The sequence below is a fragment of the Caretta caretta genome, chromosome 11 (genome assembly GCF_965140235.1).
Source record: "Caretta caretta isolate rCarCar2 chromosome 11, rCarCar1.hap1, whole genome shotgun sequence".
Lineage (NCBI taxonomy): Eukaryota > Metazoa > Chordata > Testudines > Cheloniidae > Caretta > Caretta caretta.
This window is the reverse complement of record NC_134216.1, coordinates 35810596-36098953: the sequence shown is the minus strand read 5'-3', so window position 1 is coordinate 36098953 and position 288358 is coordinate 35810596. Positions and strand designations below refer to the sequence as shown.

The 288358-nt window shown below is 40.2% G+C and overlaps 2 protein-coding genes and 1 long non-coding RNA gene across 10 annotated transcripts; 2 read left to right on the top strand and 1 right to left on the bottom strand.

The window, feature by feature from the left end:
- The first annotated feature begins 18639 nt into the window (after positions 1-18639).
- COBLL1 (cordon-bleu WH2 repeat protein like 1) lies at positions 18640-137047 on the top strand. 4 transcript variants are annotated; one of them, XM_075117894.1, is made up of 17 exons: positions 18640-18687; positions 39043-39263; positions 85065-85250; positions 95293-95494; positions 97151-97379; positions 102389-102427; positions 107024-107121; positions 107233-107475; positions 112808-112958; positions 113114-113185; positions 113446-113520; positions 115089-115247; positions 122624-122882; positions 125471-125556; positions 128532-130150; positions 131849-132025; positions 135450-137047. In XM_075117894.1, the coding sequence occupies exons 2-17, from the start codon at positions 39160-39162 to the stop codon at positions 135534-135536; spliced, it is 3786 nt and encodes a 1261-aa protein (XP_074973995.1). In that variant the 5' UTR covers positions 18640-18687; positions 39043-39159; the 3' UTR covers positions 135537-137047. The 4 variants fall into 4 exon arrangements, with proteins under 4 accessions (XP_074973995.1, XP_074973996.1, XP_048725833.2 ...); XM_075117895.1 differs by lacking the exon at positions 113114-113185 and having other exon boundaries at positions 18641-18687; XM_048869876.2 differs by lacking the exons at positions 18640-18687; positions 39043-39263 and adding an exon at positions 19109-19284.
- Positions 137048-174258: 37211 nt separating this feature from the next.
- LOC125644995 (uncharacterized) lies at positions 174259-178804 on the bottom strand. Its single transcript, XR_007359164.2, has 4 exons — positions 178616-178804; positions 178132-178433; positions 174671-174750; positions 174259-174575 (listed from the first exon to the last, which is right to left on the bottom strand). It is a non-coding gene; the product is annotated as an uncharacterized LOC125644995 (long non-coding RNA).
- GRB14 (growth factor receptor bound protein 14) lies at positions 178162-279148 on the top strand. 5 transcript variants are annotated; one of them, XR_007359162.2, is made up of 15 exons: positions 178162-178337; positions 180657-180789; positions 230576-230732; positions 243676-243797; positions 245638-245712; positions 260092-260232; positions 262503-262613; positions 262809-262904; positions 263614-263694; positions 266452-266568; positions 266660-266729; positions 266824-266911; positions 272407-272500; positions 277073-277198; positions 278528-278611. XR_007359162.2 is itself a non-coding variant. In XM_048869878.2 (14 exons), the coding sequence occupies exons 1-14, from the start codon at positions 178162-178164 to the stop codon at positions 278672-278674; spliced, it is 1608 nt and encodes a 535-aa protein (XP_048725835.1). In that variant the 3' UTR covers positions 278675-279148. The 5 variants fall into 5 exon arrangements, 4 of the variants coding, with proteins under 4 accessions (XP_048725835.1, XP_048725836.1, XP_074973994.1 ...); XM_048869878.2 differs by lacking the exon at positions 277073-277198 and having other exon boundaries at positions 278528-279148; XM_048869879.2 differs by lacking the exons at positions 266452-266568; positions 277073-277198 and having other exon boundaries at positions 278528-279148.
- The last annotated feature ends 9210 nt before the right edge of the window (positions 279149-288358 follow it).

Here is a 288358-nt window from a genome sequence, read left to right as displayed (position 1 = left end):
ACCCTGAGGTACTTTCTTTTTTTATTTTACCTTGTTAATAAGCTTAGTTACAAAGCAATGTCTTCTTCTCATAACAAAAGAAAATGTTTATTTCAACAAGTATTTGGTATAATTTTGTTTTAAAAACAGGCCTAGGGCTTTCTTGTTATGTTCTGGCCTTCTTATCTCTGATCCACTGACTCACAGATGCTGTTTTTGTTGAAAAAGCATGCTGCTTCAAAATGTTCTTACTAAAAAATGATCCGTTAGTCTAAAACATAGGGGGAAACTTTTTTTATCATTATACATTGCTTTTATAAACAGGTTTTGTGTGTTTTTAACCCTGGATTGTTTCTGCAGACTCACGTTATTGAAACACCTATGCCAAGGGGGGGGGGGGGTGATTAAATAAAAAATTGTGTCTTCAGATAGCCTTGTTTTTCATAGGGGTCTTCTTCTTTTCTAATCCACTACCTTCAAAAGGCTGATTCAAGTGGTTCTCACTAAAAACATTGAGGAAAAACTTTTTCTTAGTCAGGGTTAAGACCCTGGGATGCTTTTTTATTGAAATACCCCTGTAAGTAAAGCGATGTGTCTTTAGATGGGTTTTTCTTTTAAAGTGCTTATTTAATAAGTTAGAAAAGAGGGGATTTTAGGCATTACTTTACAAATAAACACATTTTTAAATTGTTTATAGTGTGTGCTGGTCACCTTTTGTTACAGGGTCCTGTTTGTTTAGATAAGAGCAGAACAAACGGCCTCTTAAAAAAAAAAAGCCAGGAATCCTGGGCTACATTCTTCGGCTTTAATGGTTAAAAAGTTTTTTTTTAAATATATAGTAAGCTTATTTACAGTTAAAGTTACTGTTCTTTTTAGTACAAGTCTTTGGTATCATTTTGTTTTAAAAGCAGGCCTTGGGCTTTCTTATTTCTGATCACAATGGCTTCTTTTTTCACATTGTTCTTGCTGACCATGTTAGTCTAAAACTTTTTTGTGTTTTTAATTCCTGAACTGTTTCTGCAGGCTTACCTTTTATTAAAGCACTTATCCCCATGGGACTAAATAAAGGAGTGTATCTTTTCAAGGGTTTATTCCTTTACAAGCCTTTCACCTCTCTTTGTTAAAAAGTGGAGAAAGAAACAAGCTTCTTCTCTCTGATCCAGGGGTTAACAAAATAAGGGAAATATAAACTGTTTGTTACTAAAAACCTGGAATAATTCTGCCTGCTCTATTTTGTTGAAACACCCCGCAAATAAAGGGCTGTGTCTTTTTAAGTCACTATAAAGCAGAGCTTTATTCCATTACAAAACTTAATGTAACTAACTTGTGTTTGTTAAAAAGCAGACTTCTTCTTTCTAATCACAGCTATCAGCTGCAAAAACCGGTTGTTTTATATTGGGCTTACTAAAAAAAATAACCAGGGCTAGCCTAAAACCTAGGAAAAAACTTTTAAAAATTGTTTGTTACTAAAAGCTTCTAAAAAAACTACATGGCGGGAAAAATGCTGGGTGTCTGTTTCTTTAGTTAAGCATAAGGCAGTTAAGGCGGCGGGGGGGGGGGAGGGAGAGAAGGGGGTGCCTTGGGCCTATAAAAATGGTTCAGAAAAATAAACTCTATAATGCCATTGTAAAACAACCTCTGATTGGCCCAATCCAAAGGCGGGAATAACAAATCTGAAAATTTCTAAACTGTGCAGCTGCCTCATTTTACAGAAAGACAGGCAAGATAAAAAAATCTCTCTCTCCTTTTGATTAACCATGTGCTCTCTATCTTTCCTTTGTTCTTTCTTTTAATCTACCCTGATACTGAATGCTTTTTTTTTAATTCACTTTTTTATCATGTGCTTCCTAAATTTTCTTTTTAATGCTTTTTTTAGACAGCTTTTGGACGTGCTTACTCAACAGGTTTTAATATTGTTTAATGCTTTTTTATTCACTTTTTTATCATGTGCTTAGTAAATTTCCTTTTTAAGCCTGTTTTGATAGCTTTTAATGTAAGGTAAAGATCCTCTCTCTCTATCTTCCCCCTTGTTCTTTCTTTTAATCTCCCCGGATATTGAATGCTTTTTTTATTCACCTTTTTATCATGTGTTTGCTAAATTACATTTTTAAACCTAGCTTTTAATGTTTGTTAATATTATTTAATTTATTATTTAACTCTCAGTGGGATCATAGGGTAATGGCTGTTGTCATTGCTGTTGTCATCATGAATAGGTCGGAATATGAACAAGAGGCTGCTCGGCAGCTCTCCAACACCACTTTCTACAAGCCATTACCCTATGATCCCACTGAGAGTTACCAAAAGCAACTACAGCATTTGCTCAAGAAACTTCCTGAAAAAGCACAAGATCAAATCCGCACAGACACACCCCTGGAACCCCGACCTGGGATATTCTATCTACTACCCAAGATCCATAAACCTGGAAATCCTGGGCGCCCCATCATCTCAGGCATTGGCACCCTGACAGCAGGATTGTCTGGCTATGTAGACTCCCTCCTCAGGCCCTACGCTACCAGCACTCCCAGCTACCTTCAAGACACCACTGACTTCCTGAGGAAACTTCAATCCATCGGTGATCTTCCTGATAACACCATCCTGGCCACTATGGATGTAGAAGCCCTCTACACCAACATTCCACACAAAGATGGACTACAAGCCGTCAAGAACACTATCCCCGATAATGTCACGGCTAACCTGGTGGCTGAACTTTGTGACTTTGTCCTTACCCATAACTATTTTACATTTGGGGACAATGTATACCTTCAGATCAGCGGCACTGCTATGGGTACCCGCATGGCCCCACAGTATGCCAACATTTTTATGGCTGATTTAGAACAACGCTTCCTCAGCTCTCGTCCCCTAAAGCCCCTACTCTACTTGCGCTATATTGATGACATCTTCATCATCTGGACCCATGGAAAAGAAGCCCTTGAGGAATTCCACCATGATTTCAACAATTTCCATCCCACCATCAACCTCAGCCTGGTCCAGTCCACACAAGAGATCCACTTCCTGGACACTACAGTGCTAATAAACAATGGTCACATAAACACCACCCTATACCGGAAACCTACTGACCGCTATTCCTACCTGCATGCCTCCAGCTTTCACCCTGACCACACCACACGATCCATCGTCTACAGCCAAGCTCTGCGATACAACCGCATTTGTTCCAACCCCTCAGACAGAGACAAACACCTACAAGATCTCTGTCAAGCTTTCTTACAACTACAATACCCACCTGCGGAAGTAAAGAAACAGATTGATAGAGCCAGAAGAGTTCCCAGAAGTCACCTACTACAGAACAGGCCTAACAAAGAAAATAACAGAACGCCACTAGCCATCACCTTCAGCCCCCAACTAAAACCCCTCCAACGCATTATTAAGGATCTACAACCTATCCTAAAGGATGACCCAACACTCTCACAAATCTTGGGGGACAGGCCAGTCCTTGCCTACAGACAGCCCCGCAACCTGAAGCAAATACTCACCAACTACCACATACCACACAACAGAACCACTAACCCAGGAACTTATCCTTGCAACAAAGCCCGTTGCCAACTATGCCCACATATCTATTCAGGGGACACCATCACAGGGCCTAATAACATCAGCCACACTATCAGAGGCTCATTCACCTGCACATCCACCAATGTGATATATGCCATCATGTGCCAGCAATGCCCCTCTGCCATTTACATTGGTCAAACTGGACAGTCTCTACGTAAAAGAATAAATGGACACAAATCAGATGTCAAGAATTATAACATTCATAAACCAGTCGGAGAACACTTCAATCTCTCTGGTCACGCAATCACAGACATGAAGGTCGCTATCTTAAAACAAAAAAACTTCAAATCCAGACTCCAGCGAGAAACTGCTGAATTGGAATTCATTTGCAAATTGGATACTATTAATTTAGGCTTAAATAGAGACCGGGAGTGGCTAAGTCATTATGCAAGGTAGCCTATTTCCCCTTGTTTTTTCCTACCCCCCCCCCCCCCCAGATGTTCTGGTTTAACTTGGATTTAAACTTGGAGAGTGGTCAGTTTGGATGAGCTATTACCAGCAGGAGAGTGAGTTTGTGTGTGTATGGGGGTGGGGGGTGAGAAAACCTGGATTTGTGCTGGAAATGGCCCACCTTGATTATCATGCACATTGTAGGGAGAGTGGTCACTTTGGATGAGCTATTACCAGCAGGATAGTGAGTTTGTGTGTGTGGTTTTTGGGAGGGGGGTGAGGGGGTGAGAGAACCTGGATTTGTGCAGGAAGTGGCCCAACTTGATTATCATGCACACTGTGTAGAGAGTTGTCACTTTGGATGGGCTATCACCAGCAGGAGAGTGAATTTGTGTGGGGGGGTGGAGGGTGAGAAAACCTGGATTTGTGCTGGAAATGGCCCAACTTGATGATTACTTTAGATAAGCTATTACCAGCAGGACAGTGGGGTGGGAGGAGGTATTGTTTCATATTCTCTGTGTGTATATAAAGTCTGCTGCAGTTTCCACAGTATGCATCCGATGAAGTGAGCTGTAGCTCACGAAAGCTCATGCTCAAATAAATTGGTTAGTCTCTAAGGTGCCACAAGTACTCCTTTTCTTTTTGTGAATACAGACTAACACGGCTGTTACTCTGAAACAATGTAATTAATAGACAGCAGGTTTAAAACAAACAAAAGGAAGTATTTTTCACACAACGCACAGTCAACCTGTGGAACTCGTTGCCAGAGGATGTTGTGAAGGCCAAGACCATAACAGGGTTAAAAAAAGAACTAGATAAATTCATGGAGAATAGGTCCATCAATGGCTATTCGCCAGGATGGGCAGGGATGGTGTCCCTAGCCTCTGTTTGCCAGAAGCTGGGAATGGGCAACAGGGGCTGGATCACTTGATGATTACCTTTTCTGTTTATTTCCTCTGGGGCACCTGGCATTGACCACTGTTGTAAGACAGGATACTGGGCTAGATGGACCTTTGGTCTGACCCAGTATGGCCATTCTTATGTAGGTTAGTGTAACTTACATTGCTGAAGAGGGTGGCTTATTCACACTGTTGAGTGACATAAATTATGTCGAAATAACCTGTAGCATAGACAAGCCCCTAGTAGTAACTGTTAGCAGTATGAGGCCATTACATTGCACAATATGTTGAGAGAACAAAGTCTTCCAGCAGACCAAAGCACTAAAAGGATAGCCTGTCATTGTCAGTATTTAAAAGACAATGATTCCCTTGCTCATTAGGGGTGACATTCACGCTGTGCAGAAGGTGAGCACATGGCCCATGCACATTTTACACATGAAGATTACATGACCAAGTGTTGCGAATCCCTACAGAGCCTTATTTACTTCAGTGGGATTCAATTGAACACACAGGTTCACATGCATCGATCAAAGTGCAGGACAGGCCTATATTATTTTTAAATAAATGTCAAAGAATACTTTCCATAAAAATTGGTGAATTTACTATTATTTTCCTTTAGATTTGGTAGGCCCAGAATTTGACCTACAGTATCTTTTTTTATTTTTTCTTTCCTTGTGTAGGAGTAATCATATCAGTTCTTTTTATATTTCTCCCCCTCTCCCTCCCCCATCTCTAACCCCCAGTTGCTCATGAGTGACTCTACAATAAACTAGACCCTGATGCTGCACCCACATGTAGCCCTACAGAAATCAGTGGGTCTGCATGCAGGGATCTGTCAGCACTATGAAAGTTGTAGGATCAGGGCCCTACCCACATACGCAACAAAATAAAAAAACATACTGTCCAGTCCTGCATGCAGTTTGCTAGTTCAGGCTGCTCTGTTTGCACGGAGTCTCATTAAAAAGTACATCAAATTTTGAGCCTGCTAATCTGAAAGACACAAAGCTAACAATAAATCAAACAGTTTTAATGGCAAGTAGAGCTTGCCATTAATTTAAAAATATAGGCCCTGTCCCTGCAGTTGAATCCAAAAGGGCAGACCCCTGAGGCTGTCAAAATACAGGTAAACTAAAAACAAAAACTAATCAAATAAAAATATCAAACATACCAATTGCTGTAGTCATTCTACTGTCCTGTCCCCTAACTACACTCTACCCCTTTGTCTACACTTGAAATGTAGCACTTCAGTGTAGACACTATCTGAACTGATGGGAGGAATTCTCCCATCCACGGCCGGTGCAACCACTAGGTGAACTAGGTGGTCGCCTTGGGCGCCAAGTGATTGGGGGCAGACAAAAGCGTGCACCAGGGAGGCGGTGGAGCGGAAGTGAGCTGGGGCAGAGGGGCACCACCTGCAGCAAGTAACGGGGGGTGGGGGTGGCGCACAGGGGAACCGCTCCCCGCCCCAGCTCACCTCTGCTCCATCTCCCTCTCTGAGCGCGCTGCCCCGCTCTGCTTCTCTCCCTCCCAGGCTTGTGTGCCAAACAGCTGATTGGTGCTGCAAGCCTGGGAGGCGGGAGAAGCGGTGGCAGCGGCATGCTAGGGGAGGAGGCGGAGCAGAGGTGAGCTGGGGCGGGGAGTTGCCACATGGCTCCCCGGGCTGAGGGGAGGGGGAGAGTTGCCGCACGGCTCCCCGAGAGAAGAGGGGGAAATGGGGAGCTGCCGCGGGGGGGGGCACCTCAGGGCAGAGGGGGGGTGCAAGGTGGAAGTTTCGCCTAGGGCGCAAAACATCCTTGCACCGGCCCTGCTCCCATCAGCATAGGTAATCCACCTCCCTGAGAAGTAGTAGCTAGGTCAATGGAAGAATTGTTCTGCTGACCTAGTGCTGTCTATACAGGAGGTTCTTCTTTCATATGGCTGGTGTAGAGCAGCCTGAAGTTGATTGAGCCATCAGGAGTAGTAGAATTTATTGCTCTAATGCCTCCTTCATATTTATAAATTGGGCAGTAGGTAGTGATATGTTTGATGGTCTGTCCTGGGGAACCACACTTGCCCACCGCGGTGTCCTTGATTTTCCATTTGTGCATTAGATATCCTCATCTACCATGGTTGGTTTGAATTCGGTTCAGAGTTCACCAAGATGACCATGGAAGGTCAAACCCAGGAACCTTCTGCTTGAGATCTGGCACAAGATGCTTATTTTTTAAGTCTTGTTTAGCCCAATCTGCTTTCCAAGCCTCCTCCTGATCACAGCCTGATTGCATGATGCTAAGCGAATGTTCCCAGAAAGGCTTGGGGGACATAAGACATTGCAGGAGGGGGTTGTCAAGGTCCTGGTGAATAGGAAGACATCTGTTTTCCTGGATTTGCTAAGCTTCATGGAACGTTGCAGCAGTTTGGCGTATGGGTGGGGGAGCGATGTTAGACAGGACAGGTCGTCATGGTGTTGGAGTCGTCTTAAGGGTTCCCGTGATGCACTGCATCACTGTATTTAGCTGGGTACCTACAAGTCGTAGATCTGCTGCATACCCGTGTACAATATTCAGCTACTGAATATAGAAGTGTCATTGCAGATGGTTGCAACACTGATGTACCCCAGGTTGTACCTGCTAGTTTCTGGATTATGTTGGCTCTCGTTTTTATCTTTGCAGCTACCTTCTCAAGATGATCATGGAAGGAGAGGGTGCGGTCAAGTTTCACTCCAAGATATGTTGGAGTGTAATTGTATTGCACATTTTTACAACAGAAAGCTACTTTCAGTGTGTTTTTGGCACTCTTATTATCAAGATGAAATGCACTTACTAGTGTTTCTCCAGGGTTTGGTTCCATTTTGGGAAACGTTGGTCCATAGTTTGGAGGTCCTCAGTTAATGCTTTCTCAATGTCATGGAGGTTTGATGCTTGGATTGTCATGTCAAGATCATCTACATATCCAAATTTTTGCGATTTAGTTGGAGGCATGTAAATATTAAAAAGGGTTGGCACGAGTACAGAACCTTGTGGTAGCCTGTTGTTTATAATATGGGGTGAGCTGGTCTTATAACCCAGGTACACCCATAGGCATCTGTTACTCAGCATGGTCCACAGCAGGTGAAATGTTTGGTAGTAAGGTAGAATTTTAGCAAGTTTCAGCATCAGGCCCTTAATCCACATGGGAGGTTAAGTTGGTTTAACTACATCACTCAGAGATATAGATTTTTCACACCCCTAAGTGACATAACTATGCCAGTGTAAATTCCCAGTGTAAACCAGCCCCTAGCCTCACGTGTGTGTGTGTGTCTGTGTGTGTGAGAGAGTGTGTGCACAGGCACATGTGGGGAGGGGGAATGAAGCAGACAGGGGATACAACAGGATGTGATATAAAATGGAAGATAATTTGTTTTATTCCTGGCTCTACTGCTAACTAGCTGTGATCTTGAGCAAATTGCTTAACCTGAAAGTACCTCAGTTTTTCCATTTGAAAAATAGGAATAACAATTGTTAAAGTGAGCTGTAGCTCACGAAAGCTTATGCTCAAATAAATTTGTTAGTCTCTAAGGTGCCACAAGTACTCCTTTTCTTTTTGCGAATTGTTAACTACTTTTCAAAGTAATTAAGCCTCTTAACAACCATACAATGCTTTGAACTATTTGGGTAAAAGGTGCTCCAGAAGTGAAAAGTAGTACTATTATACATTTATAGATGAATGCATGATTAAAGTGTGCAATATTCTTCATCTGAGAACCTACTATTTTAGATGGGCATTGTCAAGGTTTCTTCCCCACTCTGAACTCTAGGGTACAGATGTGGGGACCTGCATGAAAACCTCCTAAGCTTACTTTTACCAGCTTAGGTTAAAACTTCCCCAAGGTACAAACTATTTTATTTTGCCCTTGGACTTCCACTGCCACCACCAAACGTTTATCTGGGTTTATTGTTATTAGGAAAGCATTGTTTGGAAACGTCTTCCCCCCAAAATCCTCCCAACCCTTGCACCCCACTTCCTGGGGAAGGTTTGGTAAAAATCCTCACCAATTTGCATAGGTGACCACAGACCCAAACCCTTGGATCTTAAGAACAATGAAAAAGCATTCAGTTTCTGAAAAGAAGGATTTTAATAGAAGTAAAAAGTAAAAAAGAATCACCTCTGTAAAATCAGGATGGTAAAAACCTTACAGGGTAATTAGATTCAAAACATAGAGAATCCCTCTAGACAAAACCTTAAGTTACAAAAAGACACACAGAGAGGAATATCCATTCAGCACAGCTTAATTTCTCAGCCATTTAAAGAAATCATAATCTAACGCATATCTAGTTAGATTATTACTTACTAAGTTCTAAGACTCCATTCCTGTTCTGTCCCCGGCAAAAGCATCACACAGACAGACACAGACCCTTTGTTTTTCTCCCTCCTCCCAGCTTTTGAAAGTATCTTGTCTCCTCATTGGTCATTTTGGTCAGGTGCCAGCGAGGTTATCCTAGCTTCTTAACCCTTTACAGGTGAAAGGATTTTTTCCTCTGGCCAGGAGGGATTTTAAAGGTGTTTACCCTTCCCTTTATATTTGTGACAGGCATACAAAAATGTGTCCCCATACCTATAGTGATACTTTCAGTGACTGTGTGCATGCATATACATGCTCACTAAAAACCCCACCCAGCTACTGGAATTCAAACATGATAAAAGGCAACTCTAATAGGATGCTATGTTATGTAAGCTAACTGGCTACCCTACAGTAAAATCACTTGTAGATTTTTAATATTTTTTTTTGTAAACAAAAATAAGGGCCTACAAGAGCCCTGTAAATTGTTTAGTGTTTTGCCATTCTGCTGGGATGCCAAAAGTTTGATTTTTTTTAAATATCCATTTCCTCTGAACTGATAAAATAAGGCAGTTCTGCTTTCTGCCTCATTTAGTAATGCACCATAATATTAATTTAACATAGGAAACGCCCTTCTCTTTCATGCTCCACTCCCCTATTGCACAATGCTGTTCAAAACAGCCATTGTACTATATTATTTTCCATGCACAAAACTATGTGGTAGTTGAGAATGTAAAGGCGGTATGGCTAAGTATCTCAAAATCAGGAAATGACAACATTAAAGTTATGGAGACAAGGTGGGTGAGGTAATATCTTTTATTGGACCAACTTCTGTTAGAATCTTTTATTGAACCAATAGAAGGTGGTTCAATAATAGATATAACTTCACCCACCTTGTCTCCCTAATATCTTGGGACTGACATGGCTACAACACTGCACACAACGTTAAAGTTACATATACAAGTAAATGCTAAAAGAAAGAAATTCTAAATAGACCTTTCCCACTTTGTGAATGGAATGCAGTGAAAAATGCTGTGTTCTATTTGATTTAATATTTTAAATAGCATTCACCACTGGCAATAATAGGCACAAATGCATGAAAATTACTGGTATACCATATTTTACATTTCTAAAGCCCCTTTCATCCCAAAGTGTTTACATACAGCATCACTGGACTGCAGCCACCTCTGGGGTGAAGGAAAGCAACCACTAACATGATGCCCAGTGGCTGGGTGGAGGTGTGGGGATTTTTTCAAAAAACAACTGGACAACTAGCTACTGTTACAAAAAGTGCCACAGGCTGTTTAGTGTTTATTCAGAACAGATAGGATCTTGTTTTTATTAATTTCAGTTCTTCATGAAAGACCCACACTCAGAAAACTTCATGGAACTTTATGTACCTACCTGAGAAGGATGAATTTTTGCTTAAAATAGAAACTGGAACTAACAGTCCCTGGTTCTTGAAGGTTATGCTAACAATGGTCAGAACTGTCACCTAGTAGTACATTAAAAAAGTTCAGTAGGCCAGGACTTGTCACATGGGTTAATGCTTTTCAGTAACTGATTGTGTTACCTCAGAACATTCTAAAAGGATGGAGTGGAAATCTATCAACTTCATGAAAAAACTCGTACAGATACAGAAAGACATCATCTTCCTTTCCAAATGCAAACAGATGGGCATCAAACCAAAAGGACTAAAGATAAAAAATCCATTTACAGTCTACATATCACACAGAGTATGCTGAGAGATTGTGCCACACACTCTCAAAGAAACTGTGAAACCATCTGATCAACATCCTCTACAGCAAACAGGGAAAGATTAAGAATGAGCTCTCAAAACTGGATACTCTCAAAAAAAAACAACCTTCCACACAAACTTCCTCATGGATAGACTTTACAAAAACTAGACAAGCCATTTACAACACAAACTTTGCTTCTCTACAAAGGAAAAAGGACACTAAATTATTTAAACTGCTACATGCCACAAGGAACCACAACAGTAGTTCCCTTAACCCAACCAACAATATTGTTAATCTTTCCAGCTATACTCTTAGCCCAGCAGAAGAGTCTGTCCTATCTTGGGGCCTGTCTTTTTGTCCCTCCAGGCGCACAAATATGATACAGTTCTGCGGTGACCTAAAATCCTACTTTCAACATCTCCGACTCAAAGAATATTTCCAACACACCTCTGAACAACATACTAACCCACAGAATCCTTCCTACCAGCACTACAAAAAGAAGGATTTTGCGTGGACTCCTCCTAAAGGTCGAAACAACAGTCTGGACTTCTACATAGAGTGCTTCCGCCGACGTGCACAGGTTGAAATTGTGGAAAAGCAGCATCACTTGCCCCATAACCTCAGCTGTGCTGAACACAACGCCATCAACAGCCTCAGGAACAACTCTGCCATCATAATCAAAAAGGCTGACAAAGGAGGTGCTGTCGTCATTATGAATAAGTTGGAATATGAACAAGAGGCTGGTAGGCAGCTCTCTAACTCCACATTCTACAGGCCTTTATCCTCTGATCCCACTGAGGATTACCAAAAGAAACTACACCATCTGCTCAAGAAAATCCCTGGAAAAGCACAGGAACAGATCTGTACAGAACCCCGACCAGGGGTATTTTATTTGCTACCCAAGATCCATAAACCTGGAAATCCTGGATGCCCCATCATCTCAGGCATTGGCACTCTAACAGCAGGATTGTCTGGCTATGTGGACTCTCTCCTCAGGCCCTACACTACCAGCACTCCCAGCTATCTTCGAGACACCACTGACTTCCTGAGGAAACTACAATCCATCGTTGATCTTCCAGAAAACACCATCCTGGCCACTATGGATGTAGAAGTCCTCTACACCAACATTCCACACAAAGATGGACTACAAGCCATCAAGAACACTATCCCCGATAATGTCATGGCTAACCTGGTGGCTGAACTTTGTGACTTTGTGCTCACCCACAACTATTTCACATTGACCTTCAAGTCAGCAGCACTGCTATGGGTACCCACATGGCCCCACAGTATGCCAACATTTTTATGGCTGACTTAGAACAACGCTTCCTTAGCTCTCGTCCCCTAACACCCCTACTCTACGTGAGCTACATTGATGACATCTTCATCATCTGGATTCATGGAAAAGAAGCTGTTGAGGTATTCGACCGTGATTTCAATAATTTCCATCTCACCATCAACCTCAGCCTGGACCAATCCACAAAAACGGTCCATTTCCTGGACACAACTGCACAAATAAGCGATGGTCACATAAACACCACCCTATACCAGAAACCTCCGAACACTATACTTACCTACATGCCTCCAGCTTCCATCCAAAACACACCACACAATCCATTGTCTACAGCCAAGCTCTAAGATACAACTGCATTTGCTCCAATCCCTCAAACACCTACAAGATCTCTATCAAGCATTCTTACAACTATAATACCCACCTGCTGAAGTGAAAAAACAGATTGACAGAGCCAGAAGAGTACCCAGAAATCACCTACTACAGGACAGGCTCAACAAAGAAAATAACAGAACTCCACTAGACCATTGTAGTAAGATGAGGCCCTGAAACATAAACCCTTGGTATTGGAGGCCCGGTATGAGACCTCAGGCCTGAGCTAAAGTAATGGTCAAGACTTTGCTAACATAAAGCAAAGTTAAGCTGTGAGCCAGAGGCAGGCCCTGCTCACAGAAGTTGGCAAGGAAAGGGCTGATGTTGCATAAATATATGCTGTTGCACAATCATATATCTAAAGCGTATTGGATACCAAAGCCATACACAAATGGTACAAGAACATTCTTATACCGTCCACATAGATAACAAGGACAGGGGCAAAAGGCTAGTATGATGGATTCAGTTGTTTTGTTCGAACCAACATGTACAAGGTGAGAGGCAGCATTACTGCGTAGAAGGGTGGTGCATTGTTATGTAAAGGGGTTGCACCTCAATACGTCAGGAGTGTTATGTGACTTGTTTGTACCTGTGTATAAGAATACATCCCTGGGGCCGTGTCTTTGTCTGGCCTAGGGGGCAGTGGAAAGTCCCGCCACTGACTGAGCTGTTTCCATTGTCAGGGAGCACATAGGGACTAGCAACAAACTGTAGATATATAATCCGGAGAGTTAGAGACTGTTTCTCTTCGACAATAAACCTGGCTGACATGCCTTCGTACCACACTGGAGTCTGTGGTCATTGGGGGTTCTCTGGGGGTCTGCTGTGCCAGTGATCTGCAGAGCCAGGGCAGCACACAGAGGGAACACACGTACGCACGCACGCAGCCGACTGATATCAAAATCGAGCAAGAGCAGAGCACCACACTGGTGGCATCTGACAATAGCCATCACCTTCAGCCCCCAAATAAAACCTCTCCAGCGCATCATCAAAGATCTACAACCTATCCTGAAAGACGATCCCTCACTCTCACAGATCTTGGGAGACAGACCAGTCCTTGCTTACAGACAGCCCCCCAACCTAAGCAAATTCTCACCATCAACCACACAACAAAAACACTAACCCAGGAACCTATCCTTGCAACAAAGCCTGATGCCAACTCTGTCCACATATCTATTCAAGTGACACCATCATAGGACCTAATCACATCAGCCACGCCATCAGGGGCTCGTTCACCTGCACATCTAACAATGTGATATATGCTGTCATGTGCCAGCAATGCTCCTCTGCCATGTACATTGGCCAAACTGGACAGTCTCTATGCCTCTGTCTTCACTAACAAGGTCAGCTCCCAGACTGCTGCGCTGGGCATCACAGCATGGGGAGTAGATGGCCAGCCCTCTGTGGAGAAAGAGGTGGTTAGGGACTATTTAGAAAAGCTGGACGTGCACAAGTCCATGGGGCCGGACGCGTTGCATCCGAGAGTGCTAAAGGAATTGGCGGCTGTGATTGCAGAGCCGTTGGCCATTATCTTTGAAAATTCGTGGCGAACGGGGGAAGTCCCAGATGACTGGAAAAAGGCTAATGTAGTGCCAATCTTTAACAAAGGGAAGAAGGAGGATGCTGGGAACTACAGGCCAGTCAGCCTCACCTCAGTCCCCGGAAAAATCATGTAGCAGGTCCTCAAAGAATCAATCCTGAAGCACTTACATGAGAGGAAAGTGATCAGGAACAGTCAGCATGGATTCACCAAGGGAAGGTCATGCCTGACTAATCTAATCGCCTTCTATGATGAGATTACTGGTTCTGTGGATGAAGGGAAAGCAGTGGATGTATTGTTTCTTGACTTTAGCAAAGCTTTTGACACGGTCTCGCACACTATTCTTGTCAGCAAGTTAAGGAAGTATGGGCTGGATGAATGCACTATAAGGTGGGTAGAAAGTTGGCTAGATTGTCAGGCTCAACGGGTAGTGATCAATGGCTCCATGTCTAGTTGGCAGCCGGTATCAAGTGGAGTGCCCCAAGGGTCGGTCCTGGGGCCGGTTTTGTTCAATATCTTCATAAATGATCTGGAGTATGGTGTGGATTGCACTCTCAGCAAATTTGCGAATGATACGAAACTAGGAGGAGTGGTAGATACACTGGAGGGCAGGGATAGGATACAGAGGGACCTAGACAAATTGGAGGATTGGGCCAAAAGAAATCTGATGAGGTTCAATAAGGATAAGTGCAGGGTCCTGCACTTAGGACGGAAGAACCCAATGCACAGCTACAGACTAGGGACCGAATGGCTAGGCAGCATTTCTGCGGAAAAGGACCTAGGGGTGACAGTGGACGAGAAGCTGGATATGAGTCAGCAGTGTGCCCTTGTTGCCAAGAAGGCCAATGGCATTTTGGGATGTATAAGTAGGGGCATAGCGAGCAGATCGAGGGACGTGATCTTCCCCCTCTATTCGACATTGGTGAGGCCTCATCTGGAGTACTGTGTCCAGTTTTGGGCCCCACACTACAAGAAGGATGTGGATAAATTGGAGAGAGTCCAGCGAAGGGCAACAAAAATGATTAGGGGTCTGGAACACATGACTTATGAGGAGAGGCTGAGGGAACTGGGATTGTTTAGTCTGCAGAAGAGAAGAATGAGGGGGGATTTGATAGCTGCTTTCAACTACCTGAGAGGTGGTTCCAGAGAGGATGGTTCTAGACTATTCTCAGTGGTAGAAGAGGACAGGACAAGGAGTAATGGTCTCAAGTTGCAGTGGGGGAGGTTTAAGTTGGATATTAGGAAAAACTTTTTCACTAGGAGGGTGGTGAAACACTAGAATGCGTTACCTAGGGAGGTGGTAGAATCTCCTTCCTTAGAAGTTTTTAAGGTCAGGCTTGACAAAGCCCTGGCTGGGATGATTTAATTGAGGATTGGTCCTGCTTTGAGCAGGGGGTTGGACTAGATGATCTCCTGAGGTCCCTTCCAACCCTGATATTCTATGATTCTATGAAAAGAATAATTGGACACAAATCTGACATCAGGAATCATAACATTCAAAAACCAGTAGGAGAACACTTCAACCTCTCTGGTCACTCGGTCACAGACTTAAAGGTGGCAATTTTGCAACAGAAAAGCTTCAAAAACAGACTCCAACGAGAAACTGCTGAACTGGAATTAATTTGAAAACTAGATACCATTAACTTGGGCTTGAATAGAGACTCGTAGTGGTTGGGTCATTAAAAAATTGAATCTATTTCCTTATACCTTCTTATCAAACTGTCTGAAACGGGCCATCTTGATTATCACTACAAAAGTTTTTTTTCTCCTGCTGATAATAGCTCATCTTAACTAATTAGCCTCTTAGAGTTGGTGTGGCAACTTCCACCTTTTCATGTTCTCTGTATGTATATATATCTTCTTACTATACGTTCCATTCTACGCATCTGATGAAGTGGGCTGTAGCCCACGAAAGCTTATGCTCAAATAAATTTGTTAGTCTCTCAGGTGCCACAAGTACTCCTGTTCTTTTTGCGAATACAGGCTAACATGGCTGCTACTCTGAAACCTGTCATTAATTTATGTCAGCTATACAACTAATGATCTGAACTAAACTACTTACTAAACACTTACTAAACAATAGCTTCCCAAACCTGTTTGAGAAAGTGACTTTGACTTATCTTAAACTTGTTGCTTTACAGTAACAGAAAAGGATTCACTTTCAGGGACACAGATAGAGTTAACAGACCACTTATCTAGTATTCCCCTGGCTGTTATTTCATAGTAGACTTCTGTCCATTATGCAAGGCAGGTACTCTCACGTAGCTTTTTACATGAGCAGCATTTTGAAGTCAGCACAGCACTTTGAACCTCACTAAAGAACGAGATACATAAGTTAAATAAAATCTAAACTGTCTCAAACAACTACTTTTTATATAATATTAATAAAGCTTTGCTTGAAGAATGGCCTGCAGGCATTCAGCCTGTGGTATGCTGCATTTGATTAACAACCAGGGGTTAAAGTGAAGGGAATTTGGAGTGTGAGAATGGAAGCACAGCTTCTGCTCCTCTCTCTGGCTTGGGTTCCCCAGTGAACCCTTTCTTCCTTGGCTGGGCAGCTGGGAGCTCCCTCTCAGGGTTCAATCTACTTGGGTGTGTCACTGTTGATACTCGTTTCCTTATGTTTTTTCCACACAATGTTGGTGTTGAAAGTTTATGCTAATAGCTGTGTTTCTCCCTGTCATTACTGAGTTTCTATCATTGGCACAAGTAAGTGATTCAGTACATGGAACTCTTTTTTAAAAACTGGTACTGAACCAAAGCTCTAGAATGATGCTAGGGATGGGCAGTGTGCAGTATCTTTTAAATGAGACACAATTTAGTTTCTGGCCAATGGATGATGTCCTGTGACTTACTGTAACTAAAGAGCCAATGAAATTTGCTTCAGAGCAGGGGTTTTTACATCACTTTGCCATATTTTAATTGTGGTGATTATTCTGCCTATCTAAACACCCTCTGAATTATCAATTGTGTATGATATTCTTCATGTTCAGTTCTAAGCTGTTACTATTTTACACCTTAGAGGTGGCTGCACTTCACTAATGTGTGAAACTTTCAATAGGACGGCCTACTTGATGGCCCCACCCAAGAATCACCTGGCTAGTGCATTAGCTTATTTTGTATTGGTAACATATCAGGATATCCTGGCAGTGAATGTGGAAATCTGGCCCCACCAGCATCACTCTGGCACTGTTTCAGAGACAGAGAGTGGAGAATTTTATGGTGGCTAAGTGGCCTGACAAGCCTTTTCAGCCTTCACACCAACCCTGGGGACAAAATCCCTGCCCCCACTATACCCCTTCCCCCAAACCCCCTCCGTGCCCCTGCTGCACCATCTCCCCCAAGCCCCTGCCCCTTTCTGGATTCTGCCCCCTCCCGTGAGTGATGCTGGGAGCCAGCAGGGCAGGGTCGCTCGCTGCTGCCAGCGCCAGACCCCCCACTAACCCTCCAGGCCACCCATATCCTTATGGGTTGCCTTCGCCCGTCCTATGGATGGGACGGCCCTGACTGTGGGTTAGATACTCACAATACAGTGCCAGAGCAGACACTGCACTGTTGGACAAGTTCAGTCACACAACGCAGGTTGTAACGGAGCAATTCTTTCACATAAACAAGATTAAAGTGCTATCATACGCAGGATGCAAACAAAATGAAAACATTTTCCCCTAATCTGTTGTAGAACAATAGTTGTTACTTATAACAATGAAGGTGGGGAAGAGACAAATGTGATTAAATTGACAACATCTCCACGAGGCCCCATTTAGATTTTATTCAAGGAAATAACTTTTTAGTTAAGGGAATTTTTTTTGTTTTAATTTATCATCTGAGTTTTGGCAACCCAAACATTGCAATATTATGCTAGGCCATAAGAACAAGCAAAACCTGCCCTCGGTTGTATATTTGCACGGCAACAACAGGGCACCGGGTGCTTTCAGACTAATCAGTTTCAATTTTGCCTGCCCTCTAATTTTCGTTTTGCGCAGCCAGACAGGATCAAAGGGACCAGAGGAGAGAGAACGCCGCAGACTTGCCCCCTTCAGTCCTAGGGCTTGCGCAGAGCAGGCAGGGACGTGTATCTTTAACAGAGACGAGGTCTGATCGCTGGTGCGGAAGGAAGAAGGGGCTGATGAGAGGCGGCCCTCGCCTATCTCCCCCACGCCAAAGCAGCCTCGCGGGGCTCCCACTCGGGGAACTGCACCCTCCCCCCGACCAGGATAAGGCGGGCAGGTGGTGGCAGCCGGACCTTTCGCTGTCTGTGCCCCGCCTCTCGAGCGGCCTGGGCTCTCAGTCCCCGTCTCTCCCCACCTGTAGGGCTCTCCGCCCGGCCTTCCGCATGCCCTAGTGGTGGGTTGGGGGAAGTGGAGCCCGGAGCAGCCGGGGAAAGAGGAAAATTCCAGCGCGAAGGAAGGCCGGCCCTGCCCCGCCTCCCCGCGGCGGGGAGAGGAGCGAGAGGCTGCGCTGGCCGGGGCGGAGTGGGGCTGTGCCGGGAGCAGGGAACCCTGCGAGCGGCTGGGAGGGAAGCCGCTGTTCAGCCCGAGCCGGAGCGGCAGGGGAAGAGCGGCCCGCGGCGGCAGCAGCAGCAGGGGACGGCTCCGCCTGTCGAGTTTTCCAAGGTGTGGTTTGTAACGCTCCCCATGGCTGCCCTGGGGGCGGAGGGGGGGATACTCGCGCCCCGGGGTGCGGCTGGCGCTGGGCTGCGGAGCCGCGACGTCTCCCGGAGCCCCTTGCAAACAGGTGACGGGGGAGGAGGGCAGCCGAGGAGCTGTGCCGGGCGCGCCTCCCGGCCAGCGTGGAGTCCCGCCGCGGCCCGGCCGGAATGGAGCCCAGTCAGCTGCCCCGGGGGGCCAAGCGCTGCGCGCCCAGCCCAGGGAACGGGCGCCCGCGTCTGGCGGGCAGCAGCAGCCCTGCCTCCCTGCGGGTAAGCACAGCAACTCATGGCAAGTGTGAGGGCCCCAACCCCGCGTCTCGTGTGCGCAGGCACCGCCGTCCTCTGCTGCTGGCTCGCGTGGGCTTTCACTGGCCGTTGCCGAGCTGCAGGCAGCTGCTCGCCTCTTTCCCCTGGGCGAGGTTACCGGGTCTGCGCGGATTGGAAAGTGGAAGTTCTGCTGACGGGAAGGGGGAGGGCGGAGTAGGTGCCCGCAGCACCTTGAGCAGGGCACATCCACCCCCTCAGCAACAAAGGGCCGTTGTGGAACTGTAGCTTTTGAAAGGTAATACCTGGGGACGATTATGGCTGCGCCTCGGCACGAGGCAGCTCTCTGGGTCTCTGAAAGGGGCTGCAATTGTGACTAACCTGACTGCCGGAATCAAACGCAGTAAATGCTTGTTTCTAAACGCGAACCATCTTGAAAGGGAAACAGACTTGAAAAAGACTAAAGCAATACTTCAGACAACGCTGGTTGGCTGGCAGATACTAAGTGATTGGGTCCTTCAGCTATAACTTTCTTCACTCTCTCTCTTTATCCAGTGCTCTTACGGTGTCACCTGAAGTAGAGTTCATATGATGAAGTATCACGTAAACACACATGTTGATTGTATTTCGCATTTGTGGAAACAAAATGGGGGGGGAAAAGTTAGTTTTGCAAAACAAACAAAAACCCCAACAGTTTGACGATGAGATTAGTTGGAGATGAACACAAGCATTCACCTTGTCAAGAATAGGAACCAAAACTATGAACCTTGAACCAAAAGAATCGGAGAACTTTCATATGCTTGTTTTCTCTCCTCATGAGGCAAGTTGTTCTGTCGTTGAGGTAAATAATATTTTACTCAAATGGCTAGATAATACAAAGACACACACTCTTGCTTCCGTGTTAAGAAAAACAAGCTACTTGGAATTCATATTGGGATTATTTAATGGGTGTAGCTGTAATTTTCTCTTAGAATGTTATGAAAGGAATTTCTTCAGAAGCAAGTCAGTACCTGCTTATTCATATCCTTGCCCATGTAATGGTTGGTGATAGGACTAGAAAATTCTCAGGACCCCAAAACTCTAGTTACAGTGCTATCTAACAAATGTTTAATTACATAGAAGAAAAATTCCTCAGGACACTGCAGCTGAAGCATTGCAGCAATGTGCTAATGTATGAGGGCCAGGAAATTAACTGAATATTGGGAAAAGTGAAGCTAATTGTTCAGGTCTTTGGTAATTGTCCAATGTGAAATGCAAAAAGTGGACAGACAGCTTCAGTATGAAAAAATGAAAACCAGTTTTTAAAATTGTCTGTCTGTTTTAACAATCTAAAATCCTTTTAGTGTCACAGATAAGAAAATTTTACTTTTTATTTTCTTTTACTTGACAGTGCTGATATGAAATACCATTGGTGCAGATCAGTTATTTTAGTTGTAGGCATTTTCAGTTCTGTGTCATTTCTAATGCGCTAACATTGTGGTCATTCTGTCTTTTTTGCTTATCTTCCTTTCTTATCTGTATGGTTAAATCCATGATAGTTCATGTTTTTTTCTTTAAAATTTGAGTGGCCAGCATAGTAATGCTTTAATATGTAGATGGAAGTAGTGTATACTTTTTGTAAAATTAATAGAAACAAAATCTGGAATATAAATAGATGAGAGATTGATCATTGAGGAAGAAAATACAGTAAGTGCTGTCATAAACAAAATTACTCTTGCTCTGTTTTGGGGAATTAGGGAGCTAAGAGGAATCAGATATACAAAATGGCAAAAAGGGGAGGATCATTGGCCTGAATGCCTGTAAGACTCATTCTCTTAGTTAGGGACTGCAGGTGTTCAGCACCGTTGATAATCAGGCCATATATTCCAAAGTAATACAATTTACTTTCCAGTTTTTATAAATGAACACACTTATGTATTGACATAAACACTTTCTGGAATGTGAGACTATAAATGGGAATACAATTATTTGATTTAAGATTATTAGATTAGCAGAAGAAGAAAATAAAATTTGGATTTCTGGATAGATCTGTTTCAAGTCCCATATATCCACCTCATTTATGAATCTCTTGGGAACAGGTATTTATAAAATTATGGCCTTGTAGCAAGCCTATACTTATTATTAATAAGTCATTAAGAACTGATATTTAAAAGAGGGATAAACAGTTAATAGAGGTAGAACAAGAGAGGGTTATTTCTTGTGTTTACAAGACTTCGGGCATGCAAATCAAGTTTTCGTTGCTCCAGCAAAAGGGCAAGCACGTAATAGTAATGTGAGAACATGCAAATAGTGCATTATAACTGTACTTCTGAAATCTTTTAAGTTCCTTGTTTATACTTATTTCATTTTTTAAAAAGTTTGAATTGCTAGATGATGCCATTTCAGTTGTTCTTACAATTTCCTTAGGCCTGAAGCATGTCATATATTACTTTTGGTGAATTATGACTTGAATTCTGGTTCCTATATTTTTGCTGTAAATCAGTAGAATAGCCTGTTTCTTTAATACCTCTTAAAATATCTGTCAGCAAGTGCATTTCATTTTTTAAAGAAGTGCAGCTAATAAAACTTACTCTGTTTAGCACTGCAGGCATATTTACAGGCAACTTAACAACTCTGAAATAACTGTTGCTTTGAAAATTAATGTTGTCATTGTTTCTTCCTAGCTCATTTCAACTGGGTCCATCTATTAGCAGTTTTAATTATTTCCTGAAGGTGGTCTGAGTTTGCTGACCAAAATATTGAGTTTCAAAGAAATGTCTGTTTGTACAGTTATTCTTTAATGTAGTTTTTTCTGACTGTCCAGCTACTAAAACAGCACACTGGTCCAACTTAACCGGTAATTTTCTGAAATAAGGACTGCAGAATCAGGTCTTAGATAAAAAGTGTAAATCCATGCTTATATCATAGAAATATAAATTCTGGTTGGTAGAAGTATTTTTATTTAAATTTTAGAATTGTTGTATATATTTAACTTTTATAACAAAAAATGCACCATGAGACTCATCAGTGTTTTATGTGCTTTCTGTTGTCTAAAATATCCCTTTTAGAATCGGGACTATCAGTTGTCCCTTTTTATGTTTGAAAACTTTATTTTCCTTCTCCTTTGTTTCACATAGAGTTGGAAAAAAATAGCTGTTTTATTAATTGCATCAAAATGGTGGATTTTAATTCTGTTGTTCTTCTCTCATATGCCCGGTTCTCCAATGATTCTGAGAGTTCTGTGTAAGTAGAGGAAGCAGAATATAAAAGCTAAGATGCTTTATACAATAATTATGCCCTCCTGTACATGGGTTCAAATGACTGGTGCCCCTTTTTAAAATTATTTTTCAAATACTTTCAATTTTTCAAGCATGTTGTATTAAACTAATTTAATAACTTAGACGTCTGTGTGTGCTTCTTGTCCCATCTGTTGCTATTCATGTTGGTCCATAATTGTGCTGGTTGCTAGCCACCAAACTTTGATTTGATAATGGTTTAAGAAATAAAAGGGTTAAAAAGTTAACTTCTGAAAAGGAGGATCCAGTGAAATGCTTTTGTACACCAAAACGATTCCTAATCCTCCATCTGAATGAAGTTGTTGGAAAGATTGTGTAATCTAGAAAGGACAGGATTTGGAATAGTGATTTCCTTTGATTAAATTACCAAATAATAAAGTAACAGCCTTATGTTTTTGTCTTACTCATACAGTCAGGTGGACTTAGAGACAATGCTGCTAATCCCGGTTAGTTAGCAATCAGTTGTTGGTGATGAAATGCATTTTAAACAGCCTCTAAAGAAATCGCTGGGCACACTTATTGATAAATGTTCGAGTTTAGAAAATTAATTTGTGCTAAATTTGAAATCTGATACCTTTTGAAACCCTTAATTCTAGAAAATTGATAAAGGTATTTTTTTTTTTTTTGGCTGGAAACTTATATATGATTTAGCATTGGTGTAATGGTCTTCAGTGATGTATTTACATGACTTTGTTCTTTGGAATTTTTACCATCTGTTACGCTGTGATGGGCTTTGGGAGAAGTTTCTCATGATTATTTCCCAAAGGTTAAATGTTTGCATGCATTCTTGTACCTATTGAGGGGAAAAATCAATCATTTGATAGAAACTACTTTTTTCTGGTATCTTTGGGGAAAAAAGGGGGTAAATTTGACCAGTTTCTCTTCGGCTGGGGTTGAATTCAGAGTAGGTAAGAATGTCGAGATTTATAGCTTCAGGAAAAAATATTCTTGACCCTTGTGAGCTGCAGTATGCATTATACCAATACTCGAGTGAGTTTGACATTTTGTAGTGATGTGAATAAAATATCATTAGCTGGTACATCCTTATGATCTGTCATGGTGGAAGACAGACAAGTAGATTTTGTGCTTATGTTGGTAAATTCTAGAGGCAATTTTGCAAACAGGTATATAGCTAACCTGATTATTTTTCTTTGGAAGATCAAAATAGGATTAATTTGTACTATCAAAAGTTCTATTTATTACATAATTTTAAATTAAAGATAAAATGGTTTCTGACAGAATACAGGCACATTCGCTTTCCAAACAAAAACACTAAAAATGTCGCACAGCAAAAAGCAGACTTATGCAAATGCTGGGGAAAATTCTCTTCACTGGAGGGGTAGAAAGAGCTTGGCAAAAGAGAGAGGGGAGGGAGCTGAGCCATCAATTTCTACAGTATTTAAACTTCCATTTTAAAATAATGTTCAGCATCTAGCCTTTCAAGTTTCCTTCCCCACTCTGAACTCTAGGGTACAGATGTGGGGACCTGCATGAAAGACCCCCTAAGCTTATTCTTACCAGTTTAGGTTAAAACTTCCTCAAGTTACAAACTTTTACCTTTTGTCCTTGGACCTTATGCTGCCACCACCAAGCGTGTTAAACAAAGAACAGGGAAAGAGCCCACTTGGAGACGTCTTCCCCCCAAAATATCCCCCCCAAGCCCTACACCCCCTTTCCTGGGGAAGGCTTGATAAAAATCCTCACCAATTTGCATAGGTGAACACAGACCCAAACCCTTGGATCTTAAGAACAATGAAAAAGCAATCAGGTTCTTAGAAGAAGAATTTTAATTAAAGAAAAAGTAAAAGAATCACCTCTGTAATCAGGATGGTGAATACCTTACAGGATAATGAGATTCAAAACATAGAGATTCCCTCTAGGCAAAACCTTAAGTTACAAAAAGACACAAAAACAGGAATATACATCCCATTCAGCACAGTTATTTTAACAGCCATTTAAACAAAACAGAAATCTAATGCATATCTAGCTAGATTACTTACTACGTTCTAAGACTCCCTTCCTTTTCTGTTCCCGGCAAAAGCATCACACACACAGACAGACAGAGCTTTTGTCTCCCCCCCTCCCCAACCACCCTCCAGCTTTGAAAGTATCTTGTCTCCTCATTGGTCATTTTGGTCAGGTGCCAGCAAGGTTATCCTAGCTTCTTAACCCTTTACAGATGAAAGGGTTTTGCCTCTGGCCAGGAGGGATTTTATAGTTCTGTATACAGAAAAGTAGTTACCCTTCCCTTTATATTTATGACATAGCCATTATGGGTTTGAAAACCATTTTCCAAGTATGTGTTTTTTGCAGTTGTCTTATTGAATCTGGAGACTGCTTCAGCATCTCTGCTGCTGCTCACAGTTTTTCATTAGTTAAAGTACATCAAAATAATAGGGGGGAGTTCACTATTTTTTTGTCATTACAAATCTCAATACATTATTCTGTGGTGATGAGATGGAGGAAGATAAAGGAGGTAAAAGCAGAAATGTATTCAAAAAGACTTCAAGGCAACCAAACAAAAAAGTTTGTGCGTGGAGCTGAGCTGATTGGAGGAAATACCTGGTGCTCCCTAGGGCCTAGGCAATGTGTCTTAATGCTATTATATGGTCTTGATCAGTGGTGAGCTGGAGCCGGTTCGCACCGGTTAGCTAGAACCAGTTGTTAAATTTAGAAGCCCTTTTAGAACCGGTTGTTCCGCGAGGGACAACCGGTTCTAAAAGGGCTTCTAAATTTAACCGGCCAAGAGTGGTGCCTTAGGTGCCGACTCCATGGGTGCTCCAGCTCTGGAGCACCCAAGGGGAAAATTTGGTGGGTGCAGAGCACCCACCGGCAGCTCCCCGCCCCACCCCCGGCTCCAGTTCACCTCCACTCTGCCTCCGTATCCTCCCCTGAACGCGCCGCCCAGCCCTGCTTCTCTGCCCCCCCAGGCTTCCCGTGAATCAGAATCAGAATTCACGTGGGAAGCTGGGGCAGGCTGAGACGCAGGCCACGGCTTCCCACTCAGGCCCGGGGAGGGGGGCCGAGGAGGGCCATCCAACCACTCCCTGCCCCCGCTCACCTCAGCCACCCTCGGCCCGAGCAGGAAGCCGCTCTGTGCTCCCTGGCTTCCCGCCGAACAGCTGATTCGCGCGAAGCGGGAGGGGGCGGGGGCGGAGCGGAGGTGAGGTGAGCTGGGGCCGGGCACAGCGCGGGGAGCTGCCGGTGGGTGCTCTGCAGCCACCAAATTTTCCCCGGGGGGTGCTCCAGCCCCGGAACACCCAGGGAGTTGGTGCCTAAGGCGCCACTTTTGATATGATCAGTGGGGGAGCAGCCACTCCTCCTGCTCCCTCCCAGCTATGCTCCCCCGCCCCTAGGAGCCAGAGGGACCTGCCGGATGCTTCCTGGGAGCTGCCCCAGGTAAGCACCTCCGGGACTCCCCACCTCACCCCCCCGGCAGGTGCCTCTATTTCTTAGGGGTGGGGTGGGCACCCACTATGGTGGCCCACGAGCCACTCCTGCCCGGTTCTGGGGGCAGTCAGGGGACAGGGCAGGGGTCCTGGGGGTGAGGGGGCATCAAGGAATGCGGGGGGGTTGGATGGGGCAGGAGTCCCGGGGGGCGGGGGTGGGCAACGACCCCCTCGTGGGGTGAGGAGGGAACCCGTTAAGATTTTGGCAGCTCATCACTGGTCTTGATCAGGTTAGAGAATCTGTACTGGTATAAATAAATAAAATGAGGAGTAATCCAGGTTCTTTTAAGCACATTTTAAAATACATTCTGCATTTTCCTGCCTCTTTGACAACTAGGGGTTATATCATGAGAAAATTGCTGGTAGGTTATGTTTTTTGGTTTTTTTTTAAAATAGACTAGCTTTTATGACCTTTAAGCAGTCTCTGTTTAATATTTTTATGGGTGAACGAGAGTAAGACCGTTGTGCTTATGATACTAATTAGTAGCCCTAGCTAGAATTAGTTGTGAGAAAGCACATGCCTTCAATTCACCTAAATCCAGAGTTGGATCACCTCTACAATTCCATTTTTTGTCCTCTCCTGGGCGGATGCTGCCAGTCGTGAAATGCATGAATGAATTCTTAACAAATGTCCACCTGGGAGTATGATTGATAAACACAGGTCCACTGGGGTCCTAATCAGCAGTCTAGTCTTAGATAAGATAAAAATGTATGCAACTGTAAGGAGCACAGAAAATATGTTTAGAAAACAATGCAACAAAAAAAGGAGAAAAATCAAACAACAGTAACAACTTTACTATGAAAGTCCCCTCCCCTCCCCCCCGCATATATGTAACTGATAAAATTGACTGTTTTCTATCTAGATCTTATAAAGAGCCATGTTATTTTACTATTAAATGTTCAATGTTTACCTGCCATACAGGCAGTTGAGCTGATTATAACCAGCACTTTTTAGATAGCTGCCATATACGGTGATTTATATCAGATCTGTTTAAAGTGAAACAGCATCAAACAGTTGTCTGACACAATCGTATGTTGCTCTTAACTGCTCCATGTGAGAGTTGGTTTGACTCCCAGTAAAACTTGTCAGGTCAGAAATCACTGTGTGTTTGTAAAGTCTTCAGTGGTAATGTTATAGCCCTTCACTATCAGAGAGTGTTGCTGTGGGAACAAGATCAAGGAAACTTTAGGGGATTAGGGAATGTGGATAGTAGGGTAACAAAATGTGTCGGAGGATAATGTGTAAATAAAGAAAAGTAGGCAGGGCCATTTCAAGTCTTTGTCCAGGATGGATGGTATCCTATCAAAAGGAAAAATAAGGGCCAATATGAAAGTAAGAAGTTGATGAATAGTATGTCAAAGATATATTGAAGGGAAAAGCCATTCAAAAGTGGAGAGGGTTTTTTTTAAACAATAAATAATTATTTTTATTAGCAGTCTGTTATGTAGGAAATGAATAACTGAATTATCATCCCAACTGTGTATTATCAAAGGATGCTTTTGTCTATATGCAAAGACAGCAGTTCAACTGGGAGACACTTAGAAATCAGTGTTCATGCTGAGTAACTTGCAAAGGAGTGTCAGTTGGAAGGAGAGAAAAGGAGAAACCTCTTGTAGCAGAACCCAGGGATTTCAGTTTGCTCTGGAATAGGCTTAGAAGATACTGTATCTGTCATCTGAAGAGCAAATGAATGAAGTATTTTTTGAGCTGGAAATAAAAGTAAATTCTATCAGATCAACTTTAGCAATATTTAAAGAGGGATGTGAATTTCATAAGCTAGAGAAAAGGAGTACTTTTGGCACCTTAAAGACTAACAAATTTATTTGAGTATAAGCTCCTTTTCTTTTTGTGGATACAGACTAACATGGCTGTTACTCTGAAACCTGTCATAAGCTAGAGAGAAATCTTCCCTCCATGAAATCCAATACTGCTGCTGGTTTACATGAAAGTGTGAAGAGGAAAGTTTCTAAATTCACTGTTAGTTGGGGCTAATTGTTCTTCCTTGGTGTGTGTGTGTGTGTGTGGGGTGTGTGTGTGTGTGTGTAAGCTGCCATTATTATAATGGAAATTACATATACAAATCAATGAGACAGCAGGCCCCTGATTATTCAGGATGTAAAGACGGAGATGGTCTGGGAGGGATGGACAGGGTGGGGGGTGGGAAATAAGAGAAGGCTTGTTCATCTAAACTAACTGATTATTGTATAAAGAATCAACATAACTGTTCAATGAGTGAAGCTTAAATGAAAGGAAGAAGAACCACTTGATAAACAGGGTGAAAACAATCTGTATTTTTAATACATCTAAATGTAAATGTATACATCTGGGAACAAAGAATGTAAGCCATACTTACTGGGTGAGGGGCTGTATCCTGGGAAGCCGTGACTGACAAAGACTGGAGGTTGTGGTGGATAATCAGTTGAACAGGAGCTCGTGGTTTTGATGCTCTGACCAAAAGAGCTCATGTGATCTTGGGATACATAAACTGTAGAATCTTGAGAAGGAGTAGAGAGGTTATTTTACCTCTGTGTTTGGCACTGGTGCAACTGCTGCTGGAATACTGTCCCGTTCTGGTGCCCACAATTCAAGAAGGATGTTGGTAAATTGGAGAGGATTCAGAGAAGAGCTTTGAGAATGATTAAAGAATTAGAAAAATGTCTTTTAGTGATTGGCTTCCTTGATCTTATTTAGCTTAACAAAGAGAAGGTTAAGGGGTGACTTGATTAATCTATAAGTACCTACATGAGGAACAGATATTTAGTAATGAGATCTTCAATCTAGCAGAGAAAGGTATAACACAATCCAGTGGCTGGAAGTTGGAGTTAGACAAATTCAGACTGGAAACAAGGTGTAAATTTTTAATGGTGAGAGTATTAACCATTGGAACAATGGTGAATTTTCCATCACTGATCTTTTTAAAATCAAGGTTGGAAGATTTTCTAAAGATGCTCTAGGAATTATTTTGGGGAAGTTCTCTGGCCTGTGTCAGACTAGATGATCACAATGGTCCCTTCTGGCCTTAGAATCTATGAATCTGTTTTATAAGTACCTATAAGTAAAAGTAGATTTAATTGCACACTTTTCACTCCATTATAATTCCCCCCCCCCCAACTTTTACTACCTTCTCTAACTGCAGACCTGGAATTCTGATTTATGTTCACATTGCTGCCTGCTGTCTGAATGCAGGAATTCCTCTTCACTGTAAGTGTTGCTGACTATATACTATTGTAGAACTCAGCGGGTATCTGCAAGTTGACATCAAGGCATTAGTAGATGAAGAGGAACCTAGATGTTGACTCTGGGATCCCTGTAGAGTTCTACAATCACATCTTGTGTTAGTACAATGAAGAGGAAATTCTCTGGCTGTACAGCAGGCAACAGTGAAGTGTTAAAGAACACATTGCTTTGAGCTGTCCCCTGGATATTCAAAAGCTGTGATAATTTAAGTTGAATCCCCACCTGTAGTGTAGTCCTGCAGTTTGAAATTTAACCCTCTGTACAGAAGGTAGACTAGTAAATTCCTGCAGCTCAATGAGATTTAAATAGATCTAAAATATTCTGTAGTAAAAGTTGGATTATTATGGGCTAATCCTTTCTTATATAGATGAAAATGTAGGTTTTTTTCTTTAAAAAAAATTTGTATGGGAAGGGGAATTACATGGCTAATACATAATGAGGTATTATAGAACTGAAAGTTACTTAACTGGATAAAAATTGATGTAATTTTCTAGCAAGTGAAACCCAATGTGTGTATGTAGATGTTTATATAAAAACATACTACAGTTTATACTGTGTTTTCTCATTGTAAGGAATAGAAGGGCTCTTTGAGATGAAGGACAGAATCCTGATATAACTGGGAAATGTTGCCAGGGAGTTAAAATACATGTCAGCTGTTCAGCAAAATGGGAGGAGTTTGATCTGTTTTCTTTCACTGGCATAAGGAACCCTGCATGAATATTTTTAGCTAGAAGTCAAACTCATGCTATGATAAAGCACTTGCTGTGCTAGTTTTTAAAATTTACTAATAGTTTGCAGAGGAGATGGCTTTTTTAACAAATGTATTCAGTATCAAAGGAAATATGTGGAGAAGATTGTTCTTTTTCCAGCTCAATTCTGGAAATATAATTATTTTGTGTTGGTATGGAAAATATGGCTCAATCTTATTAAAAAAGACCTCTTTGTACAACCCCCAGAGCAGTATAAACAATGCTCACTTTGTGCATACGTCATGATCTTAAATTCTTTTAAATGCCAGTGGCTGTATAGTTTCTATTCTTTGCTCTGTATCTTTCCCATTGAGTAACACGTTGCTTTATGTTCCAAACAAATTGCATCTTAAATGAACATTCTTAGAAATTTGAATAGCGTAGTTTTCTTTACGGTGCAGTTTCAATTTTATCCTTTTGAATCACCCTTTTTAATTCTTGTGTTTTAAGACCACTGGTGAACCTTTGGAACATTTAAACAGCAATAAGTCACCAGGACCAGATGGTATTCACCCAAGAGTTCTGAAGGAACTCACATGTGAAATTGCAGAACTACTAACTGTAGTCTGTAACCTATCATTTAAATCAGTTTCTGTCCCAGTTGACTGGAGGATAGCTAATGTGATATCAATTTTTAAAAAGGGCTCCAGAGGTGATCCTGGCAATTACAGGCCTGTAAGCCTGACTTCAGTACCAGGCAAATTGGTTGAAATTATAATAAAGAACAATATTGTCAGACATAGATGAACATAATTTGTTGAGGAAGAGTCAACATGGTTTTAGTAAAGGGAAATCATGCCTCATCAATCTACTAGAATTATTTGAGGGGGTCAACAAGCATGTGGACCAAGGGGATCCAGTGGATATAGTATACTTAGATTTTCAGAAAGCCTTTGACAAGGTCCCTCACCAAAGGCTCTTGCGCAAAGTAAGCTGCCACGGGATAAGAGGGACGGTGCTCTCATGGATTGGTAACTGGTTAAAAGATAGGAAACAAAGGGTAGGGTATAAATGGTCAGTGTTCAGAATGGAGAGAGGTGAATAGTGGTGTCCCCCAGGGGTCTGTTCTGGGACCAGTCCTATTCAATATATTCATAAATGATCTGGAAAAAGGGGTAAACAGTGAGGTGGCAAAATTTGCAGATGATACAAAATTACTAAAGATAATTAAGACCCAGGCAAACTGCGAAGAGCTACAAAAGGATCTCTCAAAACTGGGTGACTGAGCAACAAAATGACAGATGAAATTTAATGTTGATAAATGCAAAGTAATGCACATTGGAAAGCATGATCCCAACTATACATATAAAATGATGGGGTCTAAATTAGCTGTTACCACTCAAGAAAGAGATCTTGGGGATCTTCCCTGAAAACATCCACTCAATGTGCAGCGGCAGTCAAAAAAGTGAACAGAATGCTGGGAGTAATTAAGAAAGGGATAGATAATAGGACAGAAAATATCATGTTGCCTCTATATAAATCCATGGCATGCCCACATCTTGAATACTGTGTGCAGGTGTGGTTGCCCCATCTCAAAAAAGATATATTGGAAAAGGTTCAGAAAAGGGCAATACAAATGATTAGGCATATGAAATGGCTCCCGTATGAGGAGAGATTAATAAGACTGGGACTTTTCAGCTTGGAAAAGAGACAGCTAAGGGGAGATATGATTGAGGTCTATACAATCATGGTGTAGAGAAAGTAGATAAGGAACTGTTGTTTACTACTTCTAATAACACAAGAACTAGGGGTCACCAAATGAAATTAATAGGTTTAAAACAAATAAAAGGAAGTATTTCTTTAGACAACGTGCAGTCAATCTGTGGAACTCCTTGCCAGAGGATATGGTGAAGGCCATAACAGGGTTCAAAAAAGAACTAGATAAGTTCATGGAGGATAGGTCCATCAATGGCTATTAGCCAGGATGGGCAGGGATGGTGTCCCTAGCTTCTGTTTGCCAGAAGCTGGGAATGAGCGACAGGGGATGGATCACTTGATGATTACCTGTTTTGTTCATTCCTTCTGGGATACCTGGCACTGGCCACTGTCGGAAGACAGAGTACTGGGCTAGATGGACTTTTGGTCTGACCCAGTAGAGCCATTCTTATGTTCTTAATGCTTTATTTTGTCATTCATCTATAGTCCCCTTTGTACCACTCTGGCAGTGTAAAGCAGACTTTACTCAGTGCTGAGAGCACTGGAAAGGGGCCTTAGTATAAATTGAGAATCAGTCCTTTAGACATTGTGTTCTAGATCTCCTAACTCCCAGTTCCTTCCTTTAATCCCTATGCCAGTATATGTGTGTTTGTATTTCACCGTCAGAGGGTTTTGCTGTGGGAACTCACAAGCATCTCTCTCAATTGTCCATTGTAATATGAATGACCTAAAGCAGAGGTTCTCAAAATGTGGTGTGTGTCTCGATTTAAAAAAAAAACAAACACCTAAACTTCATGATAACTCTGTGCTGCACTGATTAACACTACCAGCGTGATTCAGTATAGTGGTTCCTATGTTCATCTGTATTCTTTTTCCGTGATTGTCTCTTTTGTACTTTTGATGCTGTCATTAAACTCTCTTCTGAGATATCATCTTCTGCATCCAGCTCTGCCTGCCACATTGACAGTTTCTTAAAAGTAATTGGCATATGTAACAATAACTCCCTCCTTCCCAGCAATCCTCTTATTTCCTCCTTCAGCCCAGTCTCACTGTAAACTCTCCCTTCTGTGCGTCTTACCCTTCAGAATTATTCCTTCCTGCAGCTTAGATTCTTTTGCTCTTTTTCTATTTCCCTCCTTCTAAAATGTAGTTTTTGTTAAGACTTTTTGTCTCACCAATTCCATCCAGATTAACATTTCTTATTTCTCTCTATTTGCAGAAGCTCCAACAATTTTTCACATGATGATTTTTGGCGGGGAAGGGATTCTTCAGTTTACCTATATATTCCTCCAAAGAGGAGTCAATTGCCATCACTGGAGTCACTGGTTAACCAGTGGCAAGTCTTTGACAGGGATATGTCAGTCAGCTGTTCTCATCTAGTTGCTTATCTGATGTCTAGCTTTACATGAGACATCACAAATCTAGAGCTGAGCCATGAACAAAGAACTTTATGTTCTGAAGGCAGCAGAGGTACCTGGTGACCCCAAATAGCAAGTAGGAGCTTTACTCGATTTCTTTGCCCCTTGAATATATTACATATGTTCTGAATGAAACATTGCTCCTCCCTAGAATTGGAGTTACCAAACTGAATGTCTGCTTGACAGATTATTGGAGCAGTTTTCTACCAAAGAGAACTGGTGATCAATATAGTTTTTATTTTCATCCGCTTCTGCCACTTTCAAATAGCATAAATAAGTATCCGAAACATTCTTTGCGATTAGCCATTGGGCAATAATAGAGGATTTGTAATAATGTATCCTTTCCCGTAGACACATAGTTTACCCTACTGTAGTACAAGTTCAGTGCATTTTTCTGGTTATGGTTAAGGTAGCCCTGTCATTAATAGAAGCTTAAAAAATGGCACGTTTTGGTGTTCACTTACTTCTAACCAACATATACTCTGCTTTTTCTGGTGAAGACACATAAAAGTTCCTATTCTACACACTATACTCCTTTATTTTTAATGGTGTTGATACTTAGGTTACTCCTTCAAAGATCCTTATCATTAGTGATAATTATCTGACCATTTTGGAATCCCTCTGCCCTGTGTTCTGTGCAGCCTTCTATGATTCTTCTCCATTTCCCAAACCCCAGGTATTTCCATGTCATCTTCCAGTCTGCCTCCCAAAATAGGCTCCCTGTAATGCCTCCTTGCCCAGGTACTTGGAATGGAATTAAAAAAAAATAGTGAAGTGACTCTTAAATGTTCATTACAAACTTCAAAAATATACAGTGATTATTTTAGCAATATGAATATTGACTACACCTAAAAAATCACCATGGCACCAAACAAGTACTCTATTTTCTTACTTGTGTGTTCGAGTGGTGGTTTGATTTCTTTTCTTTTTTTTTTTTTTTGGACAGACACTGCTCACATTTTTTCCTGCCTGCTTCCACCCATCAAGCAAACAATTCCTGGCTCTCCATCTCCAGAGTTTGAAAACAGCCAACAAATCAGGTTGAAACATGACTTTAAAAAGGCCTTGCTTGCCAAGCCTCAATCCAGAACAAATTTTTTATGGCACAGTTATAAACCTTTGGAAATAGTGACCTATAATGGAACTGCTGAAGCTTTATCATGTGCAATAATATAAACTAGAGTTGTATATATTTCTCTTTGTGTAGTCTTAGGCAGAGCTTGAAAAATGTGCCCGACCACCTGCTAGATGAGTGCTAAGGTGAAAAATGTGTGATGTCACACTCAAAGGTTCTTTCTTTTTGGAGTCAGTAACTCCTTGGCCCCAGCTGCCTTGCTCATGTTCACATAAAATTGCTACTCACCCAGGGAGACCAAGTGAGTAGGTTTCTTAAGGCCTGTTCGTGGGTACCACTAGCATATGAGGATTAAACTATGTATGTGAAATCTTGGTCCCACTGAGGTCAATGGAAGGCACCTGTATGTTTACAGATGATATAATTTCAGGACAAACTCAGTCCATTGTAAATGTTAGTGCAGTAAAGATGTTCACTTCCATCAGGAAAATGCTGTTGTATTTGTATTTATATTTAGAAATACCATTAACCTGGGCATTTAATTGGGGCATGGTGCATTCCTTTTGTTTTCTTATAAGTTAGTTTTGTAATGCATAGGAATAATACCATGTTGATTAAACACAGGATGTCATATGATTATGTTACAATCTTATTAACTTGAACTGCATTAGGCAGGCTCGGGAATTAGTTTTAGAAAGTTAGACAACCTTCTAAAAGAAATGTGCAAGGTAAGATTTCACTCATTTTTGAAGCTTATAACATTCTTCCCTTTTTAAGAATATTCCTGTTTACTGAATAATTACTTCTGAATATATCCACTTTATTTCTTCTAAATAATATAATTTAATTACTTTATGTTATGAGTCAAAATGAAGATTTTCAGTCTGCCTTGTCCCAAGGGTGGGAGGGGGAACCTATTGAGAAATCTATTTTTAATTTAATGTGCCCTTTTCACTCTCAGGATAGATCTACAGATCTCTCTTTTGGGGGTGGGGGGGAATGGATTTTACAGCTTGGTGAAGTGGAACCACACCTGTAAGTCAAGGCAGGGGAAGAGTGTTCATCCTCGAAGATCCATCCAGTTTGTCTCCGGCAGCTACAAGCAGGTTCCATAATTGGTCCTGCTCAGAATAACTAAAACTCAAAATTAAAACTCCATATTCTTAATCTGGTTGTTTTGGCCATTCTCTAGGCCAGAGATACTCAGATCTCAGTGGTTCAGGAGCAAAATTAGCAATCAGCATTACCCAAAAGAGCCAGAGTAGTGTGAATTCATTGTTTCATTTACAATAGTACTATATATTCATATTTAAACAGTATGAAAATATATATAATTTTCACAGCAAAATGACTGACCGAGTATTATTAGTTTATCAACTACAATTGGTTAATAACATAGGTAAAGTATCCTGATTGGTTACTAACTTAGATTAGTTAACAATTAAATCACACAGTGTTTTTAATATCATTTGCTGCAAAGAGCCGCAGGAGATGCATTAAAGAGTCACTTCTGGCTCATGAGCTTCAGGCTATTTCTACACTACAGCCTATGTCGACATAGGCTATGTTGCTTGCGGGGGGTGGAGGGGGATGGGGGAGTTCACACCCCGAGTGACAAGGTACACTAAGCGCTCATGTGCACAGCGCTGTTGATGGGAGAGCTTTTCCCACTGCATAGCTTCTGCTGCTTGCAGAGGTGGTTTTGTTATGCTGATGGGAGAACTCTCTACCATCGGCATAGAACGTCTTCACCAGATGTGCTGCAGCAGTGCAGCTGTACATATAGACACGTCCTTGGTCTGAGTATCACTTCTCTAGGCAGTATGTAGTCATGTGAGACTTTGCTGAGGCTTTCTCCATAGTCATCCTATTATCTGGCCAAAACATTCAGGAGAGGCTTAGAGAGCCAAAAAAGATTGGGGGAAGCAAAGGTGCTTTGGGGCTCTGACCTGAGCCTTCAAAGAAAGCTTCTTGAGGCGTAGAATACTTTGAATTCATTCTATACAAAGTGATAGTACCACGTTATCTCCCTCCAGATGGGCCACAAGGAAACCTATACTGGAGGAGAGGGACAGACAGGGAAACAAGGTTACTTGTTGTTGTTTTCCCATAGTTTTGCAATCTTCACCTTATGTTTTCAAAGGCTGCATGCAGAGGAATGTAATTAGGACAAGGTGGGAAAACCCAGCAAAAGCCAGCGATCTCAAGAGTCTAGCTAGAGAGAGTACTACAGCGTACATAAATCTAAGTCTGACCTAGTTCTTTAGCAAGGGTTGGTGCAGTTCTGTCATTAGTTTAAAGATCTGGTGATTCCAGTGTGTAGGGATTCCCTCCTTAAGGATCCGGGAGACAGAAGAATTCAGTTTTCACCAAGGAGACATTTGAAGCTTCTTCAGCAGTATTGTGTGCATCTGCTGATTCCGTGTTGTTCATAAGAACTGTTTTAGCATGGACAGATTCCCTTTTGGACATTCCTGTCTTTTGGACTGAGAACCACTCTTAAGAAGCATTTTGTTGGCAGCAGCCTTTATGTGAGATGCCTGTCTGGATAGCCTGAAAATCACTGCAAGGACTCCGAGCAAGGATACAGTGTAGTCACAGAGGTCACGGATTCCATGACTTTAATGAACCTGCGTGACCTCTTTGGCTCCTGCAGTTGCGGCGGGACTCCCCCCACCCGACCCCCCCGGGGCTCAGGCATCAGTCCCTCCGGCAGTCAGCCTCCCACTCTTCCCCCCTGTTGTTCTTAGTAAAAGGCACCAAAAGGTTGCGGGCTTTTGTGAATTTTTGTTTATTGCCCATGACCTGTCAGTGACTTTTAATAAAAATAACCATGATAAAATCGTAACCTTAACTATGAATGTCCCATTGCCATCTCTGGCAGAGAAAACTGGAATTCTGGTTCCTAGACAAAGTAGGTTTATTTAACAAGAGACAACTCTTTCAGCCTTCTGCCTAAATCTGAAACATCCCACTAAAAACCCTGGCATGTCCTGGATGTCAGAAGAACATTAAAAAATATACCTTGCACATGCACATCCAAGGTGTCAATTTCTGGATTGTTAAAATGGTGCATATCAGAAAATTACAAGGCTAAAAATTTTCCTCCTTCAAAATTTTTTGCCATAGTTTTGAGTGAATTGGTGACCTCCAGGGCAGAAAGGCCATATGTATTGTATGAAGAGAGAGATAGGGTGGCCATCCATCCACACCTCTCCTAAGTTTTATAAATTAGATGTGTGCCTTTGGTAGAAGGGTTCTGCACATTGTGGTACCCCAGTAATCTGAAGGTGCTTCTCAAATTGTGGAAAGTTGTTTGGTTTGCTACCTTCACTGGCTACGTACTGCTATTGGAAATCCCACTGAAAGGAATCTGTAGACCTTCCCTGTGAAGATTTTTTTTTCCCTTTGGCTTACCTCAAAAATTCCTTTTGTTTAGTGGAAAAATCCACTGATCTATCACTCCTAGGACAAGTGTTGCTTGAAATATTTATGGTACCTTCTTTTCCTTTCTTTGTGATTCACAAATCTATTCCTGTCTGCCACGCATTGGAGCAGAAGTAGGAAGTTTTCATTTAAATTCTTATGTTCAGAAATTAGTTAATATATTTGTAGAGAAACTAGTAATATAGTAGCAGCTGTAGAAGTATCTTGAAGTGGTAGGGTTTTCAGAGATACTTCTACCATCCTTGGCTGGCAGGTATGGTTCTACTACCAGGAAGCTGCAAGCAGGGAGGGAACCTTGCTGTAAAGGATCTGCCAGCCTCTTTCCAGAATGGTGAGATTTTTGGGGTAAGTCAAAATAAATTTTCCTGTTACACTCAGGCTAAACATTAAGCTCTAAGGAGTTTTATATAGGAATATAGTACAATAATGGATTAGATCCAAGGTCCATTTAGTTGTTAACCTCTCTCTGATAGTGATCGGTACCAGATGTTTTAGAGTAAGTAGCCAGATGTGGGATAATCTGCTCCTATCCTGATTTATCCTGATCCCAATAGTTAAAGATTGACCTAAACCCTAAATCATGAGATTTAATATCCTTTCCAGAGTTGTTGTTTATAATTAATTGTGGCCACTCTCGATATTCTTGACATCCATATAATTATTCAATCCCTTTTTGAATGATGTTAAATTCTTGGTCTCAACAACTTTCTATGGTGCTGAGTTCCAGAGTTTAATTACAGGTTGTGCGAAAAAGTATTTTTATCAGTTTTATGGGATTATTCACATGAGTAATTGCTCACTAAAGTGTAGAAGAGTTCTACAGTGTAGCCCTAAAGCAGCATGAGATACTTTCTTTATAAAGGGTATGGAAGAAGTTATAACATTTTATAGTTTTTATGGAAATTATAAAGCTAAAGGGCAAGATTATTAAAGGTGTTTAGGTACCTAGCTCCTATTGTCTGGCCCTATGACCTCAATAGTTGTACCCTGGGTTCCATGTGAATCAGTACATGAGAAAAGTTGAGCACATGAGTAAGGTTTGCAGGTTCAAGCCCTAATTTATTACATAATTAATTCCAAAGTGTTAAAACGTATAATGTTTGACATATTATTCTGTTATTAACACATCAGCACAGTGCCGCAGGCATTCCAAAACAATTGAAAGTAGACAGAATCATAATCAAATGTATTTTAGATGTACCAAAAGAAGGGAGTAGGTCCATTGAGATATCAGATGAGACGAACTTCTAAGGAACCCATTCAAAGTAGAGTGTTCCAAGACACTGGATTTATGGTTTATTACAACAGTCTGTAACCCACTAACCCCCCTTTTTGTCCTATGACTGCAGAGGTGTTAATGGGCCGCTTTATATTGAATGGTCCCTTAGAATATATGTAGACACTGTATTGCTTACATTGACTGTTGCTGCCTTTCAGAAGTCATCCTGCAATGCTCCACGCCGACAGTTAAATCGGTGCAAGCGCTCCTGGTGAGGACGTGAACTACCAATACAAAAAACACAGTGTGGACATGCAAAAGCGATTTAATTACTGTGGTAGCTGTAAATTGATGTTACTTAGGTCAACTTAATTTTGTAGTATAAACCTGAGGTGGACTTAATTCTGTAGAGTAGACTTGCACTTAATCTGTTTAATATTCCCATCTGTTTCTAAAATATGACCACATGTGAACTGTATGTGTTCATAAATTATTGAACAGTGACAGTATGTTTTTGAATCCATATGTAGGTTTCTGTTTGGCTGTGCATTTTCTATGGGGGATATGAAAGTAGAAAGAACAGTGGATTTCTGACAGAGAGGATTACTGTGTGATGGGTTGGCCCCCCCTGTCAGGGATGCCACCTGATGTGCTGGGATCCCACTGGTTCCACCCATTCCACCAGCCTGGCTTTCCTCACCCTGTCCAAGCTGTGCCAGGCCCTCAAGCCTTCTCCAGCACACACATACAGGTAGGGACACACCCAGCTACAAATGGACACGAAGACATGGAGATCAGCTCTGTGTGGGAGGAATCAGCTTGGGGATTCACCCAGTCCCCATGTGCACACCTCTTTGGGGAGTAAACCCAAAATAATATTGTCTTACGCTGTATAGAAAGATCTGCACAGCGCAAGCTCATAAAAATTTGCCCTCTCCCTCAATGTGGAGGGAGATATGCACAGCTTTCTGCACCCCTCCGCCTATATGAATTGCACAAACTGGGTTTTGAAATGAACAAGAAATAAGTTTATTAACTACACAAGGTAAATTTTAAGTGATTAAAGGGGACAGCAAACAGAACAAAGCAGATTACTGAGCAAATAAAGCAAAACATGCAAACTAAGCTCAATACGCTCAAGAAACAGGTTGCAAAATGTAATTTCTCACCCTAAATGTTGTTTTAGGAAAGTTGCAGAGTTTCTGTAGCTTAAAGTTCCAGTTATTTCTCTTTACAGACTGGACCCCTGTCTGAGCCTGGACTCAATCCTGCCTTTCCCTTCAGGTGTTTTTAGCAGCCTTCCTTCCTGGGCAGGCAATGGAGGACAGTCCTGTTTGCGTTACTCCTCAGCCTTAACTATCATTTACATAAGGTGGGAACCCTTTGTTTTCAGTGGCAAAATACCAGCAGTGTCCAAGGTGGTACTCCATACCAGGTGACATCATCAGATGACCCTACAGTGTCAAAGCAACATTCCAGGAAGCTCCTCAGGATGTTGGGAGATTAGTATCTCCAAAGTCCTATTGTCCTTCTTAAATGGCTCATTTAGGCTGATTGTCTACTCTCTGGTGGGCCTTTCCCTAAGTAGACACACACAGTTGTAATTATTACATACTCAATATTCCTAACTTCAGATACAGAAATGATACATGCATACCAATTGGGTAAACACATTCAGTAGATCAGTGGTCTCCAACCTTTTTATGCCCAAGATCACTTTTAGAATTTAAGGTTAACCCAGGATCTCCCAAGCACGCCCGCCTCACTCCACCCTCCCACCTCCCGTCGCTCACTCTCCCCACCCTCACTCACTTTCACTGCTGGGGTAGGAGTTTGGGGTTTGGGAGGGGGTGTGGGCTCTGGGCTAGGGCCAAGGGATTTGCGGTTTGGGAGGGGGCTCCAGGCTGAGCCTGGAGCAGGGGGTTGGGGTGCAGGAGGGGGTGAGGGGTGCAAGCTCTGGGAGGGAGTATTGGTGCAGGAGGGGGCTCTGGGCTGAGACAGAGTGTTGGGGTGCAGAAGATGGTGCGGGGTGTTGGCTCTGGGAGGGGACTCAGGGCTAGGGCAGGGACTTGGGGTGCAAGAGGGGGTATGGAGCGCTGGCTGCGGGATGGGGCTTGGGGGCACTTACCTCTGGCAGCTCCCAGGTGGCGGTGAAGCAGGGCTATGGCAGGCTCCCTGCCTGCCCCAGCCCCACTCAGGCACATCTGTACCTCCTCCCCATCACAAGCTGGGCCACCCCCTGACCCTGCCAGCCCGTAGTGCACCACGTGGCCATGCCACTCCCGGAAGGGGCCAACGCCCAATTTGGGATCTTGCAGGTTGTTCTAGTTAAGAAGAGAAATTGATGATTGAGCCAGGTATTTTTGTTGCAGTTCTGTTTATTTACAAGTTTACATACAAAGTCCTGTTTCCCTGAATGCAGAAAGAATTGAACCAGAGAGTTTTCCCCTGCCTACAGCATCAAACCAGTTTCAGCCAGCATCCCCCTGGAAGCTCCCTAGGCTTTTCCTTAGGATCATGCTACTGCATTTGTTCAGGCTGTGGTGGAGCTTCCTACTCCTTCTGTTCCTGTGGTGCTTCTCCTGCTGCCTCCTCCCCTCCCGCATCCTTACCCAAAACAATACTCAGACAGTCACACTGCCCACATAGTTCTAATTCCTGGGTAGTATGCCTTTGTTTTAGGAAGGGGCTGCTTAACCATCTGTTATAGCTATCTTAAATGAGGGGCAGTGGTCATCCCCTACAGTTTTTAAATAATGTTCAACCTAGCCTATATCTGTATATATGTCCAAAGCTTTTAGTGTGGTATTCATTAAATGTTTCTATTCTGTAACTGAAAAAGAGAAAAAAATCACCTCTATTGATCTGGAATCTGTTTATAGTAGGTATACATTTCGAGTATGTTTGGTCTCATCCTATTCTGTAAGGGTGTGTCTACATGGGATTTTTCATCCAAAACTTTTTGATGCATGTCAGGTAACTTGCAGTATGCAACTTGCACCAGTAGTGAGCACATGGAATACTTGTTCCATTTTTAATTCTCATCATGTGAACACATGGCAACAGTTTGAGTGAACTGAGAGCGTAGCATTCTTGGGGGTTATCCTAGGGTCCTTTACTTAATTGCTGAGCAGCGTGTGTCCTGAGATTGATTTTGCTGTGAATTGTGGGAAGTCGGTGGGTTCAAATTGTAGAAATACCTCCCATGTTTCCTCTCTCTGTGTCCCATACTTCCTTTTTGGTCATGCTCCTGCTATTTTTTGAATCACTGTCTTCCAGCATGGACCTAGAAATGTACTGTGCTGCTACGGTGGTAGGTGTGAATACACAGAGGCTGCTTGGGCTGAAGTACAGCACTCAAAGCCAGACGAATTCGGCCTTGGACTTCGCCTTCCGCATTACTGAGCAGATGATGCAGGAGCAGGACAATATTCTATGGTGGCAGCAGCAGAACACTCTGAAGCAGTGGCAGCAGGATGAGGAGGAAGAGGATGATGCTGAGATATTGGGATTAGAGGACCAGTTCCTGGATGAGCTACATAGCCTTCAGTGCCGTTTATGGGCCTGGGAAACCAGTGTGGATTGGTGGGAGATGTAGTTCTGCAGACTTGGCACAACCAATAGAGTAGAGAGAACTTCAGGATGGGAGGGCTATCCTTTCTGGGACCTGTGTTGAACTGTCCCTGGAGCTGCTGTGACAGTGTACCAACATCCGGTGCCTCATACCTGTGGAGAATTGGGTCATCATTGCCATCTAGAAGTTGGCCACCCTAGAATGCTACTGATAGGTGTCGATAGATCAGCTCTGGGGCCGCTCTACTGCAGGTCTGCTATGCCATTGGTAAGGTGTGGCGTGAGTCCTAATACTGAGGAGATCATTGCTGGCTTTTCATGCAGCATCTTCCCAAACTATACTGCGAGAGTATTGCACAATAATAATAAATAATGAATTGTAAAAATAGATACTTACATGCCAAAATTCCCTCCAGGGGATCTACCTCTTCGGTCCTAGGCTGGGTTTCTGGCTTGGATTTGGGCTTAGCCAATGCAGGGCACGAATTATGATCTGTTGCAGTAGGGTAGGCTTCGTTGACTTCAATGGGGCCAAGAGTTAATCCAATAACTAATAAACCATTGCATTATAACCTGTGTTTTGTATACTTTAGTGTTCATATCTGGAATATTACATAATCGCCTTTTATGTGGTTGTGTCCAATCAGTACTCTAGGAACAATATTCAATCCGTTTTAGGAATCCAACGAGGGAAGCAGATAGCAGTGTTTCGTTGTCACTCTTGTCTTTGTGGTAACTGGCCTTAATATTTTAGAAAATCTAGAAAATCTTTAAATAGTGAAGAGTTTTAAATACCTTAACTCAGAATAGCCAGTTTACTTTAATTATTCTTGTACCACTCATATTAAAGGTTTCCAAGAACAGTTGCAACCGAGTTGGTTCTTATGAAAAACAGCAGAAGAGTGATAATGACATATGAAAAACTAGGAAAGAAATGGAATACCTTATGAGTACAACACTTAGTGCTTAAAAGACTTCACAAATGTGATTGCAATGGTGAGCTCATGTGATAACATCAAAAGTAACTCTGAAGAGGCAGGAACCAATATTCTGTATGTCTGTATCCTTCAGTTCTCATCCAAGGTTTTTCATGCTTTACTCGTAATCTCTTCTAACTGCTGAGTGACAGAATTCTCAACTCAGAACATGACTATCTTAACTAAAGAGTTTTCCTAGTCTTAGTAGGAATATGGTGTAGTAGTAGAAAAACCATAATTGATTGTCAGCTTTCAGAGTAGCAGCTGTGTCAGTCTGTATTCGCAAAAAGAAAAGGAGTACTTGTGGCACCTTAGAGACTAACAAATTTATTTGAGTATAAGCTTTCGTGAGCTACAGTTCACTTCATCGGATGCATTCAGTGGAAAATACAGTGGGGAGATTTATATACATAGAGAACATGAAACAGTGGGTGTTACCATAAACACTGTAACAAGAGTGATCACTGAATTGTTTCATGTTCTCTATGTATATAAATTTCCCCACTGTATTTTCCACTGAATGCATCCGATGAAGTGAGCTGTAGCTCACGAAAGCTTATGCTCAAATAAATTGGTTAGTCTCTAAGGTGCCACAAGTACTCCTTTTCTTTTTGCATAATTGGTTATGTTCTTTGTCATGCTACTGCTATTAAGTGGTCTTCTGTACTATGTTACAAGAAGAGCTGGATGAATTTTTGGTGGGGGGGGTGTATTTTTTTTTTTTGTGAAAAATACAATTTTAACTAAAAATGTTTGAAAACATTTCAGCTTTAGAATTTCCAGTTTTTTTGAGAGACATGTAAACACAGGTTTTTTTGGTATACTTTCTGTTTTTTTTTACCCTACAGGTAATATCACATTATTTTTGGCACTTGGCCCTCCTCTTCTAGTGGGAGAAAAGTATGGGGGAGAAAAAGGGTTTTTCTCACTGAAATGAATGTTTAATATAAAAAAAAGTCCTGAAAAATTATTTGAAAAATTTCAAATGAAACAAAATAATTTCTTTTTAAAAAATTTCCTGAAATATATTTCCCTTTGTCAATTAGCTTCATTTACAAAGCTTGGGTCAGGAAAAATCAGTAGTTTGGGCTTTATTTTTTCTGATCTTCCACTGTAGTTCTTCCCCATCATAGCTGTGTACAGGAAGGCGAGCTGGTCATGAACCAGAAAGGAAAATTAGAACAAGGAACAGGAAAAGAATATACTTTGCTCTGAGGAAAAATATTTTTCCTCATTTTTAAAACACACTTTATTGACTAGTAATGAATTCACATTTTGTAATGTATTAATGTTCAGAAAATATGTTTAGAGAAATACCAGAATATTATTGACCAGTTTGTCATTTGGCTCTATGGGGAGATAGGATGGGGAAGGATTATAAGAGATATTTAAAGAAATCTGATGGGAATCTGTTCAGAAATTTTTTCATATTCTTTAGAATGTTTATTCTGAGGTTGCAGTGATTATGATACAGTACTCTTGGAAAATATATCTGAATGTTATGTTATACACACTTGTCAAGCTCAGGCACCAGGAAGGTATTTTGGGGGTTCATAGGGTAGCATAGCTCTGGTTGTTCAGTTTGTACTAACAGCATTTCTGTATTTTACAGTGTTGTATGGTAGATTTCTTTTAATGTGACTTTTGCTCTGAATTTCCTGGTTTTCAGGAATTTGTTTAAAGTGATGATGCTCTGTTAAGGTTTTTCATCTTATGTTTTGTAAGTACATATAATTCTAACAAAGTTTTATTTGCTTGGGAAAACATTTACCATGCATCTGAATGCTGTCCAGAACAGATAAATATGGAGTTAGCAGTTTAGCTGCAAAGCTTCAGAAACGTAGTGTGCCTCCTAAATTGGGTGCTGTGCTCTAATAATCAGAAGATGGTTGTAGGAAATGTGGGAAATAAAGCCTTCAGACTAATTGTACAGTTGTGTTTAAAGACAAAAACAGGATACTGGTTGTATTGCTAGAGTAATACAGTATAAAACAAAGGATACAGTGTTGTTACTGTGTAAGGAAATGATTAGACCTCCCTTAGAGCAGTACTATATATAGAATAATAGTAACTACCATGCTTATCAAGGATATAAATCTCCCTTCTTTTCAACTGTGACCTGGTGGATCCACCTCAACTGTATGATTAAAAGAAAGTCATCAGTTATTTTAACCTATTCTATAGGGCAGATGAAAAGGGGATTATTTACATGTGGGTTCTATAAAAAAACGAGAACCTGCCGGTATTGCACTTGTGTTAAATATACTTTAGTTTTTAAAAAAACATGCCCGTCTCAGAGGGATATGTGTTGGTAACAAAGGGACATTATGGACATGTGTAAAGGCTTCATACAATGATCCGTTTAGAAGGTATTGTATTGTATGACTTTAAAACCAAACTTCATACTTTTGGATAATTTTAAGCACTATACCCAGATGTACAGACATTCCTTAACCTGCGTATTATATAATTGTAGCATTAGCTTTATTAAAGTGCATACACTCAGGGACACCTTGGGAAACAAGGTAAGGAAAAATATAAAACCAGAAATAGCGAAAAAGGAATAATTTGACTTTTCAAAGGAGTCACAACATTAAGAAACCCAGTGATATGGTAATTCAGTGTTGATATACTATTTCTAAAAATGGAAACAAAAGGGAGTGATCTGGTAGTTTTATATCACTCGCTACTTTCTTAGAAGTCAGTGTCACACCCAAGCACAACTTGACCTTCTAGGAAGGAATGCTGTCAAAATACATATTCTAGAGCTAGAAAAATTGATATTTCAGTCTTGAGAGGTAGCTTCAAATTCTGTTTAGGTTCTAGTTGGAAATGAGTTGTTTTGCCTCCTTCTGTACCTCAGTAGACGTATTTCTCTGTCATAAAACTAACATACCATTTGAAACAGTTAGGCATGATTAGCTGTTTCTGCTTAAGACAAGCCCAGATCTAGAACAGCAAGAGGAGTATAGATCAGAGCTGAAGTGATAAGCCTACAGGAACACTTGTACTTCTGTAGGACTTTCCACCATAGGATCTTACATTAAATACATCCCAAAAGTGAGAAAAGTGCATTTGTAGGCCTATGTATTTGTGTGCGCAGGCATATGTGTAACCAGTTTATGAACTGGATATGCAGCCTGAGACATGGGTTTGTTCTTTGCTGAGAGACGCTGAAGACACAACTTTATATAGCAACCAATCACTTATCAGCCTTTCTATGCACAACCCTCATTTAAATATATCTGTTAATGTCCATGGGCATGGACCATTCACTGTGTGGCCAAAATTTGTGAAAATTGCTTTCAGAAAAAAACAAATCTTAGATCAATCTGAAGCACAATATACACCACAAAAAAAGCCATAGCTGTCTACACACGCCTGCAAATAACCCAAACCAAGAACTCCAAGCCACATCCCAATTATTCCATGGTGGGGAAGACAGGTAATATTGGCAGCCAGAATTAAAATACTCTGGAGAGCTGCTGATGCCTCTGAGAACAAACTTTGACATGTTTCAGTTTAGATGGCTTTCTGCTTATGCATCATATTATCTGTGTTGCTTTTCTCTTCTCCAGTAAAGACACTCTCATAAATACCCAATCAAACAACAACATATACACCTCATGAGATCAGCTTTTAAAGTGGTACATTTGATTTTTTTTTTATTTGCCTTTAATTTTTTTTGATCCTATAAGGCTAATGTTTTCAAGCTCTCTTTCCCTACAACTATCTGGGCTAGAATTTTATATATATAGATATGGATGGATGAAAGCTGAAATTTAGGAATCCAGGAGCTGGTACTTTGGAAACACCACCAAATGTTGCAAGATTCATGATAAAATCATGAGAGTTGGCAATGCTGCTTTTTGAAGAGGCTGAAAGTGTGTAACAGAGGAGAGAGGATGTATTTTGTCCTTTTTAAAATGCTCTGAAGACAATGGAATATGCTTCCCATCAGCCCTAGTGGTCTGCCAGAGCTGAGATCAGGCAACCTTTGTCTTACACAGCCAGCCCAATTGTTAAGTATTTTGGGGGTGGTGTTGGGGGTAGAGCAGGGGCTCCGGGAGAGTGGCGGAAGGGTTTAATGGTGGGAGAACTTGTTTGGGAGGGTGGATGAATTGAAGGCTTATTTGTTTGGGTATTGGTCCAATTCGTATGGATTTGTATGAGGGTTTTTTTACACATGTGCCTACAAGTTTGGATGGTCTCCTTTAAAGTTAATTTACCTCAGAGCTGATGAGCAATTACAACTTCCTTTACACCTAGTATGTGAAATGTGCATGAACACCTCTGGATGTCCCTGGTTATGAATCTTGCTTACCGTAGTATGCACACATAATTAATACACTGGTATAAAAATAGACAACCAAGGTACCACATACAATCTCTGTTGTGCCTTTTACAAAATGGGCAAATCCTTTGTATTAGATCTTAAGTGCCAAACTGATAGGTCAGGCAAAAACCGTGTGCAACACTGGACATTTCTAAACTTTCTGCTTTAACAGCTCTGATGTTCTCTTTCTACATACACTTTTTTTCCCCCCCAAAAACAAACAAACAAAAAATCTATTTAGAGTCCTTTCTGTTGGCTTGTCCTATTTTTCTGAATTTCTCTTCCTGCTTTTAGTAATAGGAAGATTTGTATGTGAATTATTATCTACCCCCTTCTGATTCATAGTGGATTTTTTTAAAAAAGGAATAATTTTGGAGGATGATGGATCCTTACCATTGTGTGTGCATCTCAAATCAGAATCATACACAGTATAAAATATTGTAACCAATTAAATAGTTGGTTTTAAGCTCAAGCTTGGAGCGCATAAGAAGCTTAAATGAATAGCCTTTCTGATTTTGGAGGGTTTTGTTTTTTCCTTATACCAGGCTAATGTATTTGATGAAACCCTGCAACTTCTAGCTATTTGGGCTAAACATCTTATTTTTGTCTCTAAAGTTAAAATTTGAGTTCTTGAGGAGTAAATACTTGCTGACAATATGTAGAAGCTGATGATAATTTCTCTAAGAAGCTAAACCACTTCAAATACTGTTGTCTCTTTTCAACTCGAGTGGCTAGTCAAAATTCAGGGCTCGGGGGATATTCAAGTAAGGAAGAGAAATTGGTGATAGGTATTTACTTTGACGCAATCTTATTCATTTATGAGGAATGTACAAAGTGCTTTTTTTCTTTGAATGTAGGAAGAACCAAGAACAAAAGGAGCAGTTTCTTGCTTACAGATCCAAGCCTTTTTAGCTAGCAGACCCAAAAGCTCTTTCTCTAGCTTTTCTCAGGGTCATACTGTGTTCACAGGCGACTGCTTGGCTCTCTTGCTTTTTTGTCTCTGCCTCTCTTGTTCTTTCTGTTCTCAGTTCTATGTTTTCCCCCACCCCACAAAACACAAACAGTATTCAGCAAAAGCTCTGCCCACTCAGTCCAAATTCCTGGGTGGGTTCACAAACCCCCTTTTTCTTAGGTGGGGGTGCTTCTTAATAATTTATCCTTTATTAATTGAAGGGTGCATTCACACCCAATCATGGAGTTTTGTGATTGGTTCAGTCACCAGTACCTCTCAGCATAACAGTACTTTTCTAAATCATGAGGGTTGACATGCTTCATTATTTGGGTCTTCTGTGAAACATATTTTGGAACACTCCTTTGTTCTGTGTGTGTGTTTGTGGTGTTAAATAGTGTTTAAAAGGGGAAGGAGCTCTGACTGCAGCGGAAGTTGAGGCATCTCTTTAGTCATGATAGTGTAGGATGGTCCATGACTGTTTGAAGACCTCTTACGTGCAAATTGGTTAACGGCCAGCATTGATATTATGAGTTACTGGCCTTCTGATTGGTCACTCACTGGTATAGCATCCTCAACAGACAAACCATGTACTTTTGATATTATCTGTGAGGGAATACAAAAATAAATCATGTTTAAGCTTAAAAAAATCCTTATCAATGAGAATAATAGCTATTCTTTAGTTTGCCTGTGGGCATTCATTGTGCACTCCCTTCCTTTTAGATAGTCTCATAAAAAAAGAAATCCCATGAAGTACACAGGGATTAAAACTTTGGTTAATTTCATTTGCCCTGGTATTTCATTGCCATTTAAGTACTGGATTCACATTAGAAAGTACTGTCCATTTTTAATATGCATAACATTGTTATAAAAACCTATTTTTTCCCCAGCTGAATCATTCCTCGGGATATGCAGTACAAGTCTAATGATGTAACACTTGTCCTGCTGAAATCTGTTGTTCATGGCCTTCTATTACTCTAGTTTCACTGAAAATGAAAGAAACCAAAGAGGTGTGAATGTAGTATTCAGGAGTTTGCAGAGGTTTAATTGCAGGTTGGCCAAATAAATATTATTTTAAGTAGCTAAGTTTCTATGTGATGTGATTCCAGATGGAACATAGCAATGTAGAATTTTAAGGCAGCAAATGCCGAGAAGGGGGTAGAGATTATTTACGAGGGCTCACAGGGATGTAACTAGGAGTTTTAGGATGAAATTAAGATGTAAAATATAGTCAGCTAGGAGGTAAAGCTTCTCAATGGTAAGTTGTAACAGTTTCTGGAATGAGTTGCTCAAGAGAAGCATTGAAAACCCCCATCACTTGTATAACTAGGCTGGATATAATGCTAGAAAAGGAACCACCTTGTACTGGCAGCAGATTGACTGACTGCCTGGTGTTTTCCATTTCTAGCATCTGTGAGTCAGTTTAAAATTGAAGACATTTGAAGAGTTTTTATGCACATATCATAACCAAGTTGTACTTCTGCATATTTTGAAACTGCTTTTTCCCCCCAAACATTTGGTTCAGATTTATCTCTTCTTAAAAATCATCTACTTAGAATGGTGACCAGATGTAACAGTAGCAAATCTCATATTATTGAACTTTCTGGATGTAGGGAATAAGTCACTTTCATCATATTAGTAAAATAGATTCGTATGTACACTCAGGCAACATGTTGTCACTTAAAATTTTTATTTATAATAAAAAGCTGTGTACATAAGACTAAAATAAATGGTTCCAATCCAACGCTAGTGCATACAATGCTTACTACCATGAGTAATCACATTGACATCAATGGGATTATGCATGAAGGTCCAATCTGATGACTCCCCTGCTGGCCACCCACCAGTCAGCCCTAAGAACATTCAGAGAGCTTGGAAAAAGAGAGGTTATTTATAGCCCTCAAAATGCACAGAACCAATGAAAAGACAAGGTGCTTGCCTTAAAGATCTTAGTCTCATTTATTTTCCTCTTGTGTCTCAGAGCCTGGAGAGACATGAAGGGGGAAGTCCAGGTCAGTGGTGAGTAGCATGGAAACATGTGACATTGTTCTTGTTGGTATTGGTAATTACTAGTATTACAGTAGCACCTAAAGCAGGGCTAGTCAATTATTTTTTGTCAAGGTCCAGATTTCTTGGTCGAGGTAGACTCCAGAGAAAATAATAATAAAAAAAACCCTGATGATGATAAGTAAATAAAAAGATGTTGGGGTCTGTTTGAAAGCGTCTGGTGGTCTGAATTTTGCCCCTTGTCTATGGACTACCCCTCGCCTAGAGGCTCCAGCTGAGATTGGAACTCCATTGTGCTTTGCACTGTACAATACCTAGTGAGAGACATTCCCTGCCCAGAAAACCTTGCAACTTAAATGGACAACAAAGCGACAGGATCGGAGGGGAAACAGAGGCACAGAGAAATGAAACAGTTTGCCCAAGATCAGACAGCAGGTCAGTGGCGGAGGTGGTAGAACCCACCTCCCTGCTTCCCAGTCCTGTGCTCTGTCCACTAGGTCAGTTTTCTCAACAGGTGGTTTGCAATTCACAGGGATGTCACAAAAGGCAATCTGGGACAGGGGTGTGTGGGATAACATTGAAAATTTTATTACAGCCTAAAGCAAAGAAAATCTAGCTGCCGTACTCCCTGCACATCCTTACCTTTGAAGGTCAAATATTGTCCGTCAAGCTCTCAAAATACCTGCATGCATTCACGTGTGCGCACACAATTCTATAGCCGGATCATTGGTACTTTTTTTTTAATAAAAATAAAAACATTAAATGGGGGTGCTCATAAAAAAAGTTGTATTGAATACAACCATGAATAATGAGTTGCACATCTGAAAAGGTTGAAGAAACGTATTAGAATTGGGAGACAGCATGCACTGCTGTTCCAATAGGATATTCCTTGTACATGCATGGAGTTTTGTGCTAGTAACAGATAGTTGCAGCCTTATTCCTAAACCTAAAGATCTGATCAGCATCTCCTATGAGAAAGGAAGATTTACAGGGAAATTCTGTGCAGTTCACAGTCTAGCAACATTAATGTCTACTGGAAATTCCACTGGATTGCCAGAGGATTCTGACACACAGAACAGTTTGTCATCTTTCTCTTGACTGCTTAGTCTTAGTATCTGATTTTTCCAGCAGAAATGCCCCAAACCCATCTGGTTTAAAAGGTAAGTTGTATTGACATAGAACTTAAATCCTCCATACAGAAGTATTTGTTTTTTGTTTGTTTGTTTACTGTCAGATTATGGGTTTGCAGAACAAGGCAGTTATTTTTGCACATGATATTAAAACACTTAACAAATAACAGTTACAAACAGAATAGCAATTATAGTCCATATTCAGAATCTACTTTTTGTGAAATGATGGAAGAGTGCATTAATCTCAGTCCTAAACTAGGGGGGACATGGAAATATGCAGCATGGTAATATTTTGCATTGACCAGTTTTCCTATTTTGCAGAAAAATGTGTAACTGCTTATTTTACTTGGATTTATACATATTTTAAAAAGGCACTTATAGTTGGGAACCCTTGAGATATCTTTAAAATACATATAAAAAAAGAACTCCAGTATAACTAGAGTGCAGCTCTTACTGTACAATAGGATGTGTAACCAACCGGTGAGCAGGTGCGATAAGAATTAAAAACCACTTACTCTTTCCAGCAATTCCTCCCTCCCCTGCACTCCCCTACAATCTCAAATGCCGGGGAAAAAGGATAAGATGGTCATCAGACTTTGATTATTTCTGAATCAAATGGAAGTGAATCCAAAACTAGGAAGCTCTCACAGAAAATGCCCTGGTGCCAGCCCCTTCTCACACCAGCTTGGTGATCTTAGCTGTGGTAGTATGGCTTGGTGCGAGTTGGGCCCCATACAGGTGGCAGATTTGAGACACACCACTGTCTTAAATTCAGAGGTTACTTAAATGATGATGAAGAGGTGTAAGTGAAATGTCCAGCGGGAAGTGGAGCAAGACTATCCAGAAAAGCAACCAACAGATGGTGTAAAATAAATGAATTTTGAGAGGAGGATCTTGCTTACCTCTTGTTACACACTCTTGCTTTTCTGCTATAAACTCATTTCTATTCTCTTGATATATGTTACTACATCCAAAAGCTATGCTAAAAGATTACAAATCAAAAAATTGGAATTGCCAGAATTCAAGTTGCCTTTGCGATCTTAATTTGGCCCCCTTCTGCATATACATTATGATGTAGTCTCTAATTACATGATCACATACTATTTATCCCTCCACCTTACTCCCCCTTTTTTGAGATTGGAAATATAGCCTGAGGAAGTGGATATGACAAACAAGGACACAAATCCAAAATGGAAGCATCATCTTTCAGATTCTGAGAAGATCCTGTACACCACCCTCTGTTGTTTAAAGATGGGCGAATAAATCCCTTCTTTCCATGAAGCAGCACAGAAGCAGTTGATCAGAAATAGAGAATCCTTTTTATGTCTGTCAGGCTTCTAGTTTCCAGACCTGAAGTCTATTCTTGAGGAGGAGGCTGCTGGAATTGATTTGGTAGGGAAGGAAAATCCAGATGCTGCTATGATTCTAGACTCTCTATCAGTTCAGTAACATGACTTCTGGGATCACAGCTTTAGGAGGTAATTACATGGGAAAAAGACTTGTTTACATCTGGAGAAAGACAGACTTGATCAGATCTGTTCAACAAGGACAAGTGCAGAGTCCTGCACTTAGGACGGAAGAATCCCATACACCGCTACAGACTAGGGACCGAATGGCGAGGCAGCAGTTCTGCAGAAAAGGACCTACGGGTTACAGTGGACGAGAAGCTGGATATGAGTCAACAGTGTGCCCTTGTTGCTGAGAAGGCCAATGGCATTTTGGGATGTATAAGTAGGGGCGTTGCCAGCAGATCGAGGGGCATGATCGTTCCCCTCTATTTGACATTGGTGAGGCCTCATCTGGAGTACTGTGTCCAGTTTTGGGCCTCTCACTACAAGAAGGATGAGGAAAAATTGGAAAACGTCCAGCGGAGGGCAACAAAAATGTTTAGGGGACTGGAACACATGACTTATGAGGAGAGGCTGAGGGAACTGGGATTGTTTAGTCTGCGGAAGAGAAGAATGAGGGGGGATTTGATAGCTGCTTTCAACTACCTGAATAGGGTTTCCAAAGAGGATGGATCTAGACTGTTCTCAGTAGTAGCAGATGACAGGAGGAGGAGTAATGGTCTCAAGTTGCAGTGGGGGAGGTTTAGGTTGGATATTAGGAAAAACTTCTTCACTAGGAGGGTGGTGAAACACTGGAATGCGTTACCTAGGGAGGTGGTGGAATCTCCTTCCTTAGAGGTTTTTAAGGTCAGGCTTGACAAAGCCCTGGCTGGGATGATTTAGTTGGGGATTGGTCCTGCTTTGAGCAGGGAGTTGGACTAGATGATGTCTTGAGGTCCCTTCCAACCCTGATATTCTATGGTTCTATGTTCTGGGGACAAGCAAAACAGATATTTGATACAACTGACCCAGGAGGGAAATGTATAAGATCCTCAATCTGAGAATCTAGAAAAGCACAGAAAGGTCAAACAAGCCTCTATTCCATCTGCCTGTTACTCCACTCACATGTCTTGTCAAAAATCTAGATCGTAAGGTCTCCACAAGAGGAGGTACGCCTTTATGTGAAGCACCTTGCATAATTTTGGACCTATAAATAAGCCACCCAACTGGGTGAACAGTCTATACTGGGGGGGAGGAGGGAGGGCGAGCTAAGTTGGTCTAAATTACATAACTTCAGCTGTGAAAATAGCGTAGCTCAGGGGTTCTCAAACTGAGGGTTGGGACCCCTCCGGGGGTTGTGAGGTTATTACATGGGGGGTCGTGAGCTGTCAGCCTCCACCCCAAACCTCGCTTTGCATCCAGCATTTATAATTGTGTTAAATCTATTAAAAAGTGTTTTTAATTTATAAAGGGGGTTGCACTCAGAGGCGGCTTGCTATGTGAAAGGGTTCACCAGTACAAAAGTTTGAGAACCACCGTAGCTGAAGTCGATGCACTTAGAGCTACTTACTTCACTGTGGTAGGTTGACTGCTGATGCTCCCCCAGAGTTGACGGGAGAGTGCTCGGCGGTCGATCTACCGCGTCTTCACTAGACGTGATAAATTGACCCCCACTGGATCGATCGCTCTGGAGGTAAGTATAGACATGCCCCTAGGTTGTTGGCAAGAGAAGAAAATGTCAGGATCTGATGTGAAATTGCCTGTGTAACACAACCCTAAAACAATACCATCTGTAGCATCCATTCCTGGGCTCGTTCTCACAGGCATGAGTAAATATTACCAGCTATTTATATGGTCTTCTGATACTGTTTGTACTTAGGGGAGTATCTCGAGAGAACTTCTTAGTGTTTGCTGGAATAGTAACTCTGCAGATGTGCTGAATTTATATGCCATCAAGTACCCATTCTTAACAATCCAAATATTTCTTTGCATTGTCTGATCTCATGCAAATAGGCAGTAGTTTTAAAGGAAGACATTTTCTGACCTAAAAACAATAAACAGAGAACAGATGCATAGCTATGTAACCAAGTGGCCCAGAGAATGTTCATTCCCAGGGTGGTGAGTGAGTGTGTGTGTGTGTGAGAGAGAGAGAGAGAGACCAGAACTTGTACTTGTCAAATATTTCAATTAGTCATGACCATGAGAGAGCATTTGACTGGACTCATTTTCTGTTACCTTCCCAGGGGTATGGGAATGGGCCAGGCCATATTTAATATGAATGGCTTGTCTTTACTAAACTTTTTGATTTCTTAGACATCCACTTACCCTAGAAGATATCTGGGTATGTGCACAAGGTCCTCTGCAACATCTGCCTTGTGGGGGCAGTTGCTTGTTTGTCAGCAGAGTAAAGTGCCTCCTTTACCAGAGCTTCTGATCTTCAGTTTATTGGAAAAAACATTGCTCTGGTTGATGTATGGGGAAATCACAGTGGAAACATGGGTCCCTCTACCATTTTGAGCTCCTTCTGGATATACTGACTCCTGTCACTTTCTTCTCCTGTTCTCAGTGATTGTTATATTTGCTTACTGGATTTTGGTAAATATGGCTTGTTAACTATCTAAAGTAACTTTAATTGGGTCAGAATAACAATGGGAATCTTGGATTTTCAGCATCTTTGAAACTTCAGGGCAGTAGTTATTTAGATACCTAAATATGGATTAAGCTGCCTAACTTTAGGCAACCAAGTGTGAAAATTATGACCCAGGTCAGTCTATAGTGGGCTGAACCAGATCTTGGAATCAAAACACACTGACCTTTGGGTCTCAATTTTGTGTTTTGGGATTATTTTCACTTAAAAGTGAAAGGTTCCATATGCAGTAAGTCACAGAATAAAATATGATTCAAGTTATTAGTGACTGATTGTGGTGGCTGTTTGATAGTTTATGTACTGAACTGGTGACCTAAGACCATTTTACTAGAAAAATGTGTCCATATAATATAAACTACCATCTCAAGAAATTCTAATTGCACTTCTTAGCAGAAGGTCCACATATGAAGTGAGCATAGAGAGTTAACTAGTCTCACTGCTGGAAATCTCTCCAGAAAAAGATTGAAAAACAGGTAGGATGGGAAAGCTCACTCTTTTTGCTGTCATTTCTATACTTGTGTTATGGAGGAAAACATGTAATAACGTGAGTTTTGGAATAATATCTTAGGGGTAATTTTGTATTTTGTAAACAGGGAAGGCAAATAATCCACTGATAAATTCCCAAATAGATTTACAGTTAATCATTTTCTGCATTATATGAACGGTAATAATTTTTCTGTCTAACTTCTAATATTTTTTTCATATTTATAACTCAAACACAAAATATATTTGAAAAGTGACACAATTTTTAAAATAATGGTATCAAGGTAGGAAGATTTTTTACATACATGGAGTTTAAGACTAGATTAAAAATAGAGGCTTGTAATAAAGAAGCAGACTGTCCTAACTCTTAAGTGTTGCATTCATAATGCTATGGTATATGCTTTCTCTAATTTGTACATGAAGGAAAAAGGCTTCTAAGTGTACAGTAATGTTAAATTAGAGATTCAGAGTTTTGTCTATTACTATTTGTAGACTGAGTTTTCATTTCCCAAGAGTTGCTAAAGTATTCCCGAGGCTTAGTGTAAAAGTTGTTTTTACACTTCAGCACCTTTAAAATGTGCTCTTTGTTCCAGTTATATTCAGTGTCGCACAAAATATTTGTGGACAGATATGAATAAGTTTTCTCTCCTGCTGACCTATGCTAAGTAAACTAGAGAAGCTCTGATTTACATCAAAAGGAAAAAAAAACTACAGTACTTGGATTCTGTTCAAACAAGAATCTAGCTACAGTATCTCCCTGTGGGTATTTTTCATAGTTTCTTTTCCAAGATCTGATTTTCCTACCATGAGAAAATTGAAATGAGCAACTGTAAGAGTTAGCAAACCATTTATTTATAATTTAGTACTAATGGCTGGAATGCACATATATTCATTTTAAGATAAGGAAATATTTAATAGATATTTTTCTTAAAGTAACTTATTGACATTTGGGGCCAAATTTTTAGCTGGCTTCTGAAATGGACCAAAATACCTCCAGGTGATGCAAAGAGACTGGAAAGCACACCTCTGAGTATGTGTGTAGATTTTGTGCTCACAAAACTACAGATTCAGTTTCAGTTGTGGTCTTTGATTGTATTAAATACATGAATCAGAAATCTTAATTCTAAAACGTTTAACTTTTTTAGATGCTAAAATATTTTCACTGGCCCAATAATGAGTAAGTGTAGAGGAATTCAGTTACGGAATATATTTTGATATTTTCAAATGCTTTCTACAACTATTCAAGGAAAAACAAAAAATAATTTGCTAATAAATACTGCAATTTAAGGTCCTGCTCTCTGGAACTGGAATCTTTAATAGGTTACTGGTCTGCCATTGTCTAATGGCTCTCTGATTAAAGTCAACCTTAAGCAGTGAAAAGAAATTCTCGTAAAAAAGCTACAAAACAAACTATAAAGAAGAGATAATATCTGAATTTGTCCATTTTTTTCCCTGAGGAGGAAAGGATTTGAAAAATCAATTATATGAAATTCCCTGAATAGAGTCTAGCTACTATTTTAACTGGTTCCAAGTTAATGGAAGGACTAGTACAATGTCCTTGAAACATGAGGTACAATATTCTTGATACACGTACCATTTATTTTCTAGAAATTCAGCTGATTAGGAGACCATTTACTTTATTTTCATTAAATTAGCTTCTTTAGATGAACACTGAGAGTCCTGTGTATGTTACTTATATCATTTGGCTCTGTGCAGAAATTCACAGGATGGGTCTCAGGCTTTTATTTAAGACGAGGATGAGGGAGGGCTCAGCTTCACTCACATAAAGTATCCTTTCCTCATCATAGAAGCTACAATACTTTGCCCCACCATAGAGTCTGCAGGATGTACAGCATAATTTATTTTGATGTAGACTGATGTAGGCCCTGAGGTACTTGCAGTCATTGCAACATAAGAGTGAGAATTCCTGCATTTCACTTGCCTAGACTCTCCTGGAAAGCTGAGACCCCCCTCTTCCTCATAATTATCACAGAGTCTCTGAAAAACCCATGTCTGGGGACAACTTTTTTCAGTCTATACATTTTCATTCAAGATGTCTGCTGAGAAACAGCCACCTCTGTTCCTTTCTTTATATGGCAGTACAGACAAGCAGCCGCTTCAGAGACCTGTGTCAATGATGCTCCATGAATCTAACCACACTTAAGTTATAGGGGAAAGTTGGCATGCAACTTTTCAGTGAAAGAAGGGATTATTTTTATAAATTTGTAGTATATCTGACTGAGGTTGTCTTAATTATAATAGCAAAAGAATAGTTTTATTTTAATTGTTTTATCTTGCTCTTGACATTCTCTTAGTATAAAACTAGGCTTGCCCTTGTCAAATAAAGAGTCCTATCTTACTTAGTGTATATCAGAATGCTTTCAGCCTTTACTTCATTGGGATTTTACATACCAAGAATGTTAAGGAATGCGACAAGTCCCATAAATAGATTTCTGCGACTACCCATGTGGAGAGCAGGATTGGCTTTAGGGGTAAAGTAAGGCACAAATAAAAAATCTGGGCTTTCACTCCCTTATTATAATAATGATTAATTCAAGCCTTAATGGAAGGAACTAGAATAAACCCATTCAGTGTTTTAATTATTTAAAACAAAATGTAATTTTGTTAATAGAGAACATGGTCAGATTCAAAGTGTGTATGTGTATGATGCTTTCTCTGAGAAGAAGCATATTTATTTTCAAAGTTTAAGTCCAGTTACAAAAACTGCGCGTGAAAAGTTAGTTTTCAGAAAGATCAGGGTGTTGTTCCAAGTCTGTGTGGTTCGGGTTTCAGTTGCAGGTATGAGAGCTTGTATATAGGCTTTGAGTTCCAGCAGAGTCCCAAAGCCAGACAACATCTGGTGTTGTCACTACCTATAAGCACCACTGATTGCTGATAAAGTTTGAGTCTATGAATAATGAGAAAATTAAAAATGTGGAGTGTTCTCTCTCTCCTTTTTTTTTTTTTTTTGAATCTGCATAAGGAGTCCCCGTAATACCTTTCTGGGACATAATTCTGTTTGCACTCAGAATGTGAATAATGCATGTTGCTTAAAATATGATTTAAATTTTGTTTCTTAAACTTTATTGGAAATGTTGATAACTTTTCAAAACAGGAGTTTTTTGTTTTTATGTGGGCTATATTTTTTTGTAGTTACAGTGGGCTATATTTTTTTTCTTTCAAAAATCTGGGGGAGTTTGTTTTATTTAAAACAAATTTAATTGAGCTCTTCCTAAAATCTGATGTGCATTTCTTGTGGCCAATTTCTGATATGTGAAGCTATGGACACAAAGTAAGATACCATGGTTTCAGCTGACTGTGCTTGAATTCTGAGAAATGATACAACTAAGTCCATGTGTTAGATGTATGTCAAAAAAGTACAGAGTACTTTCTCTTCAACTGGATAAGAATGTTTATTAATCTGCTCCATCGTTGATCTGAACTGCTTATTTTTGCATGAAGAACTTAAATAGTTTATATCCTATAGGCTAAATCCAAATTAAAATATATAAAATGTCAGTTTTTCAAAATATGAAGTATTATCTCTCTAGGGCTGTGAATGGATGATAGAAAGTGGACAATTTGAGTTCTTCTGTGGCCCTTGTGCCATCAAGACAATGGGTAACATTGTTCCCTACCAGCAGATACAGACAACATTTTGAGAAATTCATGATGTTGTTGCTGAATAGAAGGGCTAATTCTGGATGAAGAAATGTGTTCCTTTCCTGTTTCCAACAGGTAGAAACAGCTCTATCAGGCTGAGCGCAGTTTGCTTTCCCTAATTATTTTCTATTGACTTTTTCTTATTCTCTTCCAACTGTTTTTGTGTTGGTAGGATTTTTAGATTCTCTCTCTGTAAATGCATAGTTGTCTTGAACTGTGAAAAGTAAGTCATCCCTGATTATAAGATGCTGGAATTCCATGTGGGTGCTCATGCAATTCCCTCTCACTCTCACTTTATAAGTCGAGTTAAGGGCTGAAAAACACAAAACATTTTGTGCTGGGTGTCTTACAAGAATATATCAAGGGAAAGATCCTATCCTGAAGACCTTAAGTTCTGAGGACCCAGACTGGCAAATTCTTTAGTACATGAGTAACCTTACTTACAAGTATAGTGATTTTTTTTTTTTAATATGGGCTTAATCCTGCACCATTGAAGCTGATGAGAGAAATGCCATTGAATTATATGGGAGCAGGATAGGATCCTGTATGATTGTTGGTAGTACAGTAAGCTTGGGTCTCACATTCCGAATGTCTGATGTTCTGTTGTAACACCTTACGCGTCAGGCAATCCATCACTGGGAGGGAACGTGAGACGTTAGAGCTTTTGTTGTTTTGAAAGACATGCCTAGATTATAGTGCCCCATAGATTTGTAGGAAGAGATATTTATTTGGATTGTAGACAAGTAAAATCTTTTATTGTCCCCTTTCGGAGAACTCTGACTTTGTATGGCCAAAAACATAGGCAGCTGTTTGCTAAAACTGAAAGGAAAAGAGGCAAGTGGAGACTTCTTTTTTTGGTATGAAATCAATGAGCTCACATATACCTGCAGCTCCCCACTTTACTGGTTGTTCCAGGCTGAGATTTGTTGTCAAATGTTTCTAAAACTGCCCCAGGGGCAAAGTGTGTAAACGTCTCCCTTTATAGGGACAAACAGGCTGAAAAAGTAAATCCTCATTTTAGGTTTAATGGCCCCTTAATAGTTTTTTCACTATTAGTTCCTTTAAGGAGAAAGCTACAGAAGTATTAAATCCCAGTGCTTAGTTTGCATTCTTTATTCTTCTGTCTTACTGATGACCTTCCTTGTCACAACAGGGAAGTGCTGTGCACAGGCGTAGCAGAGGCCATATGGTCCCTTGCTGCTAGAGTCATGTAAGGAATGTAGGAGGGACCTGTGAAGGAAAGAGCTGGGCCAAGATTATGCTCTCATCTTGCTGTTGAAGAACCTACCTTGTGACCTAACTGAGGAGGGCCTTATGTAGCTCACTCCAGACCTCATGTTTGCTACAGTCACCAGAGGTAGTTGCCAAAAGCAATCCAAGGCACAGTCACCATCACCATCAGGGAGTTGTTGGGGCACCTTTCCTTTCCCTGCTATTTCAGTAGCAGGCAGGCAGGGAGTTGTGCCCCTTCTGCTTCTACACAGTGCATTTCCTTGTTAACAAACGGAAGCAACAAGCATTCACCCTCTTGTGCTTCAGCCAGGATTGCTGTGTAGGTGTTAGAGTAACAGCCGTGTTAGTCTGTATTCGCAAAAAGAAAAGGAGTACTTGTGGCACCTTAGAGACTAACCAATTTATTTGAGCATGAGCTTTCGTGAGCTACAGCTCACTTCATCGGATGCATACCGTGGAAACTGTATGCATCCGATGAAGTGAGCTGTAGCTCACGAAAGCTCATGCTCAAATAAATTGGTTAGTCTCTAAGGTGCCACAAGTACTCCTTTTCTTTTTGTGTAGGTGTTGTGTACAGGAACAGGTGCTCAGGCACTGTCCTTCCCTGCATGAGTAACCCCACTAGAATTTTTTAAAATTGTGTGTGGGCAGGATGAGGTGAAGGATCCTTGCAGTCTTACATTGAATTTTAAACCACTCTGCTCACACATCTGTCACCTAGCTTCTTCATTCTTTCCTTTGAGCGGGAAGGGGATCGAAACTGACAAAATCTAGAGAGCTGGAATTTTAGCCATTTTAATCTGCCCACTTCCTGCCAATTACTTGCATAAACAGGACAGACAGGGTGAGTAGCAGAACATCTCTTCACCACATGCACTTGTGACTGCCCTTGAGCTTACCCAGCTTCCAGAACAGCTGGTTTTTGGAGTAGCCAATCTGAGGAGCCTGAGAGTATGACCAGGCTGTTTTTAAAACCTGCAGCAGTGAGTATCTGAGCCCAGGTCTGCAGACTCCGCCTTGCACTTCGGCGCTAAAAAGAGCAATATAAAAGTTGAAGCTCAGGCTGGAACTCGGGCCCTGAAGCTCACCCTCTTCCCTGGGCTATGCTGCTATTTTTAGTGCCGTAAAGCAAGACCGAGACTGTCAGCTTGGGCTCTGAGACTTGCTGCCATGGGTTTTAAAATGCAGTAGAGCTGCACCTGTAGCGTTTAACATTGATGCAGTCCTAAAAGGGTCACTAGATTTAGGGACACATGTAAATAAAACGTTAGGGTGGAAGAAATGTAACTTTGAGGCCTCTCAACTTTGACAGTGTCCCTTTGGCCTTTAAAATTTACTTCCCCATTCATTCATTCTTCACGAGTTCTTAGGACAATATATTGTACTGCCTATCCCTGTTAAACAAAATGTCATTTTATAGCACATGCAGTAGAAAGCATATGTTTGTGAAAAATCTTTGTTCCATTTCTTTAACCTATTACTCTAAAATGTAGTTTCTGTTATGTGAAATGGTACGTCGCAAAACATGAGGCCAGTTCCCCTGTGAGCCTTGGTGAATCATTATTGCACACATTGTTTAAACATATGAAGAATGTTTATTCTATTGATCTATTAAGCATATGGCACTTGAAATATTTCAGTGCTGCTTAATTTGTTGAGGTCTCCATCCTCTTTCTACCACAGACAGGATAAGTGTGATTTGTATTTTGGAGGAGTCTTTTCTTTTCTCTTTCTCCTCCTCCTTCCCTCCCCCTCCCAAAACCAAACAAAAACAAAAAACCCAACAACCTCTCACCAAATATGGTGAGTTTTATTTGTGTCTGAGATGCCATGGCTTTGAATCAGAGGAGGTGCAGTTTTTTTTTGCAGAAGGGAAAGAACATTGTATTACTTTTGTCCATCCCTACCCCAGACTTTTCAGCTATGATTTTGGAAATTTGTTGCGTAAGATAATTCAGGTACCTTCTAGTCATTTTCTTCAGATTGCCAATGTCTTGTTCAGAGGGAGGTGTAACGTGCTGCCTTTTTTTTTTTTTTTTGTAAATTGGCATGCCTGTTTCAGTGATTGTGGCCCTAGCTACCTGCCCTCTAATCCCTTTGGTGGGAATGGAGGTCTTCCTCTAAATCAGTGTAAGAGCTTTATCAAACTTGTAACTAAGTCTTTAGCTGGGTAGTTTTGCAAGTTAGTTAAGATGGATGGACTTTCACTTTTAAACATGGTGTTGCTCCCATGTCAATTATTTGTGGAATTTTCCATCACACTCTATTCACCTCACTCAGAGGAGTTATTTAATATTACTGGTATTCCAAATAAATTACAATCTATTTGAATGTCTTCTCTTCTTATTTTTTATAAGATGAGCCGATGGCTAAACTGTGTAGAAAATACTTCAAGAAGTATCAGAGTAGCGGCCGTGTTAGTCTGTATTCACAAAAAGAAAAGGATGCATCCGATGAAGTGAGCTGTAGCTCACGAAAGCTTATGCTGAAATAAATTTGTTAGTCTCTAAATTCATAATTCCCTTGGGCGCCTGTCATGTCTTCCATAAGGCTGTATGAAAGAATCTGTAGTACACCACTGTTTGGAATGGCAATGGGAACTTTAAGACGCATACACAAAAGCTATTGCTTTTGTAGTGCTAGCGTGAATGTAGGATTCAACAAAAAGTCTCTGTCGTGTGTAGATGCAGTGATTTGTGTTAATTGGGATCAGTCATGGAATCATAGAAGTGTAGGATTGGAAGGGAGCTCGATAAGTCATAGTCCAGACTGCATCCCTGAGGCAAGACTAAATATTTTCTAAACCATTCCTGGACAGGTGTTTGTCTAATTTATTTTTTAAAACCTCCACTGATGGAGATTCCACAACCTCTCTAGGTAATTTGTTCCAGTGTTTAACTATCCTTACAGTTAGGAAGTTTTTTCCTAATGTCTAACATAAATCTCCCTTGCTGCAATTTAAGCCAGTACTTCTTGTCCTGTCCTCAGTAGTAAAGGAGAACAATTTATCACCCTTCTCCTTATAACATCATTTTACATACTTGAAGACTGTTATCCTGTTCTCCCATCATTCTTCTCTTCTCCAGACTAAACAAACAAACACAATTTTTCAATCTTTTCTTGTAGGTCATGTTTTTTAGAGCTTTAATAATTTTTGTTGCTCTCCTCTGGTCTTTCTCCAATTTGTCCACATATGTCCCAAATGTGATGCCTAGAACTGGACACAGTACTCCAGTTGAGGCCTTATCAGTGCTGAGTAGAGCGGAAGAATTACTTCTCATGTCTTGCTTACAACAATCCTGCTAATACATCTCAGAATGATGTTCACTTCTTTTTGCAACAGAATTACATTGTTGACTGATATTTAATTTGTGATCAACTATAATCCCCAGATTCTTTTCTGCAGTACTCCGTCCTAGGCAGTCATTTCCCATTTTGTACTTGTGCAATTGATTATTCCTTTCTGTGTGTAGTACTTTTGCCCTCATTCTATTTATTTCAGACCATTTCTCCACTTTGTCAAGATCATTTTGAATTCTAATGCTGTCTTCCAGAGCACTTGCAACCCCTCCCAGCTTGGTATTGTCCACTAACTTGATACATGTATTCTCTATGCCATTATCCAAATCCCTTATGAAGATACTGAATAGAACTGGACCCTCTTTAGTAAGGACCATGTTTGAAGGTGTCCCTTTTAGTCTCTTTAATGTTTCCCAAATGAGGTGTGAAAAGTTTGGATACTTGATAGGTTTCAGAGTAGCAGCCGTGTTAGTCTGTATCCGCAAAAAGAAAAGGAGTATTTGTTTGTCTCTAAGGTGCTACAAGTACTCCTTTTCTTTTTGTGGATACTTGATTTACATTTTAGTATTCTAGGTACTTCAAAGCTCAAGTTATTTGTCTGATGGCAAATTAGGAAATGAAATGGTACAAATTACCTTTTCTGGAAGCTGGCTACCATATGTGGGTTTGATTAAACACAGGCTAAATAGTTTAAAAAGCATTTTTGCATGAAATCATTTTAGTCAGATACCAGTCCTTCTTAACAGAAAACTTGCTTTAATAACAGAGGTATGTTGTTCTCATATTCTATCCCCGTAGCCATAATCCTTCTTAGTAAAATCTTAGCCAATAACTGTCCTCTGTTAGCTGTTATAAATCTGTAAATGGCAACAAAGTGGTTTCATGAACTATTGTAAAATATTTAGTACTAACAGTTTGTCTATTCAAGTCATCAGAATTTTAATGCACAAGTGTTTTTTTGTTCTTGTTTTGACAAGTTTGTTTCTTTATTAAAACACTTCCCATTTCTCTATGGGCTTATTTAGTGTGGTAGGGTTTCCATGTTAAAGTGCTCTTAAGAAAGCCATAAACAAAGTATGGAAGCTCTGTTCAAGATTGTACTGTATAACAATAAGTTGTGGGTAGAATTAATGGTGTTTTTCACCTAAAAAGCCCTAAATGGTTTGTGATCTAGTTATCTGAGAGGTGACCATATTCCCTATTTCATGCTGCTGGAGTTGACCATGGCAGAAGCATTTGAGAGAGTGCTACCTTATTATAAATGGAGTTGCATTCAACCTTTCGGGCATACTCCAAAGCCTACCTTTCCCCTCAGATTTTTGGGGAGGAGGAGGAGGGTTAGTGAAATGGGATATAAAGGAGACACGAGAGTTATTATTTAAGCATTACTTAATAGGCTTGTGGTAATATTATGACATTTCAATAATTGTTAGAGCACAATTACTTAAGTTGAGTGCTCTCCCTTCAGTTTATATGAAGTACCTAGAATGTGAGTTGGCATCACTAAAATACGAATAAATAATAAACTACTTACTTCTGGACTTGTTGAAGTTCCCAGAGTCAGCTGAATTAGTTCTGTTCATAGTTTTCCTGTCTACACTTTGCTAAATAAAAGGAAAAAATCCTGAAATTGGGCAAGTAATATAAAGGTGATGGAGAAAATACTTTTTATGTTACATATTAAATCTTTGTTACACAGTTTGAGAGCTTTATCAGAGAAGTGTGTAAACACAAGAACTGACGTACTGGGTTAGACCAGTGGTCCTTTTATCTTAGTATCCTGTCTCTGGTCAGTACCAGAGCTTCAAGGACACTCTTCAGAACAGGGCAATTTTGGAGCGATCCAGAACTTCTTCCTCTTCTGGCAGTCAGAGATTTAGGGTCACCCCGAGCATGGGGCCATATCCCTGACCATCTTGGCTAATAGCCCCGATGGACTTATTCTCCATGAACTTTTCTGGTTCTGTTTTGAACCCTGTTATACTTTTGGCTATCACAACATACCACGGTGATGAATTAGACTAATTACATGATTAAACAATAAGGAAACTTTGGGTTTGTGCACTTCCTCAGACTGTTAACCTAGCCAGTAATTAATCCCCAGGAAATTCCAGACCCAAAAGGTTTCATTATTACTATACTAAATTGTGAAAAATATAAAAGCCTTAAAAAAAATTAACAAGCATTACAAAGTAGCCATTGATGGTTTATTTTTAAATTGTGTCAGTGGGAAAAATAAATAATGTATGATCCTTTCTGCACCATATTAATCTATATAAACCCAGTGGAATTTTAGAGGCTAATTCCCAGTCCTGCTTTGGTATTGATTACTGTTGTTTAACTGCCAGACAACTATGTATTGTGGCACCGTATGTGTGAAAGTACATCTATATCCACAGCAGACTGGACACCATTAAATTAGGCTTGAATAAAGACTGGGAGTGGATGGGTCATTACACAAAGTAAAAACTATTTCCCCATGCTAATTTTTCCCCCCTACTGTTACTCATACCTTCTTGTCAACTGTTTGAAATGGGCCATCCTGATTATCACTACAGAAGTTTTTTTTTTCTCCTGCTGATAATAGCCCACCTTAATTAATTGGTCTTGTTACAGTTGGTATGGCTATACCCATTTTTTCATGTTCTTTATGTGTATATATCTTCCTACTGTATTTTCCACTGCATGCATTCAATGAAGTGGGTTTTAGCCCATGAAAGCTTATGCCCAAATAAATTTGTTAGTCTCTAAGGTGCCGCAAGTACTCCTCGTTTTTTTTAAGAGATCAGGTCATCTAAGCAGGGCGGCGGGGGGTAGGAGGGAAAGGAAAGAGTAATGTAGGGTGTGAAAGTGAGGATAAGAAGCTCTATGTGGAGAAGAGGAGCCACGGAAGTGATTCATAGACAGGGTGATAGGGGCAGAGTAAGGCAGGAAGGCAAACTAGATGCATTTTTTTACAATGTTTGTCCACTGCAGTTTGCGGCAGGGACTGCCTTTTTCTTCTGTTTGTACAGAACCTAGCATAATGGAGTTCTCGTCCATGACTAGGGCTTCTAGACGTGATGGAAATACAAATAATAAACTACAATTATGATGGCTGTGCATAACATAAGCACACCCTCAAGAACTCAGAGTAGTCTCTAATGCTGCTACACTAATTTGGATTAAAGTGGAGAACTCTCACAATACAGCATCTCCATTGTTGATGGCTTGCACTGTCCTTTTCATTTCCACATAGTGCTGAATTAAGTGTGCCATGACTACTAAGATATGATACTACTCCAGTTCAAAAACTGTAATTGGCTAATTGAGGAAATTTGAGCTTTAAGAACATTTTTATAGACTTAGCTTAGTATAAACAAGGTGTTGTGGAAATATTTTTAAGCAAATATAATTTGATACGGAAAAAAATCCCAAAAAGATATGGTTTAGGATGGGGAAGAGCACAGCTGGACAACTCGTAATCAGACGAAGTTAAATGCAAATAGAAGGAAGGCTACTCTCATCTCTGAGAAATATAAGTAATCAGTTTGCTTCCAGTCCATTTGGAGAGTTCATATCCATATTCTCCTCTGGAATAATTTTTTTTTTTTTTTTTTGGTGGAGCAAAGTAAATGACTGGAGATTTGAATATGTTGATACACCAAAAGTCAGATATAGTCCCACTAGGTATAAAGCCACTGAAGAAATGCTTATGTTTCAAAGGTGTTTCTTTATATACACAGCGGCTTTTCCAGTCACCCACTTAATAATGCAGGAATTTAATCTGGAAAAATGCCCGTCCTTGCCCTGTTTAATCCAGGTTTCCTGCTATTCTTGCTGCATTAAAACTTGAATTTCTCATGGGTGTCATTTAAACGAAAACAATCAAAACTCTTCTAGGTTAGATGAAAAGGCTGATATTTTTAAGACATTCTCCTTGCTGCAACAATAGAGACACCATATGGTTCAAAGCCTCCAATGTGCAGGATTCCCTATCTGAGATTCCAACAAGTAGCAAATTAGTAATTATGACATCTTTTCTTGTACATACATATAACTGAGGAGAGCGCTGCTCTGACCTTAAATGAGGTCCAGTAGCATGTTTGTGCCTTGCACAACTACTTTCCAAGCCAATCACTTGTTAGTGGCAGTCAATGAGTCTTAGGACATTAGAGCCTTTGATTGAGCAAGATAAGGCTTCCACTTACTGGGATCATCAAAGTATGTCTGTCTGTTTCTCATTTTAATCTGTGAAGCAGTTTTCCAACACAGTAGAGCCATGCTCCTTGGCCTCAGAACTGAGATTTACAAAGAGATCTCTTCGGAAAATGTCTTTTTCCTTAATGGCACTATACTGTTCAAATCGTTATTAGCTTGATTTTTTTTTTAAACTAGCAGAAATAAGACTAAATCAAGTGTCTCATGACTGACTTAATGAATCTCACCTAGTTTACTCCTTGTTGATGACACTAGTCAATAATGTTGACTAATTGATGTTTTTCTTTTTAGACAAAACCTTTTGCATATAGAAATGCCAAGATTAGGAGTTGAATTGGAACACTTTGTGGAAGCTGAAAGCAGGTTAAAAATACTGTAATCCTAAACAACTATATCCCTCCTTTCAACCCAAACCCTCCCGCATCCACCCCCCAAAAAAAAACAAATAAAAAAACCTTCATTGTCATTTTCCCTCATTTTTTCTTTGTTGGTTGTCCCACCCACCCCTTTTTTTAAAGCTTGGCTTTTGCTCCATACTAAGTCAGTTACCTTGTGCCTTCCATATGATTCCTCAAAAAGAAAAGGAGTACTGACACTTCCAGAGGCTGGATCTGTTTGTTAGAAAGGCAGCACTTTCTGTGGTGGAGGAGATTTCCTTGGCTGTATCTTTCCTCTGATTTTTACCATCTATTTTATTTCTTTTCTCTTCCCCCGACCTTATTTTTTTGTTCTACGCTTGTGTCTGTCTTCCTTCCCTACCCCAGTTGTCTTCTGTTTCCTTTTTCATTATTTTAAATGGGGTTCTCTGGAGTAACTATAGGTGCAGTCCTTGAGGTTGGAACTTGGGAATTGGGCATGTACGTTGCCTGGGCAGCTCTGAGAACATCTCAGCAAACACTATTTACATCCTGTTTTTCATATTAAGAATTTTCTTGCAAAGCATAGTAAAAAGTATTTTTTGAAAATAAATATTGTATGGTGTATATAGAACAGGAATTTTATGTTTCATAATGGTGACATTAGAAAAATATATCTTAAGACATGCCTAAAAAGCATATTTGTACAAATATGAAAACTGGTGAATTCCTTTCTTGGGTATTTACTAGCGATATTAAGTGCCTGGCACTTATATGGTCTCTATGTTTGTAAAACTCATGAAAAACAGCAGTCAGTCTTGTTTAAAGTTAAACACTGATTGTCAGAAGGGGTGATTTAAAAAATTTTTTTTCCTGCCAATTAGTTTGGCTTTTTACAAAGAATATATTATAATACTAAAATAATAATTTTAACTTTTCTAGTGCACTGCTTCTTTTGAGTATATGATTTATAAAGCAATCTTCTACATTATAACAATAGGTGTTGTTAGAGTTAATTCAAAGAATTGAAAACAGAGAATGTTGTATTTGCTTATTAAAGATAAGTCCAGGACAAAATCTTCAACACTCTGTTTTCATTTGTACTCTGAATCCTGGGCATTTAGAGTGTGTGTGTGTGGGGGGAATCACTGTTACACTAAATACTAGCTAATGGGATTGACCATAAGGACCCTCTCACCTCGCAGGGTCCTAGAGCCCAGGCTCCAGCTTGAGCCCAACATCTACACCACAGTTCAACAGCCCCTTAACCCAAGCACACCATGAACCTAAGTCAGCTGGCCTGGGCCTGCCAGGGGTTTTTAATTATAGTGTAGGAATACCCTTAGTTTTTAAAAATTTAGCTTCATGTCTGCCTGCCTCTGCCCATGAACCACTCTGGCAGCTGAGATCATCTGAAACACTTCTGTTAGCAGTTCCTAGATTTGAATATCTGTGGCTGGGTGGCAGATTGTCTGCAAGGGAGGATCCTGACTCTGAAATTCACTTTCCTGATTGGTCCAGTGGAGCCTGACCTTAACCTTCAAAGCATAGTGTAAAACCCATTTGTTCACTCTGACTTTTGCTTGAGGTGGGTTAACTGTGATGAAAGCTTGTGTTTAGGATTGCTCAGGTAATGGGTTAGGGATGTTACCCATAAGTGAGTAACCTCCCCAGCTGTTACCGGAGCAACCCTCAATACAATTAGCCACCAGAGTACTTTGGAGGTTGTACCTTATCTTTTCTTATGGCAGGAGGTAGTTATGAATTTGGGGAGTGTCCTCTGTTGGAGCCAATTTTGGCAGACGGATGTTAAATTTTTTAATTGGTTTTGTTTATTAGATAATGGGCTCAAGCTTTTATAAATAGCACTATAAATAGCTAAATCACAAGCACTGCAAGCCTTTCCTGCAAATCTTTAGAATGGAAATTAATTTGTGTGTGTGTTTGTGTGATAAAAGTATTTATTAGCTAGTTTAGAGAACATTTTTGGGCTACACAACATGATTACTTAGTTACTAACCAGTAATTTCTGCTGTGATTAAATGACCAAATGGGATGTAAAATGTGCTATTTTGCTCTTGCTGTCCAAGAATTCACACCTGCTTGCTAAAATCACCTGCAGTGGTACTACTTGTGTATAAACGGGGTGGGTGGTTTCTTATAGAGCAGTGGTTCCCAAACTGGGGCTTGCAAAATGTTACAGGAGGTTTTAGGGGAAAAAATTCCCTTATGTTAGACAGAGCTTTCCCTAGGGACCCCAGGCAGCACGGGGCCAGCAACCTGGAGCCCCTGGACTTCCAAGAGCTAAGCAGCTCAAAGCAAGCATATCTATCACACTGAGGAGATTTAAACTTCAAGACTCCTTATAAGAAATGGAAAGGGAGATGGATATTTTTTGCTTTTTTAAAATTAAATAGGCAGCTAGTGTTGTTTTTAAAATTATGAAGAACAAGTTTAAGCTTTGTTGTAACGTGCGTTGTTTGCCTGGACTGCTCAAGACCTGAATGCTTGAGTAGGAGGAACTCTTTGAGTTGGCTTCTTAAATATGTTCATGCTGTTTCACATCTGATACTCCTTGATGAAGTGTAGGAGCCTTGTCTAATAACAGGCTTATTCAAAGTGATACAAGCTATGAAAGTGAGATCTTGGAAGAGTGTTGCTGTTTTCATGATGTAATAAAAATACTTTAGTGACAAATAATAAATAATAAATAGTGTGTAATAAGCATGTCATAAAAACAAATTTTCTGTTTCCAAGATCACTGCTTTTATAATTTATACTCAAGTGAAGGAGAAAATCCCTGGAAATATTCATTTTTAGGGTGGGATTCGCAAGACTTGACATTTTAGTGAAAAGGGTTCACAGGTTGTTAAAGTTTGAGAACCTCTGTTGTAGAGCAAGGAGAAAGGGAAAGTAAGTATGGAAGGGGGAGATAGATGATCTCATTTCTGAAGGTTCCCATTAATAATATCCTTTGTTACGACTGTATTGTAAATGGTATCAGGTTTGGAAAGCTGGGCTGAGTTTTCCTCCTTAAGTTCCAAAGCTACAGAAGACCTAACAGAGCTACTTAATAATCTTTCCTGTATTGGCTGAAGCAGATATGTCAGGATTAAAGACTATACAGATCTGTAGATGTGCTATGTAGGTTGTTTGGTCAGGTGGTGAGATTTATAAATAGGTAGGTTTAATGATGTCATTAGGGAGGAACTGGCACTACACTGAACTCAATATGCATATTCTGCCTATCTTGCCTCCACCTATGTATCCTTTTGAAAGAAATTCACTTGATTTAAGTGATGAAGAAAAAATTGTGACTTATTGGAGGTAAGGAGAGCAGCAGTTTAATCTGTTTTTGTAAAATATGTTCAGGTTTTTAAGTTAGATAAGTAGAATAGTGTATGCATTGCTTGAAAACTATTACGTATGTTGAGTATCATATCAACAATGTTCTCATTTAGTACATACAGATTAAACTTTATCCATGTATTCCTCTCTGCCTGATTAACTGAGAGGTCTAGACACACTGGGTAAGTTAATGTGTCACGTGTCTGGTAAGAATAAGAGTGGAGTGTCAGAGTTCTTGCTACGTGTCCTTGCTTATTGGGGTGTAAGTCTTCCTTGTAACACTACTTGGAACAAATTATGCCCGTAGTTACACACCTGCAACAACATTTTGTCAATGGTATTGTACAAGTATGATAGAAAGCAGAATTTGGCTGTTGGAGTTTTATTATATATTGTCCCACAATTTAAAAATAATAATATACAAGAAACTGAAAAACATATTAACGGCTGACCTAAAGCAGAAAATGTAATTTTTTTTGAAGTTACCTTTTAGTTTTTATATCTATAGTATAGTCTGAATTTGTTTTAGGCACTACTCTTTTAGAACCCAGTCCTGCAAGTACAGTTACATGGGTGGACCCCTACTGACTTCAGTGAGACTCTAAGTAGGTGCATGAGTTTGTCCACATGTTGCAGGATTGAGGCCTAAAAGCTGATTTCCTTTAATGTGAATCTAGCTGCCATTTGTCTATAGTTACATTGCTTTGAGCTAAAATCGATTTTAAAAAACAAAACAAAACCAAAGCTACTCAACTTGTTCAGCATAATATATTTTTAAATCAAAATAGCTTGAGCATTTAAAAAAAATTCCTCCACGCTACTCATAACGAATTAATGGCTTATGGATTAGTTTTTTTATGAAATGTTTTAAACCGGTTAAAATTACTAAAATGTGCTTTATAACTTCATGTTTTTTCTCTGCCAAGTTTTCAAATAGACGTTGTTAGTCTCTGTTCAAACCTCTGAAATTGGACTCTTTTAAAAAAACTTATTGCATACATAAACAAGACTGTTAATTATAAATAAATGCTGATAAACTTTCATATAGAGTGTGTATACTACTGCTACTTTATGTAATATTTAAATTCTAGATACAGATTTGTACATCTTTAGCAGTTCAAGTTTGTTGTAATTTTCAAGGCACTGCAAATTGGCATCAGTTTATCAGCTTCTATAATACTAGACTGAAGAGTCTCATAGTATCAGAAAAATGACTTGAAATGAATAGAAACACCCAAGAATTGTTTCTGAACAAAGGTTGATTATCCAAATAATTTGGAGATAGAGTTTATTTGAATTGTATTGGGACTTTATTTCTAGGTTGACCCAAGGGATAGTTTGCTTTCAGTATGTTGCAAGTGTATGTTATAAACTGCGTACTTCTTTTGTGGATGATGATTATGCAAACAGATATGGATAACTCAATGTCAGAATCGTGAAAGATGTTATACTGTTTACATTTAGATTTTAAGTAGTTATATTTGCAATATTCCATATGAAATTACGTACCTTTAGGTTTAATTGGGTTATATTTAAAGATTACACTCTAAATTGAATGGAATATAGCTGATGTGATATCTTATTGATTTACTTTTCTTGCTACTTCTGTTTACAGGGATATAGTCAAGGATTTTAGGACAAACCTTTCCTGGGCCTTCAGCTGCAGGCGTGCGATAGGTGCATGTATGATAGGAGTATGTAGTTTCACCTTTTTGGACTTGAGTTCCAACCTTGGTTCAGGCAGCAAAGAAAGAATTCAAAGAATCTTGCTCATGCAAGCAAATTCCTTGTAAAATTGAGTATGTTGCCTGCATACAATTATAAAGTAAAAGCAAAGAGGTGAAAAATGTTAGGTCACAGAATCAATGCCGTTCTTCTCCACTATCTTAAGAGTGTGCCTATCATATGGTAGAAATCAATGTGCCTTTGTAAAAAAATTAAATAAATCCTCCTTTTATAGCTGTAATACCCATTTTTAACCCAGCAATATTTAGAAGGAAACGGTCAGTTTACAAATCATATTTTTATAAAACTTTTGCCATGTGTATAACTAACACCTCAGTTTATTAAAACTGGAAAGTATTTTGAATACTGGAAGTAAACTGAATGTATATACTATTTGTTTACTTTTTGCATATCACTAAATATAGACAATTCAATTGAATTGTCAAGTGTGTTTCCAATATTTAGATTGCTAACAGTGTGGGAACATGCTTATTTTTAATATTTCCTTTGGATTTCTTGTTTTGTTTAATGCATAGACATCTTTCCATTGTCCTTTGGATTTTGTGACTGCTTATTTTTGCATTTTTAAAAAAAATCTTTGGGCTATGTTTGAGCTAGCTCATCCTTTTCAGTATTCATCAGGATAGTTTAGAAGAGTTCCAGTAAATTTCTCAGGGTGGGATATTGCCAATTTTAAAAGTGCTTAAAAGTTAACCTCCCCAGTCTTTGTTTCTCTCTTTTCTTCCCTCAGAGAAAAATAATAATGTTATCAGTTAACTATTAGATTGAGATTGTCTTTTAAATTATAATCTTCTCTCTCTTCCTAAGAGAGAGAACGGGGGTGGGGGTTGGGGAGCTTATGATGATAGGTGTAAGAAGACAGTAGCATCAAAGGACTGGGATCAGAGTTTGCATTATTCCCAACACCTTCCCTTCCCTACCCAGTGCTACCAGGTAACCAAGACCAATCATGGGCTTCCACACCAGCACCAGCGATACCCTCTTACCCTTTCCAGACCTGATGTTGGTGAATATCCCACTGTCTCATAACTTCTAAGATAAGAAGAGGGTTCCCCAGATTTTGGGGAAGTGAGGGTTCTTGGCAAGTGCTCACTTAACTGGCCAGGTGACAATGGTTGCTCCACCGATCCCCTGCTTGGAGCAATGCTGAGCTACTGGACCTGATCAGGGGAGAGGAGGCTGTGGAGGGACCTATGATGCCCTGCGATCATGCCCCCCTTCCCAAAAGACCTATCCTCAAAATGGAGAGAGCTGCACTGTGGGATAGCTGCCCTCAGTGCGCTGCTCTTAGGGTGGAAGTGCTGCAAATGTGAACACGATCTGACATCTGTGGAAGTAAGTGAGTACACAAACCAACGCTTTTCTTTTACTGGTTCCCTATCACCGGTGTAACTGACAGCGCAAAAACTCTGCAAGTGTAGACATAGCCATAGATTGTGGCTAAAAGCAACAGTTAGCCTCAGCATGAATCTTGACATTTTTCCTTTGAGACTAATGCATTAGTATAGGAAGTATTTGAGTTTCTGCCATTGTGAAACAGTAGCACACTTAGTAGGGATGGTGAGTGCCCAGGCTTTTCAGTAAAACCTTATTTACAGCATACAATGGAAAAATCAATTCTCCTGATCAGTTTCTGTCCCTTCACTCTTCTTAAAGTTTTTTTGGTTTACGTTTTTAGCCTTGTTTTATTTTTGTTTGTATAGTTTTTATCTCATTCTTCGTCTTTGACCTACCTTTTGGTTTTCTTTCACTGCCTCTGCCTGTTTACTTGTCACTCTTCCCATTTAGTCTTTCTTACCTCATCCCTTTCTCAAGTCTTCTCTGAATAGTGTGTTTAACATTATTTGTCTCTCAGGGCTTGTCTACATACAAAATTAAGTTGACTTTATCTAATTCGACCTTGAGCTTCCAAATGAATTAAGTCGATGGTGCGTGGCCACACCATGCTCATTGTCTCGATGGAGTGCGTCCTCACTAGCAGTGCCTGCATCGATGCACAAAGCAGTGCATCATGGGTATCTATCCCAAAGTGCAACTTGCTGCAGTGTGTTTTGGGAGGTTTGTGCAATGCCTCATGGGACCAAAACATTGTTGCAGGGGAAAATGGGAACATTGTGTTGGCATCCCATGATGCACTCTGCTCCCTCCCTCATATCAACGGCGAACAACCTAGTGGCTTTTGCATCTTAAAACTGCCACACGTATGTCATAACCCCATAAACATGCAGCCTGCTCAGCCGTGCACTCTTGCTGTGAGCATCTCAAACACCTCGCGTCTTCTCCTGCAGTATTTCCAGAGCTGAAGTAGGGCCCTCTGCACAGAACATAGCAATGTCCGGCAAGCAGCCCTGCTGCAAGCCATTGAAAAAAACAATTCACAATTGCTGCTGGCAGTCACAGAGCAGCTGCACTCTGAGCGCCGTTTCTGGTCCTGTGAAACAAGCACTGACTGGTGGGACTGCATCATTTTGCAGGAATGGGATGATGAGCAGTGGCTGCAGAACTTTCGAATGCGGAAGGCCGCCTTCCAGGAACTTTGTGCAGAGCTTCCCCTTGCCCTGCAGTTCAGCAACACAAAAATGAGAGCTGCTCTGACAGTGGAGAGGCGAGTGGCAATCGCTATTTGGAAACTTGCAATGCCAGACAGTTACCGGTCAGTGGGGTATCAATTTGGAGTAGGTAAATTAACCGTGGGAGCTGCTGTGCTCCAAATATGCAGGGCCATTAATTGACTTCTGCTATGAAGGATAGCGAGTCTGGGAAATGTGCAGGACGTAGTGGATGGTTTTGCCCTGATGGGGTTCCCTAATTGGGATGGGGCGATAGATGGCACCTATATCCTCATCTTGGCACCAGACTACCTTGCCGAAGAGTATATAAACCGAAAGGGATACTTTTTAATGGTGTTGCAAGCGTTGGGGGATCACGGGGGGGAGTGTTTCACAGACATCAACGTAGGATGATCGGGAAAGGTTCATGAGGCACGTATCTTTAGGAACCTGAGTCTGCTAAAAAAGCTGCAATCCGGGACAGAAGAAAGTCTGGGACTTTCTTTCCAGACCACAAAATGAACATTGATGACGTTGAGATGCCTATAGTTATCCTGGGGGGACCCAGCCTACCCCTTGCTCCCATGGCTCATGAAGCCATTAAGTTTCAATATTGTCATGAAAAGTAAAGCACTGCTGGAAGATGTAATACTTTTTGCAGCACAATGCGCATGTATCTAGTACAATACAGTTCCATGTGTACAGCAGCATATGGCTTTGTTGAGTTTAGCTGATGTCTTCCAACATCTCCTTGTTGTGATGAAAAACAATATTTTGGACAGCCAATGATCATTATTTCTCCCTTGCTACCAGTATGCTAGAAAGTGAGTATAATGGTAGTCAGTTTGGGAGCTAATAGCCTTACTGTGTGTTAGTCTGTATGAACTGTGACTGGGTTTGCGCTATATTGAATATACAATAGAAAATTAAATGCATACTTAACTTTAGCTAAGAGCTAACTATCTAACAGCATCTTCAAGCCCAGCATTGGAAATATAATAATTCCATATTTTGATAGAACAAAGAGGATATCAGTTGTCCAGTTAAGATGGACAATCAGATTTAAGTGTATTAAAAAGGAATGCAGCATATGTGATGTGATGTGTCCAATGAAAGCCCTTTAAGCCCCAACTGCTGCAACAGCGGTCATATCCTCCTCGGCCGAGGCAAGATATTTACAGGTGCAGGGGTAGGAATGACATGGCCAGGGCCTGACTAAGCCTTCGTTGGGCTCAAAACAGACATTTTGATGGTGTGTTTGAGAACGGAGCACCTGTCTCAATTCTAGATCCTTCCCCATGTTTTTGAACCGTCTATCACACTTCTGCCAGGCGTGGTCTCAGATAACATTGGACCACTGGGTTCTTTGCATGGTGGAAGTGGGATAGTCTCTCCAATTCTGCTCCTACCCTCCCACCCTGCTTCCTTGTCCCTCTTGAGGGACCCCTCTCATGAGCAACTCCTCATCCAGGAGGTGCAGGTGCTCCTTGCCATAGGAGCGGTGTCGGAGGTTCCTCAGGAACTAAGGGTCAAGGGATTCTGTTCCTGATATTTCCTAATCCCTAAAGCAAAGGGGATGGGGGTCTCAGACCCATTCTAGACCTGCAAGGACTCAAGAAGTTCATGGTAAAGAGGGAGACCATGTGGAACTTCAACAATACAATTATCCCTTCTCTGGATCGGGAGACTGGTTCGCTGCCCTCGACATGAAAGATGCGTATTTTCACATAGCAATTTGCCCTGCACACAGACGTGTTTTTTAAGGTTCGTGATCGAGCAAAAACAGTATCGGTTCACGGTCCTTTCCTTTGGACTATCGACAGCCCCATGAGTGTTCACCAAGTGCATGTCCGTGGTAGCAGCCTTCCTCCGAAGGAGACAGGTGCAGGTGGAGTCTGGTCACATCCACGTTTGAGAGACTCTGTCTCCTCCTCAATGTGAACAAGTCAACCTTGTCACCAACCCAGAGAATAGTTTATTGGAGCAGTGTTGGACTCTGTCTAGGCAAGAGCATGTCTGCCGGAGTCCTGATTCCAAGCTATGACCAGCATCATTCGATGCATAATAGAGTACCCAACTATTACAGCGAGGAATTGCCTCAGTCTCCTCGGTCGCGTGGCTGCCTGCATGTACATGGTCTGGCATGCCAGGCTGATGCTCAGGCCTCTACAGATGTCTCTCACTTCGACATACTGCCCAGGGCGCAACAACCTGGGTTTAGTGGTCATGGTGCCACAGAAGGTACTAGAGCCATTCCAGTGGTGGGTCAGCGCTTGAATAGTCTGCGAGGGAGTCCCCTTCAGCAACCCTCAACCTTCCTTGTCTGGGGTGCACATCTGTGAGATCTCTGAATGCAGGGCTTCTGAGCACAGGATGAGCTCTCTTTCCATATCAATATCAAGGAGCTCAGAGCTGTGCAATTTGCTTGCCAGGGTTTTCAGTCTCAACTGCAAGGCCAGTATGTGGTAGTTATGATGGACAACACCACTGCAATGTTTTATATCAACAAGCAGGGTGGAACCCAGTCCTCGCCCCTCTGCCAGGAGGCTCTCAGGCTCTGGGAATTCTGTATAGCCCACTCCATTCACCTAGAAGCATCCCATCTGCCAGGAGTCCAGAACGTACTGGTGGACCACCTCAGCAGGTCCCTCCACAACCACAAGTGGTCCATCTGGCCGGACGTCATTCACTCCTTTTTCAGAGGTGGGGGGTTCCCCCAGGTTGACCTATTTGCCACTCAGAGAACAGGAAGTGCCCAGTGTTTTGCTCCTTCCAGAAAAGCAGCCCAGGCTCAATCACAGATGCATTCCTGCTACCCTGGGGAGGCCGTCTGCTCTATGCCTTTCCCCCAGTCCCTCTCATGGACAAGGTCCTGCTCAAGGTCCGCAGTGATGGGCGGAAGTAATTCTCATGCCACCAACGTGGCCTCTTCAGCACTGGTACACCATGCAGAGAGGCTGCACTCTCTGCATGTTCGGCGAGCACTAGCCTTCTACATCGAGCGCACTAAGCCATTCAGGAAGTTGAACCAGTTGTTCGTAGCAGTGGCAGACCAGATGAAAGGACTCCTGGTCTCATCTTCCTGGATCACGTCCTGCATCCGCATGTGCTACAAGCTGGCCAAGACACCAGCTCCTGCACTTACAGCACACTCCACAAGGCACAGGCCTCATCGGCGGTGTTCCTAGCCCAGGTCCCGATACAAGAAATCTGCAGGGCAGCAACTTGGTCCCGGGTGCATATGTTCACCTCTCATTACACCAGGATGCCAGAGATGATGTAGCTTTTGGCAGAGCGGTGCTCCAATCAGTGATTCCATAACTCCAACCCCATCGCCTAGGTAAGGCTTGGGAATCAATCTAATTGGAATCGATGTGAGCAATCACTTGGAAAAAAAATGGTTATTCACCTTCTTGTAACTGATGTTCTTTAAGATGTGTTGCTCATATCCATTCCAAACCCACCCACCTTCCCCTCTGTCGTGGTAACCAGCAAGAAGGAACTGAGGAGGCACCGGGTCAGCAGGGTCATATATTGAGCTCCATGAAGGCGCCATTCTAGGGGGCTCCAGAGCCAAGCCAATGGGTGTTGCTAGGGGAAAAACTTTCCGACGACTGTGCACGTGGTGCGCACACACCTAATTGGAATGGACATGAGCAACACATCTCGAAGAACAACAGTTATGAGAAGGTGAGTAACCGTTTTTTGTGTGTCACTAACTTGAGAGCTATGTAGTTCTAATTTTGTATTTATTTTATTATTTCTTATTTTGATTTAATAAGAAATATTTAAAGATTTAAAGAAAATATAAAAAAATAACTTTATGCAGTCTCTCTACACCCTAGTAACATTTCAGTTTAGAATTACAAAATAACACCCACCAGCATAATGCAGTAGAAAAGTCGTGTTCCAGGCCAGACAGAATATAATTGATACTTTGTGGTGACTTGCTTGGACTAATTTTAGAATCACTTTTATATTTTTATGGCAGGCGTTACCAGGTGACACTGTTACACACAATCTTCCAAGTTCTATTTTTTTTTTTAAGCATGTAAGCAAATGTTCACTGTTGGAGAGGCATGCTGCGTTGGTGTCAATTTCGGGTTCTGTGTGGTTCTGTGTAAAAACGGTGGGAGATGGGCAAGCAGCTAGAAAATTTGGTCTCTGATTAGTGTCAATTCTTGAGGCAGAGTTGCTCCCTGGGAACAGGGCATTGGTATTAGGATGAGATTCCTGAAATAAGGGATTGCCTGCATGCTGTTTAATCACCTCTCTTGAAGAACTGGTATATATGTGTAAATAAAATAAGTTAAACTTAGTATATACCCAGATTCCACATCACAGATTTCACCTGGGGAAAGGGAGCCACCAAAGAAGTGGGAAACAACAACAACAAGGGGGGCGGGATGGGGTAAGGGAGAGGAAATGAATAAGACAAAAAGGATTAAAAACAGAGTAAAGGACAAAAGAGTGAAGACAAAAGGGGTGTGTGTGTGCCACCAAATGAAATGAATAGGCAGCAGGTTTAAAACAAAGAAAAGGAAGTGTTTCTTCACACAATGCACAGTCAACCATGTAATGCTGACGGGAGAGAGCGCTCCCGTTGACATAATAAAACCAGCTCAATGAGCAGCGGAGCTATGTCAGCGGGAGAGTGTTTCCCGCCGACGTAGCGTTGTGTACATGAGCACTTATGCAGGCAAAACTTATGTTGCTCAGAGGTGTTCTTTTTCACACCCTGAGTGACAAAAGTTTTGCCGACATAAGTGCTAATGTAGCCCTGGCCTCAGTTCTATATCTTTCTTCAGCATAAACTGCCATTGTATGAATTGGGTTATGGTTTTATGATGTGGACAAATGTAAACTTTGGGTTAACTCATATTGTTAGTGACATCTGATAGCTCTGAGACCAGACCTCCAGCAGTGAAGGCAATTGCATTCGCCTACTTGGTTAGAGAAGTAATATTAACCCATCAATGCTTGTTGAACAAATCTTGCCCTCCTCTTTAGTTTTTAAGGGTTAAAAGCCAACAAGAGCAGTTCTGACCCATTCAGTGCAAGTATCATCCTAGGCATCTTAAAGAAGTAAAAACAGGCTAAAAGAGGGAGAATTGGTTTATTCTGCATTGTTAGAACTTGTTTTATTTGATAAAATGTACATATTTAACAATTTTTAGTGGTACCACTTTTGTTTTTGTCACTAGTTTCTTCTTTTAACCTATATAAAAACCAGAGTATCCACCTTAAAAAAAAAAAATAGTGATTCACAAACTGTTTTCTGAAGTTTTCATGTAACCCAGAAATAACCCTGGCGTGCTGCCCATGCTGACCAAAGTTAATTAAGTACCCGTTAGCTCCATGCATTTGAATTTCTCACAGAGGAGTTGTAAACCCAAACTAACAACACTGATTTAAGCTCTGTAACCCTGTATATAAACAAATTTAATTTTTTTTAAAATAAATATATGAATGGAGGAAGGTTCTGAATCTTCATCATGGTTGCTTGATTTGGAAAACTGTAAGTACTACTGATTTGTTTTATAGGGCAGGGGTTCTCAACCTTTTTCTCTCTGAGGCCCCCCTCGACATGCTATTAAAAACTCCAGGGCCCAGGGAGGGCTGGGGCCTTGGGCATAGGTGTAGTTTGACTTCTATTTTGGGGGCCGGGGGCCAGCAGGGCTTGAGCCACCTAAACATGGAGGGGTCCAGAGAGGGAGTGCCACTTCCACCCTCTGACTCACCTCAGCAGGCCACCCAGCCTGTCTGTGTTGGGGGAGGGGAGGCGCAACCAAAAATTAAAACTCAAATGTGGGGGGCTTAGCTCAAAAATTCTGAAAATTTTAGGGTGCAGGCAGGGAAGTAGCTCGATGCAGGTAAGGGGTAGCTGGGGTTGTGTGCACATGGGGTGGCTGTGGGTGCAGGGAGGGGGTAGCTAGGAGCTGTGTGCGGACAGGGGATAGCTCAGGGTGCAGGGAGGGTGTAGCTTCAGGGTATAGGGAGAGAGGTATTAGGGGTTGTGTGCTGGGAGGACTCCCCTGCGGTCCCTGTTTCCAGAGGGGTCTGCCAGCCATGGAACTGGGTCTCCTAATCTGGGCGGCTCTTACTGGCTGCCTCTGTGGGAGCAAAGGGGGCTGGGAGCTGAGGAGCAGCTTCAACCTGGGGCACCAGCAGGAGAAGTGGGAAAGCTGCCACTGCGTGCTCCGTGGCACAGCCAGAGCAGGAGCTATCCCGCACTGCCTGGCTCTGGCTTCCAGCCTTCAACCTGGCCAGGGGGTGGGGAGAGGTGACTGGGAGGGGGAGGTGTGGAGCTGCCCCCAGGACTGTTGAGCTCCTGCGCTGCAATTTGGGGGAGTGGTGCAATGCCCTCCATGAGCCCAACTTTGCCCAGGGGCTCAGGGCTTCAGCCCCACAGGGGCTTCAGCCACATGGCCCCACAGCCCCCTTGAAAGGGCTCACAGACCCCCGGTTGTGAACTGCTGTAGAGGATGTGAATAGTTAAATTATTCCGCTTGGACTTTTGAAGTTCAAAGCTCTTTAAGTACTTTCAGAAACAGACTGATTGGTCATGTGAAATCTTGTCACAATTTAGTAGTTACATAGTTTTGTTTTGCAATGCTACTGTGGACCTTGCTGTTTGTTCTTAAGTGTAAGTAGCTTTGAGCTTCAGTTTTTGCAGGGAAGGTATGTGTTCCATTCTCTGTATGCTAAAGCTTTGTTCTAATTTCGTGCATTGTAGGTCATTGCAAGTAATCAGAGTAATTGACATTTCTTTGGGCTTGCATTAAAAGTAAATTGCTTTCATTTGGGGCATGCAGATACTTAAAACATGTTTCTATATTGACCTTTATTTGTTTTTTGTAGTGAGTGCAACTTCAGCATTCCCTTAACAATTAGATGAAGGATATAAAAGCAAAGAGATTATACAAGTTAATACATGCCTTGAAGTTCTGTACATGAACTTTTCTTAAGCTGTACATTTTTGGGGAAATGTTTCAGGAATATATCCTTTTCCACTGAATATAAAGTTCATACTTTTTCAAATACTTCCCTCATGTTCAGCTCAATGTTTTAAAGTTATGGGAATTTTTTTAATAAGTTGTCAAGCTTCCTGAAGAGTTTCTGTAAATAAAGTATGACTGTTGCATCAATGGAAGAAAAGTCTACTGCATGTGTCTGGAAATTTTTTTGAATGCCGTAAAGTATTTTGTCACTGAAGACTGATTTCTGGTTGTTCTTTCAAACTGAGATATTACTTCAGGAATTTAAAGTATAATTTTGAGTAATGCCTTCTTGCAGTTTAATCACTCCCTTTTTGAGGATTGAGTTCACAAACCTTTCCCCTGAAATTTAAACACATTATTTACAAATGATTAAATAATAGGGGTTTCTTTGTCAGGGAAAATTATACTGTTACTGTTTTTTTTTTTTTTTTTTAAATGTCCTCAAAACCTAGGTTAGCACAAGTAGGTACTCTGTATACAGATGTTGCTGGTTTTTTTTCTGTATGTAACTTTTACATTTTTCACTCCTGCTTGTTGTCAAAGAAGTGTGACTTGCACCATATTGCAATTTAAACTCATACTATGTGCAGCTTACGTCCAGTGGGTAATTTATACCACAATTTATGTCACAACTGAGTTTGGCACAGAAACTTCAGGCTACATCAGTTAACAGTCTTCTTTTTAAAGGAAAAAGAGTAGTATGATCCTGGTCAGACACAGCAGATGATAAAACATTTTATTCTTAAACTGCAAGTTTATTTCCATATTTTATTTATATTTCTGTGGAGCATATATCACAGCTGGGTTAACTGTAAGGGGAGGAGAAGTGAGAGATGTTGGTGGTGTGATGGCACAATATTGTTGCTGATAGGTCTTGCATGAAATTGTTATTTTATTAATGCACCAATATAACTAGGCTAGATGTCACATATAATTCACTTCTGCCCCTGCAGGTTTCAAAGCCGAACAAGTAGACAACACAAACTGTCAAAAATAACATTTGAATATAACAATTAATAATATGTAGAAAACACTTTTGGTTTTTGCAATTTCATTGCCATTTTTATGAGTCTCATAAAGGTAATGACTGAATACTTCAAATCCTTAATATAGAAAGACAGAGATGATTTGGGAAAAGTAGAACTTTCCCAAGCCCACCTGCACTGTAGATTTAAGATGTGTGTATCATCAACAGAACATAGTTCCTGTGGCACTGTTGTATTACACGATGACTTCTCTATTTCACTAACAGAGTGTAATAAATCTTCTGGGGGATTTTACTATTGCAACATGAGAAAAACACTATTTTCTTCATTTAAAAAAACAAAACAAAAAAAATCTAAAAACATACATGTTGCATGATAGAAGGTGGTTTTGTTTTTGTTTATTTACAGTGTGAAAAATCACCATGTAAAACTGAATACAGTTTGGTTTTATTGGATCCTTAGTGTGGTTAAGTAATACATTTCTGTCATGATTCACCACCACTAACAACATTTTAACAATCCTTCTGTGAGATATTCAGGCACCTGGCTTGCACAACATGAGGGTGAAAGTAATATAATATTGGTCATTTTCACTCTGATATTCCTGTTGGGCCATAGGGAAAGCATTGTGTTGAGCATAATTATTCACTAACTGAATATTTTGACACTATATTGTACTATAAAAATGTAGTGCTTGTTGTATTTTTTGTTTACATTTCTGAATTCTTTTTTTATTTCAGAAGAAAAGCTAAAACTGAAGCTCCTCTTCCTCCATCTGAAACAAAAAACTTTGAAGTTTCTTCATTTGATGATACAGAACCAACTAATTACACCATGGAACAAAAAGAGAATATAACTGATAAAGACATAGAATTGTCTGTGGTCCTTCCAGGGGATGTGATCAAATCTACTACTGTTAATGGCAGGTATGGGTAGAAATTTTTTTTGAGAATGACATCCAGTTTCTACTGTCTGCGGTTACACTTTCCGGACAAACTTACACAGTCCTTAAATCCATACTCAAACTTGCACCTCTGAAGAAAATAAGTTGTTTAATTAGTGCTCTGATACTAATCACTTGTTAATGGGGAAAAATTCAAGTATATAGTTATATATTTCAGTACTCTTCTCCTCCCCCTTCTCCCCCCCAAAAAAGTGTGTTTTTCCAGACTTTAAGATTTAAAAACTTACTTATGGCAAGGAGTGTTAAGAACCAAACTAGCAAGAATGGAAGGGGTGAAATAATTTTATAAGTCATTGTGTGTGTTGCGTAAGAAGGCACCCAAGGTAGAGGGACTGTAGCTGCCCATCTCCACAAATGGATTCATTCTTACTCCTAGTTAAATCAATTATTCAAGGGTGAGTAACCTGTTATTTTATTCACATAGGAAGTGATGCCTTCAAGATTTTCTCACCAATCTCATTACTACTTCTAGATTGCAATGAATCCTAGAAACTGTGTCCTAAATGATGATGGGTGCCAAAAAGATTTTGATGCTTTCAAACTCTCTAAATTTTAAAAGAAATAGATGCTTTCTATCCAAGCCTCTGTTATATTAATGTTTTAATTGAATCTCTTAAAGTAAAGCCAATCAGAGAATAGAACATACTGTGACTGCAAGCCAGTAAATTTAAGTGAGGCTTTTCTTTGTGTACTGAGCCCACTCCAATTCAGAAAGCTCTGAAAACTAGCTGTTGTGGTGGAGTCAGAAATCCTACTATCCTAAAGCAAAGTGGAAAATGTATATAACATCTCAGTTCAACGTGGCAGACTTTACAAGAAAAGATAAATCTGTTGGTTGCATGATTTGCAGCAGGTTAAATGCCAGCTCGTTGCTTTCACAGTCTGGCAGATGAAATAAAGAACCCACATGTATATTTTGTTCTTCTTTGCTTGCCTCTGTGTTGTCCCTGTGTTTGTTTTTAATTATGTAACCTAAACTAGTAAGCAGCTGTATCCCCCTCATTACTTAATAAGCAATTTATCCTTGTATGGTTTGCTCCCTCATGTCTGCAGACTTTCCCCTTCAATAGAAAGGGCAAGCCTTTCACTTAGCAGAGTTATATTTGCCCTTTATTCACTAGGGTCTGTAATTGACAGAGTATCATAGCGCTTTTCTAGGCCCCAGATGATCTTAAAGAGAACTTTGATTTGAGGATAGTGTTTCTGAAAAAGGATACATCTTCTGAAATCATTTACTGAGGCAGTGAGAATGCCAAGATTCTTTGGTAAAGGAATTTTGCTTGTTCTCGCACCTAACTGAACTGTGGCTTGTATAATTTGTCAGTGTTCAGAAAGGTGGCTGCACAAGTTTATCAGATAAAATGTGAGCATACATGTGTCATTTAAGAACATAAAGTATACTGATTCTCTTGGCAGTTTTGTTATCCCATGAATTAGTGCTTTTAGTGGTGATTTCGCTGCTTAGTATGTGTGGTTTTTTTTTTTTTTTTTTTTTTTTTTTTTTTTACTGTTCTTGAAAGTGAGCAGCTGTTAGTGTTTGCTAGACCCATTCATAGTGCAGGGAGATACTGTGCAGGTTTCACCATTCTGCTCTGCAGATACACTTCTAACAACTGTATTTTTCTAGTCTTGGGTCTGTCTTGAGCAGAGATTGCTAATCATGTGTCCAGTTGTATGCTGGCATTGTTAGTCTGTGGAAAAACAGCAAGATCTACCTGGTTCTAAATATGTTATAGACAAATTACTTGTCAGTTTTTGTCTTATTCATTCCTCTGTTTAGACCCAAGAACAGATTTAAAATTCCTGAGCTGAAATCTAGTGTAGTATAGAAATTTAAACTGAGCACAGGAAAGAAAATAGGGAAGTTATATTTTCTTACAACCAACTGCATTTCTTCACTTTGCCCGAGTGTCAGAATGCCATAGAATGAATCCTCTGTGCAGTTTTCTGTGTTCTGCTGCACCACTTTGCTGAATGTGCAGTTAAGCTGAGCTTAGTGAGTTACAAATGGTTCCAGAAGAGCTGTGCTGAATCTGTGTTCTTTACATCCTTGGTGGATTTTTTTTTTTAAATCAGTTTCTGTGTACTTCCAGTCATTTAGGATATTCTTCCTAGTAATTTGTTGCTTTACTCTGTAGTTAGTGAATAACATGCTTTGCATGTTTTGCTGCCCCAGTTTTCAAAAACTGTTGTATTTATAATCATTAACAAATTATGTTTTTACCTTAAAAGTATGTTCTTTGTGTGTTTTGGGAGGGGGGAAAGGAGGAGTAAAGTGCAAAAGGATATAGGCTTAAGTAATTAGTCATATGGAAATGAAATAGATTTTTCCCAACCTGGAAGAATTTTGATGACTACTGACACAGTGCTGCCAACTTTCATGATGTTATCGTGAGCCTCATGGTATTTGTTGTTCTGAAAGTCCAAACCCCTGGAGTTAAGTGATTGAGAAGTTTAGCTGTTCTTGTTTTGTTTTGTTTTTAAAATACATTTCTAGTTCTCATTGTTTGGGAGAAAAGCTTGGAAATGTTACCCAATTGTACCCTAAAGATTCAAAATCCAGAAGATAGATAAAGGGTCTCCACAGGATTTTAAACCAGTCCAGTGATTCTTCCCCCCTCCGGACCTGACTTATGATTTTTGAATGTTTGGGCTTGGCAGTACTGATAACCTTTTAACTACTAACATTAGTTCCCTCAGAAGAGAAGTTCATTAGGTTGTTAAAAGTAGACTGTGTGAGTACTTCATTTGAATTCTGTAAACCTTTTTACAAGAAACCTGGCTACAAACTATTTCTACAGTTCTCCGTATAAGAGCAGTCAGTTACACAGAGCAAAAGTTACTTAACATTAACCATTGTAGTTTCCGTACTGTTAAAAGAAATGGAAAAAAAATCGTTTGAGTGCCCTTCCAACCTTCCAGTAATACTATATGATCTTGGCCACTTATGTTGGCTAGAGAATTCTTGTTAATCTTCCCAGTCAGGGCTAAAGATGAGGAGATTAGAGCTTGAACAGTGAGTAGTTCTGTGTGTGTGTGTGTGTGTGTGTGTATAAAATTAAATTATGTTGTGATGAGAGGTTCCCAAATATTTATTGCTCAGCATGTTGTAAACATACATTACATCTTTTTTCATTGCTTTAAAAGACATCTGGAGGCAGAAATAATTACTGTTCATTGCAAAATATAAAAACATTATTCAGAGAAACAGGTAAACTGGAGGCTTATGGAAAGGTATTTTAAGTGTGCAAATATGTTTTTGTAATCACTAATCACAAATGGTAATTTGGGAAAATTTATGTGACTTAACAACATAGAGGATGTGCAAAGAGCAACCCAGGATATACAGGGATGGCAAAGCCTTGTTTGTGTCCTTTGTGTTATTTGACGGCACAAGAAGGTTTCAGATTCAGAATAATTCACTGAATAATTAACTGTAAATACGTTTACTTTTTTAACTAATACCGCTAGTCAGATTAACATATCAACTATCATTTTCTTGTGGCTGTGTCATGTCTTATGGAAGGTTGATTATAAAAATATTTCGATCAAACAAAATTTAGCAGAAAATGCTACTTTAAAAATTACTCCAGCGTGTCATTTGGGTTACTTTTTAACAATTATTTACTGATGGACTCTGCCTTTTGACCTTCTGTGTCAGCTGCATCCATAAGTTGGCATGTAGACACAATTTACTTTGAGTCAGTCATGACACTAAGAATTATTTAACTACCAAGGATGTGTTACAACAACAAGGGGCCTCATTGAAGCATTTTTATCTTTAGTTTCTGGGATGGCCACAACTGCCAAAAAAAAAAAAAAAAAAAAAGTAGTGCAGTTGAAAACAAACTTTATGAACTGGTGATCATCGAATCATAGAAATGTGATGTGAAATCTTACTTCCAGGGAATGAATTAATACAAGAAGCCAAAAGAGTAATTCAGTTGTGTAGAAATATTTAAATAAAATTATGTGAAGAAACAAATGCAGTCATAATACTCTGAGATGGGGAGGAAAGGAGGGTGTGTGTGTGTGTGTGTGTGTGTTCAGATTGCTGGATACTCCCATTATAAAACCCTGTGTTCAGCTGCTTATAATTTTGCCAGACTAACCGTTCAAGCTGAGTTTTTCCATGCTGTGTGTCTGCCTCAGGCTGAAGCTTTGGAAAGTTTCAGCAAAAAGGTTCAGCAATTTTGGAGAATGAGGTTAAGGAAAAATAAATTTTTAGCCAACTTTGAAAAATTCTTACGATTATTTCCTGAGAAGCTGTAGTGCTTCTAGACTGTGGAGCAGGGACTTGATATCTGGCAGTGAGGTTGCCCTAGGTCAGGGAGGTGCCTTTTTGGCTATCCCTATTAAAATCTATCCAAATTGAGCCAGATTACATACCTGTGTAAATCACTGTTTGCACATGCTTGGTAGAGGTTTGTTAGAGGCTGGCAGCTAAATTTTCCAGACATTCTTTCTTTCTACACTGAGCATGCTCTATCTTCACAGAGTTTTATATGAGCCACGCTAACCACGTTCAGCCCTCATAGAGCTCACTGAGCATGCTCCAGCCCAGGACTGAACAAGCATTTTTGTGTGTGCAACTAGTGTGTCTGTTAGTCTGGCTCTGCTATGGTACCAGACACTAGAAATGAGGTCAGGAGACTCTCCTATACCTGTGCTGTCATGCTCCCCTTACTGTTGCCCAGGCATGTAAAGGGTAGAAGGAGGAACAGCCTACATTGACTGCAAAGAGGTGAGGATAAGAGTTGGGGATTCAGGAATGGTCTTGGGTGCATCTACTAACTTGAGAATGCTTGATTTTTCAACCTTAATGTTCTTCTAATGTGTTTTTAATGGAGAATCACATTTATTTAAGCTTTGGTTAGAAAGGTAGAAAGCAGATGTGGCTGAAAAGTTATGGCACTGAAACTCCTAATATTACAATGAAGCTGTCTTCAATAAAAGGTTGTACATGATTCAAATATATATAATTTTATGTCAGTAAAGTTCACAGAGCTAATTTCTTCTTTTTGTGTTAGGACATCTGGGCTGACAAATACATAGCAGTGGGGTAATCAGATGCCTAAAGTTTCTTGTAGCAAAGACCTCTCTTACTGAATTTATTTCAACTTTCTTCGTAATATTTTTTTCCAGTTTGTGAGCCAGTATTCCCATTAGTGTTAGCAATGAAGAAAATATTGAGAGATGATGTCACCTGTACTACAGAATGTGGCTGGCTTCTTTTTGTTTCAGACACTGTGCAGAAATAGGATATTGCCAAATCCTGCTTCATATGTTTGCTTTCAAAATCCACTTTTAAAGGTTAAGATTTTGATTATGGTATCATAAATCGGGGGGATGTAGCTGGAAGCAACATTTGTTTAAGCCACAGTAGCAGCCTAAAAAGACCTGCACATAAGAGCAAGGAGGACCTTTGTGCTCTGAACATTAGCATTCTCCCCGCATTAAATCTTGGAAGCTTTGTGAAATACTTCTTCATGCCCCTTTTCCCTACTCCAAATGAAGCCCACTGTTGTTCACTTGGATCATCCCAACGTGGACTGAGTTGGGGTTTAGGATTTTGGAGAGGTTCAGGGAAATGGATTTTTTTGTGCCTAAAATATAGTTCCCTTTATATGTAAAGGAGGAGATCTTTGTCTCTGCTCTTGTCTCCCACCTGCAACACCAGGACCGGGGATGCCCAGCCGGTAGAGCTAGAGTCTGTGCTTAGTTACCAACCTTTTAAATAAAATGAATAGATTTTTCTCTCTATAAGCTGGGAGCCATTGAGCTGATGGAGCCGCTGTCTCCGTTCTTGTTCAGCCATAGGGAGATGAGAATGTAATGGTCAGTCTCAGCAGCCCATCCTCTTTCCTTCTATCCACTTAGATTCATAGATTCCAAGGCCAGAAGGGACCATTGTGATCATCTAATCTGACCCCCTGTGTAACACAGGCCAGAGAACTTCCTCAAAATCATTCCAGGAGTGTATCTTTTAGAAAAACTTCCAATTTTGAATTAAAAATTGTCAGTGATGCAGAACCTGCCCAGGACTCTTGGTAAATTGTTTCTATGGTTAATAACTCTCACTGTTAAAAATTTTACACCTTATTTCCAGTCTGAATTTATCTGTCTTCAATTTCCAGCTACAAGAATTGTGTTATACCTTTCTCTGCTAGATTGAAGAGCCCAATGTTAAATATTTGTTTTGCATGTATATACTTATAGACTCTAATCAAGTTACCCCTTAACCTTCTCTTTGTTCAGTATAAATAGATGGAGAACTTTGATTCTGTCACTAGAAGGCATGTTCTCTAATCCTTTAATCGTTCTTATGGCTCTTCTCCAACTTATAAACTTCCTTCTTGAATTTTGGGCACCAGAATTGGACACAGTATTACAGCAGCAGTTACACCAATGCCAGATACAGAGATAAAAATAACCTCTCTACTCCTACTTGAGATTTGCCTGTTTGTGCGTCCCAGGGTTGCATTGGCTCTTTTGGCCACAGTGTGACACTGGGAGCTCATGTTCAGCTGATTATCCACCACAACCACCAAATCTTTTTCGCAGTCGCCCCCATCCTGAAAGTAAGGTCTGTATTCTTTGTTTTTAGATGTATACATTTACATTTAGCCTTATTAAAACACACATTGTTTGCCCAGTGTACCAAGCGATCCAGATTGCTCTGAATCAGTGAACGGTCCTCTTCATTATTTGCCACTCCCCCAGTTTTTGGGTCCTCTGCAAAGTTTTATCAGTGATCACTTGGGTGGGAGAGACTACTTCTTCTCGAAGGGTGGGAGCACAAGGAAGAGGACAGCAATTTCTTTCTTCCTTCCTGCCAGTGGGAAAGAAAATGATGTGTGAAGGGGAAAGGGTGAGATCAGTGCTCAGGAATGGTTTCCCTGAGTGGAAATGTAATTGATCTTGTGAAGAGCTTACAGATGAGTTTCTTACTGCACCCCTCAGGCGGGCATGTACTGACGGGATGAAGGCACAGAAGTTTTTTCCATCCTCCTACACAAACCCAGTACAAGATTGAAGGCTACTTGATGCTTTTGAATCAGATTCATTTTTTCCAGGCAAGTGCTGCCTCCTGCTGCTTAAGCAGGTAATGAGACATTCCTCTAGGAGATGAAGAGGAAAGAATAAACATAAAAATAGAGCAGAATTTAGCCTATAATATCCTAGCGCTCAATGGTGGCAGATGGACTGTAAAGCATCCCTCTGCTAACATGATCCTGAATTTAGGAGTAAGTTCTTTTGAATAATTCCAACATTTGAAAGTGTGCTTGTTCTGTTGTGTGTCCAGGGCTATGATTCCAGCCCCGAAGCCTGAATGAAGCTTGCTTAGGAAATAAGCAGTGCTAGAACCAGCAAGAAGTAGTTTAAATATAGGAATCATAACCTGGGTTAATTTTAAAAGTTAAAAATTAAATCATGGCATTAAAAACATCCTCCTATTACTTATGTTCAGTCTCTACTAAGCAAAGACCAGTCTTTCTGTGTGTCTTATGTTTGTGAAGATGAATTTAAGGTACCTATTCTCCTTCAAAATAGTTTTATTCACAGAATTGTGTCCAGGACAAAATTCTAGACAACACTGCCTCAAAGTCTGCTCAGTTTCATGATTGCTTTGGGAATGTGTATGGGTTTTAACTTCAATTGAACATCCTATATTTCCTCTGATATGGTCCTAGAAATGTAAGTTATGTTCCAATGCTAATGAATTAATCCCTTCACCACAAGGTTGTGTGTATAGCAAGCTGGTGCTGAGGAAATAAACCACAGCTTTTCCACTTCCTGCACTAATATATAATATTACTATGTTTTAAAAAAAGCATGGCAAAGAACATTAAGGTTGCAATCAACTCAAAAGTTAGGAAATGCCAGAATTAAGTTTGCCTGTGCAGCATTACTTCGGCCCCTTTGTGTGTCTGGATTATTATCATCAACGATCTACAGCCTATCCTGGAAAATGATTCCTCACTCTCACAGACCTTGGGAAGCAGGCTAATCCTTGCTTACAGACAGCCCCCCAACCTGAAGCAAATACTCACCAGCAACAACACACCACACCACAGAAACACTAACCCAGGAGCCAGTCCCTGTAACAAACCCTGTGGCCTACTCTGTTCCCATATCTACTCTAGTGACACCATCACAGGACCCAACCACATGAGCCACACCATCGGGGCTCATTCACCTGAACATCTACTAATGTGATATATGTCATCATGTGCCAATAATGCCCTTCTGCCATTTACATTGGCCAAACCGGACAGTCTCTATGTAAAAGAATAAATGGACACAAATCAGAAATCACCCTTCACACTTCAATCACAGTTCAGTCTCCCTGGACATTCTATAACAGATTTAAAAGTAGCTATACTTGAACAAAAAAACTTCAAAAGCAGACTTCAAAGAGAAACTGCAGAGTTACAATTCATTTGCAAATTTTACACCATTAATTTGGGCTTGAAATTATGCCCAAATAAATCTGTTAGTCTTTAAGGTGCCACCGGACTCCATGTTGTTTTTGTGGATACAGACTAACACGGATACCCCTCTGATACTGGATTATGATTAAAATCTCTATGGGAAGTTTTCTTCGCTCCAGGGTGGATGTAAATATGTCTCTGAAACTCTACAGCCTGGTAGTTATGGCTCTGGCCTGGAATATGAAAATCCCAGGTTAGTGCCCTAACCAACGGGCTATAGAGCCAGGCTATTGGGTATTCTGTGTTTGTGGATGAGGGATGGTGGTTGTGGTGGTTTCTCTTCCTCCGATGATTTTTCAGGCAACCTTAATTCTGGCATTTATTAACTTCTGAGTGTTCGACTCTGCAACCTTAATGTTCTTTTAGAAAAGTTTTTATTGTGTAACTTTTATATATAGTATGTATGCAGTATGTGAAAGCCCTCTGATGCAACTTTGTTGCTCTCTCTTTTTATGAAGTCATCTCTGCTCCTATTTGGGAATATATTGAGGAGTGGGGGAGAAGAGCACAGTTTGGCTTATATAGCCATTTTATTTGTACAGTATATCTAATCGTAATACAATGTATGAGTTAAAGTTTCCAGTTCAAAGTTCTTGGGAAAAATGTAATGTTTTGTGTTCTTTACACCATTGTATGTTTGTGTAGAAACAGGAAGGAATAAGTAAAGTAAAGAGTTAGTTGAAATAGTTTCATTGTGTGCCAAGATCAGGCTGGTTTTGGGGAAAATCCAAATTATGAATAACTGCAAATAGACTTTGAAAGTGTTCTTTATTAGATTCACAGTGATATTTTTATATGGCCATAGCAAGTAATTTGTTACTGAGGTTCAAATATCTAATTATCCTGCTCCCACAAGTCGGGAACTTTACTGTTATGAGTGGGTATGCTTTGGCACCTTTTTCCTTCTCCAGAAATCTGTTTCCAAGTGTGTATTTTCTAGGTGCTATACCATACATTAAACATATGTGCCGAAATTTTCAAAAGGACTAGTCATTTTGGTTGCCTGATTTGAGACATCTTAAAAGATGACTTTTCAGAGGGCAGGAGCTTAGATTTCTGGAAATTGGACCCCTTTTAAGTACGTCAAGTTGGACATCAGAATCATGAGTCATTTTGAAAAAATGGACCATAAACTATACCAGCTGTCCAATCACCACCACTGCCAAAACCCATGTTGTATTGCAAGTCAGGAGGCAAAAACACCTCTCACGCTCAGAAATGCACTATTTTGCGCCACCTCTGTGCAGATTGCCTCTTTCAGGAGTACAGTAGCTCTGTAAGTATATGTGCATATTAAAGGTGCCTTTTTTTTTAAGTAATATCTACAACATCTAAGAATACAATTACAAAGTGGGTGTGTTGACTGTAATTATTTAGTCTAGGATAGCAGAGATGATTTTTGCTAATGTTCAGAAATGCACTTTGTTTTGTGGCCTATATAATGGTTGTAAAGGATCATAAGGTATTATAACCCCCTACCGCCCCCCCCCCCTTTTATTTATTTAACAGCACACCCATGATGGACTTGCTGATTTTTCTCTGTGCACAGTATCATTTAAATCCATCAAGCTATACCATAGACCTGATGTCAGCAGAGAAGAGACAGATTAAATTCAAACCCAACACACCAATTGGAATGCTTGAAGTAGACAAGGTGATTTTAAAGCCAAAACATATGGATAAGAAAAAGCCCACTCCTATAATGCCGGAGGTAAGAATTATACCAATGGTGGTGTTATCTGAAGAGAGAGAGATTAAGTCAGGAGTGCCCAACCTGTGGCTCGGGAGCCACATGCGGCTCTTCAGAAGTTAATATGCAGCTCATCGTATAGGCACCAACTCCAGGGCTGGAGCTACAGGCGCCAACTTTCCCATGTGCCGGGGGGTGCTCACTGCTCAACCCCTGGGTCTGCCACAGGCTCTGTCCCCCCTCCACCCCTTCCTGCCCCCTCCCCTGAGCCTGCAGTACCCTTGCTTCTCCCCCCTTCACCGCCCAGAGTCACCATGAAACAGCTGATCGGGAGGTGTGGGGAGGGAGTGGAAGGCGCTGATCGGCAGAGTGGATGGGAGGCACTGGCAGTATGGGGGAGGAGCTGATGGGGGGCTGCTGACATATTATTGTGGCTGTTTGGCAATGTACATTGGTAAATTCTGGCTCCTTTTCAGGCTCAGGTTGGCCACCCCTGGATTAAGTACTCTACATCTTCTGATTGTAGTCTACCATTGCAGATTGTTTTTATCTAAATGTGATTTATGTTAAATGCAATTTCTCAATAGAATATATTTTCAGATCATGGCCTGGTGGCATCACTATATACCATTACATGGAGATTAGGCTTTAGTCCGTAACTCCAGGGTTTAGATGATTTTGGAATTTTACAATGATGTGAATCTAATTGTTTGTTCTTTTGGGAATGTAAATAATTATATGCAACAATCTGAAGTACAATATAAAGTTACAAATCTCCTCCATGAAAGTATCTTTTGATAAACTCTAAAGATGCTCTATGAGCAGCAGAACTGTACATACATATAGCATCCTTTTCATAAACTGAAAATCCATTGCTCATAAGTCATTATCTGGACTTCTATAACTTATATACCCTTCTGATTACAAATTACGTATATTTCATTTAATATGTGCGCTGCATGTTATTGCTCCATCTTTTGAGAATTTTTCAGTTCAGATGTGTAAATGAGGGATATTCCTCATGCTATGGGAAATAGAAAATAAACTCTTGTATCATTTTTATGAAGCTCTCAAAAAGTACAGAATTAATTTTTTCCTCATTCTATTTCCTCCTTTCTAACTTATGCTTAAGTGAATTGTAACTTTAAGTCTACACAGCGGAGACTATTATTGGCATAGCTACATCACTGTAGTTATGCTAACATAACTCTGTAGTGTAGAGGCAGGCTATGCCAACAGAAAAGGGTTTTCCATTGGTGTAGGAACACTATGGCCCTGAATGACAGTAGCCGCATTGACAGAAACATTCTTCGATCAACATAGCTACATCTTAGGTCAGGATATCTATTTTGGTCAACATCCCTGAACTACGTAGCTATGTTGACATAACTTTTAAGAGTAGACCAAGCATGAGCCAAAACTGATATTCTATCAATCAGGCGTTTCCTTTTTTTTTTTTTCTTGGTGAGAGGGTAAATCTGTTCACACTTTTCTTACAGAGTTCTCTTTGTAATATTGATAAAACTGTAACAATGGTGAAACAGCCCTTATTGGGTGGGGAGGGGAAGCAGGGGAGTTTCTATGGTTGCTGCAACATTCTGTTTGTGTAACAATTTAGGTTTTTCTCTGTCGGTATCCTTGAATGTTACTTAATAGAGTTTGTATTTTCTTTTTCAGCAAACGGTAAGAGTGGTAGTAAACTACAAGAAAACACAGAAGACTGTAGTGAGAGTGAGTCCACATGAGCCTCTTCATGAATTCATACCGATTATCTGTAGCAAATGTGAGTTTGATCCTTTGCACACTGTATTGCTGAAGAACTACCAGTGTCAGGAGCCCCTTGATGTAACAAAATCTCTTAATGATGTTGGACTAAGGGAATTATATGCAATGGATGTCAGTAAAGGTAAGATATTTGTATATATAGTTTCTCAACAAAGGTATGTACACAGGAAATGTTATTTAAAAAAATATTGTACATCTATGATTTCATGTGTTCTAGAGAAATGAATTTCCTTCTAGATACTTCGTAATGTTCTTCATTCATTCTGCTATAGAACCAAACCCACCTAACGGCCACCTAAAACTTAATTTTCATAAACTTCTGGAAGAGAACTTCTATATAAAATTCCTCAGTATAAACAAAAAGAAAAGGAGTACTTGTGGCACCTTAGAGACTAACAATTTTATTTGCGCATAAGCTTTCATGAGCTACAGCTCAAATAAATTTGTTTAGTCTCTAAGGTGCCACAAATACTCCTTTTCTTTTTGTGGATACAGACTAACATGGCTGCTACTCTGAAACCTGTCAGTATAAACAGTTATTGTTTTGGAGAAGAGGGCTAAAATGACTAAGCAAAAGTGTGTACAATATATTATTATTTTAAAAACACTGTGTCAGTTTTAGCCCCATTCAAGCCCCAAAGAAAATTCAGTGTCTTGTCTCACACAGTCCTGATAGTGCTCTCTTTGCTGGACGCTCACCAGGCTGCACACTAGACCCAGATCTCCTAATCTTCCCTTGATCTAAGTCGGCTGTGGCCCTATCTTTTGCTTTGGTCTCTCTGGATATGTCTACACTGCAATAAAAACTCACGGCATCAAGTCTCAGAGTGTGGGTCAATAAATTGCAGTGCAGAAGTTCGGGCTTGGGCTGGAGCCCAGGCTTTTAGACCTCCTTAGGGGGTTTCAGAGCGTGGGCTCCAGCCCGAGCTCGAATGTCTACACTGCAATTTTTAGCCCCACAGCCTAAGTCCTGCGAGCCTTTGTCAGCTCCCTTGGGCCACCCATGGGCATGCTATGAGTCTTTACAGCGGTGTAGGTGAAACCCCTGGCACACTTCCAAGGCATAGTTTCTGTTTGTTACCCTTTCACAGAAATGGGACCTCCTGGATCAATACTTGACCCCTCAGGCTCTCCTGTAGCTTAAGTATACCCTCTCTTGGAACTCCAGCCATGTGGGAGCTATGGGTTTACAGTTCACTCAGAAATGCTTTGCTAATTTTTCTAATCATCATTACTCTTTACTTTAGTTAACACAAGAAATATAGAGATCTAGACAAAAATAGTAAACACACCTGCCCAGTCACTTCACTGCCTTACAGTTTCCTCTGGAGTGTTCTTTGGACATAGCCCAGAGTCATCCTGGACTCCTCCTCTCCTCCTGCCCTTTTACACATGACTTCTCTCAATCATAGAGTCTATCTTCCACCCTGTTCATCAGCTGGCTTTTCTCTTCCTCAGTTGGTCCCACAGTTAAACAGAACCCCCCTGCTATGAAAGCATATCCTTCTATTCCTGTCTCCTGCCCAAAGCTTCCTCTCTATTGCTCTATGTGTTTCTTTATATGTCTCACCAGCAACACCTGGTTCCTTTTTTCTGCTGCTGGGGAAATTCCACTCTCCAAATCCCAGTCCTCTGCAGAGAAGTTGGAGCAAAGTCACTTACCCCAGCCTTCAACTATTCTATTCTATGTGGGCCAGGTCTGTTCACTAATTAATAGCCTTTAATGACAGTCTCTTTCAAAGACCAGATCTGTAAGCCCCGTTCCAGAATTTCAGTCCAACATGAATGTCAAAAGATAGCAGAGAAGAAAAACAGCCCTACATTCAAAATGGAGTTTTCAGTCTCACATGGACAAACATAGAGGGTGCCCAATATCAAACAGAATTAAGTTGTACATAGAGAGATTCCCATAATTGTCACATCTTGCTATATGGGAAAGGGCAAAATCAGCAAGGAAGTAATTATTTCTTTGTTTATAATCCATCAGGGTCAGATGACCAGCTACCTAACAGCATATTAATTTAACAAAATGTATGAATTTATATGGTACTTATTAGTGTAGGATGTGAGCACTTCACAGGGGTAGGGGGTGGCTTAGTTCATTAATGGCTTGTGAATCAAGAAGTATTATCTCCACTTCAATGATGGTCAAATTGAGACAGAAGGCAGGGAAGTGATTTGCCTTTGCTCACACACATCTAACTTCCAATCCCATGCCTTACCCAGAAGTCCATCTTTTACAAAGGACTCCTTAATTTTTTTTGTAGTCTGTTACAAAGACTTTCTCAGAGAGATTTCACGTTAACATGTTCTGTGAGCATTGGCTCTTGTGATGTAGCTAGGCTTCCCTGGACTAGTGCTATGTACCTTCTTTCTATAGTCATTATCCCTGCATTTGACATAATGCAGATTTTCCTCTCTGCCATAGAATCATCACTTGGTATGTTTTATTTCAAAGACATTTATCTCTGTTTGCTTCCCAGATACACCAGTCAGCAGTATCTGAAATAACAGCTTTTATTTAGAGTTGGTTGTGAATCTTTAATCAGAATTATTTTTCCAGTGGAAAAATTAAAATGAAATATTTTATTTTGGGATAATTTAACCCAATTAATAATCTTCAATTTTCTGAACTAACCCACAACGTTTAGTTTTGAATCAGTTCAGCAAAAGATTAAAACTGCATTTCCTGATGCCTCATTGCCATATGGAAGTTGCAGTTCCCGCCCCCATTCTCCCCTGTGGCTCTCTGGAGGATGCATCTCCCATAAGAGATTTCCTTCTGACTGAGTTGTGGCTTACATCATGGGACTCACGTGAGTGTGTGTATTATGAGAGATGCAGGAGGGAAAGTAACTTAAAGGACTTACCAGTACACCGGAGTCCTGAGCAGGGAGCGGTGCCTCAACCGGAAGGGGCGTGGCCTTTAAAATCCCTGGGTCCTTTAAAACGAGATTTAAAGGGCCTGGGGCTCCGGCTGTGGTAGTGGCGGGTGGGAGCCCCAGGCTCTTTAAATCGCTGCCGGTGCTACCAGCTGTGGAGGTGGTTGGGAGCCCCGGGACTCTGGTGGAGATTTAAGGGGCCTGGGGCTCCACTGCGGTAGTGGTGGCCGGGAGCACCTGGCCCTTTAAATCACCACCGCAGCCCCAGGCTGCTGCCCCTAAGCCGGGGCTCCAGCAGCGGGGCTCGGGTGGTGATTTAAAGGGTCCGGGGCTCCGGCCACCGCTGCCACAGCGGAGCCCTGAACCCTTTAAATTGCCACCGGAGCCCCCAGCCGCTGCAGTACCTGGGGCTCCAGTGGCAATTAAAAGGGCCTGGGGCTCCCCGCAGCAGCCGGAGCCATGGGCCCTTTAAATCGCCACTCAAGCCCCGGGGCTCCCGGCCACCTCCGCTACCTGAGGGCTCCGGTAGCGGGGCTCTAGTGGCAATTTAAAGGGCCTGGGGCTCTGGCCCCTTCCGCGCGCCCCAGACCCTTTAAATCGCTGGCCTGGGAAAGCCGGTACGGTTGCTGGTGTACGGTTCTTGCTGGTACCCTGGACCGGCTTACTTTCACCTCTCGGGAGATGTAGTCCAACAAAGGAGCCTTGTCTATAAAAGGGAATGGGGCCCAGAACGACAACTCCCACTAGGGCTATGTGCCTTGGAGAAATGTTTTAATGTTGAAATAAGTCAAAACAAAATTATTTGAGTTACTTTAACAAACAAAAATACTACGTTTTAATCTTTGGAATGTTTGAATGTTTCATGTCAATCAAAAATGTAATAACAAAATGTTTCATCATTTACGAATTGAAATTGTCCACAGAATTTCATGGTGTGAAAAAATTTTAAATTTAATTTTTCATCCCATTTTGGGACAAAAGCAAATGTTGACATTTCGAAATTTCCGTTGGGATAGAAATCCGATATTTTGCTCAGCTCTACTTTTTATTATACTGCGATTTGTAAGCAAAAGTTTGTTTTAGGACAGAAATACAATAAAAATAACCAGTTTATCTACAGGTTAACTGTTCCTATTTTTTTTCCCCCTTCGAAAACAAAAACACACATAGATCAGAAATCACAAAGACCCATCTCCAAATTTAAAGAGTTTTTATTCTGTATTGTATGCTTCCTGACCTTCCCAAGCAAAAGATATGAGGTCCTTTGTGGAATATCTTATTTTTTTTCATTTGAGTCACAGACTGAGTAACAGACTCAGTTTGGGAATGATGTCTTACAGTGAAGACTCTCTTTGATCAAGAAAGGTATTGATTGAAGGAAACAACCTATTTTCTACCAATTTACTACTTTGGACAAAAAAATAAAATTAGTCTGGAGTTCTTTCCCTGACTCTATTCCTAACTTTTTTTTATTTTGAGAATGCATGTGCTAAAAGTCAATAATTTGGGGCAGATTAAATGACTAAATTAAAAATCTATGTTATTTGAACTTGAAAACTGTTTCCCAGACTCCAGCTTTCTGTTTAACGGACAATTTAGTTATAGTCAGAATTAAGAAAGAAAAAATACCATAAATATTATTTATTTTTGTAACTTCCTATTTAACACCTATTCCCCTAGTTAGGGATGACCAGTTGCTTTATTTAAGTTTGTTCTGGGGCTATAATGTTATTAAAATCAGCATCCTTTCAGCAATTGTCTGAAGCCAACACCTATGGTGAACTTTTCTCCAAAATGAATTCCCTTCCCTTCTCTTCCCTTCCCTTCCCTTTCAATTAGAAACAATCCAGGAAGGTGGGTGGATTGATTTTTATTAGAGGATTGTTATGATTTGCTACTGATGGGAAATATTAACAAATGTGCTTGTTTTAATATGATCTGCTCTGTCTAGAACACAATCTGCACATGAACAGATGGTGGCATCTCTGGTCTTTGATATAAATTTTTGTGCATTTCACTGTCATATTAGTTCAAATTCTGAGGTGGTGGTTAGTTTTAGATATAATTCTAAGATATTTACTCTTCTACATAGGGAAGACTGTTCTTATGTTCTGCTATCTTTTCTTGTTTTTGGAAACTCAGATGAGGGTGTTCAGATGTAATTGACAGCTTTCCCTCAACCCACAATTAAGTTCAGTATCTAATAAATAGTATCATCATAACTAATTTACCATTTTTCTTTCTCTAGCCACTCCAGCTGCTGACTTCAATTTATCATCGTTACGAGGTAAGTTTTACTGAGCTAGATACTGAAATAGGAGCACATATATAAACTGTAGCTGATAGAGTTGTCACGCAGACATTGCCATTTATAGACTGCAAGGTAGACAGGTACCTTCATGTTCTATAATATGTGTCAGATTTGCATAAATTATTATTACAAAAGTTGATACACTGCCTATCGTACAGCGTTTCAATAAATTTTAATTTAGGGTAGTTCTTTGATCATCACAAAAGAATGTTCTTCAGAAGCCCCTTGAACACTGATTGAAAAATTTTTACTAAAAGGTTGATCCTGCTGCTGTTACTGATGTTGAAGACTGTTTTACAATGTTAGGTATCCTGTTGATTTCAACAGGACTGCTTGGCTGAATCAGATGGTAAATAAACATAATGGTAGCCTTTCTTTATGCAAAGTCTTCCCATGAATAAGAGTGTGTCTACACATGAAAGTTAATCCGTAACAAGGTAGTGTGTGAATTCAACTATTCCTGATTTAGCTTCATGTGTGGAACACACTTAATTCAGAATAAGGTCTGGTCTACCCGTATAACTACGTCGCTCAGGGATGTGAGAAATCCATACCCCTGAGCCACGTAGTTGTGCCAACCTTACCTCCCCTCCCCCCGTGTAGAGCTTCTCCCACATAGCTGTGCCTCTTGAGGAGGTGGATTAACTATGCTGACAAGTGAGCGCTCTTCTGTCGGCATAGAGCATCTTCATTCAAGCGCTAGAGCAACGCAGATGCATTGGTGTTGCTGTGCTGATGCAGCATTTTAAGTGTAGAGTTGCCCTGAGGCACTCTTATTCTGGAATATTTTAAGCACAGTGCTTACTACCATACTGGCTGCCCTGAGACCACTTGCCCCATCTTTGTGATGACGAGTACCTTATGTCCCATAAGTGTTTTATTTTGTTTTGTTTTTTATAGGCAACTCTGTAACAGGATAATACTGGCTTTGGAAGGTTCATTTTCTTAGTCTTAAACAACCTTAAACGTTACCCTGAGTACACAATAAGATTGTGAGGCTTGCTTGAGATTTTCATTGCTACTTCCATCTGAACACAGGTTTTATTTAGCAATTAATAACAATGAACACTTATCTACAAACTCTTCGCATTGTAACTAAAACTGTAAAAAATAAATTTGCTAATTTCCTGTCTCTGTCCTGCAAAATATATACACTCATACCATATATATATGATTCTTTACCTGTTTTTTGAATGAGATATTTGAAAAAAATCTTTTTTTTCTGGAAATAAAATTTACTTAGTGGAGTGAAGTCAAGAAGTACTGAAATTTTTTACAGTGGTGTTTAGAAGTTAGTAGATGGGTCATACATACATACAAGTTTTGCATTTAATTTTCCTGTATTGTTTTTATTTTTGAAAAACAATAATAAAAGGAAAAGAATTGTGAACTATTTGTGTTGTGGACCTCAAAAGCTGTTAGCTACACAAATATGCCAAGGAGTCTAACAGTAGAACTTGTGACTTCTTTTAACCAGTCAATATGTACTGAGTTTAAAGAGATAAAGTAGGTGAGGTAATTTCTTCTATTGGACCAACTTCTGGGGGTGAAAGAGGCAATCTTCCTCAGGTCTGGAGAAAGTAACCAGAGTGTCACATCTAAATACAGATTAAGTTTAAGGGGTTCCCACATGATGTAAGAGACCACTTGAAATGAAGTGGGCACTTAACACTTCTGGAGTCGGAGGACAAAGGAGGGTCAGCAGGCATCTGGTGTGTAATGCACCATAAAACCAGTGTCTCTGTTAAGTCTTTGTTTTTTAGTGTCCCGCAGAGTTCTGAATTTAAGTTCACAGGCTCATCTTTTAAAGATGTTGTGCAGGTTTCCTGTGAGGATGGGGACTGAAAGGTCAGATATGGAGTGATTGGTCCAAGTGTCCAGTAGTTCAGAACTTGGAGAGGACACATTTGGGGAGACTTGGGACTGGAAGGGTTGTAGGTATTACCTTCAAGGAGTAACTAGGCTGGTGGAAGCCAGGATGAGACGTTGTGCTGTGGGCAGGCTAATGGTGTCAGGGATCTGAGCCATAGCAGCACTTGATCAACACTCCCAAGGTCACAGGGCAGGAAGTGACAGAATCCCTTACTCGTCTGGGTGATCCCCCAAAACATCAGTGGTGTTGTAGGTACAGGAGATTCACTCCAATATGAGCGAACTGAGGTTCACACTCCAAAGTCTTGCTAAACTGACCCATTTAAAAATAGGGGAGCGAAGTACTTATTTTCAAACCAAGCAAAGGCACTAGCCCTTGTTGAGTACTATAGCCATGACAACTTTTGAGAAAACTTTAGACATTTTGCTGTAGCCATATCTGAAAATTACACATAGTGTGTGCCACAGTTCAAGGCAACTGCACGTGTATTCCCCCTTTGTCTTTCAGCAAGGGCACCCACTCTAGGCTGCAGGCTCCTCAGCTGTCATCTCTCTTGGGCAGAGACTTGCATTTCTCTCCCTTTTGATCAGGATATTTCCAGGCTGAACAGTTCCCTGCCAACACTTTGTTATTCCCCAAAAGACAGACTGCCTAAGCAGGCCTGCTTTGCTTCTCTCCTCAGAGATGACAAACAGTGTAACTGCCAAGAGTTATAAGCTACTAAACAGCTCTTTCTAAGCAAGCACTTTTAATTTATTCTTAAATTAAAAGGCATTACTGGTCAAACATATTAAAAACAATAGAAGAGCCTACCTGCATTCTAATAAGCTTACCAGAGATCACCCCTACTTCCGATCTTGGGCTCTCATTGGTGATTAGTCCTTCAAACTCCACACAGGGGGTTTTCTCTGGCAGTCACCAGTTCATAACAACTTTTGCTTAGAACTAGCCCCCTCATGACTCTGGGAGCCACTATTTTATCCTGTCTTCATCTTTGAAGCCACCATAAATAGGTAAGCCAAACAAAGGCTCCCACTCAGGGTAAGGCTTCAAAAGGCTGAGTTCTTGCACAATTGGAGGGGGTTCATTTGCATACCCCCCTAGAAATTTCCTGGGGAAACTCCCTTAATTTTTAAAGGTTCATTCTCGTTGTCTTAGCCCATTGTTTAAAATATTCCTTCGAAGCTCACAAGGGGTTAGGTCTCCTAGACAAGTTACATATAATTCCGCAGTAATACACACAATCACAATTTTAATACAATGAGCTCTTAAAATACTTAATTGAGTAAGGTTTGTCCAGGATATGGTTAAATGGATCCGTGTGGTTGAACTGTTTTTAATGGCAATAGTTGATTTCTTGTCTTTCCTTGGAAATAGTTGAGATCTTGCGTAAACTCTAATACAATAATAATAATTAACTTCCTCACCATCAGGCAGGTGACGCTTGTTTTGCGAAAGTGACATGAATGTGGACCTTATCGTAATTTTCGACGCTAAACAAGGGAATTCAAACCGTTTATGGTGGTTAGCACTACTTGGTCGATGTCTTTGTATTTCAAACCTAGCCTCAAGTTGTCAACCTTGCCTTGTAGTTCTGAGGAAAACTGCATACATAATGTACCTATTGGGTTTTTAACCAGAGACCTTATTGTCTTGTAATCTGTTTATATAGTCCTCTATCCAATTTTAATGTGGATTTCTGAGTGCATGATTTAGCACACCATGTGTTCATGAGATTTTACTCTCCTAGGATGTGTGCACTGCACATATTACATCTGTGGTTCACAAACGGTGCCTTTATTAGTCGTCTGCAGAATGAAGAAGCTATGAATTAAGGGGGGCTGGATAGTTAAAAGGGTACATGATCTGTGGGGACGATCTTTCTCCAAAACAAAAGGCAATACAGAATGAAAGAGCTCCTTGCACCCTCCACATGCCCTATGCACTCAGGGTGGTTGATCATCAATTAGCCTGTAGTCATCCCATCTGTATGTGGCATTGATTGTCAATATTTGTGCATTTAAAACATTTAGTTTTCCTACAGGACATAAGACTCTTTAGATTGTAATAAATTGCTTTCTAGAATCCTAATTCTGAGTGAAAATCACTGCTTCTAGGTTTAGCAAGAATTTGGTGGCTTTTTCCCAGTGGCTCAGACCTAGTTTATGATATGATCTTCATACTGAGATGTCGGAGCGTTACCATTGTGCCACATCTTCATTTAGGGGTGTGTGTGTGTGTGTATATATATATATATATGAGTTTGTGTTTAATTGAAAATGGTATATTCATTTAGAAGCACTGCATGCATAGCAAGTTTTCTTCTTCTTTGTTCAGGAACCTGAATAAAGTACACAGGAACTTGGCAGTGTACATGGAAGTCTAAAATTTTAATTGACCGCAATTAAATTCTTCTCTAACATGATTGATCGTATTTAGTGCAGTGCTAATGAGGAGCACTCTTTACATCCCTGGCAAGTAAAATTCATGCTAATTTATGATTGCTTAAGGAGAAAAATTAAGGCAAAAAGCATGGTAATGTCAGGAAGCTTTTTTCAAATTGTACTTTCAAAAGACTACTCATACAGAATATTTTTTCTCTACTACCCACTCTGCTACCAGCCTGCTGGAAGGATATACCAAACATACCATAAACAATCTATGCAATAAATGTCTAGAATTATTATTTTCTGTTTTAGGCTCCTGCCAAATTTCTCAAAACCCAGGTACTTTGAAGGAGAAAGAAAATAAAGGATTTTTCAGCTTTTTTCAGCGAAGTAAGAAGAAACGAGAACAAGTAAGATGGCATTTTCTAAGCAAAATATGTCTAAATATATTCTCAGAACAGTCAGGTTTGCTGGTTGAAATACTTTCAGAATGTTTGATTATCTCTTCCCCTCCTTTTAAGACTGCCAGTGCCCCAGCAACTCCACTGATGAGCAAACCCAGGCCAACTTTTATCAACAGATCTAACACGATTTCCAAGCAGTACGACTCTAATACATTGCCATCTGAAATGCCAAAGAAGCGAAGAGCACCCTTGCCTCCAATGCCTGCCTCTCAAAGTGTCCCACAGGATCTTGCACATGCCCAAGTGAGATACACATCGTCTTGTGTCGTGAAATCTAGTAGTGTTGATGAAAATGAACAGGTGAGCTATTGTTAAACTTTTTCTTCTCCATCTCCCCACCCCATTAAGTTTCACTGATTAAGAGTATCTGAGGCAGTGGTATTTCTGGTGAGGCTTGGAACAAAAATAGTTACACAATGTAAGTAAAAAGTCCTATTTTCTGAGCATATAGTAGTGAAACAAGAAATATTTCACACTGTATCAATTGAGGGATAGATTTTAAATATTTTTGTATGGTTCCAAAATATTGGCTGTATTATAAAAAACAGAATAAAATAAACCATTGTTCTATTAATACACTTTTATATGAGTAAGTTTAGAAGTCAAATTTATTTATTTATTTTAGAAAGAAGAAAGTATTTGTTGCTATCTGGCTTTTATCCGATGGTTAAGATTTATATAATCATGACAAAGGCTCTGATCCTCCAAAGACATGTAGATTGCTTAACTTTAAAGTCACTGGTGCTGCACATATGCTTAAATGAAACCACTATTTTGTAACAAGGATGTTTCATTTTAAACAGTATGAGTGATAAATAGGAGTTCCAGCCTCAACTTGTTCTGTTGAGTTAATAGCTTATATGTTTGCATACATTATGGTTTACATTAATATGTCCATTAACTACACAGGGGATTGGGATTTTATGTCATTTCTAAAATTGACTCACTTAGTCCTTTGTAGTAAAATGCAGTTTAATGTGGTGTTGAAGAAAATAGTCTTCTAAACAGTCTTCCAATCTAAATTATTAGAAACAAATGGGACTCTTGGGAACTACATTTAACTTACAGGAAGCACAAGGATGTTAAACTAAAGTTTTATCTTAATAAAATTGTCTGCTTGTATAGTAATGCATTTGAATGAAGTTATGAGAGAGGCTATCTGAGTGTATTACTGAACTCATTCCAACAAATTTTGAGAGAAAATTAATGCATTGGGTAATATCTTGGTAAAGCACAGATTGTCAGTTGTGAAGTCCAATTAAAGATCAAGGCTAAAAGTGTCAGTGTAAATTGAAACACTTCATATTTGTATTTTGCACTGTGCTTTGAATCTGGAATAAAAGGCATTCTTTTTAAAAAAAATTAGACTACTGGTATGCCAGAAGGATGAAATGAATTGCTGAATGCTAGTCCCATAAACAAAAATTCTCAAATGAACCATTAGTCTAATTATCCTGTACACAATACTTTTCATTTCCAGTCAACACGAAAAAACCACAAGAGAGCGCTGTTTAACAGAAGTTCTAAATGTTGTCTTATATTTGGCTGAGAAGCTTTGTCATTTGAAGAGGAGAAAAATATTTTTCTCTTTACCGGTGTAAAATTAAATAACAGTCTGTCTTGATCTTTTCTTGCTTCTTCATTGAAAGTAACAGTGAAGAAAAGACTTTTTTAAAAAAAAATCTACTGAGGAGAGTAGGCATTACTCCACTGTCTAATCAAATTTGCAAGCAGTGCTGGTTTACAACAAAACATTTTCTTAGCCACTGGGGAGGAGTTCAAGGAGAAGAATTTCTGTGACATGTAAGAAAGTGGTTCCTTTAAAATCAGTACATCCTGGGGCATTGATGGTGACTATTATAATTCGTTATTTGTATTAGCACCTGCAGGACATAAAATTAAGAGTTGACCCCATTGAACTGGGCCCTTTACAAACATATAATAAGAAACTCTCCTTGCCCAAAAGAGTTTGCAGTCTGAACAGAAAAGACAAACAAAGGGTGGTACATGGAAGTAAAGTAACCCACAGTGATTGTACAACTTCAGTATTTCCCAGTTTTCTTCGCTATGTCAAGTGCATTAATGCTTGATTAATCCTAATGGGCCAAATTCTACCAGTTTACTCCTGTGGAAATCCTGGGTAACTCCACTGAAGTCATAGTTCATCTTTTGAAGGCTGTTCCCTGTGTGTATTCCATTGTGGGTATTCATGTGTTCCATGCACCTGAGACCATAAGAATCTTTGAAGCAGTGTTCGTTGGTCCATATTTGTGCCCTTGCTCTCCTCATGCTCTGTACTGAAGATATAAGGGACAGTACAGATTGACTGTCTCTCCAGCTCCTGGAACCTCCGTGCCAGAGCTGAGCCTTTTGTCCTTAACCTGTAAATATTTCAAAAGTTTTATAAAGTTTTAACTGTATATAGTGTCCATACAGTTTATTCACTGTAGTGGTTAATTAGTTCCCCCAGGGAGCCTCCTTGGCCCCCAGTACAGGATTTAGATTATGCCCAGGTTAATGAGATTTAAAAGCTGCATCTCCTGTATCTGCTGTTTTTTTCCAGCTATGATGGCTAACGCTGCCGTTATTGCCTCAGAGAAGCTCATATTTCTGTTAGGTGCAGTATTTGCCATTCCTTTCCTACCCAAACCTGACAGATGTGAGAACTCCATCTTAGGAAACGCCTCATGGAGTGTGCAGCCCAAGTGAGAGCTGGGACAGGGCACTCCTCTGTATGTTGAGATGTGCGCCTCTTAGCACCATGATGTTTGATTCAGGAGTGGGATGGAGCAGAACTAAAGACCTTTCACTGGGAACTTTTTATGAGAACAGGAGACAGGCTCTCCTAAACATAAAAGCAGATGTCCCTCAATATGCTTATCTGTGTCTTTTCCCAAAGCCTTATGACACCAATGAGGAGAAGAGGCTTCATTCCCTCTACCTGAGACGTGCATTAGCATTTTACCTGCGAAGAACAAAGCCAATCAGAAAGTAACCTAGATTGTTCATTACTACAGTGGAATGAGTGAGTGGACAAGCCATCAGAGGATATCTAAGTAGATCTCTTGCTCTATACCACTTTATCAGTTGGAGCATCTCCCTCACCTGCATGTAGCGAGATCTTATTCTAATAGAACGACAGCAGTTTCAGTAGTTTTGGTTCAAGAGTAGCTCTTCTTGACGTTTGCAAAGCAGCAACATGGAGTTCTATCCATATGTTCATGAGACACTACACCTTAGTTCAAGCCTCCACAGATGATGCATCCTTTGGGGCAGTAATCCTTCAAACCTCTATACTGCCTGCCTCCTTGGAGCCTCTCCTCTTGATTAGTGCTTGTCAGTCGCTCACAGTGGAATACACTCAGGGACCAGCATTCGAAGAAGAAAGTAAAGTTACTTACCTTATAGTAACTGGAGTTCTTCTAGATGTGTGGTCCCTATATGTATTCTGCTACCAGTCCTCCTTCCCCTCTGCTCACGATCATAATTGGATTCATGAGAGAGAAGGAACTGGAGTGGCGGTTGCTCTGCACTGCCATTTATACCCTAGTTACAGAACATGAGGAGAGCAAGGGCGCTGGCACAGACCAACAGACATTGCATGTAGGTTTCTTCTGGTCTCAGGTGCATGGAGCACATGTGTACCCACAGTGGACTATAGATAGGCTCCACATCTCGAAGAACTCCAGTTAAGAAATTTAAGAAATTTCCCTTAAAACCAGATTTACATGGGTGGAAATGAGAGCAGAATTTGTTCCAGAATGCTCTCCTATTTGGCCTCGTTTCCATGCATACTAATCATATTTCACAAAATACAGCTGCCTGCTAGGCTGATTTGCCTAGAAGGCCCTATCCATCCTCAGTATCACATCCCATTATATAATTTCTTAAAGCTGCGTATAGAATCATAGTAATTTAGGGTTAGAAGGGACCTCAAGAGGTTATCTAATTTACCTCCTTGTGTTGAGGTAGGACTGTGTATGTCTAGACCATTCCTGACAGATGTTCGTCTAACATGTTCTTTAAAATCTCCACTGACGTAGGTTCTGCAACCTAGTGAGAGAGTTTTTGCTAATATCTAGCCTAAATTTTCCTTGCGGTGGATTAAGCCTGTTACTTTTTGTCTTCTCCTTGATAGATGTGGAAAGCAATTGATTAGTGTCCTCTTTGTAACTGACATCTAGTGGGGGTATGCCATGTAAGACTAACCCATCTTGTTCTCAGGGCAACCTGAGAACCTTGTGCTGTTTCATGTGAATAGCTAAGTGGCACTGTCCTAATATGTCAATAATCACCATCTTGTTAGGATGTCCTTTAATAGCAGTCAACAGTGTCACACACAACAGTGTCACATGCATACTGAAGCAAACTTTGCCCCATATTTTCCCCTAAAGATATTCACTAAGCCTCTTTTTAAACAACATTTATCAAATAAAAAAATTACATGTGTATAGTACCATGACAAACTTATTTGAAGTTGGCATTAAATCCTATTTTTTGAACAAATATCATCTTATTTTAAGACACAATCGTTATTCGGTGGTAGCTTGATAAATGAAAGGTATCTTACTCCATGGGTATTGACAAGGTCAAGAGTTCTGCTGTCAATGGGTTCTTGAATTATGGAGGGATGATCAGTAAAAGAGAGATTTGTGAGCCTGTTTATTCCAGTGCTGCTCCTTCATATTCCACTTTATGAAGTGGGCTGCTTAATTGAAGCACAAACAAAAGTCCTTTGAAGATGACCCCCAGGTCTGGCTCAAGTGTAGATTCTGCTACCATAAAATGAATGTCATTGCTGGATTTTATTATGCTGTCAAATAGACAAGTGACAGTGATCAAAATTGCTACAGGAATGGGCATCTGTGACCAGGGATGAAACATATTTCTTTATCACTGGGATCCTGAAAGTAATCACTCTGAGATGTGGAACTACAAGGTTACTTCAGTATCAGGCTAATAGCTGTTACAATGGCAGGCAAAATTATGGCAACTATCTTTTGAGATGCTGAACTAGTGATAAGAAGACTGAATAGTTTTTTTTAAAATGCATACAGGACTGCCATAGCAACATAATGTATAAACTAAAAAGTTCTCCTCAGATGCCCTATACCTTTGCGTATTGTGATGCTTTCATATTGTGTGCACACTGGCAAAGAGAGCTAAATCCCTATTTTTGTTAGAATATTTGTTAAAATTTTGTTGTTATACTTCCATATTTACACCATATTACAACATATTTAGGAACATTCCCCATCAGAGTTTTCTGAAATGGGCTTTTTTTAAAAGCGTGAGAGATTCCAGGTTACTCTCTTCATAACATTTATGACAACCAATTTTGTGTACCGTCACTGTTGTGATACATTTTTGAATATCCAGCACTCTACAAGATATAATTCCCCTTACTTCCTGCTCCACCATTTTCTGATTATTTTCCCCCCTTGGGAATAGTTTAAAAGTATTGCTCAGAGAAACTATTACAAACTTAACAAGTTATTTGAATTTTGGTTAATAGTGGATGAGGATTGTTGTGTTATCTCAGGTATAAATTATAAATATCACTTTTGGAGTACAATAATCAGACTTTTCTTGAGTTTCTCTGAATACACTTGTTCATTTTTCCCCCCCTTAGGGTCAGTTGAGACTAGGAATAGTGAGAACAGGTTCTCTGCAGCTCAGTGGCACATCATCTGTTAACTCCTCTTTGAGAAGGACTAAGCGCAAAGCGCCCTCCCCACCCTCTAGAATACCACAAGACCAAAGTGACAACAGTAAAAGAACTGGTAATATTTTTACTTTTTAACTAGGCAGAAATGGAAAGTTGTTAATACTGTACCTAGGCTAAATATTAATGTTAAAGAAATGTCACCCTATTGATTGAACTTTAAGTAAAACTATGCATACATGTCAAACACTTTTTATTTAGGAATATGTTTAGGTAAAAAGACAGATGAAAACAGTACAATGTTAGAGGAAAATGTCCTGGATCAAACTTCAGTTCTATTTCAAGGTCCGTAATATTGTAACAGTTGAAATGCACGGGGGTGTGTGTGTGTGTGTGTGTGTGTAGACCATGGAATTGACAGTACTGTAGGTATGGTTGTAACAAGCTTTAATCAGCAAGACGAAAGCACTTCATTCCTTAGAAACACACTAATCTGTAAGGTCAAAGTTAGAAATTCTGTTTCATATTTATATCGGTGTAAAAGAAATAAAAGATTGCTTTTAAAAAGAAAGATGTCTGTTAACATTTTCTTTTCTTTGTTTCAGCATCAGAGTTTGCAGAATCAAACCCTGTAGAAAATATTGTGGAAGAAAGAGATGCAGAAGTACTGTTTCCAACAGGTAGTTCTTCCCAGATATTATTAAAACATAGTCAAGAACAGTCATAATAAAAGCCTGGTAATAAAGAGAAATAGTAAAAATGTCATGCTGCAGATGTTTCAGGCCCATTATTTTATTTGTCTTAAACTATCATTTAAATTTGAGATTTCCCCTGGATACTTTTGGTTTTTTCCCCACACCAATCCTGTAAGTATTTATATGGCTTTCTAAAGTACAAAAGTTTTACTTTTGCATGATATAGTAACAAATACCTGATGTTTGTATTGGTTACTATGTGTTACATTTTAAAAAGAGATACCTACTGGGTATTCTAGAATATTTAGACATTAATGAAATAGTTTTTAAAAAAGAACACCACCGTCTGACCCAGATGCACACGACACAGTTGAGTCATGTCCATACATCGCTTCACTTCCCTTTCCCCGCCCAACCCCAAACATAACCAAGTATCATTCTTGCTTATATGACCATAACTACCACGTTGCCTATGTTTTTGTATCAGTGCATTCTAGGAAAACTGCTCTCTGTGTTTCAACAGGGGATAAAATGTCTTAAGGACACATACATGGAGTGTCATTAGCAGTATAAGAGGCTCTGCACTTTGAGATTTTCTACTGTACAGATAACTATAAGCAGGAGGATGAGCTAAACTGGTTATATGGGTCTGGTTAGGGAATTCCATTTAGACTGCAAAGCATTAGTGTGCCACACCAGTTATACAGAGACCCATGTGTTATCTTAGGCCTTTGGCAAGGGGGAAACTCAGTTTCCAACCTAGAAGAACCCATACTGTATTTGGATACAAACAATATTTAAAGCCAGCTGTGTCACGAACAAGTTACCAACTTGGATGAAAGTTGTGATGTGAGTAGTTCTGTGGATGAATGAAAAACCTGTAATTAATTGAATCACAAGTGCTCACTAGACTCTGTCCCTGTTTGTTTTGTGATCTGAGATCACACCCTGAGGAAATATGGTTGCAGACATGTACATAGGTCACATACCATTATATTGTGCCTACATGGTAAAGGGTAATAAGGAGAGCAGTAAAATTCTTAGCAAAAAACTTACTCAGGCAAATAAGATGTCTTGCAAATCATGGACCAGATCGTTTGGACACTGCCTCTAATTTTTAACTCAAATTGTGTGAGCAAGTAATTGCAGGTGAAGTTTAGGTAACTCAGACTTCTGAATAAATTATGTGTACACTAGATACGTTAGGTACTAAAAGTCTTGGTGGCCTAAGTTGTACCTAAGAGTTTTTTGGCATCTGAAAAATCATGGGTGCAGAAAAGGAGTCTGCCTTAAGGACATACTGAAAATTTAGCTTGAGGATAAGTGTATTTAAACAAGTATAAATTGTAGTTGTTAAAAAAAGAGAATTACAATTGGAGTATTACTGGAGGCTCAACTTCACAAATAATTTGCTAAAGTTCCTTTAAAAATAACTAATTTGCTTTGAAATTTGTTTAGCTACATTTTTGTTTGCTGTCATTCTAATTTTATTTTGTTTAATTTGCAGATTACATCAAGCTAATTAATCTTCTTATTCCTAAACTGCTTTTTAGGTGATAAAGTTGATGTAACCAGAGCCATAGTGCCATCATGTGCCTCTCATTGCTTAGATGCAGCCAATCATGAACAAAACACTGTCCAGCAACTGACAGATGAAAGTAACCTTTCTGGTAACACTGGCTGTCCTGATGCATCTGAAATGCCTTCTAAATGTAGGTTGTAATATCTTTCTGTAGGATATTTTGGATAGATAATTTACAGTATACCAATATACAACGCATGTGGTGTTGAAGTTTTCACTACTTCTAGAGCCATTGTAGGGAACAAAAATCAGTTGTAATTATACCATACCATAAACTTTTCTTTGTAGATAGCATGTATAAATATTTAATTTTCTCCCTGTTAAATTTGTTTCCAGTTACAGATGAGACAATTCAGTTCTAAAATGAAGAATTAAGTCGGGTGTCTCGGACTTATTTCTTTAGCTGTAATATGCTTCTATCTTAGGGGTTTTGATCTATGTAGGATTTTCTTCATTTCCCATCACTGTAGTATCTGAGTGCTGCATGGGTGAATTAGATCTGTCAGCTTTATAGACTAGTCTGTTCTTCGTTCTTCTTAGGTTCTAGGAAGCTCTGCTTGTGGTATATGTACTTTTGTAAAATATAAATATCTTTCAAGTGATGATGAAATTTTTTTAAAAAAAATTGCAGCATGCTAGCCTAATCTCTTCTAGCAGCTCATTCCACAGTCGAGCCTTGTTGAACAAGAATGCTTTCACTCTAGCTCTCGCACATTCTTTCTGGGTTTTATTAATCACACTGCCCTAGAGGAATCAGCAGTTTACACAGGTCTTGGATAGATGGGTCTTGTCCAGTGGTGCCACACAGTCTTGAATTGGCAGTAGAAGCAGATTGTGAGCTAATAGAGGATGTAGTGCAAAGAGCTGATGTGATCTAGATTGCCTGTTCCACTGATAAGGCTCCTGTATTCTGCACATGTTGGAGCCCTCTGCATTGTTTCCAGCTTCAACCCCAGATACAGTGAATTACAGTAATCTGTACTGGAGGTGATGAATGCATGAATTACTGTGGCCAAAACATTATAAATAAGGGTGGAACAAAATGTTATAGGAAAGTGAAGGTGGAAGAAGGTATTTGTTGATATTGTCACTTCCTAGAAATCTAGAGTTTAGTTTATGAGGGTCCCAAATCTTTGCATCACTTAGATAAATGAGAAAGCAAACACCTTTCATGGGAGTGGAAGGGCCTTCTAATTCCTCTGAGTGTTTTCCACTGTCAGTAATACCTTGCTGTTGACTGTCAAAAGCTGTAGAGAGGTATAAGAGTGGGCCTGATCCAAAGCCCACTGAAGGCAATGAGAAGACTCTCTAATTCACTTCAGTGGGCTTAGGAACAGGCCCAGTATGAGCACTGAGATATGGACTGTGCCCGCTGAGTGGGAAGCATCCATTGGTGCTTCTTTTGGTCCTTCTATGTCATGTTTTTGTTTTTAAGCCCCATTAAAATCCATCCAGATGTTGGAGAAGCTGCAAGATGGAGTTTTTTTGTCAATAATTTCTAAGTGGATGCCACTGTACTACAGAGGCAGCTCTGCTACAGTTCCATGTCCTGTGGCTCTCATGAGGGAAGCCCAGCTAGTCGCCCTGATATGGGGGGTAGGATTTGCTTCTAACAGGACACAGATTTCATCTATTCCTATTTTAGTGTTTGTCTGAAAATTATGTAGCACATTTTGGTAACTACATAAATTAATAATAATACTGTATTAGTGTAAATTTGAGAACAGTTTTAACAATTCCAGAAACTCAATACACCTCTACCCCAATATAACATGACCCGATATAACACGAATTCGTCTATAACGCGGTAAAGCAGTACTCTGGGGGGCGGGGCTGCGTGCTCCTGCTGATCAGCGTGTCTGGCTCCGACATGCTGCTTGTCTGGGACCGAGGGGTTGGATAAGAGGCAGAGGGTCTCGGGGGACGGTCAGGGACAGGGAGTAGGGGGGGTTGGATAGAGCGTGGGAGTCTCAGGGGGCCTGTCAGGGCGGAGTGTGGATGGGGTTGGGGCAGTCAGAGGACAGGGAGCAGGGTGGTTGGGTAGGGGGTTGGGTCCTGGGGGTGATTAGGGACGGGGAGGTCTCTGGAGGTGGCGATCGGGGACAAGGAGCGGGGGGGGGGGGGCTTAGATGGGGGTGGGGTCTTGGGAGGGGTGATTAGGGGTGGGGGGGTCTCTGGAGGGGGTAGTCAGGGGACAAGGAGCAGGGGGGGTTGGATGGGTTGGGGGTTCTGAGGGGTCAGTCAGGGGATGGGAAGTAACGATTAATAACGGAAATGCTCAAGGCCAAAGCAGGTTCGATACAACGCCATTTCACCTATAACGCAAAAAGATTTTTTGGGCTCCCAAGGATCGCGTTATATTGGGGTAGAGGTGTAGTTCCATCCATTTGGTGTAATGTTTCTGAAACACTAATACTTTGAGCGTTGTCCTTTTTCAGTTAAGGTTTTGACTCAATGTGTATTCTGAGTTGTATCATATAAAATGGCTGCTGCTTAAATTTATTTACTCATTCAATAAAGTAGCAGTGAATAATAGGTTTACCATATAATACCGGTCACAATGTAATGATCACTTGAAGGAATTTTTTTTTTTGTTCCTGAAAGTAAAAGAATGTGTTTGTGCTTCTGTTAGCTATTCATTACAGTGACACTGCACTGTATAGTTTAAAACATACTAGCATTTCCATTATAAACTGCTATTTTCAGAAGTTTATGTTCTCTATGAAAAGCCCACTCTGGACTGAAAAATGCTTTAAAGGATTACACCTACTAGAAGAGAAATGTAAAATAAAAATAATTAGAATGATTTTTGCGTTGTAAAACCACAAAAAGATGTATCTTCCTCTCCATAATGGTATTAGTTTTCATTCTGAACATTTTTCTAGCCTAATATGCATAGTTCCATTAGAGTCTTGTGGTTTAGGAAAGAAGAGTAAAATATCTATACGCATGTTAATTAACAATTATTGTATGTTTGCTACTCGTGAAATTTAATTTAAAAAAATTGTAGGAATCTTATTGACATAACACTCAGTAAAGACTCCAAGGAACCCGAGGTCCATTAGGTCAGTAGCCAATGCACTGAAAAGAGTGATAGATTATAATTGGAGAATGATGAGAGTACGTAACTCTCAATCTCTGACGCTTTGGAGCATAATAGCTCGCTAAGAGATGTTAGACTATTATTGTATACCATTTAAATGGTACTCTTATTGACCCATTTGATTGGAATGTCTCCAAAGGAGATTTACTTTGTAAGGTCATTGATCTGTCAACTAAAAACTCTTCAGGTACCTTTTAGCCCAATAGGCTGCTAATAGCTTGAAAGGAACATTGTTTAAACATCATAGCCTAATGTTTGCTCTGGTGAATAACATATTAAATATCTTGTTGGTTTTCTGAGTCTCTTTGATGGAAAAAAAGTATATATTTTTTTTATGCCTAGTGCATGTATGTACGTACGTGTGTGTGTATAAACACACACACACACACACACTTTGTACATGTACACATACTTGTCCCAAGAGTAACACAGGTATAAATTGTAATAGACCATTGCTAGCACAGGCAGCAGAGTGGAGACACAGCTGTGCTGAGTACACACTGGTTTGAAACCGAGGGTTCGTACTCCGCATGACTCAGCCGTGCTTCTGCTTCCCATGCTCCCGTGCCTGTATTGCTCTTTATACTCTCACTAGCTCCCATCAAGCTGCTGCAGGTATGTGTACAGCAGAGGAATCCCACCACTAGCTGATAGTGTAGACATAGCGTGTGTACCGCATACACACAGTGCATAAACAGTTTCATTAAAAAGAAGAGAGGTGGCTTCAATTTTAGATCAAAATTAAACCTAGAAAACCAGGCATTTGGAACAAAGTCAGAAAACATGAACTGATCCTTCAGCCACCAGGAATGTATGGGTGTAACTGTGAAAACATGATGACACAGCTCTATTTATTATTTACTACTTTGACAGACCCAGACCAGTGGGGTACAGGAGTCTGGTAGAAGGCAAATATACTGGCCACTGGATGAATAGTTTCCTGTTCCCTGAGTGACCAGAGCAGGGGCTGCCCTAGAGCAATCAGGAACCTGTTAGAACCAGTTAAGACAGGCAAGCTAATCAAGACACGTGGAACCAATTAAGAACTTTCTAGAATCAATTATGGCAGGCAGGCTAATCAGGACACCTGGTTTAAAAAGGACCTCCCATCAGTTAGTAAGGAGGCACACAAGGAGCAGGGAGTGAGAAGGCATGCTGCGGGAGGACTGAAGAGTTCAAGTGTGATCAGGCTTCAGGAGGAAGATCCTGCAGTGAGGATAAAGAAAGGGGAAGGCCATGGGGAAGTAGTCTAGGGAGTTGTAGTTGTCATGCAGCTGATACAGGGAACATTGTAGACAGCTGCTATCCACAGGGCCCTGGGCTGCAACTCAGTGTAGAGGGCGGGCCTGGGTTCCCCCATCCCCCCAACTCCTTATCGGAACCAGGAGGAGTTGACCTGGTCTGTGAGAAACACCTGAAGGGAAGGTCTAAATTGGAAAGGGATCTGGCCTGTTCCCGACCCACTAGGTTGGACACAGAGATTGCGGGGATTGTTCTCCATTTCCCCCATGCTGGCCAGTGATGAGGTTAGCTGAGTGGACGGCAGGTTTGAGCCACTAGTAAAAGTGGCCAAACTGAGGGCCGCTGGGAATCTCGGAGGCAAGCAAATCCGCCAATAAGCTCAGGACCCACCAAGGCAGAGGAGGAACTTTGTCACACATACGTACAGCTATTCTACTACTACGAAGATGACTCGGTGCTTGGATGAGATCAGCTCATGGATCCAAAAAAAAAAAAAATGTTGAAACTGAATCTGAGCAAAGATGGGTGTGTGTGTCATGCTGATGGGCAGAGCAAAGCACTTGAGTTTGCTTTCATGGTGTGGTCTCCTTTGTTTTAAAGTACACACCACAAACTGGGTCTGTTCAGTCTATAATTTAGGAGTGCTCTTGAATAGCGCTTTCTTGGAGGCTGGCCCAAAACTGTGGAACAAATTCCTACTAGAAATGAGGCCCATCACAAATCTTACCACCTTTTTTGCTCCATGTGCAAGAAGAACTTCTTTCACCTTGTTTAATATAAACACGTAGCAATGTTGTTTTTTTTAAAAAAGCCACCAACAAAAGAGATTCCCCACCAAAACAAAATGCTACGCTTCATACATCATTCTCTCTTTGGGGGGAGGAGAATCCACATGTGACAGAAGTTAAACAATGTGACTAACAAGCTACTGGAAAGCCCTCTGGTATTACAGAGATGAAGACAGTATAAAATCCTATAGAATAGAATAGCAAAATGTGCTTGTCTGGCCTTCATGATTAGTTTTTAACCACAATTTGAGTTAATTCTGCAGTGACCATTTTATGTGATTAACTGAAACCTTTAACACTACTCAAAATTTTGCTGCTTCCAATTTTGAGTTTATCCTTTCAGGCTATGATTTAAACTGCTGTTCTGGATTTGAACTTTTCTCGGTCTTTACACAATTCTGTAATAATACTAGCTAACATGCTGTCCAGCCTGTGTTTTTGTAAGTCTGCTAGTTGAGAAAGGGCAATTTGTGATTTCTCCCTAATCTTTAAGAAAGGCATGTGCCAGGATCCTTGTGATTCACTTTTTCCATCACTAGTTACTTCCCCCTTAGCTCCCAGCTGCTATTTTGTCACCATTCTTATAGCCTTCATTTATTTAGAGATTGTCTATAGTTGTACATTTTCCAAAATAGTTGGAATAGTTATTTCTGGAATAAATGTGTGTGCGCATGCACGGTAGGTGCACGTGGGGGACTTATACCAAAAATAACTATTCTGCAATAATTATTCCACAAGTGTTTTCCTAAATTTCCAAGGTATAGCCTAACATCTTTTGAATAACAAACAGTACGAGCAGCAACACAACTGGTAGGCTAATTGTAAAGTCTATTTACTAATGTTTTTAAAATACTAATTGACATCAAATTGTAAAAAGATTTGTGGTAGGAAGTCAATGGGCCATAGGGCATTTAGCACCTCTGGAAATTTAGGTGACTAATCTTGAATTTAGGAGTAGAACTGGGCAAAAACATTTGGGTGAAACTTTTTTTTCTTCTGAAATATCCAGATTCAGGTCAGCCAAGTTGTGTCATGAATTGCTTCAGCAAAAAGAAATTTTGGAAATGCCAGCTTAGATTCACATGGTGGCAGTGCTGGGTGCTCCCCTCACACCCAGCCATCTGCTGGTTAGGATACTCACTTTGGAGCAGGGAATTGAACTAAGGTCTCCCACATTCTAGGTGAGAGCCCTAAGCACAAGAATATTTGGGAATGGGTCCCTCCGTTTCTCCAGTTGAAACTGTTCCACTAGCTATGAAATACTACATATTTCAGGTCAGCAAGAGACAGTGCGAATAACTCTATATGGTGGTTAGGGCACTGGGCTTTTGGGTGTAAGGGGTACGCCATGGATTTGTGAACCTATGCCTTAATTTCCAAATTTCAATTTCCTTTATTAAAGTGCCCAAAATCAAAATGAAGGTTTTTGCTTGACCCGAAACGAAACAATTCTGACTTTTCGGTTTACTGCAAAATGTTTTTAAAAAAATCAGTTTGGAGTTGATCTGAAACAATTTCTGCCCTCTCCCATTTTTAATAACTGCCAGCAAATGGGAAATTAGTTATTTGCACAGCCTTATTTAGGAGCCTAACTTTAGGCACCCTAGCCTTGAAAATTTTATTATGTCTTATATGGTATTTGGTCAAAGTTGATAATTACACATTTTAGTTAAGTTACATTTTAATTGAAGTACTGTTACATTTTAAAATGCATTTCATGTAACATTACATATTTGTTGAATTCTGTTTGTAGTATATGCAGCCACCGTATATGCTAAATATCAGAGTACTCTTAAGCTACATTTTGACAAATTCAAGGTATTCCAGCTAAGTTTTGATAACTCTTCAGTGGGTCCCATGCCAATCAGTGGCAAATCACCCACTGATATGATTGGGACTAGGTTTGGGTCTTCTATCTGTTCTTAAATCCTCTGGGCATACTACTTTTGATCTAAAAAGTTGTATATTTTTAAAGCTATATATATATATATGTATATATTTAAAGCTGAATTTGAGAATAACAAATGGATTTATCAGAAAAAAATAAGAGATTTGATTAACATAGAATTGATATTTTTCTAGTACTATGTTTATTGCTAAGTACTGCAGATATTTAAAAAAATAATTCAATACTTATTTTAAACTAATTAAGCTTCTCTGTAGCATTCACAGATATAAAGAAATATGGTGAATTAAATAGGAAAGAACTATATAGTAAATCCCCTAGAAATTTAAATTTTGAGTCAGACTTTAATGTATTGTGTGATTTTTTTTTTCAGAAATTTTTTTTCAATTTACTACTCTAATTATAAATGTTTAGATGTGCTTTGTCCCTTAATATTTACACTTTGGGTGATTGTTCTGTGAGTGCAGCTGGAATTTGCTCTGAATATAGCCTGGAGGAGATCAATGAAAAGGAACAGAAGAATGTACAGCACAAAGAGGAAAGTGAAAGTGCAGATACCTCTCTTATGACACAAGAGGTTTCTGCCTCCTTCATTTCTACTGATGTACCACTAGATACTGAAAAAAATGATTCTGCTTCATCATCTTCAATTCCTGGCAGTGGCTCTGTAGATAACTTTCAAAGTTTCAAGGAAGAAAAACAAGAAAATATGAGCACAGATGGCAAGTAAGTACTCTTTGTAAGAAAGAAAGGGGGAGAACAAATAAACAAAATCATGAATGCTTTTTCATTGCAAAGAACAGAATAGAGATTTATAAGAAAATGGCATGAGATTAATATGTCTAAACTCTCATTTCCTTTCTTTTCTAATATAACAAGTTCATTACACAATAGTTAAATGTGGTTAAAAACATAACCACATAAACATTCCAGGCTAGTCTGTTTAGGGCCACTTTTCCTCACTTAATAAATAAAAGGCAGCTATGTTCAGGTTTCACATAGTAATAGAAATTACAAGAGATTAAAATGTTCCTTCATTGTTAATTATTATTTAAGCAACAGTCACCTTCATTGAAAAAAGTATGCAAACTAGAAATCAGGACAGTTAGCTGTCACAACAGAAGGGACTGCTACAATATTATGCTGACAATTTTGGGGAGAACAGGAAGAATGGCCTTCGCTGGATAAATGCTCTCCACTTTTATGGTCATAATTCTCAGTTGTTTTTTTTATTCATTGTTGTGTTTTCTTGTCTTTTACGCACAGGTTTTATCCATCTATCCTCAGAGAACACTGCTAATTCTCTCTCTTCTTTTACTTAGGAAAGATGTAAATATCTCAGTTTTCTTCAGAATTTTTTCCCTTTCTGATACCTCCTCAGTGTCTGACTTTGCTCTTCAGCCTGTATAACAAACTACTTGACTCAGCCGGCTTCTAACATAAAGTAGTGCCTGCTGGAAATGAAAGCTGATTGGCTAGAGAAGTTCCATAATATTCATTTAATCTACTATTCCTCTGTTCCCCAAGGGATGAAAGTTGGCCATTCTGCCCAATTTAAATTGGGAAAAAAGCTGCTTTTTTTTTTTAACACTACTGGAGCGAACATCTGTGAGAACTTGTAGCATGCAGTCACCTCCAAAATACTGTGAGGGGTTTTGATGAGAACTGCGCAGGACATGTTTTTCCCATCCCACTAAACTTTTCAAGATTTCAAAAAGTTTCTGTTTGAACATCAAATTGAACCCAAGACCTGTTTCAGTTTTTTTTTTTTTTTTTTGGGGGGGGGGGGGGCAAACAGGGAGAAATAGAGAGAGACTCAACCCAGAAGAGCCAATAGCCTGACAGTTACTCACCTGGTGTATGACAGAGGTTTAAATTCCTGGTCTGAAACCTTGGTCTCTCACATCCCGGGTGAGTGGCCTAACAACCAGGCTTTTGGGTATTTTGGAATGGGTCTCTTTCTGACCAGAAATTCCATCCTGCACCCGAGAATCCTGTCCTGATGAAAGTTTAATTGAAATTGGTATTTTTCCATGACAAATTTTGATTCTGACAAAGCAGCATTTTCTGATGGAAAAACTTTTGCTGAAAAATTTCTGACCAATTCTAGTTTTGACTTTGATCTCCACATTCTTTTTAGTCAGTCTGGGGCCAAGAGGGCCTTGCAGAAATCCCTACTTTGTCCTCTACACTATATAATTTTCTTGTTAGCTAACAAAATATTATGTTTTCTCATTGCCACTACTTTTGGTAAGAGGAAGAAAAACTTGTGTTCTACATGGACAAACGTTATGCCTGATTCTCAGCTGTACCAAAGCTCTGCTTAGTGTACCTTAGGAGATCGGAGTGCCAAAGTGGCTTTAGGACTTCTTGAACTCCCCAATTTCCAGGACTATTGAGGGCCAGTTTGGTCTATTGTGTATTAGAGCAGCCCCAGGTCTGCTCTTAGTTCTGTGAACCTGTGGGCCTTCTGTTTTGAGCATAGAAGAATTATGTATACTTGCAAAATGTATATCATGCATAGTAATATGCCGTGCTCCTATTTCTTTTTTGTTCTTCATGTTAGGATAGTTCTCAAAAGTGTAAGGAAAATATTATCTGTGCTTTTTTAAGAAAGAATTATGCACTGCACAAATTCAGACTTCTGTGGTTTTATGATCGCAAGGTATTCATGTATGGAGTTCAGTTTTTTCCCTTTTGCAGCAACATACTGTATATACAATGTGATGGACAACATCCAGAAAATTACCTCAACAAAAGAAAAGGAGTACTAGTGGCACCTTAGAGACTAGCCAATTTATTTGAGCATAAACTTTCGTGAGCTTTCACGGAAGCTTATGCTCAAATAAATTGGTTAGTCTCTAAGGTGCCACTAGTACTCCTTTTCTTTTTGCGAATACAGACTAACATGGCTGCTACTCTGAAACCCCTCAACAAAAGAATTAACATTTTGAGCATGATCTTGTGGGATCCTGAACACCTCTTGAGTGGTTTCATTGGAAATTGTGTGCTCATCAACTTGCAGAGGTTACTCGGGGCTATAAATTGGGGGAGACAATTTTGAAAAAAATTCACGTAGTGTTGCACTAAACAGAAACTGCATATGCACTGTGGTGTGTAAAGTATCATAGCAGCATTTCCTCTTATTTTTTTTTAATAATATCTGTTGAATTTTTCCAGTGTTTGGCAGAAAGATTTGATTATTTTTCTCCATCTGTCTTTGGAGAACGTTGCCAGTTCTCATATATCTTTTCTGTGTGTTTACTGAAATGAGTGATATTAGCATAAATAATGTACTGTGCTGTATTTTGCAGAGGCCCACACAGTAAGATAGACAGTGCACAAATTACATTTGAAAATGACAAGAAGTTGGGAATATTGGATCCAAACAAAAATTATGGTGAGTTATTCTGACTAATTTTTTACTAAATAAGAAAAATACTTGTAACCAAATTTGAGAAGAATTTTTGTTTCCAAGTTAATAGAACTTTCATAGTCAAAAGCATCTAAAACCACTTTATGAAGTACAGAAATTTGATACAAATAGAAGCTACTTATGCACATGCATTCAAATGCAGTAGTGTCTTGATACTTGAAAATTGTTCCAAATATAGAAGAAATTGTTCCAGTCCTAGGTTACAGAGTCTCACGACATCAATCTGTGGCTGACATTGTGAAATCACTTTCCGAATGAGTAAGACACTGTGGTTGCTGTAATTTAAAAAATCAAAACAGAAAAAAACCCTTTATTTTACATTGCAAAAGCACACGGATTGTAATTGAACTGCAGTGTGACTCAGGACATAGATTTCCCGGTACATTGCTTAATAGCACTCCCTGGCCAATTAAATTGCACCAACAGGCTCTGAAGGAAATCCTGTTTAGAATAAATCTGCTGGATAGATGGTGTCTTCTATGCTAAACCTTCAGAATGAGAGATTTAAAGCAGACAGGTGCAGCGGAAGAATGATCTCTGTAAAAGAGAGATTATATTGGTCTGAATTATGTTGCTAATCTAGCAACAGGATTTTTTTTTAAAAAAATGATGATGTCAAATGGTATTGGAAGAGTAAAACATTCAAGAAAAAATTCTCATCCCCCAATTAGCTATTTCTGGCTTTACTGGCATGATGAAAAGTTGTATTTCAAGGTTAAAAGCGTCAAATGAAATGACAGGCACCTTGTTTGAAATATACAGGAATGAGAACATCTAACGATGGTAAACTAAATTCCTTAAATCATGTCAGTTGGATTATTTTTAATTGTGGAAGTTGCTATTGCCAGGATGTTTAGATGTAAACCTGAATTTGAGCTTATTTTGTTTTTGAGGTGTTAATGCAAAGATTTAGTTATCCAGTACACATGTAGTAAACTTTACTTTTAGATTATTGTTAACAAACAGAAGAGGATCCATCATTCATGTGTGTAGTATAAAAAAAAGTTGGCCATAGTGGTTTCATTGTGTATGTAACATCTGAAGGACTGCAACACCCTTTTGATTTATCAGCCCATAATGGGTCCTTCAGAGACAATCAGAGCTTCTCTACACTAATGCGCAGGGTTGATCTAAGATACACAACTTCAGCTACGTGAATAGCGTAGCTGAAGTCGATGTAATTAGATCTACTTACCTCGGTGTCTTCACTGCGGTAAGTTGACAGCCGATTCTCTCCCATCGACTCCACTTGCGCTCCTCGTTCTGTGGAGTACCGGAGTCGACGGGAGAGCACTCAGTGGTCGATGTATCACGTCTAGTATAGATGCGATAAATCGACCCCTGCTGGATTGATTCCTGTCCGCCAATCCTGCGGATAGTATAGACAAGCCTCCAGACTTACAGTGTATGTTGCACTAGATGGATGAAATTAATGGTTTTGTGAACTTGATGAAATAATTGCCAGTTATGCACCCGAGATTGCTGAAGTACTATTGATTTTCTGAAACGGTTAAAGATTTTCTCACGTGTACATAGAGAACATAGAGGATCTGTTGATCTGTTGAACATAGAGGATCTGTTGTCAGTCATGAATTCATTTTGTGAATCTGGTGAAGACAACATTGGTGCGTTCCTGCAAATATTCATTAACTATTTGATTATAAAGAAAATGAAACGACCAAAGTGATGTTCAGTTAAACTGTGTTTTGTTTGTGTTGCAAGTTATTTGTAAATCATTTCATGAATCTGACTGTGAAACTATGAACAAAATCTATTAAATTAAACTTTTCTTGTTCCCATTGTAATCCATTGTTGCATTACATTGTTTAGAACAATGTAGAATATCCCAATAATGGTTTCTAATATGTTAATTTTTGAGTTTATCACAAATATCCTGTTTGAGAGGAAAATCAAGTTTAATTACAAAACTGCATTATGACATTGTGTTTGTGGAAATATGTTGTTTTGTAGGGAAGCAAAGGCCCTTCCACAGTTCTAGAAATGGATCATTCATTCCCCTAGAACCCATTACTTTCATGATTTCATGAACCCATTACTTTATCCTTGTAGTGTAACAAATACACACAATAAATTTTGCAAATATATAATCTTAAATAGTTGCACTCCTTCAGATACATGATTGAGTGTTTTTATTAATCCAATCTACTTTGTTTTTTCATATTTATAATTCAAATAATTTAAAACTAGTAAACCTCTATTTTTAATACACACCTAAAATACATCAGGGAGAGACATTTATTTTAAAAAAATCATTTGAACTTAGGATAATTAATTTTATAGTAATGTGTTTTAAAGTGAATTTTGGAAAGGTTCAGATGTGATTCATATCCCCAAAATTTAAGACAGGCCACTTTAATATACACTCCTGGAAGAACAGATATGCAGTAATTGTGTTGCTCAAATATTTTTAACTGCATCAGTGCAGAAATGCTAGAAACATCTGGCAAATCACATCTTTTTATGTGAAGGAATATAGTAGGTACACAAACAGCAGAGACACGGGACCAAACAAGAATTGCAGGATATAATCTTGAATAGTCCTTACCAGTTTGTAGACCATGAGCTATACCTTATATACAATGGAATGAAATGCAGACATCCTTCGTGCCCCAAAACCTTAAGTGGTCCCTAAACAGGCTTGACCGTCTGGTCTATCTATGACACCAACAGCCTCAGTGGGTAGTATTACTACAGTATTTTTCATTAAAAAATATTAAATTGGAAAAATTACCAGTACTAATCAAGCTAAAATATCTTTCTAGTGTCTTGAAAGGGTATAATAAGGGAAAGTTTATTATTTCTAAGGAACCATTTCTAATGGTAAAAGAAAATGGGGGTATCGGGCTTCATGATTTAAACAAAAAAGTCAGGCTGTTTGATATTCATATTATTTGAGAAATATATTTTTTCTTTTAAAGATCATAATGGCACAAGATTCCTTCCAGCAACCATAGGAGAAAAAGAAAATCGACGTAAGATGGGAGAAATTAATACAGCAGATGTCAGAGAAGAAAATAAGCTTGAAGTTGAGAGACTATCAAACTGCCAAGAGTATAAAAATGACATCTCTATAAATCAGAATGATAATCCTCAAGTGAATCTAGGAATACAAGATCAGAAGCTAATTCAAACTAACATGGAGATAGTAAAAACTCAGGATGTTGCAATTCAGACAACTCCATCTGATAATAGTTTTGGCAGGACTACACTAAGTGAAATGATTGTCCTTCAAGATTGTGAGTCATCCACCTTCAAAGGAGTAGCCCACATGCAGAATTTAGATAGGGACAGTCCATCTTTGCAGTTGATGAACAAGGTGCAAGAGTCTGTAGAGGTTTCAACAGAATTCAACCATCAGAGACAAGACGCTGCGGATGACAAAGCAATTCCCATACAAAATCAAAGTAATATATATGAGAATGATAGTAGTTTTACCCCATCAGAGAGAGCTCCAAAAAGTGCAATTAATTCTCCTATTAAAAGTTACCCACTTTATAGACCAGACTTCAAACCTAAACCTAAACCCTCTAATGAAATTACAAGAGAATATATTCCCAAAATTGGAATGACTACTTATAAAATAGTGCCTCCAAAATCTTTGGAAATATTGAAAGGTGGTGAGTCAGATGCTATGTCAGCCATTAAGGATCAGATTGGTGTCACCTTGGAAATGTCCCCACAGTCAGAGAATTCAAAAGAATTTGGAGTGCAAACTGAAATTCTTAGGGTTTCAAAAAGCACAAGTCAGTCAGAGTCTGGTTTAAAATATGAACCTGCTTTGGCAGTGAATGATCAGCTGCACAAAACTAACAGCATTACTGACAGTGTCTCAACTTCTGAAATTGGGATTACTACTGAAAGCAAGCACATAGAAACAGAGGCTTCCAAACCCAATCTAGGTAATGGCATAACTCCATTGATGCTAAACTCGGGTAACACAAATTCTTCACCTGAGACTCAAGAAAAATCAAGTGTTTTCAGTCCTACAACGAAACCTAGTTCTTTTTACTTACAGATGCAAAGAAGGGCTTCAGGTCATTATGTAACATCTGCAATTGCCAGAAGTGTCAGTGCTGCTACAAGTCCTACTCAAAGAGAGGCTACAAATACAGAGAGAGAAAAAAATTTGACGGCATCAGATCAATCTTTATTTCCTTTACATAAAACATATAATTTCCCTGCTGAATTAGATGAAGAAAAGGTTGATAATGAGAAAAAAATTGACACTTTTACTTCTGTCAAAACTGCTAAACCTTTGAGTTTCCCCTCCTGTCAGCCAGCAACATTGAACTTAAGAACTCTTAGAACTTTTGCAGTTCCAAAACCATATTCCAGTTCTAGGCCATCCCCCTTTGCTCTTGCTGTCTCATCGGCAATCAAAAGATCACAGTCATTCAGTAAACCACATACCATCAGTAGCCAGCCATCAAAAGAGGAATCTCCTGTTGAACTATCCTCAGCACCTTCCACAGGAGATGTGAAGAACCAATTTTTACAGACCTTAACAGGAGGTTCACAACATAATATGATGGATAAGGTACATTTTACAAAATTTAATATTTCTTGAACATTAATCATTATATATTTCACAGAAGAGTGAGATTCACTCTGTCCCTTCTTTGAATAGTTCATAAATATTAGTAGGCTTTGGATTAATAGCATATAAACATCTAGTGGGTGCATTCTGCTGTAACAGCACCATATACAACATTTCAATGGAATATAGGAAAAAGAAGTAATCTTGTCTTGTACGGACTTTATAGAGGATACTTATATTAAATGAAATTTTTCAGCAAAATTGAAAATGCTGAGAAATAATTTTGTCTTACCATAATTAATAATGTCTCAAACTTATAAGCAAAGAAAAAATAACTGGATCTGGTTTATCTATGCATACCTATTTTCATATTCAGAGTTGTTGATTTTGTTTTTTAAAAAGTACCATGCGTAAAACTAGTTTTTACTTACTTAATTTTTGAGTGATGTCCCAGAATAATCATTTGAGGGACACTGAAACAGGATATCTGTAAGGATGCTGATTATCTTCTGGTATTACTAGCACAAGTCAACAGTATTATGTAACCTGACTGGCATCCAGGGGTTGAATTGGAAAAGTAGAGTTAGTAGAACTCTTCAAAAGTTTGTCCTGTATAATGTCTATCACTTTAGATGCTACAGTGAGATGCTAATGTTGATAGATTGTGCAGATATTCAAAGTAGGATCATGCACGCTTCCTGGGATCAGCTCCCTTACGGAATCAAATGTCCTATTTGTACACGTTGGACTTGGGTACTCTTGAGTGGCGGGGAGAGAGCAGTGGTCCTCTCCCAAGTCTACCCACTTATGGCCCCAAAATGAGCTGTTACTAAGAGTAAATTGTGTAGCTCATCATAGTATGTTTTTTTAAAATGTTTTAATGAGTAATTAAATATTTATCAACATTGACATTTAAAGTATCATAATTGGGCTGTAACACCTACTCAGATGAATGGGGAAGTTCATACATTTGAGCTGTTATTTCATGTATTCTGCAAATTCAGGCAGATGTCACTGCTTCAGTTGCATCCAGTTCACATTTAGAAGGTTTTTTGTTTTGTTTTGTTTTGCAACAATAAAAGCTATATTTGCATATAGTAAAAGCTGAGATTTCAGACAGCAACTGGGCAGCTTGGGAGGGGCATCTATACTATGCAGTGGCCTAATTCTAGCCCTGCTGGCATCTGTATTTTTGTATGATTAAGTTGAGAGTATGAATTCAGTTCTAACTGTGTGAATATTCCTGGAAATCTTATACCATTCATCCTGTGGTAAAGCAGTATCTGTCTATTTCCTAAGGCTTTTGTAGTCCTAATAAGGAACTTGCAGGCATAGAAATAAATTTGTTTGATATTAATTAAACTACGTGAGATGATTATGTGGAGAATTTTATAGACATCTTGGGGAGAAAATTCCCCATATTTAACAGTAAAAAAGTTCCTTAAATCCCTTCCGGCCTATAACTTGTTCAAAACCAAGGTATAATTCCCAGATGCTATTTTATGGCATCCTCAGCTGGGTGCTGTCACATCACATCATAAATTACTTGCGAAGTGAATGTACAAAATGAAGGCTGTTCCCTGAAATCTTGCATGAAGCAAAATGAGGATACAGTGCTGTAATATTTGGCCAGACTGCTTCAGATATCCATTTATGACCTCACTCAAATAAAATGCTTTGATTTTTTTTCCCTAATAGAAAAGTAATTGTACAAACAATGAACAAAACAGCCAGGTGCAATCTTCAGTTGACCACCCAACTTCTGTTTTTGAGAGAGAAACTGCTTTAACGTTCCAGAGCTCTGACCCAGAACAGATCCACCAGAGTCTGCTGGCTGCTATCCGCTCTGGAGAAGGTGCTGCCAAATTAAAAAGGGTGAGTTTTCATCATCACATCAGTAACAATGGACTTACAGTGCTTATTTCAAAATTACCAAATTAATACCTAAAAGCAGTCAGTCCTGGAACTAATCATGACAAGGGAGTCTCCTGAAAGTGTGTTTAGTTGTACCAAAGCAGATTTGTAAATGTACCTGCAAGAAGCTTATGCTGTCATTTTTTCAAATAGAGAAAATATTATGTTTCTGAAATACATTTTATATTAAAAATTATTAAGGCTCCACTTTAGCAAAACACATAAGCATATGCTTATTTCTGTTTAGCAAAGCACTCAGACATACGTATCTATTTAAATGCTTTGCTGAACAGGGATGGTTTTAAGCACGAGAGCTAAATCGGCCACAACTTTCTGCCAAAAGTACACATGCAGAAGTTGTAAAGATTAATTTCCTGTTGATTGTTGATACTATAGACACACTTAATTCTTTTTATATTTTAAAACTTGTGTCTGCTTTTTGGTTTCATTAGCCAGAACAATCTTATTTTTCATACAATGTTTGTAAGTGTTTTGTGGCTAGTGATTCCGGAGAGAATTAAGTATGCATCTTACTGCAAGAAGTGCTGATATTTTCCTGTTTCTAGAATGCAATGCTACGTAAGAAAAATGATCCCTTAAATGGAAACCACAATAGTTAATCAAAAAAAATATTATGAGTAGTTGTAATTCATTCTATTTGTGGGCTGAGATATTATAGTGATATTTACTTAGTAAATGCTTTAAATAATTAGGAAACATGGAAATAATATAAAAAAAATCACCAGTGTAAAGGATTAAGTCATGAATTAGCCTGCTCTATTCTTGAATACTCAAATGACTGGAGATAAATGGCTTGCTTAAAGCATGGTTCTTTTTTATTGTTACCATGAACAATCTGACACCTCAGAAGAACATTCTTTTTAAATTATTTTGCAGAATAAATATACTGTGTTTTTTAATAAGTCAGATCATTCCATAGTTTCAATTTATATTTCCCTCAGTTAGATGATATTTGCAGATCTACCTTTTACAACAGTATTGTTAATTAGAAACCTTTAAAAATACTCTGGCTTGGTTTGATAGACATTCTCATTTGTATCTTTCTGTCCTGAACCCCAGTTTTTTGTCTTCCACCGGCGTGCTAAAGTATGACCTATTACTGCAGAACCCTGTCTCTTTTGAAGATTCAGAGCTTTGTTACCCACTTACCCAACCCCTCCAAAAAATCCCTATTGCGAAGCAATTATTTTATAGAAGTCTTTGATTCCTTAGAACCATATTCAGGAGAACATGGGTTCTGTGGGTTCTGTATTTTGACACCTAAACATCTTATATTACATGGAAAACCTCTCTCTTAACAGAAGTATGGCAATGGAATAGCATCTTTGAGTTTCCCAGGCCCCCCTTCTTCTTCACACAGATTGAATAGTCCTGCTTCCTCAGAATGGTCACAAGTGGAAAGTCAGCATGATCGGTCAGTCAGTCCAGTGTGCTGTCAAGGTGGTGCACAGTTAGAAGCTGTATTGCAGTGAACTAGTTGTCAGCCACTTACAAATCATTTAAGGACAGTGGATGAGATTAATCAAACATTGAATCTTTTGGAGACTTGATGAAGGTTGGATCTATCTGATGTACAAGAAACATGCCTGCTTTTTATTATGTAGCTTTCTGATTATTGTTACATAGTTGCATTGTGAACCATATTGAAACTGAAAATACAGTGTTTAAAAAAAGTGGATAAAATATGAAAATATCAAAAATATGTAAAACCTGTTTGCAATACTTGCCATAATGCCTGATAACTTCTTTGAAAAAATAAGATTGATAAAGTGCTCTTCAGAATTCAAGAAACACATCAAGCATAGCTGGAAAGCTGGAAAAAGGTTAGCAAGGAGTTCCATAACTTTTTGATTTTCAGTACTTTCCTTGGCTAACTTTGTACAAGTAGAGAAGTTTTGACACTCCCTGCCCGAGGAGTTGACAATCTAAAGGACAGAAAAATATAAACAAGAGTCTCTCAGAATAACTGAATTTGAAAGTTTTTCTAGAATAGTGGAATATTGAAATGGAGCAGCATTTTTATGGACCTTGTAGAAGATGTGTGTTTTCAGGGAGGACTTGAAGGATGGAGTGAAGGAACCTAAAGCATTCTACAGCATGGGGGCCTGGGAGGATTTCATGAAGTCTGTTCAAATATAGGGGCACTTGAAACTCCAGATGTGTAGAATGCTAATCACTGCACTGTTTTCTTTGTAACTAATAAAGGGGAGGTGACATATGACGCGGTGGGGGGGGGCATGGGGAGAGAAATTGTGGCATCAACTTTATTTTTAGGCTGTTGTGCTGATGAATTGAGGCAATGTTTTTATTAAAAGCTTAAAATTGAGAACAGGGCATATTGTAACCAATGGAAAAATAAAACGCCTTTGTCAACAGGGTATAAGTATCCAGATAGTCAGTGATCCTGGTTGGGAAGGGCATTTTAGGTGAATTAACTCATAGCTTCCATTAACTGGTTCTATGAGTGCTGACTGGCTACTATTTGGTCCTATTGAATTGGGTAAAAGGTCTGTCGGGTGCTTGCCATCCCCCTTCCCTGATGCAGCTCTGTAAGGGTGGCATTCAAGAAACCAGACAAAAATACTACCATGGCTAGCCAAGTCTTTTTTCTTCTTTTTCCTTAATAACTTGCCAGAGTGTAGAGCCAAGATCTGTGGCCTTTTGTGCCGTGGATCTTTTCTGTTGAATGGAGCCTTCAGTAATTACTAATCTAAATGGGTCAAATGAGGTTGTTTTTAAACAATTTTTCTCTCTTCAGAATATTTTCATTGTGCTAGTAAACTCTGTTCAAGATCTTTTCAGTGGTATCTAATCTTAGGGCCTGATTTTTAGGATCACAGAGCACCCACAGCTCCCCCAACTTCATTTGGAGTTTGTGGTGTATTCAGCACTGTTGGGGAAAAAAAAGGCCCTACATGTCTTAAATTAACAGGTTTATCACCTAGTAAAACTTTACCACTCAGTAAAAAATTCATTGCAGTATCACAGAACACACTTAAATCGAGAATTATATCTGGAATCAGTTCTAATGTGTACTTGACTAAAAGAAGATGTGGATGTATTCACTGAATAGATTGCTTTTCACATTTTTTTTTGAGATGGCAGCAGAGCTCCAGACACAGTCAATAATTGTATTAAGTGTGCAGTTTGTGAAGAGTTGTTTCACCCTTATTGCTGACCAAAGTGTACATGCTGTGGAAGTAGTAAATATCTGGTTTCGTAATTTATAACTTGATTGAACTTCAAAAAAACGATTGCTGCATTTGTAAGCTAGTAGTGAATAAAATATTACAGGGAAAAATTCATTAAAATTGGACAAATATTTCTATTTCAGCAGCGTGATGATGATTTTCTTTTCTCCTAGGTTTCTGCTCCATCAAATACTGTATCTGTCAATGGAAGATCCAGGCTCAGTCACTCATTTTCCACAGAAGAAAAATATAACCATTAGACATTATACCAAATATTTTTGCACTTTAGTATCATTGCCTACGCTAAATTAATACTAACTGCAAATTTTTGCAAATGTAAATGCAGGTGTATGTCACTATACATTGTTAATTAAAATATAGGAATTTCATGCTGGATCTCTTAATTCCTGGGGAAGGTTTATTAGAATATGTAATTTATAGTAATATTTTTGCCTTTTTTGTAAAAGCTGAAAATGCTGCTTCAGAACTTTAAGATGAGGTGCAGATGAGTTTCATTTTCGTTTAAATGAAAATCAAATGTTGATTTAATTTTGTACTGTTAAGACTGAATGACATGTAGCAACATGCTGAAAAATACCGATTTAGAGGAGTCTGAGAATTTCAGATTTTTAAGTTTATAATTGTATAATACTAATGTTAAATTGTGAGTTTAAATATACATCTGCCACTTGTTGCCTCAATGTTATTTTGTTAAATTAAATATTGTAATTAGCAGAAAATCTTAATTATATTCAATGAAGCACACTCTAGAATTTCATAGAAAATGGGTGTGTTTTCCTTTTTTCAGCTAAGAGTTGGAATCGATACCATTTGGCTTTTACTCTCCTTAACTTTTTTCCTAATAGCACAACAAACATCAGGACAAAAATGATCTGAAGTTTTTCATTCTATTTTAATATTTTCTTTACACTAATATTATTTGGCTTTTCTCATTTTGCTCTATAACAAGTAATTTTTGTGAATAGCTTTTTCTCATAATATTCGGATAAGCAATATGTACCAGATACCTTTTTAAATATTGTCATCGACAGGTAGAAACAATGGTAGGGAAGAAAAAATCCAGTTTTGATATTTAGTGAAAGAGAAATAAAAGAAATGTGCTCACATGAAATATAACTAAAAAGATCCTAAAATGCTTTGAAATTATTCATAAACAGTTTATTATAGTCTTAAATCAGCACAATAATGGGAAAACAAAGCACATTATACAAAAGTCTGTATTTATAGAATAAGCATTTGCTACTGAAATAGAAAAGAGGTGAAGCTGGAACACTATATAAAAAGAAATGCCTAATAATAGATACAGTGTTTATCAGTTTCTTTCTTGTCAAGATGATACTTTTTTAGGGGAAAATGGGATTATAGTGATGATTTAAAAAAACTGGATTGTAGATATTTACTGCAAATATTGAGATATTTGCCATTTTCTAAAATATTTCATGTTGGGTTTTGGTTGAATAAAAGTAATTGTGTTTAGTTTTAGTCTTTAACAATATTTATTTTGTGTTATAGAAACCATTTGTAACATTCAGTGGTATTTTAATTGCACAAATTGGTTTATAATTGCTCATTTAAGTAAAGGTTTATTTTGAAGAATGGCATACTGCCAATGATTTTTGTGCAATAATCTGGGATCAATGTACATTACTTTCACTAGTTGGGAGTGGTCACAAGTAAAACTATATTAAAGTTGTAACAATGATTAAACACCTAAGACTGTCCTAGTAAACAGTAATTCTTAAATACTAAAGCAATGAATATTTATTCGCACAATCCTGTTGTCTCATACATTCTGTTTTTACCCCGAAATCCACTGATAAAATGTATCCCTCTTTTTTCCCCCCACTTAAGAATAGATCCCAAATTTTGAATGGGAAACAAATAATCAGTTGAGTTTTCAGCAGATCTTTCCAAATGGCTGCTTCATAAATCACAGGAAAAATGGTGGCATCTATAACAGGGGAACAATCTTTTCTCTTTCATGCTTAGCTTTTCTAGATGTCACTGTGTCTTTAGAGATATATTTAGAAAATATAACCAGCTATAGCTGGTTTCATGAATAAAACTAGTTCTCCTAGTGACCCTCAGCTTTGCTGTACTATATTCTGATTTATACTATGCTGATTGCACTATTAAAGGAATCCCCTTCCATCTGCACCTGGATTTTTAACATTTCAGTTTTCTTTCAAGTAATAGTTTACTGCCAAAATATTAGTAAAGCTACCTCATATGACTAATTCAATTTCACACATGGTGACTTTAGACTATCTGACCTTTCACAAGTTGGTACCTGTGGAGCCTAATTCTTCTGAGTCAGGAGGAAAGATCAACTTGCATTCTTCACCTGCTGACTTTACCCTTGACTTTGACTGCACCACTACTGTATAATCCCCTTGTAAAGGTTCGGACTCACCCCTGCGGTGCCTCCTGCTGGTAGTCATTGGGAATTAGCTCGTCCAGCCCCGGAGCACCCTCTGCAGGCCAGTGATCTGCCTTACTGCTGGCCCCCGTGTCTCTCCGAGAACCTGGTGCCCCTTTCTCTGGGGTGCTGCCCCACCTGGCAGTATCCCCACACTCTCGGGTTCTGGGTCTCCCCACCCAGTGGAACCCCCACCCTCTAACCCCACCTCGCCTCAGTCTGGGCTACTGCCAGTCCCCACTTAACCCCTTATATCGGGGGCAGACTGCAGGTATATGCCACTCATCACTGGCAAGGGGGTTTTGGACCTGCTACCTCTGCTTACTCATGGGCTGCCCCTCTGCAACCCTGCACCTATTTGGCCTGTAGTCAGGCCTGCAGCCTGAGGCTTTCCAGGCAGGAGCTCCCAGCTCCTCTGGCCCTTCCCCAGCCCTGCTCCAATCTAGGTGTCCTGCTCGGCACCTTCCAGCCCAGCCCTTCTCTTCTCCCTCTCCCTCTCCAGGCAGTGGGAGACTGATTGGGCTCCTGGCTCACAGCCTCTTACAGGGGCCAGCTGGGCCTGATTGAGCTGGCCACAGCTGCTCCCTTAATCCGGCTAGGCTTTTCCCCACAGCCCCAGCCCTCTCCCTGGGTTGGCCTCAGCCCAGTCAGGGCCGGAGCGTGTAACCACCCCACTACACCCCTATATCCATGTATGCAAACTGGCTTGCACTGAGGATATTAAGGTCAGAATTGCCCTGATCTATAGGCATATATGGCAGAATGGCCATAAGTTAAAAGGACACCACTACAGTGAATGTGAGTTCTAGAAGGCAAGTATACTGGTTGTTAATTGTTAATCTATCACAATTCTAGACATCTGGGCCAATCCCTTCCCTCTGCAGCTCATGGAGACCGATCAAGTCTTGGTGTGGTGTGCTCTGGCCACTCCTCTTCTCCTGCTTGCCACTAGATTCTCTGCCTCAGTGGCAGTGTGTGGACAGGGGTACCTCCCACCTATTTTCTGCTTTTCAGGGGAGCTTTTCCTGGCTATTTTAGGAGCAGTGTGAGGAGTGTCTTCCCTCTCCAGCCTCTTCCTCCTCCCTGTGTCAATTTTCATCTGGGTGATTTAAACCACCCTGAGCCTCTGCTTCAGTGCCTCCCTACTGGCTACTCTGCACTTCTCTGGTATGGCAGAGCAGCCTAAAAAGCACCAAACACAATTTAGGAAATGCTCCATCTTTGGGACAGCCTTCCCAGGCTTGGCGGATGGTGAGTTATGCCCAGCCCTTCTGTTCCTAATTCCATTACGTCCCAGGGCTATGTGGGACCCTTATTCACCAGAGCAGCTGCAAATCCAACATGAGGAAAATAGACCAGAAGTCGCTGAGCAGAGCAGGGAGAGGCTCTACAGATGGGGAGTACACCAGCCAGCTGATTCAGGAGGTATGTCCCAAAGGACCCCTGGAGAACAGAGACAGAAGACTTGCAGAGTCACAAATTCCCCCACAATCTTCAAGAGAGCCCTGGGAAAGGAAGAAGGTGAATAGCTAAATAGCTCTTCATAAATAGCTCTTCCCAATTTGGCTGGGGGGCTGTGGCATCATATCCCCTCCCTCATCCCTGGGTGAATGGGACCCATCAGGGAGGACTCAAGAGAGAGAGAGATTGAGCTTGTGAAAGGACTTCTGGCCCTAAGGAAGGCTAGCTGCAAAAAAAAAGGCCTCACCAAAGCTGTGAGAGCTCATACACCCTCAACGTGCGCCCCCTCCTACCCACCCCCCAAAATAGAGAGGGGGAAAAAGGGAAGGGAAAAGTCAAAAAGGTCCTGTGATTCTTCTTCCTCCCTCCTCCATTGAGGACAGCAGGTTGTTGGACTCTGAACCTGAACAGGATTGGGGCAAACTCAGCAAAGTTGGTTTTTTTCCTTTCTTTTTTTCTTTCCACCTGAGAAATACGAGGCCCTGTGAAGCCAAGGTGTGTGCTCTACTCAGATTCACCTGAACAGACTCCTGAGAGTAAGTGCCAGAGTAAATTCCTTCCCTCAAAATCCTCCCTTGAGGCTGTGATTCACCTATACCAATTCTTTGAGGAAGTGATGAGGGGTGAATGGAACCCTGATAAAGGCAAGCACATTAACAAAAATGACCTCAGGTTCTATGAGATTCAGGAACAAAAGGATCCTATTGCAGAGATACCAAAGGTGGACACTGCTGCAGCATCCCTGGCAATAGATATGGTTATTCCCTCAGAAGAGGAATTCTACCCTAAGAACCCCAAGGCTAGAAAAATGGAGGCCGCTCTCAAAGAGCCACCCTTAGGGCATCCCTGGCAGCTATCTGCTTTGCAAGGGAATCTCTCTACTGGCTGGAAGATCTCAGGTAGAGATCACCTTAATATCAGCTCTATTTTAAAGAGAGTTTCCCTGATAACAACATTCATAGCTAATGAATCAATAGATGCAATGAGATTCACTGCCAGAGCCATGACCTCCAGCTCAGTAACAAGGTGCCACATATGGCTCCAACCCTGGAAAGCAGATCTCCACTCAAAGCACTCGGAGCTCTGCCAAATCTACAGGCTCTCTTCTTTTCGGGGAAAAGCTATGCAAGTTAGCAGCAGACAATGTGGAAAAATCCAGACAGTCTCTCCTGACACCACTTAATACCTTCAAGAAAGAGTACAGATCGGCCTTCAGACCAAGGTGCAATTTTGGCCTTCATCCTCTAGAGATACCAGCAAAGGGACAGCAGGTTTTCCAAAGGAAAGCTGTGCAACTGAAGTTTGGGAGAAAGTCCACAGGGAACGCCACCCCTCCCAAAGTCTCTTTATGACAAAGACCACATAGGCCTCTGCCCAGAGCTAAAGGTCGTGGGGGAGTAAGAATTTCCTATTTCCTGGATGAATGGAGTGCATCAACCATGGACCAGTGGGCAGAGGCATACAGTGAATCAGGGATACTCTCTCGAGTTATGGGATTCACCCCATCCATTTTTCAACCAGTACGCTGTCTTCGACGACCCTGTAAATTGCAATTTAGTCCAGAACGAGGTAGCTCATCTTTTGGATATGGAAGCAATAGTGTGTGTTCCCTCAGATGATAGAATAGAACCCTGAGAATCTATCTTCACTTTTCCAAAGCACATGGGTGACAGTCTGAGCCATTCTCAATCTCAGAAGGTTGAACAAGTGAATGAAGAAAAAGTTCCAGATGGAGATCCTGGCCTCTCCAGTGTCATCCCTACACCAGGGGAATTTTCTGACATCAGAGAACAGTCAACCTGGTGGATGCATCTCTCCATATTCCTATCAAACCTTGCCACTGCAGATATCTGAAGTTTGCTTTCAGCGTTATCTGGACCCTCCTATTTGGCCTGTAGTCTGCCCCCAGGGTCTTCACAAAGATGGTGGTGGTAATCATAGCCAGATTCAGGTCACAGGTATACCTGTATCCTTTCCTGGACAATGTCTTGATGAGAGCTCCATCCCCAGCAACAGCGTACAGAGAGACATCTCTGACTCTGCATCTGCTGCAGGTGCATGGCTTTGTTGTTAACGTCAAGAAAAGCTCCATCCACCAAAATAACTCACCTAGCAGTGGACATAGACACCACAGTAGCAAAGTCATATCCATCTTATGTGTAGGGATCACTCCCTGGACCCATTCATGCATCAGGCACCTTCAAGGCTTCATCTTAAAGGTGTGGGACCACTCACTAGAACACATGAAGAATTGCATAAAAGTCCCAACACAGATGCTGAGCTTCTTAAAATGGTGGTCAACCCAGGACAAATGTCTGCAAAGGTAGGTCCGTATGTCTTCCAGATCCTCTAGTTCTCACAACTGACGCCAGCTTGGAGGTCTGGGGAGCATGCTTAGGGTTCCAAAGAAGCTCAAGGCGTTTGGAGCCTGGAGGAAAGGGCTTGCAGCATAAACCTCCTAGAGCAGTTAAATTGGTGCTGCGATGGTTCCAATCCAGTCCAATCCACATCCTCATTCAGTCAGACAGCATGACCACAGTTGAATATGTGAACAACCATGAGGGAACAAGGAGCCAAGTGCAGAAGTAACGGAAATCATTTGATGAGTGGAGCACTTTCTCTTATCCCTCAGAGTGATTCACATAAAAGGAGACCTGAACCAAAAGGCAGACTGTCTTTCAGCAAGCACAAGGTCAATAACCCCAAGTAGTGCCTGTATCAGGTGGTCTTCAAGTTAATCATCCAAACATTTGGCCTTCCTTCAATCAACCTATTTGTGAACCATAGGAGTGTGAAGAGATCAAAATACTTCACCAAAGAGGTGGACCCCAGATCCAGGGGGACAGATGCCCTGTTGCATAGATTGCTGCAGGATCTCTTATGTTGTTTTCTCCCTTTCCATTACTAGGGAAGCTGGTCCAGAAAATAAAGAGAGAGCAGGCAACAGTGAGACTGATAACGCAATGTTGGCTGGGGAGAACCCTGGTTTTCAGACCCGATAGAGCTTAAAATAGGACCTCTGCTACAACTTCCACAGTGACAGAACAGCCTCTCACAAGTTCCTTGTTATCATCTGCACCTGAACTGGCTGCATCTAACAACCTGGCTATTGAAAGGTAAACACTAATATTGCTGGGTCTGTCCTCTAAAGTCATCCAGACGCTACTTTCATCTAGAAGACTATTTGCACTAAAAGTATATTCCTCTATCTAGATAAGATTCTGTGCCTGGTGCCAGAAATATAGGATAAATCCCAGGAATCCAGGAATTTGGGCTATTTTGGACTTTCTCCAAGAAGGCTTCAACAAAGGTCTCCAACCCAGCACCATAGCATGTCAGGTGTCCACTGTTAGTGTGATGTTTGCATGATCCCTGGGTTCCATGGCAGAGAGCCCCCAGGTAGCCAGATTTCTTAGAGTAGTCCCATTAGCCAAGCCAGCAGTCAGGACACTTTTTCCAAAATGGGACCTATCCCTTGTGTTGAGAATTCTAAGAAGTCTTCCCTTCGAACCACTGACACCAGAGTCAGCATTCCACTGGTCCATCAAACCTTGGTTTCTGATAGCTATCATGTCTGCCTGGCAGCTGTCGGAGCTGGCAGCCCTATCTTTGCAAGAGCCTTACTGTGTGTTCCACAAGGACAAGATGGTGCTTAGAACTCCAGAATTATTTGTTCCTAATGCAAACTCTTCCTTACATGCTCCCCAACAGAGTCTCCCTTCATTCTATCTGAGGCTACAATATGCCACTGAAAAGAGGTGGCACATGTTAAATTCAGAAGAACTCTGAAAATCCTCCTTATGGATTCTGTATGTTTAAGGTAGTCAGGTGCCCTATTCATATCCTCCCATAAAAAACATCAAGTACTCAGAACTTTCAAGACTTCCATTGTTAGACGCCTTAGGCTATGCATTGAGAAGGCATACAAGGCTTGAAATTCTAGTTCTGAAAGGGGACAGGCAACCTCCATGCAGTCCTGACAACCTTGTGGGCAGAAAGAGCAAATGCATCCACATCAGAAATTTGTGAGGCAGCCATGTGGCCAACTGGTATTACCTTTATCAAGCACTATAAGGCAGATTTGCTATCTGTAGAGGCTTTCTTTGGCAGGAAGGTGCTGCAAGTGGTGGCCCAGAAGTAATATTGTCCTTTGAGCAAATCTTACAAATGGGGAAGGATACCATTTTTCTGCTTTCTTTCTGACCTTTTCTGCAACTTTCAGTACCTTTGTTCACTGCTAATTACTTCCCAGGCAACCAGAATTGTGGGAGATGCTGGGCTGCACAATGGATAATTTCTTACCAATAATTTCCTTTCTGCTAGCATCTCCCACAATTCTACCTACTCTGAATGGCTTATGAGCCAAAAAGTCAGATACTGAGTGGGGTCTCTACTGTGTGACTGGTTTTTGGACCGCTGTACGTAGTTGGTCTAGTTACCTCTGGAATATTTGAAACTCATATTGTTATACAAGTTTCTACAGCTTTGGAATAACTCATCTGGTGGTGAGTGGAAGTAGAGGGGGTGTAGCCATAGGTGCCAAGACTTTGATCTGCCTTTGTGAGCTGCAGAGAGGAGGGGAGCAGCCCAGATGCCCAGTACTGTGAGAGGCACTGCTAGCAGAAAGGACTTTATTGGTAAGACATTTTCTTTTTTGTGTCATATGTAATAGGGAAGGTACATTAAAACTAAAAAGAAAACATACGCTTTTGTTAAGCCAAGCTTTTTGCTTGCTTTGAAAATCTTATGGTCTGTGTAACAAATACTGTGTGATAACTAACTGAAATCCCTAGAAGTTCCTGCTATACCAAAAGCTAATCATGCTATTCCTGACCAACTAAAAAGTCAGTTTTCTACACACATTGATAAAAACTGGAACACAAATGAACACTTACTGATCCTGAATCTTGCCTGTGCGCACACAGCAGTAGCTCATGAAATTGCATTGTGGTGAGGTATACTGTTCCTACTTGCGTGTATTGACTTAACAAAATACCCTGTCCGGCCTTTTTTTACTCTGGTAGTAGCTGTCCAATGTGTCCAATTATTCTCTTGGTGATAGCACTTGACATGACACCCCACTGGAGAATTTGTGATGTTGATTCATTGTTGCACAGGAAAATGGCTCAAGTATTAATTATTTGTATTGTGGTAGCACCTAGGAACCAATCATGTGCCAGGACCCTCTTGTGTAAACACACACAAAACAGTTCTTGCCCTCAAAGAGCTTACAGTCAAAGATGCTGCTCTGCAGATGTCACAAAACAGAAAGCAGCCACTAGCGCCTTACACCACTTGTGGTCATCTTGCGGCTTTTTGAGTACAAGTCAGTGGTTTTTGTGAAAGAAAGCCAGGACACGACATTGAAGTGCAGAAATATATAAGACGGAAATACAGACAGAAAGCATTCCTCCAATGACCGTTTTCATAGAAAGACAGCAGTTATGCATTTGTACAGCACAATGGGGTCCTGGCCTATGCTTGGTGTCCCTAGTTGTTACCATACTGCAATGCAAATAACAGTTATGCCTGTGAAACTTTGGGATGTCCTTGATACACTGTAGTGAGATTATATGTGACTACTTTCTAATCCATTCCCCAGCAAACACCAGCCTCCTAGCACCAGGGATTTTCTGAAAACTTTGGAGAAGGAAAGCAGTTCTGTTGGGCTCATCAGACACCTACTCAAAATAATAATGCAGGTTTTAGCTTGCATGTTCCAAGTGCAGAGGGCATCATGAGTATAGCAGTTGTGGGAAAGGCAGGACTGAGGATGAGGTCAAAAGAATGGCAGATCTGTGAGAGAGCTTAAACTGTGAGTTTAGGAGACAGGTTGAACCACTTGTGTTTATTTTCTTTCAGCTCCCAGCACAAGTTATGATTCTGATTCTGCCAGGCAGATGTGGTTTGTAGCTCATAGAATATAAGCCAGGAGGACTGCCAGCTGTCTGACAAGAACATGGCTCAGTTTCAGTATGAACACAGGAAACTGAAGGACAAAGGGGTGTGAGGTAGGCCAGCACACACTTTCAGTTTTGGGGTTGTAGAGTCGCTTGCCACTACCCAATGTGATACCTTGTCTTTTTAGGCAGGAGGGATTTAGTTGATAGAAGTGAGCTTTTTTTATACTCATATTTTCTCATAGTGTTGTCAAACATGGTATTTGGTGGAGGGTTCTTTGGCCATTATGATCAAAGGTCCAGGATAAATGTGAAACCAAAAGTAAGGAAGGATTCAGTTGAAGGTGGAGAGGACATACCAGAGCATATTACCTGGTCAGAGAGCACATCTGTTACATATTGGTGGTGATATTTTTAACTTGGACAGCCTCTTCCCAATGAGGCACCCACAGCTGGTCCATGCCAGCTGACGTGGACTTGCAGGGCTCGGGCTACCAGGCTGTTTAATTGCAGTCATTTGGGCTCAGACTGCAGCCTGAGTGCTGGAACCCTCCCACCTTGCAGGGGCCAGCCACAGGTTTTTAATTGCAGTGTAGACATACCTTACAGCTTTTCATTCGAGACTAGCATCCCAGTTTTGGCGGTCAGGACAATCTCAGTTGGCACAGAAAAGGGAAGCAACCTTTTTTTAATCTTAAGATTGAAGAAATGGGTCAAAGGGATGGCCCAAGGTCAGAGCGGTTGGCTGTGGCCACCCTTTCCTGTAAATGTTAGGAAAAAAACATCCATTTGATTGTTGTTTGCTGTTAAAAGTTGCTGCCATTCTGAAAAAATTAATTAGTTAGAGATGTTTATTCTTGAGGGTATCCTGGGTAATGCTATTTTTTTCCGTAGAGACATCCGTAGGGAAATATGGCTGAAAATTTGTTGTTGCAATGTGATATAGCTGCACTTAAAGAATTTTTTGTAAAGCCTTTGTGAATTTTTTAATGCACTCTGTGTTTGACTACAACAACAGTGATAAAGAAGTAAGGCTCAGGAGTTGGGTATGAAGTATAATATATGAATTAACTATATAAGTAAGGGAATAAACAATATGAGCCATTATAGAGTTATTGTATATATCTAATATAAAACCTCTATCAGTGGAGGGAGAAGTAGGCCTTGAACCCATAATATTTCACTGAGTATTCTATGAAATCAACTACTGAGTTAAAAAATTATTTCAGAGATCCTCCTTGAATCTGTGACTTTCTCCTTTGTTCTTATGAAATGACTGAAGAAATTGTAACAATCCTTGTGGAAAAGTTAGACTTTAAAAGAAAATAATAACTTTGCTATATGTTGTTTGAAGCCATCTCATAGAAATCTAAAGCAAGGTTTTCTTTTAAATTCTATAGGCTTTTTTAAGAAGAGGATATTTTAGAATCCCTGTTAAATTGTATGGGACTCTTCAGTAATGGAAGTTCTCATGAAATAGTTCTTTAAAACATTTCTTCTCCTCTGTCTTTAAGGCTTGTGTGTGATGCTGGATGCCTGAGTCGCCCACACTGGACTGTGCCTACACACTTCTGTCATATATTTAACGTCTTAAATATACCAAGAGAGTAGTTTTCTCCAGTTCCTTCAAGGCACTTTTTCTCTACTTGTTCCATCATTTAGGGAGGTAAAGGTTGTTCCTGCACATTTACTCAAGGCTAAATTTCCTTGGTGTCTGGCTTTTTTGCTTGCATTTGTTTTGGTGATCTGCTCCTGTTCCCGAGGATCTATCTCCTGCTAAATCACTCCAGGGATGGTAGTATTTACAGTCTGGGGATCCTTCCGATACCACACTGAGCTCCCAGATAACAAGCTCTGACCGACTACTATTAAGATCACCTAGAACCTGAACTGGAAAGGTGGTTTGTTCAGGAGGGACCAGTCTAAAACAGTGCATACATTTAAAGAAAATATAATGGATTTGATGGTGTAATCAAGACTTGAATTGCCTCACTTTAAACTCTTAAGAATTTTGGACACACAAGGTTAAATTTAGTGTGGTCAGCTCAATAGCCAGGGGAGCTGTGATCTTGCACAGAACGTGAGGAAAAATAAATTGAAAATCGAATGGGACTAGTTGAAGCAGGATTGAGCTAAGAGAGGCTATGTGTTAGGTATAACAACAGAGCTGGAGTAAACAATTTGTTTTTCAAAATGTTCTCAACATCTCAAAGCCATTTATTAATCATTTTACAAAAAGCTAGATAACAGAGAAGAAGGTGAAAATAGAGGTTTTTTGTTGCTAGAAAGCGTGGTGTCTGTGGATACCTGTGAGTGATAGGTTTCTTCCTCATTCCTTTGCCATTTAAGGTACAAACTGGAGGAAATCAAGCCTGAAGGTGAAAAATCTGTTGAGGAATTTGGTTTTTCTTCCCCCTTACTTAAGGGCACACTTCACCTCGAGTTTTGTTTTGTGCTCTTTATCTTCACCCTGGCAAAGAAATTATTATGGAAGGAAATGCCAGTTTCCTTTGGACTTTCTCTCTGCTTTGAGATCTGAAAGCTCTTGAGAGCACTGAAGTCAAGGGGAATACTTGTGCTTAAATTATGCATGTGCTTAAGTGCTTTTCTATAGTGGAACATAAGCCATTAGTCCCGGAACTGAAAGCCACAGTCTGATTTGTTATCCCCATACACCTAAACATCACACCATTAAAATACCCCCCCAACACTCTTTGGGTAGGGGATCATCTTTTTATTCTATGTTTGTACAGCATCTAGCATTGTGGGGTCCTGCTCCATGACTAGGGTTCCTAGGTGTAGGTGCTATGGTAACACAACTGACAAGACATTCTCATTCAGGTTGCACTGGCTACTGTGATCATAGACTACACAAACCAAAAGTTTTGCTTTCCTTCATTTCTGAACTCAGTACTGTGATGGCAGAGCAGTGATAAGAAGGGGAAAAAATACTAAAATCTTTGAACATTTGAACTACTTCCAGTTGACTACTGTTATCCCAGTGTGACCAAATATATATTTAGTTTTGGGTCTTAATTTTAACTAGGACTGCTTTCCCCCAAGGCTGGGAGGATCGCAGCCACTGCTCCCAAAAGGAAACGTAGGGTAGTAGTGGTTGGTGACTCTCTTCAGAAGGGGACAGGGGCATCCATCTGTCACCCTGACATGGCATCCTGGGAGGTATGCTGCCTGTCAGGGGCCCGTATCTGAGATGTTACAGAGGGATTGTTGAGAATCATCCGTCCCTCTGACTACTACACCATGCTACTCATCCATGTGGGCACTAATGATACAGCGAGATCAGAAGTGACTACAAGGCTCTGGGAGTAAGGGTGAGGGAGTTGGGAGCACAGGTGGTGTTCTCTTTGATCCTTCTGGTCAAGGGTAGGAGCCCAGGCAGAGACAGATGCATCCTGGCCGTGAATGCCTGGTTGCGAGGATGGTGTTGCCAGGAAGGCTTCGGCTTCCTTGACCACGGGATGCTGTTCCGGGAAGGACTGCTGAGCAGAGATGGTGTCCACCTATCAAGGAAGGGGAAGAGCATATTTGGATACAGATTGGCTAACCTTGTGATTTTAAATGTTTAGGATAAGGTTTTTATATGGTTTCCCCTCATCAATATGGACTTTGGCACTTTTCAAAATGGAGCCAAATCTCCATTTTGTCCCCAGAGGTGGGAAAATTAAGGTGCCAAAGCTGTGGTGCGAGAGCTGGTTCAGACCAGTTGGGATTGGTTTGTAACTGCCATCCCCTCAGAACTTTCCCACCACTCACTCTTTATAAGGAACTGTGCCACATCATCACGGTGCTGTCCGCTCAGGAGGCAGCTGTGTGCGGTTGGGCTTTTGCGCAGGTCTCCAGATCAAGAGCTGTGAAGGATCCTGTGATACCAACAACCTATCTGCTATCCAGGGTCCTTTGGTCCATCAGCAGCTTCAGTCCCAGCAGCTTGTCACCATCCAGCGTTCCTCCCCAGAGGCCAGTGTTTGGCCCGAGGGTAGAAGGTCCTGGTCTGGACCCACTACTCACTACCATCTAACCTGTCCATCCGATTAGCAGTAGGCTATACTGGGGATTTGTTTTGTTCTGTTGCCAAGGGAGGGGTATATTGGGTCTGAGCTTCAAGCTCCTTTGTTGCGGTCCACTGTTTGCTGTGTTTTATGTGTTTGTTTGTGGTGTTCCTCTTATACCCCCCCCTTCATGTAACCAACCCTTAATACAGTACTTACCTGTTTCAACTTAACTTTTGTCTTTCCTCTTCTTTCCTGCACCACACTTCTGAGGGAAGGTGGGACACAGGAGCTTCTTCCTCAGGTGATAGATCCTGATAAGTCCAAGAATCTGTACCTGTAAAAGGGAAACAGAGGGGATTTATTTAGTTTTAATTTTTCCCTGATTACAGTTGGCATCACAGATTATTGGTATAGAAGGGTACAGCTTGCTCAGAAAGGACAGGCAGGGGAAAAAAGGAGGAGGTGGTGCCTTAAGTATTAAAGATGTATACACTTGGACTGCGTTTGAGATGGAAATAGGAGACAGCCTTGTTGAAAGTCTCCGGGTAAGGATAAAAAGGGTAAAAAAACAGGGGTGACGTCATGGTAGGGGTCTACTACAGACCACCAAACGAGGAAGAAGAGGTGGATGAGGCTTTTTTTTAAACTACTAACAAAATCGTCCAAAACACAGGACATGGTGGTAATGGGGGACTTCAACTACTCAGACACGTGTGGGGGGAAAAGCACAGCAGGGCACAGATTATCCATCAAGTTCTTGGGATGTATTGGAGACAATTTTTTATTTCAGAAGGTGGAGAAAGCTACTGGGGAGAGGCTGTTCTAGATTTGATTTTGACAAATAGGAAGGAACTGGTTGAGATTTTGAAAGTGGAAGGCAGCTTGAGTGAAAGTGATCATGAAATGGTAGAGTTCATGATTTTAAGGAATTGTAGGAGGGAGAATAGCAAAATAAAGACAATGGATTTCAAGAAGGCAGACTTCAGCAAACTCAGGGAGCTGGTAGGTAAGATCCCATGGGAAGCAAGTCTAAGGAGAAAATCAATTGAAGACAGGTTGGCAGTTTTTCAAAGAGACATTATTAAGGGCGCAAGAGCAAATTATCCCACTGCATAGGAAAGATAGGAAGTATGGCAAGAGACCAGCCTGGCTTAACCAGAGATCTTCAATGATCTGAAACTCAAAAAAGAGTCCTACAAAAAGTGGAAACTAGGTCAAAATACAAAGGATGAATATAAACAAATAACATAAGTATGTAGGAACAAAATTAGAGAGGCCAAGGCACAAAACAAGATCAAACTAGCTGGAGACCTAAAGGGTGACAAGAAAACATTGTACAAATACATTAGAAGCAACAGGAAGATCAAGGACGGGTAGGCCTGATATTCAATGAGGTGGGGTAAACAATAACAGAAAATGTGGAAATAACAGAGGTGCTTAATGAGTTTTGTTTTGGTTTTCACCAAGAAGGTTGGTGGTGATTGGACGTCTAACAAAGTGAATGCCAGTGAAAATGAGGTAGGATCAGAGTATAGAATAGGGAAAGAACAAGTTAAAAATTACTTAGACAAGTTAGATTTCTTCAAGTCACCATGGCCTGATGAAATGCATTCTAGAAGATTCACGGAGCTGACTGAGGAGTTATCTGAGCCATGAGCAATTATCGTTGAAAAGTAATGGAAGACAGGAGAGATTCCACAAGACTCTTGTGGAAAAGGGCAAATATAGTGCCAATCTATAAAAAGGGAAATAAGGACAACCTGGGGAATTACAGACCAGTCATCTTAACCTCTGTACCAGGAAAGATAATGGAGTAAATAAAGCAATCAATTTGCAAACATCTGGAAGATAATAAGGTGATAAGTAACAGGCAGCATGGATTTGTCAAGAACAAATTGTGACAAACCAATCTGATAGCTTTCTTTGACAGGGTAACAAGCCTTGTGGATAGGAAAGTGGTAGACATGGTATATCTTGACTTTAGTAAAGCTTTCGATACTGTCTCGCATGACCTTCTCATAAACAAACTAGGGAAATGCAACCTAGATGGAGCTACTATAAGGTGGGTGCATAACTGGTTGGAAAACCATTCCCAGATAGTAGTTATCAGTGGTTCACAGTTATGCTGGAAGGGCATAACAAGGGGGATCCCGCAGAGATCAGTTCTGGGTCTGGTTCTGTTCAATATCTTCTTCAATGATTTAGATAATAGCATAGAGAGCACACTTATAAAATTTGCAGATGATAGCAAGCTGGGAGGGGTTGCAAGTAGTTTGGATTATAATACAAAATGATCTGGGCAAACTGGAGAAATGATCTGAAGTAAATAGGATGAAATTGAATAAGGACAAATGCAAAGTACTCCACTTGGGGAGGAACAATCAATTGCACACATACAAAATGGGAAATGATTGTCTAGGAAGCAGTAATGCAGAAAGGGATCTGGGGGTTCACAGCGGACCAAAGCTAAACATGAGTCAAATGAATTTATTAGTCTCTAAGGTGCCACAAGTACTCCTTTTCTTTAAGTGTAACACTGTTGCAAAAAAGGTGAACATCATTCTGAGATGTATTAGCAGGAGTGTTGTAAGCAAGACCCGAGAAGTAATTCTTCTGCTCTACTCTGCGCTAATTAGGCCTCAGCTGGAGTATTGTGTCCAGCTGTGGGCACCACATTTCAGGAAAGATGTGGACAAATCTGAGAAAGTCAAGAGAAAAGCAACAAAAATGATTAAAGGTCTAGAAAACATGACCTGTGAAGGAAGATTAAAAAATTGGGTTTTATTTACTCTGGGAAATAGAAGACTGACAGGGGACATGACAAGTTTTCAAGTACATAAAAGGTTTGTTACAAGGAGGAAGGAGAAAAATTGTAGTCCTTAACCTCTGAGGAGAGGACTAGAAGCAATGGGCTTAACTTGCAGCAAGGGAGGTTTAGGTTGGACATTGGGAAAAACTTCCTAACTGTCAGGGTGGTTAAGCACTGGAAGAAATTACCTAGGGAGGTTGTGGAATCTCCCTCATTAGAGATTTTTAAGAGCATGTTAGAGAAACACCTGTGAAGGATGGTCTAGATAATACTTAGTCCTCCATGAGTGCAGGGGATTGGACTAGATGACCTCTCAAGGTCCCTTCCAGTCCTATGATTCTACGAACCCTAAGAGCTCTATTGACAACAAAGGAATTCCTCCTGCTTACATCACAGTTGAATTTTGACCCAAATTTCTCTCTTAGCACTCGGAACTTCTGTGATGGGGCTCAATCACCACCATGGCACCTCCTGCTGACCTTTCTGGGAATTAGCTCTGGTTTGCCAGTGCACCTTCATCTCGTGGCATATCGCCGCCGTCACTTCTGTCATCAGCATCCATGTCGCTCTGAGGACCATGGTGTCTTCTTCTGGACACAGCCTTCCAGCTGTGCCCCATGCGATTCTCTGCCTACCCCTTCCAGGGGGCTGGCAGTCCTCTGTCCAGCCACTTGCCTCAGTGGCAGGTTGCCGTCCAGGGTCTAGCCACCTATATCAGTGGCAAACTGTAGCCCACACTCTAGCCACTTCCCTCAGTGGCGGGTGGGGGGACACAGACCTGGGCCCGCCCACTACTCCTGGTCCCGGCCCAGGGACCCTCTAGCCAGCAGCCACATGCTGCGTCACTTCCAACCCCTGCTGTCTGTTTCCCTGGTCCACTTCCCTGCAGCCCTAGCGCCTTCTCTGCCCTGGTATCAGGGCAGCAGTCAGCCAAGAACTCAGTCATGCTCCCCTGACCCTATGCAGCACTGCTCTGACCATGGTGCTGTCTCTTCTCCCTCCTTCAGGGCAACAGTCCTCCCTCCTCGAACTCCAGGGAGTGACTGAAGCTGCTCTGTCCATCAGCCCTTCTTATATGGCCTTGGCCTGACCCTGATTGGCTGTCTCTGACTGGGTGTCACTACAAGCCCTTTCCTAATTAGCTGTCTCCTGTGCAGCCTCACCTGGGCTGCTTTAACCTTTCTTCTGCCAGTATGGGTCAGATGCCCCACCACAGATCATTAGAATTGTTTTGTGGTAGTAACACAAGACAACAGCCAATGTGACTATACAGATATGGCCAAGGATATTTACTACTAGTTTGATCACATAAATGACTGTGTCATATGTGTGCAGTTTTAATAACTGTTCTGTCAATATTTGTCATGTGAAACAGATGTTAATTTACCACTCTTTCAACAAATGATCTTCATACTTCTTTCTGAAGCATTTGTCTCTTGACAAGTGTGTGGCTCTGGTCATTCCCAAAAGATGTTCTGACGGGATTGGTGAGGAAGACTAGTTTGGGATTTTTACCTACAGTCTTTGAATGATCACCGTGACAGCAGGCACTATGGGTTCAGCAGGAGATTGAAGTAAAGCAGTGACGAGCCTAAGACCAGAAATTTTTCTTATGTCTTGTGAGAATATGAGTCATTCCTCTTTGTTCATGAGTATTAATAGTGACTCCAGTATCTCACTTAGAAATATTTCAGAGGACCACAGGGAGCATGATCGTAAGCTTTTACAGCCAAAATAACTGAGGTCAACCAGAGAAACCAATGCAGTGGCAGACCACTTTCATCCTGTAATCATTAGAGAAGAGGGAAGACCAAGATTTCAAAAGTGAGTGTCTAAATTTGGGCTCCTAAATTCTTATTTAGGCACCTCAATAAGCGACCTAATTCTCAAGTGCATCCAACAGTTCCTATCAGAGTTAATAGCAGTTGCTGCAGGCTAAGCATCTCTCAAAATCAGGTTTTATATTTAAGTGCTAAATATAGACTAAGGGGCAGATTTTCAAAAGGTATTTAGGTGTCTAAATAGGCAAACAGGCACCTACTGAGTTTTTCAAAAGCACCTAATCTAACTTCTACTGATTTCAAGGGGACTAAAGAATTGAATATGTGTGCCTAGCTGCATCTTCAGGTGCCTAAATATCTTTGAAAATCTGGCCCTGTGTATCTAGATCTTTATCTAATAGTCTGTTCTCTTTACCTATAAGCAGGAGTCTTCCACCCACCCACCCACATTTCAACTGAATAACCAGTAGCATTGGATTATACACATTATAAATCTGTGGAATAGTATTTTACTGTGGAGACAGGAATGTGTCATGTACCAAGAAATGCACATTAAAAACTCCCTCAGTCTTGGGGGGGTGCGGGGTAGAGGAGAAAAGAAGAAAAGAAATAAATTGAGCTAAACTACAAAAATAGTAAAATGATTCTGTCAGTGCAGGATTCTACTTCTACATTTTGCTATAATTAGAGAATGAGACACTGTAGGGATGAGCGCTTTTAAAGTTCTAAAGCCTATATTTAGTTATTTTTCACATTTGAATCTCATATTGAATCAAATGTTGAACAGTCACACATGGATAAGATGTCATGACACCTTTAAGTGTGAAGAATACCCAAATGCTTTACAATATATAATTATTAGGGCAGTCGATTTATCACAGTTAACTCATGCAATTAACTCAAAAAAATTAATCATGATTAAAAAAATTAATTGCAGTTTTAATCGAACTGTTAAACAATAGAATACCAATTTAAATGTTTTGGATTTTTTCTACATTTTCAAATATATTGATTTCAGTTACAACACAGAATACATAGTGTATAGTGCTCACTTTATATATTTTTATTACAAATATTTGCACTGTAAAAAAGATAAAAGAAATGGTATTTTTCAATTCACTTCATACAAGTACTGTAGTGCAATCTCTTTATCTTGAAAGTGCAACTTACAAATGTACATTCTTTTTGTTACATAACTGCACTCAAAAACAAAACAATGTAAAACTTTAGAGCCTACAAGTCCACTTAGTCCTATTTCTTGTTCAGCCAATCGCTAAGAGAAACAAGTTTGTTTACATTTTTGGGAGATAATGCTGCCCACTTCTTAATTACAATGTCACCTGAAAGTGAGAACCAGCATTTGCATGGTACTTTTGTAGCTGGCATTGCAAGGTATTTACCTGCCAGATATGCAAAATGTTCGTATGCCCCTTCATGCTTTGGCCACCATTCCAGAGGACATGCTTCCATGCTGATGACTCTTGTTAAAAAAATAATGCATTAATTAAATTTGTGACTGAACTCCTTGCGGGGAGAATTTTATATCTCCTGCTCTAAGGTTTTACCAGCATTCTGCCAGATATTTCATGTTATGGCAGACTCGGATGACAACCCAGCACATGTTCAATTTAAGAACACTTTCACTGCAGATTTGACAAAATGCAAAGCAGGTTCCAATGTGAGATTTCTAAAGATAGCTAGAGCACTTCACCCAAGGTTTAAGAATCATAAGTGCCTTCCAAAATCTGAGGGACGGGATGTGGAGCATGCTTTCAGAAGTCTTAAAAGAGCAACTCTCCAATGAGGAAACTGCAGAACCCAAACCGCAAAAAAATAAAAGAAAATCAACCTGCCGGTGGCATCTAACTCAGATGATTAAAATGAACATGAGTCGGTCCACTCTGCTTTGGATTGTTATCAAGCAAAACCCATCAAGAGCATGGATGCCTGTCCTCTGGAATGGTGGTTGAAGCATTAGGGGACATATGAATCTTTATGACACCAACTACAACAGTGCCATGCGAACTCCTGTTCTCACTTTCAGGTGACATTGTAAACAAGAAGCAGGAAACGTTGTCTCCTGCAAATTGTAACCAAATGTGTTTGTCTAAGCAATTGGCTGAAGTAGGACTGAGTGGACTTGTAGACTCTAAAGTTTTATATTTTATTTTTGAATGCAGGTTTTTTTGAACATAATTCTACATTTGTAAGTTCAATTTTCATGATAAAGAGATTGCACTACAGTACATGTATTAGATTAATTGAAAAATATTATTTCTTTTGTTTTTTACTGTGAAAATATTTGTAATAAAAAATAAAGAGCACTATACACTTTGTATTCTGTGTTATAATAGAAATCAATATATTGGAAAATGTAGAAAACATCCAAAATATTTAAATAAATGGTATTCTATTATTAAGAGCGCGATTAATTGCGATTAAGAGCACGATTAATTTTTTTAATCACTTGACAGCCCTATTGTGAATCCTTTGCACTCTATGCTGATGAATCCTTCCAGATTCTCACACTATTTCTCGGTCATTTTACTTGCCTCTGCTGAAACCATATGATTGATTCTATGTGCTTTGTAACAATGCAGTCACCTCTGCCAGTGTTTCAGTATGTACCGTTGGAAGTCACTTTCTTTTAAGTATTACACAATAAACACCCAGAGATTTGATAAGCTTCTCAGCACTGTGCCTCCCAGTCTACATCTGTTTTATTATGAATTTCTTCAGTGGGGGTTTGTGCATATGTGATATGGAACATTCTTAGGAGCCAAGAAATGTGTTAGAACTAATATGTATTGGAAAGGGAATATTTATACTATCAGTGGAACAGAGAATGGTCTGCTAAAGGATACATTTTACAAATAAAGTAAAATTAAAGTAAAAGTAAAATTAAATTATTTAAATATGCAAGGACTGGATGATTGAGTAGGTGGGACTTGCAGATCTAGAAAGAGGTGGAAGGTGCCTATGAACATTAATTCCTCCCACTCTTTTATGACACCTTTTCCTCCTCTTCTGTTGCTTCTCAGATAAAAAGGCTTTCTGTAACTTCCACATTAAAGGACGTTAGCCGGGAATTTAGACTCAAAATCAGGTCTCAATTAAAAATAAATATATAAAATGTTTAAACTAGAAACTTTCACAATTGGTTTAAAATGTCAATGAAAACTTTGGTTGGTTGGTTGTAAACATCCCCCTGTAGTGTGTACAACCTAAATATTTTATCACTGTTATAGTGCATCAGAACTAAACTAAAGTACTAAAAGTAAACAATTAAATCTTCCAAAATCTTTTCAGTTTAGCTATCTAAAGGGTTAACTAACCCAGGGAAAGCAAATTCTTTTAAAAAGATTTTTAAACTGACCTCAGCTCTTTAACTGGGAAAGACGTGAACCACACAGTTGTGTCTTTTTCTGGGCAGATTTTTTTTTAGGTGTGTATCGTAATTTAAAATGTCTTTTAAAATGTCTGCTGATTTAGACTAATTTCAGTGGCTGTATTTATTGTGGTGTTTGGTACTCAGAAAGTTTTTTGTGTGGGTGGTGGAGTGTGGGAAATTTTTGCTTTCCCATGTGTATCAAATCCTTGAGCATTTCAACAAAGTGAAGCAAAATAATAACTGGAAATGGAAATTTCCCATTGCTCCACATTTACTGTCATTCAAGTTTGCAAACAGTCTTTGGAGTTTTTATCTTCTGAAACTCATGCTGTAGCTACATGTCCTGTTTTGCTTTATGTTTCCTAAAATGAGACACTTACACACATACTAAGCTGTGCTAACGTTCCCATAAGGCAATACATAAGGTTGCTAAAATAAGCCTGTTAAAGCAATCTAGAGTGATTTGGTGACTAGTCTTTTCATACTTGCAAATTTCTAGAAAAAGTGCAAGTATTTTTTCTGTGTAAATAAAATAAGACATTTGAGATATCCTGTGCCATAGAAACTGGAGGTTTTGATGGTGGTGGGTTTTTTGTTTTTGTGGTTTTTTTTGTATTCTGGACGTACTGAATAAGGTACATTTTACTTATAACTCATTGTTTTCTGTCTGGCAGCAAAACAAAATTTAGTACAGTATCAGAATTCATTTTTTTGTGCAGAATTTACTTAATTTGCATGGGAATTAGATTATATTTATGGCTGCGTTTTATGAAATATAATTGGGATATATATGAAAATATGCAGCTGACTTTTCAGGCTGCACAGCATAACTTCAAAAACAGTGCAGGATAATGAAGAAAACATTGCTTTAAAAGTTTTTGATTTTATAAATTCCTACATATCCAGCCCACTAGAACCTTCATAATATGTGAATTAGTAAATTTTAAAACTCCAGGATAATTATCACAACACACTATACTCTGTTCATTTATTTTGACAGTTGTCTTTTAGTTTTAATTTTTCATCATATACATGTACTAGGACTTACACTGTCAGATACGGTGTAAAAAGACTGAAGTCTTAGTAATAGGAAGCTGCGGCAGCCTGACATTAAGTCTTTGCTGAGAAGTAAGGAGATACCAACTTTCTGTGTGTGAATTGTAAGGTGTGAGATGTTGTGAGGGTCTACAGTTTATAAAGTATATAGATGCAGAAAACCCATTTTCTTTTCCCTTAACTTAAGAGGAAAATAAACAGGGAACAAGGTACAGATCCTTGGGTTGCTTATTGAGATGGGATACTGATCCTTTCACTTTTAGATCACTAGTTTAAGCTGATGATTACTTGGTGGTTTATGTGAAAGGAGGTAGTGGTCTCAGTCTATTACCTAGTGGAAACGTGTTAAACTACATTCTCAATTGGCGCATTTATCATGCATATTGGCAGTTTCAGCAAAGAGTCCAAGAGTTTTAATGGGCATAGATATTGAACTCACCCATTGGACAAAGTACATCAAGAACAGGCATGAGTCATGTTGGCAGGACAGTGTGATCTGATGAAAAGGATTATGCAGAGCTTAGGTCTCCACCAAGTATTATATGCTGATTTAATTTAAGATCTGGCTAATGATGGTCACACTTCTTTTCTTACCAACCACCTATCATACTGGTGCAAGGCTATCTCCTGAATACCTGGTATAAAATAAGATGGTAGTAATAGGACTTTTAGCTGAGCAAAGAAGGGGAGAGAGAAATCAGCATCCTTGTATTAGAGGCAGGTTGCGATGAGGTTAGTCTGTGAAATGACTGAGGGCTTCCAATTAACCACACAAAGGAACGTTTCTCTTTATTCAGAGATGAGGACAAATTGTCAAGGCAAATCATTTGGGCTAATCTTTCACTGTTATGGGCAAAGTGTGTATGTGTGACAGGACATTTACTTTAGACAGGCCAAAATGTTATTTTACAATAACACAGAAACAAGTCACACCTTTTGTCACAATCATTTTTACAGCAGCACATCTTGTAACTTTTGCGTTTTGTCATAGATTTTTCTAGTCATTTCAATGGCACAGATTTCCATTTGCTTGGGACACAAACCTAAAAAATTATCCTGTCAGAAAGCTAGAATTATTTAGCTTTACTATATACACAAATTTCCAATCCAATCTGATAGGAGGATTTTCCTAACCCCACTTCATGCATTGATAAATAACCCTCACCTTCCTTAGAGGCAAAGACTATGCCTGGACACTCAGTTATTAAAGATAATCTATTTTTTCCAGCAGTACGGCTGCTGTTTATTAGAATTTTCCCCACTTAGCTTTCAAAACTAGAATACATTGAAACAGATTTTCATCAGGGGAAGCTGAGGGTGCTCAGCATCTTTCAGGAAGGTACTCAGCACCACACAGGACTGGCTCTTCACTTTCTTGCTCTTGTATAATACAAATGCCATAAAGCCTAACTCAGAGAAGGGACTTTATTGAGTAGAAGTAGGTCTCTAAGGCAAAGAGATAAGCCATCCTATAATGGCTTAAATATTTTTAGATACAGTGAGCAGGATTCTCTGCTCTATTCTAGATCCTTTGTGCTGCTCTGGAGATATAAAAAGGGATAGAAACAGACAGTGTCGCACCTGATGAACATTCTTGGAGCATGGGGGAATCCTCCACTAGTGTGGAGCTGGCTATGACAGCACTTATGCCATCTCTCCACCCGGCTATACAGAGGGTGTGCCAGGGCAGGAAATGGAGTAGCCTGAGCAATACAGTGTTCCAGCTATTTTCAGCTGTCACTCAACCCTTAGGAGTCAGTACCAACTGTCATATATTGGGGCTGGCAAAGAGCCCATCTGAGAAATAGGGAGCCACAGCCAGATTCCTTGTGGCCATCTGCTCCCCGTCAGTGGAAAATGAATGCAGTGAGAATCTGGACAACTATACTTGTTTCAGTAATGAATATTTTCCCAGTAGCAAAATGCTATATTGCCATAATGCTACATACCAGTTGAATGGAAAATTGTACTTGTCATGCAATTACATTTCACCTGTCAAAAATCTAGACCAGACAGACAAAAACCTTTTGTTCAAATATTCTTTTTATTCTGACTTGCAATTCAACAGTATTTTCTCCTGAATTATTTCTGCTGATTCATGATTAACCTACTTTGTATTTCAGATTTTTAATGCAGAATGTGTTTCATTAGCACTCTTTAAATGAAATTACCTTTGTGGTGGTATTTTGAGATTGCCTTTTAATGTCTTTTTAATGGTAATTTAAAACTTATTGCATGCTGAATAACTGTAGAATCCTTATGGAGGCACATATGGCATCCGCATGAATATCAAATGAATGCATAATGATCAGTGAAATTTCTGTGATTTCCACATGAATCAACAGTGACGAGACACTTAATGTTACACTCAATTACATCATGTTTAATTTATGTAGAAAAATTTGGACATTGTGTTTAAAATGTCTTTAGTAAGTCATTGGGACTAATTGAACCTCCATTTCTGTGACAAATTGCACTGCAAACATTACATTCTGTTTTTACCCAACAGTTAATGTAGGTGAAAGCCTGTTTGCAGAGGGTCAACAATTTTTGATATATTTTCGCTGTTGCTCCCTGAATAATGGAATCCTAGTATGAAATCAAATTACAGCATCTATTAAACTATTTCTGTTTCCTTAGATGCGCAGCATCCCAAACAATGGAAGAATAACCTATAATCATTTCTGAACTCTAGATACTATTCTTCGTATGCTAAAATATAGTTTATGCAAAGAAAAGTGTTGGTGCGATGCCAAGGGACATTCGAATAGCTGGGAATGACCGAGATGCTGGGACACTCTGGTTACCTCTGCTGTCCCGATTACATCCCCTGAACTGGCTGCCGGTGCTGTGTGTGTTGGGGCAGGAGGTGCTACAGCCACTGACCGTCACCCAGGAATTCCCCTACACAGACAGAATTCCTCCCATGGTAAGCTGAGCCAACCTGGAGCACTGTAAAGTGCAATAATGGAGTAGTGCAAAGCTACCCTAACGTAGGCCAGGATCTGGCCCGTTTAGTACAGCGTGGATGCTGTCAATATATAAACCAGTTACAGAGGGCAGTGTTGTAGCCCACCCATGGGTCAGGGGGTTGAATTCCATTCTGCTTCCCCTTTTTCCACACTTAGTGACCTGCACAACATCCAATTGCTTTGTGCATGTTGGTATCTATAGAACATATTGGGTGGGGGAATTTCACCTCATATGAATATACCACATTACCAGAGTAATTTGCTGCTCCTTTTGATCCACTCTGATAATGTTTGATAACTAGAGAAGTATCTAACAAGCAGTTGACCAACAGTTTTGTCAGAAGATCTGTAAACAGAGACTTCTAGAATGATGATAATCATAACCATAGCAGCTTTTATTTGCCTGGATTGCTGAAAAAATGCAAATCCAGACCTTTAGTAATTGCATCTCAAGCTTTCATTTTTCCCAGCAAAGCATGAGAGAGAAATTCTTACCTTGCTGTGAAGCTGTAAAAGATAGGACACTTTTTCTCATGATAGTAGACTTCATTCTTTTTAATAAATGAATTAACAGAGAAGAATATACTTTTGGAAAACTTTCTATTATTAATTTTGTTAAAAGTACCCTTTTCCTGCTTTGATCATTTTAATTATTCCATTCATATGATTCTCAAACACTAAATTGTGTTAATTTAATTGAGCCTCAATTTGTATAAAGTAAAATATTAAATTAATGTCTAACTTGGCATTTATGAAAGTAGAATACATATTATTCCTGAAGCGATGCTTATAAACAGTAGTGCTGTAAATCTTGAAACACAAGAGGCATGTTGCAGCAACCTGAAACATTCTACTCTTCAGTAGATTTCCCTATTAACTAATTGTTTTCCCCAGTTTAAGAAATTGTGCTAATGAAATGGACTGAAACATACTTTTCTTCTAATGTCATTTTGGAAAACAGAGGGGTTGAAAGTCTCACATTTAAATGGTGCTTTTCATCCAAAATGGGACACCAAGATGATATAAAACAGTGAGCCAGTTTCTGCCCCCCTCCTTTATACTCATTTAACCCCCCTAAATCATCTAAGAATGTAACTGGTAGCAGAAATGGGCCCAGGCATATATACAACTCACTTCACCCACTGCTGAAATGGAATTACCTTTGGAACATAATGTAGTGAATGACTTGCTACTTCCAGCTACACTATATCCAAGTAAAGCCATTATGGGTGGCCAAATGTGAACTGGCATTTAGCCAAGGCTTTGGCTAACAAAAAGCACCATAGAATCTTTAGTGGTTAGGACCTACGATGACCCCCCAGGGGTTCTGGGACAATTTGTATAGTGGGGATTCTCTGAGCCATTGAACCAAACTGTAAACCCTATATATGATGGAAGCCGTTTCAAGCCAGAGGGTGCTGCTGCACCCCTAGTTCCAGCACCTAGGATGACCCCTAGCATTAGGCTAAATCCTTATTTTTGCCACTTGCCCTCTGACTCAGAGGGAAATGACTTCTGAGTTTCAAACACCACTTTGTGCAGCTCCTGAGGGAATCTGTTATAGGATCAACCATGGCTGGCCCTTCTTGACTGATGAGATGAAAGCTCAAAGACTGCAGATTAGAAGGGTGCGTGAGATGCATTTGCTATAATTTTACCAAGATCAAAATTTTAAAAAATGAATGGGTTGATTTTTGTTATAATTAAGAATGCTTGTAAGTACAATGGCATATGGCTATATCAATTAATTTGTCAATAGAGCTCTGCAGATTGAGTTTTCACAAAGTGGAGTCACAAAATAACCTGCCAACTCTCAGATCTCAAAATACCCTTCTGCTTCAGAAATTTGTCGGATTCATCACCTGCATTTATTCATTTCTATTCTATTCATTTCAAGTGTTTACAAATTGTTTATGAATTTGTAAAATAGTAGTTTTTCCTTCTTTTTCTGCTGAGAAACTTTGTAGGACTTTTCAGGACAGGTTGGAATCATAGAATATCAGGATTGGAAGGGACCTCAGGAGGTCATCTAGTCCAACCCCCTGCCCAAAGCAGGACCAATCCCCTAGAGTGCCATCATGTGAAAGACAATTGTCTAGAACTGTCTTGTACATTACCAATTTATTGTGTAATCATTTACACAACACCAAAAATAACTGGATTAGAAATTTACTTATGAATTTGTCACTGTAAAAATAAGACAATTAAAAACAAAGATTTCACTGTCTAAGCTGGGATCCAACAATTCCTAAACAGCCTGGAAAGAATGCAGAGCAAACAATGAAACTTAATGGATAAGATCTAACATTTCTATGTTGGTTCTAGTCACATACATGATGATATCCCAGTTTTGTATTTGCCTTTTTGCTTTCCAAATTGGAAATCTAAGGAATTCAAAATCAGCTAGATTCAAGGCCTAAACTATGTAGCAGGGTAAACTAAATACTAGCGCAGGAACCCTAGAATTATGCACCACTGCCTGCCAAGACTAGTATTCCTTGTGTTTATATATTTATATTACACTGCTTCCCTATTTTCAATGTGTGGCAGCATTTGGCATTGGAATCCCACAGTTGCAGGGTACAAGTTGCTACAGTGAAAATCTTAGTAGGAGGGGCTGCATTTCTTAATTCCTCACCTCAGCAGAACTTGCACTTTACTGTCCCTTTTCCAGTAGCTGTCACTGCATCATCCAACAGTTCTGTGGAATTTCGGTAGCTTGATGTTTCTGATAAAATGATCAGTAATGAATTAGATGTTTGTATTTAAAGGATCTTCACTGACCTAAGGAGGAGGTAAAAATGCCAAAAGCCACATGGGCTCCCATCTGGTGCTATCTCCCACCACTGCTGAGAATTTTGGGAAAAAAATCCCTGGCATAGACACAGCCTTAGAAACCTGTACACAGTGATTTTAAATTATTTATTTTTGTTGTTATACTTGGTGTTTTTATATAGTTTTAATTAGAAACAGTGATGTGATACCCATACTGAGATAACCCTCAGAAAAATCACAAAACTAGATTTGTGTGAATGATCATTATATTAAAGTACAAGGAAAGGCACAGTTTGCAGATTACACAAGGAATCGTATTCAGGTTTCCTATGCAGTGGTAGAAACAAGAGCACATAGGCCTGTCATGGAGCTCATCATTCACTGCTGGTCTGCTGCCTAATCCTGGTTGCTCTGGGGCTTATCTTGAGGCCTATAACCTCCCGTCCATGGTTTTCACACTGTCACTCTGTCCCTGTTTGCCTGCCTACAACCTTTCTCCCAGCCTCAGGAACCCCATCATCCTCCTCATGACTCAGCCCTCTTTCCGTGTCACTGTCCACGTTTCCCCATTCCAGAGGTTAATACTGCGGTCCAAATCCTACCACTTCCCAAGGGGTAAATTGGGGAGACCCAGGCCCACCCACTACTCTGGGTCCTGACTTAGGGACCTTGTAGATAGCAATCTCATGCTGCGACTAACTTCTCACCATGCTGCTATGTTTCCTGGGCCACTTCCCCACAGTCCCTGTACCTTCTTCACCCTTGGTCAGAGCATGCAACTACCCAGTCCAACAGGCCAGGCAGGCACTCCTTCTTGGGATGTATTATCAGGCTTGTGGTAAGCAAGACACAAAAAGTAATTCTTCCACTCTTCTCAGCACTTACAGGGCTTCAACTGGAGTTTTGTGTCCAGTTTTGGGCACCTTCAGGAAAGATATGGACAAACTGGAGAAAGTCCACAGGAGAGCAACAAAAATTATAAAAGGTCGAGAAAACATGACCTATGAGAAAAGATTCAAAAATTGGGTTTGTTCAGTCTGGAGGAAAAGAAGACTGAGGGTGGACATAGTAGTCTTCAAGTATGCAAAAGGTTGTTATAAAGGGGGTGGGGAGGGTGATAAATTGTTCTCCTTAACCTCTGAGGACAGGACAAGAAGTAATGAGCTTAAATTGCAGCAAGGAAGATTTAGGTTGGACATTAGGAAAAACTTCCTAACTGTAAGAGTAGTTAAGCAGTGGAACCAATTACCTAGGGAGGTTGTAGGATCTCAGTCCCTGGAGGTTTTTAGGAATAGGTTAGACAAACACCTGTCAGGAATGGTCTAGATAATATTTAGTCCTGCCTCAGTGCAGGGGACTGGATAATATGACTTATCCAGACCCCTTCCAGTCCTACGTTTCTAGGAATCTATGATTCTGTTTCTTTAGAAACTAAGTATAAAACATTATTATGGTTGAGAGGAGGTCCAATGATTAGGACACTGGTTTTGAACTCAGTAGACAAAGGTTCAGTTCTTTACTGCCTCTCCGACTTTTGTGACTCTGGGAAGGTCACGTACTTAGGGTCACATTTTCAAAGGTATTTGGGTGCCTAAAGGCGTAAACATCTTTTTTCAAATTTTTCAAAATGCCTAACTCATGCCTAGAGGCTTAAATAGCCCACTATGTGCCGATCTACATTTTTAGGCATCCAAATACCTTTGAAAATCAGGCCTTTAGTTTCTCTGTGCCTAAGTTCCCTGTATGTAAATAGGATAATAGCACTTCCTGACCTCACAGGTGCGTTCTGAGGATAAATGCATTTAAGAGTGTGAGGTGCACAGATCCTGTGTTAGAAGAGGGTCATAAAAGTACCTTAGCTAGTTTGTTGGCTTAGAAGTGGCTCCTAAACCCACTTGTATTAATAACTCAGTGCTGCTGCCTTCCCTCTGGGTCAACATTCTTATTTTAAAACAACATGTGCAGTAGATTGCTTTTACAAAGGTTCTTGAATACAACAGTCACCTTAAAGCTGCCCTCTGGTAAAACCATTGAGAGGGAGCAAGAGTTGATTACCTCATATGACCTCCCTTGGGCAAACTCAGGGGATTAGCTGGTACCAGAGAGTGCTAAGTATCTTGATAATAGATGATGTTTTAAAGATGGTGGTGGATATTTTATCACAAATTGCAAAGAAGGGGCTGTATTCTAGGAATACTATCTATCTGGATAAGCATTTGTTTTTGCTCTGTTATTTTTGAGGAATGGTGGTGTCTCTATTGTTAAGGTTCAGTGGAGCTGTCCGTTTAAGACCCAATTTTTGACAGTACTCAAGATGCACATGCATAGACATATTGATTTGAAAAGTGCTGTGCTACCAAGGGCCAGTATAGATTTGGTGGGTCCCAGGGGTAAGGAGATACAGTGCCCCCATAATGACCAGCTTTTAAAATTTTCTCATCCTTATAATGTTTTTTGAGCTCAGAGCTGGGGTGGGGGTGTGTGAAATATAGGCCTAAGACACTCAACAGAATTAATATTAACAACAAGGGGGAAGGAAGCAAGCCAAAATAGGGAAGGAACAGGTTAAAGAATATTTTGATAAATTAGATATATTCAAGTCATCAGAACCTGTTGAAATTCATCCTAGGGACTATCTGAGGATCTAAGGCGCTATCTGAGGCAGTCTCAGAACCATTAGAAATTATCTTTGAAAACTCATGGAGGGTGGCTGAAGTCACAGAGGACTGGAGAATGGCAAACATAGTATCTATTTTTAAAAAGGAGAACAAAGAAGACCTGGGAAATTATAGACCAATCAGCCTAACTTCGATATCTGAAAAGATACTAGAACAACTTATTAAACAATCAATTTGTAAGCACATAGAGGATAATAGGGTTATAAGGAACAGCCAACATGGGTTTGTCAAGGACAAATCATGCCAAACCAACCTAATTTCCTTCTTTGATAGGGTTACCGGCCTAGTGGATAGGGGGCACGCAGTAGATGTGATATCTTGATTTTAGTAAGGCTTTTGATACAGTCCCACATGATATTCTCATAAGGAAACCTGGGAAATGTGGTCTCCATGAAATTACTATAAGGTGTGTGCACACCTGGTTGAAAGACTGTACTCCAAGAGTAGTTATCAATGGTTTGCTGTCAAACTGGGAGACCATATCTAATGGGGTCTTCGAAGGGTCAGTCCTGGTTCCAGTATTATTCAATATTTTCATTAATGACTACTTGGATAATGGAGTGGAGAGTATGCTTATAATATTTGCAGATGACACCAAGTTGGGAGAGGTTGAAAGCACTTTGGAGGGCAGGATTAGAATTCAAAATGACCTTGAGACATAAGAAAAATTGGTTTGAAATCAGGAAGATGAAATTCAATAAAGACGTGAAAGTATTCACTTAGTAAGAAAAAAATCAAATGCACAACTACAAAATGAGGAATAGCTGGTTTGGTGGTAGTACTGCTGAAAAGGATTTAGGGGTTATAGTAGATCACAGATTGAATATGAATCAACAGTGTGATGCAGTTGTGAAAAAAGTTAATATTCTGGGTTGTATTAACAGGAGTGTTGTATGTAATTCATAGAATCATAGAATCATAGAATATAAGGGTTGGAAGGGACCCCAGAAGGTCATCTAGTCCAACCCCCTGCTCAAAGCAGGACCAATTCCCAGTTAAATCATCCCAGCCAGGGCTTTGTCAAGCCTGACCTTAAAAACCTCCAAGGAAGGAGATTCTACCACCTCCCTAGGTAACGCATTCCAGTGTTTCACCACCCTCATAGTGAAAAAGTTTTTCCTAATATCCAATCTAAACCTCCCCCACTGCAGCTTGAGACCATTACTCCTCGTTCTGTCATCTGATACCATTGAGAACAGTCTAGAGCCATCCTCTTTGGAACCCCCTTTCAGGTAGTTGAAAACAGCTATCAAATCCCCCCTCATTCTTCTCTTCTGCAGGCTAAACTAAATTGTCCCACTCTACTCAGCATTGGTGAGGTCTCAGCAATTCTGGGCACCACACTTTCGGAAAGATGTGGATAAATTGGAGAGAATCCAGAGAACAGCAACAAAAATGATAAAAGGCTTAGAAAACCTGACCTATGATGAAAGGTTTTTAAAAAGTTCTTAGACTTTCATTCTGGTTATATAAAGTGGTCTACTGCAAGCACTCTCTGGTACGAAAGCAGGATAGAAACACAGCTTGTCAGTTTTTCAAAATGCTACATTCAGATTGGCTTGAAATTTGCCATATCAACCATGGCTCTGCCCCTGCGGGCACAGCAATAGGGAATGGGAATACAACAGTATCTTGCCCTGCCCTAAACAAACTTGTCATTTTCTTGGTGCCCAACACAACTCCTAATCAATGTCCCTATTCCCACAGTCCAACAGACTCTGATTGTGCTTTGTGTGACACCACAGATCCGGAGTGTACTTTCTGCTGATTGGCAGAGACTGAGGGAGGAGTGAGGTACTCTGATCTCCCTGGGGGACAGATTACTTAGGGCAGAGTTAAGGTTGTTGTGTGGGAAGAGTCACTTTAGCTCTATATTTCCATTTTCCAATCTTTGTTTCTGTAACACTAACCTTCTTGAAGGGGACCTTAACTCTGGTTTTCCCATGTTTGAGTTTGGGAATTAAACTAATGTTCTGGAAGGGCATGAAGAGCATAGTGCAGTGCTAAGCATCTGCAATATGACCTCCACATTAATTATGTTTTTGTAAGATATGTATAAGGTGTATATGTCAGCAGTGACGTTTTTCTGTGAAGAGGTGGAGTTCCAAAAGCAGGCTAAAAGGATACAGCAGTACACTGATGTTACAAATAGCACTTGTTCAACTGCACTAGTTAATTTATAAATTACATATTGTTGTTTGCTGTTGTCCACTGGCAGACATATGCTTTGCACAGTTTTATTTTAGTCCCATAACTAAAGCGTTAATCATCATAGTGTATTCACTTGGGCTTAAGCTTGAGTTCATGTAAACTACTATCTTGACTGTCTAGGAATGCTGGGGAACAGAAAAGAGTAATATTGTTGCACCTAATATTCTATTGTGTATAATTAGTTTGGACATCTGTGATTAGAGTCCCAGGGGAGCCAACTGAGGTCACTCAATTAGGGTGAACTGCAAAGAATGGGGCAGACAATCCCCAGAGCTGGTGGATATTCCAATACTTGGATTTAATAAAATAGCACAAAACAGCTTCTATAATACCTCACTGGTTACCCAGAAGCCAACACAGTTGCCTTAAAGTAACCCAGCCTTAGGCCTTCACTCAGACACCCAAGTCAAATATGATGGGGATTACTGAAAAACGTATTCATCATATAAAAAAGTTTTACCAATCCCAAAGGACTGGGCACGTTACCTCCCAGGTTAATGAATATTCCACATTTTACCCAAATACACGCTTACACCCAATTCTTATTAACTAAACTAAAAGTTATTAAAAAGAGAGTGTATTGGTTAAAAGATAAGTATACATACAGACATGAATATAGATTCATAGTAGAGGTAGTAAGCTTTGTAGTTGCAAAGAGTTCTTTCAGAATTAGTTTATAGCCCAATGTCCATTTTCAGGGTGATTCCAGGTTAGGGTTGGAGACCTCAGTCTTGGTTTTAAAGTTCCTCTGCATGAAGCAGCTCTGAGATTAAAAGGATCAGGACCAAAGGGGGTTTTATACAGATTCAGGCCTTCTCTTGACAGGCTGGAGTCCTTGGCAAACAATAGGCAATTATGGGGACTTTTGAAGTAGATCTATTTCCTAAGCATCACCGGTAATTATCTACATAGATTAACATAAGGTAATTTCCTGTTTTTCATCATTCTCAGGTGATTTGCTATACATTTCAAAGAGAGATGAATACAGTGATATCCTACGTTTACAGTTTATCTAAATGTTAAGATGTCCTTTTAATCTCTGAATTAACAGAATACACAATAGACAGGGACTGTTTGATTACATTGTTAACCATTAACAATATATATGTAAAAACACAAACATCATCTACCAAAATGTCTCTAAGGGTTGAATTTGGGTCAGTTATCCTGCAGGATGCTTAACCCTTTCTGGCCAAGCATCACAACATCATATTCTAAGTACCATCTCTAAGCTTTCTGAATGCCTTTGTGAGATCCATATCAGGTGAAGGGTGAATGACTTCAGCTGAATCTAGACAAGAGTGAGGTCATATTAGTGAGAAAAGGGAAATGCCTAGAACTCTTCCTCTCCTCCATTGCAATCCCCTCCATCAAAGGGATCTGCCATCACATGGTCAAATTGATTCTAAGCCTTGGAGTCCTGTAATGGGGAGTATGTCAGACATTGGCAAATAAAAGGTTAACAGGGAGTCTGAGGGCCAACTAGCCCATTTTGTGGCACCTGGAGTGGAGAGAACTAATAAGGATTAACTCTATCCTTTATTTCTAAACTTTATTCCTATAAAGCAAGAGGGGGTGTGTGAAGACTCAATTTTGAGTGAGGAGATCCACAAGAGAGGAGGGGAAGAGTCCCCTTGCTTGTGGAAAAGCACCATGGGGAAGCTACAGGAATGAAGTTAGCCCTATTGTAGACCCTGGAAGAGGGGCAAGATCCCCCGAGACAGTCTTGTAGGTTGGTGTCCCAAGGGAGTTACAAGGAGCTGAGAAGACCTATGTTGAAGCTGGAGAAGCCTGGGAACCAGAGAATTGATTGTATTAACCACCGGTTCATGGGAAATGGTGCAAGGGGCTTAGAGGTAGGAAGCAGTCCAGGGAAACAGCAGCACATCTGAAGAAGCAGACCTAGCTCCTTAACACAGGGTCCCTGGACTAGAACCCAGAGCAAAGGGTGCAACTGGGTTTCTCTATCAGCCCCAAAGGAAGGGGCACAAAAGCCCTACACATGGTCTAGTGAGCTCAGAGTGGGATTGAAGACAGTCCAGAGGATGGCTGAGGAAAAGCCCAAGAGAGGGCTGAAGGATCATGTGTTGGGACCTTTGGACTTTTAGTTGGACGTTTGTTACCCTGAAAAGGGCTTGAACTTAAGTGTGACCTGGACAGAGGGTCAAGTCACCCAGAAGACAGTGACAGAACCAAATCGGCTAATGGGGTGGGGGTAGTGGGGGTGACAGAGCCCTTGCAATGTTGCATCTTGGCATGAGAGGGAGATTTGCTGGTGAGTGACTGCCAAGATAGATCCATGTAGACTTTGCATTGCACTTGGCTACAGCAGCTACAGCAGCAAAAAACTTTTAATCCGCCTGTGTCTGGCTGAAGATTGCATCTGATCCTATTGAACACAGATCTGACCAGAATGATCCATGCCTTTGTAAATCTAGATTGGACTATTGCAACTCTGTGTAACTAGGAAGGAACCTTCATACCCTGAGGAAATTCTAGTTTAATGAGAACATAGCAAGCTGCCTATTGAGCAATGCAGATAACCAGGAATGCATCATCCCACTATGCTGCCCCCTGCATAAAGTTCCCATTGAACACAGGGTCTACTTCACAGATTCATAGAGTTTAAGGAAAGAAGGGACCATTACATCATCTTTGTGATCTCTTGTGTAATACAAGCCATTAAATTTTACCCAGTCACCATGTGTTGAGCCCAATAACTTGTGTTAGACTAAGGCATATCTTCCAGAAAGGCATCCAGTCTTGATTTGATTTATGGACTTCAAGGTAACTGTCCTAATATTCAAAGTCCTGCATGGAATTGAACTATAACCTCCTATAAAAGCTAAATTCCATGAAACTTTCAAGCAATAGGAGGAGGTTCCTGGCCTGTTGTTCAAAATGCTATGGGAAGACTACAACTATGGAACTTGCTACTGGAATAAGAATGAATGCTGACCTCACTGCTTTCAGAGGTGGATGCAAAAGCCAGCTCTGCTCAAGCTTTCCCTTCATTCTTATTGATTTCTTTAAAAAGAACTAAAATACATCCACAAGACCTCTAAGTGTGCCTCTTGGAAGCAGGCAAGTGAGAGAGCATTTTTAAACTAGGGGAAGCACTGCAATACATGATGTGGGCAATGTAGGCATTACTTAGAAGCTGCTTCTGAAAACATGAAAGTGACTGTATTGATCCTCTTCCTTGGAATGATGCTTCTGTGTTTAATAAAAAGTTATGCATTTTGTTAAGGGGCTCTAACTTTGTGTGTGGTGCAGGATGCTCAGTGATTCTACACTACCAAAACTCTTCACAAAATATACAGAGAAATGTCTTTTTAAAGATTTATGCACCATTTGCCAAGAAAATGCCTTTTTGTAGCTATGGCAATGTTTATATAATAACTTTGTCTCTGCTGAAGTACTGTCCAAGCTGATGGGACATAATTTTCAAAGCTGTGTAATGGTCTTTCTAAAAGGAAATACCAGGAAAGAACAATGCTGTGCAACACAGCATACTTGGCTGTCAGAGTCAAGGATAAGCATTGTTAGCTGAGCAAAGTTAATCTGTATTCAAAGTAATTTAATGAACTGAAAGCTTAAAAATGTGGACTCTGATTTTTGACTGCTTGCTTTACTGGTATTCTGATATCTCTGTTTCCTTTAAGTGATCATTTGGATCACTCCTTTAAATACTTTAATTGAATTCAGGAGGACTAGTGGTTAAAACACAGGATTGGGAGTCAGGAGATCTGGGCTCTGCCATAACCTCTGTGACCATGGCAAGTCACTTAACTTTCTTGTGCTTCAATTTATCCATCTGTAAAGTGGAAGTGATACTGCATACATCACAGTGTTGTTGTGAGGCTTAATTTAATTAAGATTTTTGTACAGTTCTCTGAAATCCTCAAATGGAAGAGTAAAAGTGGAGAACACAGTTATTTCCATTGGTTATAACACCATTTACTTCTTAAATCTTGTACTGAAGTTTTAAGGGCACACCCCATACCTGTACAAGCCAAACAGTGAAATGTTGTGATTAAAACAAAACACAGATATATCACAGCACATTTTCTTGAGATTCACTGGCTAACTAACAACATTTTGTCCATCACTACACACATGCACATGAAGGAAGAAGAAACTCTTTACTGAGTAATATATTGTACATGTTAATTGTAACAGCATTTTAAGAATTTGAAAACTCAAAGCAGGCTAGCCCTAGTAGTGCTAGTCTGATTGGCCAAGGCATTTTAGTCCCATCCCCCCCATCCCCAAGGACAACTGTCTGGGGTTCTCTGCTCAGTGGCCCTATCTGGTTCCCTGCTTATGGCCCTATGACCTCACTCCTGTCCCTGTTTCTTATTAGTTGTCCCCCAGAATCATTTGAGGCTTGGGTTCAGTGGCTCCTCCCTTTAGGCTGGGAGAGGGATCTTCAGGCACGGGTGGGCTTGTCCCCACCTGCTCTTGATCTCAATAGGTGGCTATGAAAGAGGAAATTATCATCATCATGTTCCTATTACACCTCTGGCATTTAGGGCAGCAACGAAGCTCCTCCACTCCTGTCTGTTTCTGGCAAGTCTGTCAATGGTTCCCCAGCTGTGCCCCAGGCTTTTCAGCTTGGTTTCCACAGCTCTTTACCATGTTGTTTTCAGGCAGCCTCATTTTCGCTTGCCTTCAGGTGTCCATCTTATTGCTACTCTGGTGATGGAATCATGGAAATGATGGGAAATGAAAGAGGAAAGGGGAAACTGTAATACTACTGAGATGGGGATTGAAGGTTCTCTACAGAGCTAGTTTTAGCAAAACATCTGCTTTGCCCACCCCTCTGCTAACTTTTTGGCCTGAGGGCCACATTGGATTTCTGAAATTGTATGGAGGGCTGGTTAGGGGAGGCTGTGCCTCCCCAAACAGCCAGGTGTGGCCTAGCCCCCATCCCCTATCTGACCCCCCCTGCTTCTCACCCCCTGATGTCCCCCCCGGGTCCCCTGCCCCGTACAACACCCCGCCCCCTGGCTGCACCCGGACCCCCCGCCCCTGACTGCCCCTTGCTGCCCCATTCAACCCCTCCTCTCATTCCTGACTGCCCCCCCCCGGACCTCTGGCCCCATTCAACCCTCCTGTTCCCCACCCTCTAACCGCCTTGACTCCTGTCCACACCCCTGCCCCCGACCACCACCCTGAACTCCTCTGCCCTCTATCCAATGCCCCCCCGCCCCCACTCACTGCCCCCTTACCGCGCTGCCTGGAGCACCAGAGCACCAGGACAGGCAGCCGTGCTGCCCGGCTGGAACCAGCCATGCCACCGCGCAGTACCATGGGTCAGCGCCACTGCTGGCAGTGCAGTGAGCTGAGGCTGCAGGGGAGGGGGAACATCAGGGGAGGGGCCGGGGTCAGCCTCCCAGGCCAGGAGCTCAGGGGCCGGGCAGGAGGGTCCCACAGGCTGTAGTTTGCTCACCTCTGGCTTAGCAGAACAAGAACCAAGAAGAGGCAAGAAGTGGAGTGATGCAGAGTTACTACTGCCCAGTTCAGTGATAGACATGTAGCAAAGCAATTTATTGGAACATTTATGGTAAAGTCATGTGAGGCCAATGGATGACGTATAAGTAAGGTCCTTGCAACTGATGAAATTGTATTTTGATTTGAAGTTCAAGCAGCAACTTGCTTTTTATTCTACCTTCAGCATGGTTTTTAAAATGCACTTGTTCAGTGAAGTAGGATTAAGAAGGTTACTCTTGAATGTTAGTGTATTCCTCTGACTGAAGTACTCATAGTTCAGGTTATCCATAATGACGCGCAGGCAGCATTTTCCATTCTGTGGAATACAAAGGACATCAAAATAGAGAGGAAAGGTAGTCGTACGTTTTGAAGAACAGACCTAGCAGTCATGAGAGCTTGATTTTATATTACCTGTGCAACCCTGGGTGAGTCACTTGATGTATTTTTGCTTCTGTTTCCTCATCTGTAAAATTTCCATTATAGATTCTCCTCTGGAAGGTAATATAAGTACAAAGTAGCATCAAAGGCTATGAAAAGAGGGGGAAGGCTTTACATAAAATGTAAGTCAGATGTATTTCTTCTAGTTCCTTGCTAAAGCCCTTTAAATTAGAACCAGAATATCAATAGCACTTACCCTTTGTTTATGGTCTTCCTGCAACTGATTTTTGCACTGCTGTGAGCTATTAATACTCGATTGAAGTTTGGAGTGTTGGAACATATTTCACTATTTTAATGTATTTTCAATACATTAATTTTCAAAAAGTTTTGTTTCTTTAACAAAAGATGAATATAAACGATTAAATTATCCAGTTAACTGCACTACTATATACGAAATCAAAGACTTACCATGTATACAGTGTCAGTCCCTATCCTGCTCCAACAAATTTTTTTTTTTTTTTTTTACAGATTTTGTGGCCATTTAGATGTTGCCTTCTTTCTATAGTTTAACTTTATATTATATATGTAATAAACATCAGACTAAAAGTAGTATTTATTATTCCTATCTACCCCAGATCCTAGTTTTCTACCCACAAGTTATTTCTTCTGATACCCACCATATTCTCCCCTGGTGGAGTTTAACAAGTCACACCTGCCTCAGTGAGTCAGCAAAAATAAACCTGCCATTCCGTCTCTCCTCATAGGAGAATCCTGCCAGTCTTTTACACCATTACATCAACCAGCCAATTATAATGAGTCATTAGATGCTATTACATTCAGAATACATTTGCAAAAGCCAGTATATAAGAATTCATCAGCCCAAATTTTCAACTGCCATAGTGTGAGTGATGGAGAATTCCTAGTTTTATCCACCTCATGGAAAATCATCTCTAACTAAGACAGAATGAAAACTGCTGGTGTTGTTCCTATTTTAGAACATCCCTCACTTAATAATTAAAATGTTGTTCTCCATATCTGGATTTCTTCAGTGAGCTTAAAAACAGCAAAACACATTTTAGCCCGAAACATTTTATTTTTGTTTTCTCATTAGTCTCAAAACATTTACTTTCTCTAACTCAAATACCACCAGAGTTCTATGTACTTCTCCATATTTCATTGGGAGTTGGAGTGGGCCCTAATCTTTTCACGAACACTTTATTTCCTATTCAGTAGCATGAGTGCATCTCATGTAGTCAGTTCTGTGCAGTTAAAGTTTTGTGATTCAAGTGTTTTGTGTTGTAGTCAGTTGAGTGTTGACCAAAAACAATCTGGAAATTGTCATGTTTTTAATCTGAGTTTTGTGAATATAAAACTGAGTCTGAGTTAGGCTTCCTAATCTGAGGATATTGCCCCAAAAGTGCAACTCACAATTTGACTCTATGCTCTTTGAATATGTCTACACTGCAATTAAAACCTCCAGCTAGCCTATGCTTGCTGACTTGGGCTCAGGCTAATGGTCTGTAGGCTTTTGCTTGGGCTGGTGGGCTCCAGGAGCCTGCAAGAAAGGAGGGTCCCAGAATTCAGGCTATAGACCAAGCCAGAATGTCTACACTGTGATTAAATAGCACCTTACCCTGAACCCCACAAGCCCGAGTCAGCTGGCATGGTAGTATGTCTACACTACCCTTTGAATAGATATGGCCCAAGGAATGCTTGTGAACATGCATCCAGGCACGCTCAAGCCTCCAGCTAGGATGTATAATCTTTTTGCATGTGTCCGCATTCCTGGAAGGACCAAACCCCAGCCTGGGATCAGTTCATTGTTTTGGCACATGGGTGTTGCCTTTTCCAGATCTGCTCATTTCTTTCTGCTCCAGTGTGTAAAAATACATTCCTATCTCACAGAAGTATTGGGAAGTTTAGTTAATGAACTGTAAAGCACTTGGAACATGCGTATTATTAGTCGTCGAGCTCCACAAAGAGATTGATGAGAAGGGATTTGAACAGGGGTTATTCACCTGTCAGATGGGTGCCCTAAACCCTAGACTATAAAGTCACTTGCAGTGTTTCTGGCTTAGACTGGTTTCAACAGAAGCAATTGAGAGAGAGATACAGCAGAATAGGGGTAGTTCTGGGGTTAGGGTACTCTCCTGAAAGGAGAGAAACTCCTGTTCAAATTCCTTCACATCATCAGGCAAGAGAAGGAACTGAACCAGGATCTGTCACCTCTTGGTTTAATACCCTAATCACTGGGCTAAAAGTTATAAGGAATCCGGTCTTTCTCCCCACTAGTAGGTGAGTTCTGCGTGGAGTTACTCGATCAAACCCTGCATGAAAGAAAGGCGGGACAACACCTATCGTCCTATGGTTTGAGGATCCTGCTGGGGTGTAGGCATGATATAGGCAGCTGGTTGCCTGCCTGAGGTAGCCATATGCATGCTCAGAGGTAGAAATTTAGGTGGGGAGGGAACTTCTATAGCTGAAATGTTAGCACTTAGTGATTTTAGGCACCTAATTAGCTGAGTGGAGGTTTTTTGGCTCACAGTAGTACCTCAATCTGGAATTTAGGCATCTAAGCTCCGTGGTGGCTCCGGGCAAATGTGTATTAGTACTCACAGGTCCCAAGGATGACTCGACCCGCATTGGGCTGGGGCTGTACATACACATAGTCAGAGACAATCCCTGCCTCAGGAGTTTACAAACTAAACAGACAAGTCCAGGGCGAGGGGGAAAGGCAGATTTTAACTTACTTTTTACAGAAGAGGAAGGGGGCCAGGGAGAGAGTAAGTACCCAAGGTCCCATAGGAGGAATGGGACAGAGGCGGGGATTGAATCCCAGGCTTCCTGAGCCGAGGTTAGTGCCTTAGCCACCTGCCTACCCAACCCGCGGTGGAGTCAACCCATTGCTAAGTGTCCCAAGGAGCTGCAGCTGGCCAGGGAGCCAGAGACTCTCACAAGGAACCGCCCATGTACCCAGGTGCCGAGCGGGAACAAAACTGCCCTTCCCCTCAGTACGTTAAGGGTTAGTTGTGTCTCTGTTTCTGTCGCTGAGCAGGGCGACGAGGCGCGGCAGGAGAGTGACCCCAATAAGACCCCGCCCGGCGGGTCACAGCTCTGGAGTGGGCTCTCCAGCCCGCCCTTGTCCCCGGGCACCTCCGGGGTTGGCTGCTGCTGCGCAGCTGACGGGGTCCCCTGGCTGCGCGGCCATCCTGGGGTAGGACGGGCACCGGGGCACTGAGTTTAGGGAGCCCCCTCGCCCGGGGTCCCTAGCGCTGGTGCCTCGGCAGCGCGGGGTGACTTCGGGCAGCCCGGCCTCCTGCCGCACGTGAGTTGGGGAAGGGGCTTGGGGGGCTGCTGCTGCCCGGGCGGCGCCCGCGCTCCCCCCGCCCCCCACGTCTCCACCCTACAAGTCCGGCCCGCCGGCACTCCCGCTACTGCCTTAGTGATCAGCTGCTGCCGGTGCCTCCCGTTTGGGCTGAGCCAGAGGATGGTACCTTAGAGGAGGAGCCGCCGGCGCCGCCGCGATGGCTGCCCCGCTGCCACATTTGCCGCGGAGCGCAGGGAGGGCTGCAGAGACTCCGGCTCCCTCCCAGGAGAGCAGCGGTGACTTGGCTCCTTCCCCCTGGCTAGCCCAGCGGGCTCCTCTCCTCCCCCCTGCTGTGCCCCATTCCCAGGCGGGGCCCCGGCTCGGGCCGGACAGGTAAGGCTGAAGGGTGGGGTCAGCGTCTCCGCCGGACGGATGCCGCCTGTCGCTCCGCTCTGTGTGTGGCTACAGGTGGCTCCAAGCTGCCGGGATCTGGCAGAGAGAGAGTCACTTTCAGCAGGGAAGCGTTAGCCCACCGCAACGCCCTAGAAACGCGCCGCCTCCCCTCGGGAGCCTCGCAGGCGTTTTGCGGGCAGGCTCCCGGGCGACAAGAGGCTCGGAGGTGAACGTGTGTTGGTTACACGAGGCGACGACCCTGTTCTGATGCTACTTACGCCTAGGTGGTGTGTGATCAAAACCAACCCGAGGAAGCCATCGCAGAGGTCTGATGTCTGAGCAATAGTGGGGTCGGACAGGAACAGGCTAAAAACTGTTCGCACAATTTTCGGAAAATACTATCAAAGGTTTGCCACATCCAAGGCAGAGTAAGGAAGTCGCAGCTGGAAAGGGAAAGAGATGTGCGGTATCCTGTAGCGGAAGCACCTTTTTCTTCAGTTAAAATCCCCCCCCCCCATCTTTTTTTTTTATTGGCTCTGAACACAAACGTTAGTCCCCACTCCTGCAAATGCTTAAGCATACGCTTACCTTTCCTACTGCGAGTAGTCTCTGAAATCAATGGAATTACTTACAGTGGTAAAGTTAAGTACACGCACAAGTCTTTGCAGGATAGGGACCTTTATCATTTATGTGGCAATGTTTTAGGTCTTCTCTTCTTTAATTTGTCCCTTAAGAGCTTTTAATCCACGTTTTACTTTTTAAAGGGTTTTAAAATTGAATCTTATCAGCAGAAAAATATTTCACACAAGCCATCAACTTCCACTGGCTTTTTCTGGACCTAATTAATATTGCTGTTTGTAGTTTCAGAACTTGATCTGGCAAGGCTATGGGCAACATTATACACCACACTTTTTAAAAGTGAAATGAACCAGCTTGTAAGATAAGAGCACTCCATTTGCCAGGAACATCTACTATTAAAGCTGCTTCTGTAAGAGTTATAACCACTTTAAGTGATATTTGTACCAGGTACTTTCACCAGTTGTTAAGCTCATGCTTCAAAAGGAAGATAGTTCAACTTGTATTAAAAGAGAGAGAGCTGTTAGGCTTTTATGAAGTGTCTGATAGTTTGTCTACATTAACTTCTCACACACTTCAAAACATTGTGAGCACAATACTTTCCACTCCTGCTAAACACTATCTATTCCCTGTAAATTAATGTTCTCTAAATACTTCAAGAAATAAAAGCAGCCTCAAAAGTAATTTAATGATGTGGAAGAGTCTAAACATTTTTATCATACCAATTAACAAGTGACCCATAGAATGACACTAATATAGGTAACTAAGAGGTTAAATATTAACCCGTCTTCAACTCCCAGAACTGGGGAACGGGGCGGGGAAGGAATGCTTGCATAATCAAATCAAGATTTATGGTGTTTTGATTTCTATTGCCTAGAAGAATAGGCACAAATTTATATTTTATATGTCAGAAAATTGTGTAATGTAGTGTGCACAGCATTCTAAAAGCTTAGATGTTGCTGGTTAAAATTATTTATTTTTTTTAATGAATGCATAAGGGCTCTTGCAAAATGATTATGGAAGTGGTAATCTGCTCAAACTCTCGCAGGTACTGGCTGGTGGTATTTGAAACAAATACGAAGTTAGATTTTTAAAAACATGACCCTATACTGAGTCTTATAGCTAATTAGGGAGTTATTAAAGAAAGAAGACAAACACGGAGACAGTTAGAGACAGAAGGGAATATTTTTCCTACGTGAAATTCCAAGCTATGAATCACCTTGGGACCGGACCCCACCAAAACTCATGCAGGTGCTTTACTTTTTATCATGAGTAGCTCTGTTCAAACAGATAGAACTACTCCTTATAGTAAAGTTAAGCATATGCGTAAGAATCCGGGGACTGAGAATATTTGCAATACTTGAGGACGGTATGGACACACTTAAGCCCTGGTGCTGTAAAGATTTACACTAGCAATTAACTTTACAACCATGGGTTGTCACTGGGATTTAATCTAGTCTTCCCCATTAACTGAAATTAGAGAAGGGTGTTAAATTTACGGGGGAGGGTTGGAAAACGACTAAATTGGCAACACTGCAACCACTGCGGGAGATGGGAGAGTTCTGGGGGTGTAAGGAAATCCTGCATGTGCAAAATTAATCATATGCATTTTAATCAGTACACCCTTTTGACAAAAAAAGTCCTAGTAATGTGACCAATAACTAATGTGGCAAATCCCCTAATATTAATGTCCTAATATATACTGTATTTATATAAACCATGTTGTGCATTTTGTTGATGTAGGATCAAAAAGAAAGAGCGTGATGTGTTGGCAATCCCATCAATTCCAAACCCTTTTCCTGAGCTATGTTGCTCTCCACTTTCATCGGTTTTGTCAGCCAGCCTGTTGCCCAAGGCAACTTCAAGAAAAAAGCAGGTAAGATTTATAAATTATTTTTTGTTAAAACACTTAGTTCTACAAAAGTGTTTTTTTTTACTCCAACCCTCAATGAAATATACAATTATCTACTTAGAAATAGATCAGTTAAGTTCCAAATAATAAATTCCAAACATTCCCAAGAAATTAAGATATACAGTCCAATAAACAGAGTATTAATGGTGATAATGACTTTTTGGAATCAAACCTAGGAGGTATGAATACTATTCACAATTGAGATGTGATTGACTAACCTGTGACAGGTAAAGAGAAATCACGAGCAGGTTATGCTTTGTCATCCCTAAATGAAAAATTAAATGTATACCTTGCCCATCATTATAATTAGACTGTAGCAGCTGGGTGTCCACAGTAACTGAACAGCTTTTTATCTAAAGAGTCTAATGTTGTTAGTAAAGCTGTAAAAACAAAACATATTGATAATTAAAGGGCTCAGATACCAAGCTTTTCACCATGCTAGGTGGATAGCGGGTTTATGTCCAAATTCTGTGGCATACATATACAATATTTATTTTAAGTGAATCTCCTAAATGCGAGTCAGAGGAAGCATTGTCACAGCTTTCAAGAGTTCAGGTAGGATTTGCACTCCAATAGTGGGTCATCTTTTCTGGCAAGAAAAAAAATAGTTGCCGGAAATTATTCTTTTGTAGTCCATGTTCCCTTGTAACATGCTTGACCAGGGATGGATACTAGAGATCAAGAGTAGTTAAGCTTTCATTTCAGCATTGAATTGAAGAAAGCAGCGGTGTTCAAACTTTCAGTTTGTGTCTCAAAAACTGGCCCATCTCAACTCTTCAGGTTGTTTTTGTGGGTTTTTTTTTTTTGTGGGTGGAAGAACCTTTATCTGGGTGGAACACTCCCAGTGGTGCTACCTCCAGGACATTGTCTCTGCATGCTTGTTCTCTGTGGGATCTTTCCTGTGAGGTGTTTTAGGTGCAGGCAAGTGGAAGAGGAAGCAGAGCTGATAAGTACCTACTCACTGTAGTACTGCTCCTTTCTCAACCTTCAGATTTTCACTAAGAAACTGTGGAAGCTAACATGGCTACCAGTAGCATTCATTTATCTGGAGTTGACCCCTCCATGGGTGCTGCTGTTCAACTGCAGGGATACTGTCATTGGCAGCATAGCTTCTATTGGAAAATGTCCTCCTGGCGTATGTGAGGTGTCAAATCTGAGAGGGCCCTTTTGTGTGGAGGATCTCTTTGATAATCCCTTTAAACCTGTCCTATTACAGGGGGTGGTGTTCTGAAAGAAGTCCATCTGGATGGCATTTTCAGGCCCCTCTGGTTGTCCTCACATGAGTGCCCCTGTCATGGAGAAAATCTGGCCCACTGTTCCAAATGCTGTGTTGCTATGTCTCAACTTCTTCCCAGTCATAGTAAGCTCCTTTGTAATATGTGTCTTGAGGCTGATGCAAAGGATGGGTACTAGGCACTTATCAGCAAAATGCAAGGGTAGCACTTTGGATGAGATGCCAGTTCCTGACCTCTAGCTGGTGGCACGGTCCCTCTTTAGAGGCTCTGTCTTTCAATATTGGCCTCTGACAACTTCTTGCTTGTGGCTTATAGAGCTTTGTTTCTCTCTCTCTCAACCCCTTTTTCCCTATGACACCTTGTGCAAGAGTGTCCATTACTTTACCTTTTCTGCAACCTCCCGCTGTGAAGGTTGGCAGTGTGTGGTGGGGGACTGAAGCTAGAGATCATCACTACTTTAACCCTCCCCACCTAATTCTGTTTCCTTCTCATCTTCACCTAGGAATAGCAGTGGTGTTTGCTTATACTATTATTGCTCTGAGTTTTGCAATAAGGGAGTAAATTGACATCACTCTTGTCAGTTTCATAACTGCCCACAGGATTTTGAATGTCAGCAGTGAAACTGAGCTTACACTTGTAATTTTAATGCCTGGGGAAGCTCTAAACAGCAGCAGAGGAAGGAAGAATACATTAAATCAACTCATGTTTGGAAAATTCTTTGCCATCATAAGGGCTAGAAACTTTTTTTTAACATAAGTTTAAACACCTCATATTGAAGGCTAAGACCTGTCTCTGCCTCCACTCAACATGTCAATCTTCCTACTTGAAACTAGTAAATGGATTTTTCAAGTCCTGCTTTAACATGCAAGAGCCCAAGTGCATAATGATGTAGCCCGTCAAGTTAAAAAGTGTGTGTTTTCATTAGTTAACTTGATCCTGAGGTTGGTGTATGAGTATAAATGTAAGTTTCATATCTTTACTGCTTTTATTGCTGTCTAGTTCAGTTAAAGGATCTTGCCCCAGGACCCAAATCTTTGGTTCCATTCCTACTCTTTGTACTATCTTCTTATTTCCCATTTAAGGAGAAAAATATTGTGTGTGGTAAAAGCAGTATCAGTGGATTAAAAATCTAGGGGCTTCTTCAAAGATGGAGTTCAAATAACTATATTTCATAGGGCTTGATCCAATGCTCGGTAAAGGGGTCTTTTCTATTGATTTCACTGGGCATTTGATCAAACCCATAATATCTGTCCGCTGAGAACGCGGATTCAGATTTAAACCTTCTAATATTTTTTTACAGTAAAGTACATTTTCCTTGCACATGGGTAAACAGATGTGCAGAGAGCTGAAATAACTTGTCAAAGGTTTCACAGAATAAGTGTCAGATTCTGTGTGCTAAAATTCATGAGACCCAGTTCCCAGTGGTTGCTTTAGCCACTTATTTTTACTCCTTTGTAACAGAGCTCCAGTATATTTAATACATACACAAACACTACTGTGACTATATTATAACTCTGCTGAAGTACATGAATGTTATAGTCTGCTGGAAACCTCAAAGCCACCTACAATAAAGGAATTCATTATCTCACTAAAGAGAAAAATGTAATTTGTTACTGTCAAATACTTTATTATATATAGTGCTCATGGCTAAAGGGTTTTCTCTTTCATACCTCTGATCCAGATATGTTTTCTCAGACTATCATATTAGACTGCTTCCTTCTTACCTTAATATATTTTCCTGATGGATTTAAGCAATAGAGACAAGTAAAGGAAAATTTACAAAGTTAGCTTCTACATAAGCCTAAGGTATCATTATCAGCCCAGTATGCCTCTAAAAGAAAAATACCTAACATTATAAAAATAAGACAAACTAGATGTATACAACAGAACCATTTCATATATCCATAAAATAACTTTTCATTTTATCAAACCCTTTTTCTATGCGAGTCTGACGAACTGTTTTACAGGTACTTGGACCATTCTGGAGATGTCTTTAGGTATTTAATAGATTTTGGGAGGGCTTTTCTGCCTTGTTGGGAGGGATTTTCCCTATAATCTTTGGTCTCAGGAAGGAGAGGTTTAATTTGACTTCAATCTCATGGGCTATTCAAGATATCCATGGTTTTCCTCTATTAGTTTGTCCCACCACACTACAAGTCAAAGTAATCAAACACCTTCCTCATGTGGCTTCCAGTTTTAAAATAACTACAGTAATTCTCTAATTTGAAAGAGGTTTAGATTATTTATTAGGATATTATCAGACACCTGATTGGAATAGACCTATATCCCCTAGATTCAACAATAGTGTCCTCCTAATTTGCATATCGTTTTATTTGTTTATTTTTATAAACCCTTTTAGCTCTCAAATATCCATCACACAGCCTAATTCAAATTGTCAGCTCTATGTTATTAGGATACACCCAGAGATGGAGTTACCACTTAGTCAAAAATGAAAGATTGCTTAAAACTATTAACATGAAGTGTGAACTTTTACTTTCCCAAGCTGAAGTTTACTGTTCTGTTGATCTTTTGTCTTTGTTTAAAGCATTGTCAAATACAACACAGTGCATGCTGACAGACTAGGACACCTGTTTAATGGGGCTGACTTGCAGGACTTGAGTTTATGTGGGCTAATAATTTGCTTTTATAGCAGAATGATCAATTGCCTATGTGCTTGGGAAGTGGGCCATCTGTGTTTAAACGTTATTCAGTTCTGCACTGTCAACACAGCTGTCACTCTCCCATTTCCTCATACAGTTTGGGAAGTGATTGATTGCAGTCCTGATATTATGGCAACATTTATTAGAGCAGAATTTTGTACCACAGGTGTCTGAAACTTTCTGTTAAAACATTGATATTCTAATGAACCAACACCATATAAACAGAATAGCTTTTACTGAATAAACTTAAAACTCTTAAAATTTGAACAGATAAAACTACACCAGAGCTTTGTTTTGTTTATTAAACCAAACAAACAAACAAACAAAAAAAGACTCTGTACTATAGGACCAGCAGGGTCACAAGTCTTGTTCTTTTCAAGTGGTGAAAGAGGGACTGAGATAGGTATCCCAGGGAGTGAGCTGTATACAGGAAGTACCCGTGTACTTGGAAGAACTAATACCTGTCAATCTATTTTAGGTATTTGTAAGACTTGATTTCAGCAAGGAGCTGCCTGGGTGTGAGATTGCCCCTGGGTGGGTCTGATTGCAAGATCAGGCCTTGGTCTGAGAATACAAAATGCTGAGTTGTATCTCTCTGCTTAGAGAGAACCAATCTGTTCCCTGCTCTTTTATTCTCTTTCCTTAGTGTATGAGTAATACAAGAACAGAGACAAAATCCGTGTCTGTCAAATTTAGAACAAATAAAAGGAAACATTTCATACAGTAACAGGACATAAGTAATCAGTCTGTGGAATTCACTTCTGTAGGACAGTGGTCTCCAAAGTGGGGTGCGCAAGACGATCGATTGGGGGGCGCAGCAGGAGCAGCACCGCTGTGGGGCGGGGAGGGAGGGGAAGGGGGCGGCCCTGAGTCCTCCGGCCCGTGGGGGAGCAGGGGCAGCAGCGCAGCCACCAGCTGGAAGGAAGCGGCACTTTCCTCTTCAAAGCCGGCCGGAGAGAAGCGGCGCTTTGAAGGGGAAAGTGCCCTTCTCTCCGGCCGCTGGCTGCGCGGCTGCCCCTGCTCCTCCTGAGTCCTCCAGCCCGTGCTCGCAGGGCTGCAGGCCAGGGCCCCGGGGTCCTGAAGCCCCTGAGTTCTGGGTGGCCCTGGGGGGGGGGGGGGGGGGCAGCTCCCCGAATCGTGGCTCCCAGAATCGTGGCCATGGGGGTGGTGCTGCGCTGCGCAGAGCTTCCTGCACCAAACAGGAGCTGCCCCAGGTAAGTGCTCTGCACCTCCTGCCTGCCCCAGCCCTGAGCCTCCTCCCGCACCCCCACCCTGAGCGCCCGCTGTATCACAAAGTGTAAAACCAAGATTTTCAAAAATAATAAAGCATATTCAATCACATTGCTCTCACTAAAAATATTATTTTTTTTTAGTGAGAGCAAAAGTTTTTTGTACCGTTAATAAATAAAAATAAAAAAATATTTTAAAAATATTGTTTCATCTCTATCTCATCGTTTTTTAATTTCTATTTTTGTGTGTGTTTTATAACTTACACAATATATTAGTACAGTAGTACATGTATATAATTTATACATACATATATTGGGGGTGCATGCTCAAATTTTTACTGATAGGGGTGCGCCATCAAAAAAAATTTGGAGACCACTGCTGTAGGAAATCACTGTCAAGATGTATAATAAGATGGATGGATAGTTTTGGCCATAATTAACTCATGTATATATGCATGCTTAATGAAGAGTAATGAAATATCTTGCTTCAGGGTATAATATATTTCTCTGCAGGGATCAGGAAGAAAATTTAGCCCTAAAGTACAGCTTTGCAAAATTGGCCAAGTGTGTTGGTGGGGAATTTTGCCTTTCTCTTAAGAGGTCAACCATTTGTTATTGTCAGAAGTATATAAGAGTTGAATCTATGGTATTATCAGGAATGGCAAATCGCATTTCTATCTTTGGTATATTTTATTGGATTCTATGCATTACTATACTACATATATTTTTATGTTCCTTGTAGTTTCTTAATTTAAAGAGGAAAATAGATTATAGTTCTGATCTTTGTTTTTCTGATCATTAGCAGATTACCCAATCAGTACCCATTTTACTGTTGGATTCTATTTTATATAAATTACAGAAGAACGTATTGACCATTCATATATTTAATGGTCACACTTTAAAGCACAAAACAATCTAGTTTTATATTTATTTCCATTTTCCCCATTCATGTTAAATAAAGACAAGTACTTAAAGGGTTATTGAAATTTTTAATGCCTAGAGTCAGTTAAGTTTCAGTTTTCAGTGCTCTATGATGACAAAACAAGAGTAATTTGCCTTGGAGTGACAGTTCTTGCTCTGCTCAAGGATAAGCCAAAAACTATTTCATCACAAAAGTCATTCAAGGTAATTAGTGCTTTGAGTTTCCTTGAATCCAATTTCAAGTGTAAAAATAAAACTACAGTGAATCTCAAGGTGAAGAACAGTTTATTCCTTGAAATGTTATCTTTGTGTGTTTCTCTCTTGATGTTCTCAACAAATGGATATTTTTATCATTGAGACCAAATACACTTTAAATAATTCCACAATTTTCATTTTAGAAAAACAGTGCTGTAAGAGAATCTTGGATACATATTTTAAGTTCCAGTATGATTGTTTGCTTCCTTTCAGAATTTCCTACCTTGCATTAGTAACTTTGTTTAAAATTTCATTGCAAAGAACAACTTTATGGCATAGAACATGGCCTTTCTTTAAATATTTACTAATCAAAGGTTAAAATTAACATTAACATTTGACTGTATAACCCTTCTCCTTTACTGCCACTATAGTTCAAAGTTTTTCAGCATTTCCATTTGAAACCTCATTTTTCACAGAGTTGCAAATAGAACTGTTAGTAATTGTGCATTGCTAAATATCTGACAAATTTGCTAAGTTCCAGTGACAAAACTTGATAAAAACAAATATTATCTCTTGACTTGAAAACTCCCTCAGGCTTAGGGTTGATTAACTGAAACAGAAAGGGGAGATACCTGTGCTCCCGCTTCAATGGTTCATGAATTTCCGGTTAAGTATTGGTGGTTGTACTTGTGAATATTAGTTCATAGGCGTACAGGACTCCTATCTTATTTTTAGATTCATTTTTGCACAAGATATAAATGCTTTTAGGACTCAAGAACCTTAAGGTTCCATTTCCTTCAAATTTTGTTATATTACGCTCAGATTTTTAAGGCTGGGAGTAAAGCAGGGAATTAAATGCATTAATGACTATTAGATTTAAAAAAAAAAAAAAAAAGCAAAAAATGAATGCAAACTACAAAACAATAACATCAAAAAGTGTTAGTGGTAAGTAGGTAGAAACTTAAGGATAACTGCCATGTTTCAGCTAACCTGGAAAAGTAGTCTGCTAAACAAAGGCTTGTTCTACATATGGATTTTTGTACTAGTATAACAACTTTTGGCTGGTGTGTGTGCACACACCTGTGTGTTAAATGAAAATAGTTATACCAGTGCAGCCCTTGGTATGGATGCAACTCTACTGGTATAAAGGGGCCTTATATTGGCATAGTTTATTTCCCTTTCTGTACACTAAGATATACTGTCATAACCACACTTTTATACTGGTATAACTGTTGAAACTAGGGGAATTGTGCCACTTTAACTATATCTGTGCAGTTAAAACAGTACAACTCTTGCATGTAGATGAGGCCTAATAAGCTGCCATGTATTCTCTACATTTCCATTTCCATTTTTGATAATTGGAAAGATGTGTTAAGATGTTTCCAATCTATTGTCAGGATATATTTAGCTGATGCATCAATTGATGAATACTATGGTTAGATGTTGATAAATATTTGTCTGCATGTGTGTGTTCCCCCTGTGTGCTGCCCAAGCCCTGTGCAGACAGTTGGCCTGGCAGACCTTGAGCAAACTGCCCAATGACTGCAAAATTAATTAAGGGATGAAAGCACCTACCCAGGTTTGTCAACAAAGCATGGTACTAGTATGCTGCAGACTCTGCCAGCCCACTAATACAGGGATGCCCGTACAATGGACCAGCTCAGTGAACTGTGGGAGTTTCCATTCCTCCCTAGGCTAGACAAAGACATTCCATCTGAGATAAATTTGTATACCCCGATACAAACAAGTTACGTACTGCTCCTTTGACAGAGTTATTTACTACCCCCTGACGTGGCTAGTTACTACCCATCACCTTGAACATGTTGGTTTGATTAAAACATTTCATTACATACTGTTATCCTGATCTTATCTTTTAGGAGGGGTCAGTGTGTTCCTGTTATCCTTGGGGAATGTTTTTGTACCATCCTTGATATTAGGATGTTTCGGTACCACTTGATATCGGGATGTGTTTGCGTGAGTACGTTGCCTACTACATTCCCCTGCCTTTTGTCTTTTTATGGAGAGGATGTTTACCCATTATCTCGGAAAAGCATTATGCACAGACTGAAAATGACCCAGTGGGCTGAAAACTGCTTTTTGGCCATTTTGCTTTACCCATGATTTATTTCCTTCCTAAATGAAGTACTTTGTATGTGGTTTTTATTGAATTTAATCTTGTTGAATTCAGACCAATTTGTCAAGGTCATCTTGAATTCTAATACTGTCCTCCAAGTGCTTGCAACCCCTCCCAGTTTGGTGTCATCTGCCGTTTTTATAAACATACTTTTCCCCCATCCCAGAGAGTCAACCACTCTCAGACTTTTCTATTGCATAAAAGGGTGCTGGCAGGATCTCCCAGAGCAGCTGGTCTTGGAGTTAACATCCTACTGATATACATGGTGTAGCTCACGTCTCTGAGCTATTGTCGCAGACTGTCTCAGGCACACCATGCAAAGGTTACGCTTGGTTCCTGTATCCAGTTAATTCCTGTTGCAATCATGAGGGCTAGAATCTTTTGTTTAAATGAAATCTAATAGATAATCACGTGACTCCAAGAACTGGGACAAGACCCTCTTGTCTTTATTTTCATAGGCTCCAGAGTTCCCTGACTTCAGTGTCTCTACACTAAGTGCAGTCTCTGTCCCAGCCCTCTCAGCCCAGATTTGTTTCTCACCCTCAGGAGGGCAGCTGCCAGGTGTGCTACTGATGAAGGGAACCTGGAATTGTTTGCCGTCTTCCACAATACAGTGGGAACCTGTCCTTCCCTTCTTTCCAGCCAGGTTGGTGCAGCAATGCTCAGCCTGTTGCCTCTAATCTCTGGAACCAAATAATTTGATTCAGAAATGCCCTCATGGGAGTTGTAGTTCAGGTATCTCATGCTCCTGTTCTGCTCTATAGGCTGGGCATATGATACACTACAGCCTTTCCTCTTGGTAAGGACACGTGTGCATCATGGGATACAAAGTCTGTTCGGGTAGCCTGACCCATACAGGAGAAAAGGGATATGAAGCACAGTGGTGGCATGTCCAAAATGAAATATTTTATGTTGGAAAAATCAAAATTTTCTACAGAAAGCAAACACTTCACAAAAAACACAAAGTTTTGACAATTTTTTTGTTGTTGTCAAAACAGTATTGATGGAAAATTTCTGACCAGCCCTACTGTAGACTGTTTTTTTTTTTGTTTTTGTTTTTTTAAATCTAGGAGAAACTGACAAGGGGTGTGTGTGTGGTGGTTTTTTCTTCTTTTCTGTATTGATTTCCTTTTGCACCTTAGCCTCTATATGGAGACACATATAGAAAGAAGTGTCATCTTCATCTATGTCTCTAGAAAGGCCAGCTTGCAAGATATAGAAATTTCTTCCCACCACTCTGAGGTGCCTGGAGAGCTCCCCCTTATTTTTTTTATTTACCCTCCAAGGCAACACATTCTACATGGCCTTTTGGTAAGTGCTTTCTTAGGCCTGGTCTATGCTGGGTGGGGAAGATTGACCTAAGATACGTCGACTTCAGCTACGCTATTCTTGGAGCTGAAATTGTGTATCTTAGGTAGACTTACCTCATGGCGCAGGATTGACTGCCGCCACTCCCCCATCGACTCCGCTTTTGCCTCTTGCCGCAGTGGAGTACAGGAGTTGATGGCAGAGTGATCAGGGATCGGTTTATTGTGTCTACGCTAGATGCGATAAATCGATCCCTGATAGATTGATCATTACCTGCTGATCCAGCGGGTAGTGTAGATGAATCCATATTTGCTTCCACACCCATCACGCAGTCTTTGGAAGCGTACTTACTGTCCTCCCATTCCACTGGTACTACCTTGCTTTGGCTCAGTGCTCTTGGCACCTGTGAACAGTGAATCCCCAGCTAAGTGAGTTGGTGGTGCACAGATAGATGAGAAAACTGCTTTAGCCAAAACTTGGAGCCTGCTAAGGTTATATGTAGTCTCCTAGAAACATGATATACTTTTGTTTTTATTTGCAACCATTTCTGTTTCTATTATCTCAGCTTAGCATCTTTTAAATCTCTGTTCTTTAGTAATACTTATTCTTGTTTTATTATAAATTCATCTCAGTGCTGTTATATTTAAGTGAGATGTACAGGCTGGTGTATATTCTGTCCCTTTGGAGACAGCAGATCTGTATTTCTGTGGGCATACAGTGACAGGCTGGATGCTGCAGGGAGATCCTTCTGGAGTGTTTGGAACTGAAGTACACCAAAGGTTATCCTGCAAGGCAAAGTTAGGAGTGGCAGAGTCCTAAAGAGTTTGTTTGGTTGGCTAACAGACTGGGATGGCAGGGAGCTGCCACACATTATGGCATCTGCATACCCCTCCTTTGCTAAGGCAGGAGGGTGATAGGGTGGCTTTCAGTTCTGGATGCCGAGAAAGCATCACAGGTATACCGGAGACCTAGTGCCATACACTTTCAATTGAAGTTAATGGAAGATGTGTGGTTCATTCCCTTTTTACTGATTTCAAAATCTCAACCAACTTTCTTTTCCCAAAGAGCTAGAATGTTAGACATGCCAAGTAAGGATAACCAACCAAAAAGAGGGTTGACTGGAGGCAAGATGTGAAGAAGAACCAGGGTTGCAATAATCTCATCCAGTTTATGTTTTAGACATATGGATCTCTGTATTCTTTTGCTAAGAGTATGCCTGCATTGTCTGGGCCTCAATCGCAAACCATGAGAGCAAACCTGTGCAAAGTCTCACTGAATTCAGAGATGTTCCATGCAAGTGCAATATTCTGCTTGCACAGATCCAGTTGCAGGATCAGGGCATTGTACTGTATATTTGTAAACTAACTTGGTCATCAATACTGGATGAGATATTAACTAGTTGATAGCTTTCTCCATAAGCTGTATTGTGCGAATTTCCCAGAAACTACGATGTTTTGGGATCAAAGCTTTTATTATGACTCTGTCTCCACCTTGTGCGTTTTTGGCTTTTTTAATTTGTTACATCAATGTAAATCAAATTCAACATGGTTTCTATTCTTAGTTACTGTGCAGCTTTTTTGTTGCAGAAGAATGGTGTGATCCTAATGCATCTTTGGACTGCTGCATTCTAAATGGTTGTGAAGCTCTTAAGGGTGTGTATGTGTGTAACTTTATTTTATTCTATTTCTATCCAAACTAAAAATAGGAAACCATTAAATTGTGAAGATGTGTACTCAGAGGTCTCTGAAAAGAGAAAGTGACATGAATTTAGGGAGAAACACTCACAAAATAAAAATGTAGCTGCAACAGGAAGAATTTATATTGAAATATACAGAACATACTGCCAAGCAGATACCAACAGCTAAACCTGGTCAGTGACATTAACATTTGATAATGTATATAAAGTAATTTTAAGAAGTAGCTGTTAATTAAAATTGCTTTGGCTTGTGCATGTATTTACTTTCCAGTTATACGCTATACAGGGATATCTGTGATGACACTTGATCATTCTAAACGGGCTGTCATTTGAAGGCTATTAGAATGCAAGGAATTTCTAATCACACTTGGATCCTAGTTGTCACCTACATAACTAAGTTTACCACTGCAATGTCAGTGCATTTAAGATTATTTCTAGCTTCCCAATGAGAACAGTTCATCTGGACATGAGACTGGCTTTCACTCACGTAGCCCATGAGAAACTGAGACTTTGCTACTTATCTTGTTTCTCTTTCTGTTCCTCAGCCTGTTCACTCCCCTCAGCACTAAAAACTTTGAATCAGGAGAACCCAGATGGTAAGGAAAGCCTGCTTTCAGTAAGAAAGAGGATGGTGAAAATTACTTAAAAACTGTAAGGCCACTAAGATCACAGTTTTATGGTAGGTTTCAGAGTAACAGCCGTGTTAGTCTGTATTCTTAGAAAGAAAAGGAGTACTTGTGGCACCTTAGAGACTAACCAATTTATTTGAGCATAACCTTTCGTGAGCTACAGCTCACTTGAAGTGAGCTGTAGCTCACGAAAGCTTATGCTCAAATAAATAGTGAGCTGTAGCTCACGAAAGCTTATGCTCAAATAAATTGGTTAGTCTCTAAGGTGCCACAAGTACTCCTTTAATTTTATGGTAGAGCATTTGGCCATCCATTGGTTACTTAGAATGTAAGGGGTTTGGGAGAGGGGGACCATCTTTGTTTACAGTGTTTGTACAGCACCTAGCAAAATGGGGTCCTGGTCTATGGCTAGTGCTCCTAGGCATTCCTGAAATGCTGCTGCTACTACAACAAATAATTATTAATTTGGTGCACTTTTTTTTCCTGCAGGGCCAAAGACTGATACAGCATATTGGGTTTCAGAGCACCCAGACTTCAACTTTCTACTACGACATTTCAGTCTTAAGCCTGGTCTATACTACACAATTAGGTCAACGCAAGGCAGCTTATGTCAACCTATCAGGGCTTCCCAGAGGATTCAGGGGGCCTGGGGTCTTCAGCGGCGGGATCCTTCTGCTCTGGGTCTTTGGGGCACTTTGCCAAAGACATGGAGCGGAAGAAGTGGTGGCGGGTCCTTCACTGCAGGTGTGTTCGGCGGCACTGAAGGATCCGCTGCTGAAAATTCTCGTTGGGACCCCACCGGGGCCTGGGGAAAATTGCCCCACTTGCCCCCCCACGCCCCCCCATCTGGGTGGCCCTGAAACCTATCTGTGGAAGTGTCTTCGCTTAAATTTAGCTCCTGCTGACATAAGTGCCTCTCTATGCCAATTTAGTAACACCACCTCCTTTAGTGCTGTAAACTCATGGTCGATGTAGTTAGGTCAATGCAGCATCAGTGTAGATGCTGCGTTGCTTATGTCACCTGTTACTGTCATTCAAGAGCCATCCCACAATGCTCCATCCTGACAATACAATCGATACAAGTCCTCCTGTAAGGATGCACCCTGCTGACACAAGAAGCCAAATGTGTGCACACACAAGTGACTTAACTGCAGTGGCTGTATGCCAACATAAGTTAGGTCAACATAATTTTGTAGTGTGGACTTATTAGGGAGGTGTAGGGGTTAATTCTCTGACCTTCCTTAGACAAGATAGGCTTCCACTATGTATGCCCTAGCTGCAGAGAGGAAGTTAGGTAAATTCCAGCTGGGGAACGTTTTTTTTTTTTTTTTTTCCCAAGCACCTAGGTTTGGGGGAACTTTTTCTTATGGTATGTTGCAGGAAGCAGGGGTTGACATCCTTTAGGAAAAAGAGGAGTAATCTAGTTTGGAGAAACCACTATCCTCCGGAGAGCACTCTCACTCCAGAAAAAGCCATATAAAGCAGAGTTCTGCCATAAGCAGCTGGTGGTGTAAGAGCTGCAGTGGAGCAGCTGCAGCATTTTAAGTGTAGACACTCACTACAGCGATGGGAGGGGTTCTCCCATTGCTGTAGTTAATCTACCTCTCTGAGATGCAGTGGCTAGTTTGATGGAAGATTTCTTTCATTGACCTAGAACTGTCTACATGGGGGGTTTAGGTTGGCATAGCTACATCTCTCAGGTGTGGACGTAGCTCTGCTGATATAAGTTCACAGTGTAGACCACCCCTTAGTTATGTCTAAAGCTCTTATCACAAGATATTCTTCCCTTGCAGGCTTGCGTAGGGAGAAGGGAGTTCTTAAAGACAGTGCTTTTGCAAATGGACTCATCCTGTCTTATAGCTCTAAAATGAGTCTCTTAGCTAGGGAGATCTAAAAGAGGTAACCTCCTCTTCACACAAAAAAGGCAACTGTGGGGGGAGGAAGTAATGACAAGATGGAAGAAATGAGATGGCCAACAACAAGGGAAACTCCCTCCTCTTCTCAGTCCCTAACTCTGATGCTTATCATGGGAAGGCATTCTGTTGCTAATAAGCTGCCAGTTTGGCCCAGCCATTTTAATGACAGCTTTGTTAATATGTGAAATTACTCACTCAAGCAGCTCCAGATAGAGATTTCATGATATTGCTTAACTTTGAGAAGTCACTGTGTTTGTTTGTGTGCGTGCATGCATGCACATCTTTTTAAATCAGTACACAGATACTGTCACATTCCTATTTCAGGTACATATATATACGCTGTGTGGCAAGTATATGTGCTAAATACTGGTATATATGTGTATGCATTTCAGAACTTGCTACAATATTCATGATATGCAGCAAAGCAAGATAGTATAAATTGTCTTGTGACCCCAAAACTGAAATTTTCAGCTTGTGCCTGCACTTAGGTTATAAATAGGCTTTTATATTAGTTCTGTTATGAGAACTCCTATTACTGATTGCTTTAAGACCTTGAGTTTGTGAGCAGCTGCAAGCACTTGATAATGACATAGAAATGCTATCAAATGTTAAGAAAACATTCTTACAAACTTCCAACCCTCTTCCTCATTACTATGAGTTATTGATATATTAAGGGGAAAAGAAAACATGAAATACAATGGTTTTGTTATGACTGAGTTGGCAGAGCTTTGGAGTTAATGTTCTTTGATTTAACTTGAGGATATCAATTAGTACATGAATAGCAAAGAGTTGAAAAATACACAGATTTCCAGGAATTGCTTGTAACGAGGAGTTTAGCAATCTACAGAACAGGAGGGGCGGAATGGCCAGAGGAGCGGGAGAAGCCTGTATTATGCTATCTAATGTGACTTCTCTCACAATTTTTGTAGTCAAGAACCTAGAAGAAAGCAATCTTCAGCTGTCTCCACTGTGTATCTAAACTTAGGAACAGTTGATATGCGTAGTGGGGACTAATATCCCTACAGCAGCTGTGCAGATGAATAGTCTAATAAGGCCACAGAACATTCCAGCATTGATTTTATTTTTATTTATAGGTTTTTTCTGTGTTCATCACCATAATATCTGAACGTTTCATAGATATTAATTTAGCCTCTCATATAGGGAAGTATTCTTCCTATTTTATAGTTTGAGCAAGACACTGAATCTTTCTCAGTTCCCCAGCCAGGGGCACAACCAGAATTTTCCAGGTTACCTCCCACTCTCCTCCCACACCCTGGTCATTACCTCAGGATCTCTTTCCTCTCATAACCTCAGGGATTCCCCAGGGACTCTCCAATCTCCTGCCCTGTCCCAGTGAACCTTGCTGGGAAGCACTGCTCAGGAGCCAGTACTCCCCTGCCAGGACTGAGGAATCTAGTTCCACCTGCTGAGAATCCAGCACACAAGTGGGGCCCCACCCTGCCCCTTTCCTGACCCTGATGCTGCTAGATATGCAGCTTTGCTTGCCACACTGGGCATATGTAGGGGTGGCTCATAAAATAGATTTGGGGAGGCTCTAGCCCTAACCACTTGCTGCCTATGGCAGCCCAGGGTTCACAGAAGCGGGGACCTGGGTCTGGGGCATCCTGGTAAGTGGACCAGGCCTGGGTAAGAGAAACCTGCTGGGACTGGCCAGGACTACTACTTTTACCACACCACCTGCTCTGTGGCCAATTGGGAGGGGCTGCCCCCCCATAGTGCCCCTGTTCCTAGCTCATACACATAATCTGTAGCAAAGATGGAGGTAAAACCCAAATCTCCTGAGGCCCTGTTAGTGTATTAACCAGATGACCATACCTGTAGACTTTGGTATGAAAGTGTTTCTTGGTTGTATTTACTATCTGAACGTCTCTTTGGTCTCTTCTGACAACTGTTTGTCCCCACTGAAACAATGTTTTTAAAACCTATTTTAATTAAATGTAGTTGCAAGTTGTGTTTTTGTGTAGAGCTAAAAACAGAGACTGACAGTTCCGTTTCACAGCAATGTTCAAGGTATCAAATTTGTTCTTGTTCCATGCTGGAATGTCAACAAAACCTTTTGAACATTTTGCAGAAATACATTTGTATTGAAATGTTTCTTTTTGAATCAAAACCTGAGCTTTTCAGTTCAGGAAGGTCTTTTTGGGTCCAGGGTGCTCTCTGGTCCCTTCTGATGAGAACTGACTCTCTCCTTGTACCCTGGTGCTTAGAGCATTGGCATGGAATGTGGGAGGTCCAGTTTCAAGTCCCTGCTCTGCTAGAGAGTGATCTGGGATGAAAAACTCTGCTCTCAGTCACACAGACTCTGACCTTCTTTCCCAGTGAAACTGATATATCTTTGCAAAATATTTTGGTGAATTTTCATTTAGTCAAAGATGTTCTGACCAATTTTAGTTTTGTTTGCCTTATTAACTGGAGATAAACTATACAAAGCTGATGATATTCAGCCATCTTTGGAACATGGTGCATTTGGGCAGGGGTCTGAAGATAAGTAGACAACTAACCAGTGTGCCATCTACCACATTTTTTTGTTGATGGGTGAATAATTTGTGGTACTTTTGAGAAATTTTGTGGCTACTAAGTTCCATTAGAATGAATTAGAACATTATACCACTGTAATGTTCACCTCTAAAATTCAATTAAGGAACAAGAATGAAAATATGTGATTTTTGTTTTTTAATTAATAGAACATAGACTGCATCCTTTAAATTACTCTTTAGAATAGACAGGCATAGGGATAAAATAGGTACACAGCATTGAAAATTAAATGTTACCTGCTTTACTTCAAGCCCATGTTATCTGACAGGAGTTCTATAACTCACTTTACTCATTTTAACTAGGGCTGGCAAGCGATTAAAAATTAATCACGTGATTAAACAACAATAGAATAGCATTTATTTTAAATATTTTTGAATGTTTACTACATTTTCAAATATATTTCAATTACAACACAGAATACAAAGTGTACAGTGCTCACTTTATATTTTTATTACAAGTATTTGCACTGTAAAAAACAAATTGTATTTTTCAATTCACCTCATACGAGTACTGTAGTGCAATCTCTTTACCATGAAAGTTGAACTTACAAATATAGAATTATATACAAAAGAACCTGCATTCAAAAACAAAACAATGTAAAACTTTCAAGCCTACAAGTCCCCTCAGTTCTACTTCTTGGTCAGCCAATCACTTAGACAAACAAGGTTGGTTACAATTTGCAGGAGATAATGCTGCCTGCTTCTTGTTTACATCACCCGAAAGTGAGGAGAGGCATTTGCAAGGCACTGTTGTAGCTGGCATTGCAAGATATTTATGTGCCAGATGCGCTAAAGATTCATATGTCCCTTCATGCTTCAACCACCATTCCAGAGGACATGCTTCCATGTTGATGATGGGTTCTGCTCAATAACGATCCAAAGCTCTGCAGACTGATGCATGTTCATTTTCGTCATCTGAGTCAGATGCCACCAGCAGAAGGTAGATTTTCTTTTTTGGTGGTTTGGGTTCTGTAGTTTCCAAATCAGTGCTGCTCTTTTAAGACTTCTAAAGACATGCTCCACACCTCGTCCCTCTCTGATTTTGGATGGCACTTTGGATTCTTAAACCTTAGGTGGAGTGCTGTAGCTATTTTTAGAAATCTCATATCAGTACCTTCTTTGTGTTTTTGTCAAGTCTGCTGTGAAAGTGTTCTTAAAATGAGCATTTGCTGGGTCATCATCTGAGACTGCTATAACATGAAATATATGCAGAATGCAGGTAAAACAGAGTGGGAGACCTACAATTCTCCCGCCAAGGAGTACAGTCACAAATTTAATTGACTCATTATTTTTTTAATGAGTATCATCATCATGGAAGCATGTCCTCTGGAATGGTGGCTGAAGCATAAAGGGGCATATGAATCTTTAGCGCATCTGGCACATAAATATCTTGTAATGCCAGCTACAACATCGCCTTGCAAGCGCCTGTTCTCACTTTCGGGTGATGTAAATAAGAAGCAGGCAGCAGTATCTCCCGTCAATGTAAACAAACTTGTGTGTCTTAGTGATTGGCAGAATAAGAAGTAGGACTTGTAGGCTCTAAAGTTTTACACTGTTTTTGTTTGTTTTTGAGTGCAGTTATGTAAGCAGAAATAAAAAATCTGCATTTGTAAATTACACTTTCACGATAAAGAGAGTGCACTTCAGTACTTGTATGAGGTGAATTGAAAAGTATTTCTTTATCATTTTTTACAGTGCAAATATTTGTTAAAAAACCCTCAATAATATAAAGTGAGCACTGTGCACTTTGTTTTCTGTGGTGTAATTGAAATCAATATTGAAAAGGTAGAAAAACATCTAAAAACATTTTAGTAAATTTCAATTGGTATTCTATTGTGATAAGTGCAATTAATCACAATTAATTTTTTTGAGTTAATCATGTGAGTTAACTGCGATTAATTGACAGTCCTAATTTTAACACATGAAGCAGGGGGCTAACAGGTGGAGGATTTGTACATGTGAATGGTGACCTTTGAAGTCCTGTAATACATTTGAGCATATTAAAGGACAAGGTGACAAAAGCTGAAGTAATGCATGGACTCTCTATGGCAACAGTGGATATTAGTTTGAAGACTAAAATTTGCATGGTAATTATGCCATATAAGTGAAGAAAAATATTCAATGTGATTTATCAGCTGAGACAAACTAACTCAACTCGGTTATTTTTGTCTTCATCTTCTGGGGTGCTTTGAATTAGGGATGTGCCTGAGTCCTGAACAGGTTGACAAGTAGAAGCTATTCAGCTTCTTTAGCCAGAGTGAGGAGTTGGTGGTATATCTGCAAATACAGTAGATGGGGGATATGACAGGGTCTTACTGGGGAGAGGAAATGAGTCACTAGGACTAGGCTTCTGATAAAGATAGAAACTGAGGTGTGGGGAAAGGAAACAAACAGTAGTAGACTCTTTATATCCATCTAACGTGTGTGTGTAGTCAACAAGCCCATGTCGGGTCCCTGGTGTCTGCTTCCAAAACTCCTCCAGCCCCACCACTAAAACTGACTAGGGAATTTTTCAATTAAACCTTTTTTTGATGAAAACTAAACTTTGTGTGGGAATGGGTTGGTTTTAGCACAACTTTAATCAGGAAGTTGTCTCAGGTCCACGATGGATTTTCTGGGCAGAGAGAGAGAGAGCACCTCTCTTGACCCACAGTACCCTGGTGGTTTTGGCACTCACCTGGGATGTGTGAGACCTGGGTTCAAGTCCCTGTTCTAAATCAGGCAGAGCAGAGATTTGAAGCTGTATCTCCTGTCTTCAAGGTGAGTGCACTAACACCAGGCTATTGTGGGGTGGGTTGGTCTGTCTCTTTTTTGCAATATTTTTTGAAAGGTCTCAGGTTCATCCCAATGTGTAATGGGAAAATTTTCTGAAATCTTAAAAATCTTTGCAGGATAGGAAAACCAGTTCCTGCCTACCTCTAACCCACACCTAAAGAAACTGGCAGCATTTTACCCAAGTCCCAGAACCACTTCTCACTATTTCTGTCTGGGGAGAAAAAGGGTGCCTTGGAGTGAGGCTGGGAATGAAATCTATTCCTGGCGCTCTGCGGGCTGAGAAGGGGGACACATGTGCCCTGCCTTGCCTGCAGAGTGGAGCAGGGAAGTAGCTGTTCCTTCACGTCTGCATGCCTGAAAACAAAATGATTATAGCCAGGAGTCCTGGATTTTGTGTAGTTAACCTTAAGAATTTATTTAAACCCTGAGCTTTGCCAGAAGGTTATAAGATGTGTGAGTTCCATGTCAGTGGTTTTTGAAACCACTGTGAACTGCATGCTAGTGGAACATATTACTTAGTGAGGCCTCAAATGAGTGACTCATGGTAATTATTCCTGGCGAAAGTTATTCCTGCTTAGCTTCTGAGGCCTTGAATATGATTCTATTCAGGATGATATTTGTATCCTCACTCTGTTTCATGTACTCTCTGCTAGGTAATTATGTGACAGGACTCCATGTTTCTAAAACTAAACTGACTCTTTATTAAGAGAACTATTCCCAGTGGTGCTGCATCTGCATCTAGCATTCCATTCACATGTATGTAGAGAGGCTGCTCTGATATCTTCGCCCAAACTCTTCTCTCTTGCAGCCTGTGCTCCTTCTGTCAAGTTCCATGCATATTACTACTTACTCCCATTGGGAAAATAAATATTGAAACTTGACAGACGTTTGTCTCTTAGCACAGCCTGCAGCGCTTGTAAACTCATTTTAGAACAACTGTTCTTGGAATAGAAAAGTGAACCAGCATGTGTCTAGGCCTTGTTTGTCAGTCTGTCTCTCTGGCAGCATGCAAGTGCCAATTTCCAACTCCCCAACTCCTTAGCTATTTACTGGGTCAGTCATGATAACATGATGCAAAGAGATGGGGGGTGGAAGGGCAATGGATCAGGGGTCACGTCTCAATTCATAGAATCATAGAATATCAGGGTTGGAAGGGACCTCAGGAGGTCATCTAGTCCAACCCCCTGCTCAAAGCAGGACCAATCCCCAACTAAATCATCCCAGCCAGGGCTTTGTCAAGCCTGACCTTAAAAACTTCTTAAGGAAGGAGATTCCACCACCTCCCTAGGTAACGCATTCCAGTGTTTCACCACCCCCTAGTGAAAAAGTTTTTCCTAATATCCAACCTAAACCTCCCCCACTGCAACTTGAGACCATTACTCCTCGTTCTGTTATCTGCTACCACTGAGAACAGTCTAGATCCATCTTCTTTGGAACCCCCTTTCAGGTAGTTGAAAGCAGCTATCAAATCCCCCCTCATTCTACTCTTCCGCAGACTAAACAATCCCAGTTCCCTCAGCCTCTACTCATAAGTCACGTGTTCCAGTCCCCTAATCATTTTTGTTGCCCTCTGCTGGACTCTTTCCAATTTTTCCACATCCTTCTTGTAGTGTGGGGCCCAAAACTGGACACAGTACTCCAGATGAGGCCTCACCAATGTCGAATAGAGGGGAACGATCACGTCCCTCGATCTGCTGGCAACGCCCCTACTTATACATCCCAAAATGCCATTGGCCTTCTTGGCAACAAGGGCACACTGTTGACTCATATCCAGCTTCTCGTCCACTGTAACCCCAGGTCCTTTTATGCAGAACTGCTGCCGAGCCATTCGGTCCCTAGTCTGTAGCGGTGCATGGGATTCTTCCATCCTAAGTGCAGGACTCTGCACCTTTCCTTGTTGAACCTCATCAGATTTCTTTTGGCCCAATTCTATAATTTGTCTAGGGCCTTCTGTATCGTATCCTGTCCCTACCCTCCAGCGTATCTACCTCTCCTCCCAGCTTAGTGTCATCTGCCAACTTGCTGAGGGTGCAATCCACACCATCCTCCAGATCATTAAGGAAGATATTGAACAAAACCAGCCCGAGCACTGACCCTTGTGGCACTCCACTTGATACCAGCTGCCAACTAGACATGGAGCCATTGATCACTACCCGTTGAGCCTGACAATCTAGCCAGCTTTCTATCCACCTTATAGTCCATTCATCCAGCCCATATTTCTTTAACTTGCTGGCAAGAATACTGTGGGAGACAGTGTCAAAAGCTTTGCTAAAGTCAAGGAACAACACGTCCACTGCTTTCCCTTCATCCACAGATCCAGTTATCTCATCATAGAAGGCAATTAGATTAGTCAAGCATGACTTGCCCTTGGTGAATCCATGCTGACTGTTTCTGATCACTTTCCTTTAAGTGCTTCAGAATTGATTCCTTGAGGACCTGCTCCATGATTTTTCCAGGGACTGAGGTGAGGCTGACTGGCCTGTAGTTCCCAGGATCCTCCTCCTTCCCTTTTTTAAAGATGGGCACTACATTAGCCTTTTTCCAGTCGTCTGGGACCTCCCCCGATCGCCATGAGTTTTCAAAGATAATGGCCAATGGCTCTGCAGTCACATCCGCCAACTCCTTTAGCACTCTTGGATGCAGCGCATCTGGCCCCATAGACTTGTGCTCATCCAGCTTTTCTAAATAGTCCTAAACAACTTTTCTCCACAGAGGGCTGGTCACCTCCTCCCCATGCTGTGCTGCCCAGTGCAGTAGTCTGGGAATCTGACCTTTTTCGTGAAGACAGAGGCAAAAAAAGCATTGAGTACATTAGCTTTTTCCACATCCTCTGTCACTAGGTTGCCTCCCTCATTCAGTAAGGGGCCCACGCTTTCCTTGACTTTCTTCTTATTGCCAACATACCTGAAGAAACCCTTCTTGTTACTCTTAATATCTCTTGCTAGCTGCAACTCCAGGTGTGATTTGGCCTTCCTGATTTCACTCCTGCATGCCCGAGCAATATTTTTATACTCCTCCCTGGTCATTTGTCCAATCTTCCACTTCTTGTAAGCTTCTTTTTTGTATTTAAGATGAGCAAGGATTTCACTGTTAAGCCAAGCTGGTCGCCTGCCATATTTACTATTCTTTTTACACATCGGGATGGTTTGTCCCTGTAACCTCAATAAGGATTCTTTAAAATACAGCTAGCTCTCCTGGACTCCTTTCCCTCTCATGTTATTCTCCCAGGGGATCCTGCCCATCAGTTCCCTGAGGGAGTCAAAGTCTGCTTTTCTGAAGTCCAGGGTCCGTATTTTGCTGCTCTCCTTTCTTCCTTGTGTCAGGATCCTGAACTCAACCATCTCATAGTCACTGCCTCCCAGGTTCCCATCCACTTTTGCTTCCCCTACTAATTCTTCCCGGTTTGTGAGCAGTAATTCCTGTCAGTATCCAGCGCAAGCTGGGGAAGCTAATGCTACAGCCAGCTGACCAAATTTGGTGATGAATCTACTCGTAATATGCTCGCATCCCACCTGAGGGAAGAAGTAGAGGGGTTTCAAAATGTACACAGTACACCTGTTTCTTTGCCTCCTCTTGGTCCTGGTTGCAGTACCAGCAGCTGACTGTCAACTGAGCACCACCAATTGACTAATCTGGGTTCAGTTTTCAGTACAGAGCTCAGAATCTCAAGGCTATCATGCTTTGCCCTTAACTTGCCCTGAAATGGATGATGTTATACATGGCTTGTACACGATATAGGCTGGAGAGGTCGATGTGGTGGTATCCTCCTACAACTGAAGAGCGTGCTGTTGGAATTCTATACTGTACCATGCTAGTTTTAAGAAGTGCAAGTTAAGTAGGTGGAAGATGGATGTGGAGGAATAGAGGTACATAGTTGATGATGATTATTTAATCTTAATTGTAAACTTCCTAGGTATCTAGAATTCAAGTTTAAATATTTGGATATATATACTGTGAATGTTGTTTTATGGCGTAACATTTTAATGCAGCTGTCTCTACGTGGGAATTAATAAATATTTACTCCAGCCCTACTTCAAGCATATCTGAAATCACATTCCATGTTCAGTTTGGAAATAAGACCTTGTTCCATTTTATGCAAGGAACCAAATTGCACTTTAAAGTCTGAAATTTTTTGTCTTGTGTACTTCAGTTTTACTTATAAAAAAAATACTTTTTCAGAAAAATGCAACTCTACCATATAACGAGTTTCCTCAGTAACCTTGATCGTATAACTCTGATTCTTCTGGTAAAGAGAGAAATCCAGAAGGATGATTGTCTGACCTATTCAGTGGCTCTGGTAAAGAAATGCAGATGGTATGACTAGCAGACTTAACTGAGTATATACTGGTCTTTTATGGTCATCTAATACTAATGTATTAGGTTAAAATAATAGTTTTGTAGCATTTTCATGTAAAGGTCTCAAAGCTCTTTCGACAAACATTAATGAACCTAGCTTCTCAATGGTGGTATCCTTATTCTAAAGTAGAAACTGAGGCACAAAGATTGTGACTCGTCCAAGTTCACATGCTGTATTTGTGGCAGCAACAGAACTCTGCTCTCATTATTCCTGGGCCCGGGCCTTCATAAGACCAGCCTTCCACCACTAGAAGTGTATCCCTACTGCGTGTGCTATTGATAAAACAGTTGATTGTAGCTGCTGCTTTTCATGAGATTTCCACAGGTTTTAGATATTTTCCCTCTCCCCCTTAGTTACTCTTTTTTTTTTTTTTATATAAAGAGAGTGATGACAAATGTAGTTAGCTTTTCTAGAATTTATTATCCAATATGACATACATTTAAGTGTAGTTACTCTCAAAAGCACTATGGGAAAAACTGGCACCTTCTTACTCAGCTGATCTACTCCCTGTATGTATGCAGAGTAATATCTGCTATTTTAGTGATTTTAAACTAGTTCAAAGTGGTACAAACATAGAGTGGGCTGGATTCTATTTTTTGTGCATCATCAACATGGACGTTTACTAAGTTGCTGCTCTAGAGCCAGATCAGTAATAACTTCAACCCACAGAAGACAAAGAAGTTGAACACATGTACGAAATATATTAGCCTGAAAAAAATCTCTCTTTTGAAGTTGATGAATGAGGTAAGCAGACCTCAACTTAACTTTGCAGAGCTGGCAGTTGAAAGTTCGTCCTGTTCATCCTTTTCCTTTAGGAGCCATAGTAAGAATGGGATTGACTGAATTGCTTTCAATATGCTCGCAATGCTTGCAGCTCTGCACTATAAGATAATGACTATAATCAAATCTCATGCTTCAGGGCTTCAGCTGGTCACCTGTAAGGATCAGGAAGGATTTTTTTCCCCAAATGCAGTTGTCCAGATGTTATCTGGATTTTTTGCCTTTCTCTGAAACATCAGAGATGGGGTACCATATGGGGTGGACCAGTGCTCTGAGGTGGTGCAGAGAATCTTCTTTCTAGATGAAATAGCTAAAGGTAAATAGCTAATGGCATGGGGGAGGTAGAAATTGGCACTTGCATGCTGCCAGACACACATGGAAACGGTCAAACAAGGCCTAGACAAATACTGGTCCCCTTTTCCTTTCCAGGAAAACCACTGTCAGGTCTATTCCACCATCTTCTTGAAATATTATTTTGCCTGAGTATTTCCTGTATTTTATTTATATTCCATGCACACAGCTTGTAACTGAAAGTAGCCTAAACTAATTTCCCTTGAGATAGCTCACATGTTCAGGGTCATACTAACTGCCATATTTGGCATCAGGAAGGAATTTTCCCCCAGGTCAGATTGGCTGGGACCTTGGGGGTTTCTCATCTTCCCCCCCCTACAAAATGGAGCATGGTTTGGCTGCTGGGATCATCTGGACATATTTTACCTAATCAATTCTCTGCCACTGCAGGGACCTCAGGCATTAGTGGCACCTTAGTCTCTGCTGTTTTCTGCCTGTGGCACACAGTTAGTCTCCCAAGGACCAAAATGCTTTGGTGTCACTAAAATATTTTGGGGTTAATGTAGGTGAAAACTAATGGCTCGTGATATACAGGCGGTTTAATGATCTCTTCTGGCTTTATCTCTATGCAAGTTTAAAAGATGTCTTTTCTAAACTGTGTGCTGATTTGATTTGGAAATAATTAAGAAATGGAAGTATCCCACAGTACCATTTTAGAATGACTTTTGAAAACAGACATGTACAATGTGGGTAGGTATGGCTTTAAAAACAACATCATCTGAATTATGGCTTCCTGTTAAACTCAAACATTTGGTAAAACCTTGGAAAGTAAAAAAATACCTGGTGTGGTCAATATGTCTGCTTGGAGCAGAAAAAACACAAATAGTCTCACTGGGGAAAATAATCCTCTGCCTCATCTTGTAGACAAACAGGAAAATATTATTCATACAGTGAAAAGCATTGAAATTCTTGGCAGCAGATAAGGAACTTCAAGACCCGAGGGTAAGAACCAAAATCAGTTTAATATTTTTATTCTCTTTGCAGTAAAATGGTTGGTGCAATATATTGGGATTACTATTATTGTTTTTTAAACCTCACTTTTTCTAGAAGATTTTAAAAAAATCATCATGGGATCTTAAAGCCCTAATGCTGCAAACTTGTGCATGTGTAACTGTATTCCTGAGAGTAAAGTGTGACGCCCCAATCCTGCAAACACCGTTTGTGTCTCAAGTTTTACTGCAAATTTTTTAAAGTCACATTCTGGGGTAAAAGGTGAAAAAAAATATATAATCAAACACTTGACATTGATTGTAGCCAATCTGAGAATGGTGGTAGTAGAAGGAGATGCTCATTCCAGATGCTATAGAATGGAGATTAAAATTTGACCTTCAAGAGTAACTGCATCCTAGAAAATTTCCAGCACATAGATATAATGAATTCTTTACCTAAAATCTCGAGATAAGCAGAGTATAAAGTTTGAGTACCATGTCTAATATTTGGGAGATTACATAGTTACCATAAGTTTGGTTTTTCTGTAGCCCGAGCGTGAAACGAACCAAAGTGAACACCGAGCATCTTTCATTGAGCTAACAAAAAGATTTTTGGCACATTTTAATTGGTTTCATGACTTTACTAAATGATTCAAGTTAACTCGACAAGGATCAAATTCCAGCTTCCAGTCTAGATCCCTTTATGACTTTGCGTCAGTTTACAGCAGCTATTCATAATGTCATAATCAAGGCCAATAGATTTTGAAACTGCAGGAAAATGTTTGCCTGTACTTCCTATTATCTGACAATATTTTGTCATTCTTTAACAGCTATGGGTAACAGCATCAACATACTACAGGTTAAATTGTTGTTGTTTTTTTTTTTAAATCTGCATATTGCTCTGTGCAAAAGAGCATTAAGGCTCTGATTCAGGGCCGAATTCTGCAGAGTACTTAAGAATGTGATTAAGCCCTATTGACTTCAGGGCTCACCAAGGTGATCAAGCACATGCCTAACTTTAAAATCATGAATGGGCACATTGAATTTCTGAGCTCTAATTGTGCCCTATCAGTACCAGTGGCATGTTTAGATTATATATATTTGCTATTTGAAAGACTCTTGTATTGAGTGTTTAATTATAGATGATAGTATTGTTTCTCTTTAACGCATCAGCATTTAATTCTTTAAATCACTGACTAATGTGGCTTGTAATCAGTTTTTCCCTCCCCACCACATTCTGAGCATAAATGGCTATCTTCATCTTCCAATTATTCTTCTCCCCGCCCCCCGCACCATCACAAGGATAAGGTGGTTTTGGCATGGATTAATATAGTATTTGCCAAGTCAGCTCTGAACATTTCAAGGATATGTACAGTACTCAGACATGCACTAAATAATTTACTCAGTGGTTTTTTTAAAAAGACTGCAATAGCTGTGTATCTTGCACATCATTGTTTGAAATGTTATGAACTTTTGACTTGAACTGTTGTAGATTGTTTACCTTGTTAATCTAGTATGGGTAACATTTTAGAACCTACATACTTGATCAAAAGAGGCTTGTGTTTAAAACATATTTTAATCTCATAGTTCTAACCATATCTACTGCATAATCTGCTTTAATTTAAGTCCTTTTAAGAACAGCATGTTTTAAATGTAATCTAAATATGCCTACTTTTTACAATTTAAAAGTATAATGATGTTCTGTCTAAACAAAAGGCACAATTCTTTCTCTCCGACCAGCAAAGAAGGCATACAATTGCTCTGTTTTTTTGAGGATGGGGGGATGGAGGTGTAGGGGAGAGGCTCCTGTGTGATTTAAATACTTGTTAATCTGGTTCTTTAAATATCATCCATAAACAAAAGTATCAGAACATATTTACAAGGACAAAGGAGGAGTTTGCAAGCCCTGTGATTGGTTGGTTGCTAGTTAGTCCTGTCCCAGAGTCCTCCTTAATTGGCTTTGGGTAGGGTTGGATTCACATAAGCAGGGTGACATTTATTGCATTCTTTCTTGTTTCTTTGCTCTGACTCTAAGGTACTGGGTTCTGAGAACTGAGGCTCCAAGGAATATTGCCAGGGACTTACTTTATTTCATGTATGACCTGAACGGAGGCTGTTAGTCTAATTCTGTGAAGAGCAGACATGAACTTATATGCAAGAAGGGTAACTTTGCCAGCAATTACTCCAATAGTTCTTCAAAAAAGGGTAGGGCATTTATATAAGTTTGTAACATTCACTGTAGTGTCTGTGCGGGATAAGTGGTTGCACAGTTTAAACAAACAATGCTTTAAATACATATAATGTAGCCATATATAAGCATATATGATTTTTAAAAATCCTATAATATCTTAAGAAAATAGTGAAATGTCTTTATTTCATTGAGTTGATTTAATGCTTATTAGACTACTTGTCACACATACCTTTTTTCTCTATCCTAATTTTTGTGGTTATTGTACTGTACTTTTATGGAGAAAATTGTATGTATAGAATATCTTAGTTGGGCCGAAAATATCATAATTCTATTTTTTTAATGTTAAAATGTGCATTTTTATAGGGGTTTTTAAGGGCTTGATCCAAATCCCACTGAAGTTTGGATCAGCGTCTATGTTCCTATACTCTCTTTCAGACTCTTTTGGCTAAGTTTCAGTTTAAAAGTTGAATGTGAGCATTAACGTTTTAAAAATAGTTTCTAACAGATTTTTTAAACTAAACTTATTTGTTCCAGTTCTTAAGGATTTAACTTTTAAAAATGTACATATGATACAGAATCATACAATTTTGATATTACACCTTGTGAATAAGAACAAGAGTTAGAAACTAGCCAGTCTACGTAGTGTAGATGTATAGACACTTAAAAACAACAAGGTGATGGAGGGAGATGTTCTTCTTTTCTAATACAGTGATATTAATTTATATTAAATGCAGGCATCTCTAGTTTAAAAAAAACTCATATGATTTAAAATAAATTTGCAAAGGTAGGTTTCATTGCCATGTGTTGTTAGCTTTATTTTCTCGAAGTAAATGAAATCCTGGTAAATAGGGTCTTTTGTTACTCAGTTACTAAGATGGAATTTCAGTGAAACATCATTGTAGTTTTAAGAGGCCTTCAAGGCCATCTCTACAGAAATAAGACATAGTGCGTGTTTGTTATGACTTGTTTGGCCCATGGTGTCTACACCATTTGATCACACAGCTTTTGTATCTCTTCTTACTCAAAAAACAGTTTTGACTCAAGTGTTCTATCAAAAAAAGAACATTAGGAGAATGGTAAGATTACCCAGTTGAACATTCAAAATTCAGGAAATGCAGTTAAGGTTTTACGTATAATATAAATACAGTTAAGGTTTTACATATAACTTAATTTTTCTGTCTTATGCAATATGAATTATGATACTGTCCTAATTAGATGATTGCATACTATATCTAGGGTATAATATTCCACCCCCAACCTTAGATATGCATATAGCATCTTGTAAATGTCTGTGTCCTTGTCTCTTTACATTTTTTGTCCTAATAGTCCAATATAGCTTAACTGACTTGCCAGAGAAGAAAATCATCTAAAATGTTTGAATGTTAAGTTAATCAATACCCTCGTATTATGCATTTTATTTTCAACAATCCTTTCATGTATTTTAGGAAATGAGGCAGTTAGCGTCAAGATAATTCAGTTGTAAACTTAGGTGGTCTACATGAGCCACAATCTTTCATTATTGCTCTATTTTTGTTTATTGGGCATTTGTTTTAATGCACTTTGTCTAGAATAGACAGAGTAATACACAATATTACCCACTACACTTTGTGCTGTACACACAAACATAGGTAAAGGTGTACCTGTAACTTTGGAGTTCCCTGGTTTTTGAATACTTCACTGGCAGCCTTAAAGTTTTTGTCAGAATTTTCTGTGTGAACTAATGAAGGAAAAAGTAATTCCACATTTGGGAGTTTATTTTTGTTTTGTTAGATACCACCAGTGCCCAATCCTCTAAAACTTTATAAGGTATGCCTGAAAGACCCCATTGTTCCACGAACCTTAGCAAGTATTTAAGTGTTCTTTACATACTTTACAGATAGTGAATGGGACAAGTGTGCCTGTATAGCTCTTGCCCAAGCACTGCACAACTTCACTAAGTCTTTCAACATGCAGCTAAGTTAGATATGCATGCGTGCTTAGTACAGCCTTCCTTATCTGCACATTTTATAAGCTCAGTGAGAAAACTGCAAAATGTACTGTGTGCACCCAGAGTCCAGTATTCAATGGATATCTGATCCAAACAAGTTTTACACTGGAATATTCAAAGGCGCGTGTCCTCGATCAGGGCTAATTCAATGCCAAATTCAAACTTCCTGCTGCAGCTTGTGTTCTTTGTATCTGTGCATGTGGCATACCTTCTGTAAGGATCTTCCTACCCACCCCGAAGGATGACTTAGCCACTTCTGTAGCACCATCTTCCCCTGTGTTTTCCCCAGGAATTGAAATTAGGGGGAGTGTTTGAATATATGGGGGGTGGGAAAGGGTCGACAAGGGTTGAGACTGTGAGGGCGAAGGTGGGCTGTATAGCCCCATAGTAAAAACGGAAAAATGTTTCACGACCATTTTATTAGATTTCACTCATGTTTTTTTAAAATAATCACAGAAATTAAAGTTGGCTACTCAAGCCTACTATGAAGTACTACATCTACATCCTTCCTGGTTTCTTGTAATTTTGCACAACTCTTCGGTGTCGTCTTGTGTGTCCATTACTTCCAGTCCTTCATGATATGATCATGCAGAAGGTGACTTCTTTCAGAACACAAAATTCTATTCAATGAGGAAAAAGAATGCTCAACTGCAGCTGTTGTGATTGGGAGTAGCAAGAGATGAATTCCTACTTCTTTCATGCTAGGGTAGCGGGGTAGACACCCACTCGGGCCCAGAGGGGTTTTTAGATAGCCCTGGGAGAGGGCTGGGGTGGGGAAGAGCTGGGCTGATTGGCAGAGCAGCCGCAACTGGGGGCCACGCCCCAAACAGACCCAGTGGGCCTTATAAAAGTCAGGGAAGCCAGGAGCAGAAGAGCTCTCTCGCTCTAGCTCTGAGAGGGGGGACCTGGCTGCAGAGACCTGAATAAGAGGACCTAGTTTGGAGCAGGGCTGGGGAAAGGCCAAGGGAGCCAGGGAGCTCTGGCCTAGGAAAGCCACAGGCTGCAGGCCTGGGAAGGCCTATTAGGTACTGGGGTTGCTAGGGGGCAGCCATGGGTGGGCAGAGGCAGCAGGTCCAAACCCCACCTTGCCTGTGATGAGTGGCTCATACTGCAGTCTGCCCCAGGGCGCGGGGGCTAGGTGGTGACTGACAGGAGCCTACGACTGAGGCGAGGTAGGGATAGTGGGTGGGGGTTCCCCTGGGAGGGGGAGACCCAGAACTGTGGGGTACTGCCAGGGGCAGCACCCAATGAAAGGGGCACCAGTGTCCTGGGAGGGACATGGGAGCCGGCATCAGGGCGAGACACCGGCCTGAAGAGGGCGCTCCGGAGGCTGGAACGCTAATTCCCTGAGACGACCAGCAGGAGGCGCTGCTGGTGAGTCTGCATCCGGTTACACCAGGAAACATAGCACAAAGATTGGGTCGAACCACTAGTGATGATAAAGAAGAAGCTGAAGTTAAATCTTCATTTGTTTGTATGATGTGCATTCTGTGTTCAAAATTCTCTATTCTGTCCTGGTAACACAGCATCCCCATTGCTGGTAGCACCTCACTCCACTCAACTGTAGGCTGTAGGTGTTTTATAAGACAGGCATCTGTAAAAGCTATGTAGAAGTTGAGTAGAATCCAGAAATCACTATTGTAGATTTGTAAGCATCAAGTCTGTGTACTTTTTCAGCTGGCTTGACAAATACGTCTTGCCCTCCTCATGTAAGGAGTCAATATAAGTGCCTTCATTAGTCAACTTCCAGACTGAAGCCTTTGTTTCTTCCAATATGTTTTCAGTGGATGTCTGATTGATCCAAGGGTAGCTTCTACTGCTGGACAAAGATCTACTACTATTGTAGCAGATGCCTGGATGACACTGTTTAATGACCCAAGTGGTTTCAACAGTAGACTTACCAGAGAGAGCATGGCAATAGTCTTTTCTGAACTTAGTAACAAAAATAGTCCACCATCCTCACTACTTAAATCTGGGTAGATACTTTCCAAAGCCAGTAATAATGGTTGCAGTAATTTTAAGACAACAGCCAAGAACTGCTAATGAGAAAGCCAGCAGGTTTTTCCAGGGTGGACTAATTTGAACTTCAGTCCCAGTGTATCTTCCTTTTGTTTCCAAGATGTTCAGTCCTTCTGGACTCTTGCTGAAAAAAGACTATAATACAGGCATTAAATTTATAGCTTTGCTAATGTCTTTTGAAGATTCTGCAGCTATACTAGTGCTATCTGGAGTAGATGGCCTCTGCAGTGTGTATAGGAGAGTTTAGAGATACGCTTTTCTCTGAGCAAAGCCTGTACTCCACTATGTCTTCCAGAGAAGTTTGCAGCTCCATCAAATACACAAGCAGCCATCTGTTTGGGGTTCAATTTACAAACATTTAACTCTTAGATGTCACAGATGCAGCTGATGTCTCTTCTATAACCTGAACATCTAGAATGCATCTACTGGCCTACCACAGCTATCAAGATAACATATGCAATAACTTAATACTTGACACCCATTTGCATTGGTGCATTCATCAGCTATGTAGGGAAACTTTCTGAATGTGGTGAGAGAGTTCTTCACTTTTTCAACTACTGAGTCTTTCACTGTTGTACTGCATGCTTCTAACCAGTCAGTTGAGTTTCTTGCAGAAAGTTAGTGAGCATTTGCTGTGGTCTTGTTCAGAACCAGTGTCCAACTTCAGGATTAACAAATGACAATTCACTTAAAATTGGCCTCCAGCTTTTAGTGTGTGGTAAAACACTGTCCCACAGCAGGTCTAAGCACTTAGACCTGATTATCTCTGATTTCAGCTCTAGTGGACACTTAACAAACCAAAAGGCTCTCTATGGAGCCTAATCAGCTCTATCTCTAAACAGGAGAGAGGGGCAGGTCAAATAGTGCTTGTGTCTCTTAGGCAGAGCCCATGCCACCAAGCAAAACACCTGTGCCCCATTCCCCCTCTCTCTTTTCACTAGGATATGCCATCCAAACCTCCTGATCAGGGAGTGCAGTTCACTTGAGGGTGACCAGTGCTTAATTTGTAATGAGAGGGGTGCTGGGGCTCAAGCAAGTTTGTTACTTTCATAACTGATGTGGCAAGCCCTGAGGTCTCAGGGCTATGAACTGCCAAGCTTAGAGGTGCCGAGGCTCAGCCCTGGCAAGCCCTAGCACAAATTAAGCATTGAGGGAGACCCCCTCATTCAGGCAGACTACGTACAGTTCTGCTGCCCTTTACTCATACAATAAGGATAATAACATTTCATGACCCCCAAATTCAATACTAAAGTGATTTGTAACCCAACACTAGCTAAAAGTGATCACTTGGCAGCACAGCTCTGTCTGCTAGATACCTAGGCATATAAATACATATAAACACATATAAATAATATGTGTTCATATAAATACAGTCTGGTCCTGAAGCCTTTCCACCCACCCCTGGCTCATCACTAGCAGTCAGGGGAGAGCTCATTCAGACCTTGCTTACAAATCATAATTTGACATCATTAGGTAGGCCAAATAGCCCCCCAAAATGTGCAGACATTGTCATAAATAACAGCTGTATGAAGAAGCTAGTCTTTGTTCATACTTTTTCAAACCCGTTATGCTTTCTCAGGTACAAGTATTTTCTCACGTACTGTATATGCTTTTAAAGTGTGTACTGTTTCAACTTCAATTCAAATTTCCAGCCAACAACCAAATTGGCAGCACTGCATGTAATGGGGGGTGGGGAGGATTGGGGAAATTCAGGGGAGGTGTAGGGAAATCCTTGATCTTTTGTGATTGTGGGCAGCCACAATGGAGGAGGGAACAGAGACTGGGCAGGCCAAAGGCAGGAGTGCATCTGAGATGGTCAGTTGGGGATATGTATTATTCTGTCTCCTTGTGGACATTAGGCAAAAGATGTGTTTATTTCTGTATAGCCCCCTCACCTAATGCTTCTGGGAGCTACCATGGGCAGGAAGATACCCTTGTAGAGCAGCTCCAATAGAGTTGTGTTTCCAGGGAGCTGGGCATAAGGGGTAGTTGAGGGAAGGGATGCAGCAGGTCTCCATGGGTATAGTTCTAGTATTCTTGGGATCCTCCAGGTCTGAGAGTGGGTTCTGCAGAGAGCAACCCCCAGTCCAGAACAATTGTGGGGAACTCCTTGCAGAGACTTCCTCCTATGAATCCCTCCCCGTAAGTTTTATTACAGCTATTTAAATCACTCTAGTGTAGAAACAAAGTTGGGGAAATGTTTATAATGGGGGAGAGTATCATTCTCCTTAACTTAAAAAGTTAAGATTTTTTTTGGTTAGCTCTTTCTAGTATATTTTTAGTAAATACAGAGACTGCATCAAATAGTATAACATTTAGGATCCGATCATACTATTCTTGAAACCAAGGACAAAGCTCTCATTGAATTGAATCACAACATCTTTAGGCTTTTCTTATGTTTCATACTATTTCAAATAGCAGATTTTTCCTTAGAAGAATGAATGCACATTTTAAAAGGCAGTCTCCACTGTTTTCTTTTTTCCAAAAATGTGCTTTTAAAATGTCACAAATGTACTATTTTTGTCCTATTTTTTGAGTAATAGATTTATATACAATGTTAAAAATGGGGAAAAAAGTGTAAGTAAAGAATGAAATGTTATGTTGGTATTCAATGGTAATTAGGAATATATTGTCAGACAGTTTTAGAAATAGCAGCTCTACATCTTATCAAATGAAAACAGCCTTAGTCCATGAAGTATTCTCAATTGATGGTCATCTATTCCATAAGAATTTGATTTAATATCCATCAGATATAGTAGGGCAAAGGTGCAGATTTTACCAATTATACAAAAAAATTGCAATGGCATTGTTTTTCATGAGAAGAAAAATTAGTTGCATTACTTAGCTGATCTTTGGCTACCCTGCTAGTTCCTGATGGATGCACTACTCACCTTCATTTTCTTTCTGAAAAGCTGAAAGGAATACATACTCCAAATATGTATCTGTTGTACCCTAATATAGACAAATGCTATTCATACCATTGCCACTCAACTACATCTCATAAGAATAAAATGCAGTACAAGCTTTATTGCCTCTAGAATGTACTTCCATGATTCATGCAATTCCTTTTCTACAGACCATAAATGGACACTGCTTGCTATGGATGTTATTCTAAACGGCTCTCTTTTTCTCCAAAAGGGTCTTTAAAAGTCAGCCGGAAAGGTGATTTATTGAATAGGCATGCAAATGTGCATATTAAGCGTTGTTCAAATCAGATCTGTACGTTTTGGCCCCACAATCATTGAATTAATGATTCAGAATTAATGTTTTCTCTCTCTAGTCTTTGGTAACTTTCTACTCTTCTATAAACTGTTTTTAAGGAGTCTGACTAAAAATATCAACCTGCATTAAAAAACATTTATGTCTGTCTGAGAACCAGTTAGTCGGAAAAAAATAAATACTGATGCATCCACAAGATTGGTTGTGGTAATGGGTAAACATAGACACTCATGTACATGGAATGAGGAATAAGGAATGATAAAAGCATTCCGTGACATTTCATGCTAGCTAGGATCTACTTTCATAAGGTTTTCGAAGTCATTCTGTGTATAAAACCCCTGAGTGCATATATAGCATGACACGTAACTGTCATGTCCATTGTTTTTAAAAATATTACATAAGATAACTTACACAATTGAATGCATCCAATGAAGTGAGCTGTAGCTGACGAAAACTTATGCTCAAATAAATTTGTTAGTCTCTAAGGTGCCACAAGTCCTCCTTTTCTTTTTTTAAAATAATACAAATTGTCATTTATAAGAACTGAGGGTCTGATTAGATTGGTTAAAGTCAGGATGGATGTAAGGAAGCAATTTGAAAGTTTCCCCACACACCTCTAGTGCCCCTAACTTCTGGCCTGCATCTGCCATTATACTTTAATCCTGGGCCTTTTCTCAGCAAAAATTGCTACTTAAGCTAAATCTTATTCAGAGTTAGTGATGAGAACATACATCTGTTAGGCTGAAAGGCATTTTTCAATTTGTATTCTGCTCCCCAGAGGTGAAAGGCTAGTGCATTAACCTGGGAACTTAACATAAAAGCACTCAAATTGACATACCAATGGTGTCTGTACATGGTTACATCTGGAGGCAGTGGTTTCTTCTTGGAATATTTTGTCTTCCTATCCATAAGGACAATTGGGAAAATTGGAGTTATTTAAAGATGCATAAATAGCACCCATTTCATAAACACCTGAGCACCTTCTTTAGATTCAAACTGCAATACTATGTCTAAAGGCCTTACTGAACAGGGAAGTCTTGTTCCACTTCTTGAAGCTCACAAAATCCAGGCTCTGGTATATTGCCAGAAGGAATGAGTTTGTTGTGGGCACTAACTAAATTCAGATCTGCCTTCTGCTGAGCCTGGGGAATCCAACCCAGAAATCTACAGCCAGAATAGCTCACAAATTGCAACCACTGAGACTGGAGGCCGGCAACGAGGTAATTCCAAACAGGGTGGAATGGAGATTAGTGCGCTTTTGTACTACTCTCAAATATTGTCTTCTAGCACACTGTCATAAAAGTATGAAGTATTACAGGAGCCCAAATAACACATCCATGCTGGTTACAGACCTACTGTAATGTCTGATTACTGAAATGCTCGGCTTACTTCTCTGGTTATTGAAGTAGTGCTAAACCTGCTCCACATGTAGAGGGGTCTTATGTGAGTGTGAACTTTTTCCCTGCTAATAAATCTTTCCATAACTTCCCATAGGTGTATAGCAGGAGCTGGCTTGTGTGGAGAAGAATCAGAATAAAAACGGTTCAATAGCAGATGGTTGATAAAGTTCCTTCTGAGCACTTTCTATGGGATAATACAGCGAATGCTGCTAGGAATTCTGACACCATAGGAGAATTGCAGCTGAAATAGGGAGGAGGATAAATATTGGTGGTGGTTTTTATTATTGGCCCAGGTGCTTATTATTGACTACTGTGCTGCATGCAGAAAAGTGCAAGCACTTTAAGGGTACATCTACACTGCAACTGGGAGCTCAGAAAGACAGACAGGTGGTAGCTCAGGCTAGCTGCCTGATTATATACCTAGGGGGTCCGGGCAGGCTTGTATCAAGCAGCTAGCCTGAGCTGCTTGCCTGTGCAATCCCTGGCGCATGCACGCTCACGCGCTCTCTCGCCCTCTCTCTCTTTATTATTATTATTTATTTACTTTTTAGAGAGCATTGGCTCAAGCAGAGCTAGAGTGTACTTGTCTTCCTGAGCTGGGTGGAGTGTAGACATACCCTAAATGAAGGATGAAAACCCCTATGAATATTATTTATTATGGAGTCGTTTAAGGGCCAACCAAGAATGGGACCTATTGTGCTAGGCCCTGTACAAACACAAAGTAGTAGACATTCCCTGCCTCAAAGAGCTTACCTAAATACATAAGATAGACATAGGGCGGGGGAAAGGGTACGATGCACAAACCATCTACATCGCTTAACATCTGCAATTTGAATGTTTATGATCTTATTAGCCAAAATGCTATGGACGGCAGCCAATGGCAGGGAGCAGCCATGTCTGTTGTCCTGGACTGCTCAGTAATAAAACTGGGAGGAATAAAACTGTTTGCTTATGTTCCTCTAACCGGAGCGGAACTAAGGTAAAAATGAGGTCAGATGACATAGTCTAATAGACAAAGCACTGCTCTGACCATCAGGAGACCTGGGTTCTGTTCTTGGCTCTACTGGTAACTTTATGTGTAACCTTTGGTAAATCACTTCACTGCTTGGTGCCTCAGTTTCCCCTTCCATTCTTTGTGTGTCTGACTTACTTAGCCTGCCAGCTTTTCAGGGCAGGACCTGTCTTCTACTGTATGTATGCATAGCATTTAGCACAACGGGGCCCCAGTCTCAGTTGAGGCCTCTGTCTGTTGCTATCATACAAATAATAACGCATGGGGTGAAATGTAGTTAAAAGGATTGGGAGCTTGGACATATATTCCAAATGCATCTATTTTAATATTAGGCATTTAGATTGTTGTGAGCCCACTGTCTCCCCTGCATACTCTAAATCCTGGCTGTTTTGCCTGACATAGCTGTTTGAAGAGAAGATGCAACTGAAAGGCTGATCTTAGCTGAAAGACACCTGTGATTGAATTTTAAATTAGTGTGATTTTAGGTCTTATTAATTTCCCCAGGTCTGCAGATCTTTAACTGTATACCTGTTTCTGAAACTTGAACAAACTTTTTCCATTTTTCCATTGAATATTCAAGTGTCCCGGCAAGTGATCAGTTTAGGCTATGCTGAGAATAACCTGAAGAAAAGGCTTGAAAAAGGAATGAGCAGAGTTATGGAAGGGCTTGAAGACGTGGACAAGAAACTTCAATTTGATAGGGGGAGGAGACGGGAAGGGCGGGGGGGAACAGAAGAGTTCAAAGACAGTGGTGATATGGTCAGAACAACGGCTGAGGCAGATTGTCTTAATGGCTATGGGTTTTTGGGGTGTGTGTGTGTGTGCGTATATATATTGACTGGAAATGGGAGGGGAGCATGGTTTGTCAGTTTGGCCAGAGAAAAAGACGGTAGAAATAACCATGAGAGGCAATCATGAAGGCCTAAATGTGATTTAAAGCTGTAATGGACAGATCCTAGACGTGACCGTTGGGACAAGCATTGGATTTGCAGATGGCTTTGATGTGAAGGGCAGGGAGGGGGATCAAAATAGTCAAAGTTGACCTCCAGGTTATGAGCCTGAGTGACCAAGAACAGGAGGAGTGAAGAGCTGTTTGGGAAGGAAGATAAAGGTTTATTTTGGTGGTGTTTAAATTTTAAGCTGATTGAGAGACAACCCTAAAGGAGATGACAGAGAGACCAGATATGATTCAGATTGAATAGAGGGAGACAAGTTTGTGGCCTTGCCTTCTCTATGTATTGAAATGGCTACCCTTTGAGCAGGGGAGAGAAATAGTTAACTAATTTTAACACACACATACAGATTATTTAAACATTATTTCAGCAAATAGCCATGTTTGTTTACAAATATGCAATAAGGTATTTTTTTAATTGTTAGCCATTTCAAAGGAATAATCTTAAAAAACAAACACACACACACACAACCTCCTCACTCCCCCAAAAACCCAAACCTAGCAGGAAAGATGAGGGTGTTGGTTTTTCCACAGTCTTTGTAAACATCCCTGTTCCAGCCTTTTTGCTTTTTCTAACATGTGCATGCTAAATATTTTTATGATGTGACAAAATACTGTGTATTAGGTTCAGTTGCTGTATGATAGTCACTCAATGGCACTCTGAATTCTACACTTGCTGTGGCTTTTTCAGATTTTTAGTCCCAGAATTCACAATGATCTAATGTGAATTGTATGGCAAAATGTTGTACAGCTCATCTGAAATTTGTGTGTGTGTATGAGAGAGAAGTCATAAATGTGTGGGTTTTTTCCAAGTCTTTAAATCTCAATGGTGCAATGCATTCTTTCATTACTTATTAGATGGGATGGCTTGACAAGCTTTAGTGGCACAATTAATGTTGCACTCCACCCCCTCTCCCTCTTCAGTTCTTTGATATGTTTTTCAGTTTCTTATTGACTTCTTTGAACATCTAACATTCTTCATATAGTAACCAAGGAAATTGGCAGTGTTTAGTGCTCTTCTCTGCTCATAATCCTTTCCTTTTGGCAGAAATCCCTTGGAAGAAAACTGATTTCTCATCAATTGGGGAAAGTGCTTGGCCATTTCCTAGCCCTACTACTTTAGTCTTCTTTGAAAAAATTAGGCTTCCAGTAAGTCAGAACTTAACCTTCAGACTCTGTTATCTAGCCTTGAAGCGTATCAAGAGGCTTTGCTGAATAGTTATTTCAGCTAGGAGTAAATCTCTTACTTAGTAGACATGATTCTGCATAGCAGTATATAAAGGAATAAATGTAGCATATATACAGCACAAAAGGAATTGCTTAGGCTTTTTATACTAAAACTAAAGTATTTCCCATACCCATAACTAAGATTTTATGTGCAGCTTTGAGATTATTCTGATCTATATAAATATATAGTTAGTTATTGAGGTATTTGAGCTTTGTATAAAATCTACACACACTAACTTGCCCAGGAAGAATTCAACACAATGTACTGAATCATTCATCAGGTTTAGACTGGTCTTCCCCTTTTTTCTCCCCAATTATTTTCTTTCTCCAGGACTGACCCTAATGTGTCTCTTGCTTTTTTCTACTTATAGGCCTCCAGACCTTCTTTGCCTCTCTCTCTTCACACAAGCATGCTCTGGTCTCACCCACGTGCCTGTCCAAATATCAACCCATTTCCCTTTTTTCTATCACCTGTAAGCACACTCTGTGCCTTCTATAACCATTGCCCTGAAATCCTGTCCTCCAACTCCATTCTGAATTCCCTCTGATCTGGCATCCGCCTTCTCCTCTTCATTGAAACTGCTCTTGCCGAGTCTCTAAAGACCAGTTCTCAGGGCCTCTACTCTATTCTTGCCTTCTTTGACCTTTGCGCTGTTCTTGACATTATTGATCATACTGTCCTTGAAATCTTGCCTTTCTTTGGCTTTCATGTTTGTCCCTCCTACCTTTCTGGCCATTTCTTTTAGCATCTTTTAAAGTGAGTCCTAGGGTGGCCAAGTGCACAGTTTTTGACTGGACTTACTAGTTGAAAAGGGGACCTGACAGTGTCTGGTCAGATCTACTGACCAGACAACCAATGTCTGGTTATTGTGGGTGGGGAAGGCGGGGAGGTGCCAGGTCATCACCTGCACCAGTCCTACTCAGCTGGGGCCACCTCTTATCTGCGTCCAGTGGCTGCAGCTCCCAGGCCTGGCTCTGCCAGGTGAGTTCCTCTTGACCTGGACGGGGGAGTGGGAGGGGAAAAGCACTCCCACTTTTGAGAGTGGGATGGGGGCGGGGAAGAGGAGTGGATGGTGGGGAGGACTCTGGGGAAGAGGTGGGGCAGGAGATGTTCTGGCACTCCTACTGGAGTGTCCGTTTTTAAAATATTACCAAGTTGGCAACCCTAGTAAGTCCTCCTCCCCTTTCCTGTGAGATCAGCTACGTCTGACTGATGTAACTATGACAACTAACCCCAGGGTAGACACAGCTATGTGCTTAGGGCTTCCATTGATATCGTAACTTTGTTTAAGTAGGTGGTGGTCCTACACCAACAGAAAAACCCCTTCTGATGGGTGTAAGTGGCATCTACACTACAGGCCTATGCCTGTATAGCTATGCCTGTAGAGTCTCCATAGTGCAGACTTAAACATATTATGGTCAAAACTGAACTCCTTACCTGTTCTTCTAGACTGGCATCTTCCACCCCACCCCATTTTGTCACCTCTAACAACACTAATATCCTTTTGTCATTTAAGCCTGTAACTTGGGTGTCTTCTTTGAGTTCTTCTTTTCCCTTGCTGTGCACAGCCATGCTGTGTCCAAAATTTCCTGCTTCCTCTATAAAATCCCTGAAATCCAATCTTTTTGTTTCCATATTAGTAAAACTCTTATTCTGGCCCTCATCTCAAGTGTTGACAATGTTAACCACCTCCTAGCTGGCTTCCCTGACACCCACCTTGCCCCCCTCCATTGTATACTAGACCATCTTTTTTGTCTGTTCATCTGATAATGCTCTTCTTCTTTCTTCACTACATAAAATTCAAACTTTTTATCCTTGCTTTCAAGGCCTTCCACAACTCTGCCATTTGCTATGTATCCACATTTGTCACGTTTTTTATCATCCCCATACCCCAACCTTGAATATCTATTTGTTTACTGCTGCAGACGTCGTCACACTTGTTGTCCTTTAGGCATGGAATTCCTTCTGTAACCACAAGACAGTATCTTAATTCCCCCCCCACACACTTTTTTTTCTGTTAACGTTCACTTGTCTTGTTTCAAGTTAAATAGACGCTGCCCCAGAGATATTTCTGTCTTCCTGTGAGCTAGATACTTGAGAAAAAACAAAGAGTCCTTTAGGCTTGACCACAGTACAAATAATAATCCATGAGAGATGTGGCATATATTTGTGCCAGGTCAAGGGGAAAATCTGCCTGGACAATGTAGGCTACTATCTGAGAATAATGCTACGATGAGCAGACAAGTTATCAACTTTTACATTTAAAGCTGAAATTCCCATCTATGTTCTTTCTTTAACGAGCTCCCGGAAGATAAACTGATATTAATATTGGCATTTTTACCTTGAAGCCTGTATGTTCTAGTTCAGCCTAGATTTCCTGTATAAAATTGCTGCCCAGAAAGAACATAATCTGCTCCTCTTATTGAATAGCAGGAGCTGCTGCAGGATGAGTGTAGAGCAGTCTTGCTTGCCAACAGCTCCCTCCCCAAGCCTCCTACCTCCTTGAGGCAGGAAAGGTGGGGGTCCCCTGATTCCCCTAGGGCTCCCAAATTCTTTTAATCCAACCCTGAATGTGTCTGTAACAGATTTACTTTATGTAAGAACACCAAATTCTATTGTTCTCTGACAAGCAAAGAATATGTTGGACAGTTAATTACAAAGCATCATTTAAATACTGTATTGGTGACACTTGACACAAACGAGAACAAGGAATTCAAATGTATGGCTGATGATCTCCTGCCCTTAACTTCACTGACCACAGCAAACAAAAATGAGAAGTAAAGTTGTGTTAGCTTGATTTTGGAAGTCCTTTCTTTCCCTCATTTTCATAGGTGACTTTTTTTTGTAAGTGTACCTGTATGTGGGTGCTTCTTAATGCATTACTAGTTTAGTTAATGTGAGTGCAGTGCAAGCTTTTCTCTCCCTCTCTACCCATCTTTCCCTGCCCCCCATATCTTCGATAATGATGATACTTATACAGCATCTTTCATCTAAAGATTTCAAGTGCTTTATAATCACTGTTAGGAAGATAAGCAGTGTACCTGTCTTACTGATGGGGAATCATAATTACAAGGAGGTCAGGTGACTTTCCTAAAGTCAGTTTATCTGTTGGTAGATAGTGAAATGTCATTTATTTGTGAATTGCTTGCATAAGATCTTACAGCAAATCTCATCTGTAAAGTTTTTTTTATTGTTTGTAAATCCTTTAGGCTAAGCAGATAGTATGATGATATGTTAAATATATAAAGCACTAATCACATGAAGTCGAATCACTTCACAAATCTTAATGAGTTCAACCTGTTACCCTGCCATATAGAAATGTTATTACTCCCCACCCCAGTATACGAAGATGAAGTGGAGGCCTGGAGATTGACTTGCTCAAGGACATGCAGGAAGTATGTGATAGACCCAGAAAGAGAACCCAGATCTTCTTTGTTTACCCCTAAAGACAACCCTTCTTTGCTGCCTCTTTTGCCTCTACAGACTATTGTACTGATGTATTTTTGCTATTTCCTGTTTACTGCGTACATCTGAAGTTACTATAATAATATGAGAGCATTTTATTTGACTCTACCCTTTTAACTGCGATAGGGAACCAGTTACTTCCCCTCCATCTCTATGCTTAAAACTATCTAACATAACATATTTACCACTAATATTTGCATAAGGCTACAGCCAGTACTTGGATTGCCAAGTACAAGATGTATGTAGGACCCTGTCCTGTGTATGTGGTCTTATGTTATTTCTTCTTCTGTTTTCCTACCCACAACGTCTTTAGTCCTATTTCCTTCCCTCTGCCAACATCATTGTATGCAGTTCCTCATTCACTTTTAGAGGTGATCAGCTTAATGTTAAAACATTTTAAACCATTATATTTTACACAGAAACACCGAGTCTTTCAAAACAATTGAAAATTTATGCATTCTTTTGTGTGCTTTTCATCTGGACTAAGTCACTTCAAGGTATGAACAGCATACTTGAGGTAGCTGTAATTGTGCTTGTTTCTGAATTCTTCCATATATGCCCTTGTTTTTTTCCTTGATTGTTTGATTCTGGAACCTGTTGGTGTTGGAGCTATGTGGAAATGTTCTTACCCTTGGCTGAAACAGAGCAATTTCCTTTCCACTGGATATTCAAAAGCAAAAGGATGGATGGTCCAGGCAATAGCCTGGGACTCAGGAGACCATCCCTGCTCTGGCACAGACTTGCTGTATGACTTTGCGCAAGTCACTTAGTGTCTTGATACTTGTTTTCCCCATCTGCAACATGGCAATAATAATTCCCTATCATACATGAGTGTGATGAGCACAAATTCATACATGCTTGTGATGTACTCAGATATTAGGGTAAAGGAGGGCATATTGGTGCTATGGTAATACAAATAATTAATAATACCTAATTAGCTTAGAATAGTGTGAGAAATCTGTCCTGATGACATTCCTTCTCTTTGACATGACTGCATAAGGTAGTTTCTGAGAGTTATGAGAGTCTTTCTCTCTATACATCTGCTCTTTGTGGGTAAATGCTAGAGGATGAAAAATTTAAAAGAAGAATACTAGGAAGGTCCTTAAACTCCCTGGATTGGCATTCCACCACACCCAGGAAACCTACCTTGTGATGGAGACTCTACATGATGGGTAGGTGGAATCCTGTCTGGCCAATAGGCTAACACTAGCCTTTTAGAAATATATGGGTGCCCTTAACTGTTTTGCAAAATTTTCCCATTTCTAGTGGAATTATCTGGATAGTGATGGGGAATACTGTTGGGAGTTGTAAAATGTTTCGGCATGCCTCCATTGTGGTGCAGTATGCTACAACTCCCATTACCCTACTCTGCCAGCCTCAATAAGCAAACCTTTCAGACTAGAAGAGGAGAAGGTTGGGAGCTAGAGAACAAGTGCTCCAGGCAAGCAGCCGTTTAGTTAACTATAAGATAGCGGGTTATTGATGATCATGCATGATACTAATCAGGATCTCGGGAGGTATGAAGGACTTTTAAAACCTGTTTCTGACATACAATAATTATCTAGTTAACATATGTGACAAACTGTAATGAAGTACAAAATGTGCAAAGTTTTATTCATAGGGCAAAAAAAAATTGTAGTAGTGATGACCTAAAGTTAGGCACCTAAATCTATATAAATGTGGACTGGTTTTCAGAGGTGTTGATCATCTATGGTTCAGAGATGCTCCGCATCTTCTGAAAATCTGGTCATTTTGATTTAAGTGCCTAAATATGGATTTCAATGCCTGGGTTTTGGCACTCAAGCTCAATAGTTTTGTCTGTTAGCTGTAGTTGGCTCTTTACTTGTATGGTAGTTTACATCTTATTGCATTGTCTAGACCATGCATTAAATGAATTAGATTTTAAACTCTTTAGGATTGAGAGTGTATCTTTCTGTATGTTTGTATAGTGTCTGCATACTGAGGCCCTCCTACTGTATTGTAATGCAAATAATGCAGTCTGAATAGAATACCAATAGGAATTAGTTTTCAAACCTGATTCTGTAGGATTTGCAAGACTCCTCCAACAAATCCATGAAGTTCACAATTGCTGCCCTTGGTCTGCTAGGAGACTTCTCAGCATGACAGATTGGGAGAAGCAGGGGACAAAAAAATCCCTTGCTCTGGTTACCTTTTATGCTTCCTTCCCCTCTGCTGCTCCCTCTTCATTTCAAGCAGTTACTGCTCTCCTATGTTAATGATATTTCAAAACAATTCACACAGTATTCATTTCCACCTTAAATATAAGTCAACCATGATTTGACAATCTGAATAAGATGACTAAAGAAACAAACATAATCCAAATAAAATGTACACTGTGACACTGCTGGGTTTATTTTTTGGCACAAATGCTTTCATGAGTCTATTTCAATATTCAAAATGTAGTGATAATAAATAAAAATGACAAATTGCTCAATTCCCCCATCCCACCCTTCAAGCAATGTAGCCACTTAATGCCTGTTGCACTAAAGGTGGTGCCTTCCCTTTATGCACAAACACTTCTCTGAGCTGAAGTAGAATCTCTTCCACTTTAAGACCCTATCTCTGTCTACGCTGAAATAAAAAACCTGCGGTACCAAGTCTCAAAGCCTAGGTCAATTGACTCAGGCTTGCAGGGCTTGGGCTGTGGAGCTAAAATGTACAGTGTAGATGTTTGGGCTCAGGCTGGCACATGAGCTATGAGACCTCTACCCTCACGGAGTTTCAGAGCCTGGGCTCCAGCCCAAATGTTTACACTGATTATTAGCCCCACAGCCTGAGGCCCTCAAGCCTGAGTCAACTGACCTGGGCCAGCTGCAACCATGCTGTGAGTCTTCTAATGCATGTAGACATATAAGTATCAGGGTCTGGGGCCCACTTTTAAAATGTCCTACTGTACTGACTTATTGCTTTATACCTGCCAGGTGCTTAAAATAAGTAAAGGAAGCAGACTTTGTTTTCCTTATCTTTCTGTTTCCAATCTTGGTAGGTGTCAGGAGACAGGAAATGGATAGAGAGTGAAGATGGCTGGCTCAGTTCAGGAAAGGTATAGCAAAAATAGAGACAGACATTCACTTAGTCAGGTGCCTCATAGGTTGTAGGTCAGGGGAGGTCAGTGTGGTCACATTCGTGGCCATGACTTTATCCTCATTTTACTCCTAGAGAGCATTTCCCTTCTCCCTGCTTCTGGCAAGAAAGAAACGTATAGCTCTGCATTTTAAGGAAAGGAAGCATCTCCATACATCCTCTTTCAGGTGGCTCTATTCTTGGAGACCTTTTGAAACAAATACATTCCTAAGAAATCTGCTCTGGACTTGTCTCAAATGCATGTACCCAGAGTATACATATGGTACAGTTTTATTTTCTTAATTAAAAGGAAAACAAAAGGTCACTCTAACTTGATGAGACTTACCCTGTCACACTTACTTCATCAAACTGTAACAAAAGTTCAGAAAGATGCTACAAGCCGTCAGTTGTCTCCCAGCAGAATTTGGATCTTTTGCAAGGAACAGAACTAAATGGCACAGTGTAGCTATGTTTTACAAGGTATCACATGTCATAGCTGAGAGTAGTGGGTAATTGGCTGTCTTAGACTTAGGCAGGATGTATTCACCTATACTAAGAAAGTGAGGAGACTTAGAATATAAACTCTACTTTAAATTTTTTTGTTTTGTTTTGCTTCAGCTATAATGCTGTGGTCCAAGGCCACCTCCAAGGCTTCCCTGTCCCCAAGTCAAATGGCCTCAGTCAGATCATTATGAGGATGTGTGTTGCAGTCTTCAGTATTTTAAAAAGCCAATTTCTATATCTTCAGCAGTAATACAGAGAATAGTCATCTGCACTGCAACTCTTACACAAGTTTTTCTTTTAAAATGGCTAACAAAGGCCTCAGCATACACTCTTGTGCATATTCTTGCTATAAAGTGACATTACATGACACCTGACTTGATGTATATCTAAAAGAATCTCTATATGCAACATACGTACTGGCAGTATCATCTTCCAGGAGACAAGCTGCTGGAATGGGAGTCGCATCTAGCTCTGCAACCAACATGCGTTACCGTGGGCAAGTCGCTCTATTTCTCTTGCACAGTTTGTCTTATCTGCTTAGACAGTAAGCTCTTTAGGATAGGGCCCACTGCAATGCGGCACCAAATTTAGCTGGAGCTTCTGAGTGCTATATTAATATATATGATGAATAATACCAGTGTATCTTGAATAGTTGAGTATAGTATCTTTTTTCTCTAGGACTGGTAGGGGCTTCTTTGCTACGTTGTTCCAAACTCCTATGACCTTTGCAGAGACAGGAATCATTCCAATGCATAGATCCAGTCCCAACAACTTCAGAGACAGAAGCTGTATGTCATTGGGGAAAAAAAAGTTAATGAGTCTGACACAAATCCAAGTCGGTTTTAAGGAACTAACTCCATCACTAACAAACAATCTCAACTACCCCTCAGGCATTATTCCCTTCTGTTAAGGTGCCTCTTTCCCATTGTATTGTTAAATGGCAATTCTTACCTGCCATGCAGGCTCACAGTGACCTTGCATTCAGGCTGCTCTCCTGGCCTATGTCCCCTGGAAGGCTCCATTTGGATTTGCTGTCTCTTAGCCTAGGCACATGTTGCTACTACTGCAGCAATGTTGTCTTTTCTTGTGGCACTGGCTGCATGAGTGGTTGGGATTTCCTGCTGGCTGTCTAGCTAATACTCAAGTGGAGGAATGGAGTTCCAGAGTGGAGTTGGCCTTCAGTGCACTGCTGCTGATGCATGGATCAGATGCTCACCAATAAGCCCTTCACTGGTTAAGTGAGATGAGATTCAGAGAAGGGTGAAGCAAATGTTTAAGGGATGCAGGATTGCCTCATGAAGGAAAGCTTTAAAAGGAGCCAAATACATTTAGCTCATTTAAATTACAACATAAGGTAGTACAAAGACATGATAACTTGGTGTGTAAAGCTCAGAGAACCAGATAAGTTATGCACACTAGTATGATAAAAGGGTATCTAGCTACACTGGGAGAAAATGTAATAAAAGACTTTTTTAAGTGGAATATCAAGAACAACTTTATAATGTTGAGATCTCTGTGTCATGGAGTTCCCAGGGAAGTGAGACACGTAGTGAAACACAATTTGTCTAGTTCAGAGTTTTCTCAAGCTACTAGAAACTATATACACTAGGGAAGAAACTCTGTACTGGTGGGAGATCTTAATGAAATGACCTACAGTTTGTTCTCTACCTTTCAATGATTTTAAAATAGCTTTTGGATTAAAATACTCTGCCCAGAACAAACAAAACTCAAGCTAATAAAAATAAAGAGCTCAGTTTCAGATTTTGCCATTTTACTGGACTTCAGAAGATCTAAAAGACAGTTTTTTATATGCATATTTCTCCTACACCTCCTTCATATGTTGACCAGTCTATCAGTTTTATAATTAAACTCGAAACACTTACGATAATTCAGGGATAATGTTGAGGTTCTAATACCACAATGAAGTTAATGAGAGGCCAGGCTGTTGCCAGGTGTCTTCTATATTTTTCATTGCTTATTTTTGTTATCTCTTTAAAAATGGAAAAGTAAAAATAAAGGCAAATGCAAAATATAGTGCTGTATTAATTTAGTTTCAAGGTTCCGTTATAACTGCATGCAAATCAAGAAATTCAGAAATGTTTCCTGAATACCTGAAACTCTTCCATGTTTTTTTAATTGGAGCAGTAGGTGCACAGCACTTCAGAGAGTAAGGCAATAGCAAGTTTCATCAATTCCATCTAATTTGGCTGTAGTTTGGATTTGGGATTCATCTTTTGTCTGGGTGCAAGGATGAGCAATTTCAACTCAAAACTTCTCTTCTTCCAAAAAGCTATATGGTATTTAAATAATACACATTTCCCTATTTTTCAGAAGCATGGATCTTTACTGAAATTTTCAAGTCAACAACTCCTCATTGCTGAAGATCACCAGAAAATTACAAATTTTATATAAAGAATATAATACAATAGGAAGAAACTTGGAAGTTGTAAGGATAGAAGATGAGCAAATAAATCTGTTCACTTGTGCTATGTCCCCTCCTACAATATTTTGAACTACTCTCTAGTTGCTCATAGACCCTGGGAATCTTTCACATGTATCACTTTTGTTCAGGTGCATGTTTTTAATTCTACTTCCATTCCCTTGTGTGTCAATCCCTTTTTTAGGTTCTTGCTTGTCAAAATTCAAACAGTCTTGTGGCATCCATCCTTTCTATTCCCTACAGAATTGTGTACATCTCAAATTAGCTCACCTCTCTTTGTCTAATTTCTTCCAACAAATTCAGACCTGGTTTCACTAACCTTTCTGGATAGCTACATTCTCAGGGTCCTTGAATTATACCATTAGTTATCTGCAGCACCATCCTTGTCTCATATTAATGTGAAGATCCAGCTACTAGAAGGGGACAAGGAAGCGTTCTGCTTTTGTTGGATTTCATGTTACACTTTTAGTCATAAGGTGTGGAGATTAATAAGTTGTCTGGGCTGATTTAACCAATGCTTTGCAATTTTAAATGTATGGGCACTTTAGCTTTCCCTTTTTATACTCCTTGTTTTTGCAGGTAATTAAAGTATACAGTGAGGATGACACTAGCAGAGCTTTGGAAGTGCCAGGTGATGTAACAGCCAGAGATGTATGCCAGCTGTTAATACTGAAGAATCATTACATAGATGACCACAGCTGGACACTGTTTGAACACCTTCCTCGCATAGGTCTAGGTAAGATTGCCTTGTTCATGGCATAAAGAAGGTGGTATCACTGTGTGTGTGGTTTTTGTTTTTATTTTTTTAAATATGTAGGAAGGCTAGGAAGCTATTAAAACTCATTCTTCTGTTTCCCCATGTTTTTTTCTGGTGCATAGTCATAAGGCATGCTCTTTCACTGTTCCCAAATTACTTGGTCTGAATCTGAAGCAGGGGTCTCTAGGACATAGATTCTTAACACTTATGATAAATGGCTTTTAGTTCTTTCTTGCTTTTTTTGGACAGTTTTCCCCCTTTTACTTTCTTGACTTGCTCCTGTTTACCTCTAGCAAAAGAGCTGGGCCAGTATTCCAGTGCAAATGGTAGCTGTGCCACGCCAACACAACCAGCTGAAATTTTTGAGAGGGCATTGTCAATGAATATCTCATACAAAGGACAGAAGAGCTGTCATATTTCATACTTTTGTGTGGACAGTGGGAGTCTATCCCTCTAAATTACATCTTGTTCTACTGAAGTAGACTTGTCAACATCCTACCGCAATACAGTCAATTAGCTTGGTGAGGTTTTGATTTAAACTCCAGAGAAATTGACCTATATTATTTAAACGCCCCCCATCTACATATTTAAATACAAAAGAAGCCTACATAAAAACAACTAAGTTTAAGATTTTAAGCCCACAAAAATCAAGACATTCATACTTCTGCTTCAACAACTATATTTGCCCTGTTGATATTATGTGTTGCCATATAAAGTATAAATGTTTCTACCTTTACATTTATGTGTAATGTGACTGATACCAAGTTTTGTGTGTTTCAGATAACCACTGTAATGTTATGTTGTTGTAGTGGTCTCACTTCCTGATTTCAGTGTATACATAGTTTAAAAACTCTGCAATAAAAAAGTAAAGTAAGGCATATCAAGTATTAGACATGTTAAAAATATGTAACACAGTAAAGATTTTGCCAAAGACATCAACTTAAAAGTTACTTTACTCACAGTCTAAATACCATTTTCAGTATAAAAAGTAGGACAATACCTTCGCATATTAGATCTTGTGATTTTTTTTTTTTGAGAGAGCTATAATGGAGAAATCTACTATAAATCAAGTCATAAAACTATTATAATTTCAAACAACTCAGTTACCCCCCATCAGCAGATATGAAATCACCTGGATTCAATTTGTAACTAAAAGAATGGTCAGTATTGCTTTGCCATCACTGTGTTTTGTGCTGATTTCTCGTTGCTCCAGAAAGTCTGGCCCAAGCATAGAAGATTAGGGTTGGAAGAGACCTTAGGAGGTCATCTAGTCCAACCCCCTGCTCAAAGCAGGACCAACACCATCTAAATCATCCCAGCCAGGGCTTTGTAAAGCCGGGCCTTAAAAACCTCTAAGGATGGAGAGTCCACCACCTCACTAGGTAACCCATTCCAGTGCTTCTCGACCCGCATAGTGAAATAGTGTTTCCTAATATCCAACCTAGACCACCGCCACTGCAACTTGAGACCATTGCTCCTTGTTCTGTCATCTGCCACTACGGAGAACAGCTGAGCTCCATCCTCTTTGGAACCCCTTTTCAGGTAGTTGAAAGCTGCTATCAAATCCCCCTCACTCTTCTCTTCTGCAGACTAAACAAACCCAGTTCCCTCAGTCTCTCCTTGTAAATCATGTGCCCCAGCCCCTTGATCATTTTCGTTGCTCTCCGCTGGACTCTCTCCAATTTGTCCACATCCTTTCTGTAGTGGGGGCCCCAAAACTGGACGCAATATTCCAGATGTGGCCTCACAAGTGCCAAATAGAGGGAAATAATCACTTCCCTCAATCTGCTGGCAATGCTCCTACTAATGCAGCCCAATATGCCGTTAGCCTTCTTGGCAACAAGGGCACACTGCTGACTCTCATCCAGCTTCTCATCCACTGTAATCCCCAGGTCCTTTTCTGCAGAACTGCTGCTTAGCCAGTCGGTACCCAGCCTGTAGCGGTGCATGGGATTCTTCCATCCTAAGTGCAGGACTCTGCACTTGTCCTTGTTGAACCTCATGAGATTCCTTTTGGCTCAATCCTCTAATTTGTCTAGGTCACTCTGGATCCTTCTCCCTACCCTCCAGCATATCTATCTCTCTCCTGAGCTTAGTGTCATCTGTGAACAATGTGTGTTTATGTAAAATGATATCCAACTGTGCAGCTTAGAGTGTATCGTTACGTGGCCTTTTGGTCTCTTTGTGGGTTAGCATAAGCAGGCAGAGTCCCTGGAATGATGACACAGTCACAAACTCAGTAACAATACAATGTGTGTTTAGTATTGGAAGAGAGAACAAAAGCAGCTCCCTTCCGGCTTTTGGTATTGCTGATTTCAAGCCCTTTTTCTTTGCCCTTCAGGAAGCATACCCTCTCACCATACTGTCAGGGGTCTTTCCCCTCTCAGAGGAGCCACACGTTGTATAGGCTGCCTGTGCACATGCCCCGCACACTGTAGGGCCTAGGAAGTGGACCTCTTGTGTGGACTGGTCCAGCTTGAGGTTGATGGTAGGGTGGAATTCCTTGAGGGCCTCCTTTCCATGGGTCCAGATGATAAAGATGTATCCGCATGGCCCCTCAGTATGCCAACATTTTTATGCCTGACTTAGAACAATTCTTCCTCAGCTCTTGTCCCCTCACACTCCTGCTCTACTTGCACTACACTGATGACATCTTCATCATCTGGACCCATGGAAAGGAGGCCCTCGAGGAATTTCACCAAGATTTCAATGATTTCCACCCTACCATCAACCTCAGCCTGGACCAGTCCACACAAGAGGTCCACTTCCTAGGCACTACAGTGCTAATAAGTGATGGTCACATAAACACCACCCTATATCGGAAACCTACTGACCGCTATATTTACCTACATGCCCCCAGCTTTCATCCAGACCACATCACATGATCCATGGTCTACAGCTAAGCTCGAAGATACAACTGCATTTGCTGCAATCCCTCAGACAGAGACAAACACCTACAGAATTTCTATCAACCGTTCTTAAAACTGCAGTACGCACCTGGTGAAGTGAAGAAACAGACTGACAGAGCCAGAAGGGTACCGAGAAGTCACCTACTCCAGGACAGGCTCAATAAAGAAAGTAACAGAATGCCACTAGCCGTCACCTACAGCACCTAAAACCTCTCCAGCGCATCATCAAGGATCTACAACCTATCCTGAAGGATGATCTCTCACTCTCACAGACCTTGGGAGATGGTCCAGTCCTTGCTTACAGACAGCCCCCCAACCTGAAGCAAATACTCACCAGCAACTGTACACCACACAAGAAAAACACCAACCCAGGAACCAAACCCTGCTACAAACCCCAGTGCTAACTCTGTCCACATCTATTCAAGGGACACCATCATAGGATCTAACCACATCAGCCACACCATCAAGGACTCGTTCACCTGCACGTCTACCAATGTGATATATGCCATCATGTGCCAGCAATGCCCCTGTGCCATGTACATTGGCCAAACCGGACAGTCGCTACGCAAAAGAATAAATGGACACACATCTGACATCAGGAATCCATAAAATTCAAAAACCAGTAGGAGAACACTTCAGTCTCTCTGGTCACTCAATAACAGACCTCAAAGTGGCAATTCTTCAACAAAAAAAACTTCAAAAACAGACTCCAACGTGAAGCTGCAGACCTGGAATTAATTTGCCAACTGGATACCATCAGATTAGGCCTGAATAGAGACTGGGAGTGGTTGGGTTATTACAAAACCTAAACTTAATTTTCCCCAGTACTAATTTCTCCCTACTGTTACTCTCACCTTCTTGTCAACTGTCTGTAATGGGCCACTCTCTTACCACTTCACAAGTTTTATTTTTCCTCCCTTGGTATCCTGCTGTTAATTGATTTAACTCATTAGACTGACCTCACACTTGGTAAAGCACCCCCCAACCTTTCATGTATTTATACCTGCTCCTGTATTTCCATTCCATGCATCCGATGAAGTGGGTTCTAGCCCACAGAAGCTTATGCCCAAATAAATTTGTTAGTCTCTAAGGTGCCACAAGGACTCCTTGTTGTTTATACCGTGTTATGTTTAACAGCAGTATTTTAAAGATGAACTACAAAGCTAAAATTGTTTTTACCCTTTACTGCTCTTTTATGGTTTATAAAGACAGCCACAAATATTTTTGAAAAAGTTTTCTCCTTTGTAGCATTTCAAAGATATTTATAACTTTTTTACCCTGAGTGCATCAGTTGTAAGATGCTTCTAGCTCAGAGAATAAGGTCAGAGTTAAAACTGGGTCAGGACTGTACACTGACTAAATGTGCTATTGGGAGAAGGCTAGGGATACTATTGTCTAAAGCTATTATACAAATAATAGAAGTATTTTCTCTCTTTATCAGTAAGACTGGTGTTTAAAATAGAGAAGAAAGTTAGTTAGTAAAAAGCATTAAGGAAAACAAAATGAACTATAAACCTGAAGAAGTGACACTGCAATGGTTCATGGTCCAGTCTGTCTCAGTTATTGATACAATACATATTTTGTCATGTAATTGGACCGCTTCAATCCAAATGACAGTAGTTGTTGCTGAAATATCAATCTTTTAGTTGTCACTTTTCTTAAGATACTAGTCCCTTGTTCAAATATGGGAATTTTTAAACCTCTATGAAGTACTATGTTGAGACCTGTCCACTCCTTCTAGAGAACAAGATTGAGACCATCAAGTTGTTTCACTTAGGCATACAAACTCTTCCAGTAGTAACTACTGAGCTCACTATTGAGCTCTGCTGAATATGAACCAGCACTAAGGCACTGCATTCCCTAACCAATTCTCTGAGATGTCTGTTTCTCCTTCAGGTGTAATTTTAGTAAGAGACTATATTTCCCTTTTTTAGTCAGTCTGCCTTCTTCGGGCTGATGCTGGAGACTAATGAGGTACCAGTAGGTATGGAGATTAATTCTCTTTCAGGATGCCTCCTCCTTCTGTAATACTTAAACATTAGAGTTGGTTTAACTATTTTTAATTATGACACAAATTTAGACCCTTTTTAGGTGTGTGATATATTCACAAACTGATAATCTTTCTTGTAAGCAAATAAATTCACTATTTGTAAGTACTGGATGAATAACTTTCAGATTGTGGTTTGTGAACAGTTTGGTGACGGTTGCAATTGTACTGTTGTGTGATTTATCCACTAAAACACACACACACACGGCATTTTTTCAGCTGCCTGGTTGAATGATGGAAGCACTTGAAACAGGAAATAGCAAAAAGCTCATTTCCAGTAAAACATTTTTTGGATGAATAATAATTAATACTAAAATTCCTGAATCTGTCATGGACACAAACATTTTCGCTAATATCCAACAGCTATCCAAATACTTGTGTTTTTTTGACCCCATGAATCATAGTGAACTGAACATGGTGCTTTTTATTTGCAAATAAAGCCACAAGTCAGCTGTTATTTATATAAAAATGACATTAATTATCAAAAAGTCATTGGAATATGTTCTAATCTGTGTACATATATTTGAGTAGCTACATGCACATTCAAATGGGTATGTACCCTGAAAGGGGATGTGTTTACCAGAAATTATTTCAGAATCCAATAGACATAAGTTAAAAAAAAAAAACGGTTTAATTTTTTTTTTTAATTATTGTCATGGACAGAAAATGCTAAAATATATTTGGTTCTGGATAGTACATTTTAGAGATAATTGTTATGCTTTCCTCAAATGTTTAACTTACAATTCTTTCTCAAACAATTATGCTTATCACAGGTGTGTGGGATTTTTTTTTTAATATCCACCGGATGTCACTGTTGTTCCTCATATACAGGTACTGTACCAGATTTATTTTAGCAGAATAAATGGTAGCACTTGATTCTTAGGATGTGTTTACGCAGTCCCACAATTTGGACTATAGGGTGTACAAATTGTAGTGTGCATTGGGTTGCCTCACTGTAACTCCCCTAAGTGGATGCTAAGGGCATGAACTAAAAGGTACTTAGTTTGCAATTAAATAGTCCTGTTTAAAGAGGACCATGTTAATGCGAACTAGGTACCTTGTAGTTTGCAACAGCAGTGTCCATACAGTGGAGTGCACTAGTGTGTGCTATAGTTCACACCTCCATAGTGCAAATCGAGGAGCTCTGTCGACAAGCCCTTAGGCTATGTCTACAGTTGGAGAGGGGAGTGTGAGTCCCAGTTCCAGTAGACATCAGGCTAACATGCTAAAAATAGTCGTATAGCTGCAGTTTTCACCGTTCTGGGCAAATGCACCTCTGTTATCCCTCTGTGGTCTGCTCTGAGGCTTCCAGCTCCCCCACCATCACCTGTCTTGAGGAGAGACATACATCTCTCTCTCCCTCTCTCTCCTATCTGAGGATTTCCATGCTGCCCAGTTCACTGTCTACACTGTGAATTCTCCAGCAAAGCAGACTGCCTCAGCAGGCCTGTTTGCCTTTCTTCCTCAGAGCCTATAAACAGTGCTAAGTGACCACATAATTCTAAAACAATCACATTTATTCTTAAAGTAAAAGAATTATGGAGAAAAGAATAAAAAGAATTACACACATGCAAATAAGATGACCAGAGATTACCCTGACTCCAATAAGGGCTCTGGTAGGTAAACAGTCCTGCCATTCATTCAGTTCATCATGTGATGAAGTGAGCTGTAGCTCACGAAAGCTTATGCTCAAATAAATTCCTTAGTCTCTAAGGTGCCACAAGTACTCCTTTTCTTTTTGCGAATACAGACTAACACGGCTGCTACTCTGAAACGTGTCATTATGCAAGTCCTGAAGACGACATCAAGGACTTCATTCCATTCAGATCTGCAATACTGACATCATCAAGGGGTTTTCAAGTGGTTACAAGTTCATAACTGCCTTGGCTCAGAACTAGCATACCCATAAATCTGTGATTTTTGTTTTTCTCCTTTATTCAGTTTAGGTCTTTGTTCCTGAGAGACCAGGAATAGGTGATCTCCGGACAATGGGTTTCTCCACAAGGCGAAGCTTTCAAAGGTTTGGTCCAGAGGTGGGGAATTTGCATTCCCTCCCCAGGGTATTTTCCTAGGAAATCCATTTAATTTTGTTTTCCCTCAAAATATACTACTTATCTGGCCTGTTGTTTTAAAATATCCCTTTGAAGCTCATAACACTTCCCAGGAGACATTTGTCATATCTGCTTCCTAGAGATGTTACATACAGTCCCACAATAATACATAACCATTTGCATTTTTAATACAATGAATTCCTAAGATACTTTAACTTCATTCAATAAGATTTGTCCAGAATATTGTAGGAAATAGCTGTATCTGTCAGAGCCGTAGCACGGTGAGCAGCGGCACAAGCTACCAACCTGAGTATGTACCCAGAGTATCTAGCTGGGTCTGTATTCTGGGCAGATAGCTTGTGCTGCTGCTTGCTGCTGACCATGCTGTCATGACTGATGCTATTTTTAGTGTGCTAGCTTGATGAGAGTTAGCATGAGCATATCTGCTTGAATTTGGAATCACACCCCCAGCTCCAAATGTAGACATAAATCTTAATCAGTATTATGTGAACTTCATGCTTTCCTGGATGTAGTTTTTATTCATTGGCTATTGTGTAAAATAATTATATGTAGCACCATATATCACAAATACCCTTTTATGAATTAGGGACCTGTCTGCCACTCCAAAATGTTTGTGCTGTGCATTTCTTCCTGAAAATATTGAAGGCGGCTCTGACATACCCAGAGAGAGCCAGATTTTCTCAGTCTGGCGGCAGAGAATCCTGTGTTACCCTGTTGGTTATCCTGGATTTTTGAAGCCAAATTTTGGAGAAGAGGTGAGCAGTATTCCCCACCCCTTTTCCTGATGCAGAAGGACACGTCCTCTTCCTCCCCCACCCCCTTATACTCTGGAATGATCTCCATGCTGATCATCTTCTGCAGCATGGCAGAATCATTTAAAATGGAGTATGCAGATTGTCTGGGTGCCACAGAAAGGGGAGTTCTGCCATGATTGCAGCCTGTGGACCTTTGCTTCGTTGTGAGAAAGGTGATGGAGTTTGGATGGCTTATTGAGGCCTCACAGAGTTGGAGACTTCTTCTGAGACACCTGAGGTCAGTCTTCAGCACTTGGGACCTGGCAGATAGATCCATCTTTGTTGATTAGGGATTTCTTGCAAGTTAAGTCCAAATATTCATCTAATTGCCTCTCAGCCCAATCCACCACAAAGAAGAAAAGTTCCAGCATCCCTACTTGTATTCTCAGTTGGATAATCGAATCTCACAGCAAGGAGTCTGGCATTCTTTTTGCCTTGCCTTCCTCCCAAGTGGAGGATCTGGGGTCTTTCAGTGAGAGCATGTAGGCCTGAAGCCCTCCCCTCAGGCTAAGCCCCAAAAAGGGCACTATTTAGGAAAAGGAAGCAATCCCCCAGCAAGGATGAAATCTTCTCCACAAAAGAAAAGTCGAAGAGCCCAATAAGGTAGAGGACACAAGCCAGAAAGCATTCAAGATACTCATCCTCTTCCATCAGCTTCAGCATCTCCCCTGAATGAAGGAAACTCTTAATATTTGACCATGATAAATGCTAGCCAGAGTAGTAGGAAATGCATTTGAGACAAGAGGGAGGAAAATGGTGGCCACTATCCAGATATTTCTAGAAAAAGAGGATGAACAAATCAAGTTCCGGGGTAAAACTCTTTCTTCCAAAATGAAGACAGAATTTTGCCAACTTCCTTCTCTCCATGACCGGTTTCAGTTAGGAACCTAGTCTGCTGAGAATCAGTATTGTTTGTTTTCATAAGATGAAGTGGCTCTGAGGATGCTGAAAGATGTCCACAGCCAACTATGCTGAAAGCTTTTGTGGAAGTGTGGTCTACTGGTTAGAGCAGGGGACTGGGCGGGGGGGAGGTTGGACTCGTATATGAGTTCTGTTGCTTCAGTTCACCAATCTGTAAAATATCGAAGAATTCCTTACTATGGTGTTGAGACTTAATGTCTTGAACAGCATTTTGAGATTGCAATGGTTTCTACCGATTACTTTCCTGGAAGTTCCTTTGTATCGTTCATGTGAGCTGCACAGAGACTGTACTGTAGTCTTAGGGAGTCCTTTATCCAAGACTGGATAGACAGCATTGTTAAGAAAAGTAAAACAATCCTGTGATTGGATTGGATTAAAGTATAGTACTCTGTTAATAGTTCAATTCCTTTAAAAGGTAATCTGAATCCTATTAGAAGTTCTATAATCTGCTACCTTAAAAATCCTTTGGGTAGAGTTCATATGCTATACCAGGATCTTTACCTATTATGAGGTGATGCACTATGTCTTGGTTTTTGTTCCAAGAAGCAAGTCTCCAGGAGATGGTATTTATTTAAATGTCACAGTGCCAGAAATGTAACAGTTCAAATAGCATACCAGAACAGCACTGGCTTTCTGTAAAAACTTGTGCAAAACAACAACAAAAAATTGTTTTAAGACAGCACCTCAGTTCTCCGTGTTTTTTTTTCATAAATATGAAAGATGCATTTTGGAGAAAAGCTGTGTTCCTGGTTCAGTTTAATTTTCACAGAGAATTTTTGAGAAACTATATTGGTTGAATTATGTAGATATGATTACCACACAATTTTGCTTCATTTATTTATCCCTGTGATGAGGGGTTAAATTAGCTTCTCAACTGAGTTGTTGTTTGACTTTTTTTTAAGTCAGTGGGAGTGGAGGTCATTTATTTTCCAAATCCTATGGTATTTAGTAGATTATGGTGGGCTGCTGCATTTTTCCTTTGGATTAGGCATGACATAATAATAATAGTGGGTTTTCAGGACTAGAGTCTAATGTTTAATTACAGTCCCTTTAATTAAGGTGGTTTTTACCTTGTCATTTCATAAGAGGAAGCCAGTTTGGTGGATTTTTTTTTATAACCGTTGTTTATGCTCTTAAATAAATATATGGTTAACTAATTTCTCATACTTCCTTCAAGTGCTAAACAATATGAAAATACATTGGGATTAATATATAAATAAAATTAGTCAAATCAAGGAGTTACCCAATTCTAATTTGTATTATTAACTAAAAAGAGAACTGTTTAAGATGAACAATTGATCTCATCATTGCATGAGCACTATCAGTATATGTGGCCTACAATGAGCCCACCTTTTTTTTCCTACTTGTAGAATTTAGCTGTGTGAATGGTAATAATTCACTCAGTGGAGATTTGGAGACTTCCTGGCACAGTAATTAATCTAGGTTTGAAGACTTGGCCTTATTTGGGCTGTGGATAGTATTTTTTTGTTTTGTGAAGGTGGGTGTTGCCACAATAAGTGAAGACCATTGATGGAAAGAGGCTGCAATTGTACTCCTGCCCTTCTAATTCTTTCTGGGCCAAGATATTCCAAATTAATTTTTAAAAGATTTTGTGTGCCCAACTTGAGATACCTTAAATAGGGTCTGATTTGCAGAGGACAGGTGCTCCACATTCTCTATTTGGGCCCTCAAAATGACTTAACCCTTTTGAAAATCTTAGCGATACAGCAAAATTTGGTTTTTAACAAAAGGATAGAAGTGTACTGTTTTTCCTCTTTAAGGTTGCTACTTCTGTCTAGGAGCACGCAAGCTGTTTGCACACATTAGCGTGATGAGGGGCAGCTGCCGGTGAGGTTGGTGCCCACCCTGGTGGGCAGAGCTGGGGGCGGTACAGCTGCGCTGGAGGAGCTGCCCAGGCTGGGCTCTGGCTCCTGTGAGTGGTGGCCTGACAGGCTGCTGTAGTTCCTGATAGAGCCCTGCAGCTTCACAGGTATCTGCTTTATAGCCATGGATATTCGCATCTGCAGGTACAAATTTTGTATCCACGCAGGGCTCTACTTTTAGTATTCATCCTATTAACAGTTTGCTGTCGTACCTGTAACATTGTCTCTTTGAGAAACTTAGAACTCTCCTGAACTCCTTTTTCTTTTAGATTTTATTCCCATAGGCCATTACAAAACTCAGAAGTGGTTGGTAAAGTCTGCTTTTTTTGAAGGCCATTGTCTTTATTTTGCTGTTCTTGCTTCTTTTCCTTAGAATCACGTAATCACCATTTCATGATCACTTTCACCCAGATTGTCTTCAACTTCAGATTCACAATGCTGTTAGTCAGAATAAAGTCTAAAATGGCCGTTTCCTCAGTTACTTCCTCCACCTTCTGAAACAAACATTTGTCCCCAATGTATTTCAAGAATTTAATGGACATTTTGTGTTTTGCTGCATTACAATCACTCTGTTCCCACAGTCCTGGAAAGCAGTGTTGCGAGCTCACAATTTTATCACAAGTCTTGAGATACTTGATGTTTCTTAAAGCCCCAGCTCCTGGACTAAAGTGACTATGTAAGAGGGTTTTTTTGTTTGTTTTTTTTAAATTAAGCTTAAAGTTCTTGTGGATATGGAATAAAGCTTGAGAACATGAACTGGCTGTACCTTTTAAAGGCTGAAAAACGAGAAGGAAAATACATAGAAACCCCCTCCTTCCCCCTTTCATCTCATGCATTTTTAGAGCTTGACTATGATTTTTTTTTTTTTGGTGCTCTTGCATTTTGGCAATACTGGGGGGAGAGAGAGATTAAATAAAATAAGGTGGTTGTGTAAAATTGTGTAATTTGCAGGGGGACGCAGGAGCAGTAGCTGAAACTATTTTAAATTGTTTATTTGTTGGAATTAATTAGATTTGAAATTGACAGTGACCCTTTAAGTACAATTCAATAAAGTTCCAGAAAAAATATTCCTCACTTACATTTAAAATAACTTGTTTCCTTATTGGTTCATGCCGTCAGCAAAATAAAAATTGCCCACCAAACTTTTTCCTGTGTACTGAAATGTATTCTTTTTTTCTTTGTAGCATGAAAGTTACATGACTTGTTTGTTTTTTTAATAAGTGATATCCAATGTACAGAAATAAATTTAGTCACAATCCTGCAAAGGGTTATGCATGGGCTTACCTTTATACACTCCAAGTAGTCTCATTGAAATCAACGATAGTGCTTCTAGTGTTTATAGTTAAGCACATGCATAACTCTTTGCAGGATCAGGGCCTTAAATTCTAAACCATATTTCCTTTTATACAAATGTAGTTTAGTGTTTCTTACATTGCAGGAAACTGTCAAAAATGAGATTAGAAACAGCTTGCAGAGGAGATGCAACAGTATTCTGAAAATCTTTAGAAAAAACTCTGGAGCAGACATAGGCGGATAGATTGGTTTTTATTATCCATTTATATAAGTCCTTTGTTTGCCATTTTGTTTAGATTTTTCTAAATCCCCAATTACTGTAAAGGTAATTAGCAATCAGAATTGGTTTTCAAAAGATTCAAATTCCCTACGTGGCTTTGCAGATCTAAATGTCTGGCATCCAACCTAGTTAATGAGCTCACAGCTATACAAATGGGATCACTTATAATAGCTTTGCCAGCTCTTGAGTAATTTCAGGATGAACTCTTCCAATGTGAAAAAACGCTTTATGAATGAATGTTGGGTGTTTTTGTAATTAACCATTCCCCTTAATTAATTTTTGGCTCCAAGTCTCTCATTTCTCAAAGAAGGAAGTTATACAACTAAGAAGTCTAGCTGCCAAAATCGCCATTTCTCTATTCCAAGCTGTGTAAAAATGTTACAGTATGTAATAAGTTGGCTTTGGAAGAGGCAATATCTCATTTTGCATTTATATGAGAGACTTTAAAACCTTGTTGGTGTTTGAGGAGGAGGAAATTAGCTTGCTCACCTACTGCAGATATTCATGTTTCATGAGCAGAGTTGGCTTATAAAAGAGCACTGTATAGATTACTGACTTTGGTGACAAAATGTAAAATAGACTTGATGAATTGAAGGTGTTCATATTACTTCGTTCATGTTGGGTTGAACATAACTCTTCATTTGTGTCTGAGCCTAAGTTCTCATGTGTTTACCACGATGGTGGACTTGTGTGCAAGGCTATGTATTTTTCTTTGTTTTACAGAAAGAATGATAGAAGACCACGAATTGGTAATTGAAGTTCAGTCAAACTGGGGAATAGAAGAAGAAAATAGACTGTATTTTAGAAAAAACTATGCCAAATATGAGTTTTTTAAACACCCAATGGTAAGTCTGTCTTCTTAAAAGCACTGGTTGGGCAGCTGTTACTGCTGCCCTGACATGTGGCATAGTGATGAGGGGGAATGCCAGAAATGCAGGAGGACTTAGAGTGAGCTGTAAAATGTAATGGAACCTAAATCTACCTGTGACCTGTTAAAAGGAAAGGAAGAATGATCTTAAATCACTATAGGTATGTCTATGCAAGAGCTGGAAGGTGTAAATTCCAATTTGAGGAGATATGCCTGCATTAGCTCCAATTGCGTCAGTGTGCTAAAAATAGCAGTGTAGTCGCCACAGCATAAGCTCTGGGACGGGCTAGCTGCCCAAGTACATATTTGTGGTCTCAACAAGGTCGTACTTATGGCAGCTCCCCACATCCGCCCCATTTGCCCCACTGTGACTACACTCTAGTTTACCACACTAGCTTGATCAGAGCTAATGCGGGTATGTCTCCTCAAGCTGGAATTTACACCTTCCAGCTGTGGTGCAGACATATCTTAAGGGACACAAGAGCTTTCGGTTCTATTCCTTGCTCTGCATGTATTATCTTGAGCAAATCATTTAATCACTCTCTCCCTCAGTTCCCTATTTCTGAATGGGGATAACTCCCCATCTCACAGAGATGTTGATAAATTAATTAATGGTGAGGGGTCGGATACTATAGTGGTCCATGGAAATAACTTAGACCCAGTACATTGGTTGACCATGGTCATGCAGCCTTGGTGGGCAATATAGACTCTCATTAGCTTACCAATCAGGGCCCAACATGAAAGGTTACTTTATGTACTTTGTGAAGGATTTAATTTGGGAATTGTCCAGCTATTAGGAAAGACTATCATTTTAGATCTGGGGCCAAATCCTCAACTGGTGTAAACCTGCATAGCTACAATTCAGTCAGTGGAGCTGTGCTGACTTACACTAGCTCTGGCCTACAATACCTCTTTTGTATTTTTGCAAGTTTCCCCCATTTGATCCATATTAATATCACACAGAATAAAGAGAGTGTTCACAACAAATCAGAGGGGATTTTTTCTGAATTAGTAAAAGGTAGCAAAAAATATATTAACCAACATTTTGTTTCAAATAAGATTTTAAATGTTTTTGACAATATCTCCCACTTATTTCCTTCGTCCACTGGGATACCATATCAACTTTAACAAAACTTTCCTTTTTAAATGCATTTTCCCTCTTCCTAGATAGTAATATGTTGAAGCCTAGGGCAGGCCTATTAGGCGTGAAGGGGTGGGTGAATGATAACCTTAGATTGTCAGGTAATGTCTACACTTAAAAAAAACCAACCAAACAAAAATAACAAATCACAACAGCCAACAAACCACAACCTAGCAGCGAGTATGAGCCTGAGTCAACAGACTTCGGTAAATGGGACTTGTGCAGGTTTCAAACCCTGGGCTCCAGCCCAAGTGGGAAGATCTATACTGCTGCTTTAGCCCCATAGTGTGAGCCTGAATCAGTTGACCCAGGTTCTGAAACCCACTGGCACAGGTTTTTGCAGTATATGTGTATCCTAAGTATTGTCCTTCCTGCAGTCTGACTTGATGCAGCAGACCCTGCATTGAAATCTTTTAAAAAAACAAAACAAAAAATAAAAACCCAACCAAACTTTGAAGTTTGTTCTCACAAACTCAGCAGCTGAATCTACAAGATACCACAATATGAGGCTATTTTAATGGATCCCTCCCCTTTCCTAAATTCTTTGAGAGTGGGGAAATCTCATTGTCTTTTTGCTCTGTGCAATTGGGTGGTGGATCCGTTTATATGTCTAAGAGAAATCTGAAGGTTTTTGTACTCACATTTACAGAAGTTTTAATATGTTCTATTTTAACAGAATTATTTTCCAGAGCATATGGTGTCGTTGTCAAGCGAGACCAGTGGAATGATAGGCCACGCCCAGATATTACAGGTATGCAGTATTTGCATTAAGATAAACCAATTCACAGCAGAATACCTCAATTTCAGGTGTCCAGTTTGTGCGTACATAGTATTTTGTCACTGACCGAATTGTAGTGGCCTATTGGATGACTAGAGAGACGTCTTGTCATGAACCAAAAAGGTAATATTCCCCCGCTATGCCGTTCTGATATAACTGCACCTGGAATGATTCAGTTTTGGGGAATTCATTGCCGTAAAGATATTGACCAATTGGAGGGAGTTCAGAAAAGAACAAAATGCAGCAAAAAATGGTTTGGTTGAGTTGGGTGGAGTAACTTGCAAGAAATGACTGAAAGATTAAAGTAGTGTAGCCCATCTAAAAGGCTGGGAGCCCAACAGTCCTCAACTGTTTGACAGTGGTACATGCAAAGGAAAACAAGGAGATTTTTAACACATTGCAAGTGGAGTAAAGGGATGAACTTAATGAAAGGAAGATTTAGACTGATTGGCAGAAAAAAAATCTTATGGCTGGCATGGTTTGTTAGTCTGTGGAATGTTGCAGTCTCCCAAAAGAAGTGGTAGAACCTAGTACAATGGTCCATGACTTCCAGGTGTCTGGGCACTATGGTAATACAAATAATAAATAATATCCACAGTATGTTTTAAATATAAGCTGGATGCATCATTTTAAATGTAAAATGGGGAGCAATCTGCAGAATAGAAAACAATCCTGTAGTGGCCATGAGATGGATCCTAAACAAGGGGATCTTCCCTTTCTTTTATTATATATTTGAAATGGCAACACTTACACATGGGAAACCTTTCACTGGTGCTAGAGAGAGCAACCTACCATATGTATTTGGGGCTAAAAGGGTGTTGAAAAGGAACAGTGACAAAATAGGATTTTTTTAAAAAAGTTAAAACCGCAAGATTTGTTAAAATTGGAAGATAGTTTAATATACTCTGACAGGTTTCAGAGTAGCAGCCGTGTTAGTCTGTATTCGCAAAAAGAAAAGGAGTACTTGTGGCACCTTAGAGACTAACAAATTTATTTGAGCATAAGCTTTTGTGAGCTACAGCTCACTTTGGGGAAAGCACAAAGTGCTTTAAAAACATTAATGAATTAAATTTCAAAACATGCCTGTTATAAGTGTAGGACGCTGTCAGCGCTGATTCCCCACTCTGGCACTTCGAGTGCAGAAAGTGGGAGCCCACAAGGATTCTAAAAATTTAATATCGGCCACTCCAGGCTTTTATCAAACTCCCAAGGTTACAGCTTTTCTCTGACCTTGGATGGGTAGCCACTAGGATGACCAGATGTTCCGATTTTTATAGGGACAGTCATGATTTTTGGGCCTTTTTCTTATATAGGCCCCTATTACCCCCCTCTCCCGTCCCGATTTTTTATGCTTGCTCTCTGGTCACCCTAGCCACCACCCAAGTTCAAAAACCCCTTCGAGAACCCAGAAAGGCGCACTTGTGAATTCCTTCCTGTGGGGTACTGTAGAAAGGGTTCGTCAGGGCTCGTCCCTCTCCAGGGCAGCAGGGAACCACACCGCCTCCCTTAGTCCCTGCACTGGTCCCTGGGGAATCAGTCGAGTCACAGGAGTCCTGGCTCAAGCTGTCCGGCCGGGGCTGAGCAAACACGGGTAACAGTTAGCAGTTGACAGGCCCAGGCAGAAATGAGTTTGAGGCTCAGGCCCTCAGGCAGGGGCTGAGCAAACGCAGGTAAGCAGCATACCCAGGCTTCAGGCTCTGAGTGGCCTTGAAAAAGGGGAGACTGCCAAATAATGTGTGGGTGGCAGGGAGGGACACAGGCCCTCCCATTCCACTGCGTCCCAGCTCAGGACCCTAGCAGCGGCCAAAGACCCGTGACTGTGTCAGTGGGGATCCTGGCTGCAACACACTGATGTGGGTTCCGGCAGTGTTGCAGCCAGACTTGGGTCGGCTGCCCCCGGCCTACTTCGCAACTCCCTCTCTGGAGGCACCTGTGTCAAGGTGGTGCCCTCAGGGGGATCCATCACCATTGGATGCTCGGGGTAGCTGGCGAGGGGTAGGCTCGGCAACTCTCCCACACGCTGATCCGTGTCAAGTATCGGCTGGTCAGGCCAATCTCCAGGTCCGCCACTGTTTGCTGGAGTCCAGAGGTGTCTGGCCCCTTCAGTGGCTGACGCTCTGGGGTTGGGCTCTTACACTTCCTGTCCAGCACCTGACCCTCTGGAGGGCAGGCTTGGAGTGCTCTGGCCCTGCCCACTCTGGTGTCTGGCAGAGCTTATCCCTCTCCGGGGTGGTGGGGAACCACACGGCCTCCCTACAGGTACTCTCAAGCCCTTTCACCCCTCCCTCAGGGAAGAGCTGAGAAGGAAAACAAAGGAAATCAGCTGTTGCCATCAGCTAATTAAACAACATATGCACAAACCTGAGGGACACAAAAATCCAATCCTGTTCTTAAAAAGGGTACATTTTTATTAAAAACAAAAAGAAAGAAAATACATCTTGAATTTAGGCTTTTTACTAGATTAAAACCCCCCCAAAAAACAATTTACAAGGATTAAGCATCAAGATAGCTTCCTTGAGGTTCAGTTTAAAGGTTACAAGCAAAGCAAAAGCATCTGGGGTTAGCGCACAGGAGTCCACAAGCCATAAAGAAATTAAGAGAGAAATCTAATCGTCTTCCTAGACATTTCCTGATCTACTTACATATCTGGAGTCTGGTGGCACCTTAAAGACTAACAGATTTATTTGGGCATAATCTTATCAAGAAGTGGGTTTTTTACCCATGAAAGTTTATGCCCAAGTAAATCTGTTCGTCTTTTAAGGTGCTACTGGACTCCTCATTTTTGTGGATACAGACTAACATGGCTACTTCTCTAATACATATCTGGGGTTTTAAATGAGTAGTTTCTAGGTATGATCTGATGATTTTTCATACCTGGCACAAGCTTTTACAGCATAGCTCTAATCCTGTCTCTGCTCTCCAGGAGAACAACCAGACAAAGGGGAATTTTTTCCCCAATTTTGAAAAGTTCTAGCCTTCCCATTGGCTCTTTTGGTCAGGTGCCCACTCCCTCCCTTTTATGGACTTTTTAGCCCTTTACAGGTAAAGCAAGTAGAGAACAGCTACTAACAGGGATTTTATGGCTGGCTGGCTGGCTGGGTGTCCATAAAAGGGAGCTACACCCAGCCCCTTCATTTATCACAGATGCATTTTACAGAAAGGAGAGCTAAAGTGAGTGGTTAGGTTTGTGGCAGAGTTAAGATAAAGTGTAGATTTCCTGATTCTAACCCCCTGCTGTGGGCAAAATGTTGAAACTTAGATGCTTTTAGTTCAGTCCCTAAAATCATCTTCAGGAACCAAAAATAAGAACATTTTAAAAAAAATCTACCTTTCAAAGGTGCTGATCCTTTGAAAATTGGGCCATTTTTCTTTTGCTGCCTAAATATGGATTTCAGAGTCTAACTTTAGGCACCTATATTTCAAAATTTTGGTCTCTGTGCTCATAGAATTTAACATCTCTTTATCTCAAAAGTGATCTCATAGTTTTGAAAGAAATATTTGACTTATTTTAAAAAACTAAAGTATATCTGCTAAAAACCTGTGCGCAGAGCCAGTTTAAGGCCTATGTACCACTAAGTCACTTAAGTCCTCAAAAATAGTGTTTAAGCAGTGCATAGTTTGTATGCTGGCCTTCTGCATAGGGTTCAGTTTTACTCCAAATATGAAATTACAGGTTAACTTGTCAATCAATCAAAACTGGATAAAACTGTTTCTTGTTAGTATATTTTTTTACATAGTATTGTCTGATTATTTATATTTGGTTCAATAGGACTTACTAGACATTAAGTACAGAACACCTTTGTGACTTACAAAGCCATCATGCACATTTCAGCAAAAGCCATTCAGTAGATCATTTAAAGTATGCCACTCTTTCCTTGGTAACTTTCATTAACACAAGTTAATGGGCTTGTGTCAAGGTTCCTCCCCCACTCTGAACTCTAGGGTACAGATGTGGGGACCTGCATGAAAAAACCTCCTAAGCTTATCTTTACCAGCTTAGGTCAAAACTTCCCCAAGGTACAAAATATTCCACCCGTCATCCTTGGATTGGCCACTACCACCACCAAACTAATACTGGTTACTGGGGAAGAGCTGTTTGGACGCGTCTTTCCCCCCAAAATACTTCCCAAAACCTTGCACCCCACTTCCTGGACAAGGTTTGGTAAAAAGCCTCACCAATTTGCCTAGGTGACTACAGACCCAGACCCTTGGATCTTAAGAACAATGAACAATCCTCCCAACACTTGCACCCCCCCTTTCCTGGGAAATGTTGGATAAAAAGCCTCACCAATTTGCATAGGTGACCACAGACCCAAACCCTTGGATCTGAGAACAATGAAAAAGCATTCAGTTTCTTACAAGAAGACTTTTAATAAAAAATAGAAGTAAATAGAAATAAAGAAATCCCCCCTGTAAAATCAGGATGATAGATATCTTACAGGGTAATTAGATTCAAAAACATAGAGAACCCCTCTAGGCAAAACCTTAAGTTACAAAAAAGATATACAGACAGAAATAGTTATTCTATTCAGCACAATTCTTTTCTCAGCCATTTAAAGAAATCATAATCTAACACATACCTAGCTAGATTACTTACTAAAAGTTCTAAGACTCCATTCCTGGTCTATCCCCGACAAAGACAGACTATAGACAGACCCTTTGTTTCTCTCCCTCCTCCCAGCTTTTGAAAGTATCTTGTCTCCTCATTGGTCATTTTGGTCAGGTGCCAGCGAGGTTACCTTTAGCTTCTTAACCCTTTACAGGTGAGAGGAGCTTTCCCCTGGCCAGGAGGGATTTCAAAGGGGTTTACCCTTCCCTTTATATTTATGACAGCTTGCATTATTATCTGTGACATGCTTGGTCAAGTATCAAGAGCGATGTTAGTTTTAACAACCCAATTTTGAAATTCTCTTATGGTTTTCTGTGGGTTGAGATATATGCAAATAAAATATTCTCTAGCTATGTGTTAACCATTTTTCTTGCCTTTCGTTATAAGGCAAGAGTAAGAGAAGGTAAGAATTTTGGCTCCTTCCTTTTAAGTCAAAGAGCTGAAATACCTAAAAATGTACTGATTTGTTTTCCTTAGTTCTTTTCTAATAATCAGAGTCATAGAAATGTAGGGGTGAAGGAGACCTCAAGAGGTCATCTAATCCCACCCCCTGCATAGAGGCAGGACCAAGTATACTAGACTATCTCTGACAGGTGTTTTTGCAGCCTGTTCTTAAAAACCTCCATTGAAGGGGGTTCCAGAGCCTCCCTTAGAGGCATATTCTGGTGCTTAACTATCAGATGTGCATTGATTTTTAAAAATTGTTTCTGGTAGCACTTCTCAAAGAGCTAGAAGTTTAATCCCTGCCCGCAACAAGTGTTAAGTCTAAAGAAGAAGGTGAAGGGGTTGCGATGCGTAGATGGTACAAGGCTGTGTCATAGTCTACTTTAGGGAGGCACAGTATTTGTGCATACATTCCTTGGGCATTGAGTGTGGAATCACTGAGCATAGCTCATATTCTGGGTTTTCATGAATGTGATCAATTTTAAACATAAAAAATTAATAGATCAAATGGATTTTAAACCTGAGGCCTTCACAGTAATATTAATAGAATATTCTGATATTTCATTTTTATCTGTTTCTTTGAGAAATTATAGGTCTCGTAGTATGAATGGATTCATTTATAGTTCACCTATTTCTAGTAATTAAATGTGAAGCTGATGTCTTCAAATCTAATTTAAAATCAGATTTTTTTCACTTGTAAAACCTATTCAGTAGCTTGCACCAGTGCTTTCTATGGCAACACCCTCCACACCTTTTCAATAACAATATATGGATAAAATTTCATGTTGTTAGTTCTTACAAATACTCCCATTGAGTTAATCATGTGCATAGGATTAGGTCCCATTTGAGCTAACTTGGATAGTGGGTGAAATCCTAGTCCCACTGAAGTAAATGTTAGTTTTGCTATTGACTTTGATAGGGGTTAAGAGTTCATCTTTTACTTATATGAATAACACTTCTCTGTTCTTCGTACTATTCAAAACTTTTGGCTGCAGTGGTTTTTGGGACCAGGATTATTTTTTTTTCACTCTGCAGAATATTGTTAATTATTTTTGTACTTTGAGAGCAACAATTTCACAATTGTTAGTCTGTAAAATTATCCTGATTATGCTTTTCTACTTTTTCTTTAAGGGTAGCTCTATTTTCCCCAAGTCTGGTTCGTCAATAGATGCAATTGATATTCAGGTTCTGTAGGTGTACTTTGAGTTCAGAGTGCAAATCTTGTATTGACTAATTTAGCTGCTTCTTTCTTATTGCCTTTTCAGCAGAATGCAAATACGTTAGAAAATACGTGTAGATTGCTTGTGAAAAATGGCTTGTACATATGCTATGGAACAAAGTATTTTTATCTTAATATAAAATACATGTTAAAGAACAGGGTGCACTTCCTTTCTAGACAATTAAAATAGTTTTTGTATGAAATATATACACAAAAACTATGTTAAAAGAGCATGAAGGCTGCAAAGCACTCAATTCTGGCATGTCCTAACTTTTGAGTACTTGACTTTGCAACCTTAATGTTCTCTTTAATGTAGTTTTGTGTGTGTAATTTCTGAGGTCTTTTAATTTTCTGTTTTTCAGTTTGCCTTTTTAATCCTATGGGAATAGCCACATGGGACATCAGCAGGGTTTGAGTCTTTAGATCCACTTCACAGACCAGTAAGGTGTCATCCTTTGTGGACTAGAGAGGGATGAAACATACTTTGCCAGAGGGTTTCACAGACATTTGCTGATGACAGAGAAATGTTGAGACTCTGGAATCTTGAAGAATCTCCCCTCAAACCTGACCACTTCTGCCCTGTTCTCTTTTTTCCCTCTTATCAGCCCCAGTTCCTTGTCTCATTCCTATTTTTCACTCCTCTGTGCTCCTCACTCCAGTCCCCATCTCCTGCTCTGGGCTCCTCAGCAGAGTTTGTCTCCTTTATCCCCCATCCTGGCTTTCATTCCCAATCTCCCTCCTAGCTCTATCCTCTTTGGAACCCCACTTCAGGTAGTTGAAGGCTGCTATCAAATCCCCCCTAACTCTTTTCTCTTCTGCAGACTAAATAACCCCAGTTCCCTCAGCCACTCCTCGTAAGTCATAAGCCCCAACCCCCTAATAATTTTTGTTGCCCTCCGCTGGATTCTCTCCAGTTTGTCCACATCCTTTCTGTAGTGGGGGTACCAAAACTGGACACAATACTCCAGGTGTGGCCTCACCAATGCCGAATAGAGGGGAATAATCACTTCCCTCGATCTGCTGGCAATGCTCCTACTAATACAGCCCAATATGCTGTTGGCCTTCTTGGCAACAAGGGCACATTGCTGACTCGTATCCAGCTTCTCATCTTCTGTAATCCCCAGAACTGCTGCTTAGCCAGTCGGTCCCTAGCCTGTACCGGTACATGGGATTCTTCCTTCCTAAGTGCAGGATTCTGCACTTGTCCTTGTTGAACCTCATCAGATTTCTTTTAGCCCAATCCTCCAATTTGTCTAGGTCAGTCTGGACCCTATCCCTATCCTCCAGTGTATCTACCTCTCCCCCCAGCATAGTGTCCCCTGAGAATTTGCTGAGGGTGCAATTCATCCCATCATCCAGATCATTAATAAAAATGTTGAACAAAACCAGCCCCAGGACCGACCCCTGGGGCACTCTGCTTGATACCGGCTGCCAACTAGACATTGAGCCGTTGATCACTACCTGTTGAGCCTGACAATCTAGCCAGCTTTCTATCTACCTTACAGTCCATTCATCCGATCCATACTTCTTTAACTTGCTGGCAAGAATACTGTGGGAGACCATATAAAGGCTTTGCTAAAGTCAAGATATATCACATCCACTGTTTTCCCTGTATCTACAGAGCCAGTTATCTCATCATAGAAGGCAATCAGGTTGGTCAGGCATGACTTGCCCTTGGTGAATCCATGTTGACTGTTCCTGATCACCTTCCTCTCCTCCAAGTGCTTCAAAATGGATTCCTTGAGGACCTGCTCCATGATTTTGCTGGGGACTGAAGTGAGGCTGACTGGTCTGTAGTTCCCTGGGTTCTCTTTCTTCGCTTTTTAAAATATGGGCATTATATTTGCCTTTTTTCCAATCATCCGGGACCTCCCCTGATCACCATGAATTTTCAGAGATAACGGCCAAGGCTCTGCAATCACATCAGCCAACTCCCTCAGCACCCTTGGATGCATTAGATCTGGACCCATGGACTTGTGCATGTACAGCTTTTCTAGATAGTCCTTAACCTGCTCTTTCACCACTGAGGGCTGCTCACCTCCTCCCCATACTGTGTTGCCTAATGCAGCAGTCTGGGAGCTGACCTTGTCTGTGAAGACAGAGGCAAAAAAAGCATTGAGTACTTCAGCTCAAAGCATTGAGTCTCCCCCAACCTGGGTCCTACATCCAGTCTTCATGCCCATCCAGGCCCAAACTTCCACACACCTCCCAATCTCTTCTCAACCCACCTCCCTTCCTTGTAGGGTGACCAGACAGCAAATGTAAAAAATCGAGACGGGGGTGGGGGATTAATAGGAGCCTAGACCTAGACAAATTGGAGGATTGGGCCAAAAGAAATCTGATGAGGTTCAATAAGGATAAGTGCAGGGTCCTGCACTTAGGACGGAAGAACCCAATGCACAGCTACAGACTAGGGACCGAATGGCTAGGCAGCAGTTCTGCGGAAAAGGACCTAGGGGTGACAGTGGACGAGAAGCTGGATATGAGTCAGCAGTGTGCCCTTGTTGCCAAGAAGGCCAATGGCATTTTGGGATGTATAAGTAGGGGCATAGCGAGCAGATCGAGGGATGTGATCGTTCCCCTCTATTCGACATTGGTGAGGCCTCATCTGGAGTACTGTGTCCAGTTTTGGGCCCCACACTTCAAGAAGGATGTGGATAAATTGGAGAGAGTCCAGCGAAGGGCAACAAAAATGATTAGGGGACTGGAACACATGAGTTATGAGGAGAGGCTGAGGGAGCTGGGATTGTTTAGCCTGCAGAGGAGAAGAATGAGGGGGGATTTGATAGCTGCTTTCAACTACCTGAAAGGGGGTTCCAAAGAGGATGGCTCTAGACTGTTCTCAGTAGTAGCAGATGACAGGAGGAGGAGTAATGGTCTCAAGTTGCAGTGGGGGAGGTTTAGATTGGATATTAGGAAAAACTTTTTCACTAAGAGGGTGGTGAAAAACTGGAATGCGTTACTTAGGGAGGTGGTAGAATCTCCTTCCTTAGAGGTTTTTAAGGTCAGGCTTGACAAAGCCCTGGCTGGGATGATTTAACTGGGAATTGGTCCTGCTTTGAGCAGGGGGTTGGACTAGATGACCTTCTGGGGTCCCTTCCAACCCTGATATTCTATGATTCTATGATTCTATATTAGAAAAAGACCCAAAAATCTGGTCTGTCCCTATAAAATTGGGACATCTGGTCACCCTACTTCCTTGTCCCATTCTACTTTCTTCACTGCCTTCCCCACCACATTCTGTCCCCTCTGCGTTCCAGACAGGCTGCCATACTGCATGGGCACCAGCAGGGAGAGCATTGAGTGTCAGTATTCTTGGTCTCAGTTCTGATGCTTGGTTCTGCAGCATCCAGGAGTGGCAATTGCAAGGAAAATCCTGCTTACCTCCCTGAAGCTTGGGGCTGCAGCATGCCCAGTTCAGACGGAATCTGGAAAGTTCACTTGTCAAGTCTCTACTGAGCATGTGTGAGCTGTGTTTTCCCCCACCCCTCCAAGGTTTATAAACTGAGGTAGCTGGGAGTTATTTGACAAAACATTTGTTTTCAGGAAATGCTTCTTTGTTGCAACCTAAACTTTTCGTGGAAAGGTTTCTCCGGGGAAGGGGAGAGAGATGTTTAGCCAAAAGCCTAGTGGATAGGACACTCACCTGGAATGTAGGAGACCCAGGTTTAAGTCCCTGCTATGAATCAGCCAGAGGAGCAACTTTCACATCTCATGTGACTGTTCACCAGAATGTTAGAGTTTTGGTTTCTGGTTTTTCATAAACATTTTTGATAGGACTTGGGTTTGCCTCAATGCAGAATGGAAAACCTCTTTCCACCCAACTCTGTTTATAATCTGGTCAAATCTGGGCTGGCTTCCATGGGAACAGCAAAGGTGACTTCCTGCCAAATTTCATGTCCCTGCTCCAAAGAATGAAGGCATTATAACTTTGCAACAAATATGGTAAAATGGTTTTAAGATGGGCAAACCAATATATTTTTCCATAACCTTGTTTGGAGAAATTGATGAACTCCTTTTGTAGAAACGTTCCAAAAATATTCAGCTTGAGACAGATGCCCAGCATTGAAAATTTCAGTATGGATAGGAAAAGTTTGGCAAAGGTTTAAGCAATTGAAAACTGGACTTTATAGTGGGAGTCATTCGGCAACTTCACCTGTTTACAGTGCTACCAGCTCTGCCTATAATATAACTGAGCCCAAAATGTTATTTTTCAGTTAGTAATTTTCAAAGATACTTCCAAAATATACCCACAATTTATGTGCTAAATGTGCACATATAGCCCTCCATTTGTGCCTTACAAGAGGGCATGCTCACAAATTTATTGGAACATTTTTGGAGGCAATTCTTAAATATTGATCAGTAGTAACACACATGGAGCAAAAAGGAAGATTTCAGCACCAAATTTGATTTTATGGGACTGAGTTAAAATCTGAGCAATTAAGAGAAACTTAAAAGCAGTCTGGGTACAAACTGGAGACAAAAAGGCTCTAATTCAAATCTGAAAGTTTAAAAAAAAAGAAGCTGGTTTTCTCTGAAATTAGTCTTCGTCCCATTTCATCTGTGAGAGTCAGGGTCTCTGCTCAAGAAGCAAGATGGTGCATCTAACTTCAAGGGTGCTGTTAACTGCTCTAGCACTTCAGATGTTTCACTGTAAGTTTGGGGGATATAATAATGAATAAGATTATATAAGGGGAAACATAACTTTAGGCCGAGATGTTCTCATGCAAGAACATCTACCTCTTCTAACTTTCCTCTTCCTTAGTTTTTATGTTCATCTCAGACATTTGAGTTTGCATCCTTGTTACCTGCTGAATTCATTTCTCTTTAAGTAGGCTTTACAGACGTACAAACCAAGTTATAAATGTCTGTGATGCTGTTGTATAGTAGAATCTGTAATACATAATGACATTTTACACCAATGATATTTACAGTTCATTTGCTATAAATCATATCGTATACTTCATCCCCATAGAGTAAAATACATTGAATATTACTGCATTTTATATAACCAACCCATCCTTTTTTTGAGAGGAATCCTCTAATTTTCTATACTTTTTACCCAGTGTTACTTGGCTCCCTAATAAAGCTTTTCTTTGTCATTGATGATTTCTTCCAGCTGTGATAAACTTTGGTCTCAACTTGGTTGGGTTTTGATCAGAGTATATTTATCATCCTACTATCGTTTACAACTCCATAACCCAAAGAGCAGGTTATTCTTATCGTTGTCTAGGATTTTCAGTATTCTTTCATCATGGCAGTAATGATTTTGTCTGATGCTGTTAGTCATGATGTGTTTTGCCATGCAATCTTTTGCTATCCTGGGAAGAAAAAAAACCTGATTTAGTCTTGCCTCATTCCAAGTACTGTTGTTGTGGACTACTTTAAATTGATAACACTAGTATGGGTGCAATGTTGGTTGCTAAAGCAGAGCTTTGTTTTGCTTTCAGCAACTTTGGCCTGCTGTTGAAGGAATGATGTTTTGGTTATCATTTTGTCATGGGTATCTTCCTAGTGAGAGGATAGGTGCAAGGATACAGGGCCTAAAATGGGTGTCTTATGGGGTTAGGGAGCCATTAATTGAATCTTCAGACAAAATGGGCAAAGGTACTAAAATTAAGAGCCATCAGGGAGAGGCGGGGAGAGAGATTCTTCCTCACAATCTCCCTGAAGAAAATCAACAGCTGGACTGTACGAGACAGTTAGATTGACCTAGCTGTATCATTCAGGTGCGTAAGCCCCAGTGTAGACAAGGCTAGGATGACCAAAGAATTCTTCCATTGATCTAGCTACTGCCTTTGAGAGGTGGATTTACTGCAGCGACCAAAGATTCCTTTCCATCACTGTTGTAAGTCTATACCACAGCACTGCAGCTGTGCTACTGCACTATTTCTAGTGTAGACATACCCTCAATCTTTCAAACTCTCCTAAAGCCTCCCTTTGAACTTGGTCTGTAGAATTAAATTACAGCTTTAATATAGTGTTTTTATTCACTCTCACATGTGCCTGAAAAATAATGTATTTGTATGTTTACGTTATTGATCTTCCTTTTTGTCATTTGCCGAAAAACCTTCTTAGCCTTGATAATATCTCAGACACGTACAATTTCAAGTTGAGATTAGAATGTCTTTGCCTCAAACTTCTTGCTTCTAGAAGCCCGCATTATTTGATTTTTGTGGGCTCATCAAGCAACGTTCAAAACCAAAAGCAATAAGAAAGCAAAATTAGTGTTTCCTTCTTTTCACCAATCACAATTTTTATGCCTCCTTCAAGTGCACTCTTGCATGATAAATATCACTTATGGCTACTGAAATGAAGCTGTGTTGTGGAACAGTGCCTACATTGCAATGGAGATGTTGTTCCCTTCAACTGTGAGCAAAGCTGGAAAACAGTTTGCGTAAGCAACTCTAGGCCCTGATTCTGAGATTGTTCTGTGCATGTATAGTCCTGTTGATGGGACTATTGACATAGAGGACCTTGTCTATTCTACAATTCTGTGGGCAAAAATTTTACTGAGGAATTTAACCTTTGCTGCAGAATTGTGCTCCACAATCTTTCCTCTTCATTTTAAAAAATGTGTTTAGCTCTTATGGCCATGGGGCAAACCTCAGAAACATGAAATGAATGGTAATTAAAGCAATGTGTCTGTCTGAATCTGTAGCAAGGCTGAAACAATAGCTCTGAGATACACACTGCTCTAATATAATTCAAGGCTCTATGGGCTCAGTGATTCAGTAGCCATAAGAATTTAGCATATATCCTGATGGAATTAGCCATTTTTCTGCAACCAGGTGCCTGATACTTTTGTTCTGACTTCCTGCTCTCCTGGATTCTGCCCGCAGCTTTTTGTCTCCATGTTTCCCTACAAGCGGAAGTTAATTGGCTCATAGTTTACAGATTCTAAGTCCAGAAGGGGCCATCGTGATGATCTAATCTGACCTCCTGTATAGCACAGGCCATTGAACTTCCTCAAAATAATTTGCAGAGCATAACTTTTAGAAAAAAAATCTAATCTTGTTTTAAAAATGGTCAGTGATGGAGAATCCACCATGACCCTTGCTGAACTGTTCCAATGGCTAATTACTCTCACCATTAAAAATGTATTCCTTATTTCCAGTTTTAGTGCATGCTTCCTGCCCTGTGCCATGAAGCCATCCTATTGCTGAGACGCTACAATAGGCGTCCAACATTCAGACAGTGAGCAGGGAGTGCCACAGTATGCATCTATAGCGTCACATTGGACCAGAACGTTGTGGTAGCATACTGTGTAGATATCTGCAAACTATTCTAGGGAATAACAAATTTTTACCTTGTCAAGGACTTGGAATATTTCTCAGTCTAATGTACTTGCAAAATAATGCAGCTAAATTTTTTTTCGAAGGAGGAAGGCTCTTTTCCAGAGGGTTTGAAATTTAGCTTTGATTTCAGGGTCACTTTATGCACACTTTAATTTTCTGTCAATGCTCAAAGTGTGTATGTTTGGGTTTGTGTGAGGTAGAGTGAGAGGGGTTGTATGTATAAGTGGTGATATGCTCCGTCACCCCCAAATGATGGCATGTGCCTACCTCTTATAAACTTAACTTGTTTCCTTTCCAGTGGTTTATCAGCTGGCGGGAGTTAGAATTGGGAGATATGGCATTAACCCACCACTTTTAAAAATAGAACAAAAACAAACAAAATACCTTAAAGCATTGTTTTTAATCTTACAAACTACTGCCATGAATATCTGTCTGAACTTTCAAGTTTGTAGAAGGCTGTTCTTTCTTTTAGGGTGCAAGAACTTAGGTTTTATATTTTATATAGTGTTATTTATTGCCTTCTCTAAATTTCTGATAAATCTTTGAAGGATTAACCTCTTCCTTTAGTTACCAGAAGCTTTGTTCAGTGTCTTCTGTGCTGTTGTAAGTAGATGGTCCCCCTGTTTTGAGGCATGTGTATAATTTTCCATTTTTGAAGTGTGTATTTTTAATTTTTAAACATTTAAATTTTGGTATAATGTTGGCAAAACTGTGGAATAGTATGTCAATAGAAGAGAAAGCTGGCTTCGGGTGGGAAATACATATGCAATATTTTGTTTCAGATGTTCCTAAGTTCCAGCACATATCCTGAAATTCATGGTTATTTGCATGCAAAGGAGCAGGGGAAGAAATCATCATGGAAAAAATTATACTTTCTTTTGAGAAGATCTGGCCTGTATTTTTCCACGAAAGGGACATCAAAGGTAAGACTAAAATATGATAGAGAACAATATGCATAGGGTAAGCATGTATTTTCATTTGCGGTAGTTTTTAACCTAATTTTATTTCAATCCATAGTAATTAAAGGAAAAAACCTTGCTCCCAAATTTCCTATTCAAGTGTCCATTCTAAGGATAAAACATGTGATTGATGGGAGTAAGGATATGTAAGAACAGGGCTTCAGAATAAATTAGAATTTCCTGTATAAACCCGAGTACTCTGGCCTAACAAGTCTGGTTCATTCTGATTGTATTAATTTAAATTTATTTTTCAGTCAGTCAACACCAGAGCTCTTCAAAAATAAATTCTGCATTTCAGATGTACTGGTTGAGAATTTTGAAGGGTGAGAACATAAGCAAACGTTAACTGTTGTTCCTGAATGTACCATTTGGACCTGTCTTTCAGAGCATGTATTTATTTTGAAGCAAATGAAAGGAGAAAATTTGCAGAAAAATAATTTGTAGGAAAATGTTTGGAGCGCCTCACTTTTTATCATGGCCTTTTGTATCCATACCTCCTCCCCACTTTACTTGTTCAATTTTTTTTCTATACTGGAAGCATAACTATTGACACCTGTTAAACAGGGTGCTTTGGAGAGGAGAGAACTTTTATGTAACCCACTTAGGAAAAAATGGTTTTATGTCCATCTGAACTTCTGTGTTAGCTGTCAAAGTATTTCCACAGCTATCCTCATTTAATTGAGGAGACAAAGAATCAAACAAAAGAAACTTGACTGGTTTCAGCTTGGGGAATAGAACTAATATTTAGAATGGGACTGGACAGTAATGGCTAAAATATGTTGTTTTCTTGGTTCAGATGATGTGTTTTAAACAAGGGAATTAAAAATAAACTGCAAAGTGACTTCAAAAGTTCTTACATTTTAAGATGTAATGAATCGTTAAGCATTATGGCTTCTATCTCATATGCTTTTCCAGAAATCAGTTCATTGGTGCTACATATTTTTCTCACAAAAAATTGAAAGTTTGCTTTTTTGGCTTTGTCTAGTTTTGGGCATTTTCCTCTGCTGCAGCAGGTAGGCTGTTCAGTGGCCTTTTTCTGGATGTCTTCAGTCAGTTCAACTTCTACAGTCATAGTATCAGGAAAGCTGCCATTTGGAACAAGATAAGAGCCTCAGATGAGTGTAGTTATTGGTATTTAAAGAGGCTATCTGTCTAAAAGGAGAAGTGCTCAGTGTTTCTCTCCCTGAAAATGTTCTGTGTAACTTTCTCTTTTTTTATTACGCTTTTCCTAACTTACTGTTAGTTTCCTTTTAAAGGTAAATTGCAAGTTTAATTTTTGTAAATTTCCTTAAGCTGTGTGTGTGTGGTATTTTTATTTACAAGAGGAATGCTGCTATTGTGTCTTAGGGCAAATGCACAGAACGTAATTTAAAACTGCTATACAGTTGTCGTCTCTCCCCCTCCCCGCAAAAGGAACAAGCAGCTCCCTCCAAAACAAACAATTCCTCCACCCAGCCTCTTCACAAGGAAATGCTGGATGATGAGATAATCATCACGTTATGCAGTCAAGTTTGTGTCTTAAAATGGAGTAAAAATTCCTATTTCTCTAAAAGTAGGTGGCCAGTTGGTGTGACATTTCACACCAGGTTAGTTTTTATACCCTTTCAATTTTCTGTGTAGTATGGTTTTGGTTTCTCCTCGTGCATTTTTAATAGTTAGGATTTAAGCTCCACTTGAATGGTTTTTCTTGCGAGGTTTGCTTTTCACTGTTGAGTGATATCTCAAAAAATACTATCTATCAACGCAAAGCTTGTTAGAAAGTTAGGACTTGAGGAGATATGATGCAACAGGGAAGCTTTTAGTTTTTGATTTAGGGCCATTTTTTGGCCATTGTTCACATTATATATGAAAAATATATGCGTTGTGCGCAAACCTTATTGATGGAGGCCAGGTGCAAACTAACGTGATTAATAGGGTTGGGTGCATGCAAATCTGATTTGGATCAGATATATAAAAGCCTCATAGATGGAAAGCACATAACTTGATTGATGGTAAGGGCCTAGGCACATGTAAACCTGAGTGGTTGATAGGGATGTATTTTTAGCATAGATAGAACTATTTTTTTAAATATGAATTGTAGTATATTTCCAGGAGAGAGATTTATCATGTATTTAAATAATTTACTGTATAAATATTAATATTTTTCTGATTTTCATATAGTTATTTATTATTTCCTTCATTGGTTTATAATAAAGCAAAAAGGTCTAATTGTTTTATATTGCTTTTCCTTTCAGGAACCAAGACATCTGCAGTTTTTCAGTGAATTCAGCAGTAGTGATATGTATATGTCTTTGGCAGGCAAAAAGACGTCTGGAACACCAGCAAACTATGGATTCTGCTTTAAGGTACAGGCTTAATATTTTGATAGATATATGCTAAAGCAAGCCACAGTTCTTAGGTAAGCTTAAGTTTCTATGAGATTTTTTTTAAAAAAAGATTCAGCTGTCTATTATAAAATAGGAGAATTAGTGGCTTTTATTTCAACAGGTATTATCTGCAAGATATGCATTAATGATAAACAATGTGCTGTGGCCTTCTAGCCTAACAAAGCAGGAGGCGTCAGAGACCTGAAGCAGCTTTGTGCAGATGATGAGCAGAGTAGGACCTGCTGGATGACAGCAATTAGATTACTTAAGGTACAATCTTCTGTGAAGTTAATTTCTTGCCAGTAATTTACTAGGTTAAGTGTTTTTACATTCTGGAATAGAGAAGCAAGGGTTACTTGTAGGTTTCAGTGTAATACAAATCCTTAATTTTGTACACTGTGGGCTCTTTTTGACTTCTCCCAATAAAGAAGATAGATACTGAATTTCCAGTACAATAGAAAAAGCTGGCATTGCTGCTACTGGTGCTGGCCCTGATTATGATGCAAGAACTTATTTGAATGGTAGAAGAGCCTGTTTTTAGTTGCAAAGTAGGCAGAATGGGTCATATGGTGCCTATAAATGGCTATAATTAACATACATGTACGTTATTTCTTAAGAAAATGAAAACTGTAGCCATTTACTCATTCTGGTCAACTTTTTGTGTTTTTTTTTTTTTTTTTTTTGAGGGGAGCAAAATTTATACATTCCAGTTTTGGACTTAGAGAATTCTCTTAAATGTAGTGGCAGAAAACAATAATGGAAAAATATATTTCTAAGGAAAGGATTCCTGTTGTCTGTGCAGGCAGTTCTATTTTTAAATTAATTAAGCTAATAAAAGTCAAAATCTTTCAAAATGAAATCCATTGTATAGTATTCAGGAGCTCCTGTATAATCATTTTTATTTAGTACTTCAAGGTGGTACTACAAAAATCCCCACAATAAACTAATAGTGATAAGGCACGTTATTTTTTGATTCTAGTATGGAATGCAGCTGTATCAGAATTACATGCAACCATATCAAGGTAGAGGTGGCTGCAGTTCTCTGACTATATCACCTATGGTATGTACTGTAATAACTTATTGAGCAAATAAACTTCTTAAAATGGAACCTATGGCAGAAGCAATGGAACCTGTGTCTGTGATCCTAGAAACGTTTGTGTGTGTGCTTCATTTTAAGCACTTACCAAAATCTTTAGGGAGAATGATCAGCTGCCCTTATTGACATTGGAGCCGGAGGTTGAGCCAGTCAGGAAGCCCTTACTGATTCCCTGACATGCACTCCCCCTGTGTCTCTTTCTGTGCCGAGTGGATCTTGGTGCAGGAGAGAATCTAGCCCTGTATTTGAACCATGCTCTAGCTAAGAGGAATATTAAGCAATTCACCAATCAGTCCAGCAGCACTCTTGAAAAAGGACTAATATAAATGATCAAACTGAGATTATTCTGTATATTCCTTCTCAGTATAAAAAGCAGTTAATTTTTCACATCCCTGAATAATAGTTCACAACTGTCTCAGCAATGCAGGTCCCATTCTCTAAACTCCCCTACAGGCAAACATTGCCTTTTATCCAGTCCTTGTTTGTACCTTGGTAAAAGTTTAAGTAGGCTGTAATTCATTGGCCCAATCTTCAGCTCAGGATATGGCCCCAGGATTTGAAGTCATTCAGTTGTGATCTCTGATGAAGTAATTGCAATTAAATATTTTTGATAGGATAGGCTGTCCTAATACATGTTGTTGAAATCTCTTCTACTTCCATTTATCTGAGTTCTAAAGTAATCTTTCTAGGGTTGGAACTGAATAGGAATATTTTAAGGGCAGAGATTTTTGGTTAGGCACGTGTTTTGTTCTCTGCACATTGCTTCAAATTATAGAAGGGTAGGGGTTTTTCTATTTATTTATATCCCAGTGCCCAGCAATGGTTACTGTGGAGCTAGTGTACTTAGTATCAAGCTCAATTTATAAACCTGAATGCCTAAGATACAAGTGCTTGTGCTAACTTTGAGTCTTCCCTGTCCGTGAATCCATGTTTACTCAATTACATAAAACATTAAATTACTTCCGTCTCGCAAACCTGCCCCTCAGTTAGAATATTTTATACACGAACTTGCATTTACTGTTTTTATGCTCCTTCATAACAGCCAGGAGCTTAACAGAAAGCACTAAAGTAGATCTTACAATCCATTAAGGCATACAATCTAACATTACTCAATTCCTCTTAGTGGTCCCACAGAAACTTCTATTGGAAGTTTAGACTGTGAAGCCGAGTGTACATTCACACATACCCCAAGTATTTCGCAATTTTGGTTGACTTTAATGGCATAGGGGATGGGGGAGAGAGATGGGGGAGAAACAAACTAGAGTATGAGAATCTTTCTCCAAGGGTCTGAAGGACATCTCAATTTCCCTTCCTGGTTTTAGGGGTGTTGTAAAGGGCTTTTGAACAGAAAGGAAAGTGCCAAAGCCACACAATAAAAATAAGATTGTTATTGGTATCTTCTATTGCAGAAAGGCTTGATGTCTCAAAAAAATAAGCCTTTTTGGCTCTTTGAGCACTAGCAGAAAAATCCTTGTCTAAACATGGTTAACTTCAGCCTGTACAGGCTGGCCATGCTACGTCACAGCTTTGGACACAGATGAGTCCATGCTGAAGTGTGGAGTTTTAATAGGCTCTCCTACTTGTGTAGCAAAGTGGGTTTCCTGAATGGAATAATCTCTCTTCCTCCCCATACCTCATCTCAGCCTGCCTAGTCACATGGAACTAAGTTTAGTGAGTTGAGTAGCTCTGTTTTGTTTGAAAGAGGTCTGCATTTTGAGTACCAAATCATATTAAGTGGTGCATGTTTAGCAGTTTTCAAAAGCAGTAATAGTAGGTAGGCCCATCGTCTATCCACTCTTAAATTTAGATGGGACCTTGGAAAAAGCTATATTTTCACAACTGTACCATAGCAGTCACATCAGTGCATGATTTAGCCATCAAAAAGGTTGCATTGTTTTTTCATGGTTTGCAGTTTTCTTTCCGTATCTTTTTCTATTCTATTCAGTGTGGCCATTGAAAAGGAAATTGCATCCTTGTTTGACTTCCCCTCTCTCTTAATGTATCAGAGTCACAGAACAGCGATGGAATATTACAGAATCGTCTTGGAAATGTTTAGTCCTTTGGAAGTGGTTCACTGTGTTGGTTTTTTGGTTTTTTTTTTAACCGTATTTGAGTTTCAGGGAAGTTGAAATTACTTCTCAATGTGTGAGTACAGTTATTTTGTAGGGATCTAGTTTGATAGCATTAATGAGACTACATACTCAAATTCCGACCTGTGTGGCTTTTTTGGTAGATGAAGGCTTTCGTTTGAAGTAAGCAAAGCAAAAGTTTGTGTCCAGTGTCTCATGACAACTGTCTTAACTAGCCATAAATAGCAAGCTGAGATAGTTTAAATCCACAGCCTCAACTACAGCTGGTGAGGACCAGTCTTCAGTAGCTTAAGCATCTTCAGACCAGGTACTATAGGCTGCAGTGATGCAAAAACAAGACACATTATAAGTCTTACAATACTAAGTAGCCATTACCTTCTCCTTCCTCCCACAATTATCTTGCCGACTGGCCAAACCTTAAAGTTCAGCTGGATAGTCCCCCTTGAAGAGAATTAGAACTACAAATGTTGTCCAAAGTGAAACAAATCTTGGTTGAGAGGGGAAAGCCTTGCAAAAATTTGAAACACAACTGGCAAAATATAATATTTCAAAATAAGGTTTAGAAACCTCCTAAACTTTTTTTTTTCTTTCAAATCTGAATTCCCCTCTTTTTGCCCCCTCCCTCCCCCAGAGAAGCATTTCAGAAAATTCCTTGGTAGCAATGGACTTCTCAGGACATAGAAGCAGAGTTATTGAAAATCCAACAGAAGCCCTTTCAGTTGCAGTTGAAGAAGGGTTAGCATGGCGGGTATAAACACCTCTACTTTTTTCAAAGTATTTTTTCTAATTTTATTCTCACACAGAAAGCTTTGACACATTTTTTTTTCTCTCCCACTCAGAGAAAAGGGTGTTTACGACTCAACACACATGGAAGTCCTACCACTTCTCAAAGCGCCACATCCAGTGTAGGTATGTGTGAGTTAATTTACAGCCGCAGAAGAGATGCAATAATGTTTGTGATAAAACAATATTGTTAAAACAAAGATCTTTATAATTTTTCTAGCTATACACAGAACACAATTGTGGTTTCACCATAAAATCTCTAGGGATGAAGCTCAACGACTTATTTTACAGCAAGGACTTGTAGATGGGTAAGCTGATTCTTTTTCTTAACTTTTTTGGGTTGTAGGTATGGTCAGAAAAATAACTATGTAGAAACATTATTTGCTTGTTGAAGGGTTTGTGTTGTGATATCTGCTTACTTAACGTAAATAATATAAAAAACATTCATATTATTAGAGTTATTGGAGAATGATTTGGATTGTATTAGGCATCTTTCTTGAACAATAAAACAGTGCTCTAAAGTTCTGATCCTGCACTTGAGTGGATGGACTGCTGCATTTGCACAGAGCCATGTTGAAATCAATGGGCTCGGATGGGCACAACACTCTGTTTTCTGCACTGTCAACTGTAAGATCAGGGCCTAAAATTGAATTCCAGCATCTCTTACTCATGATGAATCAGAAAACACTGCTTTGCTTTCAAATCCAAGGTTGAGTTTCTAGCGCTGGCTGTTGGAAGAATCCATTTAATTTGTAAACTGAGCAGAGATGCTATGAAAGTAATTGCGAGAGAGCGTAAATGTTGAACTTCAGGATGAGTCATTTAGTCTTCTAATGATAGAATATTTAAAGTATTTCTCTGAAAAAAGTACAAAGATAATACATATTTATTTGTCCAAATCTTCATATTTATTTTATTGCTTCTAAATCTCTTCTCCTGCCTTGCTGTAATACAGCTGCATTTTGTGATTAAAGTTTAGGGCTTCCTCAGTCCCATAATTTACCTGTATACGTTCCCCTCTTATTTTGGCCTACCTGCTGGCCTTCCAGATATGAACTCTTATCTGTCTAACCTATTATATTGGGCCACCACTTCAAATCTTTCTGAAGCTTAGAGTAATGGAAACCCCTTCAGATCACTGATTTAACACAGTTTCCTATATCTGTCAGAAAGGGCTGCACAAAAAGTGGCTCACAGGGCTGAAAACATTTTCCATTGTGGAGCTCTGAATCTCAGCTGCAAAACCAAGAGCTCCATCCTCCTTGAATTCTGTTTCACTGCAATGATATTAGAAGCTGGTCTAATAAAGGGAAGTAAGATTTCTAGTAATAAACCCAGCAAGTAATGTTTCTGAGGTGTGCAGATTTAAAGTTGAGCCATATTTTAGTAGAACCAAAATGCAAAACCGGGTTTTAAATGGAAAAAAATGAAAAGAAACAGTGGATTGAGGAGCAAAGAGCAATACCATTTGAGCCTTGAAAGGTCCTAGAAAGTGACCCAAAGTTACCTCTGTACCATGTTAGTGTGTGATAATACCCTGGTGTCTATAGAGAGATGTGCATTGCAGTTTGATGGGAGGGATCTTGTCGAATAGACTGTCTAGAATTATTTGAAACTGGTTGTACCAGTAATCATGGACTGGCAGCTTGTGTTGAACACATATATCTGCCCAAATTGTGTACTAGACATTAGCGGAAACTGGCATAGAAGTCTTTCACAAATACCGATAATACAACATGTGACAAATGTTTCACTTGCTTAGTTGTCTGAAAAAATGAACTACCACCATGAATGTAGAGGCTTTGCATGGGGGTAATAAGATGTTCTTTCTGTATAGGCTTGCCCATGTATCAGGCAAAATTCTGCATTCCTTGAGCAGAGCCTTGGTGGGTGTCAATTCAAAGATAACTGTTCCAGGCAATGAAACCCACTATGCAGATGCAAACAGATTATAGGCTGCTGTTCTAATGTGTGTCCTAATAAATAGTGTTCATACTGGCTTATAAAAGAGGAAAGTTAATAGTTTAACAAGGGCTATCATGGAAAGGAACTGCAGCAGGCTGATAATGGTGCCATCATGTGAAGAGAGTGCTGAACCTAATTACAGATACCAACAATTTTTAAAGCATTTTTTGAGACTCATCATGGTACAACTGCTTTCTCAAGGGATGAAGGGAATACTAATGAGTCACAGATCTAATCTCCAGCAATTTTACAAACTTGTCTATTTTCTGGAAAGTTTGTCTCTGAGCACTGCATGTGTCTAGGCCGTTTTTCTTCCCAAGTTTTACTACATGCCAAGTTTAGGTGAAGTAGTGCATAATAATTTTGAAAGCATTTGTCGCTAAATCTTTATTTTACTTTTAATCCAAGTTTACGTGTTTGTTGGTTTTTCTGTGGAGCTTAGGAAATGCAACAAAAAAATAAAATACATTTATGGCTGACACACAACTGATGTGGTGTGTGTGTGTCTATATATATTAATGCGTACTCTGTGATGTTTCATTTTGGATCTACTAAATTTTAAGCAATGATATTTGCTTTAAAGCATGGCAGACGCTTCAGCGAGATTATGGTTATGATATTTGACTTAGTGGCTATTTGAAGGTTTTTTAGTTAATAAATTGCTGACAGGATTTAAAACTATTAGGCTCCTGATATATGGAAAGGATAATGTTGTCATTGTTGTAATCATAATCATCATAAGACCCCAGTTCACTATGCATTTGGTCAAGCAGGGAACTTCTTACAAATCAGGGTTATTTGGGCTTTGACACCCGAGGTATGCGTGTTTGTATGTGTAGGTGGGGGTAGGGGGTTGATGTTTTTAGACATAGGGTGGGCTTAATGGGGGAGGATGATGGGTTTTAGATGTGTGTCAAAAACTATCCCTGGATACTTTTGTTTGTTATGTAGGCTTTAAAGCTCCTCAAGCATACACAAGGATAGTTTAGGGTTGAGGGACCCCATCATCTAAAAGGAAATAAGCTACACTTAACACAAAAACAGGGTTAAGAAAGGCTTTAACTAGTTTAAAAAATAAATAACTAAAAAAACAAAGGATGGGGCCCAGTAAAGACAGGGCTGTTGAAATGAGTGGGCCTTATAATGTGCCCTAAAATGAAATTATGAATGTGTTGGCAGAGTCCTGATCCTCCTTTCCAGCCTCTTCTTTTGTAGTCTGATGTAATTATCCATATTGTTGTTTAATTTAGACAGTAGGCTGCTTAGGATGCGGGCCTTATTTTGAATGTCTGTAAAGTGCAATGCTCAAATAATGAAATTGTCTGTATGTTTTCTGGACCAGTTTGCCCATCCTTAATGTTAAGAGTTATAAAATACCATATGATTTATACATGGGATCTAACTGTAGCCTGAAAACTTTTTTGCACAGCCCTGGAAAGGGCAAAGAGATGATTTTTAGGCAACTAGATGGTGTGGGAGAACTTTTTAGAAACATCTAAGTATATTAATCACTCTATAACTCATTTAAACCCAATTAGGTACTTTTACTGGTATAATATATACATAGTTGCCGATTATATGTATTTTTTTTCTCCCCATGGACATGTCTCCAAATGAGCCAAGCACAAGGGTTCTGAGGTCATCCTGGTGAATTTTAGTTTATTTTAATATAAAATGATCAGGAACTTCAAAATTGCTAATAAATCCTCCTTTATGGTGGTTATAACAATACCTACATTGGTGGTGGGAGAACCTCAAAAGCTTTGGGACTTACATGAATGTGTAGCAGTTTGGAGGCCTATATGAGCCAATGGAGGGCCCTATAAGTTTCCTATCATCCTCGTTTCCCACACAACTTTCCTTCCCCTAACAGCCTCCCGCTTGCATGTAATTGTCTGTTAGAGGTGGTGTGTGCGGGGCCAAGTTGCTCACTACCCTTACACCCTGCCAGCATGTGCATGGGGAGGATAGCAGACTAGTTTTTAGTCTACTGGTGACTACAAGAGGCAGCCACTCATATATTCTCTACCCATGTGGATTTCTCCTTCAATGGATTCGTTCTTCATTTTCCATTTTTTTTATTTTGGAGTGGTTACCCCTCTCTGTTCTGTATTATTCGTCCAGTCCAGATTGTCTCCCCTCCAACTGTACCAACCGCTTTGTTCTATATCTTTAAGCTACAGTGATTCCTCGCTTAATGTTCTAGTTATGTTCCTGAAAAATGTGACTTTTAACGAAACGATGTTAAGTGAATCCAATTTCCCCATAAGAATTGATGTAAATGGGGGGGGGGGGCGTTAGGTTCCAGGGAAATTTTTTTCACCAGTCAAAATACAGACACAGACACAGTTTTAAACAAACAATTTAATACTGTACACAGCAATGATGATTGTGAAGCTTGGTTGAGGTGGTGAAGTCAGAGGGTGGGATATTTCCCAGGGAATGCCTTACTGCTAAATGATGAACTAGCACTTGGCTGAGCCCTCAAGGGTTAACACCTTATTGTTAATGTAGCCTCACACTCTACAAGGCAGCACAAATGGAGGGATAGCCAGCGACACACAGCGTGTGTGTGTGTGTGTGTGTGTGTATGTGTGAGAGAGAGAGCTTTAAGTAAGCTGACCCCACTCTAAGTACACTGCCTTTTTAAGTAGATCAGCAAGTTAAGACAGCAGCTGCTGCCACCAAACTCCCTCCCTCCTGAGCCCTGTCATGTCCTGCCCTGCTCTATAGAGATAGGGTAAGCAGTGGGGAGGGAGACACCCTGACAGCCTCCCTCCTCATCCCTCCAGCTGCAACAGTGCCCAGGACAATGGCTGTCAGAAAAACTGGTCTGGAATGGCTTTTCAAATCTTAGAACAGCCCAACGAAGATTGGGTCTGTTGATAATTAAGAATATTTTACTTGAGTTCTGCAATAAAACAACCAGTATTGTAAGCTTGAGAGTTTGATCCTGAAGGGGAATTTTCCTGCTCTACAGATGTTAATGTTTGTTGTATGCAGATATTTGCCAACTGTAACAATATGGTCAGCGTCAAGTCTTGTACCATATCTCCTATAAACTTTCCATGGAACTGCTAACTTTGCAAGCTATGTTATATGCTTTTGCTCTTATGCCACATGAGCAACACTCACATAGACTGGGAATTTCGAAAGCCCTTAATGGAATTAGATGTCCAAATTCCAGCCATACTATTTGAAGATTAAAAGAAATAAGTAGCAATGTATCAATTGGATATATTCTATTGAATAAAGAAGCTGAAATGTTTTCCTTTGCTCTGAAGTACTTTCTAAGGTAAAATTTCCGTATGTCAATCGACTGGTGATTGGTGCCTGTGGCTTTTTCTGATGAAAATAAATAAGTTTTTACAATTCCAATGTGAAAAATCACAGGCTGCCAATTCTTGGCATTCTACCCTTGTATAATTTGTGATTTTGATAGCTGTCAAGATCTTGGTCAAAACTTTGCTAAAAGTGCAAACTCTTAAACATGTTTTTATGTCTGTGATAAAAAGCTACATCTTGACATTGACATACATAACAGCTGCTGTATCTATCATTGTGTAGATGCATATTTTTTTCACATGAGAGACCGTGTTTGATTAAATAGACTATTTTAAAGCTTGTATTTCCAATTCTGATATTTTCTCAAAACATATAAAGATTTAAAGCAGAACTCTTGAAATTAAACTTTGTTACAAAATTGATGGATTGACTTATTATTGATGTTCATTAATACTGTGTTTGCAATTCATTACAGTGTTCATTGGAAAGCTACCATAAATTTCTAACAATTCAACATGAGCTTACTTTGAAAATTCCTAATCTCTCTCCCTAGGGTTTTCTTGGTACGGGATAGCCAAAGTAACCCCAAAACGTTTGTATTGTCAATGAGCCATGGACTAAAAATAAAGCACTTTCAAATTGTACCAGTAAGTAACACTTGTTAATTTGTATATAATTGAAAAGGCATAATAGCATGCCAAACTTCTGAAGTTATTTTTTCTGGTATATGGAAGATGGTAGATATTGGTACTACAGTATTAGACACTAGAAAAGCTTAGAAAAGCTTGTCTCGCTCACCAACAGAAGTTGGTCCAACAAAAGCTATTCTCTCACTCACCTTGTGTGTCTAATGTTCTGGGACCAGCACAGTTGCAACAACCCTGCATAGACAGAATTAAACATTTATGGAACTTGCAGCTTGATTTGTTATAAGATTTGGCAATATCGTTTGGGTTTTGTGTGAGCTGTCATAAGATGAAGGCAAGTCTATTTTTCAAACTAAATAGAAACACCTCTTATGGGATGAAAATGTTTTATTTTCAAATGTCTCACAGCCTCCTGGCCCCACACCTTTTTTTTTTTCTTAAATTTCAGTTAGATGGACCCACCTAGGTTAGAAATCTTAGCCACATGCACAGGCACTGCCTCTGTTCAGAGCCGCTTCCTTCATGTCTCAGGGCCCAGTCTTTTTGGTTCAGTGCCCTGTGACCTGGGTGCCTGAGGCAGCCCTCACTGGAAATGCCAAGGTCAGGGTAGGCTGCAAAAGGGAGAGCAGATACTATCAAGACTGGTGGGTAACACTGAAGTTAAACTCCCCAGCCAGTCACTAACTGTGCTTCTGACAACGCCCCCCCTCCTCCCCCCCCCCGACTGGTTATCAAGAAGCTCTCAGTCAGCACATAGGACCTGTACAGTGAGTAGTTATTTAAAAAACTCTGCTCACATATATAAAATGCTCTCCTGATCCCAAAGGGTCAGCCACATTACCAGGTCAATATAGGTTTGGATCTTACCCAAAATACAATGCTGTCAGCCAGTCCTTTTAATGTCTAAAACTAAAGGTCTATTCTAAAGGAGGGCGGGGTGAAGAACAAGAAGAGAGATGGTAAAGCAGTCACATACATACAAAGACTTCACAGTCTATCAGGTTCCTAGCAGAATTGGTGAGTCTGCTGGCTTGAAAGTCCCTCTGTAACACACAGAGTCCTTTGTTTAGAGCTTCATTTGTAGCAAAATTCTTCCAGAGATAAGAAACAGGAATGAAGACAAAGCAGAAGGTACAGCTGCCTTTTATCATCTTTTGCTATGCAGCTTGATCATCTTTGTTCTGAACACAAGCTGCCCAGCACATGGCCTGGAAACCTTAGAGTTCTGTCCATAAGCATGCCCCTGCATGCCTTGCTGAGTCACAAGGTGTATCCCTTGCCTTCTCTCAATGGGTCAATTGTATAGCTGATGTTCCTGAATGGGTTGTCAAGCAGGGTAGGCAGTTCTAATGCCAACCTGTCTGGGGGTGTCACCAAGATGCACAGCACAAGTTTGGAACTACAGACATACCATGTATATATGTTACAATACAAAGGTGATACAAACACAAGATATCATACCTTGCAAATTATAATATTTTTGCAGATACTTTACATGGCATATCTGCTATCACCCATTGCCATTTTACAATATTGGTGTTAATAATATCCTAAAGTGTCCCCCACTTTCCATACAGCATCACAGGCCCCATTTCCTGCCCCATGTTGCCTTGGTGTATCTAGGTACAAGGCCAGTAGGGTAGATAGGTATTCTCACTCTTCCTCAGTGTACATTCACTTTTTGGTTAAAATTGATATAATGCTTTTACAGATCAATTACCTGGGGTTAATCTTGAAATCCCTTGTGGATTTACTGAGGTACAGCAATATTTCCCTTACTTTCTCAGTGAAAGCAATTACATCACATGTGATGCTCTTGACATGACAGTGGAGTCATCCTATCCATTCCACTGATTCTGGAGGCAGTATTAAAGTTCTTCCACTTTCTTTCCATCCTGCTTCACGTTGAAATATATTTTCATGCACTGCTTTAGCCCTAGTGCTTTGCCTTTACCTAGGAGCCACAACTACTACTTCTCAAAGAACCTCCCTCCCTCCCAGACTGTCTTCTATCCAAAATCTCCAGACCTCTTGATAATTAGGTTCCCCTGTTGGGTTTTTCAGGGGATTCTTCTATTCTGCAAGACTGGGCACTTCCCCAAATGTTCTTTCCCCTGACTCACTGGCTCCAATGAGATTTCAGAGGGCCACCATTTGGTATTTCCATGCTTCACCCTGCTCCTGTAGGCAGTATCCTAGAAACCTCCCTCTTTGCTGCAAAATGGAGCTGAAACACTTCAGGGGATTCAGTAAATCTGATCTAGTGCTTGAAAACCAGCCCATAACCCCTTAAGCATTGTGAACCATTAGGCAAAGTCAGTGCCAGGACAAAAATGTCCACAGTTTTGTACTGCCTTGACAGATGGGGTAGTCGTGGTGGTATCTCTGGCCTAAATATCTCAAGGAGAGGACTCTTGGCACCAGTGTCTTTCCTCTTTGGACCCACCCTGTGTTCCTTATAGTCAGGACCACTGATGATGCACCTCCATTATCCAGTTGTTTCCTATCTGTCCTTGGATCAGATGGAATATAGTTGAAACAGCTTTTTAGATTCCATAAAAAAACTGAATGATTCAGTCCCATCAGCATGGCACCCCTTTGACTTGCTAAACAGAGACCACCTTCTCTCTCCCCTATCAGGAAACAGGCCCCTAGCTCTTTATCTTCTCCTGTGGAGGAAACTTCGGTTCTTCTTTAGAAAGTTCCACTTCCCTCTGACCCAGACGTACCCCTTCTTTCCTTCTCAAAAAGCCAGTCATTTCTCATACACCTCTGCAGGCTGTTGTGCCAAACAGAAGCACTGTGCAAAAAATACAAGTATTGTTCATCCTTTATGGCTGCTAAAACCTCTCTCTCCTGCAATAGGATCCCTGGTGGAGGAAGAGGAAATATCTGCTTGGTAGCATTTGCAGTCAAGAGTCTAGCCTTCCAGATCTGAGAGAACACATCAAAAGAGTTCCTGGATTTAATAGAGAGCAGCATTTCTCCAACGTCTCCAATATTAGCAATCTATTCAGCAATTCGTGAAGGGATGTTGCATATTCACAAATGGATGTGTGATTGGGAAGCTGGAAGGGGGTATAGTAGGAGACAATTTCTCTGTTATGAGCTACACCATCTATGAAAATGTTTGAACATTCCTTTTAAAAAAAATCCTTCATTGCTGTATGTTCCATTCCCAATTTGTGCTTTATGACACTGGGCCACCACTACCAATTAATCACCATATATTCTGCTCTTAGAATCATAGAATATCAGAGTTGGAAGGGACCTCTGGAGGTCATCTAGTCCAACCCCCTGCCCAGAGCAGGACCAATCCCCAACTAAATCATCCCAGCCAGGGCTTTGTCAAGCCTGACCTTAAAAACTTCTAAGGAAGGGGATTCCACCACCTCCCTAGGTAACGCATTCCAGGGTTTCACCACCCTCCTAGTGAAAAAGTTTTTCCTAATATCCAACCTAAATCTCCCCCACTGCAACTTGAGACCGTTACTCCTTGTCCTGTCATCTGCTATCACTGAGAATAGTCTAGATCCATCCTCTTTGGATCCACTTTTCAGGTAGTTAAAAGCAGCTATCAAATCCCCCCTCATTCTTCTCTTCCGCAGACTAAACAATCCCAATTCCCTCAGCCTCTCCTCATAAGTCATGTGTTCCAGTCCCCTAATCATTTTTGTTGCCCTTCGCTTGGACTCTCTCCAATTTCTCCACATCCTTCTTGTAGTGTGGGGCCCAAAACTGGACACAGTACTCCAGATGAGGCCTCACCAATGTCGAATAGAGGGGAATGATCACGTCCCTCGATCTGCTGGCAGTGCCCCTACTTGTACACCCCAAAATGCCTTTGGCCTTCTCGGCAACGAGGGCACACTGTTGACTCATATCCAGCTTATCGTTCACTGTAACCCCTAGGTCCTTCTCTGCAGAACTGCTGCCTAGCCATTCGGTCCCTAGTCTGTAGCGGTGCATTGGATTCTTCCGTCCTAAGTGCAGGACTCTGCACTTGTGCTTGTTGAACCTCATCCGATTTCTTTTGGCCCAATCCTCCAATTTGTCTAGGTCTCTCTGTATCCTATCCCTACCCTCCAGCGTATCTACCACTCCTCCCAGTTTAGTGTCTTCTAATGTCTAGAACGCTAATCACTATTCAGCTGTTCAAGTTGAGAGAGGAAAGGGATACAATTACACTAGTTCTCGGACAATCATCTTCTAATAAAAGATCAGTCATTCAGAATAACAACCTTGCAAACATGCTGAACATGTCAGATTCTTGGACACTATGGTTTCCTCATTTATCTTCTGAAGAGCTGTTTCCCTTGAGGAAATATTCAAGTAATTCAAGGCAAACATCAGTTTGGGAATAACAAAAAATATTGTTAAATTTTAATTCCTGATTAACAAATGCCTCAGCTCTCCTAAATGTTTCAGCTCTGCAATGTCTATCATGTTGGCATGATCATTGTATGTATGCGTAGAATCCCATGGATGACCGTGCATCTTCATATTTCTCGCTGGAAAATAGGCATGATCAGACCCACAGTGTGACATGTATGTTAACACTTCCTTACCTAGTAGTGTTTGGCCCTGGACTGGTGAAATCTGAAAAAAGGAAGCTGCCTCCAGACTTAGAATGGGTAGGATAACCCAGTAGTTGTGGCCAGTGCAACTGCTGCTTACACTGAGAAACCTTAATTACAGGTAAGAGAACTAATTTTATCCATCCTAGAAGGATGGTTACATCTTTCCTCTCTGCTGCAGTAACTGATACTCCAATGCGATCACCATTTTAGGGTCTTTTATGCACTACTATCCACTGCCTATAAATTGCCTTCTTTCATTAATTGATCAATATTACTGTTAAGTATCAAATGTTTTAGTACCATGAGGCTTCAGATTCCCTTTTCTGCTGATTGAGGATATTCTATTAGCCAAAGAATTAGCTTAAGAATTAATTGGGTGATGCAAATTATGGGGCTATTCATTTGTAATAGTTTAAAATTGGAAATATTCCCTGTAAATCTTTGTGTGTGTGTGGGGGGGTGGATTTTAAAGTTAGCCAAGGTAACCTTACTGTGGGTATTCTCCTCCCTCTCTCTTCCTGGGGCTAGCATGCTAATGGCGATCTGGAACAGCAGGAGTCTTTTTCTCCTTTTCCTCTCCCCTGCTCCCCTATTGCTGCCTCCGGCATCAATGAACGTGTGCTGCCGCCATCATGGTAACCAACAATAGAAGGCTCCTGCCTAGAAGCACCTTTTGCAGTAAAGGCTACGTCAGTGCACAAAAGTAATTATGAATATACAGCCACCCGTTGCTACACAAAATATACTAGGTACACAGAACATTGTGTATTACGAGCGTAGGGCAAAAGGCAGTTATAATATGACACCTCTTTCATAGAATATCAGGGTTGGAAGGGACCACAGGAGGCCATCTAGTCCAACCCCCTGCTGAAAGCAGGACCAATCCCCAATTTTTGCTCCAGATCCCTAAATGGCCCCCTCAAGGATTGAACTCACAATCCTGGGTTTAGCAGGCCAATGCTCAAACCCCTGAGCTGTCCCTCCCCCTCTTTCTTTGGAGAGAGAGAGTATATCTAAATTCAGTTTTCTTGATTTATGAAGGCTCAAGGTTTTTATGGTTCCAATTTAAATCTTTGCATGTGTGATCATCAGATGTTCTCTGAATAAAGGAGAAGGCATAAGAGGTGTTGACATTAGCAGTCTTCATGGCCTAATGTTCTAATACATATTCAGTCTTGCTTCCTTTTACCTTATGTATTTAACTAAAATTGACAAGAAGTTAGAGAATGCACTACTTTTCTACTGGTCACTTTTAATTTGCTATGAATGAACACTAAGTTTCCCCCCTTCCCCACAGACTATAAATAACTCAGGAGCATGAATCTGCACAAAGATGTCACAAGGCCTGATTTCATTAAAGATCAACAATGTACATATTTTTGAATGTCTGACAAACACTGTGGCTCAATAGTGTGTTGTTATCTTTTTGTTTGTTCCCCTTTTACAGCTAGAAGATGACGGAAAGCTATTTTATACACTGGATGAGGGTCACACCAGATTTACTGATCTCATCCAGCTTGTGGAGTTCTACCAGCTCAATAAAGGAGTATTACCTTGCAAGTTAAAACACTATTGTGCCCGAATTGCTCTTTAACAAAAACCAAGTCAGTTCACCAGACAGGAAAAAAAGGAGATGCTAGAACACTTTTCTAAGGCAATTTCCTTGGGGCAAAAATCATTATATTGAAATGGTGGTGAATTTCAGATGCAAAGAAAAGTTTATATGCTCCATACAGAAAGTCCTTTGCTTTGTAATTGTCACTGCAAAAATCAACTTCAGAAAAAAGTATTTCATGTGAAATTATGTAATGTTGCAGCACTGGAATCTTTTTCAAATGCAAACAGATATTTTTAATATTATGCAACTTTATTTACCAAAATAAAATTGGAGGGTGCCTCCTTGTTAGTAGTAGATGACTAATAAATGAGTTAATTGCATTCAGAAATACTCTGCACTGTGGAATAGAAATTGTGTGTGTGTGTGGAGTATAACATAAACTTTGGGTGGAAAAACTCGAAGTTGGATTGTACTTAATTTGTAAATAAAACAAAATTATTTTGCGCTATATTTTTAAATGCTATTTTGTGGCTTCTTGCATTCAAAAGTGAAAATATTCTGAATTAACCAATTAAAATTATTTCTAATGTCTTGACTAATTCTGGATCAGTTGTGTTATGAATTGTACTATTGCTGCTGTAATAGTACTCTTTATAGGTTTTCTCCTTTAAGTAGTGACTTGAACCACATTTTATTATACAGATTTGGAGCTGATGTGCATATGAGCGTGCATATATGTATTTTGTAGTGCACATAACGTGCATGTGTATATGTGCAATCTTTTATTTATCCATAGGCACTTAAAAGGGCCTTGATTTTAGTGTTATATTTTGGAAGTAAGGGTATGTGGAATGTAACTCCTTCCCAAGTTAAGAGTTAAACTGGATTGTGGTTTTCTCCAGCTTTGTGCTGGAAATGGCCCAACTTGATTATCATACACATTGTAAGGAGAGTGATCACTTTAGATAAGCTATTACCAGCAGGAGAGTGGGGTGGGGGGGAGGTATTTTTTCATGCTTTGTGTGTATAAAAAGATCTTCTACACTTTCCACAGTATGCATCCGATGAAGTGAGCTGTAGCTCACGAAAGCGTATGCTCAAATAAATTGGTTAGTCTCTAAGGTGCCACAAGTACTCCTTTTCAGTCTGCTTGCTGATAACATTGCACTATTGACCAATTGGACAGCAACTAGTTCAAATTTGCAGTATTAGCTTCCAGCCTTTTTTCCAAAGGCCTTTAAATAGCTACTCGTGTTCTAGTACTTCCATAAAAACTTAAAAACAAAAACAAAAAAAATACCCCTACTCAACATGTGCCACACACCAGAGCCCCTTCCCTCTTAAATGTAAAAATGTTTGTTTTCAAAATGACAGTAGAGCCTGACCTCTCTACTCTTGAATACAACAGTGTTGTACCACATCTACGCCACTGTAGCACTTCAGTGCAGTGTAGACACTACCTACACCAACAGGAGAGGTTCCCTATTGAGTCAAGTAGTCCGCATTCCCATCAAAGGAAGAACTCTTCCATCAACTTTGTTGTCTACGGTGGGGGTTAGGTCAGCTAACTACACCACTCAGGGGAATTGATTTTTCACACCCTTGAGTCATGTAGTTAAGCTGGCATAATTTTCTACTAGAGACCAGGCTGAAGAGAAGCAACATTCCAGAACATGCATTGAAGATGCAACTTGTGTTGCCCATCATCTCATTCAAATTAATACTGAATTTTAAGGTTTTTGCATCCCAAATACATTAACTTTAAAATTAAACCTGAAAATAAACTCAAATTTTATTCTAAGAATAATTTTAATTAAAAAGCTCCCAAGTTGCTATTGTATTATTTAACGAAATTTGTTGAACCCCAATTTAACCATGTATATAGGTTTACTTCCGGGCATTGCACGGCTCCAGGGACTGCAAATGTGAGAAAGAGACACATATCCTCCACATCACTAGGCAAATAATGACCACAGGTTGTCATCTGACACTTAAAACAAGTTGTTTACTTTGATCCATTTCATAGTAGGAAAGTGTCACTTTCAAAAATACTGTAATTGCCGTTCTGGCACTCAAGTCATCAACCTTCTCAGTAGAGAAGTTAACCACTGAATGAAAGTGGAGACCGAATCCTTTCACCTTGGGTCCCTCCAGGTCAGGGATGAGAAATGTAAGTTCAAGAGTTTGAACTGCCAACTTTGCTTTATCTATTCTATGGACAGAGGACTCCATGGCTCTCCAATCCAGAACTTTTCACAAATGCTAAATTAATGGAAAAATATAGTACAGTGAGCTGGCAGACTGTCTGAACATTTTTAATGCTTTTCACCTGGGAAGTATTGAAGACAAAAATGTTGTCTTTTTTATTTTAACAATACTTCTGACAAACTAGCCTAAAGCAGAAAACTAAGCTGAAATTCTTCCAAGAATTTGGTATTTAAAAGACAACACAAAATTTTTTTATCAAATTATAGTGGTAGAAGTACCTGAAAAAGCAACTTGAGTGAGAGGTTAACATGTAGAAACTATTGGTGTTCTGAACAAGTCTTAAACAGGCAAAATTGTACAAACTTGTTTATCAAGCTCTTTGTTAGCCACTTGTAGAGGTTATGCAGGGTGGATGGTGCCCCATTTCCAGTAAAAGTTGGAAGCCATGTAGTGAATAAGACAGGTGAATCTCACCCAGGATAACTTAGTTAATCCTTGCCTCTGCCATGAACTTTCAATGAGATGCTGTCACTTAAACCAAAATTTTGCCAGGTGGCCCCTAATTATGTATTTCTCATTTTCTTGGTGCCCAAGTTGAGAAGGGAATCCAGAGATGATGAGTTCCAATGCTGACTTTGACTTTGGAACTCTGTCAGCTTCCTCATCTGCAAAATATGGATGATACTTTCTCACCTACCTCATAGGGATGTTGTGAGGATTACTTAGTGTCTGCACAGTGCATGGAAGGTATAAAGGGTGAAATTTGGGACACTTTGAAGTCAATGGCAAACTTCTGTACGTTAAAAATATTAAATATTTTGAAAAATTGTTCCAAGATGTCTCAAGTTGGATGCCCAGGGGTTGAGGAACCATAATTAGTGTGCGTACTACCAATTTTGGCCATAGTCTCAGTGGCTCAGTTTGCACTCTGTGAAATGGGGATGATAAACATTCCTATCTCCCACGTAGTTGAACGTGCACTCATTAATGTTTGAGAGACACTTTGATACTACAGCATTGACTGTTACAGAAAACCACCTGAAAAGTGAATTCAGTATTCCAGTGCAGAATTTGGATGGTGAACGGTAAATAAGGCATAGTGACACACTGTATGATCAGAATAAAAAATATTAAAAAGCTACCTCGTTCTTAGAGCATATTTTATCCTGTGCCCTGAGGGAGGGAATCTATGGGGAAAAAATTGATGATATAATTAAAGACTATCAAATACATATGTTAAAAGAGCAGAATTCAGTTTACATGACATATCTGCCATTTCCTAACTCTTTTAATGTAAAGTAAAAAAACTCCAAGATTTTATTAAGATTGTAAATGTTTTTTACTTAACAGGCAAGTCTTCAATTCAACAAAGCACTTTATGTGCTCAAGTCAAATTGACTTAAAGCACATGCTTAAAGTTATGTACATTCTCAAGTGCTTTGAGTCATGGTTAACCAAATAAATACTACAGCATTAGATATATAATTGGCTAAAAGTTGGGGAAGAATTCAGTCTTCTGTCAAAAGTTGCCAGTAGCATAGGCATTCTGTTTTTGGGATTGTAGTATTCTGTGTTTTCTCTGAGGGAAGAAAAATATATTTTGTAGATTTTTTTTAATTAAATATTGAAAACTGACTTTACCTTTCCTGGTTCAAAAGATCAGTCATCTTGTTTTTATATGATATACAATTTGAAATTGTCATTTTCACCAAAAAAGAGCAGCTGACTAATTTGTAAGTTGAATGTTCAACATTTTTATATATATGTAATTGGAAGCTTCCACAATATACTTTAAGTAGTCTATCAGTCAATGAGATTTCACCACCTTTTTATTAGTTTTCCAAATATTTTAGGGTTTTTTTGCACATATATGGAAGCAAGACATAACTTGCACCAATTCTCCCAATCAGTTAATAAAATTATTTTTTAATTACTTCTCTGATATTTTAAATGGTTATCCTTTAGCATTGGAATATAATTTTTCCTAATTCAGGCCATAACTGAAGATTTCACTAAAGTCATCTAAGATGAGACACAGTGTGTTATTTGAAGCTTTCAAGCTTTCAGAGGTTAAACACTTGATGGTCTATGCATAATCAATGTGTATGGTAGCCCAATTAATGTTAACTTTAATGAAATGCATGAATATTTAAAATGTAATGAATCTGACTTTATAGTTGGCTTTATAGTCCAACTGAAAGAAATGTGAACAATATTTAAAGTTGGCCTCTGGATGGCAGCAGTGTATCATGGAATTCCTACCATCTGCTGCTGTTTGTCTATTCCCTTCCGGAAATATCTGTGACTTGCGATCGCCGCACACCTTCAGAACACCCAGTGCTTTTTCCTTTTATAAATTATTAACTTGTTCTGTACCAATTAGTTCTACCAGTTGCTAGGTTTGTTATCAAGTTAAGCTTCAAGACAAGAACCTGAACTCAATGAATGATTAAAAATTTATTAGTAGAGATGATTAAATATGCAGATAGTCTGTGAAGCTTGTTCTTGAAACCATTACATTACCTTTTTAATACTAATGATTTGTATAATTAATTAAAAAAAAGCCTGAAAGATTTTTTTTAAAGCAGAGTAGGACATGAGAGAGGATTAAATGCAGAGGAGGCATTGAACCTATCACATGAGATGGTCGTAAAATTATTTGCTGACAGAAAAGTTTTGCTTTTCTCCCCCTTTAAAATAATTGTCATTAATGGTTTCAGAATCCCCACAGACTAGGGCCTATCAACTCAATGCTGCACCAGACCCTGTTATAACAACAGATGCAAAACCTGCAGCCATATCTCCCCTGCTACAATGATCTATACCTCCCACAGCACTCCTTTCAAGATCTATGGGGCCAACACGTGCCCATCACATATGGTATACTTCATCTAATGCACTAAATGCCCCAATAACAACTATGTATGTAAAATGAGACCATCACTATGCTCATGAATGAACTCACACAGAAAAATAACACACAAACACCATATTGCCCGGGGCAAACACTTTTCACAGAATGATCGCTCCCTATGTGACCTCTCAGTCCTCGTCTTCAAAGAAAACCTGCACAACACCTTCAAAAGAGCTTACATTCCTAATTTTGCTAGACACTAAAAATCATGGTCTTAATAAAGACACTGGATTTATGGCTTATTACAACAATCTGTAACCCACTAAACCCCCACTTTTGTCCTGTGACTGCAGAGGTGTTAATGGGTCACTTCGCCTCGAATAATTCCTTGGAATGTGTGTTAATTTCTTATGCTAAACAATCTGTTCCACCTTTGAGTACCTTTCCCAGATCTGAAGAGCTCTGTGCAACTCGAAAGCTTGTTTGTTTCACCAACAGAAGTTGGTCCAAAGAAAAATACTACCTCACCCACCTTGTCCTTACAGTAATTTAGGGCTTGTCTACACATACAGTGCTGCGCTGCATTTGATGAAGTCCTCTCCTGTCAGCATAATAAAACCAATGATTGGTGGTATAACACTGTCTACACTGTGCTTATGTTGGTGTAACTTATGTCGCTGGGGGGTGTATGTGCTTTATTCACACCCTTGAATGACAAGTTATGCTGACGTAAACTGCAGTGTAGACATAGCCTAAATGTTGATATTCTGGCAGATGTACATTTAGGATGGGTAAATTACACATTGAAGTGTGCTTGGATAAATAGTGAGCTACATAAAGTAAAAGCTTAAATTTTTTTCACTTTTCCCACTCCTAACTTGTGAATAGTGTTTGAAGCTGCAGCTTTTTATGTGCTTTTAACATGTTTTCCAATATATGAATATATTTGAGATCACTTCACTTGTAATATCCATTTCAAATGTGTGTTGGCTTCTGTATTTGATTTTTAGGGTGTGATTTGAGAACATGTAGACTATCTGAGGATAATTAAAATATTCATTTTTTCCTACTGTGTGCCTCATCCCAACTTAGTAGCATTTTTAATATTGCAAATGGGGCTATACACAATGTTTTAATTCTATACAAATTGTACTTTTTTCATCATGGATATAGGTTAAAGCCTGAAATCTTAGACATAGTCTGTGGACCCCCCAAGGGGTTTGTGGACCGCAGGTTGAAAATCACTGGTGAAATAAAATGATGCTTTCATTGTAGTTGCAATGAAAATTATAGCTCATACACTCTCTCTCTGTATGAAAATGTTCCTGGTTTACACTAACTGACGCATATGGAGAGAAATTAAAAATAGCTTTTTGCCTTATTTCCTCTTTATGTGCTCTGTAAATTGATAACACTATTGGCACTTAATGCTATTTGTTGCAAAAATAGGAGTGATTTTACCTACAATAAACAACTGGTAATAGGATGCTTACACTTGAAATGATATTGCTCTCTGTTTTGTACAGGACCTTTTATGCTGCTGGTGGTCAGTAAATAAAAAACAAAAGGAATCTACATTATACACATCAATGAAAACTATATTAGAAGCTAACAAACACAACAGGAATAAACTGTTGTTTCACCCATTACCGGAGATTAGTTATTAGTGGTTCACAGTTATGCTGGAAGGGCATAACAAGTGGGGTCCTGCAGGGATCAGTTCTGGGTCCAGTTCTGTTCATTATCTTCATCAGTGATTTAGATAATGGCATACAGAGTACACTTATAAAGTTTTCAGATGATACCAAGATGGGAGAGGTTGCAAGTGTTTTGGAGGACAGGATTAAAATTTAAAATGATCTGAACAAACTGGAGTAATAGACTTAGGTATATAGGATGAAATTCAATAAGGACAAATGCAAAGTACTCCACTTAGGAAGGAACAATCAATTGTACACATACAAAATGGGAAATGATTGCCTAGGAAGGAGTACTGCAGAAAGGAATCTGGGGGTCATAGCGGACCACAAGCTAAATATGAGTAATGAGTAGTGCTGATGCAAAAAAAGTGAACATCCTTCTGGAATGTATTAGCAGGTGTGTTGTAAGCAAGACACAAGACATAATTCTTCTGCTCTACTCCACGCTGATTAGGGCTCAACTGGAGTATTGTGTCCAGTTCTGGGTGCTGCATTTCAGGAACGATGTGGACAAATTGGAGAGAGTCCAGAGAAGAGCAACAAAAATGATTAAAGGTCTAGAAAACATGAACTATAAGGGAAGATTGAAAAAATTGGGTTTGTTTAGTCTGGAAAAGAGAAGACTGAGAGGGGACATAACAGTTTTCAAATATGTAAAAGGTTGCTACAAGGAGGAGGGAGAAAAATTGTTGTTCTTATTCTCTGAGGATAGGACAAGAAGCAATGGGCTTAAATTGCAGCAACGGAGGTTTATGTTGGACAGAGTGTCGGGGTGGTTAAGCACTGGAATAAATTGCTTAGCGTGGTTGTGGAATCTCCATCACTGGAGATTTTTAAGAGCAGGTTAGAGAAACACCTGTCAGGGATGGTCTAGATAATACTTAGTCCTGCCATGAGTGCAGGGGACTGGACTAGATGACCTCTCGAGGTCCCTTCCAGTCCTATGATTCTGTGATTCTATAGGTAGCTATAAATAAATTACCACACCAATTTCACAGCATATTTAATGGTGCTGAGGTGCTAAAAAGGGATTCCCCACAAAATGACCCAAAGAAAGAAGCGTAGCTGTAGAAGAAAATACTTGTAATAAGCCAATAGCTTGCTCTTTGCTTAGGATAGTGCCATTTACTGCAAAAGGATTTTTGATTGTCATTGTTAGTTCTATTAAATAAGTAATATAATGAATAAAATGACTATATCAGCCATCAGAAACATGTTCCACTCCCACTGCTTCTTTCATTTTGAACTAAGGCTAAACATCTTATGTGAATTCAGAGTCAGAAGAATGAACCTACTGTTGCCATCGCATTAGTTCTAAAGATCAGAAAGAACTAGCTGATGGTATTCTTTCTGGGTTTTTTCTTTTCTCTCCCTGCACAACTTCTTTTCCTTTATCCTTTTTCTCTTTGCACAATTTCATCTCACCTTTCATTTTAAATCACTTTGAACTACTACTACTGGTGAATGACCTATCATGGAGGAGCATTTGATTGCTGGATATATTTTACGCTCTTCAGGGACAGGGAATGTGTCGTGTCTATTTTCTGTAAATTTGCAGAGTGATATAAGTGTTCTATAACAACAAAAGTGCAACTGGAAGTAATTTGAGTGGTACACCCACATGTTTCATGAATATGACAAATCTGCTGCTGGGGAAAGGTGGCAATGAAGGGTTGCACATGTGCTTATTGAGATGCTTGGGAAAGAGATGCTTTCACAGCAGTAATGGTGAAAAAAATTGGCATGGTGATAAACTGTGATGGTGATTAACTTGCAATGTGACGTGAGTGGCAAAAAAGACAGTGCAATACTAGGTTGTTCAGGCAAGGAATAGCATCATGGAGCAGGGGCTAATTGACTTCTTCACAGAGCAGTGGTTTGCCTGCATTTGGAGTATGCTGGACAGTTTGCTTGCCCCCAGTTCAAGGAAGAAATCAACACATTGGAAATGATCCAAAGAAAAGCTATAAAAATGATGAAGAACTTGGAAGGCCTGACCTTCAAGCAAAGGCTAATAAACTACTGTAACTTGGCCAAACATAGACTGTGAGAGTGGGTATTACAAGTCGACAAATAAATATAGGAAGGGCATGAACATTAACAAGGGGAAGAATAACTGAGGATTTTAGGATGAAACCAAAAAAAGTCTGAGCTCTAGGTCAAGAGGTTTAGGGAACAAATTTCCAAGGGAAGTGTTGGAGGTATTCAAATTTAAGAGTATACAAGGTTGTGGAGAAAGTCATATAGGAAACAATTGTGCACTAGTTGGTGACACACTAGATAGTCTTATTCTTCGGTAATCCTGAATTTATAACTCAAGAGCCTCACGTTGCTGGAAGGGTCCTTGCAAGGATTTATTTTGGAATCTCTGTTTGACTGGAGATTCTGATGCTCTGGCTGGTATCATACTGCAGGAAAGAAACAGCCATCACAAGGTTTCTCTCCTGTTCATTCTGTATGGAGGAATGCAGAACAAATAAAGAGAAGTCAGGAAGAAACGAGAGAAAGAAATGCCACCTTTAATCCAGTAGCCAGGAAGCTTGGGAGAAAAATGGAGTATGAGAAAGACAAACTAATCAGTGAAACATTCTAACGTTGCTTTGTCATGTTGCACCAATATGTGATGACAGTTGCTATGAGGCAGCATCACAATGTGATTGATTTGTTTTGTGGCCTTCTCTCACTCAAGTTTTTTATACTGAGCTGCTTGCTCTCCAGCCCTTCCAGACTAATGGTTCCAACAGGTATTTTTAATGTTTTACATTCTATGAAGAGACACTTTAATAAATAAGCTAGTTGTTGTAGGGTTGTAGCTTCTTGAATGAAGTTCTCGTACTCTTCAAAGTTTTATCAGATATTTAAAATGTAAAGGTAAGTTAACTGCCCCTTCATGATGATGAACCTGCCACCAATCAAGATGGTGCAAGGAACTGAACAGGTGGAACCCTAATCAGCATG

Coding starts and splice junctions, on each gene's coding strand:
- COBLL1 (XM_075117894.1), top strand. CDS start 39,160: ATGTGCTGGGATCCCACTGGTTCCACCCATTCCACCAGCCTGGCTTTC. Junction 39,264..85,064: donor TCTCCAGCACACACATACAG/GTAGGGACACAC, acceptor TTTTTATTTCAG/AAGAAAAGCTAAAACTGAAG. Junction 132,026..135,449: donor GTGCTGCCAAATTAAAAAGG/GTGAGTTTTCAT, acceptor CTTTTCTCCTAG/GTTTCTGCTCCATCAAATAC.
- GRB14 (XM_048869878.2), top strand. CDS start 178,162: ATGGCTGCCCCGCTGCCACATTTGCCGCGGAGCGCAGGGAGGGCTGCA. Junction 178,338..180,656: donor CCCCGGCTCGGGCCGGACAG/GTAAGGCTGAAG, acceptor TTGTTGATGTAG/GATCAAAAAGAAAGAGCGTG. Junction 263,695..266,451: donor CTCTGACTATATCACCTATG/GTATGTACTGTA, acceptor TCCCTCCCCCAG/AGAAGCATTTCAGAAAATTC.